Genomic DNA, 255,459 nt, shown 5'->3' on the forward strand with positions numbered 1-255,459 from the left:
ACCCTACTCCATTTCAAGTAAAAATTATTGTGTGAATTTAGCATGGCCAACTTGCCCGGTATTTAATATTCTAGTGAATGGTATGAATGAAATGTAATCTGAAACTATATGTATTGAAATTAAAATTTAAACATGTTTGAGACAAAATATTTATGTTATGCATACAACGAATATGGAAAAAGTAAGACTTTTATGTTTTGTCCAGCCCCCTTCCTGAGAGCAGCGAATGAAGAATTTTAAAACTCTAATTGAACAATGACTCTTATTCTCAATATTAACATCACAAGAAAAAATATTGTGGTAAGTTCTGCTATGTATCTAAATGCCATGATTATAAAAACGATTACTATTATTCCTCACAATTAAGGAACGTCAGTTGGACTACTCCATCCTCCGCAATTTCATTTCACGACGTTATTTTGGCAAATATAAACGAAAGTAACTTTCGGGATTAGTCATTTTAACAGTATTAACCTATGTAACATTCTCCATAATTCTAAATTACGATAAATCGGCAATCAAAGTCAATATATTTTCCCTAAAGAAGTATGCATTTCTACCGCAAATAGGTCGGCCGCCAGCGCCACGTGTCGAGCTGTGTAACTACTCCGATTACAGTGCGTGGACCCGATTGTCAAGGCCGGTAAGGAGCTAGCTAGAGCGACGCATCAAGTCGGCCGTGGACAGAGTTAGTAGTTTTCAGGTCTACTAGCTAGAAAGAGCTCCAATAGCTGTCCCTCGATATCTCGCTCAGTGTCGCGTATTGTCTCTACTGTATTTGATAGAAGTCAGTTCGTGTTTAGGAAAGGTTAATCCACTGAAGTTACAACTTGTATGTTTCCAGCAAAATATAGTAGATATCTTGGATTCAGGAGGTCAAATGGACTGTATCGCTATTGACCTGTCTAAAGCATTCGATAGGGTGGATCATGGGAGACTACTGCCAAAAATGAGTGCAATTGGACTAGAGAAGAGAGTGAATGGGTTGCTATTTTTCTAGAAAATAGATCTCAAAGAATTAGAGTAGGCGAAGCTTTATCTGACCCTGTAATAATTAAGAGGGGAATTCCTCAGGGCAGTATTTTTGGACTTTTATGTTTTCTGATGTATATAAGTGATATGAGTAAAGAAGTGGTGTTATTATGTATGGAGTAATAAATAAGTTACAAGATTGTGAGCAACTGCAAAATGACCTCGATATTTTTGTGAGATGGACAGCAGCGTGGACCCGATTGTCAAGGCCGGTAAGGAGCTAGCTAGAGCGACGCATCAAGTCGGCTGTGGACAGAGTCAGTAGTTCTCAGGTCTACTCGCTAGAGAGAGCTCCAATAGCTGTCCCTCGATATCTCGCTCAGTGCCGCGTATTGTCTCTACTGTATTTGATAGAAGGCAGTTCGGGTTTAGGAAAGGTTAATCCACTGAAGTTACAATTGTAGGATTCCAGCAAAAAATGATAAACGATTTAAAAGCGAGGTTGTGAGTTTCACAAATAGGAAAATTACTCTCAGTTCTAATTACTGCGTTGATGAGTTGAAAGTTCCTTATGGTGATCACTGTAAGTATCTAGTTAATAATATAAGGAAAGATCTTCATTGGGGTAATCACATAAAGGGATTGTAAATAAAGAGTACAGATCTCTGCACATCGTTATGAGGGTGTTTAGGGGTTGTAGTAAGGATGTAAAGGAGAAGGCATATAAGTCTCTGGTAAGACCCCAACTACAGTATGGTTCCATTGTATGGGACGCTCACCAGGATTACATGATTCAAGAACTGGAATAAATCCAAAGGAAAACATCTTAATTTGTTCTGGGTGATTTCCGACAAAAGAGTGGCGTTACAAATATGTTGGAAGGTCAGGATTATATCATTGTAATGTATCAGAGTTTGTAGATCCGCCATTGAATATATTATTAATTGTACTATTCTCCTGTATGAGCCTTTGGGTATGTTGTAATTAATTATTGAAGTAAATATCTACTGGTATCTATCTATCTAAGACTTGCGAGAAAGGAGACGAGCTGCTCGACTATGTGGTATGTTGCAACCTGTCAGTGGAGAGCTGGCGTGGGATGACTTTAGTAGACGAATAAGTTTGAGTGGTGCCTTTGAATGTAGAAAAGATCACAATATGAAAATAAAGTTGGAATTCAAGAGGACAATTTGGGGCAAATTTTCGTTTATAGGAAGGGGAGTTCGGGATTGGAGTAACTTAACAAGGAAGATGTTCAACAAATTACAGTTTCTTTGAAATCATTTAAGAAAAGGCTAGGAAAACAACAGGTAAGGAATCTGCCACCTGGGCGACTGCCCTAAATGCAGATCAGTATTTAATGATTGATTGATTGAGCGCCACTGTAGTAACAATGGTGTCGGAGCTTCAACTGAAGGCCATGCTGCATATTATTGCTCTGCCCATCCCGCTCCTAACATTATCTTAGGAGGCTAAAGGGGTGGCGAAAGTGAGCATTGTATTTGTTCACGAAGGAGGAGGAAATAAAACTGGAAGTGAGCGCTGCGCTCACACGTCGACCGATGCCGTGTTAAATTAAATGTGCATTATTTCTCGCCCCCTTTCATTTCTTTAAATACCTAATACATATTTACAGATGCAAAAGAATAGTGCAAAAAGTATTTCGCAGGATTTTAGCAGGGTATTTATAACTTTTTTGAGCCTCTTCGCGGACCGCAGAATACGGCGTGGAAAAAGAAAGAGGAGTAACCTGCGAAATGCTGGACATATGGTCACCCTAACGTGGGTACAAAACTGCTGTCCAATGTTGTCTGGCTCATGACGACACGAATCGCTTCAGTGAGGTGACACGTTCCAGGCCCCAGTGGGCTAGCCCTTATTATAATGTCTTGAATATATCATGCATATTTCAATCAAGGTACGTACAGACATTGTCCATTTTTTTTATTTATTTATTTTTTTACGTAGCACCGACACAGACAGGTCTCATGGCGACGATGGGATAGGGTAGTACTAGGAGTGGGAAGGAAGCGGCCGTGGCCGTAATTAAGGTACAGCCTCAGCATTTGCCCGGTATGAAAAGGGAAAATTTTCGAGCCTCTTCGCGGACCGCAAAATACGGTGTGGAAAAAAAAAAAAAAAAAAAAAAAAAATAGTATACTGCGAAACAGAACTGCGTACAGAACTGCTGCCCGTTGTTTTCTCGCTCATGACGACACGAATCGCTTCAGCGAGATGTCACATGCCAGGCTGCAGGGCTTCAGGGCTTCCGATTCTGGGTCTCGAACCCACTATCTTCCGGAAACAAGCTCGCAGCTGCGCGCCCCTAACCTCGCGGACAACTCGCCTGCTACGGACATTGTCAAGTTTCATTCTAGGTAGCGACATATTTCTATTTAATGCAAACAATAAACTATTTAATTCGAATGAAGTTGATAGACTATATGTAGTCTGAAAATAATACTGGTTTCTGTTATTCCCTTATTACCTGCACCATCGCCATTTTCAAACATTCCTTAAATGCACACTTTTTTAGGGTCTTTTAGGACTCTGCTGTTGGTAGAGGATGAATGACGTTTGGAAGTATGATGATAACTGAAGGTGATATCCATGTGGTTTACGTAGTGTTCAGTTGACGTTGCGGAAGAACGATTTCTGATTGCGGCGGATAAGTTGATAAGAACCGCCTATGATGTTTCTGAGATGTATACGGAGACCAGTGCATGGCAACGGTTAGGGACCTGCCTTAAAGAAGTACTTTTCGTATAATGAAGGGTCCTGTCAATTCTTTATTATTATGACTACATTATTCTTTTTAAGGACAACATTCTCCACAGTACTCATCTAATTCCAATAGAATTCAAAAGTTTGTCTTGTGTGCCTGTGTGTTTAAAACGTCAGTTGCCGCAGTTTTCTTTTAACTTACTACTTCTTGCGAATGATGATTCTACACCCCTGTATTTTTAAAGGAACTGTCTGCGATTTTCTGGCATAAGTCAATGGTAAGCGCGCTGTTTTTATTTGGTTTCCTGTGAAGTGGAATGCTGTTTGACCACAAGGTGTTAATTGTAACATTCTATTTGAATGACATATTAGAGCTAATATTTTATTTGCTTGTAGTGTGTTAGGCTTGGAAGGGTAAAATGTTCTAGCTGCATGCAAGATGAAGTTTAATATATTTCAGTTGACAAATGGAGTTTTTTAATCGTGCCTGCTTGGAGGATGTCATACTGAAAATTAGGTTCAGCAGTATTTCCAGTACAAGATTCTGTAACTTTTATTATAGGGTAAGGGATCAAAATGTGGATCAGTGGGAACATGAAATTACCTTCCTCTTTTCTTTGAGTCTATTATTAGCGAGTGGTGTTGAATAGGTAGCTAAATTTCTAGAAAATAGAACTCAGAGAATTAAAGTAAGTAATCCTGATCCTGTAATGGTTAGGGGTGCAAGGGGTCCCCGTAGGTCAGAATTATTGGACCCATCTTCTTCTTCTCTTCTTCTAACACTTTTCTCACATGTGGGATCGCAGGTGCGAACTGTGAGATTTGGCCCTGCTTTAAGGCTGGATGCCCTTCCTGATGCCTACCCTATATGGAGGGGTGTAATCACGATGGCGCATTTCTGTGGTGGTTGGTAGTGTAATGTGTCGTCTGAATATGAAGAGGAAAATGTTGGGGCAAACGCAAACACCCAGTCCTGGTGCCAGAAGCATTAATCAGACTGTGTTAAAATAGCCAACCCGGCCGGGAATCAAAACCGGGACCTTCTGGACCGAAGCCCTCGGTGCTGACCATTCAGCCAATGAGACGGACATTTATTGGACGTATGTTTTCTTGTATATATATTACGAGTAAAGGACTGAAATCATAGATGAGGCTATTTGCGGATGATGTAATGCCGTATAGAGTAGTAAGCTAGTTGTAGGATTGTGAGCGACTGCAGGGGGACCTAGGCATTATTGTGAAACGGACAATGGTACAATGGTAGCGGGTGATCTGAACTTACCAGATGTGAACTGGCAAGGGAGCGCAAATGACTGGAAGCCTGACCAACAAATGATGAATAAGTTACTTTGGGAAGAAGAGCTGAAATTAGGAAGTGATCAAACCAACTAGAGGCAAATATATTTTAAGATGTGGTGCTGATACATTCAGGTGATATCTATAGAAAAACTGAAGTCATAGTTGGTATAAGTGATCATGAAGCTGTCTTTGTCATAGTTAAAAATAAATGTGATAGAAAGGAATGTCATAAATGTAGGGCTATTAGGCAATACCATATGATTGATAAGAGAGCATGGATACATTTTTAAAAAGCAATTATGGTCAATGGAAAATGGTAAATGAAAATGTAAACAGCCTATGGGAGAGGTTTAAGGGAACTGTTGAGGAGTGTGAAAAGAGGTATGTACCTTTACATGGGGTAAGGACTCCCTGTATTATATCATCGTACTCCTCCTTTCCCCTTATTCAGCTCCTGCTTGGTCAGGGCATTGGCCTATATGACACTTCCCCACCCCTTCTTTTCTTCCATTCCTCTTCCATCATTTTGTCCCAGTCCACTCCTCAGTAGAATCGATCTAACTTGTTTTAGGTCTCCCTCTTACTCTCTTTTCATCGAACTTCATCTCCATTGTCTGTTTTGATATTCTTTTCTCCTCCATCATCTTTACATGTCCAAACCATCTTAGTTTACTCCTATCAGTTCCTTCGTTTAGGTTTTCCACTCTAACCTTCTTCCGCATATCTTTGTTCCTCAATCTGTTTTTTCTTGTCTACTTTGGTATTTCATTTTTGGCTTAAATTCTACTCTGCCCCCCTACTTGTCATTGTCCAGGTCTCAACCATGTAAGTCAATATGGGTGCATAATACATTTTATACATTATCTCTTTACACTTCCTAGGTACTTCCTTATTCCAGACAAGGTTTCTTACAATCTAATAGAAAGCATTGACATGTTGCACCCTCATGCTAATCTCTATGTCCAGCCTTGTGAAAATGAAACTCCACTGCCTGTTTCCAGTCATTCGACTGGGTCAGGAATGGAATGAATGAAGGCCCCATCTAGCCGTGAGGATAGAAATTATGCTAGCTGCCAAAGCCTGTCGCACCCCTCTGCGGCAATGATTAATGGCTGACAGATGAAATGAAATAATATTTGAAACTGTTGCTGGAATGAAAGATGACATTGAGAAACCGGAGTAAGCGGAGAAAAACCTGTCCCGTCTCCGCTTTGTCCAGCAGAAATCTAACATGGAGTGACCAGGATTTGAACACCGGAACCCAAATGGTGAAAGGCTGCTACGCTTTATCTGAGCCATGGAGGCTCAGGTCCAGCCTTGTATTCTGCATTAATTCACTCCTTGGGTACTTGAAACTATTCAAGATTCCAAGGCTTTGGCCACATGTTTTTCGCAGTACATTTCCCTGTCTCTCTCCTCTTGATATCACTATGGTTTTGCTTTTCTCTGCACTGATTTTCATACTATATTTTTCAGTTTTTTCGTTCAGTGTATCAAGTTGGTTTTGTATTTCTTTGCTGTTCGTTCCCCAGACCACAATATCGACTGCAGATTGTCGTAACTTCATCTCCCTATTCCCATATGCTTCCTTTGCCTCCTTTAAAATTTAGTCCATGACCATTAGAAACAAAAGAGTTGACAGCACACTCCCCTTAGTCCAGTTTTATCTCTAAATTATTCTATCTTTCCTACTAGAGAGTGTACAGTGCTGATGCAGTTGTGCATTGCTTGCACCATTTGCACCGTTTGTGTACCCAGTCCCTTTTTGACCATGGTTTCCTAAACCGTCTCCCTGGGAACACTACCGTATACCTTTGTTAGATCTATGAATGTCATGACCAGATCCTTTCCATGTTCCGAATTCTTTTCCATTAATTGCCTCACGCTGAAGCTTTGTTCCACTGTCAATTTTCCACTTCTGAAGCCATACTGTTCCTCTTGCAATTCTTCCTGTAACTTTTTCTCATTCTCCTCTCTAATACCCTTTTCAGTATTTTTGCCAATTGTGATAAGAGTGTAATTTCTTCTATAGTTATCACACACTTTTTAGTCCCCTTTCAGTCTGGTATTATTATTCCCTTTCCCTGATTGAAAATGGTAAATAAAAAAGCAACTGTAGCGAAGTGTGTAAACAGGTAGCCTATGCACCTTTAAAACTGGTGAGGAATGGTAAGGACCTACTATATTATAGCAGGGAAATAGAGATTAAGAAGGAAGTGCAGATTAGAAAGATTGAGATTTAGGAATGGTTGCACGAGTAAGGAGAGATTGAAGGAGCTTACTAGGAAATTGAATTTTGCGGAAAATTGGGCGAGGATAACATTGGCAAACGTAATTTGTAGCCATGTGAATTTTTTGGAGCAATGGAAGGATATGCATAGATATTTTAAGGCAGAAACAGGTTCCAGGGATCATTAATATACAAGGGGAGTATTATATATGGAAAGACTTACAGAAGGTAGAAGTATTCAGTTAACAGTATATGAAGGTAATTGGATATAAGGATATTTTCCAGGTGGAGGAGGCGACTAATACTGGCAAATTACTGATATTTACCTATGGTGATGATGATGATGATGATGATGATGATGATGATGATTATGATGATGGTGGTGGTGGTGATAATAATAATAATAATAATAATAATAATAATAAAGACATTTACAAATAGGTACAAACAGAGTGCGTGGCCACGTGTTGGTGGGTTTGAATCTGACTGTCGGCAGCCCCGAAGATTGTTTTCCATGATTTCCCATTTTCACATGAGACAAATAGTGGGGCTGGACCTTAAGGCTTCATAAATCTTGTCAACTTTCTCCTCGTCTGCACCCTCACTTGGTGAATACACTGAAACTATACTCGTCTTAATTCCTTTTAACTTCCAAATCTACTCATATCATTTGCTCAGTTATGTGCTTAACAGAAACTATGTTGTGTGCAGTAGTATTCCTGATGAAAAGTCCTATCCCACACTGTGTCCTTCCCTTTTTTAACACTTGTCAAGACTTCTTTATAATCTCCCATCTCTTCCTCGTTATATCCCATTACCCGAATATCATTAACTCCTAACACATCGGATGCATCATCTTTGCTGCTCAGACATTTTTACTTTCTTTCATAAGTCTCATTAATATTGATATCTTCCCATCAAATTCCATTTTGTTCGCTAAGATTTTTCCAAGGCGTCCCTTGCCTGTCAAATGGAAGTGGGACTCCATTACTCCCATAGCTCTGAGGATTTCTTAAAATGTTCTGAGTGTGCTCGGTGAAAAATTCTGTTCAGCAGTATCTCACCCTACTTACGCATAGTCCCCGTGAAGATCTCTCCCCTAACTGGTTAGGGAGCACGGTGGATTGTATAGTCGCCTGAGCACAAGTGGGGCCATGACTCAGAGTATGTCCAAGATGACTGTTTCCATTCTATAGCAGCTGGTGTCCCGAATCTCAGGACCACTTACTAGGCCACTCATCTTTTACCCATGGTTCACTAATTGGGATGTGACTACAGTAACCCTGACCATGAACCAATATCTTCTTCTTCTGCTTCTTGTGTGAACACTAGAATGGAAGAGAAATAATTTTTAAACAATAATCCCTTTTCTGTTCAGTTTTGTTGTTGCAGTGAATTTGCCTGCTTTCTGATTAGAGAGAATAGGAGTGGTATCCTTCAGTGATAATGTCAGATAATGGAACTCCTTGGAAAAATTTGTTCTGTAATATTACAGTATGTACATTATCTGGATAAATGTGATTGAGTGGTCTGTTAGACATTATCTTGTCAGATTATGTATCTGTCATTCTAAATCCAATTATGAAATATTTTCCAGGAAGATTATCACAGTAACTTACAGGTATGGAGCACATTTGGTAATGCTTCTCTTCTATTTCTTAACTTTCTGAAGAGTAGTGGTTGAAATATTAGTGTGTTGTGCATGACTGAAAATTTCTTGTCAGAGTACCTGAGTATTGAAACATGAATGTACTTGAGGAAGTAATTTGAAGTGAAATTATTTAAGATATTTTGATGTAATTGGTTGATATCTTCAGTGACTGAAATTGGGAAGCACAAGTGTGTTTTTAAAAAATGTTTAAAAAATGTTATTTACATTTTTCTCCTTAAACTGAAAGGAATGCTATTAAGACAAAAAGCAGCTACAACAGTAGATTGAAAACAAAAGCCGAATTAAGTGCCAAAATATAAGTGTTGTGAAAAACCGAAAAAAATTGTCTTTATCAGTTTTTTATTTTTTCTTCCAAAAAGGGCATAAAAATTCCAAACCACGTACATGTAAACACTTGTAAAAGCTTAATGTTACCTATGGAATATTATTCTTGAAATTACCTCTTTTGCCTGAACATTTTATGAACAAAGGTATGTGTCAACTCTTACGCCCTTAAAACTGGGCTAAGTGCCTTAAAATATCGCATAATGAAAGGCAAAATTTACAAGTACCGAGTTAGCAAACAACAGGTTACGGATACCATTTTGCTAAAGAAAGAAGAAAATACATTTTAAAATAAATTTTATTCGTAAAACATAAAAACATACTCTTAAATAGTAGACATCAAGAAAAAAAGTGTTTTCTTGAATACTTTAAATAATTTGAAAAAACGTAGGGTACAATACTTTTCTTTAGGTTATATAAAAATATTAAAAGTAAAAGTCTTCAAACTGTGGTTACCATGTTAATTCAGTGTAAACATTTTTGTTTTCTTCCTTTAGGTATTGAATAATTCTTTTCAGATCTTTCTTCTTTTCAGACTTCATTCTTGATGTCATTCCCATCTGTGGGAGTTGGTTTTTTATAGTTAAATTTGTTACACCATTTTTAAACACTTCTGTTTTCACCCATTGTTCAATGTCACTGGAAGTTTTTTTTTTGTGTATTCAGTTCCTGGCTCTTCCTTGGTGAGTTTGACCCAAACAACCTTAGAAATTTCTCAAGTTGTCATATTAAGGCGACATTTAGCTGCTTCGCTGAAGTCATAAAAATCTTCATCATCCATCAAAGTTGTTAGATTTTTTTTTTTTTTTTGTGCAAGCAGTACATAGAAGTCTAACAATATCCAAGGGAACCTCACATTTCTCAACTCCTTTTTTTTTTTTTTAAATCTGAGACCAAAGTCGTGGTCGTAACTTAAGTAGGAGTGGCCTGGGACACTGTACTTATGTTGAACCTCTTCAACATAGTTGTTAGAAACCAAATATATCCAAAGAAACAATAGCATCTTTTTCTTATTTTGGCCACCACAGTTGTCACATAGCCCGGATTTTGATACACAGCAAGTGGCACTTAGACCCAGGCACATTCTTATGGATAAAGTTTGAACTACTTACAGACTGAATATCACATAGCCATGTGTTTACTGCAGTGGCATAGGCACATGGCCCATATTTTAGCAATAAAATGGAATTCAATTGTTGTGGCACTTAGCACGGATTTTATTTTCAGTCTACAACTTCCAAAATTTCTACCAAATTAGACTGTTAAAGCAATCTTTTCGTGCTAAATATTGAGTGGCTAGTAATCTTAAAACCGAGCTTGATAGCTGCAGTCGCTTAAGTGCATCCAGTATTCGGGAGATAGTAGGTTCGAATCCCACTGTCGGCAGCCCTGAAAATGGTTTTCCGTGGTTTCCCATTTTCACACCAGGCAAATGCTGGGGCTGTACCTTAATTAAGGCCATGGCCGCTTCCTTCCCACTCCTAGCCCTCTCCTGTCCCATCGTCGCCATAAGACCTAGCTGTGTCGGTGCGACGTAAAGCAACTAGCAAAGAAAAAAAAAGTAAATCTGTAATAGTTAATCCTGTGTTATTTCTTGTACTATATGTAATTATTAAGACCTTGATATTAAGTATTATTTTAATATTTACACATGTCAGATTGACTACATAGCATAATTTGTTAGACACTTCCCTCCTATGCTCATTTCTTGGGCACAACAGGTTTAAATTTTACGGAGAGGGTGGACAAATTCCCAGGCATCAGACTTGAGCCCTATTGAGGATATTATCAGTGAATAGGTTTCCTTTATTTTGGATTATATTCAGTGCATGATTTGTTCATCAGTCCAGTTACATATTTGCTAATGCAAAAATATTGTAAAAGCAAACAGTGAACTCTTGTTCTTTCTTCTGAACACCAAAACCTTTGTATCTTTTGCTAGCAGGTTCAACTGTTGATGTTTGGAATGTGATAGTTCTACTTCTTAATTGACATTGACATTATTACTTGGAAAGTCTTAAATTCCTAACTTAATCTTTATGTTCTGCTTGATTTGTCAAGTGTGGTGCACTATCATTTTCAGAAATAGAGGTGGACTCTGCAGATGTTGGCGGATAACAGTACTAAGCCTGAAGGTGACTCTTGTGCATCTTGAATCATCCCTACTGGTTGGAGGAATAGGATATTGAGGTGAGTGTTATACTGGTTTCAAGACTGAAGAAAGGTTTTCTTCAGGATACACAGTTTGATCTCTTTCCTTGAAAATCTCTTTTTTGTTATGCAAAACAGTTTTTGAAATGATTGGTAGTTTCACAACTACTCATTGAAGTGGCAAAAGACATCCTTCCCCGCCTTCAAACTCTGTGTACATATAACATGTTAACTAGACATATGCAGTACTCGGTTTTATACTGATCAGTTAATTCTTAACTGAAATAACACTTTTTTTTTTTTTTTTTTTACATTGTTTGTAATTGATTGTCATGATTAGGGGGCGGATGTTGTTGAAATGTCATATTTTTTTCCTTTATGTTAGAATGTTGCTTAGTAGTATAGAAATTAATTCTGCGGTGTAACTAAGGATATTAACGCATTTTATTTTGCATTCTTTTGCATTTTTTTTTTGCCAGTTTGGTATGATCTGACATTATTCATCTTCCAAGAAGGTTTTAGGTTAATATATAGCATTTTGAAGAATGTTTGGATCATTTTAAAGTGTTTTTTTAGATTTAAGCATGTATTCTTTATTGTCAGACTGACAATAATCCACAAGTGACAATATAATAAATTATACATTTTTCTTACATATGGTTAAATTTGCCAAATATCTTTCATGGCCAACCAAACTGATCAGCAATTGTTGGTGACTAAAACAGGGTAAGGAAAGGATTTATTACTGTGAGATTTGTGTATCCGAGATTTATGCAGAAACACACAGAACTCTTTTAATTAGGAGAAAGTATTTCCTAACGTGTCTCGCACACCAACCTTCACACCCGCTCCTACAACCAGTCATTCACCTCCGCGTTCCTCAAGGCCAAGAACAAGTTGAAAAGAGGAGGGATTGGAAACAACAGTTAACTTTCTGCTTCAGTACAGAATTATCCACCGAGGTGTATACTATAGTTCTGTGCAAAAACATGCAAAAGTTAAACTACTGCAAAGTGTATTTATAAATTAGCTAGCAAATGAATTTTGAAAAGTCATGTTTACAACAGTTTTGTAAATTGTGCAATGTTAAAGGGAGTACAGAAAGGATGTATATTGTACAGCAGCACATTAAGCGAGAAAAACATCTGAAATCTGTAATGAGTGCGAAGAACAACAAGAGTTACCAGGTTTTTTGGGGGGCAGAGTGCTAGCACTACATCCAGCAAATCATTGTGTCCATATTATATACACTTCCAAGTAAATTAGGAGATAATTATTTCTGTGAAAACAAGAACTATGCGATGAATAGAACAGGGAAATATTACTTCTAAACCATTGTTACACTCACCAGAATTCAGTTTGGTCAGTTTTTAAAGTCTTTTTTACTTATTTTGTAGCATTTTCTCATAAATTTAAGGGCATTTTATTGATCATTTTCAGTGGATATTTGTTTTTTTAGGTCAACAACATCCACCCTCTAGTCATGATTTAAAGGACAACTTTCCACAAATCTAAAAAAACTGTTTGGATAGATTTTACGTAAATAATTTTATTGTAATCCATGTTACTGCAGTATCAACACAGCATACCTAGCTTCCAGAACCAATGGTAACTGTTAGAATGTTCATTTCTTGTCTCTTTTTGCTTTACGTCGCATCGACACAGATAGGTCTTATGGCGACGATGGGATAGGAAAGGCCTAGGAATTGGAAGGAAGCGGCCATGGCCTTAAGGTACAGCCCCAGCATTTGGCTGGTGTGAAAATGGGAAACCACGGAAAAAACCATCTTCAGGGTTGCCGACAGTGGGGCTCGAACCCACTATCGCCCGATTACTGGATACTGGCCTCACTTAAGCGACTGCAGCTACCTAGCTCGGTTTTCTCGTCTCAAGTTATGATTCTATTTTCTTTCCTACAGTCCATGGCCAATGGCTGTAACATCACCCTCTGCCCGTGTCCTCATTATAATTGTAGTAAACTGAGTGAATCGGCTGTGCAGTTGGGGATCTCGTAGCTCTGAGCTTAAATTCGGGAATTCGGGAGGCTGGTGGGTTCAAATCCTACCGTCTGCAGCCCTGAAGATGGTTTTTCATGGTTTCCCATTTTCACACGAGGTAAATGCTGGGGCTGTACCTTAATGAAGGCCACAGCCGCTATCTTCCCAATCCTGCCACAGCCGCTATCTTCCCAATCCTGGTCCTCTTCCCTCCTTGCATTAGCCGAAAACCTTTGATGTGTTAGTGCTACTTAAAAACACTAGTACCGGGCGAGTTGGCTGTGCGGTTAGGGGCGCGCAGCTGTGAGCTTGCATCCGGCAGATAGTGGGTTCAAGCCCTATTGTCGGCAGCCCTGAAGATGGTTTTCAGTGATTTCCCATTTGCACACTAGACAGATGCTGGTGCTGTATCTTAATTAAAGCCTCGGCCACTTCCCATTCCTAGGCCTTTCCTAAACCATCGTCACCATAAGACCTATCTGTGTTGGTGCGACGTAAAGCAAATTGAAAAAAACCACTAGCAATAAAAAAAATAGTAGTAAAACACTTACCAAGTTTGCGGGGCCATGTTGATCCAGTGTACAGAAGTGAAAGCAATGTTTAAAATGATGTTGGGTCATCAGTCCGTAGACTGGTTTGATGCTACTATCCATGCATCCCTCTCCTGTGCTAACCTTTTCACTTCCACATTACTACTATATCCTATATCTTCTCTAATCTGTTTGTCTATCTGACAATGTAAAAATGTAAAAGATGTTTCTTGCTGCAACTCCTTCGTTGTCATATTCGTATTCAGCACCTGCTAATTATATAAGAGAAGGTTAGTTTTATTCATGTTGACTAATGGAAGCAAAGAGCAGAAATGTTTGTGTACACAGTGTATCCATAAAAGAGGCTTTAGTGGAACAAAAAATTTGTTCCTGCAGTGTATACTGAATCCCATTTCCTATTACAAATATAGCAAGCTTATCAATGAGCCAAAAAGACAATCTTCTGGCTGTTGATATACTGATGTGGTGAACGACACACTCCAATCCATGCATTAACGTATCATTTTCTACAGCATTTTTCAAAACAAACACGCTTGTAGTTTTATGTGTCAGTTGATATCTTGTTCATAGCCACAGGTTCTCCAGTTTTACACATATTCAAGTCCACATGGGGTGTGACTGTTCATTAAAAAGTTGCCACATGCATTGGTCGGGACTCCAACTGCTGCTGCTTTGCTGTGAAGCCATTTACTACGCCACTCGGCTATCATGCCCCTTAATATATTACAACCCCCCTGTGGGTGGGTGACGCAGACGAAGGATGAACCCACGGTATCCCCCTTCCTGTCGTAAGGGGGCGACCAAGGGATGATGACATTAGAACCAAGTGATTATATCTTTGATTAGTACCATCACGCGGAGAATGCCATGAGTCTACTTTCCTTGAGATTAGTACCACTATGTGAGGAATACCCTGGGTCCGTGGGTGGATCACTGTGGGTTTACAATACCCGTCTATAGTATTCACAACTATGATGGAGGCTCCCCTCTGTCCAGGTTCGGTTGGAACACCCCAAGGAGAGAGAGAGAGAGAGAGAGAGAGAGAGAGAGAGAGAAAGAAACTGTCATCAGTGGCGTGTTTCAGCATCTGGTTGTGGACATCATGGGTCTGTGTTTTCAAGGTACACCACGGGTCTGGGCATTTTTTGTCATTAGTAGCACTACATGAGCGACACAATGGGTCTGTGTTGCCTGTGATTAGTACAAACTCTGTGAGGAACACCATGGGATAGTAAGAGTCCCTGTGATTAGTACTAATGTGTGAGGAACACCATGGGTCTGCATTGCCTATGAGTGGTGCCATTATGTGAGGAACACCATAGGTCTGCATTACCTGTGCATAGTACATTACCTGTCAGTAGGACCACAATGTGAGGAACATTGAGTCAACGTTACTTGTGATTATTAACTCTACGTGCAAAATACCTTGGTTCTACTTTACTAGCAGTAAGTACCAGTATGAGGAGCCATTGACCTGGATTTTGAACCTCTTTACCGGGCGAGTTGGCCGTGCGGTTAGAGGCGCGCGGCTGTGAGCTTGCATCTGGGAGATAGTGGGTTCGAATCCCACTGTCGGCAGCCCTGAAGAGAGTTTTCCATGGTTTCCCATTTTCACACCTTGCAAATGGTGGGGCCATACCTAAATAAAGGCCACGGCCACTACCTTCCAACTCCTAGGCCTTTTCTATCCCATCGTCGCCATAAGACCTGTCTGTGTCGGTGCGACATAAACTCACTAGGAAAAAAAAAAAAAACGGACCTCTTTAGACAACAAGCATCATCGATTCAGGATTGTGCTTTGGAAGCAGCCCCTTGGCCAGTATATACCATTGTTTTAAGTTTGTTTCTGGGAAGGTGTAGAAATACACTGATAAGGTGTTATGAGATTTGACTTAATGATCTTTGTTATATTATGTTTTATTTTATATATATCAATGATACTGCATTAGTTAAGAACTGGAATCAGTGATACTTCTTTTGCGGATGATGTTATACAGTGTCGAGTAATAAATAAGTTATAGGATTGTGAGCAGCCTGCAAAAAGACCTTGACATAGTTGTGAGATGGACAGCAGACCATGGTGTGATTGTAAATGGGGTGAAAAGTCAGGTTGTAAGTTTTATCAAAAAGGGAGAGTCCTCTCAGTTTTAATTACTTCGTTGGAGTGTGAGTATCTCATGCGGATCCCTGCAAGTGCCAAGGTGTCAGTATAAGGAAAGGTCTTCACTGGGGTATGCACATTAACGAGGTTGTAAATAAAGGTTGCAGATCTCTTCATATGGTTATGAGGGTATTTAGGGGTTGTAATAAGGAAGAAGACTGGAAACAGGAAATGATGATGATCATAATCATCAAGAAGAAGAAGAATATAAAGGAGAGGGTGTGTTAAGTCACTGGTAAGACCCGAATTAGAGTGTTATTCTAGTGGAAAGATTACTTAATTTGAGACCGCAAGAACATCCAAAGGATTAGCAATTGTGAACAGTTTGTTGTGGGTGATTTCCGAATAAAGAGTCATGTCAAGAGAATGTTGCAGACTGTGGGTTGGGAAAATACTTGGGAGTAGGGAGACAAGCTGTTCGATAAGCAGTATATGTTCAGAGCTGTCAGTGGAGAGATGGCGTGAAATGATGTTAGTAGATTAATAAGCTTGAAAGGAGTTTTTAAAAGTAGAAGTATGGCGTGAAATGATGTTAGTAGATGAATAAGCTTGAAAGGAGTTTTTAAAAGTAGAAGTTCATAATATGAAGATAATCTTGGAATTTGTGAGGACAAATTTGGGCAAATATTGTTTATCTGAAGAAGATTTTGGGACTGGAATAATTTTCTAAGGGAGATTTTCTGTATTCACCCAAATAACTCCTTCCCTGCTATTTTATACATTTTTGGAAAATGATCCATGTATATTATGTACAGTAAGCCTTGCCTAATCCCTGTAACTATTTAGAACCAAGAGTCTCATTCTACAGTCAGTTCTCTCATGGTCTTATTATCAACATATAAATGCCTCTGATTGCCTGTAATAACATACTCCTAATCCCATAACCCCGAATTGTGGACGACATCTTTTCCCTTGGTACTCTCATCGCCTGTAGATCTAAGAAACATAAGCATAATTGTCTGTTCTTGTCATAGAAATTTTCAGTAACTTGGTGCATACTGAAAATCTGGCCCTGAAGTAGTCTGAACCCATGCTACTTTTCATCCAGCTTATTCTTCACTACAGATCAAATCCTCTTTTCTAAAATGCCTGTGATCATCCTTGCGTAGTATAGTGGTCAAGGAAAATACTACAGTAGTTGTTGCCATCCTTCCTATCCCTTTTCTAAACTACATTTTGATGTGCTGTGCCTCAAAACGAAGTTGGGGGGGAGTTATGTATTGTACCGGGAAATGCCCGCACAGTGACTAGCTTGAAGACCGTGATGAGTCTTGATTGCAGGGTTGTTTGCGGGATGCTAATTGGAGCGGGTACAGAGAGATGTTTTTGAATAAACATGAGTTCTCTTGTAATTGCTGCTTTATTCTCAATAAGTTTGTTGAATATCACCTCTACAGTTAATCTTCTTGTCGACTTCTCTGGCAATAAGGATATGAACATCCCTGGGCAAGTTCACCACGTTCGACCATGGGCACCACGTAGTCCAGTCAGTGTCACCGACAACCGTAGGCATCATGTAGTCCAACCAGCTTCACCAACAAACATAGGCACCATGTAGTCCAACCAGCATTGCCAGCCAGTGTTAACAGTTACCATGGGCACCATGATACGTAGCATCCTCCATGGATACCATGAAATTCTGCAATGAGTCTGAATAAATTGTACTCCCCCACTGGGAGATCAAAGATAAACGCAGTTACACTTGTCTCTTTTGTCCACAAGCAATGATGAAATTCAATTTTGAGCACTTGTGTCTGCAATAGAGCCCACAAGTAATGTGTGAACAAAGGATTTTTAATTCACAAGTTATTTTAACACTTGGCATAGTTTAAATGTTAAGTTGTTGGATAACTAGCCATAGAAATAAACACAAGTCCAGTGACACACCAAAGGGAATGCAAAGTTCCAAATGTAACCTTGACCGATTAATAAGAAGCGGTCTGTGTAGAAAATAATATTAGTTTGAAGTTCACACTATGAAATAAATCTAAGTCACAGCGCAGAAATATTCGCAAGTCCCAAGTGTGCTCTTGGTGATTAACCTTTCTAGTGCCAGGCGAAAATGTAAAGGTGAGGTTTAAAATTGCCAGACCGGGCGTGTTGGCCGTGTGGTTAGGGGTGCACAGGCGTGAGCTTGCATCCGGGAGATAGAGGGTCCGAATCCCATTGTCGGCAGCCCTGAAGATGGTTTTCCATGGTTTCCCATTTTCACATGAGGCAAATGCTGGGGCTGTACCTTAATTAAAGCCACGGCTGCTTCCTTCCAACTCCTAAGCCTTTCCTATACCTTCATCGCCATAAGACCTGTCTCTTTCGGTGCGATGTAAAGCCACTAGCAAAAAAAAAAAAAAAAAAAAAGTGCCAGAAAACATAGGCTTTCAGAAAAATAAATGTATTTCCTCTCTGTTTAAAGATATGAAAGCAAAAATTTATCGGAGAGTGCAAAAGATAGTCCTCTAAATTCAGGGTAATTTTCAGATCATAATGAAATTTGTTCTTCACGTTATTAATTAATTAAAGAATAAGGCATTCAGGAAAATAAGAATTAGAAAACTTGAGTATTTCTATTACCACATGCTTACAAATTGAGCGAAAATGAACACTGGAGGGCACACATACATAATACAAGAACAAAGAAACACATTTTGTTTGTTTTAAAAATACAGATGAACCTCAGTTATAAGTTTTCAAAGGGAGACTTCTAAATAATGTGTACATGAGAACATTTTAATGGCCTTCCTCTCTTGAACCGTGAAGTTGCTCTTTGGTGCTGGTGCTTTTTCAGTATCCGTTAGGCTAAATGGCGGATTTCTTCTGCGTGGTCAGATGGTAAATTCCAAATAGCAACTTCGATATTTGCTATGATTTCCTCCACAGGAATCAAGGGAGGGGTAATAGCAAAGTTTCCTCCTTTAGCCCGTAGAGAGGTTTCGTCCTCTGACAGGAAACGGTTGGTCAGGTTGACGATTGTCCATGAGGTATCCAAGGCAAGTGTAGTCTTAGGCGTGGGATGATTCTCCTGACATCGCTTGAACTATTTCTTCTGCCGATAGGTGACTGTCGATGTCATGGAAGAGTGAGTGATAAAATCTGCTTTTTCCCAGTCCTGTAGTGAGAGTGTGGCACTCGGAAGATAATGCAGCTCTAAAAGCGCCCTGTCGACGGTAGCGAGCTCCTTGTGTGCGGAGCTTATACGTTCCCTCAGCAGTGAGTCCTCCTTTCTATCGTAGATATGATGTGGCTGGGCAGAGCTGAACGGTCTCTTCATTCTCAGAAATTTAGGCACTATCGCAGAATCTCTGCATTGGAGAAGAAAAGTGAGTGAAGACAAGAGCCTCAATTGCTATGTGAATCGCCTCTGTGGGGGAAGAAATTTCGAATACATTTTGTCGCTTCGAGGAACTACGTAAGAAAAACGCGCAGGTCTCGTCTGCCTGATTAGCATCCTGGCTTCATCTCTATATTTTTCTGGTATTGGATAAGGCTTCCTCTTATATGGTTCCTCTTTGACGTTCAGGTGGTATTGGAAATTGCAGATTTCTCCAGGCCTATTGTCAAAGATGTCCAGGCAAGTTTCAAATATCTTTGCAGTAGCTTCTGTCAATTCTCTTTTGGTCTCTGGGCTGCAATTGCACTGGTTATCGACTCATAATAATCCTGACTCTCATCAGTTATATCGTTGATAACCAACGTCCTGTCATCCTCTACGGGATCCCCTTTCAAGACTGTTCATTTTCATAGAGTAGTTCTGAATCGTCTATGTGCCAGTATCAGAGTAGCAAATATTTAAGAATAACCTAAATATATTTAAGTGGTCTGCTGTTCAAAACATATATAATTTATTAAATTTAGGACATGTGCTAGTACATAGGCAGACCGCTTAAATATAATATTTAAGTTATTCTTAAATATTTACTACTTGATTTTATAGTCAGTATAGCTTTTTTAGTAAAAAGGAAGCTGTTAAAACTTGTTACATATAATATGTGCTAGTAAAACATGCAAGTGGCACATACCGGTTCATTAATTGGATCACCCCTCTCCTTTTCGGGCAATCTCCTTGGAGTTTCTTTTTTTGGCACCCATTGAGTTTTGGTTTTGATTAGGCGTCTCATTCTTCTGTCTGGTGTGTTCTTGTTATTTAAGCGATGTAGCTCCTGACCGATAATCGTTTTGATACTTATTTGTGATGTATTCACGAGTGTGTCTCCATTTCCTATTTAATGCAGCCTGGTGCAAATTCCAATTTCTCTTCCAATTCAAATCTTTCCTTATATTAACACCTGAGTACTTACAGTGATCGCTCGTGAAGTATTCTCACTCCATTAACATAGTAATTAAAACTGAGACTGAGCAAGTTTGCCATGCAGTTAGGGTCACAGATCAGCGAGCTTGCATTCAGGAGATAGTGGGTTCGAATCCCACTGTCGGCAGCCCTGAAGATGGTTTTCCGTGTTTTCCCATTTTCACACCAGGCAAATGCTGGGGCTGTACCTTCATTAAGGCCATGGCCGCTTCCTTCCCATTCCTAGGCCTCTCCTATTTCATCGTCGCCATAAGACCTATCTGTGTCGGTGCGATGTGAAGCAAAATAGCAAAAAAGGTATAAATTAAAGCTCTTCTTCATAGGAAAATCCATTAAGCCGAGAGCTCTTACAAACACCAAATTAACTATTGGATGGAGAGAGAAATATTAAAGAAGCTTTTTTTTTTTAGAATATGTACCTAAAAATAAAGCATTTTTGAGAAAGAAGGGTCTGTTTATTAAAACAGTTTTATTGCTGGACAGTGCAGAGTCACATCTACATGGACAGGAAGTAATATGTAATATGTGATGGAATTCGTGCTTAAATTTTGCCCCCTAACTTAACAGGTTTAATACAACCTATGGATCAGGGCATTTTGGAATGTCTAAAAAAAAATGTATCAGCACCATCTACAACATTCTCTTCTGGAAGCAACAGAATGTGAGAAAAACATCACAAACTTCCTCAAACAGATAACCATGAGGAAAATAGTTTATTTGTTAACAGAATCATGGGACGAAGTGAAGTCAGAGACACTTACAAAATCATTGAAGGAGATTTTTAGGAAGGGCTGTTTCTGCAGACAGTAAATCCGACGATAACAGTGATAACATACCAAACTTGTCAAATTGAATGTCACAAATTCCAGGATGTACATAGTCCTAGTGAACTCAGTTACAGAATGGATGAAGATTGATGAACAATATGAACTTTAAGATGCATCGATCATTGAAATGTTGAATTAACCAACAGAAGATAGTGAGGAAGGTGATTTAGAGGAAACGGCACCAAAGATGCCTCATAGTGAGGGTTTCACTGCAGTGGAGGTGGCACTATGTTACATAGAACAATGAGGGACAAATCCCACCAACCCTCTGCTCTTAAAGCATTTATGTGACTGCTGCACAGAAACAATGTAGCATTTGGAAACAGATGTCAGTTAAGGACTTTAAACAAACCTTAATCGAAGCCATAACGCTAAGAAATCACAATAAAGAAGTTTAGCTTCAATTATTAATAATTCGTGATTTTCCCTATGTCACCCCGTGTTGTCGTAGTCTTCTACTTCTCTGACTCTACAGTTCATTGTGATCCTTATCCTCTTTGACAGCCACGAACCTGCTACGCAGGCGTAGCAGGGGGAGAGATGATACTCCCACGTGGCGCGTCCCAGGTGGCGGATAGGGGGGTCCTAACCGGCTTGCCGGCGGACTTGAGGGAAATAAAATACCTCTCGCGGACCAAACACACCACCCCCTGCGGGTGGGAGATGCACATGTAGAATACACCCGTGGTATCCCCTGCCTGTCTTGAGGGGCGACCAAGGGCTGATTGAATTAGAACCATGAAACTACTTTTGATTCGTACCATCACGCGGGGAAAACCATAGGTTGCCTGTACTTGCGAGTAGTACCACTATATTAGGTACGAAATAGGTTTGTGATTAGTAGCAGTATAGAGCCTGGCCTGGGGGTTTTCCAGTACCCGTGATTCGAACCCATGTGAGCCACACTGCGGGTCTGGGCGTTGCCTGTGAGTTGTACCACTATATGAGCGACGCTGTGGGTCTACGTTGCCTGCGATTAGTATCCACTATGTGAGGAACACCACGGTGCCCGTGGGACCGGCACCCGTGACTATTACACCTAGGTGAGGAAACTCATCGGTTTGCGTTGACTATGAGTGGCGCCATTGTGTGAGAAACACTATAGGTCTGCGTTACCTGTACGAAGTACAATACTTGTGAGTAGTACCATCTTGTGTGGAACACCGTGAGTCTTCACTACTTTTGATTAGTACCCCAACATGACAAATACCATGGTTCCACTTTACTCGCGACATGTACTATTCTGTGGGACCTTAGACATGGATTTTGTACCCCTTTAGGCATCAAGCATCATCGTGCTTTATGAGTGGTCCCTTGGTCAGTAATACCTTTATTTCTGATCTTTTTTTTTGAGTCTGATCCACTGTTTTGTTTGGTTTTTGTTGCGTTCATGTCAGTCCATTCATTCTTCATGACATTTTTTTATTTTATTTTGGTCAGTGGATTAATTTGAACTTTGTTATTTCATTTCGTACCATTAGGGGCCGATGACCTCGATGTTAGGCCCCTTTAAACAACAAGCATCATCATCATCATCATCATCATCATCATCATCATCATCACCATCACCACCTCTTTGACAGTCTTCAACCAGTTTTCTTTCCAGTTTCCACTTTCTATACCCCATTTCCCAAAGGTCTTCAGAGACTCCCTCCCTCCCTCCCTCCCTCCCTCCCTCCCTCCCTCCCTCCCATCTGTCCTCGTGGGTTTCCATGTAATATCTTTTTAGGTACTTCCGTATCGCTCATCCGTGGTACGTGCCCAGCCCACCTCAGTTAGGCTGATTTCACTATTCTGCTAATAGGTGGATCTTTATAAGTGGTGTACAACTCTTGATTGTACTTTCCCCATTTTCCTCTTTCACAGATTGGCCGATGATTCTTCGAAGTATCCTTCTTCCGAAGGCATCCAGCATTCCAGTATCATTTGCTGTTGATGACCAAATTTCTGAGGCATATGTAAGCACTGTTCTTGTAAGTGTTTTGTAGATGGTTAATTTGGTAATATAAGTCAAGAGCACCAGGCAAGTTGGCTGTTGAGTAGACGACTGTTTATCCCAGATATTAACTACTCAACTCTTTCAAAGGTGTAATTGCCCATTTATTGAGGCTCGCATGTTCTCCTTACATTCTTTCCCAGTAGCCATATATTTAATTTTTCTGCTGGTTAATGTTCAATCACATATTACTGCTGGCCTCTTTAAGGGCAATAAATGTCTCTTCCATTGATTTTCAAGTTCTGACCACTATATCTGTGTCATCAGCATGAGCAAGTATCTGTTCTGATCTGTAGAAAATAATTCCCCTGTTTAGGAGGTTTGCATTGCTCATCACCTTTTCCAAGGCAGCATTAATAAGGAGACTTACCAGCGTGTCTCCCTGCTGTACCCCATTTTCAATATCTTATATATCAGACATCATACCTCCCCTACATATACTGCTTGCTGTCTGTCATTGTCACTCTCACCAGCTTTACGAATCAGTCAGAGCATGATACAGTTTGCTCTGTCTATGCTGTCATACGCTGCTTTGTAATCAATGAAGAGGTGATGCATGCCAATCCCAAATTCAGTTGTCTTCTCTAAAATTGCATGGTGAAGATCTGGTCTAGTAGAATTTCCTGGGAGAAATCCACATTGATATGACAAACTTTCTGAACATTTGGGAGAAGAACATCAAATAGTACATTTGAGAATACCTTGTATCCCAAGTTAAGCAATGTAATTCCTATATAGTTATCACACTCCAGCTGATGTTATTTCTTATATATAGTACATACAAATTCTTTTTTCCATTGCTGGAGGATTTTTTTCTTATCCTGAACTAAAGTAACTATTTCTAGAAAAATCCATTTCAGTTCATTGCTACTTTGCTTTAGCAGATCTGGTGAAATATAATCTGTTTCTGTTGCCTTGTTGTTCTTCAGTTTCTTCATGGCAGTTCTCAATTCTTCTAGAGTTGGTGGGCCTGGATTTTCATCAGGGACCTTTTCACCTTGCACATCTCTTGAGTCTCTCTGTACCATTCTGAAATTGAGGAGTTTATCAAAATGTCAGGGCCATCTTTCACATATCTCTTTACCCTCATGATTTTCTTTGTTTCATCTTTTAACAGGTTAGTTTTGTCACGGAAGTGTTTCCATCTGCATTTATCATTCTGTAGTATTTCCTCGCCTTATTCTGATTCCTTAGTTCCATTTCTTTGATATTTGCCTTCATCCACTCTCTCTTTCTTCTTTGATGGATCTTATTTTCAATCCTCCATTTTTCTTTATAGACTTCATCATTCTTCTTGTACAGTTTGATTGTAGCATCCTCCTGTATGCCTTGTTTCTTTCTTCTGTTGGTGCCTCACACTCGGTATCAAACCATGAAGATCTTGTATGCCTTACTGTTTCCAGCATTTCATTTGCTGATGTCTCCACTGCATTTTTAATAATTTTGCACTGGTATTTGATATTGTTCTACTCTTTGGCACTTTTAAGGCTTTGTGTTATCCTCTCCTGGTACTGCTCTCTAATTTGAGGTGATTCAATTTTTTATAATTTTGCTTTATGTTGCACCGACACAAATAGGTCTTATGGTGACAATGAGATAGGAAAGGGCTAGGAGTGGGAAGGAAGTGACCGTGACCTTAATTAAGGTACAGCCTCAGTATTTGCCTGGTGTGAAAATGGGAAACCACGGGAAACTCTCTTCAGGGCTGCCAACATTTGGGTTCGAGCCCACTATCTCCCGAATGCAAGCTCACAGCTACACGACCCTAAAAGCACATCCAACTCGCTCGGTCAGATGATTCTAGAACTGTTATATTATATTTAGGTACTGTACATTGTGGTAGGTTCCTTCGGATGCATTGGAGGTCCTAGCCCTCACTTGCACACATACCAAGATGTGGTCTGAATCTATATTTGGTCCTCTGAGGCTCCTCATGCACAAGGGATCTGACTTTTGCCTTGCACCTGTCAGCTCATGATCAATTTGGTTTACTATGTTTCCACCTGGCAATGTCCATGTTACTTTCTGTATGTCTTTGTGTGGGAACAATGAGGAGCCCAAAACTATATTCATAGATGCTACAAATGAGTCTCATTCCATTGTCATTGCTTGGAATGTGTTTGTTGTGGGGTCGAATTGTTGGTTTAAGTATCTGTTCCCTTCCTGCCTGAGCATATAGATCACCAGCAACTATTTTAATGTCAAGACCTGGGCAGCCATCATATGCTCTTTCCATAAATTCATAGAACAGTTCTTCTTCCTCAGATTCCCCTGTTTGTGCACGGGCATTGATTATAGAGTATTTGAAGAATTTCTCCTTTATCCTGGCTGTTGATAGTCTTGGACTAATAGGTGTAAACCAAATTACAGGGTGTTTTAGGTGGTGGTGTACTACAAATCCTGTGCAGAACTGATGCTTCTCCTCACTACAGCTATAAAATATGCTAGCTTCTTGCTTTTCTAGAATTCCACTTCCTGTCCACCTTACTTCTTGTAGTGCTATGATATTCTTCTTCAGTTTCATTGTTTGGTTCAACAGTACCTTCAGGGCTCCTGGGTGACACAGAGATCTCACATTCCAGGTTCCAGTATATAAATCTGACTTTGATATACTTGTCCATTATTATTGCCCTTTTCCATGTCGTGTTTGTCTCCATTAATAAGTTCGGCTTTCTTTTGTTCAGGTTTTTCGACTTGAATTTTTACGGAGTGGAGTGTCAGCCCTATGTCCAACCTCTTCATGAGGATGGGTAATTTTTTGTTTGGGTTTTCTTCCCTTAGCCTTGGGGAGCCAACCCCACCTACTACAAGGCAGCAGCATCTTGACCAGAGTCCTGTTAGCTGCCACATTTTGGGGTGCCTGCTGGGCCTTCACAGTTACCAAAGCGTTGAATGGGCACATGCAGTCTTCACTGTAAGTCACCCCACCAGGCAATCCTTTACCTTATGACATTGCCCATCTCCCACGACGTGGACGAGTGATTGGACTTCCGGGAGATGTGCCGCTCTGTGTAGTCAGTTATTCCGAATCCGAGATAGCTCCCCCTCCCCGATTACCTCAGATTATCAAAACAGTACTGCACGGCTGTCCAAACTTCAATTGTACTCGGGCACATTTGCATGATAACTAGGGGTACGCTGGCGCGAGGTTACAATTCTACTATTTGATACTACTACCATGAATGATAATAATTAGGGCCCTGATGTTTATGCAGTAATACTGTAGGTTAGAATGCAAACTTACTGAAGAGGGTAAAGTATAGACTACCCTGCACAACAGTTATGCTACGAGGTTTGGATGAATATTAGGGGTAAAGACCATCAAAATTCCTGGAATTTATGTAACTCTCACTAGATTACAGAAGAGTGGGCCAGAGGACACTTCCTATTAACTAGTTTTCATTCCAACCTATTACTGCATAAGAATCTGGGGTCCGATCATCACCATGTAATATCATATTCAATAACCTCTCACACCACCATCTCTCATACGTGGTTGTAGTCACCCTAACATAAAGAATTACTTGTACCCTGTGGAGAAGTTTAAGTAGCGAGGTTCGTCATAAGTAGCTCTCTCGGATTTTTATGTAATATCAAAGTGCAAAATATGTCACCTACATAAAACCCTTGTAAATATTAATGAAATATGTAATATTCACAAAATATGCAATTAACGGACCCCAAATTTTTATGCAGTAACAGGTTGGAATGCAAGCTAATTTGGTTAATAGGAAGTGTCCTCTGGCCCACTCTTGCATAACCTAGTGAGAGTTTCATAAATTCCAGGAATGTTGATGGTCCGTACCTCTAAAATTTAGGCAAACCTCATAGCATGACTGTTGTGCAGGGTAGTCTGTACTCGTTAGCCTCTTCATTAAGTTTGCATTCTAACTATTACTGCATTAACATCAGGGCCTTAATAATACTAATAAATCTAGAATTAACAAATATAGGAAATTATGTCTTTCATGACAGGGAGTAAGAGTATAATTCATGTTAAATCGGGTTACTGATCAATTTTCAGCAGTTGGCAAAAGAAAATGATTATTAACTAATGAAAATGCAATTTTCTGAAATAGGTTGATGTAGTCCTATTCATTTCAAACCTTCTACAATTAATACTGTCCCTGTATTTAAAGCTTCAAACTTATGTCCTAGAATTCAGCTACTTTTGACTTAACTCTTTAGCTCTGACGTGAAAGATATATCCTCAGATAATTGTGAATTTTGCCACAGCATGCTCGCTGCAAGTTTAGGAAAATCTGGTGTGTAAATGGAACAGGTTGCTCTTAAGTCATCCAGGTGTGAATCTGTCGGGCATGATTAGTATTTATATTTTATTATTTTCATAGTTGAAAACACAACTTAAAAAAAACATGTTCAACCAAAACAAGAGTACATCTTCTGGTCAACATTACAAACAATGGGGTATATTTTACTGCCCACCAGAGACAGAAATTGCCATATGTTGCATAGGAGGATTTTAAAGAAAAGTCTGACTTTGAAGACTTAAAATTTCCAATTCTTCAGGATTATAATTTTTGAAGATTTCACAACTTACATCCATGCTTACGAATGTCACGAGAAGCAAAAGGATTGACAGATGTTATCATTGGTTCAAGCATTGAAAACTGGCTAAATCCCTTACAAAATTCAGACCCAAGTGTTTCAAGATGTTTGGCAAGGGATGAAAAATCACACTTGCTCCCATTTACTGTTTCTGCCGTAGATATCAAAATTGTAAAATGTGAAAGAGAATTTCTTGTTAAATGTACAATCCATAACGTAAGTTTCTTTTCAAATGCATTAACAATACTTATCATACCTGAAATATTATCTTTTCCTTGCAGTTTAATTTGGAAGTGATATCTGCCAAGAAAGCTATATCTATTAGCCATGATATATCATAAATTTCATGATAATTTTGTCCAAGGGATGATTTCCAAGTCTTTTACATCATCCAAGAGGCAACAGAACCATTAAAGTGTTTTCCCTCTGCTAAGCCAGCTTACGTCTGCATGAAGAATGTTACCATACTCAGAATGTGGTATACTTAAAATATTTCTGAACAGTCAACGATTATTAGAAGATAATCATTCATAATTAATGACATGAGTTACAATCGTCATGACATTACCATTTGCGTATAAAGCTTCTTGGTGGATATTGCAAAGATAAGAAAGAAATTTTGGAAAAGATTTATCCTTAGCACAAACAGAAAGAGATCAATTATTTCTACCATCTGTCGTTATAGCCACAAGCTTTGAAAGTGGTAAGTTTATTAACTTCGGCAAATTTAAAGAAGACCCCTAGTGCATTTATGAAGTGGCAGTAGTTGGACATATTATTGTTATTGTAAAATCATTAAAAACCATTCTAGCAAATACCCACAATTCAGCAGTGTCAGACATACCAGCATTGCCATTAAATTGGAGTGAAGAATATTCAGACGATTCATATCCTGATGTAATTGAGATTCCATGTTACTAGAAATCTGTTCAACCCGCCTAAAAACAGTTTGGTGAGACAACTGAAGTCCTTTGACTGAAGATCTAAATGCAGATTTATCTTTGTGAGGATCCAACTGAGATTCAGCGGCATTTAACATTGGAGTAGTCGTGCAAATTTAGTAATTATAAGCTATAAATTTCATTTTTTTCCCATATTGAAGTGCAATTATAAGAATAAATTGACAGGAGGGTCCACTTTTTCAATACAATATATCAAGTAAATGATATTACGTAAGTCTTGGGACTAGTTTCTGCCACAAAGTGGTCATCTTTAGCCAAATAAATTTAACAGATTATGTGATAACTAAAACATATGTATAACAGACAAAGACAGTGTTGCAGGAATAATTATAACATTAAATTGATGTATCCACAATGACGTACACAAAATGCTGTCAACTTGCGTACATTGATTTATTTACAATTATTTACAAATTAAACACACACAACCTTAATCACTGTACCACAAACGAAACACTTCACTCCAAGAACATCAACAAGCCACCATTTTAACAACTGCCTGTCACGAACACATGGAGGTTACAACCTTAAAACACAGTTGAAACAGTTGGCACAGCATGTCGGTTCAACACAATACGAGATCACAAATACATTCCTGTTAAACCATAACTCTACTAAACAACAACTCGTCTCTACCATAAAGATTGCCTCCTTATATAGGTGCCTGGCGGGGCTTCTAGAAAGATACGTTACAAAAAATGCCTTCTCGAAAATTCTCGAGTGCCTAACAAGAGGGTTATGATGTACAGAATATTCTACCATCATCTCGTCTGACCTAGTGCCATTCAGGATGTTACAGTGTGTTTCACAATTCTGTAGTGGATTACAAATTATGTATACAGGTAATAATAAATTACGTACAGGATCTTACATTAATTGAACTCGCATAAATGTCTATATACAGTACATGTTTCACGACATAACCTCACAAACACTGCGGTCATAAACTACATAAATATTGATAATAATAATAATAAATGGATGTAAACACTTCATAGCCATACATTACAAGTAATAATAATAATAATAATAATAATAATAATAATTCGAGTTCGATACCTGCATTATTTTCCCATGGGTAAGAAAATGTTGTTTTCAAGTTATATCAGTTTATCACACTTGCATCAAAATTGCATATTTATTTGACCTTTTAATTCCTATCTTTAGTAATCATGTCTCAGATAAAAAGATGATTTCTCTATCAAGCATTTTATTTGACCTTTTAATTCCTATCTTTAGTAATTATGTCTCAGATAAAAATAATTATTTCTTTTATAATCTCTTTAAATTCCCCTCTCCCACTGTTGGCAGCCCTGAAAATGGTTTTCCGTGGTTTCCCATTTTCACACCAGGCAAATGCTGGGGCTGTACCTTAATTAAGGCCACAGCCACTTCCTTCCCACTCCTAGCCCTTTCCTGTCCCATCGTCGCCATAAGACGTGTATGTGTCGGTGCGACGTTAAGCAACTAGCAAAAAAAAAAAAAAGAATATATATATATAAAAATCCCTTCTAAGCAGCAATCTTTCTTTCCACATCCTTCAGCCTACCTTAGACACCCCTTCTCCCCAACCTTAGACACCCCTTCTCCCCCTCCTCCATACCCCCTCCTCCTCCCCCTACCCACTCCTTTGCTTACATTGCCTGCTTCCTACAGTAGGTCAGTGCTTGTTCTTCGTCAGATATTACAGGTGAGTCTCATAAATAATTTTTCTCCTTTTTAATTTCTTTGCTGTATGTTTACTCATTCCTAATTCTGGCTATCATGACAAGAAAAACCTAACTATAAATTTTGTTATAATATGTAATTTAATGTTATAATTATTCCTGCAACATTGTCCTTGTCTCTTATGCATATCTTTTATTTCTCACATAATCTGTTAAATTTGGCTGAAGATTGCCACTAAGTGGCTGAAACTAGTCCCAAGACTTATGTAATATCATTTACTTGATATATTGTATTGAATAGGTGGACCCTCCTGTCAATTTATTCTTATAATCATAATTTAGTAACATAAGTGGTCATGTGGATTACTATTCTAATCCATTTTAATTTTTTTATAAACGTTTATATTTTATTTATTTATTTATTATTATTATTATTATTATTATTATTATTATTATTATTATAGGTTTAAGGGTTTATGAGATAATTTTGGGATAAACAAAAAAAGTTATTCAACATTCTAAATTTTATATACAACAAAAATACAAAGTTCAGCTTGTATTTACATATGTTGCTATATAGTTGAAAATTTGAAAAATAAAAAATAAAAAATTATACAATTTTAATTTTTTCCATATAGTAATGTTTAGGATAAGAGTATCAAGCACAATATGATTGAATATATACACGTTTCTCCTTGTTAGCAACCTCAAATCAACCATAGATCCTGGCTGATTTTAGCCAGTACATGCGTTGCATACAATATTTTGATGTTCAGGACAGACCCATTTGGTGCACTGGAAACAGCATTTTCTGGTGCTTTTATTCCTTGCTCTGCCACACAGATGACATCGTCCAATATTTCCCTGAACTGGCGGTGCTTCAGCAGGATTTTCTTCGATTTTCAGCATTATCTTTCCACGATGTCTGATTTCTTTTGATATCATCTGCATACTGTTGCACCTGTGTACTTCAGGTTTGATGAGGTCCAGCGCCAGGGTTTGTAGGAATTTTCCACGGTTTACCTTTCGATTATTGTTGTTGTTAGCTTTATACACAGTAAGGGCATTCGCCCCTGCAACATTCATGATGTGAAAGAACAGAGTTAGTGGCCATCGTCGAGAGTTCCTAGCAACATTGTACTGGCCACACATTTTGTCTACCATGTCAACCCCAAATTTTGTGCCATTGTAAGTTGTAATCATAACTGGTTTGCAAGCTGCACCTGTTGTTTCATCTATGGTTTTGGAGTTGTGCATTGTAGAGATCATCAGCACCACTTTTTTTTTTTTTTTTCCGGCACATAAGAAACTAAAGCCAGATTTTCTTGGCAGCCGAACAGTGTGCTGTTTATTTCTCTGCTTTTGTCGGGCAAAAAACAATGAGGAACTTCAGGTTTATTTTAGTGTTCCAATTAAGGTCAGAGACTTATCATCAAAGAGTTCCTTTGCAACAGAAATTGATGAAAACCAGTTATCTGCCGTTATATTTTGGCTTGTGCCTGATACTGGTTCCACGAGTTTCTAAGTTTGTAAAATCATCATCTTGTATTCCTAAATAAACTTCAAGATTAGTTGTGTAATAGTTGCTAGCTGATGTTAGAGCAAACAATTTAATGCCATATTTGGCTGGCTTCTAAGACATAAATTGCTTGACGGGGCACTTATCCCTAAAAGCTACCAGTTGTTAGTCCAGTGTAAGGTAGTCCGTTGGTTTATACATTTCTTTACAGTCTGCCAGCACGCAAGACTCCACATAAATACAGAATAGCAATTAATGCTGTCATCTCAATCTCATCTGTTACTTTAGCATCCCTTTCTCTTTGGAAATTTTGCTTTACCTTGTTGTTTGAGTCATCAGTCCATAGGCTGGTGTGATGCAGCTCTCCGTGCCACCCTATCCCTCTAATGTCCTGTGTTACATATGTGTAACATTGGGAATTTAGCACTTTCTTGTCGCTAAGAAACATCTCTGCCGCTAATGCCCACTGTGACAGATCAGTAACAGTACATACCATGAAGGTTTCAATTATGCATAGAATCTTGATACAACAATCATATGAATTAAGTTCTGAATGAAAATAATTGATTTCCTATGGAGACCTATTCTGGGCACTAGAGGACTATTCTGTGCTAACATTTTCATTTCTACATAACTGCTGCATCCTACATCTGCTCTAATCTCCTTGTCATATTCATACCTTGGTCTATCTCTATCGTTCTTACCCCATACACTTCCCTCAAAAACCAACTCCACAAGTCCTGAGTGTCTTAAGATGTGTCCTATCAGTCTATCTCTTCTTCTCATCAAATTTAGCCACAACGATATCCTCTCACCAATTAGATTCAGTAACTGTTCATTCGTGATGTGATCCATCAGTCTCGCGTTCAGCATTCTTCTGTAACACCACATTTCAAAAGCTTCTATGCTCTTTCTTTCTAAGCGAGTTATCGTCCATGTTTCACTCCCATGTAATGTCACGCTCAAGACAAAAGTCTTCAAAATCTTTCTAATACCTATCTCCTATCTCAATTTCTTTATGTAAGAAAGGCTTTCTTTGCTTGTGCTAGTTTGCATTTTATGTCCTCCTTACTTCTGCCATCACCGAGCTCGATAGCTGCTGTCGCTTAAGTGCGGCCAGTATCCAGTATTCGGGAGATAGTAGGTTCGAACCCCACTGTCGGCAGCCCTGAAAATGGTTTTCCGTGGTTTCCCATTTTCACACCAGGCAAATGCTGGGGCTGTACCTTAATTAAGGCCATGGCCGCTTCCTTCCCATTCCTAGCCCTTTCCTATCCCATCGTCGCCGTAAGACCTATCTGTGTTGGTGCGACGTAAAGCAACTAGCAAAAAAAAACTTCTGCCATCGCTAGTTATTTTACTACCCAAGTAACAATATTCATCCACTTCCTTTAAGACCTCCTTTCCTAGTCTGATATTTCCTGCATCACCTGCACTCCATTACTTTTGTTTTGGACTTATTTATTTTCATCTTGTACTCCTCACCCAAGACTCTGTCCGTTCCAATTTATTTTCATCTTGTACTCCTCACCCAAGACTCTGTCCGTTCCAATTTATTTTCATCTTGCACTCCTCACCCAAGACTCTGTCCGTACCATTCAGCAACTTCTCCAGATCTGCAGTCTCAGATAAAATAACAATATCATCGGCAAATCTGAGGGTTTTGATTTCCTCTCCTTGGATTGTGATTCCCTTTCCAAATTCTTCTTTGATTTCCTTTACTGCCTGTTGTGTATAAACATTGAAAAGGAGGGGGGGGGGGGGGCAAACTGAAGCCTTGCCTCACCCCTTTCTGGATTGCTGCTTCTTTTTTATAGCCCTCGATTCTTATCATTCGAGACTGATTTTTATATAGTGTAGATCATTCTTCTTTCTCGGTACCTGATCCCGATCACCTTCAGAATCTCGGTTTCAACTTGTCTTTCCATTCTTCCGTGAATAATACACGTTAAAATTTTGCAGGTTTGAGATACTAAACTAATGGTGCGGTAGATTTCACACTTGTCAACACCGGCTTTCTTGGGAATAGGTTTAACAACATTCTGCCGAAAATCGGATGGCACTTCTCCTGTCTCATACATTTTGCATACTAAATGGGATAACCTCGCCATGCTGGTTTCTCCTAAAGCAGTCAGTAATTCAGAAGGAATGTCATCAATTCCAGGTGCTTTGTTCCTGTTCAGGTTTCTCAAAGCTCTGTTGAATTCTGACCTCAAAATTGGGTCACCCATTTCATCATCATCAACAGCCTCTTCCTGTTCCAGAACCATATCATTTACGTCCTTACCTTGATACAACTGTTGGATATGTTCCTGCCATCTTTCTGCCTTGTCTTCTTTCTCTAGAAGTGGTTTTCCATCTGAGCTCTTAATATTCATACACCTGGTTTTCCTTTCTCCAAAGGTTTCCTTCATTTTCCTGTATGCAGCATCCACCTTTCCTAGAACTACTGTCAGCATCCTGGCACTTCTTCAGCCATTCTTCCTTAGCTGCCCTGCACTTCCTATCCACTTCATTCTTTAATCACCTGTATTCTTTCTGCCCTCTTCATTTTTTGCGTTCCTGTATTTTCGTCGTTCATCGATCAGGTCTAGTATCTCTTGAGTTATCTGTTGATATGTAGTTGATCTTTCCTTTCTTCCTAACATCTCTTCAGTAGACCTAGTGACTTCATTCTTGATGACTGCCTATTCTTCTTCTACTGTGTTTCCTTAGCCTTTCCATTTAGTCCTTGTGCAACATGTTCCTTGAAACAATCCTTCACACTCTTTTCGTTCAACTTGTCTAGATCCCAACTGAGAGGATTCCTTCCGTTCTTCAATTTCTTCAAATTCAGACAGCATTTCATGACCAAGTTGTGATCATAGTCCGCGTCTGCTCCTCAGAAAGTTTTGCAATTCAACACCTGGTTTCTGAATCTCTGCCTAATCATAATGAAGTCCATTTGATACCTTCCAGTGTCTCTAGGTCTCGTCCATGTGTACAGCTGTCGTTTGTGGTGTTTGAACCAAGTATTAGCAAGGACTAAATTGTGATGGGTGCAGAATTCAACCAGCCGACTTCCTCTTTCGTTCCTTTGTCCCAATCCAAATTCTCCAACTGCATTACCTTTTCTTCCTTGGCCTACCACTGCATTCCAGTCTCCCATCACAATTAGATTCTCATCACCTTTTACATATTGTATTAAATCTTCTATCTCTTCATGTATTCTTTCGATTTCGCCATCATCCGCTGAACTAGTAGGCATATTGTAGTGGGCATTGGTTTGGTGTCTATCTTAACATCAGTAATCTTTTCACTATGCTGGTCATAGTAGGATACCCACTGCCTTATTTTCTTATTCATTATTAAACCAAGTCCTGCATTTCCTCTCATTTTGTGTTGATGAATCTAGTCGTCTGACCAAAAATTCTGCTCTCCCTGCCAGCGTACTTCACTTATACCAACTGCATCTAAGTTTAGTTTATCCATCTCCCTTTTCAGATTCTCTAACCTACCACAATGATTCAAACTTCTATCATGCCACGCTCCGACACGCAAAATGTTAGTATCCATCTTGATGATCGCCCCCTCTCTTGTAGTCTCCACCAGAGATCCGAATGGGGGACTATTTTACGTCCAGAATATTTTACCCGGGAGGAAGCCTTCATCAGTACATCTATACTAATATATAAAGAGGTAAAGTTTGTTTATATGTAATGGCTAATCTCAGGAACTACTGGACCGATTCTAAAAATTATTTTACAAACGTAAACATTCATTATCCCTGAGGGACATGTGCTGTATTCAAAACAATTAGAGGTGGGAGGTTTGGGGGCAGATATAAAAATACTAGGCTAATATAGGCAAAATATTGAATTTGTTGTACAAGGACGAGACAAAGCTCAATTTAAGCCCCTTGACGCAAAGAACAAAACTTGGTAAGCCGTGTGGGCCCCAAAATGTTTTAAGGCCCTAACACTAACCATTATGGAGATATTGGCACCACATTACCCCTGCTCTAGGAATCGGATAAAGAAACGAAGTGCCGTAACCAGGGCAACGTCAGCTCCAGTATTCTTACAGCAGCAAGATTATGTACAATATATCACAAAAACCTAACATGCTACAGACATGTAAATTGGTATTTGGAATCTCCTTTAAAAATAAAAGAACACAAATTTTTGTTTTCAGAAAATCTACTTAAGGGGTGAGGGTGAGGGGGTGAAAAGAAGTGAGGAAGGAGTTGGATTCTTTATATGAGGATACATATATCTTGGAAACTGAAGATGTTACAGACATTAAAACTGGTACCTGGAATTTCCTTTAAAAATAAATGATCACACTTTTTTGGAAAATCCACTTAAGGGGGTGAAATTAAAAAAAAAAAAAAAAAGGGCGGGTGAATTTTCAAAATGAGTATCTTCTTCTACCACTTTTCCCACATCTGTGGGGTTGCAGGTGCGAACTGTGTCGCACATGTGGATTTGACCCTATTTTACAGCTGGATGCCCTTCCTGATGCCTACCCAGTCTGTAGGGATGTAATTACTATTGCGTGTTCCTGTTGTGGTTGGTAATGTGGTGTGTTGAGTGAATGTGAAGTGGAGAGTGCTGGGACAAACACAAACAACTTATCCCTGTGCCAGATGAATTAATCACATGCTATTAAAATCCCCAATCCAGCCCGGAATCAAACCCGGACCCCTGTGAACCGAAGGCCTCAACGCCGACCACTCGGTCAAGGAGTGGGGCAGTTTAAAAAATTAGTTTATCTACAGTATATTTCATACACTTAACATATTACTGATGTGAAAATTGGTATTTGTAATCCCCTTTAAAAAATAAAGAAACGCATACTTTTTGTTTTCGGAAAACTGACTTAAGCTGGGGATCAAAAATAAGTGAAGGAGGAGTTGAATTCTGTTTATGAGGGTACTTATATCTCAAAAGATAAGAAGTTACAGACGTGAAAATTGGTATTTGGAATCTCCTTTAGAAATAAAGAAACCTCCTTTTTTTTTTTTCAGACTTAAAAGAGGACTGTTTCCCACATGTAGAGTTCCATGTCGCATGTTCCACAGACGTGAAAATTGGTATTTGGAATCTCCTTTAGAAATAAAGAAACCTCCTTTTTTTCTTTTTTTTTTTTTTTTCCGACTTAAAAGAGGACTGTTTCCCCACATGTACAGTTCCATGTTGCATGTTCCACAGACGTGAAAATTGGTATTTGGAATCTCCTTTAGAAATAAAGAAACCTCCTTTTTTTTCCCCCGAATTAAAAGAGGACTGTTTCCCACATGTAGAGTTCCACGTTGCATGTTCCAGATTTAGCTCTACCAGTAGCCTGGTCGTCTTAACTCCAAAAGGCAATGCCGCACATGTGGTTTACAAAGAGGTTCTGGGGTAAATGAAATGCAATTTTTCCTTGAATTTTGTATACTATAGGGATTTTCAGATAATATCTTAGTGCAGTACCCAGGAACAATTAATTTTTATCAACTTAACAAATCCTCGCGAGTGAAGCCGTGGGTAACAGCTGGTCATTTATACAGAGAGAGCTGCGTGTCCTAAGGAGTTAGTTACGGTTGGTGTTTCCCGTTGCTTTCAGCCATGCAGTAGTATCAACACAGCTAAGCCATGTTGAGTATTATTACAATGCCATATCAGTCGATCATCTAGACTGCCGCCCTTGTAACTTCTGAAAGGCTGATACCCCATCTTATCAATATAAATATTAGTGCTGGTAACAACTTTCTGGATTATATCAGTGTCCAAAAACACTCAGTTGATTTTAAATGAGTATTTGCTTTTTTACCTTCTCTTCGAGGTCCTGCCTTGTGCAACAAGGGAATTATATTGTGTTGCTTTGTTCATGAAGTTTTAGGTTACAGCAGCTCTAGGTACCATCTTGAAGTTCTGTCTTTTCCAAGCTATAATTCTCAGTGAAGCCTATCCTGCCCCGTTTCTTGTCTTCTGCCTTCCTGCTCACTCTCTTCTGAACTACATTCACCACTTTCATTGTCAGGCCTTTCTTCAACGAAGTCATCTTCTTCATCTCCATGAGATATTCCAAGAACACTTTCATTATTAATCTGTTTCTGCAAGCTAGCAGCGTATTTGTTCACTATGTTACTCGGACATTACTCATTATCAGTTTATTGATTGCCGCTTCTTTTTTACAAAAAATATAAATAAAATGCACTTAACACACAAAATATTAAAACTACTAAACAAATTTAAAAAAAGGCACATAAATAGTCGCCCAGATTACAATGCGGATTACTATTGTAATCCAAACTAATTTAAAAATCCACCAACAATTGATGTGTCTGTTTTGAGCGCTGCCACTTGACTGGCAGCAGTGCGGGTATGTGGGGGGGGGAAGATAGATGACCGCTCAAGGTTGTAAGTTTTGCCAACCCTTACTTGCAACCTGAAATGTGTACCTGGATTACAGTAGTAATCCGCGCGACTACTGCAGTGTTAACATGACTTCCCTTACTATTCCCTATTAATGAAAGCTGCCTTCCTTTTAGCTAGGACATAACAAACTTTGTAAAAAGCTGTTGTCACATTACGAGTTTGCTGAACTGGCCTCTTAGGTGCAGATTGCTGCAGTGCTAATTTAGATTTCAAGTCTTTGTGTTGCCTTATTTCAGAATTCACATGAAATTCACTATTCAACTTTTTTATGATCAGTCAAAAAAATGTTGCTCTACATTACTTCATTTAGGAATGGACACTCTAGCATTACACAATAAACGCACAGGCTTTCCTTTATTTTCAGTAAAGAAATACTGGTCCTGCCATTCACTGTTATAGGTATAATTTTGTTGCTTTTACCTAATTAAGAAAAGTTATGTTTAAAATTTAACTGATTAATAACTGTATAATTTAAAGTTTAATCAAGCAAGTGGCTGGACTGTTTGGGTCACGTAGCTCTCAATTTGCATTCAGGAGATACTGAGTTCGAACCACACTGTTTTCCATAGTTTCCAGTTTCACACAGGCAAATGTCGCGGCTGTACCTTAATTAACGCCGTGGTCGCTTCCTTCCCACTCTTAGCCGTTCCCTATCCCATCATCGCCATAAGGCCTATCTGTGTCGGTGCGACGTAAAGCAAAATTAAAAAAATTAAACGTTTAAACAATAATTTTAAAAAAGCACATAAAATACATTGAATATACAACGTATCACAACACAAGGAACTTGGAACATTCCTATTGTAAGATGTTATAAATTGTTTCTTCATTGTTTGCGGCACAGATTTTTTGGGATTAAAGTTACTTTGTGGGCAAATTGAATGTCTCATTGTCGTTCTTATTGAAACTCTATCGTGGTGCGTAGTTTATGGCACTGCAGTAAAGTGAATCATAATTAAGCCGTCCTGTTTTGCAGAATAAAAATGCCACTGTACTGGGCTCTGCGAGTAGCGAGATCCTTATACCCGTTGCTATTCCCCACAGTGAGAGGTTTGTGAGGGATTTCCTCTTATTGCAACTGTGGACATGTCTAGTGGTTCTCTTCCTGAGCCTTTGTTCCGTCCTTTCACTAATTGCGGGAATTAATCTGGTACGCCTAGATCACATTTATGGCTTTATGGGCTCATAGCTCTTTATATTTGGAGGCAATGATATAACAAATTTTCTGAGCTTGAAGATGGCGCTTTTAAGATGAAAAGTAACAAAATTCATTCAAATGCAAACAGATTGTTTTCAAATATTAATTCGAATTTGATTTGGAAATTAATTGCACAGGACGCCATAAAAAGTCATTCAATAAGTTTATACAATTATTTTGTCTTTTACATATTTTGGGAGACACCACTCCCTTCATCAGAGACTTCTACATCTTAAAACAAAACTTCCCATATTCTAGGATCTAACAATCTTCACTTATATGGAAAACATATTTAAAATCGTAAACTTATTGTAACACACTCTCTCACATTCTCTCTTTCACTCTCTCAAATGCCTCTTGATACTGTTTGTTGTGTTTGTTCTTACTGTACCAGAACACTTTAAAAAATTAAAAAAGTAGTCTGGTTTTTCTTGGATAAACTCAGAAAAAATTAAAATCTTGTTCTTGTTGCTGTTCAAATTCTTTCTAAAATGTTTTTCTCCTCCGTTGAATTATTACTCTTCATAAGATCTGTTATGAATAATTGCTTTTGACTATAACTATCTATGACTATTCTGTGACTAGAAAGACATGAAATTAATACATTCTGCAATTAAAGGGAAATGTATGGACATTGTGGAGAAATTAGAAATCTATTTGCCACAAGAACAAAATATAGATAATAATTTAAATGAAAATCTGAATGAAGAAAATCCATTATTTAAGTTAGCTAATCAGTATGTAAAATGAAAAATGAAGAAAGACAGAAGATAGATAACATCAACTCTAGTCACTAGTCACCCTCCCCTCCTTCCCTGGCTGTCAAGGTTACGCGTCAATGCCCTCCCTTATCCACAAGTAGTCTCAGGCTTACGCAACATCTACAGGTAGTATGTGTTTGGCCGTAGAGCGAACAGGTTTCTCTCTCCGATATAACATGTAATTTTTATTTTCATTGTGTCATACAATGATTTCAGTATTAGACTCATTTTTTAATAAGATTTTCTTCTTATTGTAGAATAAGATGATCAACCACCAGGCACACAATCTAAGAACACGACGGAAGGTTCGATCCACTCTGTCTAACACCAGCATAACACAATCCTCTTCAACCAGTTCTAGTCAGAAGCAATTATTCATAATAGGTCGTATGAAAAGTAATAATTCATTGGAGGAAAAGATAATTTTAGAAAGATTTTTAACAGCAGCAAGACCAAGATTTTTAACTTTCCCAGAGTTGTCTAAGAAAGTGTTCTACTACAGTAAGAACAAACACAACAAACAGTATCAAGAAATGTTTTAGAGAGAGAGAGAGAGTGTTAAAAAGTTTGATTTTAAATATGTTTTCTGTATAAGTGTAGGTCATTAGATCCTAGAAAATGGAAAGTTCTGTTTTGTGATTTAGAAGTTGCTTATGAAGGGTGGGGGTCTGCTGAAACATGTATGAATCAAAATAATTGTATAAACTTATGAATATGAGAATATATTGACAGGGTGGACCAAACTATTACCCATGGTATTTATATGAGCTTGTTGAATACAGACCAACTAAGAACCAATAATGGTCACGTTTATTGATTCTATAAAAAGGTTATGAGAAAGTACCAAGGGAAAAGATATTGTCCATACTGAGGGGTTATGGGGTCAGGAGTAGATTACTACATGCCATTAGAGGGATTTATTTGGACAATCAGACCATGAGAGAACTGACAGGAGACTGAGACTATTGGTTCCAAATAGTTACAGGGGTTAGACAAAGCTTATTCTTCATAGTAGACATGGATTATTTTCTGGAAGGTAAAAAAAGGCAGGGAAGGATTTACTTTGGTGGCGTCCATGTTGTTAGCAGTTTGGCCTATTAATCAATCAGTCACCGCTGATCTGTGTTTAAGCTGGCCCTGTGGTGTAGGGGTCCTCCCCTGTGAGCCATGTGACCTTGCCACAGTGGGGAGGCTTGCGCGTCCCAGTGAAGCAGGTAGCCGAGCCGTAGGTACAACCATGTTAAGAGGTATCTGTCGAGAGACCAGACTGTCGAATGGTTCATCGAAAGGGGGGTAGCAGCCTTTCGGAAATTGCAAGGGCTGCAGTTTAGATGATTGACAGATATGTCTTGTAATAATACTTAACATGGTTTAGCTGTGTTGATACTGCTACATGGCTGCAAGCAGCGGGAAACTACAGCCGTAACTAACCCCCGGGGAGTACGGCCCCACAGTGTAGGGGGCAATGCGTCCACCTGTCACCCGGCGGCCCCGGGTTCAATTCCTGGCCGGGTCAGAATTTTAAAATTGTACATGATTAATATCCCTGACCTGGGGACTGGGTGTTTGTGTCGTCCTTAATGTTCCTTTCCTCACATTCAACGCTTTACACTTCTGCAATTTCCAAATACACGCAGGTTCATAATATATGGTGCAAAGTTGGGGCAAAAGATCTTAGGTGAACGCGAGCACCTAATACGTCGTTGCCTTCACCTTTCCCGAGATGAGACCAACCCTGGATTATACAATACCATCCCGGGTTCCTAAACAAGATATGCTATTTGTTAGCGGAAAGAAAAGTATAAAGGGACTCTAATCTAAACGTCCAGATGTAGCTTACTATTTACAATATCTTGACATAATTATGTCATTTCACCAGCTGACTTCCCTATTCACTGTCAACATCATCATCCAAATTAATCCATAATAAAAATTATTTATTTTATTTTTATCATTATTATTATCATTAGTGGAGATCATCATTATCGTAAAACTTAATGATCATCGATTTAATATTTTAGTTTCATATTTCACCATTATTATCATTCTCAGAAATAATATTGTAAGTTCTTCTTATGCTTCTTCAAATTATTATTATTATTATTATTATTATTATTATTATTATTATTATTATTATTATTATTATTATAAATCATTATCAATTGTTTCACAGCAGTTCCGGTCTGGTTTGGGCACTAAGCGATCAGTTAATTCAAGATTTACTTGGAATACTATTATTATTATTATTAAATTTATATTTTTAATTTCCAATCTTTTTAATTTAGTCACATGTGTTAAATCCCATATGAACAACCAAGATCTGATTTCACATCGGTCGGGACACAATAACGGTATTCGAACCGCAACCTTATTTCATTTCGTACTGTCATTAATTTATGGGGACACCATGTTATCCCAAGACAGATCTTAAATCCCATGGCACCTTGCGGCCAGTCCCTGCGAGTGCTAAATTATTCTTTCCTTCTCATTTGAAGTCCATTTATCCCAGTGGAACTCTTCGAAACATTTTATTTATTAATCCTCGGTGCGTGGACTCTTCTGCCACTCATAACACCAGCATTGGCATATAACATCAACGTAGACCTCGGGATTTATTTTATCATCAACATCAGTACGACTCAATTTTATCTCGTGTCAGATTTTTGTCCCGCTTGACTTCCATGGTTCATGTTTGTGGGTTACTGTAGTCACGTCCTAGTTTGTGAACCATGGGCAACGGCTGAGTGGCCTAGTACATGGTCCTGAGAGTCGGGATACCAGTTGCTATGGAATGGGAGTGGGCATCCATATTCTGAGTCATGGCCCTCCTTGTGCTCATGCGGCTAGGACTATACAATTCACCGGTGGTCCATAACCCGGTAGAGGAGAGATCCTCACTTGGACTATGTGCATCCTGCTTCATGAATTTACTGAGCTCAGAACATTTTAAGCAAGCCTCGGACCTATGGGAGTAACGGGAGTCCCACTCCCATTTTACAGGCGAGGGACTCCTTGAAAACAACTTGGCGAACGAAATGGAATTCGATGGGGAGCTATCAATATTAATGGGGCTTATGGAAGAAAGAAGGTAGAACTGGCTGAGTCAGCAAAGAGGATGCATCTGGATGGGCTAGGAGTAAGTGATATTCGGGTAAGGGAAGATAAAGAGGAAGAGATAGGAGATTATAAAGTGTACTTGACGGGTGTTAGAAAGGGAAAGGCAGAGTCTGGGGTAGGGCTCTTTATCAGGAATACCATTGCACGCAACATAGTTTCTGTTAGGCACGTAAATGAGCGAATGATGTGGGTAGATTTGTCAGTGGGAGGAATTAGGACAAGAATTGTGTCCGTGTATTCACCATGTGAGGGTGCAGATGAGGATGAAGTTGACAAGTTTTATGAAGCATTGAGTGACATCGTGGTCAGGGTCAACAGCAAGGATAGAATAGTGCTAATGGGCGATTTCAATGCGAGAGTTGGGAATAGAACTGAAGGATACGAAAGGGTGATTGGTAAATGTGGGGAAGATATGGAAGCTAATGGGAATAGGAAGCGTTTGCTGGACTTCTGTGCTAGTATGGGCTTAGCTGTTATGAATACATTCTTCAAGCATAAAGCTATTCACCGCTACACATGGGAGGCTAGGGGTACCAGATCCATAATAGACTATATCTTAACAGACTTTGAATTCAGGAGATCTGTTAGGAATGTACGAGTTTTTCGCGGATTTTTCGATGATACAGACCACTATCTGATCTGTAGTGAACTAAGTATCTCTAGGCCTAGGGTAGAGAAAGTGAAATCTGTCTGCAAACGAATAAGGGTAGAAAGTCTCCAGGACGAGGAAATTAGACAGAAGTACATGGATATGATTAGTGAGAAGTTTCGAACAGTAGACAGTAAGCAGGTTCAGGATATAGAAAGTGAATGGGTAGCATACAGGGATGCTGTAATAGAAACCGCAAGGGAATGCCTAGGAACAACTGTGTGTAAAGATGGGAAAAGGCGAACATCTTGGTGGAATGATGAAGTGAGAGCAGCCTATAAACGTAAAAAGGCTTATCAGAAATGGCTCCAAACAAGGGCCAAGGCAGACAGGGATTGGTACGTAGATGAAAGAAACAGAGCGAAACAAATAGTTGTTGAATCCAAAAAGAAGTCATGGGAAGATTTTGGTAATAACCTGGAAAGGCTAGGTCAAGCAGCAGGGAAACCTTTCTGGACAGTAATAAAGAATCTTAGGAAGGGAGGGAAAAGGGAAATGAACAGTGTTTTGAGTAATTCAGGTGAACTCATAATAGATCCCAGGGAATCACTGGAGAGGTGGAGGGAATATTTTGAACATCTTCTCAATGTAAAAGGAAATCATCCTGGTGGTGTTGCAAACAGCCAAGCTCATGGAGAGGAGGAAAAGGATGTTGGTGAAATTATGCTTGAGGAAGTGGAAAGGATAGTAAATAAACTCCATTGTCATAAGGCAGCAGGAATAGATGAAATTAGAGCTGAAATGGTGAAGTATAGTGGGAAGGCAGGGATGAAATGGCTTCATAGAGTAGTAAAATTAGCGTGGAGTGTTGGTAAGGTACCTTCAGATTGGACAAAAGCAGTAATTGCACCTATCTATAAGCAAGGGAACAGGAAGGATTGCAACAACTATCGAGTTATCTCATTGATTAGTATACCAGGCAAAGTATTCACTGGCATCCTGGAAGGGAGGGTGCGATCAGTCGTTGAGAGGAAGTTGGATGAAAACCAGTGTGGTTTCAGACCACAGAGAGGCTGTCAGGATCAGATTTTCAGTATGCGCCAGGTAATTGAAAAATGCTACGAGAGGAATAGGCAATTGTGTTTATGTTTCGTAGATCTAGAGAAAGGATATGACTGGGTACCGAGGGAAAAGATGTTCGCCATACTGGGGGACTATGGAATTAAAGGTAGATTATTAAAATCAATCAAAGGCATTTATGTTGACAATTGGGCTTCAGTGAGACTTGATGGTAAAATGAGTTCTTGGTTCAGGGTACTTACAGGAGTTAGACAAGGCTGTAATCTTTCATTTTTGCTGTTCGTAGTTTACATGGATCATCTGCTGAAAGGTATAAAATGGCAGGGAGGGATTCAGTTAGGTGGAAATGTAGTAAGCAGTCTGGCCTATGCTGACGACTTGATCTTAATGGCAGACTGTGCCGAAAGCCTGCAGTCTAATATCCTGGAACTTGAAAATAGGTGCAATGAGTATGGTATGAAAATTAGCCTCTCGAAGACTAAATTGATGTCAGTAGGTAAGAAATTCAACAGAATCGAATGTCATATTGGTGATACAAAGCTAGAACAGGTGGATAATTTCAAGTATTTAGGTTGTGTGTTCTCCCAGGATGGTAATATAGTAAGTGAGATTGAATCAAGGTGTAGTAAAGCTAATGCAGTGAGCTCACAGTTGCGATCAACAGTATTCTGTAAGAAGGAAGTCAGCTCCCAGACGAAACTATCTTTACATCGGTCTGTTTTCAGACCAACTTTGCTTTACGGGAGTGAAAGCTGGGTGGACTCGGGATATCTTATTCATAAGTTAGAAGTAACAGACATGAAAGTAGCGAGAATGAATGCTGGTACAAACAGGTGGGAACAATGGCAGGAGGGTACTCGGAATTAGGAGATAAAGGCTAATTTAGGAATGAACTCGATGGATGAAGCTGTATGCATAAACCGGCTTCGGTGGTGGGGTCATGTGAGGCGAATGGAGGAGGATAGGTTACCTAGGAGAATAATACTCTGTTATGGAGGGTAAGAGAAGTAGAGGGAGACCAAGACGACGATGGTTAGACTCGGTTTCTAACAATTTAAAGATAAGAGGTATAGAACTAAATGAGGCCACAAGACTAGTTGCAAATCGAGGATTGTGGCGACATTTAGTAAATTCTCAGAGGCTTGCAGACTGAACGCTGAAAGGCATAACAGTCTCTAATGATAATGTATGTATGTATGTATTATCCGCACACTTTATGTTGGTGCATTTACACCCTAGTGCTGAATCGGTCGACCTCGGCGATCTTCGAGATTCGTACTGGCCACCTTTGAAACACAAACTATGAATCGCTTAAGCATCGTTGTGCGACATCTGGCGTACACTTTACGTACTAGTACTGTTGTTGTTTACACAACAAATCCAAAGTATAGAATTCATGCTAGGAACAAGATTCGCATCGAGAAATGTTTTATAATGTTATATAATGTGTATGTGACATAGTTGTTGGCTTAAGATGATAATGGTTTAGAAACTTCGTATCGATCGATCATATTCTCGATTCAATTCAGATTTCATTTTCCTTCGGTTGGCAGCAGTATCGATACCGGGACACCTCCCTCCTTACTCCTCACCCCCGTACACAAATGCACCAACATAAAGTGTGCGGACTATATGTATGTATGTATGTCGACTTCCAAAATAAATAATGGTCTTAACCCACTCTGGGCCTTCAACATAGCGTGACCATCATATACAAGTGCCTCTGTCTCTTCTAAACAATGTTATTATGATTATAATGGAGTCCAAAAACGTTAAATCAACAATATAAAAATTATATTTACTACTCGAATTAAAGGGTTCCTCGTGCCACATGTTATCTCCACATTTAACTTGCAATCATTCTATAAAATCAGACACTCATTAAACACTCATTTAGACATAACCCGTCCATTTATCACTCTGAAACTTTTATTGATTATTATTATTGCTGTCCACTGGCAAAACTTCGTGTCAAATGTAATCATTGCTATTTACATTCAAAATAATCAGACATCAATCTTGTCCCAAAATATTGAAATTCTCTGGCAACCCTCTACCTCTGGATAATCATACAACAGGCTGTAATGTCTACAAATTTTACGAGAAACTGACCTAAGTCAGACAAATACATCAGGGGCAATTCTAATATGAATCTCAGTTTATCTGTTAGTGAAACATGCTCCTATACAATCAATCATGAACACTTCAAACACTAATTTACTCTACTAAAATAATCCGGAATATTATGAGTGCTTGATATAATTATTTACATATATATTGTCCCTTTGTCTATCTATTTGAATTATACGAGCCGTGAAGCGGTTTGCGTGACACTCAAGTTACCATATTAAGTTATATGATTTTCCCCCGCTAACACTAACAAATCTACATAAATAAATTGGGATTGCTATTCATCTCTGCCTGTTTGCTATGCCGGACGAAGAGCTTCATGGCCATTCCCGGCTTAGCCCTGCATCCTGACAGGTTTCATGTTAGCTTGAAGTAGTAATCCAGTGCTTTTTTGAAATTCACACATTTTTTCACTTATTGAACACACAACATTTTGACAATTTACACTCAGAGCTATTTTACATAACAGTTTACACTTCTGGCCTTCTATCTGACCCGCTGTCCGACTCGTTGGCTGAATGGTCAGCGTACTGGCCTTCGGTTCAGAGGGTCCCGGGTTCGATTCCCGGCCGGGTCGGGGATTTTAACCTTAATTGGTTAATTCCAATGGCCCGGGGGCTGGGTGTTTGTGTTGTCCCCAACATCCCTGCAACTCACACACCACACATAACACTATCCTCCACCACAATAACACGCAGTTACCAATACATGGCAGATGCCGCCCACCCTCGTCGGAGGGTCTGCCTTACAAGGGCTGCACTCGGCTAGAAATAGCCACACGAAATTATTATATCTGACCCGCTTAATTTACATATTCATTCTTCGTTCCTCCTGGCACTTCAGGAACTGGTGATATATAGCGATCACCTTATCGGCTCGTTGCGCAGTCATTTGTCCGAACCCGGCCCTAGTAATGTCAAGGTCTGCTAGATCGACCAGGTATCTCCTGTATCTGAAAGTCTACAGGTGAAGCTTCATGGTTCCAGAATCGTCTTTCCTTGCTCCTATCACAATAAATTTTACTTTCACAGAGTGTTTTACATGTATTTGAATGTAGTTACAGCTCGACGAACTTTTACGAAGTGTCTTTACACGTACTCGATCACTATCCTAAGAGACCGTAGTGACCGCTCCAACAAACTCTTACAAGTGTATTTGTTACACGCACTGACATCGTGGTCGCTCGACCAAATTTTGACAAGTGTTTTGGTTACACACATTCGAACATAGTAACTGCTCGACGAAAATTAGCCAAGTGTCTTTCAGTTGCCTGAACTGCATTTGTGTGAGTCTCAAGTTCACAAGAGGTCACCTTAGAGTGAGCAGTTCCAGTTTCCCCATTTGACTATATGCAGACCTGCTGGTGGCTTGAACTTGGAGTCAACTAATGTGATTATAATATTCTTGCCTCTACGTCAAATCTCAGCTCATTTCGATCGCTGGTAACTATTATAATTAAGATTTTTGCTCCTGTATATTTGGCAGGCAATTTGGCGCTATTTGTCGCGTTGCTTGCCTTCAACCAATCAGTGAATAGCATCATTAATTTCTAAGAATTATGACAGAAAATCTTCATTAATTAATAACTTTTAATATTTGGTCATGTTTCTAAAATTTTCCGAATTACAAATCTGTATTCAGTTTTCCTTTATAAATGTAATCAGAGAAGTTACATTTTATAGCTTTTCCTATAATACAATGTTGGCTTGACTGCTTCTCCCCGGCAAATTTTACTATTGGTCCACAGCTAAGTGGAAGTTTGAAATCTCATTTTTTTCCTTTAGCTGCCAACTACACGCTTCAAACCTGTCTCCAGCTTTGGATTTCCCATAACGTCTTTTCCAAGAATCTCGCATGATGTTCAGTAGATCGGCTAGCCCTGGGCAACGTATTTCCCGGCTGGGTTTGGAAATAGCCCTTCCATTCTCTTTCCAACTTGGCTATAATTCTTGGAATACTAATTTTGCTGGCCATTGCGTTTCCTTCTGAGACCGTAATCATCGTGGAGACAGAAGTCTGTATGGATGTCGCAACACCTTACCAACTGTCGGTAGACCCACAATGTACAAATGTAAGATATTCTTGCTTAGCAAATATGAAATATATTCCTTAATAAATAATTCTAATTGAATATCACAGCTGACACCCCACCAGGGTACAGTACATTGGCAGGAAGAGCAGAATTTTTGGTCAGGCGACTACAGAATTATCAACACAAAATAAAAGAGGGGAAATGCAGGAGTTGGTTTAATAATGAATAAGAAAATAGGGCAGCGGGTATCCTACTATGACCAGCATAGTGCAAGGATTATTGTTGTCAAGATAGACACAAAGTCAATGCCCACCACAATAGTTGCAGGTCTATATGCCTACTAGTTCAGCAGATGATGAAGAAATAGAAAGAATGTATGAAGAGATACAAGATTTAGTACAATATGTAAAAGGTGACGAGAATCTAATTTTGATGAGAGACTGGAATGCAGTGGTAGGCCAAGGAAGAGAAGGTAATACAGTAGGAGAATTCGGATTGGGACAAAGGAATGAAAGAGAAAGCCGGCTGGTTGAATTCCGCACCGAACATAGTGTAGTCCTTGCTAACACTTCGTTCAAACACCACAAATGATGGCTGTATACATGGACGAGACCTAGAGACACAGGAAGGTATCAAATAGACTTCATTATGATTAGACAGAGATGATGCCTGAAGTTGAAGAAATTGAAAAAATGAAGGAATGCAAGGAGATGGGATCTAGACAAGTTGAAAGAAAAGAGTGTGAGAGATTGTTTCAAGCAATGTGTATCACAAGGACTAACTCAAAAGGCTGAAGGAAACACAGTCCAGGAAGAATAGACAGTCATGAAGAATGAGATCAGTAAGGCTGCTGAAGAAAAGTTAGGAAGAAAGTAAAGATCAACTAAGAAACAGTGGATAATTCAAGAGATACTAGACCTGATTGATGAATGATGAAAGTACAAGAATGCAAAAAATGAGGGGGGGGGGGGGGCAGAAAAGAATACAGGCAAATAAAGAATGAAGTAGATAGAAAGTGCAGGACAGCTAAGGAAGAATGGGTGAAAGAGAAGTGCAAGGATGTTGAAGGTTGTATGGTCCTAGGAAAGGTAGATGCTGCATACAGGAAAATCAAGGAAGCCTTTGGAGAAACGAAAACTAGGTGTATGAATATTAAAAGCTCAGATGGAAAACCACTTCTAGGGAAAGAAGAAAAGTCAGAAAGATGGCAGGAAGATATCCAACAGCTGTATCAAGGTAAAGAAGTAGATGATAGGGTTCTGGAACAGGAAGAGGCTGTTGATGCTGTTGTGACATGGAAGACCCAATTTTGAGGTCAGAATTTGACAGAGCTTTGAGAGACCTAAGTGGGAACAAGGGATGATGACATACCTTCAGAATTACTGACTGCCTTAGGAGAAACCAGCATGGAGGGATTAGTGTGTAAGATATATGATACAGGAGAAGTGCCATCTGATTTTCGGTAGAATGTTGTTACACCTATTCCCAAGAGACCTGGTGCTGACAAGTGTGAAAACTACTGCACCATGAGCTTAGTATCTCACGCCTGCAAAATTTTAAACATGTATTTACCAAGCTCGATAGCTGCAGTCGCTTAAGTGCGGCCAGTATCCAGTATTCGGGAGATAGTGGGTTCAAGCCCCACTGTCGGCAGCCCTGAAGATGGTTTTCCGTGGTTTCCCATTTTCACACCAGGCAAATGCCGGGGCTGTACCTTAATTAAGGCCACGGGTGCTTCCTTCCACTTCCTAGGCCTTTCCTATCCCATCGTCGTCACAAGACATATCTTTGTCGGTGCGACGTAAAGCAACTTGCAAAAAATAGATAGGTGCTCTCCGCACCGTTCACTCCCACTTTTTCTACATCTTTTTCTTCTCGGCTTCCAACAAGCTCATTTCTACTTTCCAGCTTCATCGGGAGGGTGAGTTTCAACATTCATTAAGGGGACTGTCTTTACAGATCCATGGTCTTGATTTGCAAAATATAGGATGAGAAGAAAACGGGATAAGTACAGGAAAATGGAAAAAACATAAAGATAATGATGAATAAAGGTGGTGAAAGACTACGAGCAAGGAACAAACATAAATGAGAGGAGGGATCTAATGGGCCATTATAAGTAAGGGAAAGGAGCAAACAAACAAGTGACATTTGATGTGGGAAGTGTGGAATAAGAAGAAAGCTAGATAAACACAGGGAAAGAGAAGAGACAAAAATAAAAGTGAATAAAGATGATGTGGAAGATTATTAAATGAAAATCATACCATTAGGCTCAGTTACTTTTCTTGCAGGATGATCTCTATTATGATTTTTGATCAAGCTTTATGAGGCAGTGCATTAATTGGAAAATGTGAATCTAGCTGATGAAGATATTGCTCATCTGCAGGGTCAGCAGTGTTATGAAATAGTTGATTGTAAGTGTTAAAGTTCATGTGTTCTGAACCTTTGTTTAAAAATATGAATGGCATTCTCCATGTGGTGATTGATATCTGACACTGGGACATTACTCTGTTTCATGATAAGCATACTGTATTTCAGTTCTTTCTGAATTGAGTGTTTGGTTTATACATGGCTGTGTGAATATCTGTAGCTTTGTTTCTGGTTGGTACATTATTAAGCTACCTTGAAATAATAAGTGGGAAATTGTTATTATCATTGAGACTGTTTGTAGAATCAGGAACTTTGTCGGGTTTGGGGTGGAGGGGAGGGAAGATAATTTCAAGGTAGAAAAGCATTTATTGAAAATGTTTTATAAGAGCATTTTCTCCAAAGCTTCCCTGGATTATCCAAATATAAACAGTTGAAATCATGTGTGTTCATTAGTATGAAACTGTGCCCTTTTATTCTCAACTACCAGGGTTTAACTGGGACCTGCTGGGCTGAGTAGCTCAGGCAGTAGTGCACTGGCCTTCTGAGCCCAACTGGGCAGGTTTGAACCTGACTCAGTCCGGTGGTATTTGAAGGTGCTTAAATACGTCAGCCTTGTGTGTCAGTAGATTTATGGGCACTTAAGAGAACTCTTGTGAGACAAAATTCCAGTTCTGAAAACCATGAAAATATAGTTAGTAGGGTGTAAAACCAATATCATTTTATACACAATAGCTTTGAGGTTTGATGCGTATTCTTACTGTCTTGTTCTTGGTAAGGAAACCTCTACTATAAGATTGACCTAGGGTTTGACACTATAGGCTAGCGTTGATGTGCAGAGGGTTCCTAGGTCCTCTGAACAATGGTTCTTTCAACTTTCTGTATTTGGAAAATTCCAGGAATAGGGAGGAACTTTTATAGATTTAGAATGTTTTTCTTCATCTTGTTTGTTACTAATTACCTTTATTTTGGACAGTCTCTTGGAAATAAAATATTTTAATTTAATTTTGTTGTTCTATTGTAAGTTTTCTCAGAAACAGGAAAGAATTAATTGAAGAGTAAAGTGAAGGTATTGAAAAGATAATCAAATTTTTTCCCAACCTGAACTAGGCTGTGAACCAAGAGAACATCCCAATTGAGTGACCTCAACCTCAACTCAAATGCTATTGTTATTTCACCAGAGATGAATCTTTTGTATACCAGTATAGTATCAGACCTATTAGTCAACACATAATTAAATTTCGACCATAAGGCTAACTGGTCTGAACCAAGGCATGTAATGACATATCTAGTGTATCAATATCACAATCATAATTAACATTAGTTATTATCTAAAACTGCATTTTTATGAGTAGGATGCTCATTTGCAGAGTAGAAATCAAAAGAACACAGTAAGTTTAAAGAACTATTCACATTCTTTTTGTCATGTGTAATGTTCAGATTGTCACCACAGATGTAAATTTTTGATTTCTTTTCACATACCTGAAGCTTTATTAACTCTTGTCAATAAAATGTCCATTTTCTCTAGGAAAGTATCAGTATATCTCCATTAAGTGAACGATAAAATGAGACTACAGTCAAATTCAAATTGTTAACATATAATGTGACAACTTCAAAATTAGTTTCCTCACATAATTCTGAAACTTCAGTTACCTACTTTACATTCAAAATAATTTATAGGAAAAATTGCTACATCGTTTTTCTTATTTTTCGTACAATATATATTGGTAGCAGTGTATAACCTTGCAGTCTGATAAATTCATATTCATCTTCATGAAGCCAATGGTTCAGAAATACACAAAATGTTTATAGAATACAAGGACAAGAATATATCCAGTAGGTTACCACAAACCTACTGCGCTGGCATAGCAGGGGGAGAGGTGATACTCCCACGTGGTGCGTCCCAGGTGGCGGATAGTGAGGTCCTAACGGGTTTGCTGGCGGACTTGAGCGAAGTAAATGAGCTCTCGCGGACCGAACACACAACCCCTTGTGGGCGGGGGATGCAGACGAAGAATACACCTACGGTATCCCCTGGCTGTCGTAAGAAGCAACTAAAAGGGGCGACCAAGGGATGATCAAATTAAAACCATGAGACTACTTTCAATTAGTACAATCACACAGGGAACAGCATGGGTTGCCTTTACTTGCTAGTAGTACCACTATGTTAGGTATACGATAGGTTTGTGATCAGTAGAAACAGACTGTGAATCAGGATGGGTTTTACTGTACCTGTGATTAGTACCACTACATGCAGGACACCACGGTTTTACGTTGCCTGTAATTAGCACAATTATGTGAGAAACACCATGGGTCTGGGCGTTGCCTATGATTAGTACCACTATATGAGCGACATCGTGCATCTGCGTAGCCTGTGATTAGTAGCCACTATGTGAGGAAGACTACGGGAGAGTACGAGTCCCTGTGATTAGTACAGCTTTGTGAGGAACACCATAGGTTTGCGTTGCCTGTAAGTGGCGCCGCAATCTGAGAAATACCATAGGTCAGCGTTACCTGTGCGTATTACATTGCCTGTGAGTAGTACCATAATGTGTGGAATACCGCGAGTCTACGCTACTTTTGATTACTACCACAACATGACAGATACCATGGTTGGGGCCGATGACCTGGATTTTGGACCCCTTTAGACAACAAGCATCATCGATTCAGGATTGTTCTTTAGAAGCAGTCCCTTGGTCAGTATGATAGTTTTTGGGGATGTGGGGCATTGCAGGTCAGATCCACTGATTGTTTTAAATTCATATTCACCTATTCATTCTTCATCATCATGCTTTGAATTCTGGTCAGTGGATGATTTTAGACTTTTAAATTATCATTACATTTCGTCTCATTTTGTACCATTAGGGGCTGATGACCTAGATGTTAGGCCCCTTTCAACAACAAGCATCATCATCATCTATCCAGTAGGTTATATTTATATCTAAGGCATTGGCAATTCCACACCAGAATATTAAGTTGCTTATCAACACTCACCTAAATGCCTAGTAAATGGTTGTACTTTAATATTTCGTTTAAGATTGCTTCGTTCAGTCCATTGACTGATGATGTCCTTCACAAGTTTTCCTGGTTGGATAAGTCTCTTGTAATTCCAAATTAAACAGACTACACACACTACACACTATTTTTAGTTTAAAGTTTGTTTTCCTGATCTCTTTATTAATAACCCGATTTTTCAAGATGACAACAGCAAAGCTCATCGGGCTGGACGCATATGGGATTGGTTTCATGAACACTCCCCCACTCTGTTACATCTCGATTGGCCTGCAAAATTACCAGACTTGAACCCCGTTGAAAATCTATGGGATATGTTGGAACAGCAGGTAAAATGCCGACATCAGCATCCCCGCAATTTGGTGGAATTGCGCGATTAAATCCTTAGTGAGTGGCTTAACCTGGATGTAACATTCCTGCACAATCTTGTGGACTCACTTCCTAACCAAATTCAGGCAGTTTTCAAGTCCAGAGAGAGAGTTACACAGTTTTAAATGATGCTTGTAATGATTTTTCCAGGGATGTCTAATTTTTCGTCTGGTGAGCTTATCAGTATGCTGTTCTTTCCATATAGTGTATGTTGTCCAATATAACGTATAGTGTAATTTCCTAGGTACCCTATGTTACACTTGAACATCTCTTGTAATTCCAAATTAAGCAGACTCAGATATTCAAAGGAAAAATGTACGATGAATGGATGAAGTATTCTTTAAGATAAATGGTGGGTTTAGCAACCAGAACAGTGTTTAGTAAGGTGAGCACAACCCATACACATTTTTGTAGTGTTAACTTAGTAAATGGGGAGATATCTGGAGTTACAGATTAATTGAATAAGTGAGAGAGCTGCTACTTCAGAAGGATGTAGGAATTCTGCATGATGTTCTTCAGCCAGAACTACAGTATATTCTTTATGTTCAGTATTATAAGAATTATTTACCTGGTAACATGACGATGCTCCCCCTCACAGTAAAATTCATTCATTAAAATAAGATTTTATTCTATAGAAGATTTCAGCAACCCACAAATCGTTTTAAGCTGAAAATATTGTTCTGTATATACTGAAAAAATCTGTGTAGATATTGTGATTACCTTTTGACTTCAATTATCAACATTATGAATGTTAATATATTTTTATTTATTTTATCTCCATTTGATGTGAACATAAATAAGACATTCCATTAGAACTTTAAAACATGTTCAACCAATTCATTCCAAATGTGACCGCAGTGTTCCTGTACATCAATGTATATTATTGTAAACAATTAGTTTTTAAGAATAGTTTTAATTTAACATCCACTTCAGAGCTCTGACCTACATTATAGAATTTATGGCTGATGATGTCTGCAATGACAGGTGAAACATGTACCACTATATGCTTAAACCTTAATATAATAATTGTCGTAGTCATAAGGACTTCAAAGTATTGAATAGGTGGTTCTCAATAAATTAATTGTAAAAATTTTAATATATTGAATTTCAATAGGTCAAAATGCAAATAGTCACTTGTAATAAAAGTAAAATTGATGTCGGAAACTTCCTGAATGCTAGCTATCAGGTGTGTGTTGGTTGTCGTTGAATGACACCTAGCGTAGTTATCTATATTATTTAATTCTGCGCAATTTATTTTCATTGGAAACTGATAGGACAAAATTCTGAAGGAAACCTCAGAATATACATAGTTTGAAGTTTGTAAGTGAAGATGAAGTATTGAAATTGAAAATATCATGTGAAATCCCAAACAGTCTCTCACATACCTGACAAATTTAATCCACTAGTCATGACAACTTCACCAGATTGGTACAGTTTTCCTTTTCAAATTTGAGATGTTCCTTGTTGATATTTATCCTCAAAAATAGAAACACTAAATATAGTGTACAAGTAAATGTAATGTGGTCATCAATGAAGGATTAAAATAATAATTATTCCTCTTTCTAATATTCCTTTACTTTGTTGTTTTCCTAGGTGGCTTCTGATATGTAGAAGTTACTCAACTGAATTCTGCTGATTTTGGAAGAATTGCAGACTAAAATGTATTCCTCCTCAGTTGATTATGTGGATGTTACATATCATAGTAAGTAGCATTTTATATATATTAGTTTTGAATTATACTATTTTTAACCATTCTTCCACCCTTACAAAATGTATAGCTGATAGGGGTATGCTCATGTGATTGAAGATGTATTGTTTTAAAGGTAGGTGTGCTTTTCATGGGTTGCTATTGATTTAGTTGGCTTTTAGTTTGTGTTGCCATGAAGTAGATACCTACACATTTTTGACAAACGCTGGTTAGTAGACGAATGTGTCTAATTGTGACTTCTGTTGATGCATTTTTTGAGTGGCAAGTTATATCACTTGCTCTAAAACTGTACTCAAATGTTTGTATGAGAAAATGGTTGCCCCTCTAGTCACATTTAGATCATGTGCATTGGCTTAGTATATTGGTACCGGGCGAGTTGGCCGTGCGCGTAGAGGTGCGCGGCTGTGAGCTTGCATCCGGGAGATAGTAGGTTCGAATCCCACTATCGGCAGCCCTGAAAATGGTTTTCCGTGGTTTCCCATTTTCACACCAGGCAAATGCTGGGGCTGTACCTTAATTAAGGCCACGGCCGCTTCCTTCCAACTCCTAGGCCTTTCCTATCCCATCGTCGCCATAAGACCTATCTGTGTCGGCGCGACGTAAAGCCCCTAGCAAAAAAAAAATAAATAAATAAATAAAAAGGTATATTGGTGAAGAGGAATTTCCCTATGCTGCTGTATATCCCTGTAAGGTTCATAGAGCCACATTAAGCTGAGACAACCACTGCCCAATCATATTGTCTGAAAATAATGGATTATTGTGTAGTCAGCACAAGGACTTCCTCAGTTGTGTTGTATGGTTCACTTGATTGGATTCTCTGTCTGTTGTATCAGACAGCTCCTTATTTCACTTCATGAGCTTCCAGTTCTTATTCTAAGGTTAAAATCCTGAAACAAGCCAGGAATCGAACCAAAGGCCTCTGAGTAAGAGGCTGACATGCTACTCGACACATCAGGAATAGCAGTGCTGTTGTGTATTTTTCATTAATATATAAGAGATGCTTGCATAAGGACCTGCAGAGATGGATGATAATAGAAATACGAAGGTCAAAAACTAGATCTGTAATATTTGATCATGAATTAGAAACGAATTTGTCCCCATGCTTTGAACTGTGTCAAGCAGGGAATAGAAGAACTTGTGAATTCAGCACATGCTGAATTGTCTTGAATGTCTGGAGAAATGTTCAACGTAGAGTACAAAACAAGTCGTTACAGCTTTGTAAACAGTTCTTGAGATGAGATTTTTTTCCGGTCAGCTGTGTGGCACCTTTGTGTTGTAAGTTGTCAAATCATATCCCAGGTTGGCAAGTGAATGTGCTTTAATGTGAGAGACCCATGTCACTCGTTGGGTTTACTGACACATTAAAGATCAAATGGGAAAAAGTTTAGTTTCCTGGTATCCGTTACAGCCATTAGTCATTAAGTTATGTTTGACCTATATCGTGACTGTTTAGTTTATAGTATTGTGGCTGGTATAGGAAGCACAACATAATCATATTGAATCAAGGTCATCAGATGGTATTTAAACCTACATAGCAAAACTTTTAGAACTGTTGGTGAAAGAGTGGCATGTGCTTGCTGATACATTTCGTTTAAAATGGAATTAGAATCAAATTAATTTTAAAAAGCCACCTAATCAATACTTTATTTTTTGCCTTAGGCAAAATTAAAAATACATTACCACACACAGAACATGTTTCGACTACTTAGTGGTCATCTTCAGCTGTATATAAATATCTTAGATGAAAATATTTGGACAGTAAGCACATTAAACCTTAAAACTTTGTCCCATAGGATCCTAAAAACTATTGCGCTAGGTGCTTTAATGGAAGGAAGGGGGATGGGAGGGAGGAGGAGGTTGGGGGTCAGGCAATATGTGTGAATGATACTTAAATTACAATTTGCATCTACAATTGTGTTTAAAAAACTTATATACTAAAATATTTAAATTATTTAAAAGCATCTATAGTGAAACACTTCGTAATAACACTAGGTGGCATGAATAAAAAGTCAGTGTTTGTAACAATCTCCAGGCATTTGTGAGAAGTATACTTAATTAAAATTTGCATCTTCCTTCCATTCCATCTTCCTTCCATTAAAGCACCTAGAGCAATAGATTTTAGGATCCCATGCGACAAGTTTTAAGGTTTAATGTGCTTACTGTCCAAATGTTTTCATCTAAGATATTTATATACAGCTGAAGTATGACCACTAAGTGGTCGAAACATGTTCTGTGTGTGCTAATGTATTTTAAATTTTGCCTAACGCAAAAAATAAAGTATCGATTAGGTGGCTTTTTAAAATTAATTTGATTATACTCATCGATACGGCCATGAAATGAACAGCTTGCAACATGGAATTAGAATTAATAAAGAAAGTTGTAATATGGCTTGATAACCACCTGAGGACACTCTCTGTATGCAGAAGCTTGATCAAAACACTCATAATATTTAGTAATGTCATCATTTGCATATACAGTCCTATCTTAGTGATCATCAACAGCGTGTATCAGTGGGAAACGATACATCTTCGTGGCACCACTGAAATGGGCGTGGCTCAGGGAGGAGTATTGTCACCACTTCTGTTCTCATTGTACATGAACGACTTATCTGAGACGCTGACCAATTGTAAATATCACCTTATGCAGATGATATTCAATTATATATTCACACAAAGCCTAATGACTTAAACAATTCAATCACTAAGTTAAATGAAGACCTAGCAAATGTTAATGACTGGACTAGCAGGCATGGCCAGAAAGTGAACCCATCAAAATCACAGGCCATCATAATTGGCACGCATAAATCTCATGTTAAAATACAAAACACATCTATACCCAGTGTTATGCTCAGTGGAATACCAGTAACATTTAGCGATCATGTAAAGAACCTTGGAGTAGTATTCGATAAATATTTAAGTTGGTCGGAACATGTCACAAAAATTTGTCAAAGAGTATTCTACTTATTACATTCTGCAAAAAGGATGAGGGACTTCCTTCCAAGAAGCACAAGAAAATTATTAGTACAGAGTCTAATATTTCCAATATTTGACTACGGAGATGTAGTTTATAATAGTATGAGCAATACACTTTCATTTCGACTACAGCGAGCCTACAATGCTTGTGCTCGATTCGTATTAAATATCCCAATCCACACTCATATTAGCCCTTTCCTCTCTCAACTGTCATGGCTAAGATTGACGGAACGACGTAAATACGGCGCTGTTTCCCTTCTCCACAGTATTCTGCAAACAAGCAAACCAAACTATCTTAGAACAGACTTTAAATACTTCTCCCCTTCTGAAAGAGTTCCGTCAAGGTCATCCACACGTTCCCTCTTATCCATTCCCATTCACCACAGTAACTTGTACAACAACTCATTCATACCTGCTACCATACGTTCCTGGAACTCAATCCCAGCTGAAATTAGAGGCATAGGCAATCCGAGGCTATTTAAAAGGAAATGTTTAATGTGGTACTCAAATATGTAAAAAGTAGATTTCACTAAAGTAAAAATTTAATAATTAGCTCTTAATTATCAATAAGTATACAAAATTATAGAGGTTAAGTAAATTAATTTGAGTGATTTTCGAAATATATGTAAAAATGATTTTATGTACATTGTTCTGTAAATTGTATAAAGGTGTTGTATAATATGGTTTGGCATAATAGCAGGCTCCATAGCCTGAGCCTTGCCATACAAGAAAGGCAATAAACTAAACTAAACTAGTATACCACACATTCAATTTTTCAAAAATGTTATAAAAAATATTTAATACTAAATTTGAGATAACAACACAGATTGAACAGCTTATCAAACTGAAATAAGACAGAAATGTACCTAAAACAAAAGCAATTATAGATCAGTAATGATTCTGGTTTAGACATGTTTTACTGTAATTTCTCAGTCATTCAGATCCTCTGTTATTTTCTGAGTGAACCCCCAATTTCTCATCTCTTCCTTTGAAACCACATTCTAGCATATTCCTCTTGCTTCAGAGTACAGATATCTCTTCCTACTTTCTTCTACTTCTTTCCTTCACAATTTCTTCTTTCTGTTTCTCTCTGTCATTCCACTCAGTCACTTCCGTCTTGCCTTTCCTGATATTCTGTCACATAATTTTTCTGCCCTGTCAACAAATGCACTCTTCAAATTCTTCTATTTCTCTTCCATATTTGTAATATCCATCCTTAACATTAGTTGTTTCAGTTCCTTCACAAACTCTTCTTCTACCTTCATGCCTTTCAATTTCTGTACTCCTCTTCTGCTATCCTTCCTACTTTCATCTTTGCTACCACTGCTCTTTGGTCTATCCATGTTTCTTCAGGCTATAACATTCATCAGTTCTTTGTAGTTTGCTTTTTTCCATCAGTATGTGGTCAATTGATTTTTAGTTCTGGTATCTTTCTATCTGTAGTCCTCCTTGTCTTCCTCCTAGCCTTTTCCCAATTTCGTGGGGTCAGTACTTGAACCCACTTTACAGCCGAATGCCTTTCTTGATGCCAACCTGATGTGTAGGGATGTATTCTCTATTGAGTGTTTCTGTGGTGGTTTGTAGTTTGATGTGTCATACGTAAATGAAGATGTTTATTAAGACAAACATGAGCACTGAACCCCCAAGCTAGAGGAATTAACCAGACAAAATTAAAATCCTCAATCTGGCTGGAAATTGAACATGGGTCCTTCCTAGCCGAAGGCCAGTACACTGACCATTAAGCCCAGGAGCTGAACTGCATCCATATTCATTAATCTTCTATTTTTCTTTTGAATTATCCATTCCCTATACCTTAATCAGTTAGTTCTTCTGGCAACTATCCGTTACCGAGCGAGTTGGCCGTGTGGTTAGGGTCGTGTAGCCGTGAGCTTGCATTTGGAGGATAGTGGGTTCGAACCCCACTGTCAGAAGCCCTGGTTTTCCATTCTCACAACAGGCAAATGCTGGCACTGTACCTTAATTAAGGCCACGGTTGCTTCCTTCCCACTCCTAGCTCTTTCCTGTTCCATCGTCACCATACGACCTGTCCGTGTCGGTGCGATGTAGAGTAAAATTGCAAAAAGAAACCTATCAGTTAGCATATCTTGATTCTTACTGCCATATCCATAGGGTGTCAAGATTTACCTTCCTTTCTTATTTGTTCTTAATTATGATTTTGTATCCGTTATCATTTCTACATGCTGTGTAAGATTTTCTCCTGCCTCTTAAAAGTCCTCAAACTCCCATTTCTTCAAATCTTCTAGAAATTGCTTGGTTTGCAGTTCGTGGGGTAAATATTCCAGGAGTGATTGTGAAAATATATAGGAAAAAATTTAACTAAAATAGTTTGCCAAAATGGCCTCTCAGTTGATGTTGAAGCCTATCTGATGGAGCTGGGAAGCAGAAATGAGCTGAGAAGAAATGGTTGCAGGAGAACTGAAGATGGCAGTGCATGAAGATGCAGAGATTGTCCTTGTCTATTTGTTTTCTTTCTGATTCACCCTCTTCCCACACTGACCTGTCAGTGTGTTTTGCCTGTTGTGTGTTCCTTTCTATGGTTGTGTCTGTCTATAATGACTTCATTTGCATGTGTTTATCCCTATTTATTTATTTATTTATTTATTTATTTATTTATTTATTTATTTATTTATTTATTTATTTATTTATTTATTTATTTATTTATTTATTTATTTATTTATTTATTTATTTATTTATTTATTTATTTATTTATTTATTTATTTATTTATTTATTTATTTATTTATTTATTTATTTATTTATTTATTTATTTATTTATTTATTTATTTATTTATTTATTTATTTATTTATTTATTTATTTATTTATTTATTTATTTATTTATTTATTTATTTATTTATTTATTTATTTATTTATTTATTTATTTATTTATTTATTTATTTATTTATTTATTTATTTATTTATTTATTTATTTATTTATTTATTTATTTATTTATTTATTTATTTATTTATTTATTTATTTATTTATTTATTTATTTATTTATTTATTTATTTATTTATTTATTTATTTATTTATTTATTTATTTATTTATTTATTTATTTATTTATTTATTTATTTATTTATTTATTTATTTATTTATTTATTTATTTATTTATTTATTTATTTATTTATTTATTTATTTATTTATTTATTTATTTATTTATTTATTTATTTATTTATTTATTTATTTATTTATTTATTTATTTATTTATTTATTTATTTATTTATTTATTTATTTATTTATTTATTTATTTATTTATTTATTTATTTATTTATTTATTTATTTATTTATTTATTTATTTATTTATTTATTTATTTATTTATTTATTTATTTATTTATTTATTTATTTATTTATTTATTTATTTATTTATTTATTTATTTATTTATTTATTTATTTATTTATTTATTTATTTATTTATTTATTTATTTATTTATTTATTTATTTATTTATTTATTTATTTATTTATTTATTTATTTATTTATTTATTTATTTATTTATTTATTTATTTATTTATTTATTTATTTATTTATTTATTTATTTATTTATTTATTTATTTATTTATTTATTTATTTATTTATTTATTTATTTATTTATTTATTTATTTATTTATTTATTTATTTATTTATTTATTTATTTATTTATTTATTTATTTATTTATTTATTTATTTATTTATTTATTTATTTATTTATTTATTTATTTATTTATTTATTTATTTATTTATTTATTTATTTATTTATTTATTTATTTATTTATTTATTTATTTATTTATTTATTTATTTATTTATTTATTTATTTATTTATTTATTTATTTATTTATTTATTTATTTATTTATTTATTTATTTATTTATTTATTTATTTATTTATTTATTTATTTATTTATTTATTTATTTATTTATTTATTTATTTATTTATTTATTTATTTATTTATTTATTTATTTATTTATTTATTTATTTATTTTTGGATACATGCTGAGAAACATAAATACATTCAGCACTCTAAACAAACATCTACTGTAGTTCTTGGATGTATCTGATGGAACTTGGGGTTGCCATTAGAAATTCCTTATACTCTCCTCTGTAAAGTGTATTTCTGCAGTCTTCCCTAACATGTTGAATGGTCTGCCGTGGTGCTCCGCAGTCACATGCTGTTGAGGTTTACACTCCCCACTTGAAGAGTGAGTCTCCACATCTTCCATTTCCTGTTCTCAATCGATTGAGTGTTGTCCATACCTTGTGAGGTAAATCAAACCCAGGGACTGTCTCAGAGATGCAAGGTAACAGCTGACATGTTTCTGGAGCATTTTGAAGCCAGTCTCTTTTCCAGGAATCAATGATGTTAAATCTAACGAGACTATTTCCAAGTGTGAGAGGTGGATGTGTTGAACGAAGTCTGTTGATTCTGAGGTCAGGAATATCAGAATGCAGTGGTAGTCCAGGGTTTGCTAAGATCTTATTGTATTCCCTAATCAATGCTTTTTTTTTTTTTCTTAGAAGATTTGGGGGTGGTATGTGACTTACGATAGGCAGCCAGATGATGGTGGACCTAATTGTTCCTGAAGTAATACGCATAGTATTATTAAGTTGGATGTCAATTTTGTTTACATGGGCACTGTTCAACCATACTGGCGCACAGTATTCCACCACAGAGTATACCAGGCTCAATGCAGAGGTCCGCAGAGTTGTCACAATGATCCCCACGTGGTTCCACGAAGTTTTTAAATTATCTTATTTCTTGTTCTCAGTTTAGTGGCAGTTTATGTGAGGTGTGATTTATAAGACAGAGTTCTATCTAGAGTGACACACAAAAATGGCAGTTCTTTATTGTGGGTAAGGTGTGTACCATCCATGTACACTTCCAGTGTTCTATTGGATTCTCTATTATTAAGATGAAAATAAGATACCTTCAGTTTTAGCCAAATTAGGTCTGAGTCTCCATTTTCGCAAGTATTCTGCTAGTACAGACAGATCAGTTGTCAGTACATCTTCCATGGTTTCAAACAGAATGTGCCTTGTTGCTATGGCCCAGTGATCAGTATAGCCAAATTTCTTACAGGCTGTTTCTGGCATATCAGCAATGTAGAGGCTGAATAGCAGAGGGGCTAATACTGATCCTTGAGGTAAACCATTTTGGAGGAACTTCCGGTTTAAATATTGTTTCCTATGGTGACTTGGAATCCTCTGTTACCAATCATGTTTTCAGCAAGCTTTGTAATTTTTTTTTTGCCGGCCCCGTGGTGGAGGGGTAGCGTGCCTGCCTCTCACCTGGAGGCCCCGGGTTCGATTCCCGGCCAGGTCAGGGATTTTTACCTGGACCTGAGGGCTGGTTCGAGGTCCACTCAGCCTACGTGATTAGAATTGAGGAGCTATCTGACGGCGAGATACCGGCCCCGGTCTAGAAAGCCAAGGATAACGACCGAGAGGATTCGTTGTGCTGACCACACGACACCTTGTAATCTGCAGGCCATCGGGCTGAGCAGCAGTTGCTTGGTAGGCCAAGGCCCTTCAAGGGCTGTACTGCCATGGGGTTTGGTTTGGTTTGGTTTGGTTTGGTTTGTAATTTTTTGGCATGAAATTATCTTCATCAGCTTATAGAGAAGGCCTTGTCTCCATACAGTATCATAGGCTGCTGATAGATCTATGAAAGCCACAGATGTTTTCTTCTTCATCTGAAAGCCTGCTTCAGTGTGTGATGTGAGTGCCAGGACTTGGTGTACACCTTCGCATGGGATGAAAGCCAGCTTGTTCTACAGGGACTGCCGAAAGTATTGTTTGTCCAATCCTATTAAGTATTACTTGTTCCAGAAGTTTATAAATCACACTAAGCAATGCAATGGGACGATAACTTTGTGTGTAGATCTCCAGGTTTGCCTGGTTTTAGGAGAGGAATTATCTTGAGGTATGTGTCCTGTTTTTAATAGTGAGGTGAACTTTGCTAGCCATGTCTTCATATATATTTACCAGACTTGATGAGAAACTGGCAGGATACCATCAAAACCAGGAGCTTTGCCAGGTTTTATGTCCTTTATTGCTGCTGCAACTTCTTCAGGAGTGATGTCATACGAGTATTTAGTGTTATAATCAGCTGCTGCTTTCAGCGTTTTTAGTTCCCGTTGTATGTGGGTAGTTGTCCCTTGGTGATTTGTTTCTTTAGATATTTTAACAATGTGCACAACAATTTTGTTGGGTGTTATGTGGTTATTTTCTCTTATGATACAACTGGCTCCTAATTTACGAAGCAGAGATCACACCTTTCTACGGGAAACTTTGAAGTCCATACTTTGAGTGGTTTCCATCCACTTCTGTCGTCGTGCAATAATTGGGCTATGTATCAGATTATCTGCTATCTCTCTGTCACCATTGTTTTGAAAATCATTGTAGAGATCCTCACATTGTTTGTCCTAACCTGGAATATATTCTTTATGCTGTCATATTCGTAGATGTAAAGGGAGCTCATTCTCTGCAGTGAAGCTAGTTTTAACAGACAAACACCACAGATTTATACCAGAAAACTTTGCAGAAGACTGTTGTAGTATACTGCAAAGCAAATTATGGACAGGAAGAGTAGAGTGTAGGGTGTGCAGTGTAAAGTGAAAGAGGAATGTGTATATGAGCGTGTGTCTTCATATTTGTGTTGTTTTTTTCCCTGTGGTTTTCTTACAACCTTACTGATTGATTTATCATGTGTATTAAATAACACACTGCCAGGCTGAGTGGCTGAGACAGTTGAGGTGCTGGCCTTCTGACCCCAATTTGGTAGGTTCGATCCTGGCTCAATCTGCTGGTATTTGAAGGTGTTCAAATACGTCAGCCTCGTGTTGGTAGATTTACTGGTACATAAGAGTTCTCCTGCAGGACTAAATTCCGGCACCTCAGTGTCTCCAAAAACCATAAAAGTAGTTAGTAGGACATAAAGCAAATAACATTATTAATTATTATTATTAAATAACGCACTGTGTCTTATCTAGGAGACATGCACATTTTGTTTTTAACAGTGAGCCCTAATAGATTGATACGTCTCACAAGCTATGCACGGATTGTTGTTTGTACTAGTGGAACATCCGTAGCTGTAAGTAGTGCGATTTTTTATTTTCATGATAATGATTTTATGTATTGGTGTAGGTGAATAGTATGAGTCTAGTAAAGGGATATTATGTTTGAATTTCATACAAGTGTTTAATAGCATGAAAATTAGTGCATACTTAAATGCATACTTCACCACTTTTTGCTGCATAATTCCATGCGCTTATGTTGGTGATTTATACAGCATATAAATCTGATGTCTACTCGTTAGAAATGATTCTTTTCACTTTAAGCTTTAGGTCTCGGTACAGCTGACTGAATTCTTCTAACTTCTCTTCATTCCTTGCCACACATTTGACATTCTCTATCTCTTAACTTCCTCATTTCATTTCAGAATCTGCATGTATAAAATCCTTTATGATGCAGTGTGATGCTCTTTTTCCTTATTTCATTCTTAAAGCTGGTATGGCTGTTAAATATGGTTCATTCGTAAAAACATTAAAATTTCTGACAAGTATTGTCTCCTTCTGAAGTTTTGTAACATATGTTATCAGGTTTGATGAAACATATTCTACCTTGGATTTGTAATGTATGTTCCCAAACACGTGGGAAATAATCAGGGTGATGGATAATACACAACAAAACAATGAAGCAAGTGTAATAGTCTAGTATAACTTGGAAACAATATTCTCTAACCCATAGGTAAATAATGGAAATATCGAGCTCGACGAGTATAATTATTATTTATTCTTGTGTTCCGGCCTTCTAAGGACCACGTTACAATTTTAATTCTTCCTCCTTAGTTGTTCTTTCCTTTTCTTCCAGTATTCTTTCATTGTTTCACTGTGCTTCTTTTTCCTGTCTTCAGTCCACTTTGTGCCTGTTTTCTTTTCCTTCCTCTCTTGGAATCATTTCATTTGTAAGACTTTCTTCCTAAAAATCTTTCTTTCCAATAATTCTTCTCGTATGTTGTTCTTTTCCAGGTCTTTCTTGACTTCTTGAATCCAGGTGGTGGTTGATTTCTTTTCCCAAAGGTACTTGAATATTCGTTTAATTAGTGTATTGTCATCCATTCTATAAATGTGTCCAAGAAAACAATCTTCTTTTTCTTATTGTTTCTGATACGTTTTCTGTGTTCAGGTAAATTTCATTGTTACTTCTTAATTTCCAAAACTCTGCCATTCTTAGAGGACCTAATATTTTCCTTATAATTCTTCTTTCTAATATTTCTAATTTATCAAGCTTGTAGTTCAGTGCTAGACATTCGGTGGCATACAGGCATTCTGGTTTCACTACTGTGTTGTAGTGCTTTATTTTAAGTTTTGTTGAAAAGCACTTTTTGTTGTAAGTATTCTTAGTTATACCGTAAGCTCTTTCCATCTTTTTGTATCCTCTCCTCTATAGCAGATTTGACCAATATCTGTTACTAAAAAGTTCGGGGCACTTTTTATATTCGTCAAAAATTTTGTTTTCTCGGCAGAGATTCTCAAGCTTGTCTTGTTGGCTGTCTTTTCAAGGAGATCGATTTGCATTGCTGCATCTGTAAGGCTTCCTGAAAGTATGGCAAAGTCATCTGCATATGCTAGGCAATTTATTGCAACACCTTTGTTCTTTTTCCCCAGCACGAGTAGCAATATTTTGGATTCTTTCAGTTTTTCATTCTGAATTCTTACAATTTTTTCCATGACACAATTGAAAAGGAGTGGAGATAAACCATCGCCCTGCCTGACACCTGTATTTATTTTGAAAGGTCGAGATATTTCACCCGTAAATTTTACTTTTGGGATAGTGTCTGTAAGGATTTCATGAATTAGGTTTGCCAATTTAGTTTTAACTCCAAATTCACGGATTACTTTATGTAGGGTTTCCCTATCAACAGAGTCAAGAGCTTTTTTAAAGTCAATAAATGTTACAACTATGTCTTTGGAGTTTATTAATCTGTGTCGAATTATAGATTTCATGTTGAAAATCTGTTCAGAGAAAGATCTTCCCTCTCTAAATCTACCTTGATATACACCCAATTGACTGGCCAGTGTCGATTTTACTCTGTTTAGTAGTATTGTTGAGAATATCTTGTAAGCAACTGGCATATTATTGTTATTATTCTTCTTCTTATTATTATTATCATCATCATTACTTGTGAGGTGTGGCTATGAAGTTGTTAACACCTATTAGTATTATTATTTACGTAGTTATGTACGAACTTGGTTTGGTATAAATCATTATCGTATTATTTGTGAGGTTATGTCATGAAACATTTGTTGTATGTATATTAATATGAGTTTATTGAATGTAAGAACACATTATTAATAGTATATAATTAATTACTACCTGTATATATGATGTATAACCCAATGCAACGTTGTGCAACACACTGTAATAATTCTAGAACAATGCAATGTGCGACTGGAATTGTGTGGAAAATTCCTTACTTCATAAATAGGCTATTGGAGACTCTCAAAATTATGAGAAAACACGTTATATTCTTCTAGAAGCCTGGCCAGGCAACATATATAAAGAGGCAGTCTTGAGGGTAGAGTTGAGTTGTGAGTGCAAGTATTTAATAGAGTATGGGAATTCGTGTTGTGATTGGTAGTACGTTGACATGCTATTGTGGCAGTCTTCTTCTTCTACTTCTTCATAATAGTGTTTTGTTTCAAGATGGCAAATTTATTAGTGGGTGTGTGTGTGTGTGTAATTTGTAAATAAAATAGTGTACACAATTCACAGCATTTCATGTGTGCGTCTTTGTGGATACAACAACACAAAAATCCCTATGAACATATGCCTTATGGTTACTTGCTAGGTCTTTACGTATGCCATTACTCGTTGGAGAGCACAAAAATGAAGCTATTTTTAATACTTCAATTTGGGATAGTTATTTAGGAACATGACCGAGCGTATTGGCTGCAGGTGTTAGCATGTTACGGCTATGAAGGCAAGATGATATAAGATGTTGATTCCCATAGGGAATCTGAAATATTTGTCCCAAATAATCTATATAGATATATATTGGTATTATGAAGGCAAGCTCTGAATTCGAAAGACACATGGGTTCAAACTCTACAGTCAGCTGTCCTGAACTCAAGTTGAAATTTAAAATTTGAAATTTTTGTCACCAAACGCAAACGAAAAATCATTCGTGCAGTACAGGGTTAAATTTAAACAAATATTTAGGAACATGAGTACCTAAATTTAAACATATTTGAGATAGGAGGAGCATGCTTTGTATGAACTAAATAATGCAAATATACTGTACAATCCAGCATAATATGTAACAAACATTTTACACAGTCACCCATCACTTCTGTTGCTTTCAGCATCCTTCCTGGAACACTGATTGCAAATTTTATTTCCGGGTTCAAATATTTGTAGCGGAAGCATGGAGGCCCCACTTGGTAATTCCATTGATGTCTTGTAACATTCCAGTATCGAGCAGTGTAGCATGGAGGTGAACACAGCGCTCACCATGCGAGTAACCATGGGTTAAATGAACATTTTAAAGACAACAACAGTGACACAATCTTTTAATTATTGAAGAGTGCTATTTTAGTATTTACGACTATGTACGTATTCAGCTGTGGATGGCCCTAAATAGGGCCGAAACTAGTTATGTGTTTCAATATAAAAGGTAATTGAATTTTAAAATAATATTTTATTGATTAGGTGGAACAACCCGTCCTTGAATTTTAAATAGTACTAAGTAATGAAATCGCCATGCAGCGTCTGAACATGGGTATCGTTATTGTTTAGAGGCTGAGTGCCAAGAACTTGCCGACAGTTGACCAGTGGATGCTGTGAGAAACAGTTTATTGCATCTACAATTACTTAACCTTGAAATCCTTCGATGCAGAGCTTCACGGGCTGTACAAAAACAGTAAGTTGATATCGTTAACTATTCTTCAGTTAGTTGGGTATTTTATGAAAATTTGTATGAGTTGCTAGGTATTGCCATTCTCCAAGTTACGGGGTTTCTTATAGCAAGTTGTCTTTTTATAGGGTAATACTAATCATAGTGAGAACATATGTAAAGAAACTTGGGTCCAAAGGAAGGTGCAGATACGATATGATTTATTTGGAAAATGCAGTAAGAGCTGTAAATCAGTGGAAAATGTGCATCAGAAGAGTTTTCTGTGCCATACACAGCCCTAATGATAAGTTAAGGAATAGATATAAATACAAGGTGGGTGTGCTTACAGTTTTAAACAGGAAAACTTCTCTGGCTGATCGTTCAATCTCTGACAGATGTGTGCACATCTTCCAGGATTGACGACAGGTTCCAACTGTTGTTCAGCCAGGCTTCTCCCAACCTTCCCTTGAAATTGCAGTAGTGGCTTTTTTTTTTTTTCGTAGGTCATGGTGTGAAGTATCCAAACAATATTCAAGGCTGTTCCAATTGTAACTTCTAGGGCTTATTCCCTGTATCATTTTAATCCTTTCCTTATTCGCAAATATAAAGACAGGAACTTTCCACCTAATCAATACATTTATTCTATTATAAAGTACTTAAAACATGCTAATATGTCAGTACCGGTTTCGACCCTTTTAGTGGGTCATCTTCAACTGAAGAACCTATCTTCTTAATAATAATAATAACTTTTAACTCTAAAACACAGCTTGTCCTAATTATGAATGACTCATGCTAACTTAAGGTGATGTATTGTGGTAATAAAATATGATTGGAAAAATTATTTTTAAAAGTCTGCAAAGTTCACAAGTTTCTTTTGATGCTGATCTTAATGTTCACTCATTTAAATGGCTGTTGCGTTGTTGACACACTTACTTGAAATCGTTTCAATATTGAGCTGGTGAAATATTACTATGTTAATTGCAAATGACTAATGTTAAAATAATGATATGTTATGATAATAAAACGTGTTTGAAGGAGTAACTTTGACAGTCTAGAAAGTTCACCAGTCCATTAAAACACTGTTCTTGATGTTTGTACATATTCTCACTCATTCAGTCCATTGTTTCAATGTTACATACCTATTTTAAAATATAAAATCTCTTAGGGCTAAGCTATGTAGTGCTGTATTTATAAATTCCGCGTCGGTAGGAGATTTATTATTGTATGATGATGATATACAAGCTCATCAACTACGTCTTCATAAGCTCATCTCAGAGTCAATTTGTTGGGCTTCGAAGTTCTGTTACCGGTAACTAATGTGCAAAAGTTCCCTTCTTCATACTCGCGTTCGTTGTATTGTGTTAAAAGATCTGGTGGAAAACGAGAAAAGAATATTACTAATAGAGAATGTCTATGGAGCGTGTTTTAAAAATCAATGTGTGTGTTCCTTACTGTTGGCTTAGCCTGTCCTTGTGCGCTAGTCGGGAGCACGCCATGATTAAGTGGAAAGTTCCTGTCTTTATATTTGCGAATATTTTGACCATCAATACGGACAATGAAGTTAATAGATTATAATCCTTTCCTTAGACCTGAATTAATATGAAGACATTTGGTCGCTGAAATAGACCCCCCCCCCCTTTTTTTTTAGCTCCGTTGTAATGAAGGACAGAGAGAGGTTCCCTGACAGGTTCACACTCTCTGTTTTTCTTTCCAGAGTCTACTAAACAGTCACTATGGCTCAGCAGTGTTTGAAAGCATTAGAACAGGTCACTTGTCAACCCACTTGATGAGTACCGTGCTGACACATTTTAGCCACCGTCTCTCCGTTTTTAATTTTCTGTTTCACAATCAGTCAGACCATGTCTATTGCTATGAAGGTTCTGAGCTGTAAGTGAAGAACTGGTGTGGAATGACATTAGTAGACAAATAATTTTGAGTGGGGTCTTTAAAAGTAGAAAAGATCACAATATAAAGATTAAGTTGGAATTCAAGAGGAGAAATTGGGGCAAATATTTGTTTATAGGAAGGGGAGTTAGAGATTGGAATAACTTATCAAGGGAGATGTTCAATAAATTTCCAATTTCTTTGCAATCATTTAAAAAAAAGGCTAAGAAAATAAGATAGGGAATCTGCCACCTCGGTGACTACTCTAAATGCAGATCAGTAGTGACTGACACACACAAATGTTTAATTCCTCGGAAGTAGTTCTGCCAGAGGTACACTGGTGCAGAAATTATCAGCATAGAGGATCTGACCTTCATTTAGAAATCCACTTAGAAGCTCTATTACAACAGAATGAGCATGACCCACTTTCCTTCATTCACACTAGATTTTCCTGCATAGATATTCGTTTTAACGGTATAACCTTCTTTTGTACACAGTTTGTACACCTTAACTCCATATTTGGGATTTTTGTTAGGAATGTACATTCTAAAAACTAAATGTCTCTCCAAGGAACCATAGTTTCATCTATAACCATTTATTTCCCCATTGTTAAGGCATTCTTAAATTTTGGTTTGATTTATCAAGGAGGGGTTGGATTCAGGAGATACGATCACCTGGCTGATGGTTAGCTTCATTGTCTGTGAACTACCAGAATCTAAGAGAACAAGGAAAAAATCCCTTGGCTGTATTCACCTTATATGTTGTTCTTGGGTCAGTATGAATTGATAGCTGGGTGAGGAACAAGACCCATACACATGATGATTCCTAGAAAATTATTAATTTCTTCATATTGGTTTCCTTCTATTTGATATTTCTGGGCTTGCTTTTCTCATTATGACTGTTTTAATTGTATTATGTACCTGTTGGTCCTGAACCATCTTTTCTAGTAAATAATCATCCTCAAAGTGAGAGTATGTATATTAATGGGCTGTCCCTCTTCTAACTGTAACTGAACTTTTTGCTTCTCCAAGAAAAACAGTGAAGCCTATACCATTCCGGTTATATCACCGTAACTGCAGTCTGAGGTGTTTCAGCTTGTTCGTACAGATTGAGATATTACTATGATCTGTTGACTGGGAAACTCTTATTGCAGCAGTTTTAGATTACATTGTGTATATGAGTAAGCTATTCACAACAGTTTATTCTTGAGAACATGTTTGCCTAGACTGCTGTCTCCTGCAGTCAGACATTGTAAACTATTTTGATATTGTGTGTTCTGTTCAAGGTCTGCTTATCGTACTGTGTGAGTTATGCTGAGTTGATGTCAAGTGTTGATCTTGCCTGGTATCTTGAGCTACTGTTGATCCATCAAGAGGATAATTTTTATTTTCACTGTTAATGTGATTGCCATATAGCCTTAGCAGTACTTAAAAACATCCAAATGTGTTAGCATCTTAGTAGTTATTTGCAAGTTTGACTAAACTGAACTATGACTTGATTCCTCTGTTGACTGTATAGCATTCATTGGGAGAATGTCATGCATTCACAAGTACTGTTCGTATATGGCAATGGTTTTGGATGCTTGTAAGTATGGTAAGTGTGCTGTTATTATATATGTATAAATTACTGCTTGATTTGTTATATGTACCAATATTTAACTAGGTTCATTTATTTTAGAAACTATTACGTGTCAGCAGTCGTTATAATTATTAATAATAATAATATATTAGATGATAAAATATATAATATTATATTATTTTTTATGAATGCACGTGCCATATGTTTGGTTGTAAGGAATGTTCTTTTTTGTTTCACTTCTATCCTGTTATGGACCAATTGGCAACTATATAGAACAAAAGTGTGATCATGGCTGGCATCAAGCCAGCAAAAGAAGTAGTAGACAGGCTGACAGACGGCTGCTTGGTGTTGTCTTATTTTGGATTCTGTTCAGGGAGGAAAGCCAAATTGTTTGCAGGTCCCTGAAAATAACTTGTCTTATACTCCTTTTATCTGGGGATTTAAACCTGACACAGGTTAGTCACTTCATATGCCTGTTGGTATAAACATCTAGGTTAACATTCAAGGTAAAAGGACTTAATTGCATACAGTGGTTATCAGTACTTTAATATTATTACTTGAGTACATGAATAATTCTAGACATATCCCTTTTACTCAGATTGATCTCCAGGTAAAAGTTTTTGATTAAATAGTACAGCATTTGGTTCCACTACCAATCATAAATACTGAGAACTCTTTATCCTTTTTGCAATACAGCTTTCATGGTGTGGTGCCCCGCTTTTCAGCTGTGTGGTTTGTCAGACTTAAGTTTTAGCTTAATGATGAGATCTTTTTATTGATGCCAGATATGTCTCAGTAGCTGATCGAGTTTTACTGCATGTTTGCTCCAAGTTAGCATAGTATCATACATTTATAAATAACAACATGCAGTAAATTAAAAGTATTTTGTGAATTTGATTTGATCATTAACACCTGAACAAGGATTTAAGCCAGCTTAGTTATTCTTATGATCTTCATTTTCACTGGGCAGTGAAGACTTATGGAATCAGTAGTGGTTATAGTTTTTCTTACAATATAGAGCATAAATCATGTAGGCCTATTTCAGTGAGGAGTAGTAGTAACAGCTGTTGGTGGCATTGTACATGGTCTTGATATATTGTCTGTGCTATGCCCATTGAATAAACATGACAATTTTAAGCTGCCTTGTCAAATTTTATCATCATTTCCACTTACTGAGATGAAACCATATCAGGACAGATATGGTTCCTCTGTGTTATGCCACCTATCCACCATTCTCATTTATCACTGTGTTTCAGCTCATGCCCATTGCCTTAAGGTATGTTCTTAATCAGTTCCTTCTAATCATAATGTGGATTTTGCCGAATGGTTGGCACTCGCTGACAGTGGTGAGATATAGAGGATCCAAATGAAAAAGAGGGAATACGTAAGGGAGTGAATATCACCTGAGGTCGAATGTAGAGCTGTTCTCTAAATTTATAAAGCTCTCACTTGTTATGAGGAAGCACCGTCTTATGTTTCATGATCATGTGTCTCGAATGCCTAACACCAGAATATCTCACAGAATTCTGAATCTTCTCATGAACCTGGAAATGTACTACTCATTGGGCAACTGCAGTGAAGGAGGATCTGGCCAGTGTATCTGAGACGCTGGTTTAAGAAAGTAATAAGTCCAGAACCTGGGTACACAGCGTAAAGGATCTTACGGAGAAAATGAGAAGACAACCTAGCGCAGAGTGGTCTGAAGAGAAAAGAACTGCATTCTCCATCACGGTGAATGAGTACTAATCCAGGGGCAAGTGTTAACCATGGTCCAAAGAGGCTGAAACGATATCTTTAAAAAAATTTATATTTGCCTGCATTGAAGTCTGAATTAGAAATTGGATTTGAACACTGTTGGTGATAGTGATGAACAGTTCAGTAATAACTTGCTTCTGATCAACCTTGTTGACATGTTTCATCTCACTCCTGAGCCTCTGCATCAGTCAGCTTGTCAGCTCCCCTAGCCAGGAAACATTACTTGTATTTCTAAAACTTTAGACAGTATTCTCCTTTAAGGGTCCCAACATACATTTCCTTTAGCTTGCTCCATATTTCCTAATTTTCTTTCACTGGCCTTCCATCTTAATAAAATTTTGTAACGATTGTTGGACTTGCACCGCTAATGAATAGCAGTACCCATTTTCACCCTAATTCATCCAGCTGCACCACCCTTGACATGCGAGATCTCCAGGTTGTATGCTCAAAATATTCCTTTAAGGTGCAAAAATGTAATTATTTGGCTGAATACTAGATTTACTAAGAAAATATGTGTGGAATTTTTGTAGGAAATTTTATTCTAAATCCTGCATGTATGCTCCTTATTTGATAAAGCAGATAAGATGTGATTTCAAAAGACAGAAAAGCATTTTTCCTGGAAAACTGCTAGTTAGGAAGAGGGTGCATATAGACATTTTTTAATTGGAAATTCAGTTCTAAATCCTACTTGCATGTTTTGATATGGCTAACAGTTAACCCAATATTTTGGTTTTTATTGGATGAAGCATGCATAAAAACACACTCTTTTTTTCTTCGGGAAAATGCTAAAGTGAGGATGAAAATTCATATGAGCCTTTTTTCTTGCTGAAAATTGAATTTAATGTGGACTTGGCATGTTGTACTTTTACAGTTCAGGCAGCCCATTTACATTTAATGGTCTCAGAAGAACATTTTTTCACATGTTCTACTTTAATACAACTACCAAAATGTTTTAAACAGTGTGTTTAAAATTCTATAAAACAATACACACTGATTAAAATCCGTTTTTAATTAAATGTTTCATACAACCTTTTAAAATATGTTTTGGAAGATATGTTTTGGAGTTTTCATATTTTTAATTCATCATTTTGCAATACAGTTCTACTGAAGGATTTGTATAATAGTATAAAGTTTACAGAGTGATATTTTCTATGCTTTTGATGTCCCTTTTTACACTTTTTGGTAACAAACATCCATAGGAAACAATATGGATGTTTTAAAAATATTATAAATCCAAATGTCACTGCCACATTGTCTTTAATCAATGAGTTTCTTGTTAAGTTCATAGAAAACACATACTAGTTTGGTAACCTTTTCAGTCCCTAGTGTGTTCTGAATTTGCTATCTACAAACCCAAAAGTGGAGAAAAGACTTTCTATCTCAACTGACGAAGCAACTCCACTATGTAGCTGATGTGGCAAGCATGAAGTTGTGTGATGAATGTTATTCTCCAGTGCCACCCATCATGTGAAGCATTTAATTTCCTTTAGCATTGCAGGACTAAATAGTTATTCTTTGAAAGGTGAACATTTTGCTTTGTACTTAATTAGGTCAGAACTGAGCGAGTTGGCTATGCTGCTAGGGTCATGCAGCTGTGAGCTAACATTCGGGAGATAGTGGGTTCGAACCCCACTGTCGGCAGCCCTGAAAATGGTTTTCCATGGTTTACCATTTACACTCCAGGCAAAACTGGGGCTGTATCGTAATTAGGGCCATGGCCACTTCATTCCCGCTCCTTGACCTCTTCTATCCCTTCGTCGCCATAAGACCTTGTCGCGAGACCGGAATTCGCAACACGCCCTTCCGCATAAGACAGAAGTGAATGGATCGAATCCCATTCGATCTGAGACCTCCAGGGTAAAGATCCCAGAACTTTACAGGGTTTTCAACGTACTGTCCTAGTGCTCTAACCCTGTGAGCCTACTGGCAGTCGTCACGAACGACCAACTCTCCAAGATGCAAGACTGACTCTTACTCGCTTACTAGCTCTCTCTATTCTAGCCTCTACTAGCCTCTTACTTGCCTCCGCAGCATGACTGCTGACTAGTTTTATTCACCTCTTCAATGTTCCAGAACAATTCCCTTGTCTTACTGAAGGGTGACCCAATTCACTCACATGACTAATATGCTAAGCTCTCTTTGGTTCGGTCCAAGCAGATCTGGTGCAATTTCCAAGTCTCGGTACACATGTACCTAACTTCAAATGTGTTCTGGAAGTATGTTCTTTCTTGCTGATGTCACCCTGCTTGGTTCTAGAACTGTGGCTACATGACCACAGTAAGTGTATTTCCAAGAATTCTTCCCTGAGTGGAGCCCTTCTAAAATGTTCCAACCAATAACAAGTTGCCTTCTCTGTTTGGTTAGTAAACACACACATTGCACTAACTTGCCTCAGCATTGGGAGCTGTTTCCACTGCACTCAAATGAATTTATGAACCAGTCATCTATTATTATTATTATTATTATTATTATTATTATTATTATTATTATTATTATTATTATTATTATTATTATTATTATTATTTTCACTATCACTGAAATCACTGTATCACTTCACTGGAGTCTTGTGTTCAGTTACATTAGCTTCCCTTATAATACACGAGACCAAAAACTATGTAAAGTTCTGGGATCTTTACCCTGGAGGTCTCGGATCAAATCTCATTTGATCCGTTCACTCCTGTCTTATGCGGAAGGGCACATTGCGAGTTCCGGCCTTGCGACAGTACTTAATCTGCTGTAGTTAAACAAAACATAATCAATTACTGTTGTTTACATCTGCCGATAGGTAGGTAGGTAGGTAGGTAGCTAGCTAGCTAGCTAGATAGCAGCACCGTGGTTTTATAGAGAATGTGCTCGAGTCCGTGACTGAGGGCCTTTTTCCTTGCATAGTGCTCAGACTCCTCGTTTACTGACTACTGTGAAGCCAGACTGAAACCTCTTCAGCATGAATACATGCTTTTAGGAGTATACAACACACTGATATGAAAATGTTAATTTTTGTAAAGAAGAGTGGACTAAGGCCCTTTCTGCATGAAACGATTCAACTAGGATACCAAGTTTCAGGACCACTTACTAGGCCACTCGGCCCTTGCCCATAGTTCACTAACTTCAACGTCACTTGTGGGACCTACAACACAAATCACAAAATATCTTATAAACTAGGGATATTTTGAATGTATTGAGAATGATTCCTGGTACAGACAGTCGAGAATGATGACAGGTGGTTACCTGTGATGAAGAGAGAAATACCAAAATTAGAAATAAAACCATTATGTGAAACTCTGAATATTAATAGACTTACAGGGTGGATTGTACTTTCAGACTGCTTGACAGAATGGTCAGCATCATGACCTTCATTTCAGAGGATCCAGAGTATAATTCCAGGCCAGGTCTGGGATTTTAATCATGTATAGTTAATTCCTCTGATTTGGGGACTGAGTGTTTGTGTTTATCAATACCCACCTCTTCTTATACACACACACATTGGTATAGCACACTATCAACCACCACAGAAACACACAGTAGTGAATTAATCCCTCCACATAGGGTTGATGTCTGGAAGGGCATCCAGGGCCAAGTTCAGATTTGTGACCCTACCAAGATATAGGAATGGAAGCAGAAGAGTTTAATGTAGTGCTGATTATTAACATGTAACCAATTAGTAGTGTGATTAAGCTATTTAATGAGGAGGAATTACAACCATGATGTTTTGTTCCTTTTTTCCAGTAGTATTGTAGCGATTTGTCAGAGACCTTGAAACTAAAATTACTACTCGGAGAGTTTTTACTATTGACTAAATTTATTAAACTACTATTTACAGTGATTTTACCTGACCCTCTATCAGGAAAGTGAACATATTCTTTACAGCGTGTAACATGTTCACTCGCAATCAAGTTTTCCATTTCACACATTTTGTACTCACTAATGTGAATGAACACACCATCTCTGGCACATTGAACTCCTGCTTTCCAACACATCTCACAGTGCAGTGTCATTTCCAGCGTTGTTCGCTATGCAACACACTGAACTTCATGTAACCAAGACTGTCTTACTCCCCACTTGCTGACGCACTCCCAGTGACTTGTCACAGACTCAAGACCATCTCGTAACTGCGGTGTTGACTCACCACTGAGTCAAGACTCAGCGGAACATTCCCGCAGTTTCTTGTTCCAGATCATTCTGGTTGCATTCTACAGTGTTAGCAGCATCAAGTGTCTTCTAAGGAGCTTCCTTATCGTGAGCCTCAACAATTCGCAGGCAGTATTGTTTTCATTTTACAATGGCGAAAAATGAGAGTATCCTCCTGTTCAATACATCATATATTCCGTCATTAGACGGAGCAAACAAATTCAAACATGTTTCGGCTCGCTTGAGCCATCTTCAGTGAAAAAATTAGGGGGGTTGGAATAATTTACATAATATAAGTTGAAAAAATGCTAAAAAAAATAATGAAAGAGCAAATGAAAAAACAAAACAAAAGAGAGCCTAGGCGGAAACAAAATTAGCACAAATATACAATATTTACATCAATATACAGAGCAAAAACCAACTTATTGTGACAAAATTCAGTGAAACAGGTGTTAATTTAAAATAATAATTGAAACTAAAAACTGCGTTAACCTAAGAAACAAGGGAATGAGAAAACAAATGATGCAGATGGAAATGAATATAGTAGCACATGGTGAGGTTGTGGACCTCATAGTTTACAAATTATTGGTTTAGTAAAAATGACAAAACAGTTTGAAATTGCTGTCAAAATCATCCTAGTAGAAACCCATCACATCAAATTGGTCAGGAGGAGAGCGGGAACAAACATTTTTGAGAAACCAAGCCTGATATAACCTGCAGGCGAAAAGCCTGTGATAAGGAGAAAAAAACACCAATAAAATTTAAGGCTTTAGAAATAGCAGCATTCTCAATATCTTCTCAATCTAGCGGTCCCTTTCTTCATTATTGTTTCATAATGTTGGCTGGTGTCTTGCCTTATTATAAAGGGGTCGGAAGGGCCACGTATAAAAATTGAGAAGCTGTGTTAGGTAGAAGAAGATGCATAGTAAACTGTAAGTAATCTAGTGGAAATCGTCAATGAAGTTGTAATCTGTAATGGAAAAAATGATGTTGTATGAGAAACATGGGTTGATAAGTAAAAAGTGTGGAATGGTTGTGAAGAAAGCTTAAACTTACGGTGTGCAGTAGGTGGTTGTCCTCTCTAATGGCCTGGCCTTCTCAAAGTAACGGGTCTCGTTTGCGTGATCGAGTCTATTGTTGGTTCGGCTGTGTTTGCTAGGATGGAAGGAGCGGAGGGGGAAGGGGAGGTGCAGGGCTGGTTTAAGGAAGGGAGGGGTGGTGAGTTGGTCCCAGGTGACAGATCCCCTATCAGTTGTTTAGTTACACAGTTCTTAAATGTTTTCAAACCGGGCGAGTTGGCTGTGTGGTTAGGAGCGCACAGTTGTGAACTTGCATCCGGGAGATAGTGGGTTCAAACCCACTGTCGGCAGACCTGAAGATGGTTTTCCATGGTTTCCCATTTTCACATCAGGCAAATGCTGGGGGCTGTACCTTAATTAAGGCCACGGCCGCTTTCTTCCCATTCCTAGGCCTTTCCTATCCCATCATCGCCATAAAACCTGTTTGTGTTGGTGCGACCTAAAGCAAATAGCAAGAGAAAATGTTTTGAAAGAACTTTGAAATCTGTCGAACATTTCCCGGGATAAATTATTCCAATCCCTTGCTCCTCATCCTATAAATGAATATTTTCCCCAATTTGTTCTCTTGAATTCCGCCTTTATCTTCATATTATAATCTTTCCTATTTTTAAAAGCTCCACTCAAGCTTATCCTTCTACTAATATCATTCCACACCATCTCTCCACTGTCACCTCAGAACATACCATTTAGTCAAGCAATTTATCTCCTTACTGTCAAGTCTTCCCAGCCCAAAGTTTGCAACATTTCCATAACACTACTCTTTGGAACTATACTCCAATTATGGTCTTACCATGGACTTACAGGCCCTCTACATCATTTTACAACCCCTAAATACCCTCATAACCATGTGAAGAAATTTGTAACCTTTCTTTACAACCTCATTAATCTCTTGCCATACGTTGATGAAATGTTCTGTCCAGTGAGTGGGAGGTGCAAACATACTTTGACGGACACTTCCATCTGCACGCACGGACCACCTATAGATGCATATTTATGGTTACCAAGCCAGCGAGGTTTGTTCTGTTTTTTAAAATGTAACCAACGGATGCCAGGAACTACCTGAACTTAATGTTTATATCGTAAACGGTTAACTTGCTCCTGGAATAAGAGAAATAAAACACACCTCATTGCATGTTACTTGTATACAAAAATGGCAGTGGCCTGGAGTGGCACGGATGATGTTATTTATGACTGGCTTGAGAATATTGATGTTGAGATTCACAATGAAAGTGTGCGAAGTGAAAGTGTGCAAAGTGAAAATAATTCATCTTCAAATGGTATTGGTGAAGGTGAATCTGATTGTATTTCTGAAGAGCCAGTGCCAACAGATAATTCAAGATTTACATAAGGTACGACAACAGCAACAGGTAGAAATGTCAGTAATGACTGGAATTGGGAACTTGAAGCTAATAGACCTACTGATGTCACATATAAACCTGTTTATGAAATTCACTGTGGTAAAGAGAAGGTTAGGAGATAAGCCAACAGAACTGTGAGTGGTCAGTGAATTTCTAACCCCACAATTCTGGAATCATGTAACAAAAGAAACCAATGCTTATGTCTGTAAATATCTTGCATATTTGCCAAATTTTCCTTACACTGGTAATATAGGCCTACCCTTGACACTTCAGGGTCGATATACTCGCTGCTATCCATCAAAAATGGCTCCAATTCAGAAGAAATTATAGCCATCCAGGCAATTCAAAGTGGTGCAATATGGGGCTCTGCAAGGATACCTCATTAGAGTACACTAAATGAGAGGTTGTTTTGTATGTGGACACCTACGTTTCTAGTGTTGCTTACATAAAGGGACTTTTCCAAACCATACATGGAGGGTGGAATGCAAAAAGAGTTGTTTATGTGTGTGACATCCGTGTATATATTTGTCTGCATTTCCATAAAATAAGTGAAGAAAAATAGTTTGTAAGGGCACAATTTTTTCCAAAAAGTAAAAGGTAGATCAAAGGGTTAATGTGATTACTGAAATGAAGATCATTCCTTATATTAACATCTAGGTATTTGCAATGATTCCCATGAAGTACAATTGCCCATCAACACAATAATTAAAACTGTGAGGACTTTCTTCTTGGCGACTCTTACAATATGACGTTTCATCCTGTTTACCATCATATACCATTGTCTGCTGCCCATCTCACAACGTTGTGTAAGTCTATCTGTGTTTGCTCACAAATCTGGAACTTAAATACTACTCTATACAGTATAACACATCTGCAGTCGTCTGTGATTCCAGTCCTTTACTCATATATCGTCGCTCCTGTACCAAAACCATGAATGTGACAATGCTTTTCCTATCCATTATTTCCCTTAAGACTTGTCACACCTCCCAGCCACATATTGATATGCAGTCCTTCAGAACAAATTTTGTTCAGTTTCTTTTCCTATGCTAATGTGTAAATGAAAATGAACCTTACTGTACCACACGGTAGGAATGTATGTTTGCATGACATATTTACCTGCTCCTAGAGTATGATGTATTTAAGGTTCATTTTCCTTTACACGTGCACATAGGAAAATTAACTCAATGAAAATTAGTCTGATGGACATATGTGGCTGAGAGGTGTGACCAGTACTTTATTAACAAAGTTTATTGATGAGTGACAGTTTTCCCTGGAGAAATCTGAGATTGCTCAGGTAGACTGCATGGCTTTGGACTGGACTAAAGCTTTTGACCAAATCCTGCATGAATGTCCAACTACCTTTACGTACTGCGCCTGAATACTTCTGCCTTCTGGAAGTCCTCGCACATACACTTCCCTTGTTCCTTAATGATCCTTGGAATGTCCTTCTTGGAACCTGTTTCTGCTGTAAAGTATCTGTAAATATCCTTCCCTTCCTCCCGAAAATTCATATCTGCACCTCCTTCTTAATCTCTTTATTTCCCTGTTATAACATAATAGGAAAACTACAAATCTGCATGGAAAGACACAAAGAATAGGATCAGGAAAGCTTATGATGAGTACAATTACAAGGCTTGCTCTGATACCAAAAAGCTGTGGAAACCACAAAAAATGAACTGTGGCAGTGCTGCACCAAGCTTCTTTCAAGTTAATGGTAAATACATTTCCACACGTGCAGACATTGCTTCAGCCTTCAGTGAAAAATTTAAAGGGAATTTCTCCCAGCTACAGTAAGCTGGGTACATGTATATAACCAACACATGCATTCAAGAGGTAGTTGAGATGATGGGATGCCAAGGTTATGGAGAGATGAAAAGGATCGCAGAGAGAAGAGATCAATGGTTGCAGCGACAAGGCAAAGCCTTTAGATAATGTCGATGACGCATACTGTCCCACCCTCTCACCAGCCTCAACTTCTCGGAAGCTGAGATACTAGCAGGTTTGAAGAGGACTCAACCCCATGCATTGAGCGGCCCTGATGAAATAAATACCCAGCTGTATACTCCGTGACTGTGCCGAGTCAGTGGCACCACCCCCTGTGAACCGTTCAACCTGTCTCTTCACTGCAGATCACTGCCTCGAGGCTGGAAGTGCACTGATGTAGTTCCGATTTTCAAGGAAAGGGAAAAATCACTCATTGACAGCTATCACCCGGTGTCTCTCGCACCCCACATTTGAAGATGTATTAAACAGCTAGTAGCCTCCAATAGACGGGAATACTTCTGGGAAGGTAATCTGCTAAGTGAAAGCCAGCATGGTTTTCTTCAGAAAGATCCTGCAGTACTTTATTAACAAAGTTTATTGATGAGTGACAGTTTTCCCTGGAGAAATCTGAGATTGCTCAGGTAGACTGCATGGCTTTGGACTGGGCTAAAGCTTTTGACCAAATCCTGCATGAATGACTTTTGTTAAAATTAAGACAGATGAGTATCATGGGAAGTGTACTGGCATAGTTGAAGTCATTTCTCGAGGATCAAGCTCGGCGTGTTTTGTCTGATGGAGTCTGATCTTTAATTGTTAAGGTAACCTCGGGATTAGTCAAGGCACCATCTTGGGATCTTTATTATCTAATGCATTTGTCTCTGATTTACCTAAAAGTATGACCTCAGTTATGGCTCAGTTCGCTGATGACACAGTAATGTACAGGGATATACAATGTGCAGATAATTCTTTGAAGTTACAGTCTGACTTGGACACTAATGGCGGTGTGGTGTTACCTCAACAGTCTCAACATTAATGCTGGCACATGTAAATACATTAGGTTAAGTAGGTCTCGAAACCCAATAGATTGTATATATAAAATTAATAATGTACATATTAAGCAAGTTAAAAACCATACATTTGCTAGAAATAACAATTTTTGACCAACTAAGATGAACACAAAAACAAACGAAGTGAGATACAAAGCTGCCAGAGTGCTCGGTTTTATCCACAGAAGTCTCCATGGATGCAAGTTGAATTCCGTACAGACTGCTTACCTGACACCAGTGAGACTTATACTTACCTATGGTCTACCTGCCCGGCACCCTACTACTGCAACTAAATTTCATAAGTTAGAAGGAATCCAACGTTGTGCTCAACGTCTAATTAGCAAGAACAGCTGTTTGCCTTCCCTCCAATCAATAGTCTCCTTGTATAAACAAAGATGTCCCATTCTTACAAAAGTCTCTCTCGGGGGACGTTCACCTTTCACTATTCCCTAGACTCTCCTTACCCTACAGCTCCCTTGGCAGGGGCAAAGTGGTGTGTTATACCCCACTTTGCGCAAAATTAGTCCTACAAACTAGGCTTCTTCGCTCGTTCAGTGCGGCTTTGGAATGACCTCCCCACCAACATTAAATGTAAATATAGCTAAATATTATGTTAGGAAACACAAGCGATGAGAAAATGTGTGCAAATATGTGGAAGAATGAACCAGGGAGTGAAAGGATGTGTAAATGAGAAACGTGTGTACTGGTACATTATACTTTGTTACTTTACCTGTAAATAGTGTATATGATTGTTTTAGTTTAGGATTTATAGTAACCTATCTGTGTCGGTGCGACGTAAAGCAATTAGCAAGAAAGGATTTATAGTAGATGATTACTTCAACAGGTCAGGGGCTGTACATGTAGGGGGTCTGGCCTTTTATAAATACTGTGAAGGTTTATGTTAAATAAATAAATTAATAAATGAATGAATTATTTAATGAGAGCTCATCTGGTTTTCCCACCATTCTATGAGCACCATCTGCTCCCACCAATAACAGGTTTTCCTATTTCATATCGTATTCTGATACACTACGCATAGTGCCCAATATGAGTCTTCTTCACGGCTGTGTTCACTAGTCTTGAAGTCATGCCATTCTTCCCCAAATTGAACACCATTAAAGAAACTTATACCACAGTTGAGTGGAGTCAGTTGTATCTGAAGATATGTCCAGAAACAGATAGTACATAGAAGCAACACTCATTTCCTACTTGAGTTTAGTACAAACATATATTGATAAAAATTCTACCCTATGCACATTTGTAGCAGCATAGAGTGGTACACCTTTCACGACTTGAATCACTTTCGCATCACTTGGAAATAACGTTCTGACCATTTCAGTAAGGCACGCTTTCACAGTTTCAGAGTTGACAAATTAAATTTTTACCCTACCTAAGATCCAGCATACTGTTCAAGACATTTGTATTGCCTTCCTTTGTTCTGAGATAGTACATAAGAAACCTGTTCAGTCATATCTTCAAAATTTGATGCTTCCATTTGTGGAGTAAATATTGTTTTAGACCAGGGAATTTATAAGTCATAAATTACTCTCAAATATATTTTTACTGTTTTTAATTATCCTTCCCCTTCTTTCTTGCTCTCAGCATCATATAAACTGTGCTGGTATGGAGGAAAAGGGCATCAGGGTCTGGATCCGGACCGGAGTCCGCCATTTGAATACCCCTGGCTTACTTGGTTTTAAAACGTTTTATAAGGGAAAAGATTAGTCAGTTACATGAAAACATAGAATAGAATAATTGTTGTTGTCGTTAGCCAACTGGCAGTTGCAATGGACAGAGTCATAGGTGCATAGTTACAAAATATTACAAGTATCTCATTAAGCACAGAAAATAAATACAACTATACTAGCAGTTTCCCCGCTGGCTCCGCCCGCAATGTACAAAGTATGGTGTTGTTCGTTACTATCCTCACGGACGTATTTGCAGAGTTTCGAGTTAATGAAATAAAGCACATGATCTGCTGTGGTAATAGAATGTAAATTGAATTAAACGTTCCTTGGAACAACACTACGTGCCGAGCTGTTGAAAAGTCCTTCAAAGATCTTCGTCATGGATGGAGACAAATGTACTCATAACTTTTCTCAGAATCTACCAATTTAAGTAGTTATTACCTCAAAAGAAAGCGCTTGATCCAGTGAGTGTTTTTAGACCAAAACAAACTGCATACCTCAATTAGAATGAAAGATATTGCTTCAGTGAGAAAAAATGTTGAAGAAATGAGACATCAAATGGAATGTGAACTCATAACTTTCCTCAGAATCAACAAATTTGAATAGTTAAGAGCTGAAAGGAAAAGCTTGATCCACTGAGTGTTCTTAGGCTCAAACAAACTCCGTACCTCAATTAGAACCAAAGATATGATTGCTTCAAAGAGACAAAAAATGTTAAAAATCAAATAATTTGAGGAAGTTAGAAGTTAAGTGATTTATAGTACCTGTTGACAAATCTGTGCATGAATACCTATCAGTTTTAAAAAATGAAGGAAATCGACCAGTTAGAATGGCCGGACTGACTGACTTTAGTTTTCATAAAAAAATTTAAATACATAGGTACACAAAAGTTTAAAAAAATATAACACTATTCGTCCAAGAGAGTGATAAATAACTACTAATTTACCAACATGTTAGGATGGCGTTGGCCTTTATTATCCCCCTTGAAACTGTTATTTTTTCTTCAAATTCAGATACTGAGTAGAAGCTATTGGATGTCAACCAATTTTTAAGGGTTCTTTTGAAGTTACATAGGGGCATATCCTTTACTTGGGCAGGTAGTTTGTTGAATAATTTAATGCAATTATACCTATAGTTTTCGTGTGTTTTTCTCAGCCTAACATGTGGTAAATCTAAATCATTCCTATATCTTGTGCCATATGAGTGTACATTGCTGCAAGTTGTTAGGTCGATGAGATTTTCTTTAATGTTGAGTATACTATGATATAATGTATAATGAGGGAAGAGTCATAATTGCAAGGTCTCGGAACATAGGTCTACAAGACTCCCTTGTGGCCTTACTTTTAATACATCTTATTGCCTTCTGTTGCCACTTGAACACATCTTGAGCCCCTGTTGAGTTACCCCATAACCTGGTACCATATGATAAGTGTGAATGAAAGAAGGCATAGTATGCACTCATCATCTGACTACTATTAACTGATCCTTTAAGTCTGCAAAGCAAAAATATCACTCTAGCCAGTTTTGTACATAACTTTTGCGTGTGTGTGTGTTCCAGGTTAATTTACAATCCAGATACAATCCCAATAATTTGACAGAATTTTGATCATTATTACCCAAACCTGAATTAATTAAATGGAAGTAGATCACTTCTGTCTTGTTATTATTAGGGATAAGTTTATTGCATATTATAGTATTGAAAGGTGGACTGTTACAACAGTAATTTAATAATTATATTGAAATTACAGTTCAGTACGGATCAGAACCATGAAGTTTATATCCTATGATAAGTTTATTTGCCTGTAACCAAGAGGATGATTTGTGTAGCATTTCTATCCTTTCCTCCTCAACATATTTTAAGTCTCTATTGCTTGTTTTGTCATCTGCATAGAGCACTGACTACAGGGTAAATTACTAACAATATCATTTATATACACAAGGAAGAGGAAGGTTCCTAAAACGGAACCCTGAACCACCCCTGTTTTTACTTTGAGAGTCCAAGATTGTTTTCTACCAGTACAATTTGATACCTGTCATTGAGGTAGGATGTAATTAATAATAACTCTAAATCTTTCACGCCATAGTAGCTAAGCTTATTTATTAGTATATTGTGCAGTACTAAATCAAAAGCTTTGCAGAGGTCTAACAGTAATGTGGTGAGACTCAAAGCCTTGAATTACTTCAGTCACAACAGCTTCCAAGGCTTTAATGGTGGATTTATTTGTTCTGAACCCAAACTGTGCAGCATTTAGTAAATTATACTTTTCAAAATATACAGATAGCTGTTCCTTTATACAATGTTCTGTTATCTTAGATATGATTGGAACAATTGAAATGGGTCGATACCTGCCTGGACCCATAACATCTCCATTCTTAAACACAGGAATTGTAACTGTAATTTTTAGACAGTCTGGGAAAATCCACTCAGCCAGTATCCAATTGATGAGGCGAGGTAGAGGAATTATTATTATGTCAATAATTTGTTTTAGAATAAAATTACTTATGCCATAGTAGTCTTCACAGTTTGAAGAATTTAGTTCTGAAACTATTTTGCAGACTTTCTTAGGGTTTATAACTTGCCATTTAAAGGGGGGTCTGTTATTTTCAGGAGTTACACTGTTCTTTAGTAGATTGTTGTGTGCAGTTTCATTGTCTCCAGAGGTGTTACTGATATTTGTATGTTTGGCACTGTTTATAAAGTATTCATTAAGTACATTCGGTTCTATTGGCACAGAATTCTCCCTCTTTGCCCTCCCAATTTCATTGTTTATGATGGACCTTACATTTACTTTTAGAGTTATTAATAAAATAATCCAGTATTCGGGTGATAGTAGGTTCGAACCCCACTGTCGGCAGCCCTGAAAATGGTTTTCCGTGGTTTCCCATTTTCACACCAGGCAAATGCTGGGGCTGTACCTTATTTAAGGCCATGGCTGCTTCCTTCCCACTCCTAGCCCTTCCCTGTCCCATAGTCGCCATAAGACCTATCTGTGTCGGTGTGACGTAAAGCAACTAGAAAAAAATTTAAAAAATAAAAAAAATAAAAAATAATCATTAGATTGTTGTTTTGCCAGTTGAATTTCCTTATGGTAGATTTTTTAATGAGGGTATAATTTTCTTTATCTGTTTCTTTTCCTTGCTTTACTTTATTGTAATAGATCATCATTAAATTCCTGATAGTTGCGAGGCGATGAGTGTACCATTTCCCTTTATGCTTCCCTTTGAGATTACCTGATCTGTTAATTACCTTTGTAGTTCAAGGACAGCACTCTTCCACACGGTAAACTAGTAACTGTATAAAATTTTCAGTTGCTTCCGAGGCATTATTAGAGCTTAGTATAATGTTTTCAAAATTTATGTGAATTAATTATTTTCTTAGCTTTAAAATATTATTTTCTCCCAACCTCCTGAAATGTTTAAATTGCCTATTGTCATGTTGCTTTTCTAAATCAGTTTTTAATTTTAGCCAAAGACCACTGTGGTCAGACAATATATGCTCTGTAACACCACATGTGAAGTCACTGTTTTGAACATTAGTGTTTATGTTGTCCAGACAAGAATTTTTCCTGGTGGATTCATTATTGGCAAAATAGGAATCATGAGACGTGAGAATATCACAAAATTGTTTTTTGATGGATGATTCAACTAAAATATTATCACCTATGCAATAGATTGTGTAATTCCGATACCTCGCTAAGGACTCTGCAAAATGATCCCACATGTTCAGAAAGGCATGAATATCAGAATCTGGTGTTCGGTAAATATCGGTAAATATCACCCCTGCCATTTCAAATAACTTTTCTGTACAGTACTCCTCTAATTCTAAAACAGTGTATTTCATATTAGAGTTTATTTTTCCATATACTACAACTCCCCCATTTGAAGTCCTACTTCTACAAAAATATGTAACTATCTCATGTCCTACTGGGATATAAAAACCAACCTCATCCTTTACAAGACCATGTTCATTAATGCATAAAATATCAACTGGAAATGAGTTCAAGAATATTTCAAGTTCACCTAGCTTATTTCTAATAGATTGAAGATTGATATGAAAAACAATAAGGTCTGAATTTACATAATGTTCTCTTGAAACCTTGACTGCTGGTATAGGTTGGTCCACTGAAAGATGTTGTCTGGTATTAATATTCATACTTTTTCCTAGTGTTACATTTGACTCATGAGTTGAGAGCTTCCCTGGAACCCAGATCCTTGTACACAGATCTTTATTTATGGATCTAGGTTTTCTGGCAGGTGTGGGAGTAAAAATAACAATCTGATGTATGGAACCCAGATCCTTGTACACAGATCTTGATTTAAGGATCTGGGTTTTCTGGCAGGTGTGGGAGTAAAGAACAATCTGATGTATGCTTGACTGTCTCTTAAGAAGCATACATAAAGTAGTGAATCCTGAGTTTGCCTTAGAATTCAGAACATAAAATATATAAGCGTTTCATGAAGTCAGTGGAAGTCATTTTTAATTCTTAATTTTTCTGTTTCAGTGGAATTTGCTTTATATTTTTTGAAATGCCTGGGAAGTCAGCAGGTGCTCGTAATAAACATCAGCATTTGAACAGACGGCGAAAAGCACGCAAAATGACAACATCGAATCATGACCAGGGCGGTGATTCAGATGGAGGTGCATTTCCAGAAATTGAAGGGGAAACCCATCAACTGCTAGATATAATGCAAGTAAAGGTGTCTCCTCTTTCAAGTCGGCCTCCCCAAGATGTAGCAGAGAATGTTTGGTCAATTTCGGTGCAAGTATTTATCCCCTTCTTGGTAGCTGGGTTTGGCATGGTTGGTGCTGGACTTGTACTGGATGAGGTGCAGGTAGGTGCTTTTGTTATTAATGTGGCACCATGTGGGCATGCATGACATCTTTTTGTACATAAGCTTTGTTTGTACTTCTTAGATTAGAAATATCTGTAGATTTTTGTGTGGGTTATTTTCACACTTGTACTGAATTGGAAAACTGTTGAAATCTGTAGATAATTAATGTATGGAATGTAATATGTGCATCATTAATGAAAAATATAGTTAATTTTTAGTCTTTGTTTTTGTAGCTTTCGGCCTTTCTGAAACTACACTTGACCACAAAATCTCCAGATAATCAGCAGGAAGTAAAACGAAAGTACATTATAGCTGTATGATCTTGCTGTGATATTTTTAACATTTTGGTGCATGTGAGGTTTCTAAATGATTAGCATACATTCTTATTAACTGCATCCGGGAGATAGTAGGTTCGAATCCCACTATCGGCAGCCCTGAAGATGGTTTTCTGTGGTTTCCCATTTTCACACCAGGCAAATGCTGGGGCTGTACCTTAAGGCCACGGCCGCTTCCTTCCAGCCCCTAGGCCTTTCCTATCCCATCATCACCATAAGACCTATCTGTGTCGGTGCGACGTAAAGCCACTAGCGAAAAAAAAAAGGATGATTTATTAGAGTAATCTCACAGAGATTGCAAAGATGCTCCCTAGTTATATTGAAGAGGATAGAATGTGATATTAGAAGCAATAAGCAGAGTTGGGAAGTAATTGAGTAAAAGAAATTGGATTACTTCTATTATTTTAGTAATTTTTACTCTTAATCATTATTTTTCATAAATTGTAATTTTTCCTCATAATTTACTTCTGAAAATAAAATTGTAATTGTTACGTTCTAGTAATTGATATAAATCACGTTGAGAGCTTGGCAACTTTGGTACCCCAGCACTTGTAAGTTGTTGCACCAAGGGTATAATTCCAGAAAACGTAGCACACTCATCCATTTACTCTCAGATTGTTGTGGTTACTCGCTGAAATTTACATAATTGTGTAGTATGTGGTCGAGAAGGTGTTATTGGTGGTTATTGTTTTAAGAGGGAGTACAACTGGGCAACCATTCTCTATTATTACTAATCAGAAAGAACATGGAAGAGGTCCGACACTTTGAAAAATGAAGGTATTGGCAAAAGAAAGGGAAGGACCATGAGGGTGTGAAAATGAAAAATATCCCAGGCTTTGAAAACCTAATACTGTCGGGATCAGGGAAGAACAAGAGTTGACCAAGGGAGATTGTATAGCAGAGATGAAACAGAGGAGCTTGGCACAAGTAAGTGGAAGCAAAGGCAGACTGAGCAATCCACACTCCCAATTTGAGAGTCCCAGGTCCCCCCTTTAGTTGGTACTCTTGATTAGTACCGCAACATGACAGATACCATGGTTCTACTTTCCTAGCAATATGTACCATTATGAGGGGCTGCTGACTTGGATTTTGGACCCCTTTCGACTACAGGTATCATCGATTGAGTACTGTGCTATAGAAGCAGTCCCTTGGTCATTACTACTATTGTTCTACGCCAGCTTCTGTGCATGTGAGGCACTGTGGGTCGGTTTCACTGATCATTTTAAATTCATATCCATCCATTCATTTTTCATCCTCACGTTTTGAATTGTGGTCAGTGGATGTTTGTAGGCTTTTAATTTGTCACTTCACTTCATTTCATCTCATTTCGTACCATTAGGCGCCGATTACCTAGATGTTAGGCCCCTTTAAACAAGTATCATCATCATCATCATCATCATCATCATCATCATCATCATCATCAACAACAACAACCCTTTAGTCGGGTCGTACGACAAGTAGGGGATACCATGGATATTATTCTACCACCCCCACCCACAGGAGCTGGAATAAAAATGTGATTGCGAAGGGGTTAAGAAATTTCCATTCCTCTATTTGAATAAATATTTTGAATTGGCTATCCTGAAAGTAATGAAAACATGAATGTGGCATTCAAACTTTGCTTGAGAGCAAGCCTTTGAAAGTTTGTTTAATCTCGCATAGTGATAATAGTCACTTAATGTCTCTATGCTAACAAAACACAAAACAGAATAATGTAATTTTTTTTCTTTGCAAACTTCGTATTGTTCCCCTGTAAAAAAAAAAGTTATTCGCTAAAGACTCGGGTTCTGTGAAGTAATTGTAATTTTACTGATTACTTGTTGAAAAATTAATTAGTAATTCCAATTGTCATCATTTCATCAGAATGCATCATTTATTGAATGCATACTTGTAGTATATATTTTATTAGTTTTTGTGCATTTTGGTTGGACATGAAAAATGTTTTTTTTGAGTAGTTCTGAACAATTTGACGATGAGTTAATTTCAAAATTAAGAATATATATGATTGCTGTCAGGACAAAACCTCATATGTAAAACATTTTAGCTTAGAACTTTGGCCGGCAAGGTTCTACCATCTAAGGTGCAATATTGTCAAGGCATTCTCGCTCTTCATAATGTATGTGCTGCGGGTCTGTATATCTCCAAAAATAATATCACATAGGAGGTTTTGTCCCGGCAACGACGATATATAAAATATCATGAAATTCTGAAAAAACATAGTAATTTTTTTGATTGTTCCACAAGGAATGTGATAGTAGCTGGTGATCTCAATTTACGAAATAAATGTTAACTATGAAGGTAATGAGAATGACAGAAAATATGACCAACAGATGGTAAATACGTTAATTTATTCATGGAGAAAGATCACAAAGGTGGTCAGCTGAACCAGAAATTAATGGAACCAACTAGAGGGAAGAATATTCTAGATGTGGTGCTGACCAACCCAGCAGGGGCGGCCATACCTTACGTGCTGAAGTGCTGCAGCACATTGCCTATTTGAAAAATAAATTACTTTAGTAATATTATCTGCAATCAAATACAGTGCATTGAAAAAGACGTCAGCCAAAGAATAGGAAATTATTCAACTCCCGTCACAACCAGGTAACTAGTCGTGTGCTCCATGCCGGGTGGCTGTGCTGGGCTGTGCAATCACAGCTCAGCGAGAATTTCTAACCTTTTTGCCAGAAAGCAGGAACTCTGCCTTTTGCGCTTGCGTGCCCAACTTTTTGGATAGGCTGTGGAAACAACAGCCAAAATCACGAAGACATCACTTCACAGTGATTCTTCGTTCGACCACAGAGAGGCAGCACTAGTCACACTTGCTTCACGACCAAAATTAGAACGTGGCAGCAGTAGTATTTAAGAGGAGATCGCTCAAAGCAACTGGGAGAATAAAATACTGTAGAGCTGTTCCTGCCAGGTCTTTTAATACAAAAGAGGATAGAATACTCCCAACTTGCCTATTCCATAGCCACCTTTGTAAGTCAATGAACTATAAAAATTGTACTTTTATGTCGTCAAAATAAGGACATGATATTGTGATTTTCTTTAATAAAAATATCTAGTTTATAAATGTCACTATAAAAATATAACATGTAATTTTGCATTATGACATTGCTGGTTTTATTTCAATGATTTTGATAACGTTGGGAAGTTCTGTTTTTGCGCGCTCACACCAAGTGTTTGAGTTTGTGAATATTTTGCCATAGCAGATGTTATTGTGTGTTTAATTATATCGTTTTATAATTTTTTAAACGAGGAATGTGTATATGTGCTGGGATTGTTTGCGTGTTTGTTCAGTGTGGGAAACTCAGTGGAGAGCCTCTTGAAAACTGCATACCAGTATGTTTCTCAATATTTTTACTTTTTGGAGGGGGGATAGGTTACAGCACACAACTGATTTTCTGCACCAGCTGCCAATGCAACCCAGATGAGGTCTGTAAAGAAACTGAAGTGATAGGTGGTATAAGTGATCACAAAACTGTTTGTCATAATTAAAAATTAACATAATAGAAAGGAAGGTTAAGAAGTTAGGACTATTAAGCAATACCATGTAGTTGATAAGAGATGGGTGAGAGAGTTACAAGATAATAATTTTGATTGGTGGAAAATTGGTTTATAAAACAAACTGCCTATAGGATGGGTTTAAAGCCATGGTTGTGGAGTGTGAAAACAGGTATGTATTAACCCACCAATGCACGGGTTGGGTCTGTGAGACCCATGCGCTGGTATTTCCAAGATTTTCTGATAGACGGTGATAGCTGCATACTTCCGGCTTCTGCTACCTTCCTGTTTTCACCGGTGTAGTATTCCTGCAGACGAACATGGAAGTGATTGCTTTAGTACATGAGCAGTGGTGGGTTGTAGTGCTCTGTGGGCCTCTGAGACCCAACCCGTGCAGTCGTGTACATTTTTTAAATTATAAGCATTTTAGCCTTTCAGTTTTAACCATGTACATAAAGAAGATTATAGGGTGATTATATCTTAGTGTCTTGTCCAAATCCATGGTTTAGCTAGCCTGGTTGTCTTTCTGGGTTTTTAGTACAGAGGTGAGACTGAAAATGGGTTACCTGGGCTAATGAGTTCGTTTATTCGTAGGTCTAAAAAAAGGAGTGTTACGATGTGAGGAATCCACGTAATATGGAACGAGTTGCCGCATTATTGGAGGAACCATTATCAGATGATGAAAGTTACTCTGGTTGTAGAGAGAATGTGCATCCCGGTGTCCGGAAGTGGACGTGATTTGACAGTTGACAACTGGTTTACCTCGTACCCTACTGTCAAGAAAAATGAAAACATAAAATTACAATGGTCGGTACTGTTCGAAAAAATAAGAGATTTGCCCACAAGCTTTGTTGTAGCTGCAAAACAAAAACTTCACAGCAGTTCATTTGGCTTCCAAGAGGGCATGACGTTGGTTTCCTACGTTCCAAATAAAGGAAGAACTGTTGTTTTCCTGTCGTCGATGCACAGCGATGATAAAATTGAGGAAAGTATGGGAGGAAAGAGGAAGCCTCAAATAGTCACATTCTATAATTCAACTAAGGGTGGTGTAGAGTGTGTAGAAGAAAGGACGGCATTCTACGACGTGGCTCGAAACGCCAGTCGTTGGACAATGGTGGTCTTCTTTGTGTTGCTGAATAGTGCAGGCTTTAACGCATATTTAATATTCAGAGCCAACAACCCTAATTCTCCAGACACAAGGAACAGATTACATTTTTTGAAGAAACTCTTGTTTCTTCTAACTGAAGAACAACAAAGAGAAAGAGCTGTCTCAATATATCTTCCTAAGATCATTCGCGATACTGCAAGAAGGATACCTGGGATGACGGCAGAAGCAGGACGTGAAAATACAGAAAATAAAAGAGGACGTCATGCATACTGTAGAGACAGAAAGACCCGCTACTCGTGCTGTTTGTGCAGAAAGTTAATGTGTCTTGAACACTCTGTATTTGTGTGCATTGAATGTAAAGCTGAAAAGTGAATGTTCCAGTGAACTTTATGGATAGTGAAGATTAGGTTATGACAATTTCATAAATTTTGACTTGATAAGTTCTGAATTTTATGATCAAATAAAATATTGTGTGTAAATTTGTAGTGGTTGGAGAATTGCTTTGTAAAATGTTAAGTAAGTGTTAATCATCAACAATTTTGTGACAGCAATGTGTTTATAATGTTATCAGAATAGGAGAGAATGAATACTGAAAATAAAAATATATTAGCATACTATAAAAAAGAAATGTGATGATGTTTCTGTGAGACCCAACCCGTTTACTCATGTAACTTTTTGTGACCCCGTGCACTGGCGGGTTAAAGGTTGCGAGAAATGGTAAAGACCCATTATATTATAGCACAGAAATAGAGTTTAAGAAGGGGATGTAGGTTAGAAAGACACAGACACAGAGAGAGAAATGGTGTGGAAGTGAGAAAGATTAAAGGAACTAGTTAGGAAGTTGAATTTTTGAAAAATGTCAGCTAAGAGTAATATGATAGAAAGCATTATTGGCATTCATATGAATTTTAGTGAAAGATGGAAAAGCATATATAGGTAATTTAAGGCAGAAACAGATTCCAGAAATGACACATCAGAAATCGTTCATGAACAAAGGGAGTGTATATGTGGGGATTACAGAAGGCTGAAGTATTTAGTCAGCAGTATGTAAAGAATTAAAGTATGGAAGTTGAAGGAGGAAAGCATACAAGAAGAATTTCAAAGGGAAATAATACCCTTGGTACCCAGGACAGAGGTGCGGAATGTTGAAGAGGAATGGAAAAGATTTAAGGAAGCACTAGTTGGATGTGCAGAAAAGGTGTGTGGTAGAACATCAGGAAATGTGAAAGACAAAGTAACACACGGGTGGAATGATAGGGTAAAGATTAAAGTGAAGGAAAAGAAAATGGCATGGAAAGCATGGAAAACATCTAAGACTGAAGAAAGTAGAAGAAAATATGTGGAGGCAAAGAATTTGGCCAAGAAAGTAGTGGAGGAAGAAAAGAGGAAAAGCTGGGCCTTATTCACACAGAAATTGAGAGATGATACGCAGGGCAGCAAGAAATTACTGTATGGTATCTTAAGAAACAAAAAGAGAGATCAAGTAAACACCAGATTAGTGAAGGATGAAGGTGGCATAATTTTAACAAAGCCAGAAGAAATAAGAAATAGATGGAGTGAGTATTTTCAGAAGCTGCTGAACATAAGAACGGATGACAGTCATTCAATGGACGACCAGGAAAGGCAATTAGTTGATGAAGAAATGGATAAAGAAATTACATGAATGAAATTGAAATGGCAGTAAGAAAGATGAAGAATGGAAAAACTGCTGGAATAGATGAAATTTCAGTGGAGATGATAAAGGCAACTGGAGCTGTAGGCCTGCAGTGGACATATCGGGTTCTCAGGAATGTCTGGGAGAATAAGGACGTCCCTGAGGATTGGCAAAAAGGAATAATCATCCCAATTTTCAAGAAAGGTGATAAGAAAGTTTTGAAGAACTGTAGTTCGAAAGTTTGGGACAGTCTGGTGCAAAAAGGAATCGGAAAGGGATTAATAAAAATGATCATGGCATTGTATAAGGAATGTTGTAGTTGCGTGCAAACACAAGTTGGCAGGACAAGTTGGTTCAAAATAACCAGTGGGCTGAGACAGGGAAGTGTTCCATCACCAATGCTGTTTACAATAGTAATGGATGACATCATGAGAACAGCAAAAGCAGCATATGGAGGAAGAGAAATTAACATGATGTTATTTGCAGATGATATTGTGATTTGGGGAGAAGACGACAGGAAGGTTCAAGAACACTTGAATGTGGTGAATGGAAAGATCGAAGAATGTGGATTTAAAATAAGTGTAGAAAAGAGTAAAACTCTTGTTATGACTAGAGGGGAGAAAGAAGGGAAAGGTCAGATTAGATTTGCAGACAAGCCCCTGGAAGTAGTGGAAACGTTTAAATACCTGGAGAGTGAATTAATGGAGAATGCTCGACTGGATGCTGAGATTAGTAAAAGGATTCAAGCTGGAAGTTGTTTCTATCATAGTGTAAGAAACATGTTATGGGACAAAGATGTGCCAACGGAAGCAAAGGATACTATGTACAAGATGTATTACATACCCATAACAACTTACGGAGCAGAAACTCGGACAGTGACAAAGAAGGATGAGAGTCGAATACAGGCAGCCGAAATGAAGTTCTTGAGGAGTATGATACAGAAGAGTAGAAGAGAGAAAATAAGGAATGAGAAAATTCGGGAAGAAATTGGAGTGGAAAAATTGAATGACAGAATAGAGAAGAGGCGACTAAGATGGTTTGGGCACATAAAGCGAATGAGCGACGAAAGAATGCCATAAAAGGTGATGGAAATGCAAATCCAAGGAAGGAGAGGCCGTGGACGACCACGATTGAGATGGAAGGATACCATCCAACGCAGCATTATAGAAAGAAACCTGGACTGGGACACAGTGTTGGAGGAGGAGTGGTGGAAAGACCGAAGAAAGTGGAGAGGAACCATATTTGCCCCTACCCGGCTACAGCTGGATAAAGGGAAATGATGATATGTAAAGATAGTTGGAGATACAGATAATGTCCAGGTAAGGAGTGATTGAAGGTGGTGATTAATACTAGCAAAGTACTGAAATTTACCTATGATGATAAAAATATTCACAAAAGGATACAAAAGTCGAAAACTAAAAAAGTGGCTTGGATTGATAAGACTTCTGGGGATAGACTAAAGACAGTGGGTTAGAATATCATACCATATTTGAAGTACTTACTTAATTGTTTGCAGGGAGGAGCTATACTACGAGGGCGAATAAAAAAGTAAGTTACACTAGCTCGCCGCGAGAGCACGCTGTGTGTCGTGACTGTGGCCAATGCAGAGCAAGCTACAGTAATTTCTGACACATCCGATAGGAAGGTTGGTGTGGTATCCCGTCGTGTTGTGTGTGTAGAGCAGGCTAGGCTCAATGGCGCATCAACTGGATGTTCACTCCAAATTGGAGGTGTGTGTAACGATCAGATTTTTATGGGCTAAATGGCTCAATTGCACGGACATTCATCATGGAATGACTGCTGTATATGGTGAGTGTGCAATTTCTCGCCCAGGTATTGCAAAGTGGTGTAAGCAATTTGATGCCGAATGCACGTATCTCACAGACGAATATCGCAAAGACAGGCCCGCAACTTCCCGTACCAATGCAAATGTTGACCATATGGATGGGATCATTAGAGAGAATCGGCGCATAACGCTGCAGGAAATTGCCAGCATGCTGAACATTTTGTGTGGCAGCGTGTTCTCCATTGTTCACCAGCACCTTGGATTTCGTAAACTGTGTCAAAGATGAGTCCCATGTTTGCTCACTGATGTTCACAAGGGACAATGTTTCCAATTGTCACTGGCATTTTTGCAACGGTATTCTGTGGGGGGCAATGAGTTTCTGCGGCGAATCATCACAGGGGATGAATCGTGGATCCACCACTTCACCCCCGAAACAAAGAGAACATCGATGGAATGGGTGCACACCACATCAACACCATGAAAGAAGGCCACGATCCAACCTTCAGCATGAAAAGTAATGGCGACAGTGTTCTTTGGCATGGAGCAGGTGGTGCACTTAGAATTTATGCTGAAAGGCACGACAATCAACTCGGCTTTGTATTATCAAACTTTGAACCAGTTGCATAACACAATTAAAGAAAAGCGGCGGTGAAAATTGAGCGCCGGTGTGATTTTGTTGCATGATAACACAACACGTCACACGGCCCGCGAAACATCCGAACTGCTGCAGCGATTCAAGTGGGAGGTATGGCAACATCCTCCATACAGTCCAAACTTAGCACCCTGTGATTATCATGTGTTCGGTAAGCTGAAAAAGGGTCTCGGTGGACGACGATTCCGAAACTATGAGGAGGTGAAAGCAGCTGTCTCCAGGTGGTTATATAGCAGTGGAGGTGATTTCTACACATCCGGAATCGGAAAGTTTGTTAACTGTTCCAAGAAATGTTTACAGTCTCATGGAGACTGTGTGTAAAAGTGAACTTAAATTGTGTGTTGTCGTAGCCGTGTTGCCTATGTGTAGGTGGTTTCATAAATAGCCATAACTTGGATGTGTAACTTACTCTTTATTCATCCTCATAAATGGATGGAGAATTGCTACAGTAGCTGCAGTGTACAAGGGAAAGGGTAATTAACATAAAGTAGATAATTGCAGGCCAGTCATCTTGACATGTGTTGCTTACAAACTTTGGGAAAGCATTCTTTCTGACTATATTAGACATGTTTGTGAAATTTCTGAACGGTCTGCTGCAAGGCGGTTTCTATATAAGAAAGTTTATTCCAGTGAGGCTCAAAATGCAGGATTCCAGCAAGATGTAGCAGATATTTTATACTCAAGAGTTTGAATGGACTCTATCGATATTGACCTATACAAGGCATTTGACAGGGTAGATCATGGGAGACTACTCATGAAAATGAGGACTATGGGACTAGACAGAAGTGATTGTACGGGGGTGGCTGCATTTCCTGAAAATAGTACTCGGAGAGTTAGAGTAGGTGAAGAGTAGGTTATCCTGTATCGATAAAGTTGGGGGGGTTCTGCAAGGCAGTGTTACTTGTGGGTGTCTGATGTTGTTCGTGAATATCCCCATGGATGTACCTGTAAAGTTCTGAGGTAATGACATAGTTGCATGAAATAAATGTCATTGTTGAAAGCCCATATTGATGATGAATATTTATATTGTGTAATTTTTGAGAGCAGTCCACCTTTTTTCTTTTTAAATCTAAGTAATGTATTCACTTATTAAAATACAATTATGTCAGCCGGGCTGAGTGGCTCAGACAGTTGAGGCGCTGGCCTTCTGACACAGAGTTGGCAGGTTCGATCCTGGCTCAGTCTGGTGGTATTTGAAGGTGCTCAAATACGTCAGCCTTGTGTCGGCATGTAGAAAGAACTCTTGCAGGACTAAATTCCGGCACCTTGGCATCTCCGAAAACCGTAGTAGTAGTTAAGGGACGTAAAGTCAATAACATTATTATTAAAACACTTTTGAGTGCTACTGTATGTAGAGGAAACAGATGGAAAGCAGCACGTTACCTTGTCAGCATATGTGGATAGAGTATATTTAAAAGTAACACATGGGTCCAAAATTTTTGACTGCAACATTCTTCAGTGGAGGATGGAATAAGAATAATGGTGACCATTGTTGAAAAGTACACTGCTGGAAGGTGAAGGAAGGGAGCAGATAGGCAAAACAAAGAAATGGAAAAAGGAATGGTTACCTCTTGTTAAGGCTGGATGCTTCCCTTGACCTGAGTACCAGCTGATGTATAGCTTCCAAATCTCTAATGGTAAGAGGGTGAGAAGATGGGGGTAAGTGTTGAAGGATGTAAGCAATGAAATGATCGTCGGATGTGAAAGAGAAAAGTTTATATTGGGTGATATATACCTACTGTAATTTTAGGTGAATGGTAGAAATGTTATCTACACTCAAATACCACCAGACTGAGTTGAGATTGAACATGCCAACTTGGACTCAGAAGGCCAGTCACCCAGCCTGACCAATGGGAGAAAAGGAGGCTACATGATGACCAACTGAAAACCCCAACTTAATATATTACCTAAGTAACACTGAAAGTGAGCAAACCATTCAATCACTGTGCTTCCATTCTTGTATTATTACATTAAGCTTACCCTGTGCAAGCACTCTCTTTTGATCTTCGCAAGACTGAAGAAGATTTTTAAAAAAAGAGGCCAGCGATTGTTTATTCTTGAAATGGAATATTCAGATTTTAGCAATCCACAACATCCACATAACGTCCACACCTCATCATGTGAGTTTATAGAATGTTAATCCCTCGGGCTTACTTGCCTCAACTGGGTCAGGATCAGTTGCATTATCATCTTCGTATTATTGCCCAAAAGTTTTTAATAAACTATAAACATTTTTGTTCATGCTTCAGACTTCCTGGCTTATAAACATGCACACTATTAAAGTGTCTCATTTTGTTGCTATAGTTGACCTATCTTACCTTTGTAAATAGTGCATGTAAGACTGGTAGTTGATTGTTATGTGGCATGAAGCATTATTGGTTTTTGCTTACGCTATTTGCTGAAATGCTGGGTTTATAAGTTGTATTTCATGCAAGAGTACATTTTTCTCAATCCCATTTTGATTTAAGTAGAACCTTTAAAACAATTTATTAAACATTCAATTGTTGGTATTCTTATTTCAGCACTGGCCTGTCTATAAGTATGTATCAGAAGTGTTTATTTTGGTCCCAGCTCTGTTGGGACTTAAAGGAAACCTGGAAATGACCTTGGCTTCGAGGCTTTCAACACAGGCTAATTTAGGCAACATGGACAATACTAGAGAGCAATGGAGTCTCATAATTGGCAACCTAGCTCTTATTCAGGTATGTTTTATTTTCTGTTTCAGTTAACATTCAGAGTATTCCTTGTACTGTATGTCTTGCTCTTGACCCTCAAAAAATGACAGTGTCTAATCCTTGTATTATAACAATGCTCTCCGTTCAAGAGTTTGTAACATAGTAACAGTAGAATGCTGGGGAGAAAGGTTTGCTTCTGCCTCAATAGGAGTTGTATGAATAATACTTTAGACTTGACACATGCCATTATTATTATTATTATTATTATTATTATTATTATTATTATTATTATTATTATTATTATTATTATTATTATTATTATTAAGTGTAGTAGTAGTAGTAGTAGTAGTAGTAGTAGTAGTAGTAATAATTCCATGTTGTTGTTGTTGTTGTTGCTAGCCTGGTGCAACTCTTGTAAGACAAACCCTCCAGCAAGGGTGGGCATTATTCCATGTGAATCTTAAAAACAGTCTCTAACATATTAAAAAATTAAAGGTTGAACCTTTAAAAATAGGGAGGGGGGGGGGTGTTAAGAACTACTGTATGTCTATTTTGGTTAAAACTTATGGATAATAAACATTTCTAAAAGCATGTTATAATTGATGACTAGAAATGTCTTTGTTCTTGTTCTTTTTTTGTACCCATAACATGGAACGTAGAAATGTAAACTGTCTTCTTATAGCACTGTGTTTGAACTGGAAATTCCTAGTTGCGTCTTGTATGTCGAGGCTAATGATATTTGTGGTGGAATTTAATTTCTTACCCGAGTAGGACACTGGTCACCCCTTTCGCAGTTAAAGGCGATTTAGCAACACTGTAAAATATCCTATCAGTTTTCACTACTTTAAGGCCAAGTTCATTAGATAAATCAGTACCTATAACTGCAACATCAGCACCAGTATCCAGCATAAACATTACTTCCTGTTCAGCAATTTTTATGGGTAGCTTCCAAGACTCAGAGTTCAATTCTAGTTTTGTCATTTCGCCGAGATAATCATTCTCTTCTCGTTGATACTGATTGACTTGTTGTTTTGCTTACAATACTTTATAGAACTGTCTTCCTTTGAGAAATTAAGCTCTTAGATACACAAGAAACATTTAGTACTTCGCCTTGACCTTGTCATATTTGCCACTATCGGCCTCATTGAAACCAAAGGACTTCAACAGATCTTCACTCCCGTCTCCCAAACAATATAATAGCACACTCACTTATTACTCCTCTGCCTTTCACTTCAATCCGGACAAAACTCTAAAACCTTCAAACCTTCTAATCAATAAAGGCCAATCTGATGGTTCATTAAAGTTAAATACCTCTGTAGGGAAGACTTGATAACAACTGGTAGCTTCCATTTGATGAGTAGTGGTATTTTTCATTTGATTGAATAGGCCAGACAATATCAGTATCACAAAAGCACTCGCAAAACATCTGTCACCATGTAATTTTGGATGTAAGGTGTTAATAAGCTATCATCTCTCAACATAATTGGTTCATTGCGTACTACACATAACCCAACAACCACAAAACATACTGCACACAACCATACTACTCCGATATTTGCTCGATATCTTGATAAAAGAGGTTACATAACGAACAAGAGTTTGCTATTAAACTGTGATTGCTAATACAATACTACTCATTTGCTCTTACAAAGTCATGTACTTACTTGAATCAGGGGTTGCTGGAACTGCCTCTCTTTGATTTCCACATATTTTTGACATATAGTATTGAAATAATTGTTTATTACCTATCTAATTTTGTTGTTGAGAAATTTAATTAATCCCATTATGAATGTTATTCTTCTATTCATCTTAGGTGCACAAATTTTCCCTGTACATTTATAATTTAATGTTCCACAGAGATAATAAACACAGAATGTGAGGTTGGAGGATCAAACAGGCCATGTGTGGTTACTGGTATTCTAATTGTCAAACATACCTTAAATTACTTGGAGAGAAATGTTACCGTATGTGCCATAACCGAGTCTGGGCGGGAAAAAAATGCAACGTTGTTTTCTTACAGTTGATCCAGCAGGAAAAGGTTCCATAATCATTTGCATATGCTTATCCTTCACTATTTGTTTTCTTAAAAGAATGAAGAAAATTATTGGGCCTGTTATTCTCATGCCGCAACTGTACACTGTACTTTTTATTTTTTTGGTCATGAAGAAGTTTCTCATGGAATAGATTAGGATTTTTGTAGTTCCATTATTGGCAGTTGTACAAATAAACATATCTATATAAGCAGAATGAAGATTTGTCAGAAAAGAGGATGTGATTTGGATGAAATTTATTACTTGTTATGAATTTCTCCATCATGCGTGAGTGAAAACCTATTCATATAATCTACTTCTGGCTACAGGATCACCAGTGCTCACACAAAATTACTATTCCCTTTTATAACAAAAGATAACCATCATCATAGTCATACATGTAACCTCACATTCACCCAGTATACGGTAACTTCTCAAGTATAAGGTAGTTTCGCTGGGTTCACCTTTCGCATGTGAAAATTTTTGCAATCACTAAAATCGTTCAGAGACCGCACTAAAGTCTAGGGGTTCAAGTCTGATCCATGACAGAATTTGGAAATTACACTGTTTGGAGAGGTCTGAGTCCTAGCATTGACAAGGGCTATCCTGATTTTGTATTGTCCCGAATTTCTTTTCTCACATTCACTCCAGAAAGAATGCTACAATAATATGTGTACAGTTTCATGTTGCATCTAACACAATCCTAGGCTTATTACACACACTTCCTGAGAAACTTGTAAGAAATTGAAGACTGAAGTTGCTTGAAGCCCTGTAACAGAATTAGCACTGAGAATTGATCATAAAATTAGTTTGCAACTAATTTGTTACTTTGTAGAGTTGCAGTGACAGATTAATGAGGCTGCTTACAGAAAGTCATGAGAACAAGTATGGATGTCTTGGACCTTTCACTAATGTGAAGTATTGAAACTGTGAAGTAAATGTTGATGATGATTGTTTTTCAGTCCTCCAACTATTTTTTCAGTTTTCAGAGACTTCTTTAGTAAAAGACTGTGCCTTCTTCACTGTGTTTGTTTGTTAAGCTGTGATGATGTGATAATGAATGTACAAGCATACACAAGTTGATTCAATGTCAGTTGTGCAGAGTGGCCCACCACGCAACACTCCCAGCCCTCTCGCTTCAACAGCCCAGTCCGCCCACTGCCTTTCCTTTCCTAGTGCGGCTGCTTCCCAGCCTGTAGCATTGGACTTTTCAGCCCTCCGAACTCAGTAGGCTGACATAAGCTTGATTGACTCTTCCAGCTTTACATCACATTCTCTGCCAAAGCACTTTTATGCGGATCATTCTCTGTGCGCATTGCCTTATACTCACTGGTGCTTTTTCCTAGTGAAACATTTTAAAATATGGTGATCTGGGGTTGAAATTAACCCTCGTTCCTGCACTCTAATCATAATACAGTGGAACCTTGGATTGCGAGCATAATTTGTTCCGACAACATGCTTGTAATCCAAAGCGCTCGAATATCAAAGCAAGTTTTCCCATAAGAAACAATTGAAACACAGATGATTCATCCACAGCACAAAAATATTTATTCCCATACCATTTCTGGTACAAAATATAACTTAAAACAAATTAAACTGCACTTTACCTTACAATAGTATCATTGTTGGTGTGAGGGAGACAAGAGATGACATGAGAAGAGTTACTATGTAGCACGAATTTCACTTACAGAATCACTGCTATCTGTTGGCTCCCTGGAATTGTTTCCTTTTCATGCAACTTTAACGAGGAACCTGTCGAATGACTGTTGCATTTGCCTCCTTTTGAGGATTTCATGAAAATGTGACATTGCATTATCATTTAACTGATTCATCGCTCGCACTGCTACAACCTTATTCAGGTGGTGTTTTTCTACAAAATTTTGCACTGTTTCCCATATTTTGCACATTTCCCGAATCTCAGTTGAAGTGAGAGATTACATTGACTTTTCCTCTTCCTCTTCCCCGCGCGAGATCTCCTCCATAACCTCCTGTTGTTCGCGATACAGGTCCATCAGTTCGTTGGAGGACAGTTCCTTGGTATGTTCTTCCACCAGCTCTCGAATGTCCACGACATTCACCTCCAACCCCATAGTCTTCCCTAAGGACACGATTTAATCGACAATCGGCGGCTCATTTTCACCAACAATCTCCTCAAAGTCACGTCCAAGAACACAGTCAGGCCACAGGTTTCCACAAGCGGAAGTGAGAGTTCTCTTGGCGACTCCATCTCAGGCTTTATCGATGATCTTCAAGCAGTTCACGATGGGGAAATGATTTCTCCCAAACTCTCGGATGGTAAGGTTTGTTCCTTCGGTCTCTTCGAAGCATCGCTGAAATAGTGCTTTGGTGTATAGCTTCTTGAAGTTCGAAATGACTTGCTGATCCACAGGCTGGAGTAGTGTTGGGAGGAATTCCAATTCCTCCAGTGTCGGCCTCAAGGCCTGGAGGATGAGCAGGAGCATTGTCTATAACCAGCAAGACTTTAGTGGCAGATTATTTTCTGAAAGGTATTTCTTCAATACAGGACCAAAGACCTCGTTCATCCATTCAACAAAGGCACAGTGGAGGGGAAAACCTAGGCACATCTGACGCTCGTCTTGCGGAACCTCACTCGCTTATCAAGTTACAATTTATTTAAAATATTTGCTCGTCTTGCAAAACATTCGTAGACAAAGTTACTCGCTTTCCGAGGTTTCACTGTATTAAAAAAAATAGGACTTTTATTAGGTACTATCATCAATCTAAATTTTACATAAAAGGAAGCATTTTCAGCAAGCTTTACTCATTGTGAACAAAACAAAACAAATGGAGAAAATGTATCAAAATGTGGAAATGGAAGGGTTTCATTAAAAATGCAGGGTGAAGCCGAACTCCACTGACAAACTTTCGGAGGTTGTTCAGGGATACCTTCTGAGTGTATTGGTATAAGGGACCCATCGCCTCCAGTGGCTTGTTACAGAGTAATAATGCAATTAAAATTTATTTGGTTTTGTTACCCCAATCATCCTTGTTTCTGTGAAAATACCTTCTTATAAGTGAAAGGTAAGGTAAGTGTGGATTCTGCCCGAAGGCAGGTCCGAACCTCCGCAGAGGTGTGCCAGAGCCGGAGGTTACGTGCCAGTTCTTTCCTCTCCTGCATTCTCTTACCCCTCACCAACAGTGCGTGGCAACCCATCCAGATCTCGACCACACCCAATGTTACTTAACTTCGGAGATCTCACAGGATCCGGTGTTTCAACATGGCTACGGCCGTTGGCTTGTAAGTGAAAAAGCCTGTAATATGCAGTAATCAAAACATACAATATGAAACACCCAGTAATGCAGAGCAAAGGTAGTTTAACCATACACAAGTACAACCTCCTAATTTTAAGTTAGGAAATGTTTGTAAGTGACTATCTCCCAATTTTAGGTTAGGAAATTTTCATAAAATAATTTGTAATATAAAAGTAGTGAAAATCATGTGATTTTTTAAAAGATGTATGAACTCAATATTTTAAGAAAAATTTGTAGTTAGGAAATATTGAATATGTATATCATTATATTTTCTATAAAGTTCAGTTCGGGTTAGAATCTGTACGTATGGCATAGTGGTGTAGATTGCTCAAGATTGTGCAACATGGGACACAGTACCTCTACCGGTAAAGAAGGTTGAAGTAATTTGAAAGTGTTCCAACAAGTGGCTTGGAAACCCAGGGCACAGTCGGAAAGTATGGGCTGAAGATTATAATTCACCAATGTGGATGAATGCGAGAGTTAGCTAACTTTTGTATCGGCCGCTCCATATCCAATCTGAAAGCTCCGGGTTTGAACGAGATTGAATTGACTGAGAGGCGCTTGGAGATGTGTTAGGTAAAGCGTTGCTACCAGTTGACTTATGGAGATGCTACTGCCACGTGGAACAAGACTATATATACCTGTGTGAGCGTGCCGGAGTATTCATTACAAGGCCTTTACGGAGTCATTGCCGGGCTGAGTAGCTCAGACGGTTGAGGCGCTGGCCTTCTGACCTCAACTTGGCAGGTTCAATCCTGGCTCAGTCCGGTGGTATTTGAAGGTGCTCAAGTACGTCATCCTCATGTCGGTATATTTACTGGCACGTAAAAGAACTCCTGTGGGACTACATTCCGGCACCTCGGCGTCTCCGAAAACCGTAAAAGTAGTTAGTGGGACTTAAAGCAAATAACATTATTACGGAGTCATTACTGTATGAGTTCATTATGGATGCATTACGAGGTTATTAAAAGTTCATTTTCTCTGGGAGATGCTACATTGTTTTTATTTGCTCGTTCATTCTCTGGGAGAATGCACAGTGAGTGGTGATTTATATGTGTAATTTGGAGCTAATGTGTTATTGGGCACAGAGCTGAGTATTGCTAGAGGAATTAATAGGCTAAGTGTTCATTGCTTGGTCATTCTTTCATTGATTCGACATGGCATTGGTCGTTCATCGACTCTACATTATGAAATTGTGAATAGATTCACATAGTATAGTGAGGTGACTGATATATTTCTTTTACCATGTGTAGTTATAATACGGGGTAACTTCATTCCATGGTGATGGTGTTACTTTGTTCATGTAAAGGAGCTTAAGAAATAGCGTTGGCTACTGAATGCATGATTCGAAGCAGTGTATCGATTTATTCAAGTGTCCGAGTGAATCGATTCACAAGGAACGGCGAGCTCATGGCACACGATTCAGCTTACTCCCGGCAGACAGTGCTGAGTGGCGCACTCACCGGACGTTGACGAGGAGCCGAGCTTCCGCTGCAGCGAGACATTGAATCATAGCACATCGAAAGAATCGTGAACGAGCGCGTCTCAGTGAGACACAAGATACACACACCTCCTTATCAGCTCACTGGACACTGGCGGAGAGCCGAGCTTCCGCTGCAGCGAGACATACAGTGAGCCATGGCACACCGAAAGAATCGTGAACGAGCACCGCTCAGTGAGACAGATACACACGGCTCCTTATCGACTCACTGGACACTACAATATAGGGAAAATTGAGAAGTCTCCACCTTATCAATACATTAATTTATTTACTCTAAAGTGTTAAAATCATTTAATACCGGTTTCGATCCCTGTGGGTTCATCCTCAGTTGACACACAATGAAATACTTATAAAAACATCACATGTAAAAGATTGCATCTGGTGAGACTAGTTCAATTAAATTAAATATAAAAGTTGTTAGGTTCTTAGTGAGAAAGTATTTGTATGTGTGTGGCACGTGACCACACTATGTCTAAGCTAATATACATTGTAGAGATCTTACATTTGTTCTCAATCAGTGTTTAGGATGTTACATTCAGTATAGTTGTTTCATATTGATTAAAACATTAAAAATTGCTTATAAAAGAATGTGTCTATCTTTGGTTTGAATAGCACTAATTGGTTTGAGCCTTAACGTTACATGACACCTATATTACAGAACATAGAATAAATTTCTTTTGTGTACACACTATTAATTGTGAGTCTATTATGAAGTCCTAAAATATTTTATTGTTTGAGGTATCTCACTTCATTGTATCTGTTTTTGTAAAATATCAGTAGGGTTGTTTACACTTTTTTGACATTTGTGGTATTTCACTTTTATATAATAAGTCCAATTGGAAACAAACATGAAGCTTGTTAAAATGATACCTTTTTGACTAGAAACACTTATTATATGGTACCTTATGTGTCCATTTTTGTGCGTTAGGTTTACATTTGTTGACACCAGTACTGTAAAATTACTATTATCTATGATATATGTATAAAATATGATGTGACATGACAGGCTGTTAAAAGTATATAAAATATTGATCTAATGGGATGGGACCAAATTCTTATTGGTATTGTTGTATTTTACCACTTGCGCTAGTAAAGTACATGATATATAATGTTGAGGTTAGAGCTTATGTTGTTTTTCATTCGTTATAATTTATAAATGCTACTCGTAATGAAGTTGTCTTGATTATAGACAGAAGCTGCGTGTGTTGTTACTGGGTTAAATGGTGACAGTTATAAGTTTGATTTCCATTTGAATGCCGTGCAACTAGATGGAGATTTGAGTTGCACTTTGTTGTGATGATAGCGTGGAGGCTTCTATATATTGTAGGATGTATGTATCTGCAAGCAGAAATAATGTGTGTAAGAGATAGTGTATTGTGGAGATGCGAAAAGTGAGTTGTGTGTTGTATTACTTACGTTAAATGTTGACGCTGTTTGCTCTGCGTGCCTGCCTGTCGAGATCTGTTGCGTGTTATCCTAGGACTGTAGTTCGCAGCGGGATTCGAACCCACAATCTCCTGGATGCAAGCTCAGTCAGCTCTAGCCCAGGAGGTGGGTCACTGTGCAAGACTCTTATCTCTTTATGCCTCAGCAAATGTTGTAGAAAATGTAAATTATGAATTTCCAATTCCTACAGTATTTGCAAATAGTGGTTGGAGTACATAATTGTTTAAACTTGCCTGAATTAAGGAACACCATTTTTATTTTTCTGTGAATCATCATTTTTTAAAATCAGTGTGGATTGAATGTTAACTTTGAAACTCCTTATGCATGATAATAAGTATTGCTAAATTTCATCTGTATGATTGTTAATAGTGTCAGGCCACTGTGGTAGGATTCTTGGCTTCACTGGCTGCTGTTGTGATGGGCTGGGTTCCTGATGGAGAGTTCAGCATAGCTCATGCTTTACTATTGTGTGCCAGCAGTCTTGTTACAGCTTCTATGGCAAGCTTGATACTGGGTAAGATTGATGCCACACTTACAATTTCATCATTCTCATTATTGCTGTTCCATGACTAGTAGGGAAAGAAGTAAGAATGTGACTTCAGTCTATCTCCATATTTTAAATGTAGTACATTATTGTCAACATCATTATTTTTTAGAACATAAATTTGAGGCTGAATATTTAGAAAAAGATTGGCTCAAAATTTCAGGAATCAATCTATAATATCCTGCATGTTTTCCTGCATGTTTATGTGATACAAAGTTAAGTCTTCTGATGTGTATGAACTTCATGTTCTGTGGGGAAGAATGGAGAGAACGAAAAGAGAAACAGAAAGGTGGGGGAGATTATGTGGAGAATACCCTGAACGTTGGACTGATTGTTTCGAAGTAGTATATTGTCTGACTAATGCCGAATTTTCTACAAAGTACCAGAATCCTAAAATTGATCGTATGAAGCATTTTTATTTTTGATGAAATTCTTATTTTACTTGGGTTCAGTTATTTGGAAATGTAATCAAATGAGCTTATTCTAAATCCCCAAGTTCACCGGGCGAGTTTGCCGTGTGGTTAGGGGCGCGCAGCTGTGAGCTTGCATCCGGGAGATAGTAGGTTTGAATCCCACTGTCGGCAGCCCGGAAGATGGTTTTCCGTGGTTTTCACACCAGGCATATGCTGGGGCTGTACCTTAATTAAGGCCATGGTCGCTTCCTTCCTACTCCTAGCCCTTTCCTATCCCATCGTCGCCATAAGACCTATCTGTGTTGGTGCGACGTAAAGCCACTAGCTAAATCCCCAAGTTCAAGATGACCCCTCCCCAGTTTATATCCTGTCGTTTGCAAAATTCACTATTTACCATTAGCTATTATTAAACACTTTCAGTACAGTACTGTTGTGGAAATTTTAGAATTTCTGGGATGTTTGCAGCATGTTTAATGTTAAAAATGAACATATTTAGTATGTTTTTTTTACATCGAAAAAGACCCCCTCTTTTATACTATTGTTATTTTTATCAGTTTACATCAAATACTAACTTTGAAATTCCATATATATTTTGACAAGTATTGCTAAATTTGATCTGTATGATTGTCGATAGTGTCAGGCCACGGTGGTAGGATTCTTGGCTTTACTGGTTGGCATTGTAATGGGCTGAGTTCCTGATGGAGAGTTCAGTATAGCTGTTGCATGACTGCTGTGTACCAGGAGTCTTTTTGCAGCAAAGGTATTTTAGCAGTCTTATGAAATAAAATAAAAAATGAACTAATTGGCTAGAGAATTTTACTATCATTAGCACTAAAATTAGTAATAGTATGACATCAGCTACTGTGCCCAGCTATTTTGACATTATTTAAGCTGCCTGAATATCAGTTTCACTGTTGCATTTTACTTCACCAGATAACAGAGCTGGGATTCTATTGGGCAACTTACTGCTAATTTTGAAGTAAGATTTTCAAGTAAACACCAAATATATCACTGGAAATCTTTACTACATTGACAATATACAATGTGGAGAGCCAAATGGACATTTTTCCACCCTTCAAAAATCTGATCCCTCTGCCAGGTTTGAACATGCAATCTTGTGATCCACAGGCTGACTGTTTTCCACTGATCCACAGAGGGAGCTACAGCTAACATTGACATCATGTGGACATTCCCTAAGTTCCTCCCAGATTAAGTATTCATCTGTAACCTTAAGGGCATTTCACACGTATGTTAAACCCTGCTATAACAGGTATTCTTCAGATGTGATATCTTGCTTGTTTGGTCCTCTGCCCATGAATGTTATCGAAGATTTCTATAGTTCATCCATGGGAGTCAACACATCACTTCCTTGAGCAATCAATTACTACAGAGCTGCATAAGATGGTCTTGTAAAGGCTTGTTAACAACTGCATCCGGCACCTCTAGTTGGGATGTCATACCTTTAGGAATAATCATGAGATGGGTATTTGCATTTAATATCTCGCACTTCACTTTAGTGTTGAGGTGATCAGTTTTGAATGCATTAAATATCAACATACTGTGTCTAATTTGGGTACCAGGCTTTCTGTTCTGCAGGTTGTTTACTCAGTCAATGATAAAGTAATTGGATATTCAGTCATTTTCTTAGCATCATGGCCCTGTTGAGAGCTTCTATTTGGGCCTTGTTTTTCTCATAAATCAATCAATCAATCAATCAATCAATCAGTCAGTCAATCAATCAGTCATCAATGATCTGCATTTAGGGCTATCTCCTGGGCGGCAGCTTCCCTATCAGTTGTTTACCTAGCTTTTTCTTAAACGTTTTCAAAGAAATTGGAAATGTATTGAGCATTTCCCTTGACAATTCATTCTAATCCTTTATTCCTCATCCTGTAATGAATATTTGCCCCAATTTGTCCTCTTGAATCCCAAATTTTTCGTATTATGATCTTTCTTACTTTTAAAAGCTCCACTGAAGCTTATTCGTCTACTGTCATTCCACACCTTCTCTCCACTGACAGCTCAAAAGTACTACATAGTCATGCATCTCATCTCCTTACTCCCAAGTCTTCTCCGCCCAAAATTTGCAACATTTTTGTAACATTACTCCTTTGTCCCCTGCTATCGGGACATTATCTTTCTATCCAACTACCTTTAAATACTGCTGACTATATACTTCTCCATTCCTTAAATCCTCGCATATATACTCCCCTTGTTTATTGATGATCCCTGAATTGACCTTCCTGGAACCCCTCTCTGCCTTAAAGTATCTACTTTATACATCTTTCCATTGCTCCCAAAAATTCATACAGTTGCCAATTATGTTTGCCATCATGTTATCCTTAGCTGATTTTTGCATTAAATTTGATTTCCTGGTAAGCTCCTTCAGTGTCTCATTACTCCTGCTACCATTCCTATCTCTCTTTCTTTTTAATCTGCACCTCTTTCTTAATCAAATCAAATATCAATCAAATATCGCTACTGATCTGCATTTAGGGCAGTCGCCCAGGTGGCAGATTCCCTATCTGTTGTTTTCCTAGCCTTTTCTTAAATGATTCCTATAAACGAATATTTGCCCCAATTTGTCCTCTTTGAATTCCAACTTTATCTTCATATTGTGATCTTTCCTACTTTTAAAGACACCATCCAAACTTATTCGTCTACTGATGTCCTCCCACGCCATCTCTCCACTGACAGCTCGGAACATACCACTTAGTCAAGCTGCTAGTCTTTTCTCTCCCAAGTCTTCCCAGCCCAAACTTTGCAACATTTTTGTAACGCTACTCTTTTGTCGGAAATCGCCCAGAACAAATCGAGCTGCTTTTCTTTAGATTTTTTCCAGTTCCTGAATCAAGTAATCTTGGTAAGGGTCCCATACACTGGAACCATACTCATGTTGAGGTCTCACCAGAGACAAATATGCTCTCTCCTTTACATCCTTACTACAACCCCTAAATACTCTCATAACCATGTGCAGAGATCTGTACCCTTTATTTACAATCATATTTATGTGATTACCCCAATGAAGATCTTTCCTTATATTTATACCTAGGTATTTACAATGATCCCCAAAGGGAACTTTCACCCCATCAATGCAGTAATTAAAACTGAGAGGACTTTTCCTATTTGTGAAACTCACAACCTGACTTTTATCCCCATTTATCATCATACTATTGCCTACTGTCCATCTCACAACATTATCGAGGTCATTTTGCAGTTGCTCACAATCTTGTAACTCTGTACAGAATAACATCATCTGCAAAAAGCCTTATTTCTGATCCCACTTCTTTACACATCATTGATATATATAAGAAAACATAAAGGTCCAATAATACTGCCTTGAGTAATTCTCCTCTTAATTTTTACAGGGACAGATAAAGCTTCACCTACTCTAATTCTCTGAGTTCTATTTTCTAGAAACAGAGCCACCCATTCAGTCACTCTTTTGTCAAGTCCAATTGCACTCATTTTTGTCAGTAGTCTCCCATGATCTACCCTATCAAATGCCTTAGATAAGTCAATCGCAATACAGTCCAATTGACCTCCTCAATCCAGGATATCTGCTATATCTTGCTAGAATCCTACAAGTTGGGCTGCAGTAGAACAACCTTTCCTAAACCCAAACTGCCTTCTGTCAAACCATTTATTAATTTTGCAAACATGTCTTATATAATCGGAAAGAATGCTTTCCCAAAGCTTACATACAATGCATGTCAAACTGACTGGCCTGTAATTTTCAGCTTTATGCCTATCACCCTTTATATACAGGGGTCACTATAGCAACTCTCCATTCATTTGGTAAAGTTCCTTCATGCAAACAAAAATCAAACAAGTACTTCAGATATGGTACTATATCCCAACCCATTGTCTTTAATATATCGCCCAAAACCTTATCAATTCCAGCTGCTTTTCTAGTTTTCAACTTTTGTATCTTACTGTAAATGTCATTGCTGTCATAGGTAAATTTTAATACTTCTTTAGTACTAGTCACCTCCTCTATCTGGACATTGTCCTTGTAACCAACAATCTTTACATACTGCTGACTGAATACTTCTGCCTTTTGAAGATCCTCGCATACACACTCACCTTGTTCATTAATTATTCCTGGAATGTCCTTCTTGGAACCTGTTTCTGCCTACATACTCTTCCATTTTTCACTAAAATTAGTGTGGCCACCAATTATGCTTGCCATCATGTTATCCTTAGCTGACTTCTTTGCTAGATTCAATTTCCTAGTAAGTTCCTTCAATTTCTCCTTACTTCCACAGCCATTTCTAACTCTATTTCTTTCCAACCTGCACCTCCTTCTTAGTCTCTTTATTTCCGTGTTATAATGTAGTGGATTTTTACCATTCCTTACCACCTTTAAAGGTACAAACCTATTTTCACATTCCTCAACAATTGCTTTAAACCCGTCCCAGAGTCTGTTTACATTTTTATTTACCGTTTTCCACCTATTATAGTTGCTTATTAAAAACTCCCTCATGCCTGTTTTATTAGCCATGTGGTACTGCCTAACAGTCCTAATTTTAATCTCTTCCTTTCTTTCACATTTATTTTTAATTACCACAAAATCAGCTTCGTGATCACTAATACCATCTATTACTTCGGTTTCTCTCTAGAGCTCATCTGGTTTTACCAGCACCACATCCAGAATATTCTTCCCTCTAGTTGGTTCCATCACTTTCTGAATCAGGTGCCCTTCCTATATTAACTTATTTGCCATTTGTTGGTCATGCTTCCTGTCGTTCGCATTACCTTCCCAATTGACATTTGGTAAATTGAGATCACCTGCTACGATCTCGTTCCTTTGCTTATCGTTTCCCACATAGCTGATTATCTTATCAAATAATTCTGAATCAGCATCTGCGCTACCCTTTCCTGGTCTGTACACTGCAAAGACATCTAGTTGCCTATTATCTTTAGAAATGAGCCTTACCCCTAGAATTTCGTGCTTGTCATCTTTAACTGTTTCGTAGCTTACAAATTCTTCTTTCATGAGAATGAATACTCCCCCTCCTACCTTTCCTATCGTATCTCTACGATACACCCTCCAGTTCCGTGAGAAAATTTCTGCATCCATTAAATCATTTCTCAGCCATGATTCAACTCCTATTACAATATCTGGTAAGTATATATCTATTAAATTACTTAATTATATTCCTTTCTTTACAATACTTCTACAGTTGAGAACTAACAGTTTTATGTCATCCCTACTTGATTTTCAGTTCCCTGTTCCCTTAACACTGCTGCCTAGCACACCCTGTTTCCCTGAATGTACCTCCCTATTACCCTTCTAAACAAATTTCCTAACTTATATGTACCACTCCGGTTTAAGTGAAGGCCATCTGAGTGCAGATCCCTATCTCCTACCCATCCATTAGGATCTAGAAATTTAACTCCCAGTTTCCCACATACCCACTCCATAGTCTCATTTAAATCCCCAATCACCTTCCAGTCAGTATCCCTCCTACACAGTATTCCACTGATAACAATCTCCGCTTCCTTCATCCGTGCTGCATTTACCAGATCCCACACATCCCCAACTATGTTGGTAGGCCTACTTATACCTGCTTGTCTTACGTTGTTAGTACCAACGTGAAACACTACCACCTTCTCCTTTCCCTCCTCCTTCTCTTCTACTTTCTTCAACATCTGCATTAACCTAATTCCTGGATAACACTCTACCCTGGTACCCTTTCCTCCACACACTTTCCCAACATGTCCCAACATCTCTTTATTTCCCTGTTTTCATGGGTCCTATGATTCCTTACCACTTTTAAAGGTACATACATGTTTTCACACTCATTACAATTGCTTTAAAACCATCTGATAGGCTGCTTATATTTTAATTAACCATTTTCCATTGATTTGCTTTTAATGTAAGATGAACCCCCGTTTTCAAAACCAATATCTGAGAAAAGACAATGTCTTTTATTTCAAGATAACAATGGTTATTTTATATGTATACATTTTAGATAACTGTTCATTGTTTTTATCTGTGATAACAGTATACTGTAAGTTTTTAATCACGGAAATGCCTTGGGAGATACAGAAGCCTCTGAGAGAGACAGTAAATGAAAAAGAAGAGAGTGTGACAAAAACAGTGTTTATATTGAGTGTCAGCTTGTAACAACATATACATTGATGAGAGGTTTACCAACTTTTGTTTTGTAGATGCAGATGTACATTAGGTTAGGTATTTTCCTCCAAGAATGTAATACGGTTTAAAAACTGCTCTTACCAGAAGATTTTGTATTGGGGGATCCAGGTGGCAATATACACTCATGTTCATAAAAAACAGAACAACTTGAGAGACTAGAGATAGGAAGTTCATTAGTATATTAGGACATGTTCATTAGTATGTTCTGCAGAAATGATTAGCATTTCATTCACCTAGGTTCGGCATGTGTCCTTTTGCGTAGTAGGCACTGGCTCCTCCATGGGCACTAGGTGGTGATCGGCCGGGCCAGGGCAACAGTCTGACATCCTGTGACAACAAGAAGGCACGTGTTCATGCAGCAACATGTGGTTGCACATTGTCCTGCTGAAATATGGCATCTGGGGTGTCTTGCAGAAAGCGTACAGCTACTGGTTGCAGTGCCCTGGACACACACCGGCTTTGATTTGTGGTTGTATCCAATAGCACCCCACACCATAAGGCCTTGAGTTGGCGCTGTATGTTTTGTGCAAATGCAGTCTATGTGATGCCTCTCCCCCTGTCTGCGGCGAATTAAAATGTGGCTATCATTTTCAAGCAAAGAGAACCTGGATTCGTCTAAAAACACTATCTGCTGCCATTCCTGTCCCAAGTGATGTCGTTCCATACACCATTGCAGTCTAGTATGTTTATGCACATTAGTCAAAGGTAGGCGAAGAAGTGGACGACGCGCCGGTACCTCAGTTACAAGATATTACCCCAGACCGTAATAAGCGGCGACGGACTGTCACTCCTGATAGTGTAAGATGTGTTACACTGTTCCACTCTTGCGCCAGAGCCGAAGAAGATACAGATCTGTCCTGCAAAGCCATTCGGGGGGGGGTGTCAATCTTCTCGTGGGGTGGTCTGGGTTGTGTGACCAGACCCATCTCGTCATGTTCTACGGCCTTCTGTAGACCATTCTGTACACACCCGTTGCACTGCTGACACAATTCGTCCCACTCTTGCCCGGTTTCTGGAATGGTGAGATATCTATCCGATAGCTATTGCTTTGTTACAGCTGTCGACTCGATAAATCTTCGCTCCGTTGCACAATGTAATAGCTGCTAACTTATCGAACTGTCAACTATTGGCCTATTGATCAAGTTTCATTAATACACACTAGATGCCACCCCTCGTACTGCTTTGCTTTTATGCATTAGATTTGTTCCCTAGATTGCCAGGCGCATGCGCACAAGTAATGCATCGCATTTGAGCTTTCTGTGCAGCTCCCATTATCACCTCTGTGCCATGCAGCGAGAAATTTGTATTCGACTAGTTCTTCCAGGCATGGGTGACAGTTTTGTAGTGTTTAAGGACTGTCAGAAGAATTTGACATTGTTTGAGGATTTCTAATGAAATACACACACCAGTAGCACGTGCCACGGGCGATCCTGTTTGCACTGAGCCTTATAAGTATACCGTACCGGTGTCTCTTTCCTGTTATTCCAAAATATGAACATTGTTTGACCACAATATAACTATATATATCGGGTAATTAACACAATTATATAACCTGTTAGTTCCTTGTAATGTAATATCGTTAATTAAAAACAATCCCACGATAAAAGTATATGCACACTGTGAATGCAAGTATGCCTGCTTCGATAAATGTGTAATTATCTCTAATACTCAGTTACTGGTACCTGTTCTTTTATGAACATGAATGCAGTCACAGATACAAATATGATAAAGGGTATCATAATTAATATTTGATCAACAGGGTACAAATGAAAATTATTTGTCACAGGACGCAAGTTGTCGCCTGTAACCTCTACCAGACCTATGCCAGTATATTTGTTTAGCCTCACTCTGTCTTTGAATTTAATTTTCACTATACTTCATTAGAACATTAGGCCGACGATGATATAATTGTGGTCGTTCTACAATGTTGACCCTTTCTACAATTCCTTCGTCGGAAGAAGATGAGAAAGCCATAGAAAATTTTAACAAACACAATGTTAGTTGCTGATACTGAAGTACTGCGCACACGTTATCAAGTTAACAAATAGATATCTCCTGTTCAGGGCCGTCTAAGTTAGCAGGAGATTTATCGAATCGGTAGATGTATCTTACGTTCATGCAACGCCAAAACACGAGTTAACCATTCGATACCGCTATAGGTTCGATATCTCACGTTCCAGAAACCGGGCATCAAACAGCAATTTTCCGCATGGATGCATCACTTTCTCTCATGTCAATGAAAAAAAAATGAAATGGCATATGGCTTTTAGTGCCGGGAGTGTCCGAGGACATGTTCGGCTCGCCAGGTGCAGGTCTTTTAATTTGACGCCTATAGGCGACCTGCACATCATCATGAGGATGAAATGACAATGAAGACGACGCATACACCCAGCCCCTGTGCCAGCAAAATTTACCAATGATGGTTAAAATTTCCACCCCTGCCAGGAATCGAACCTGGGACCTCAGTGACCAAAGGCCAGCACGCTAACATTTAGTCCTGGAGCACTCGTGCCTATAATGTGCCCTCTTTCAAACTCTCTCATTTGACAGTATGGTTTCCGCATAAGTCTGCGAGACATCCTGCACGTCTGCTCAAGTGACACTGTTCCATTATGTTTGGTTTATAGCGACAACGAGAGCCGCAGGCACATTTTATCAGTCGGTGGTGGTGCATTGAGATATTGATGTGGACCTTGAACCTGAAGGCCGACATGGTTCAAATGCTAATCGTTTCTGCAGAACATACTGATGCACATGTCCTGTGAATATGAACTTCCTATCTCTAGTATTTCAAGGCGTTCTGGTTTTTAAGGACCTGAATGTATTACTAACCGTGTGGTTAGGGGCGCGCAGCTGTGAGCTTTCATTTGGAAGCTAGTGGGTTTGAACTCCACTGTTGATAGAACTGGAGATGTTTTTCCATGGTTTTCCATTTTCACTCCAAACAACTGCTTGGGCTGTATGGCCTTAATTAAGGCCACGGCCGCTTCCTTCCCACTCCTAGCCCTTTCTATCCAGTTATCGTTATTATTAGCCCTATCTGTGTCAGTGCGATGTAAAGCAAGTTGTAAAAAAATATATATATACACACATACATATTGCTACACTGTAATTTTTCTCACCCATAAATGCTGGTAGTGAAGTGAACATTTTTTTTCTTTGTGGTAGACCTTCATTTAACGCAGCTGTAGCAGTGCCATTGGGTGGTTGTGCGAATTGAATTAGTGTTTGAACATAAGGAAGATGGAAATTTGATCGTTCTGTCCACCTCTTATTCCTTCCATATTAGTTAATACAGATTTCAGTATCTTTTTTATATATTTATCTATATTAAAAAAAAAAATTATGATATAGCAGGTGCGTGAGAAGAGGTTTATTCAGATGAAAGACAGTTGTCTTTTGAAGATAAAATTTTTAGATTGGGCCATTTCTTCAAGAAAGTTCTTGATGAGAGAAATGTGAAATCAGAGGATAGTGTAGGAACAAAAGAAGCAAGCAATTACAATGATACGGAAGATTAGGATAGGAAGTTAACTGATAGTTTTCAGACTGTAAGCATTAGTTGAGTGTTTTGGATACATGATAGACATGTTAATAGAAAGGGCTCCATCACTGTGATGAGTACTAATTACTGTATGTTGAGCAGTGGCGAAACTACTTGGAGTCATTTGAGGCAATGTCTCTGTCTCTGTAGATAAATTTTTGTTTATAGAGACCATATCGTTGCTCTACTGCAACATAAAAGCACAGCTGATGTAATTCTGTGCAATACTGAAATTAGAAAAACCACTGTATCCTAAAGGTCCTGCGATCAGAATATACAGTATCATCTTGCGTTGTAAAATGTCGCAAAATAAATAACGAGATAAATGTAGAGGACAGGACATTCCAAAAGCTCAAAATGTTAACATATGCAGTTCTTGACACCTTAATTATGCAAATGGAAATACGGTTTGGTGATTTTGAAAGCATCCAGTTTGAGTTGTTGGATCCAACTCAGTTCATAGTTTACAAAGAGAGCTTCCCTGCTAAACATTTACCGCTGTTTTAATAGGAAAAGACTAGAAAGTGAATTGAGTAAGATTTATTTCGATATAGAAAAACATTTGTCCCCTAAAACTTTTACATTCCAATGACCTCGAACCAGTGTATGTGTAAATGTCTTCTTCCTCTTCTTCTTCTTATTATTATTATTTATTGCTCTTTGTTTTACGTCGCACCGACACAGATAGGTCTTATGGCGACGATGGGACAGGAAAGGCCAAGGAATGGGAAGGAAGCAGCCGTGGCCTTAATTAAGGTAAATTTGCCTGGTGTGAAAGTGGGAAACCATGGAAAACCATCTTCAGGGCTGCCGACAGTGGGGTTCGAACCCACTATCTCCCGGATGCGAGCTCACAGCTGCGCGCTTCTAACCGCACGGCCAACTCGCCCGGTTGTGGAAATGTCAAAATTGATTCCTTTAATATTAACATTTCCTGTGACCACTGAAGGGAGTATGAGCACTCTGAACAGGATAAAAACATACTTGCATAATTCAATGAACAATGAAAGACTCGGCAGTCTTCGTACCATTTCTATCGAGAAAATGCTTGTGAAGAAATTGGTGAGTGATCAAGTATTGAAGGACTGAGTGATTGACCATTTTGCAACCAAGACAACTCGACGTTTGGAACTACTGTACAAGAAACTTTAAGGTAATATGTACTGCCTACCCATTAATTAACTAATAGCTTCACCACTGATGTTGAGTAGTTTGTCATCGGTAGTGGTGGTACATTTTCAGTGACCATCAAGCTTAACAGTGTTGTCAGCACAAGGGGTGTGATGGGCATGTGCGTAACAAGTAGTATGCAGATTTCTAGGTCCTAAAAATGTGCAAAATAGACAGGTACTGAAGACTTTTAAAAGGGGGTGCCCAGCCAAGTCACTGAAGACTTGCTCTGTTCACCCAGAAGGACATGGGTTCATCTCCCAGTCAGGAAGTTGTAAAGTTCAGAAACAAGACTTCCACTGTTGGCTACCTTGAGGTTCAGTCAGCATACACCCAGAAATGAGTAAAAGATTTTCCTGGAGACAAAGGCAGCCTGGTATAGAGTTAACTGCTCTTTCCCGTCTGGTGCCAAGGTAATGGAAAGTGGAAACCTTTACCCTGCACTCCTCAAAGAGGTTTTGTGGCCTGTAGGGAGAGGGCTTTACTTCATTTTTTTACAGATGACCTTAAAAATGCATACATATTATCTAAAAATATTAATATGATCTTATATTTTTAGTCATATATTTAGTAATTTATTATACTAATTAGTAATCATATTTCAAGTTAAAATTTTTATCAATGGAATCTTTCAATGAATTAATAATTTTAACCACTATATTTGAAATATTAAATGCATTCTCTTAATGAATTTAGAATTTCACTAGTCACCAAAAGGGTGTAGTTTCTGATTCTGTAACAGAAACAGACAGGGTGGAAAGATGTTCTTCTTACTGAACATTATGAGCAATGATGAAAACATTTATACCGTACCTTTACTGACAAATATATTGCACTGAATAATGATTAAATTCTTGTCGGCACATGTTGAGGGTGCTTGGAAACTGCACTCAGAGTGGAACTTTGAGGAACATTTTCTTTGTCCTCCATTTCATCTCCTGGGAAGATGCATTGCACTTCTACACCGTGTGCAAAACATTTTCATATGAGAGTTGAAGCCCTTTGGCTGCCTTTGACATATATCTAGCAATGTTGGTGATGAATGGGACAATATTTATTCCACTTATGCAATCTAGTCACGATAACTTCATGGCCGTATCAATGATCACAGACACAATACTGCCAGACTGAGTGGCTCAGGCAGTTCAGGTGGCTTTCTATACCCAAGCTGACAGGTTTGATCTTGGCTCTGTTCGGCGGTATTTGAAGGTGCTCAAACACGTCAGTCCCATGTCAGCACATACAGGCACTCGTGGGACAAAATTCCAGCACCTCGGCATATCTGGAAGCCAAAAAATATAGTTAGGGTTACGTAAAACTATTCTTATTATTATTATTATTAATATTTATTGGTCACATAGCATTCGGGATATACTGGGTTTGAACCCCACTGTCGGCAGTCCTGAAGATGGATTTCTGTGGTTTCCTATTTTCAAACCAGACAAATGCTGGGTATGTACCTTAATTAAGTCCAAGGTCACTGCCTTCCCACTCCCAGACCTTTCCGATCCCATTGTCTACCATAAGACCTATCTGTGTCTGTGCAACATAAAGCAAATTGTAAAATATATATATATATATATATATATATATAAAATAATAAGAAGACGCACACTTCCAACGTTTCACTCTTCAACAATGTTGTTATACAGTATATACAAATGTTCATTGCCTGAAACCCTCTGTCAGTTTTCAGAACAGTATTTCCCCATCAGCTCTAAACAGGTGCTCCCAACACCCTTCGACAAAAGACCCTGCTTTCATTCTTGCAGTTGAAGGCAGACTGAAGTCTGTGTACATGGTTGCTATTAGAACAGATGCCATAAGTGTTCCAGGGCTTGGACCCTTTCTCCTCTCTTGCGCATTCATTAACTAATTGAAACTAGAATTCTTTGAAATCCATAGAACCTATTGTGTGCTTAGCTTGACAGTTTTTCACATACAAGCTGTTGAAACTTCTCTCTAAACACGACCGACTGGATCCTTCACTGTGCTCCTTATACTAGCCTTGACAATAGCTTGTGAAGTCTGGCATAAAGCTGTAATTGGAAAGTTTCACCATAATGCCGCCAGAGCGCTGGCCTCCTAAGTCACTGACAGGAAGCTGTATACTGCAAATTACCGCATTCCCAATCTTATTTATATTATTTTGCTGTCGTGAATGTTGGCAATGTGTTCACAATGAGGTGTTTGTTGGCTTGATATTGAGAGGTGATAGTTATGCGCTAATCAGTGGTGATTTGATTTTTTAAATTGTGTTTACAAATCTTGAAATATGTGATACTATTGTGCGCCTTTTTTACTTTGAACAGAAATCTTCTGCAAACGAGAACAGGTATAATGAGTGACTCAAATTGATTTTAATTTATGTGCTAATTCGTTTAGTGATTTGCTTTCCTTTAACTGTGTTTGGAAATATTCGAATATATATTGCTGTTTGCCTTTTTGTACTTCAAACAGGAAAAAAGAGCAAAGGGACACTATCATTTCATGAATCCTCTGTAGACCAGGACAAAACTACAGAGTGGCTCAAAGCAGTTAGCACTTTCATCTTAGTTTTCCATTTCTATTTCGGTATTTATCTTCTTTCTTTCTTTCTTTCTTTCTTTCTTTCTTTCTTTCTTTCTTAATCTATTTACCTCTCCAGGGTTGGTTTTCACCTCGGACTCAATGAGGGATCTCACCTCTACCACCTCAAGGGCTGTGTCCTGGAGGGTGAGACTTCGGGTCGTGGGATGCAACTGGGAAGGATAACCAGTACCTCGCTCATGCGGCCGCAACTGCTATGCTGAACAGGGGCCTTGTGTTGGGGATGGGAAGATTGGAAGGAGTAGACAAGGAAGAGGGAAGGAAGCGGCTGTGGCCTTAAGTTAGGTACCATCCCTGCATTTGCCTGGAGGAGAAGTGGGAAACTATGGAAAACCACTTCGAGGATGGCTGAGGTGGGAATCGATACCCCCTCTACTCAGTTGACCTCCCGAGGCTGAGTGGACCCCGTTCCAGCCCTCATACCACATTTCAAATTTCGTGGCAGAGCCGGGAATCGAAACCGGGCCTCCGGAGGTGGCAGCTAATCACGCTAATCGAGTATTTTTACCCCTAAATTTTCTTTCACTGAATAATCCTTTAGGTAGTCATATTTGCCACATGACAGCAACATAACACATTTTTATACAAGATAATCTGAACTTTAACGTTTAAACACTGACAAGTAGGAACCATTTTATCGGCACTGTTATGACGGCAATGCCAATATATGAAGTGTGACCTGTGCAATGTGTAGTTTACAATGTATTTGCTCAAAATACTTTTCTCTCACTGAATTTTTATTTACATTTTTTTTTTTTTTTTTGCTAGTTGTTTTACGTCATACCTACACAGATAGGTCTTACGGCGATGGTGGGATAGGAAAGGGTTAGGAGTGGGAAGGAATCGGCCATGACCTTAATTAAGGTGTGAAAATTGGAAACCATGGAAAACCATCTTCAGGGGGCTGCCGACAGTGGTGTTTAAACCTACTATCTTCCGGATGCAAGCTCACAGCTGCGCGCTCATAATCGCATGGCCAACTCGCCCGGTATTTAAAATTCTAGTACAAGGTATGATTGAAATGTAATCTGAAACTATATATATTGAAATTAAAATTTAAACAAGTTTGAGTCAAAATATTTGTTATCCATACACAGAATATAGGAAAAAAAGCAAGATTTATGTTTTGTCCATCCCCCTTCCTGACAGCAGCACTTGAAGAATTTTAAAAGTATAATTGAACAATGATTCTTAATTTCAAGATTAACATCAGAAGAAAAAGTGTTGTGATAAGTGCTGCTGTGTATATAAATGCTATGATAATAAAAGTGATTACTGTTATTCCTCACAGTTAAGGAACGTCAGTTGGACTACTCCATCTCTCCGCAGTTTAATTTCACGACATTATTTTGGCAAATATCAATTAAAGTAACCTTTAGCATTAATCATTTGAACAGTATTAGTCAATGTAATACACTCCTTCTTTCCCTAAATTAAGATAAATCGGCAAAGAGTCAATATCAGTACATCAGCTGGACTACTCCGTCTCTCCAAAGTTTCATTTTACGACATTATTTTGGCAAATATCAATGAAAGTAACCTTTAAGATTAATCATCTTAACAGTGTTAAGCTATGTAACACTCTCCATACCCCTAAATTACGATAAATCGGCAATCAAAGTCAATATGTTTTCCATAGAGGAGTATGTATTTCTACCGCAAAAGCTTAGGTCGCCAGCGCCACGTGTCCAGCTATGAAACTACTCCGATTACAGTGCGTGGACCCAGTTGCCAAAGCCGGTTAGGAGCTAGTTAGAGCGACGCATCAAGTCGGCCGTGCTCTAAAATTATAGACAAAACTCATCTGTACTGTGCTTTTCAACACAGTTAAGTAGCAGCATGTATAAAACATTGGTAACCATTAGAGAATCATTCTCGGTGCTATTTTATTATGGTGTAAATAAATATCACATGAGGTACATTCACTTACTTGTGTAACACCACTTTATTGCCACTATGTCTATTCTTTAACAACACACAGTTATACACAATTATACACAACACTACACTATTAAGGGAAACACACTGATGCAGTTTATTGTTGATTCTGTCAAGTACAGATATCAACGAGTCCTCACACTGCTCGTTCACTTCACCATCACACAGTCTATTCTGAAAAGTACAGATATCAACCAACTCCTCAGTTCACTGTAAAAGTCGCTTTAACCCATACTCTACACTGTCGCTCTCTGACTGACCGACCGACTAACCGACGACCGACCAACTGATTGACTACGGAGTCCAACACTCAATGACTGACTTGCACTGTTCGACACACAGTCTAGAAATATCGACTTCTGGAAATGTTCTTGCAACACTCTAAGTGGAACACATTCAAACATAAAAGGAACAATAAATCGACCAGCCTCTCTATTAGAGTAGATCAAATTCGAATATTCTATTTCATATACACAAACCACATGGACAAGTCTTTAATATTCCTAATGTTTCTACATGTATCTGGGTAATAAATCATTACTTTAAGTTTCTAGAAACCTCCATATATATCAGAATAATAGCGGATTATACCCAATATGTGAACATTACAGAGTTTTGTGCAGTTTTCAACTCCACAGATTTCAGGGTTAGATGTATTTACAATACATATTTGAGGTTTAAAAACTGTACAATATATATTTACAGGATATAGTCGTACTTAGCATTTAATAAAAGATTATTTAAATATATTAACAATAATAATTGAAGGTTTTACAAGAGTTAGTTTATGTGTATGATGCCGTGCATATGACAAGAGCACAACGTTGATGAAATTTCACTGCAAATATGTCTGAAATATAACTTTGTAAGCATATATATGACCTAAAACTGAGAGTCATCAAAATATTACTGTGTATGACCAATGAGAAACAATATAATTTCTGTCAGAAAGCCTTCAAAACATATTAAACTTTCTTAAATAAAAAAAAAATTTAAAAAAGCCATTTGAGGAGGAAAAATTACTTATCCTAGAAATCTGCATGCAAGTAATAAGACATTTTGAGTCAGAAGGAGACCTAAAAATAGGTATGAGGAATCTTAACATCTAGGGGGTAAATAATTTTTCTATAATTCAGTTTATATGGATGGCATGGACTACCTTATATTTGATTGAGTTGTCTGTGAAGAGTTTTCACAAGGCTAGCATACTACAGCAGTGTTTGTAAGAGGTTTTCTTTTTAATAAGGTCTGATTGGCTGCTGCTATGTAAATTATGCGCGCCTGTAGAAATGCGTATGCGCGCCGATTCCCAACATGCCTTTTGCACAAGCAGTCATGACATCATGTTGTGCTATTTATACTGTGAGTTAAAAGTATTTAAGACAACTGAATGGCCTGCAGGCTGTGGTTTGTGGTTCGGTTTTGGACTGCAAGGAATGTGTCAGTGGCTGACATTTACCGCCAGATATTTGAGGTGTATGGCTCCAATGCAATGAATGACAGCAAAAGTGCATAAATTAGTAAGGTGGTTCAATAACTGCCAGGACAGTGTTCATGCTGAACTGTGATCGGGCCGACTTTCTGTAATCACAGACGATTCAATAGGCGCAGTTGACTCGAAAATTCTCGAAAACCAGCAGTTCACGATTTCCACTTTGTCACTGGAATTTCCACAAATGTCAAGGTCTTTCTGTGCTGTGTAATATCATTTCTGAAAACATGAAGGTCAGAAAATTGCATTCGCAATGGATTCCTCGGCTGCTTTGTGACCAAAAAAAAAAAGAAAGAGAAATGGCCATTGCTTAGAAATATTTGACCCAATACAATGAGGAAAGAGATGGACTTTTGGACCACATTGCTGTAGGGGATTAGACGTGGGTGTCTCACATGACTCCAGAAACAAAGTGGCAGCCAGTGGAATTGTGGCACACAAATTTTCCAACCAAAGTGAAAGCTAGACAGACAGTTTCAAAACGCAAAATTATGGCAACTGTGTTTTGGGATAGTTGCGGTGTTCTGTTAGTCAATCTATGCCACAAGGGACAACAATAAATGCAACTGCATACTGCGCGACCTTGAGGAAACTTCGGCACACCCTACAGAATAAGAAACATGGTCTGCTATCATCTGGAGTTTTTTTTTTTTTTGCTGCATGACAGTTCATGACCTCATTCTGCTACTCAAACTCTGAGTTAATCAGATCCTTCAGATGGGAGCAAATCGATCACCCACCATACAGCCTAGAACTTGCACTGAGCAATTACCACGAAGTGAAAGAAGTTTGAAGATTGGTTGTCTTATCAGGCGATTGAGTTTCTTGATGTGGGCATAAAGAAATTAGTGGGCACTATCATAATACTGTCACTTGATTTTCAATTACAAATACCCTTCACAATGAATTTAAAACCTTAATCGGGCCAATTGACAGTATCTATACTAGTTTTGTTTTTATTGAAAAAATGGACCTCACTTAAAAAATAACCTGTGTAGAATTGATTCGAGACAAATTAGGAGAATGAAATGATCCAATGGCTGATAGAAAACTGTGTACTGGGTCATTAGCCCAGAGGCTGGTTGAATCTGTAATGAAACCACAAAAACTGATGGCAGTGCACAAGTGAGCCATACTAGACATAATGAGGAGTGTATTTATTGAATAGCTATGGCTTGTGAAGCTATGTATAACCTAATGGGAGGATATTGTTTGTGACACATATGTGCTATAAGAACAGGTATTGGCCTAAGTATTCATTTTGTAGAGAAAACTAACACAGTTGAGGTTAAAGAAAAATTGATAGACATAGGTACTTGCATTCCTTGCATTTCGAGATAAGTTAATAATTGAGAAGCATTGGTTTATTGTCTTGGTCCAATATATTCGCTTTGATGAATTTTCAGCATTTTGTGTGAAGTAAACTTTCAGTGGTGGCAATGACATCATTGTTGTTTATGGTATCATCTTTGATAAAGATTGTATTGTGATACATGTGTTCTATACCCTGCAGGTATTGTGATGGTTGCTGTGATCATATTTTCTCGACAATGCCATATCAATCCTGACAATGTAGCAACTCCAATAGCAGCCAGTTTGGGAGACCTTATCACTCTTGCTTTGCTTTCATGGATAGCTACTGTGCTCTATAATAAGATTGGTGAGTATTCTTTCTGATAAATCTTCTTTCTTTTATGTTTTACTGCTTGTTGCCTTCAAGAATCAAAACACCCAAACTAATTTTCAGAATTTATCCTTTGTTTCATATAGCGTGAGGATAACTACATAAATCATATTTTAGAATAGTGGTAGCATTTTTTGTAAACAGAAAAACTAACCTAAAATTAATGCTGAAAGGCATAACAGTCTATAATGCAGATGTAATGTTCAGACAACAATAGATTAGTAAGTAAGGAAGTGGTATTAGTATAGAGGGGAGGCCAAAGTAATGATTGTATATGCACTTTGATAGTTGTTACTTCGAGGCTTCTTTCAAAGTCATCATACTGATGATGTCAGGAGTACCAGCCACCATTGTAGTTAAAAGTATGTTCATATCTTTCTGTTCAGTAAAACCTCTGTGCTTTCGAGGGAGAGGGGGAAATTACTGTTGTTGTGGGGAAAAATGATGAATTCAGGTGGCATAAAAATGAGGGAAAAATAAAATAATACAATACAATACTGTATGTGGACTTCATTAAAACCTCATACCAGTACTATATATCCTCACTTCATCATTTGTTTTCGTTAGAGGTGAAGCTGCGCGCGGCTGTGAGCTTGCATCCGGGAGATAGTAGGTTCGAATCCCACTATCGGCAGCCCTGAAAATGGTTTTCCGTGGTTTCCCATTTTCACACCAGGCAAATGTTGGGGCTGTACCTCAATTAAGGCCACGGCCACTTCCTTCCAACTCCTAGGCCTTTCCTATCCCATCGTCGCCATAAGACCTATCTGTGTCGGCGCGACGTAAAGCCCCTAGCAAAAAAAAAAAACGAGGTGAAGCTTCCACGGTGTGTAGAATTATTTAGTTTATTTTCCAGGTTGAACCGTGTTGTTGTTTTCTGTACATTACATACAGTTTACTGACGTTTCTAATACATTGCAGTATTCTTTGTCAAGGCGACTGAAATACCCCTACTCGATCCGAGGTAATCAGTCTCCCAGACAGCAATCACACTACAAAGAGTGGTTTCTGACCTGGGTCTATATATTCTAGCCTTTCTGGCTCACGTAAGCCCCCTGGCTGTCTCCTGAGAATACTGGAAAGTATGTGTCACAGCCAGGTAGTGGAGCTTGCCCACGCCGTTTTGTAATAGGAGGTTCGACCTGCGTGTTTATGTTGTGGTCTGTATGTCTTAATCTATGTATGATAGGCATCCAAGAATTACTGATTTTAAATCCTTCTTCTAAATTCATATTGTTTGGATGTTTCTTGATTTCGATAGCCTCGCGGATTTTCCTTTCCAGATTCCAAGGGATAGCTGCTAGGATCTTGGTCTTGTCAAATGATATTCCGTGTCTTGTTTCATAAGAATGCTTGGCTACCGCTGAAATATCTATGTTTTGATTCCATGTGCACGGAAAATACCATATATCTCGCATACCACAATTCACATACACATGAAAATTGATAGGCTAATTAGTAGTACAATTAGCTACGAATTTTGCAATTTTCAGACTTCTATTTCAAAATTTTGAGTTTATATTGAAATTCCAAATTTTAATTTTGAATACCAATTTATGTACCTTTTTTTCAAGAAACCTTTGAAAAAAAAATTCTGAAAATTTAAATTTAATCTCAGCAATAGTGTTTAAACAAATAGGTGCAAAGATATCTTTCTTGGTATAATATCAACATTTTTTTAAACATTTTAAAATTTTGCATTAAAAAAGTAGTGAAAAGTATTCAACAAATGCTGTTTTAAAATGTTATTTTTTTCAAATATACCATTTCTGTTGTGATAAAATGTGTGTTCTTATTAGTTTATTAACTAAAAGATTTTTCATCTATCAGTCATAGTGTCGGAAGAAAAGGAACTTGTTCAAAAAATGGAAATACTGAAAATCATCAATGAAAGTTTGTCTCTCACAAAACACTTATTTTATTGAGCTAAAACTGCTCCACGACTGTAGTCTTTGTCTTCCTCATCTTCTGCTTTTCTCTTTTCACCCCTTTTCTGTTGCCTTCTTTGTTTCATTCTAGCCAGAACTTCAGTTTCGGCTGAAGCAACACGTTTCTGGTCGATAGTTCTGACAATGCTGCATGTGCAGATTCCAGTCTTGAAGCCCATATTTAGAATAGTATTTTTTAATTCTTACTTTATTTCCATCATTGTAGACAAGATCATCATCATTTGTGATAATTTTGACAGTGGTGAAGGAGCAAAAGGTGATTTTAGGGCACCATATCCATGTCATTGAGTTCAGGGATTCATTGGGATATTGTGTTTCTCCATGGAGACTTCGGCGGAGAAATTCAGGATTTCAGAAGGCCTCGGTAGACCGACTTTATTGCTAATAAAGTTGGTTCAGGTACACTATGTAACTGGATATCAATTAACCTAAATCCATTATCTCCCTTCAGTTCATCACTGTAGTCACTTTCCAAGCATTTCTTCAGCTTAGATTTAGACGCACCTGGAGGTGTGAAGATACTAGCCACAACGTTATTTGTCACTTTTGCCAGGTTCACATTTCGTCCTTTGAACATTTCTTGTGTTTCCTAAAAATTCTACTACTTCTAGGCATATTAGCTGTTACCATGAACACCGCTCAGATAAACAATCGGCAATACATAGCAAGTCACATGGCTAAAACAGAGATGTCAACTAAAGCAATACTCGCACCAATTTCACAGCCTTCTAAATCATAAACATAGTCGATGTGAACTTTGCTGGCCACGTTGTAGTTATATTATGCCTTCCAGTACAGAATTCTGCTAATATGCAAGGATAAATATCAATAAATACAAGAAGACTTGAACTGGTACGACTGCATGTCGTGAAAGGTGGGCGTGGCCTATGTGCATCATCAGGAGCTTTAAGTTATTCAACAGGCTTAGAGATTTAATTCACATTTCAAACTTTGTGAATATAATCTCTAAAGGATAAGCAATTAAATATGAGAATAAAAAAAATATTGATATTTTGGTGTATTTCATTGACATCCCCCCTTAATTGTTCTTAATCATCGTTAAAGGCAGCACCACCAGGGTTTATTTCTGCCCCACATAACTGATAGCTGAGACCACCTTTATGGAAACTGTTATCTAGAGTGGGTTGGGACATGGGCGAGTTGGCCATGCAGTTTCGGGCGCGCTGCTGTGAGCTTGCATCCGAGAGATAGTGAGTTTGAATCCCACTGTCAGCAGCCCTGAATATGTTTTGCTGTGGTTTCCCATTTTTCACACCAGGCAAATGCTGGGGCTGTACCTTAATTAAGGCCATGGCCGCTTCCTTCCAACTCCTAGCTCTTTCCTATCCCACGTCGCTATAAGACCTATCTTTGTCGGTGCGACGTAAAGCCACTAGCAGAAGAAAAAAAAACAACACTGTGAAATACCGGGCGAGTTGGCCATGCGGTTAGGGGCGCGCAGCTATGAGCTTACATCTGGGAGATAGTTGGTTCGAACCCCACTGTCAGCAGCCCTGAAGATGGTTTTCCATTTTCACACCAGGTACCTTAATTAAGGCCACGGCCGCTTCCTTCCCAATCCTAGACTTTTCCTATCCCATTATCACCATAAGACCTATCTGTGTCGGTGCGACGTAAAGCAACTATTACATGTTATAAATCTCCATTTAACTGTGAGTCTATTTATGTAACCACTATAAGTGAAAATAAAAGTATAGAATAGGTGGATTAAATTAAAACACCTTCATTGTTGTTGAACTGGAAAGCAACTAGCCAAAAATTTTTAAAGTATTAAAAAATCACTGTGAAATGGATCGCTTCTTTCCCGGCATCCGCGCATAGTGATCTACATTAGGTGCTTCCAATACAGTTGCTTGAAACATGTTTTTATCCCAAGATCAAGAAGCTTCATCACGCTGGTATAATTTGGTGGGAAATTCACACTTTCACATTATGAAGAAATGAGGTGTCCTGTGGATGAACGGCACAATTATCCGGGAATAGTGTCATTCTCTTCCTTGTGTACCCATAGAGACATTAAAAATTAAAACAAAAACTTGATGACCTTTCTGTTTCCAGCATATTTCATAGTAATTTTTGTGTTCTTAACACAACTTGGTTTTAATGACTTTCCCATTATGACTGGCACTCTCTTATCACTGCCATTACTATTGATGCCCATCAGAGTGGTAAGTCGATCTTTCAACCTTTTTTCCCCTTGACAAGATTCATACCTAGTAAAAGAAATAGATGGTGTGCAGAGGAAGGCAGCAAGATTTGTAACGGGGGATTTCAGGAGAAAAAGTAGTGTATCGTAAATGTTAGAGAAACTTGGGTGGGAAGCTTTAAGTAAGAGAAGGGAGAAACCTAGACTTACAGGATTATGTAGAGCCTATACAGGAGAGGGAGCATGGGAGAAATCTGTGAGAGGCTTCAGTTGGAAAATAATTATATTGGCAGAGCTGACCACAAGTATAAAATTAGACGGGATTTTAGCAGAAACGATTGGTGTAAATTTTCATTCATTGGGAAGGGTGTGAAGGAGTGGAACAGTTTACCCAGGGAAGTGTTTGATCCTTTTCCAAATCTGTACAGATATTCAAGAAAAGAATAAACAGCATCAGTGAAAAAAAAAAAAATTGAGGGCATTCGACCTGTGCAGGTTGTTGTAAATAAAGAATTTTTGTGAATAAATTAATTCCATCCCCTTGTCCATGGAGATTGTACAGCTGAAGTGGGGGACTACCTGTAGGGTTGAAGTACAGTGGGGACTTTGATGGCTCTGCGACCACTATGGTAGCTCTGAAGGCCCTTCAGGGACTCTGAAAAGCGGTGGCAAAAGGGGCTCTGGTTAAGATGCAGCAGGTCATGGTGCACGTTAGGTACCAAAATGGGGCAAGGAAAAAAAAAAAAAGCAATGTAAATTTAAATTTTATAGCAGTTGTATAGTATTATTTGAAGTGATTCCACATACTGTATACGAGTTGATTATGTAAGTACAGAAGATGATATGACTAGAATTTTGTAAATAATATAAATTTATTAAGGATGAGCTGTGTCTTTAATAGAAAAGTTATTAATGTAAATTGTATAATACTGTATTTTAGGAAAATATCTTTTGTTTTTAATTTAAAATTTAGTGCTTGAGAACAATGTATTTTTGCATATCATTTGCCACCGAGGTAGACACCTTTTTGCAGATAAAGTGATTTTGATTTGATTTGATTTGATTTGATTTGATCTTTCAGTGCCATTGTTCTATCCTGAATGGCTTTGTAAAAGAAAGTCTGATCTCTTCCACATTATATATGTCTTCTAGCTCGTACCCCTCCAGCAGTGATGGCAGTCTTGAATCACAACTCTGTACCTTCTGTGTCCACACCAGCACTTTCTCCTGCAACTTACTTGAAAACTAGTCCATGTCGTTCTTTAACCCATTCGCATCATTTTACAAGCTGTTGTTGCGTGCAGTGTTTTGGTGCATGAATCAGATGATGAGCTCAGCTTACAATGATGCTGTTAGATTCCCTTTGCAATATAAATTCTCACAATACACACTCTTCAGGAACTAGAGGCATGTACTGTGGATAAACAATGCTATCTGTATTTCTTTGTGACACTGGAATTGTTGAACAACAGTTTATTTTCATCGATATTCAGTATGCATTACACTGTAGAACCTGCATTCTGGTCATGACAATGAGAGTTTGAAAGCTCTTGTAGACAGTGTTTTATATGTAGATTTTTGACAATAGTGACATTTTGGAAAATGAATCTGGGATTGAGGGTAGTGCTGGCAACAGTGAAAGTACGAAGATCATTGTTGAAGAAAGTGAGATTGAAAGTGTCGCGCCAAGTCCTTCCAAACGCGCGTGGCCACTGACACAAAAGAACCATAGTGATAGGAAATTGGAGAATAACGACAATCCTGATACATATCCATTTCATGGATACAGCAGTGTTTCAGAAATACTTACGAAAAATTTAGATTCCACTCATCATCTAATCTTGCAATGTTTTTGGGGTATACAGATCTGCTCTTTTGAAATTATTTCAAACAAAACATATGTATCACACCAGCAGTCATTCAAGGAATGAAGTATGGTTGTGTCATAACTTTCAATGGCATGAACACGGAATTTGAGTGAATTATTTTCATTAGTTGGTATTTTATGCATGTTTTTGTGTGACAGGTACGCTCAAACTACTGGTTTTCCAAATTAAATCTGATCCCACAGTCAATGTCGCTATTTATTGTGCAGTCAATCCATTCAATGCAGCAAAATTATCTATGCTCAGTATTGCGGCTATCTTATTGGCTTTATCTCCTAATATGGTCCCATTTAAAGGCTAATTGGAAGCCTACACTTTGCTGGAACCAATTGAAAAGGATATTTTTCAGCTTGGTGAATGCAGATTATTTTCCCGTTTTGCTTCTTCTAGTTTGACTACCAAATTTCTCAGTTTGCTGTCTTTTATCTCATTCTTCTTAGCAAATATGGAGTTCAGGGTTGAAAAACCTAACCCAAGATACTGTATTTAGGTATATATAATTTTAGGAGGATACACTTAATTTTTCCTTTGTGACGTATACCTATTCTTTTTTTTCAAATGGATCCTTTTCAACTTCTTCAATGATTTTCAATCATATTTGGCAAGTTCTTATGTTTATCATTGGATGTGACATCTTATAACTGTACCTCTGTGGTAACATTAATACAAAGCAAACAAGGAAATTAAAAGAAAATTCAGATGTGCAGGTAGGAACAGTTGATGTGGAAAGTGTGAACAACCCTGCCAGGAATGTAACTGGTGACATTGAGATGTTCAGAAGGCTATTCAATTTTATAGAAATATGATTTATTAAATATTGAAAAATTTACAAATGAGTATCATTACTATAATATACTCAATTTGGAATTAAATATAAAGAAATTAGATAACAAGAATTATTATTTTTAACATACTCAAAGAAATAACTTAAACACAAAGGATCTGTACCTTTGAAACCTACTCAATTTGGGAATTGTGTAAGGAAATTAAATAACAAGAGCACTTGCTCTTAAAATACTCAAGTGGAAATTAAAAGAAAATGAAGGTTGCTTTAAAAAAATTAAAGTGTGAAGAAAATAAAAAATTTACCTAACCATACATTTCAGGAAGTACACTTCTCTACCAGAGTGCTTGCAGGCACTCAAAGTCATGGTCCTGCCTTTAGAACCCACATGTTATTCCTTCTGAAAGAAAATAGCTGTCAGGTTTAAAAACACTATATCAAAAGGGAATTTAAAATGCTGGAAACTAAAGGTTAATAACTTAGAAAAGATTAACAAACTAAAGCAAACATCATGGGGATTTTAAAAGCATCACCACAAAATGTTTTCACATACATGGATACATACCGTGAGGCAGCAGCATATCCAAATACAAACCTAAAGCGGAATATGTGATTCCGCTATACAGTGGGCTAGTACCATTCTACAGGAATAAACAAGCAATTGATATTAACACGAATTCAAATTACAAATACATGGTGGGTTACAAACCCTAAGGTGGAATATAAGATTCCTTGCACAGTGGACTAGTCCCATTCTACAAAAGTAAACAAACAGTGGACATAAAGAATTCAACTTATGCTCACACAGTGGACTTCAAAACCTAAGGTGGAATCTAAGATTGCCTGTTGCAGTGGGTTACTTCTGTACTACCAGAAACAGGCAAACAACGAACTTAGAGAATTAATTTTACGGTTACATAAGGTTATGGAGCAAAGTTTCCCTGATCCAAATGTTATGTATTACAGCACTGTAATACTTCAATAAAATTTGACATAAACGAGGATGTGGGACTGTCCTGTGAAATTCCTACATAAGTTAAAATTGAGTTAAAATGTTGAAATGAAGGACAACAGTCGATGCTCCCTATTGAGCAAGAGCTACACGGAAACACGTCCGTCCCACATGAAACCCAAGTAGAGAATGATTTATGCGAACAGAGCATCCAACCAGGAACACCGGCTTGCACGCAGCAAACTTCCAGAACAACAGATTTTTCTACCAATCAGCATGCAGGTTTTCAAAATGGGCCGCCAATGAATTCACTCCCTACTGACACTTTAAAAATTTTGAAATTAAGGTTCTTCCTGCCGTCAGATAGATGGGTGGAAGCGAAGCGCACGGTTTCGCACGGGATGTTCTAAAATTCCCCTTCACGAAATGATTGCGCGCTTACGAAAATAATGTCAAAACTTTTTCACTTCGCACATTGAAGTATGTTTCCACTTGCTGAATAAATCCAGATTCTTTACTCTACATTTGGCACATCCTCCTTCCCCAAAACTAAACCATGCCTTGATAAAACATTTCTTGCACAAGCAAGATTAAAAGTAATTTAGAAGGTTGGGGGATGACCCACTACAGGCTTGACTATTCTTGATATGCAATGTCTTCCTGAAATAGGCAAAAACCTTGCACATTGTTACTTTGAGGCCTTGTTGATGAGGAATCTGGCATCGCTGAGTTGCATGGAAAAATAATAGCTTGGCCACTGCTACCATGCTTCAACATCACATTTTAGTCCTTCTGATACTCCAGCACCAGGGTTGCTCAGCCACCAGGGTGTTTTTTTTTTTTTTTTGTTTTTTTTTTCTCTTTACAACAGGATAGTAGTGTTCTCAGAGGCTGAAACACAGTGAGACCAGTAACAGCAACATCCTTCCATACCTGGTACACAGAAGAGGTGGAATCCTTATTTATAAAATGGCTTTAGAAAATAGTGTCCCTGTAGAGAAGGCTTAACTTTCTTGGTGCCAGGCGGTAGTGCAAGCACCCGCCCTTTAAATTGCCAGAGCCAATCTGGTCGGCCTTTAGCAATCCAGTCGGAAGTTGCCAGAGCCGATTACATCGGCCGGCTTAAAATTCTGTGATATAGATAATTTTTAGGCAACCTATAGTGACGTGCATACTTTTGTTACAACCTGTAGTAAAAGGGCTACACGTTATTGTGTGCCTGACCTTGCTTTGGAAGTTCTAAGAGGGTGTTATAGCTTTCACAAGAGTCGTTTCCAGTGTTTACAAATACCGCTAACCGGTCAGTAAGAGATAGCTCCTTGCAGTGAGTGGATTTGTGACAGCAAAATGGCAAGTTGTTCACGTGATAGTTTTTCAGCAGATATTGATGACGATAAATTAATGCAGTATTTGGAACAATGCGAAGTTAACGCGGATGATTTATCGGATAGCAATAGGGAATTTCGTTCAGAGAGTAGCGACGAAATTATACCGGACACGCCCGCGAAATCAGCGCTGGTAAAGAAGAGACGTTTAATTGTTTCTGACGGCACTAAAGCTACTCTGAATATGGTGGTAGATGAAACTAGTGATAATGAAGATGATGATATCTCTGGAGAACATTTTGTGGAAATTTGTCCCAATGAGCCCGACAACATTCCTCAACCTCCTGTCTCCTTCAAGGAACTTCTTGGACCTAAACATGCCCCACCGTCTGATTCTCCGCCCATATCATACTTCGATTTACTTTTCACTTACTCTCTGCTAAACCTCATAGTCACATATAGTCCTCTATCATTATGTAAATGCCGGTCTCCAGGGCCAAGTGTAGCGTGCCTGCCTCTCACCCGGAGGTCATGAGTTCGATTCCTGCCCAGGTCAAGAATTTTCACCTGGTCCTGAGGGTTGGTTCGAGGTTCACTCAATCTAAGTGACCCCAAGTGATTGCAATTTAGAGATATCTGAGAGTGAGAGGGTGACCCCGGTCTCGAAAACCAAGAATAATTACTGAGAGGATCCGACCCACTGACCACGATTCACCTCGTAAACTGCAGGTATCCGAACTGAGCAGCGGTCGCGTAGTAGGCCAAAGCAAATCAGGGCTTTAGCACCATAGATTTCTTAATTTCGTAAATTCTGTTGTATTGTAAAATTATTTTTCTAATAAATACTTCAACCGAAAACGAGAAAATAATTTTTCTGAAAACAAAAACTATAATATCAACTATTGTTTTTTACTTATTTAATAATTCAGAATTATTTCAATACTGTGTTTTCCACACGTAGAAAATTTCTTGTCAGTATTTGCCAAACATCGATACATATATTCGAATTTTATCGGTGAGTAAAATTGTCTTGTTTTTACTAGTGACATATGTTAGAATTTTTATTTTTTAAGTTTTTATTTTTCTCGTTAAAATTAGTTATTCTATAGAATTGTATTTAGAAATACATTATACATAATTACGTATATTCTTTTGTATTGTAAATGATTTTTTTCAAAGTAGATATTGAGAGAGAAAGTGCGAAAATGTTTTCCTCTTTCTAAAATTAACGTTATCAACAACTATAAATCAACAATAAAACGTTCTTGACTCTTTATATCACTCTAAACCAGTTTTTTGTTCTACGTAGTCGATATGTAGAAAATTTCATGCCGGTATTTACTATACACCGGTAGATATACGCGAATTTTAAAATACATGTATTTCCACTGAAAATGGCCTGGCACTTTATAGTAGTAGAGTGGAGGCGGAGCTCTGGCCTCTTCCAGCTGATGGGGAGCGGCCGACCAGATCGGCTCTTGGATCCAAGAGGGTTAAGTAGTGATAAAAGGGCTTCAACAAAACATTACTTCCGGTTGCAGAGTTTAGTTAATTTAGTCCCACTAGAAGACTTATGTCAAATAGAAGGACCCTTTCCTTCTGATGATCACATATGATGTCATGTAATCGGACTGGAACTATCTACTGCTCCAACAAAGCTTAGCCTTGCTCCAACAGAGGAGCCCAGCTCTTCCAAAGAATAAAGCAAAAAATGTTAAAGATTTAAGAATTTAAGCTGAAAAACAGGAAAATGTAGGAATTTTCAGATTACAACAAGAGAAAATACACCAAAATTAACCTAACCTGATGAACACTATTCGATAAGAGCTAGACATAACTAACATATGACTCCTATTTATCTCCAGATTAACTATGAAATATCCTAACATAGGAAGTAATTTCCATAGGCACTTCATACAGAATAATAACCCATACATAGGACAGTTTTACAAATAATCAACTCCTAATTTATAATGAATTAACCCTGGTGTATACACAAATAGCAATACAGAAGATAATTTTAAATATTTACACTCAATATCTAACAGTTGAGTATTCTGTGAATATTTGGTTTGATACCTGGCTGGCCACCCGACAATTAGCAAAAAGTATAAAATCCTTCATCCTGCATAATATGAACTATGTTTAATACAGTCAAAAATTTCTCAGAACTCCAATTCAAAATTGTATCCCAAGTAAAGCATTACAAATACCTTTCATTGGGTGAGTTGGCCATGCGGTTATGGGTGCACAGCTGTGAATTTGCATCCGGGAGATAGTGAATTCGAACCTCACTGTCGGCAGCCCTGAAGATGGTTTCCCATTTTCAACCAGGCAAGTACTGGGGCTGTACTTTAATTAAGGCCACGGCCGCTTCCTTCTCACTCCTAGCCTTTTCCTTTCCCATCGTTGCCATAAGACCCATCTGTGTTGGTGCGACGTAAAGCAAATGCTAAAAATAAAAAATAAAATATACCTTTCACTATGGTATCTTTACTTGTGACAAATGCACACAGCATATTCTTTTCCTTTGCAGGTCACTGACTAGCACTGAAACAGGCATTAAAAATTTTTAAAAGGTACAAGGCCCTCTGAATCTAGGAGACAGTTTACTAATGACATGATCAGCTCCACTACTTGTTGGAAAAATCTTCACATATAAATGATATAATAAAACAAGATTATGTGGTCATTGTCCATGATAATATCTCTGTTGCTCTTTTGCATAAAAAGCCTTTAGATTCCTACGAACACGTTGCCATATCTCACGGATCATATCCAAGTTAACTAGCTTGGGGAGGAGATTGTTAATTGACCGAAGGTTAGATGATGGAGAATTTGGAGTAAAAGCTAACATCAAGGATGCCAGATTTTCTGACTCATGAACTACATTATTGAATGTGCATGCCAACCAGTGAAGATATGAATCCCATTTTGTATGATCAAAAGAATGTTATGCAATTAGGGCAGATCTGAGGTTACGGTTTACTCTTTCTGCATAGTTAGGCCTAGGATAGTAGGTGCTTGTGATCACATGAGAAACTGATCAATCAAAGCAGAAATTATGAGATTGATTTAAGGTGAAATCTTTGGCATTATAAGTGACCAAAAATTGGTATGGACTGAAAGATGTGAAAACCTGTTTCAAGCAATCATTAGTTGTGCTAACATTAGCCATACAGGTTGACAACAGCCACATAAGACATGAGAAGGTGTCCACATGCGCATGCACACACGCACGTACAAAACAATGACTGTTCATAGACCATGGAAATGGATCAGCATAACCAATGAATAATCTCTCCATAGGACGAGAGGCTTGTTCAGGTGATAACAGACCTAAATGAGTATTGAGAGTAGGTTTGCTGATTTTGCAAATTTGGCATGTCTTGACCATAGTACAAATTTCACTATCCATGCCTTTTCCAAATAAAATGTTTACAGATTGTCTCCTTAGTCTTGAATATACCAAAATCTCCACCACTAGGCGACTCATGAAAATACTTGAACAAAGTAGGAACAAGGTTCGAAGGTACAACAATTTTGGGGTCTCTTCTTCCACGAGAAGGACAGCACAGAACACCATTCTTTAGGATATATGGCTTAACCTGCTCACCAGATTTAATACAGTCAGTAACAGCCTTGGGATTAGGGTCATCTTCCTAATGTTTAGAAATATCCTTGAAGATGAATGAAGAGTTAGTACAACATTAACAAGAGCTTCAGTTGAGTTGAAGGAAGGAAGGTCAGTAGAACCAGCTTGAACATTAGAGACTTGTTGTATGAGTGAATACAAAGCTCAAGAGGGGATAAAGAATGTGAGTGTGAAAACTGTTGATCATCCATCATTGGGAGATAGCTTTCAGAACATGTTCTAAGTGAGCACCAGTGATGTATGGTTAGAGTATTTGAAAAACCTGATCATGATTAAGATTCTACGCAATATTCTGATCCTTGAACCCGACCAGGAATCGAAGAAAAGAAATGATATCATCAACAAAGGTTACCAAAATCTTAGATATTGACTGTAGCATACAAGATGGCGGGTGCGGTATGTGGCTGAACACTTATGAAAACACTGGAGGAACATAACCTTGTGCAAGGAGATTACCAGCTCACGAAATCGTGGAAGTAGAAAACATTTCAGCAGAAGCACCAGCTTGAGACAAAGCTGGTTTTGAAAACTTGAGCAGAAGGAACACAAACTGTTGGGTAGGAGGAACCCAATCTTGTGAAAAGACAGGAGCAGAGGATGCTTGAGAAGGATTAGTACCATTTTGCAAAAGAACATGAGCAGTATTTTCTTGAACCAATTTTAAATGTGCCTGCTGTAATCTTTCACAGGTCAACAACAAATTAAACAATATATAAAATTGCAAAAGATGTAGAATGAAACTACTAATGGCAAGGATGAGGAAAGTGCAAGGGTCCCTACGAGGCATGGAAGAAAGAACTTTTGTGGATGACAACATCAAGAATAGATCATTTTTCCTAAGGTACAAATTTATTTTAAATTAAACTTAATTCCAAAAGAAAAGAAAACCGCTGGGCTGAGTGGCTTAAACGGTTGAGGCGCTGGCCTTCTCAATCCAAATTGTCAGGTTCGATCCTGGCTCAGACTGGTGGTATTGGAAGTTGCTCAAATACGGCAGCCTCATGTCGTTACATTTACTGGCACACAAAGGAACTCCTGTGGGACTAAATTCCAGCACCTCGGCATCTCCGAAAAACTGTAAAAGAGATGTTAGTTGGACATAAAGCCAATAATATTATTATTAAAAAGAAAACCAAGTAAACTGATATAAACAACATAATTTAAAATGATCATAATAGAAGAAAAAGGTGAATTGTTTAACAAATTCCTATTTCAAAAGAATGTGCTCTTTGCAGTTGAAGTAAGCGAAAATGAAATAATGAAATTACCGGTATAATAGGTGGACCATTAGATGCTCATTATGAATCCTTGCATAGTGTACAAAAGAATTATAGTATGAGAAAATAATAATAATGATGATGATGATGATGATTGTTGTTTGAAGGGGCCTAACATGTAGGTCATCAGCCCCTCGTGTAATTCTATTTTATTTAAGTTGTTTCTATTTCAAGTATAATACTGTTACCATATTTTTTTCCTTTTCAGATGGTTTATAAATTTATTAATCAGTATTAGTTTCAGCAGACTGAAGAACCTAACAGTTATAAATTAACTGAGTTGAAACTGAAAAGAGATGGCATCAGATACTACAAGGAAAAAAAGAAAATGAGCATGGCAAGTTTATTCCATTTAGTGTGTAAGATGTATGATACAGGAGAAGTGCCATCCGATTTTAGACAGAATGTTGTTATACCTGTTCCCAAGAAATCAGATGCTGACGAGTTTGAAAACTACTGCACCATTAATTTAGGATCTCACGTATTTTAACACGTATTATTTACAGGAGAATGGAAAGGCAGTTTGAAGCTGTGTTGGGAGATCAGTTTGGCTTCAGAAGAAATGTAGGAACACGTGAAGCAATCCTGACTTTACGTCTGATCTTAGAGGATCGAATTAAGAAAGACAAGCCCTTGAACATAGCATTCATAGATCTAGAAAAGGCATTCAGTAATGTTGATTGGACCAATCTATTTTAGATTGAAGGTGATCGGGATCAGATACCGAGAAAGAATTATCTACAATTTGTACAAAAATCAGTCTGTAGTGATAAAAATCAAGAGCTTTGTAAAAGAAGGCAGCAATCTACAAAGGAGTGAGGCAAGGCTGCAGTTCCCCCCCTCCTTTTCAATATATATAGAACAAGCAGTAAAGAAATCTGAGGAATTGGGAAAAGGAATCATGGTCCAAGGAGAGGAAATCAAAACCCTGAAATTTGCTGTTGATATTGTTATTTTATCTGAGTCTGCAGATTATCTGGAGAAATTGCTGCATGGTATGGACAGAGTCTTGGGGAAGGAGTACAAGAGGAAAATAAATTAATCCAAAACAAAAGTAATGGAGTGCAGTCGATCAAAGTCAGCTGATGCAGAAATATTAGATTAAGAAATGAAGTCTTAAAGGAAGTAGATGAATATTGTTATTTGGGTAGTAAAGTAATTAACAATGTCAGAAGTAAAGAGGACATAAAATGTAGACTAGCACAAGCAAAGAAGGCCTTTCTGAAGAAAAGAAATTTGCCCACTTCCAATACTGATAATGTTTTTGAAGACTTTCATCTAGTGCATAGCATTGTATGGAAGTGAAACTTGTATGATAATTAGCACAGAAAGAAATAGAAGGTTTTGAAATGTGATGTTACAGAAGCATCACGAACAAAGAGATACTGAATCGAATTGGTGAGAGGAGATCGCTTAGGCTAAATTTGATTAGAAGAACAGATAGAATGATAAGACACATCTTAAGACATTGAGGACTTGTTCAGTTGGTTTCTGAGGGAAGTGTACCCGGTAAGAACAGTATGGGTATGACAAGCAGATTAGAGCAGATGTAGGATGTAGTAATTAGGAACAATTGAAAAGGATAGCACTGGATAGAATGGCTTGGAGAGTTGCATCAATCCAGTCTATGGACTGATGACTCAAACAAGCACAATGGATCAGCTGGTTTACTTAACCGTAGACCTGTGTCAATAGCAGAATGTTCAAATTGGCAGAGCAGCAACAGATACCAACAATCGAAGATTTTTGGATTATCTTGTCGGTGAAATACTTTATATTCTCTTGAAGCAATTTTACTTTCTTCAACTAAATTTACCACAAACCTACTACGCTGGCGTAGCAGGGGGAGAGGTGATACTCCCACGTGGTGCATCCCAGGTGGCGGATAGGGGGATCCTAACCGGCTTGCCGGCAGACTTGAGGGAAATAAAATATCTCTCGCGGACCAAACACAACCCCCCCCCCCTGTGGGTGGGGGACGCAGAGGAAGAATACACCCACGGTATCCCCTGCCTGTCGTAAGAGGCAACTAAAAGGGGTGACCAAGGGATGATCCAATTAGAACCATGAGACTACTGGTAATTAGTACCATCATGCAGGGAACACCATGGGTCGCATTTACTTGCGCGTAGTACCACTATGTTAGGTACGCAATAGGTTTGTGATTAGTAGCGACAGTGTGTGAATCAGAAGGTGGATCCTACAGTACCTGTGATTCGTACCCCTATATGAGCGACACCATGGGATTAGCGACACCATGGTTCTGCCTTACCTATGCTCAGTTCCCACTGTGTGGGGAATTCCACGAGATAGTACGAATCCCTGTGGTTAGTCCACTTATGTGAAGAACGTCATAGTTTTGCGTTACCTTTATAGGTTTGCGATGCCTGTAAATAACGCCGCAATGTGAGAAACACCATAGGTTTGTGTTACATGTGCGCATTAAACTACCTGTGAATAGTACCATAATGTGTGGAATACTGCGTGTCTATGCCACTTTTGATTAGTACCGCAACATTATCCATAGCATGGTTCTACTTTCCTAGCGATAAATAACATTATGAGGGGCCGATGACCTGGATTTTGGACCAGTTTCGACTATAAGAATAATCGATTCAGCATCGTGTTATAGAAGCAGTCCCTTGGTCAGTAATACTATTGTTTTGTGCCAGCTTCTGTGCATGTGTGAGGCACTGTGGGTCGGATCCACTGATCGTTTTAAATTCATATCCATCCATCCATTCATTCTTTGTCCTCACGCTTTGAATTCTGGTCAGAGGAGGATTTTGGACTTTTTAAGTTATCATTTCATTTTGTCTCATTTCATACCATTAGGGGCCGATGACCTCGATGTTAGGCCCCTTTAAACAACAATCATCAATCAAACAACAACTAAATTTACAATGCTACTGTTATTGTATTGATTATTTAAAGAACTTGTTTTTTCATGATAGGTGCAACAGACTGGTTTAGGAAATATAATGTGAAATACGGTACCTATACGAGTTTAAAATGGGAAAGTACAGAAGGAGGTATACCTTCATATAATAAATTGTCTTTATAAGTATCCTGCCAACAAAACTACAGATATTATAACCAAAAAATCAAATATTTTTTGCCATTTCCCTCAACCCAGCTATGAAACAAATTAAACCTAACCTTCGTAACCAAAAACACTTAATCAACCACTGATGGAACTACTCAATGTATGAGGAAGGATATAATATAAATAGGATTTTATCTTTTATTTAAATTCATTTATTGAAAAACACAAGGCAATTTCAATTTATTCTTCTACATAGTTTCCTGCTTTGACAATGCATTTGTCCAAGCTTATGGGCAGCTTTTTGATTCCCTCATCGTAAAAAGAACAGGATCGTGTCACCAGCCAGTTGCGTACGAAGCCTTTCACACTCTCGTCATCTTCAAATCATTGCTCTCCTAGAGCTTCTTTAAGCTGTCCAAACAAATGGAAATCCAGGGCAATAAGTCTGGGTTGTAAGGGGGATGATCAAGAGTAGTCCAATGCATTTCCTGTAGCTTGGAGACAGAGCTACAGTAGGGGACCGTGCATTGTCGTGGAGGAGGATGCCCTGTCGCATTGGTTGGTCTCATCTTGTGCAGCAATATGCAACCCTCGCCTTTTTCAACAGCTCACAGTAGTAAGCATCCTTGATTGTGCATCGCTCATGCAAAAAAATCAATCAGCAAAATGCCTCGCCGATCAAGAAACCGGTTGCAAGAACCTTGCCAGCTGAGAGTCAAGTCTTGGCTTTCAATGGTGCTCCCTCCCCTTTCCTCCACTACTCCTTACTGGCTTGTTTGGATTCGGGAGTATAGTGGTGAACCCATGTTTCGTCGCAGGTGATGATCAGACTCAAAAATGCATCACCTTCATCCGCAAACCTTGCTGTAAGACTCTGACAGACCTCCAAACGTTTCAACTTCAGATTTTCGGTTAAAAGGCAAGGGATCCATCTGGAACACACTTTACGGAACTGTAGGTCGTTTGTGATGGTTGCTTGACAGCTCCCATAACTGATTCAGACTTATTCTGCAATTTCTGATACTGTCTCCCGTCAATCTTTGTCAATAATGTCTTTAACCGCACAAATGTTTTCGTCTGTAATGCTGATCTGAGGACTGCGACTGTGTTGCTGATTTTCCACACGTTCTCTTCTTTCATTGAACTTTTTATGCCAGGCAAACGCATGCGTCCTTGACAATGTTTGATCACCGAACTGTGTAGTCAATCTCTGGCAAATTTCCGCCTCTGTAACTCCTTCACGAGCAAGATTCTTTATAATTATGCGTTGCGCAGTGGAGGGGTGCACCCGTTGCTCCGACATAGTGAGCATTACTGATTAAACGGTGAGAAATATCTGACAATACACTCTCCCCACTCCTAACGGTCCCGCCTAAGCATAGCAGAAGCGCGGGGCCAGTCCTACCAACTGTTGATGTTCAGGAACAAAAGTCCTGTTTATATTTGATCGGCCTTCATAAATAAATTTTAATAAACACCAGTAATCTTCATTACTAAGTTACCAACAAACACTAATATATATAGCAGTAAATGAATTGATATATAATTCTTTCTCACTGCGATAACACAGAGCTCTTTTTATAGTTGACCAGTCACAAGTGCATCTAACTATCAACGATGTTCAGTAGGTGGAAAAAGTTTCCTGGTCTTCTTCCATGTTCAGTGGGAACTAATGTAACTATTGTCCATACCATCACTCTTGCCAGTATAGCCTACATGGGTATTGTAGCTCTCAATAATGTGAGATTTTGTTTGCATTGTCACTGTCATCCAATGTTTGCATTATTTTTAGGGAGAAAGGAAGATTTCAAATTCTTCTGTGCAATGCTTTGACACATTCATCAGTAACGGAATGAGTAGATCCTTTTCATAAGCCATAATTCACTGTAAACCACGTGATTTATATATCAACCGCTTGTCCTTTTCAAAAGGAGTGATGCTGTGGTTGATAAATCGACCGTAACTCCTGGCTCACTCCCTACACTATTAGGTGATGTATTGACCGCTAGTCTGATAAAGGTTAATAGATGTGGTGCTGCTTTTCACTGAATAGTCTCTGAGATTGAAAGTATTGTGTTCGTGTTTCATGTAGTGTTACATATTGTTTCAATGTTGTATGCAATATCGGAAATTTCTAATTTCTCTTTTATTCTTGCCAGGTGATGAACAGTGGATGGCACCAATCTTAATTCTGATCTTTGTGGGCCTTACCCCATTATGGGCTTGGCTTGCTGCAAGCAATAAATACACCAAGGAAGTGCTGACTACAGGATGGACTCCTGTTATAATGGCAATGCTCATTAGCAGGTAAATATTTAGCTTATTTCAAAGAGTCCAGCACATGTAACTTGGTAACATAATCAAAACAGATTACTCTCAGAAAACTTAGGCTCACCTCTCTCCTGCCCCTATTGATCAGGGTATTAAAAGAAAACAAGATTTTCATTCTCTTCCCCCCCTCTCTCTTCGGAGTTGGGTTACATAATATTTGCACATATCAACAAAGTAATAATGTAATAATCAAAATAACAAACCTGAAGGAACCTACGCCAGCCGATGATACACCATGAAAACAATTCAAATTTCAACAACGTACACATACACATAAACCAAAACGTTGAAAAGCAGGGTCTAAGGTAAACTCCGAAACAAATGAATTTACATATTAATTTAATATTCGAGAAAAGAAAACATGCTTACCCTGAGGTGACCGGAGCCGCTGAGCAGACCACCAAGACCGTGAGGACGTACGAAAACCAAAGACGTGGACCAGAGCCCTGCTACAACAGAGTAGCCAAAGGCCAGAAATAGAGAAACACTCAAACAGCCAATCAGAGAAGCTACCTACGAATCAACCCGAAATTTTCACCAATCAAAATAGCTGTTATTCCAGCCAATGAAAATACCTTACCTAATATAGTAATGTGGGAAACACATTCTAGAGGTTTCGATTGCGAAACTCAGCGATTTCGTGATCGAAACCTCCACGTGGCAAATACAGGTTGATACAAAAGATGGGTTACAACAAGCATTCTATTGGAGATCTCCAGTATCCAAAATACAATTTCTTCGAACACTCATAATGATTAAATAAATATCAACTGTCTCTCCTGTGAGTCCTGAAAATTCTTTAAATTAACAAAAAATTCACAACAAGTAAAACGCATATTTCATCAACTTCGTCTCAGATGTCTTAATTCTTGCAATGGCGATTTTACCAAAAATTTACATAAATACAGAACCAAACAAAAAACAAATATTTAATTGAATTCTTCGAAAATGTCTGAGAATTCCTTAGTTTTTTCAGTGGCTATTTCACAACAATTTTTTAGCATAATGACAAGAATTAAATGATTCCACCCACGTTATGAACTTCTCACCACCGGCAACACATTCTTAAAATTAAAATCAATGATATTTTTAAAATTTAAATCATCTTTATATAAAATAATTCTTTAATTTCCAATTTTCACTATATTATTTTTAGATTGATGTATGCTTCATTGTTTATTAAGTACCTAAGATGAATAATAATCAATTCAAATACTGCATTTAACAATATTTTGAATTGGGTATGATATATTACAGCATATTTTAAAACCAGTTTTTCTGTCTCATGACTTATTCTTTTAAACAAAAAACATCAAGCCAATTTCTAGACTAGTTCTTCATCTTCAGTATCATTTATAGCTTCCTTATTTAAGTGCTTTTACAGAAACATTTTGTAAACTTTTTCTACACCAACTCTATTTCTTAATATTGAACAAACACCAAACTTAGAAAACACATGTACTGCATCAGTGGATGATGCTCTAGCAATCAAGAGTTGCATAATTTAGTCTATTACCACCTTGCCAATGACATTTTATTGAATTTCCATCACTAAAGCAGACACACCTTGTACCACTTCATCGGTGAACATCGTTGGAATGAAGTATTTAGATTTTGCTTGGTATTTCAAAAGTGTTGATAGAAATGAAGTTCCCTTTATTTTTCATGGGCAATCTGAAATGCACATTCATGCTCGGATGGATGTAAAACAATACTAGCTGAACAACAAAAGCCAGAAAATGTGATGCATCCAATGCTTGATTATAACGTTTTTTCAAACATGTTGTTTTTGTGCCATTAGTACGTGAATTTTTGTAACAGTTGTAATTTTTTCAAGTAATTTAGTGGAATCTTGAAGCTTGTCTCTATTTTCTTCACAAATGTTCATAAGTAGTGGCCAGTTTTTAATGTAAAATTGAAGGCATTCAGACAGTGTATTACATCAGACTTCTTGAGGCAAGGTTAGTGTTTGCCCTCCTTCACTCCTATATTTTGCATTGGCAAAATTATTATTTCAGAAGTATTTCACAATTTGTACTACATGTTCCTTTATGTTTGAGATGTCCTTGTTAAGATCCTGGGATAGAAGATTCAAAATATGAGCAGAGTTACAGACTGGCAGAGCAGCCATTACCTGTAATTACATCAATATATTCCATTTCTTTGAGAGCATTCCCGATTTTCACCATATTGCTTGAATTGTCTTTAACAAAGCTTCTCACATTACACTTTAATTCACTCTCACAAATTGTCACTGAATTTATAGCAAGTTCAGTTAGGTAGCTGTGCATGTGGGGATGCACAGATGTATTGACTGTGTCGAGCAGATGTATGTCTCTGTTTTCACTGGACACTGTAATGCAAACAATGGACTCATTATGCACATTTGGCCATCATCTAAGCACATACGAGCTGTATTGTCAAATAAATCCTTGAAATACTTACCTCTCCCACTTCGTTAAATTTCTTCAAAAAGGGGTCCAGCTACTGCAGCAGATGATGGAGGAGTATAGCCAGGTCGCAACAGACTTGCGAGTCTTTTGTACTCTGAATGATTAATGCAGCAGAAGGAACTGTTGTAGCATAATAGAATTTATAGCAAGTTCAATTTGGTAGCTGTGCATGTGAGGACACGCTGATGTATCAGCTGTGTTGTCCGGCTCTATGGCTAAATGGTTAGCATGCTGGCCTTTGGTCACAGGGGTCCCGGGTTCGATTTTTGGCGGGGTCAGGAATTTTAACCATAATTGGTTAATTCCACTGGCATGGTGGCTGGGTGTAGTGTCGGCTTCATCATAATTTCATCCTCATCATGACGCACAGGTCGCCTGTGGGCGTTAAATCAAAAGACCTGTATCTGGCGAGCAGAACTTGTCCTTGTACCGGACACTCCCGGCACTAAAAGCCATACGCCATTTCATTTCAAATGTGTTGATCAGATGTATGTCTCAGATTTCACTGGTCACTGTAACGCACACAATGGGCCTTGGTACCCTTCCCATGAAAGGTATGTTAGAGATCCAACATGGCATGGCTCGGATGACCACAAAATGCCCTCAACAGGCTTGTTAATGTTGAAACTTTATAGACAGCCACAGAGGCCACTGTTTCCATGACAGAGATTGGTCTGGACACTCCTACAAAGTGACAAACATGAAAAAGAGATTAGAGATCCACTTACATCAAAGATAGACCGATTGCAACCAGCACATGCAGTTTGCAATTTTCTTATTTTCTCTGTGAGCTGTATCGGAGACAACATGAATAGTGCCTTTATCACAGCTGGCCAGTTGCAACAAGGAAACTGGTCTAATTTGGCAGTTGTATGCTGTCTCACTTTTAACCCTTTGAGAGTCAGGTTTTCGAAGCACTGACATACCCCGCAATTGAGGTTTTTGCACAATCATAAATAAATTGAATTATAAATTATTGTACAGACATATACATGAAAAAAATGAAAAATCGCACAATGTTCATGGTGGTTAATATTTTTTGGGTGGAATTGCTCAAAAAACGAGGTTGGTTTTCCAGTCTTTGCACTGGTAAATGGTCCTCTTGGTTATCTTTTTGGGATGAATTTGGTGATTCTGACATCATAAGGTTGGGAACTGTTATTGAAAGGAAAGAAACATATAATTGCTTTGTATTGACTACAGAACACGGGCTGAGAAAATACGGGAGTGTGAATGAGTGGACCAGTATTGTTATTCTTCTATGGTATGTTTGTTTGCATAACCCATTCAATAATTCTTAATGCATTTCATTCACAGTTACGTCAGTCCATTTTTGTAGTCAGGCTCAGGGAGGAATTCCTGGTTATTTATTTTCCACAAACTGTAGACAATATTTTTTTTTTTCCTCTTTGCAGATGATGGTTGTAATTCAATCAATCAATCAATCAATCACTACTGATCTGCAATTAGGGCAGTCGCCCAGGTGTCAGATTCCCTTCCTGTTTTTTTCCTAGCCTTTTCTTGAATGATCACAAAGAAACTGGAAAATTATTGAACATCTCCCTTCGTAAGTTATTCCAATCCCTAACTCCCCTTCTTATAAACGAATATTTGCCCCAATTTGTCCTCTTGAATTCCAAATGTATCTTCATATTGTGATCTTTCCTACTTTTAAAGACACCACTCAAACTTATTCGCCTACTGATGTCCTCCCACGCCATCTCTCCACTGACAGCTCGGAACATACCACTTAATCGAGCAGCTCGTCTCCTTTCTCCCAAAGTCTCCCCAGCCCAAACTTTGCAACATTTTTGTAATGCTACTCTTTTGTCGGAAATCACCCAGAACAAATCGAGCTGCTTTTCTTTGGATTTCTTTCAGTTCTTGAATCGAGTAATCCTGGTCAGGGTCCCATACACTGGAACCATACTCTAGTTGGGGTCTTTCCAGAGACTTACATGCCCTCTCCTTTACATCCTTACTACAACCCCTAAATACCCTCATAACCATGTGCAGAAATCTGTACCCTTTATTAACAATCATATTTATGTGATTACCCCAATGAAGGTCTTTTCTTATATTAACACCTAGATACTTACAATGATCCCCAAAAGGAACTTTCACCCCATCAACGCAGTAATTAAAACTGAGAGGACTTTTCCTATTCGTGAAACTCACAACCTGACTTTTAACCCCGTTTATCATCCTTCTTTGCCACTATCATTTATTCCTTCACCCTCGATGATATTTTCAGGAGGGAAATCATCTACTTCTTCTTCCATAAGGGCAATATCAGAACTCTCATTTCCATCATTCATCAAAATTTTGAACATTTTCTCACTATTCAGCACGACTGTGAGTGGCCGTGTTTGTCAGCTAGCACTTGATTCCCAAATACGTTAGACGTTCACATAAAAAAACCAAGTTTTCAACACTTCCCGTGAGGATATGAACAACTGCATTTCAGTAATGTAGTCAATAGATGGCAGATACTGTATGTTTTCGAATCATTGCTCAAAGACCTAGATAAGCAAATATATGACACTCAGAAGTTCAGCACGCTATATACTGAGTCGTAACCACAGAGCTGCTTGCAGCAAGATGCAGTATAATGTACCGTGACTCTCATTGGGTTAACCTTTCCCGGGGGAAAACCCATACATGGGTTACCTGTCCATATCATTGCGGGAGGAAACGCATATATGGGCTTGCACATTACTTCAAAATTTTACCAGGTCTCTGAGTTCAAATAGCAACACGAATAGTCAACAGATGACATAAGCTGCACTTACAAACATTTTAATGACAAATTGTGGCATTACAATTATATTACGCACATTTCTTTGTGAGTTATTAGCTGAGTTTGTTGATCGTGCGTGATTGCAGAATACTGTGGTTCATATTTTCCGGTGTTCCCCCCGCGTTTTTTGCAAAACGGTTAAAAGGGATCTAATCACAAGTGATGAGATAGTTAATGAAAGTGACAGCAGAGTGTCAGATTTGTCATTTAGGAACAGTGAAGGTCAATCTTCCGAGATTTCTTGCGGCAGTGGTAGTGAATACAAGAGCGGCACAAGTGGTCGTACAGATGATAGTGCACATGCACTTGTCGCTGCCTGGACTGAAGAGAGTAATTTTGATCTGGCCCATCAACTAGGATTCCAGTATATAATATTCAGTGGGGGACTACATTACCATCATATTTTGATCAAGATACTGATCCACTAGAGTATTTATGTTTTCTTTGATGATGAGATTTTGTGATAATTACGAATGAAACTTGTATTTATGGAAAAACAAATAAGAAGAAAGTAACATACCAGACTAAAAGGGCAAGAATTGCATCGTGGATTTCCTCAAGTGTTTCAGACCTGGAAGCATTTATTGGTGTGGTGATTAGGATTTTTTCATCTTCTTCTACTTCTTCTTACTGTGCTGTCTCTCTCATATGGTATTTATTCAGTGAAAAATTATTATAACAGTGATAAGCATTCAGAACTGTACATCATTTATTGTTGTTGTATTTTGTCAGTGAATTGTGATTACAGTATTAGAATTAGAATAACAATTTTACAAATTACATTATACTGGTAAAATTATATAGCGACACTTGTGCCGTTTTAGCAAATTTGTTTCTGGAGCACACCAGTGCTGAAATTCAGCAAAGCCTAAAATATGTTGTTCTTATACATGAATGGATAATTTACGATACTTTTAGCAGTATTTACATCAAATTACTTTTTTCCTAAATGACCCTTCGCTCACAGCCGCAAAACATCGCCGCCCGCGAAGGATTAATTCTTCTATATAAATAAGGAAGCACCTTGGGGCAGGCTGGTGGGTCCCTCGTAAGCATAAAGTAAGGTTCCCTCTTTTCTGCTACTTCAGGTATCTTTAGACATAATTTATCTAAGATTCCATACCTGTGGGATGGGTACCAAAGTGCCACCCAATGGACTATATGCAATAAGATGACAATAAGAAAGCAAATTGATTTTAAAGTCTTGATTTTTATATGAATTTAAACAACATTAGGGTACGTCCAAGATGCACGCTGGTTTTCTGAGTCAGGCAGTCGGCGCTGAATGTCTGACTCCGAGTGGCAGGTGGGATGTGGCCATTATGAAAGCTGGTTGTCAGCACAGACAGAGCTGCCACAAAAGAAAAGATATGAAATACAACTGATCAGTGTAGCATGGAACTAACAAGAGAACAGGCTGCAGCTCTATTGCTGCTAAGTGACAATGTTACAACCAAGTTAAAACGAATGAGAAGTGATATACATCCAATAAATGAATTAAGATATATTTACGGGGAGTACAAACACCTTTTTCCACAGTTACTTGCCGATGAAAACAGATTTTTGAATATTTCAGAATGAGTTCGGATACGTTTTGTTTTATTTTGTTAAAATTTGAACACAGGCTTACGAAGAACTGGGCGAATTACCACACTCAACACGAAAATCAACAGCCTGCGCGGCAGGTTGTCTGAAACCAGAATGAACGAATCATTCCGGTAAATATCTGAGTCAGACTACCAGTGTGCAGGCTTCCTGCGCGCAGGTGCATTATGGCCAGTTCCGCTTAAAAACACAGGACATGCTTATGTCGACTCGGCGCCGACTGTCTGACTCAGAAAACCAGCGTGCATCTTGGACGTACCCTTATACTAGAGGTAATACGATATGAATAAGAAAGCCAACTGATTTTAATCATAATTTTTATTATAAAAATCAACTAATTTAAATAAGCACGCCATGCCTTGCGGAATTGACCCTTGTTAATGAACAGGAGAACTTCCCATTATAGGAAATGCTGGAAACCGTGATTTCCATGCACCAGTCAGTGCTGTCTCACGTCTGCGCATGCACATCTTCGGCGTGCTCGGTCCAGAGTATGTTGCTGTGCCATTACGCATATGTGAGAGGAGCAGACGTGTTTAGTGACCAGTTGAATGCAACACAAAATGTTGCCCACAATAAAACGGTGTGTGTTCATTGTCAGGTGTTCATGGAAAACTTGTGTGGAAGTGTTTGTGCGAGAGTTTAAGACTGGAACTGTTTTGGCAAAACGTCTGCATACAAAACTTTGTGGCAAAATGGCGTGAAACGGGCTCTGTAGGGAATAAAAACTGTAACTGTCCAAAAAGTGTTTGAACACCAGAAAACATTGCTTGAGTGAAGGAAAGCCTGGAATGAAGTCCTATGAAATCTCAACGCCGTTTATCTGTGCAAGTGGGGATTAAGAGAGTGTCATGTCGAAACATTATCATATAGGACCTGCATCTCCATCCTTACAAATTTACTGTTGTGTATGCGTTAAAGTGTCCGGCCAAACCTTTGCACGTTGAGTTCTGCTGATGGTTTCTCATTGAAGTGGATTCAGGACTCAGTTCTTCATTTCTTCAGATGAGGCCATTTCCAGCATCTTCTGTGATGTTCCTTAACAAACATCAATCCTGCATCAGTCCTATTGTAAATATTTTCTGGGCCAGTTTTATTTTGCCCACCCGGTAGTATAGTAATGTATTGAATGTAAAACATTCTAAATGGGAAATTGATGATTGAGAATAATGTGTGTTCTGAAGTGGATGTATAAGTACAGGTACTTCTTGACCTTTGGGTTTCTAACTCCTGACAGTGACACATTTCAAAATGTGCACACTTCTGTACTTTTGACTGTGGAAATAATTGCATCATGGGATATCTATGATCATCTCTTAATATGACAGAAATGGATACGGTTTCATTTAAAAGAAACAACTTGGATTTGCTGCCTTAGTGCTTATTAAAATACGGGACAGTTTTCATGTTCTTTTTTGGGCCCCTTATTGTTAGTCATCTAGGTGAAAACTGCTTGTCACTATCTTCAACCATTCAGAATATATTTGAGGTGAACATTTTTGGTGGGTTCCTCTATGTACATCATTTTCAGGGACTGTCAAATAACTTCCTCACCAATACTGTTTTAAATAGGGCATTAAAAATATATACAATTTGAAAAGTTCCTGTTAAAGCTATATCATCTTGCAGAAGATGGTGACACTAGTAGCTGCTGTAGTAGCTGTTCCACACATCCTTTTAATTGAAGCTAAAAGTTGTGAGCAGTAGATCATTTGAACCTCCCTCTTTAGATTCTACAATCCAGTTGCAATAATTCTCCTGCAAACTTTGATCTCTTTCCTTCAGAGCATACATTCATAGTTACTCATGGGGTTTTGAAGTGTCATTTCTCACAGATGATGTCCTTGAGCACATTTCTTCACTGTTGCAAACACTCAAGATTAGCATTAATTTAGTCTATATTGAAACTGATATTTTTCAGTATTTCTTGCCAAACCTGGACATTAGCAACCTAGGATAGAGGCCACTCATCAGGCATCTTAAGCTGGAGTTCATTTGCAGTAGAGTGACCAGTTTGTTTCTGTTGCTGCTCTAGCCAACAGTTTCCTACTGATGACCACACCTAATGTTGATTAACTTTGAGGATCTCTTAGGATCTGTTGTTTCAACATGACTCTTGGCTCTTGACCAGTAGTGTTATTCATTCTCTTGCAGATCTGTGGATTTTGTGAAAGATGATTGAAAGTTAAGAAAGTGTTTGATAATGCTATAAATATAAACTGTTTGTGAATGCTTGTATTTACAGACTTGCTCTCTTATGTACACTACCCCACTGTCGGCAGATCTGAAGACCGTCTTCCATGATTTGCCAATTTCATACCTGGCTGTGCCTTAATTAAAGCCACAGTTACTTCCTTCCCAGTCCTTGTCCTGTACTATCTCATCACCACCATAAGGCCTATCGGAATCAGTGTGACTTAAGATAGACAAAATGTAAATTTTCTTTGCTACATGGAAAAGATGAAAGTCATGGATATGTTTTTCTGCTTAGAAGATGAGAGTGAATTCATATCGACAATTCTGTGCTTTCCTGTGTAGTACAGGTGTCTGTACTACATTACAGGAGCATAGAGGTTCAATTTCATATCTTTCACAAAAGAATGAGCTTGCGTTCTTATATCAATGTATATAATATTATGCTACTGATCTAATATACCGGTACATAGATTATGGAGACTGATTGCCTTCAGTGATGTTACCTTGTGTAAGGGGCTTTGCTGTGACCTAGACAAAATGTCAGTCAGAGACAGTGGAAACTCGTTTAAAAATTCTGTTGCCTTCAGTACATTACAATGTATAAGAGGCTTTGCTGTGACCTAGACGAAACACCAGTCAAAGACTGAGGAAACTTGTTCAAACATTTGTACCTATTGTATACAGAAAGCATAGTTCTGGCATATGGCAAAAACGTGAGGAAAAAGTTGACGAAAACTTAATATAGATGAGGACAATTACTGATTGCTATGGTTACCACAATGTCTGTTTTCTGTCCACATTAATTCCAGATAGACCCAAAGTCCAAGACCTATGCATGTTAAAAAATCTTATGTACACAAAGTATTCACAAATCCTGCTCAAACATGCTTTAAAGACAACTAATCAAGAGGCTAGTGATACCAATGGCTCAAGAGTTGTATCTTTAAGGCAAAGTTTGTGTAAGTTATCTTGAGGGATGATGCATGAATTGAGCCTCGTATGATGTATAGTCATGACCCAGTAATTTTAGTTTTTGCATGAATAGAACGAGAAAGATTGGTACTAATAGTGAGCTATACTTTCAATGTAACTCACCACCTAGTTTTAATCAAGCGGACTATAAGACTCCGAACGTACAACAGTTGAGGCTCTGTGCATATGAAGGAATGTAACCTATTCTTCAGAACAGTACTACAATGAGATTGCCAGCTCTCTTGCCAAAGTTGCAACCATAATCTAGGACTTACCTTGCCTCATATACAAGCTAGAAAGACATTATAACTGCAAGACAATATAGCTTTAACAGGAACTTTTCAAATTGTATGTATTTTTAATGCCTTATTTAAAACTGTATTGGTAAGGAAGTTATTTGACAGTCCTTAAAACTGATGTATACAGAGGAACCCACCAAAATTTTTCACCTCAAATATCTTCTGACTGGTTGAGGATAGTGATAAGCAGTTTTCACCTAGATGACTAACAATAAGGGGCCCGTAAAAGAACATGAAAAATGTCCCATATTTTAATAAGCACTAAGGCAGCAATACCAAGTTTTTTCTTTTAAATGAAATCGTATCTATTTCTGTTATATTAAGAGCTGATCATAGATATCCCATGTACCATTGAAGTATACAAAAGAACATTGATGGATTCGCGTTAATTTTCAGAACACAAATGGAAACATCCTAATAGGGGTGAAAACAAAGTGATAGCAGACATCCAGGGTGGATTTTCATCACAGCTGGAGAGCTTCAGTATGGTGTATGTCCTCCACGAGCATTTATCACAGCTGGGCACCTATGTGGCATGCACCGTATAAGTCGACGGAGGTCACGTTGCGGTATCGGATCCCATTCTTCAATTAGAGCCTGTTCGAGGTCTTGGTGAGTCGGTGGTGGAACAGGACGCCCACGAACACTTCTGTCAAGCCTATCCCACACATGCTCGATGGTATTAAGGTCGGAACTCACTGCTGGCCATTCCATCTCTTGAATGTCCAGTTCTCGCAAGACAGCTCTAGTGATGCGTGCTACATGAGCCGTGGCATTGTTATGCATGAGTACAGATTCAGGGCCGACACCATATACAGCACAAATATGAAGTATTTGAAGCTTCCACCTAATCAATACATATATATATATATTATTGTTCTACAGGACCGGTTTCGACCTTGTGAAGGTCATCTTCAGCTGACAGTCATAACATACAATTAAAACATCACAATAAGAATGTGACATGATATGGGTAAAAACATTGTCACTACAAATGTTCTAGTTCAAATAATCGTCTACATTAACTGATATAATAATTAAAACTTAACATTACTATATGTACATGAATGATTTATGTTAAAGTACATTTTTCTTAAATTATAAAGGTGTCACATAGTATAGATAAAAATGTTATCAATTTGGAAATGTTTTTAGTCTTATCTTTGTCTACGTTAATCGGTATGAGAGTTAAAACTTTGCAATAATATTATGTGCGCAGGTGATATATGTTGAATGTACAATATTCTTGAATTGTGAAGTGTCCTCTGTTTCACATTAAAACTTATGACTAGCTTTCAACAAACATAGAACATATTCCAATATCTACTGACACTTCCTGACATGGTCTCAGTCAATTTTATTGCCTACTGGTACTAAAGGCCTCTTCTGCAATAATTCAACTGATGCTTCAGTTTCACATTATGCTCTTGATTTCATCAGCAGCCTTGAAGATGTTCTTTTTATGACATTCATTTTAGTGCTTTTTTTTTTCACGCCCTCATGTCGTTGGCATTATATCATTGTCACACTGTTTTTCCACTAAAAAATTTTTTAATGAACTGTTTTAATTAGAAATTTTGTAACAGAATAAGTTTGTCTCTGACAAAATATTTTTATGGTTTAATCATTGACAGTGTTTCAACATGTTTGTATAATGTATCATTTCTCACATTTTTATACACTGAATTTTAGTAACTGGCTAAACTTTTAGCTTCGATATTAATATAAGGTGTACTCTTGAAGATTGTTTTTAGGCTGAAGATGCCCTGAATTGAGGGCAAAACATGTCCCATTTAACTGATAGTATGTTTATGTAACCACTATAAGTGGAAATGAATGTATTGAATAGGTGGATTAAAGATCGCCTTTATTGTTTTTAGACCTAGCTGTGTCGGTGCGACGTAAAGCAGATAGCAAAAAAGAAAACAGATGTCTCGTGGGATGTGCTGGTTTATGTACAACGTGCTCAAATTACTGCAGTAGTCTGTGTACCTCACGACGACACACAGACGCACCGCTATTCACTTTGTTTTGAGGGGTCACCTGACAGTTTAATGCATGGCTATGCCTACAGATGGAGTATAACTTCGATTTGACATACCCTGAGTAGCTAAGGTCTCGTGGTATGCTGTACGATGATTGGAACCCCATCTACCAAATTAACGTTCACATACCAGACATTACTAAATGTGTTCCCCTAACTTTTTGAACTGTGTAATAACTACTGTATATAGTTTGATAGTAGTGGTTATTATTGTAGTTTTGAAACATTGAGGTAGTCTGTCCCTATCTGTGATAAATCTTCATGATCATCAGTCATGAGCCATCAGTCATGATTGAGGATAATATAAAAATAATTATCATAAGATATGATTCTTAATAGTAATGTGTGATTGGAGAATGAATAGAATATAATATACAGGTTGTATCTTAATATCAGGGATGTTCTTCACGTTACGTAAAGAACGATGGTGCAATCGGATTGGCGGGAAAAAAAATTATTTTCGGTAAAATGAGGTTACTTTGCGACTTCCAGGCGCTCTATTCAAATGGTTGAACTTGCCGTATTTGCTCTGCCAGAGCACAAATGCTGCCCGCTGCAGTGCTTCAGAGGAGGGAAAAGAAGGGAAGGGAAGGAAGGAGAAGGTGGGTGTATGGTAGACTAAGACAGAGATAATGCTCGGTGCGTATGCACAAGTTTCTTCTTTGTTCAGCGCAGTCACATCCCAGCCCCAGTAGGTAGTATACAGTTTTTTGTCCATATTAGTAACTAAGTTTGCGGTATAAATTGGTGAGAATGGCTCTGTTTTGGTACACCAACAAGGAAATGGGTGATATGAACATTGCAAATGGCAAGTGGAGAGAAGCCGCCTGATTTATGGCGTCCAGCACCCTGATTACTGCCATCCTCATCATTCAACTTTCATTTCCATTGGCAGCTGACTGCATGAAGGAGGCCGGAAGAAAACCCCTCATGTAACAGCACATTTCAGCATCGATTTAGTGTCAGTATTTGGGCCAGTATTGTTGGTGACTATTTATTTGGGCCGTATGTCCTTCGTCCTCGCCTGAACGGTGAGGAATGCTACCATTTCTCAGTAGAATTGTCGCCTAGATTATTGGAAGATGTTCCGCTGAGTATTCACCAGCGAATGTGGCTGTGCCATAATGGCGATCCACCGCATTTGACTCTCCGTGTCGCATAGCACTTAAATGATCATTATCTAGACTGTGGTGGGCCAGTTAAATGGCCTCCTTGCTCGGCTGATTTAACTCCCGTGGACTTTTCTTGTTATGTGAAGATTGAAGTAGAAGAGGGAATAATTAAGATTTACCGTAATCAAACCATTGGGCATATTGTTTCCTTCGTTCAGTATTTCATTCATTGTACAATGTTGTGAGTAAAGGAATACACAATCATGCAGTGGCAGCGATGCATCTTCGAGCATGTTAAATAATAAAGAACGTTACTGAGAACAACAGACGGGAGGTGACTTGACTGACAAGTTTGTCTTAATTAGTGTATGCAGTTATGGCTGCTTAATAAACAAATTAGGGATATTGCCTGTAAGAGACAAGGACATTACTCTGCCCAATTTGAACGAATAAACTTGTGCATTCGCATGGATCATTATCTCTGCCTCTATCATACACCCCACTTCCCATCCCTTCACTGAAGCACAACAATGGGCAGCGATTTGTGCTCTGGCACAGCAACTACTGCGAGTTCGTCAATTTGAATCGCGCACCCAGAAGTAACAAAGTAACTTCATTTTTTCAAAAAGAAAAATCCTCCCCCCCCCCCCAATCCATTTGTGCAATCGTTCTTTATATTGTAACATGTTGGCGGGGTAAATAAATAAGTACAGAACCTGGTAGCGTCCTATTTCTAAGATTTATTAACTAAGCATTACACACACACACACACACACACACACAAACACACAATTGCCGAGCTTATAACTTACACAAGTACACGTACACACACTTACATGGTTCGCGCTCTCTGTTTGTCATGTTCCATCTACAATGACACACACAGAGAGTCTTCGATTATTTACACTACACTCACCCAGCCACTCAGTCACACTCTTTATCACTGTCACGGTCCACAGTCTACACGTCAGTCTCGCGGCTCGGGGTAGTATCCGCTGTTCACTCAATCCATCGAACTCCGTTCGCAGTCTGCACACGTCGGCATCCAGTGTTTCCTTTGCGCTGCTCCAGAACACCCAAGGTTCTTCTACAGCAGCTGGCCCCAAGAGACTCACACACACGACGTCAGGGAAACGGTAACGAGTCCTTGACTCCAACAGACAGATACTCCATTAGGCTGACACCTCATCCCAGGCTATCACTGACTACACTCTTTGCTAACTCACACCAGCAAACTCAGTCTCACTCTCACTCACTCCAGGCTAGTCACTCCTCTCTTATATACCTGCACCAGCCCTTCTAGAACAGTCCGGATGCTAGATGTATCCAGGAACCTCGCGAGATGGAAGACTCCAGATTAATCGTCTGGTAATTTCCATCCTCCCATGCAGTGCGACCACGGACAGAAGAGAGAGGGGTCTGGTCTAGCACTCAAGTCTTGCTCGTGATTGGCGCGGTCGAAGTGTAAGCGGGTGGGCCGATATGGTGACGAGCCCGGCCCATAGAAAGTTGGCATGGCGGACGCTATAACCATTACATTGCCCCCTCCTCTAGGCAGCTCATCCCGAGTTGCTCCACGATACGGTACCAGACTGTTTATTTGGTTGGCCACAACCTTCCCATGGGGGATCCGCTGGGTCCGGTCGACGCTGTTCTCGTTCCCGGTTATATCGATCCGCAAGTCCTCGCGTGGCAGTTGGAACTTCGGTGGTTTTCCTTTCATCCACACCCGCGTCTACTTTCAGGGCTTGAGTGCCTTCGTAGTCCTCTGGTGTGATGCCCGGGACTGGTTTGCTCATCCCAGATTTAGCCCTGCTGAATTTCCCCTTCTTCCGGGGTGCGGAATTCGATGTTCGTACCAGCACGCAGTTTCGTGCCGGAACAAGTGTCCTGGTCAGGTGGCATCCTTGTTCGTTAGTCATCGGTTCGTCTTCCATTGGTGCTCCGTCTCCTAGTAGGGGTCCCTCCAGCCATGCCATTGCAATTGCTGCCTCTGTCTCATGGGCCATCGTCAGAGCCTCTTCGTAGTTCTGTTTCCTGCCGATAGTCCACCCTGGACGGATCTCAGCACCACGTAGTTTATCACAGAGACGTCAGCCGCCTCGAGCTTGGTGTCACCTCCGGATAACTCGTCCACAATCACGTCGCCTAGTCATTCAATCTCGGCGTAGAATACCCGCAGTGTTATATCAGTGCGCTCAGTCCTCTCCTGCAGCTGGACTCGGTAGGTGGCTCTCGATTGGTGGACACCGCAGCGCATGTCGAGCACTCCTACAACCTCCTCGTAGGTCGAATTTGGCTGGGGGCTGCATTGTACTGTCATCTTCTGTACACGTAGTCCGGCGATCGGATATTCGGCACTCTTCTTGGACGTCGATCCGGTCTCGAACTGGGTCCAGCATGTTCCCTTGGAAGTAATCCCGTCGTCCCGTGGGGTTTCCAACTTCACGATGATAGAGCCGCCATCGCTGCTAGCAGGATTAATTCACGTCTCCACAGCCATCGTTTTCGCACGCAGGGCACTCACTTCCACCACTGGGCCTTGAACTCCGGACTCCACAACCGCGAGCATCTCTTCGGACCCCTTCACGTCCAGTTCGTTGTCGTCCCGCACATCGTCATTGTCGACCTTGGTTTCGAGAGAGCGCACTTCGTCTTCACCCTTTAACTGCTCACTCTTCCGTTCACTTAAGTCTGTTTTCAGTTGGTCTGGGTTAGATGTCCGTTCAGATCTCAGTTCACTAATGAGTTTGTGATAGCCAGATAAGATTTTATTTTCAAGTTCACTAAACTTACTCAGAAAAATCTGGAGCTGTTCGGAATTTATTTCACTCAAAGAAATTTCTGCCGACTGCAAAATACACTACCAGGTACTCGATTCTGACACCAGTTTTAACGTAAGAGGTTATCCACTAGTTTATCACACTTGTCCATCCCACTTCTGACGCCAGTTGTAACGTGTTGGTGGGGTAAAGAAATAAGTACAGAACCTGGTAGCATCCTATTTCTAAGATTTATTAACTAAGCACTACAATATAATACAAATAGCATCTCTAATTTTGTTTTGTTGGTATAATTTAGATACACCCTATATTTAAAATTATATTCTTTGATGTTTTATACCTTACTACCTTTTACCTGCAGCTTTGCAACTCATGAATTTCTTATAGTTCCCATTCGAAGAATTGATGGACGTAGGAAATTAAATCAAAATATGTTTAGTAGTATTTGAGAAATGGTGGAACATGTTTTGGTCAGCAGAGTTTCTTGCTCTTCTTCAGCTTTCTAGAGGAGACTTTTCCTTATTTTCTTCCTCTCCCTAGAAGTATTTGGAGATAGTGGAGTTTTTTGTCAGCATGGTATCTACCCCATTAACAGCGAAGCTTATTGAAGAAAGCTTACGAATGACAGCCCAGTCACCTTAGTAATAATGTAATTGTCATGAGTTTTGTCACAACATAGACAATACTTGATGTCTGGCTGGATATTCCGCTACGGTAATGGAGTAAGTCCCGTACAGCCAGTGACTCGACACCGAGTGTCGGGCGGCAGTAAATAACTCTACTCCCTAAGGGGGCCAACGACTTTGGGCGGATTAACCCCTTCAGGTAGGTTGATGGTCCCCTCAGTGTGGGAAATGACACTGAAACCCATCACAAGTATTTGGCCCAATGGCGAAATGAGCGGAGGAGGAATCCGTTACTCTCATGGTTCCCAATGGTCGTGGAGGCAGAAGAGATCATGCCAGATGAACTGGCTGTGAAGGATCACCTCAGTAGTACTTTGAGTCTGCGGCAGTTCGTTGCAGTCTCGGTGTTTGATCCTGCATGTCTCATTCCATATGTGCTGCAGGACACGGCTCCGAGATCACAGTGTGTGGGTCACCTGCTGGCAAGCTGAGATCCACCCTAAACAAACCCACGCCAGTGGCACTTCTTCCAAATGTCACTTACTACTTCCAAAGTCCAGCGGATGTTGGGGGCAGGTTACAGGTGAAACTGGAAGCCCCTAGCTCGGACCTGTACATTGGCAGCAGATGTGTGATAGTCGTCTCCCTGAAACCTTTTGAGTACTCAGGAATTCGGTCCTGCATCTGTGTTTGGACAGGACTGTTTAAGATTACTGCTGCCCACCCACAAGGGGAAGGCCCTACAAAAGGTGGCCTAAACATCGGAAGTCACATCTTATGTCCGCCTGAGTGGCTGCACCCAGCGGGTCACCCCTCATGCTGTCCGAACTCAGCAACAGGAAAGAGTCACACTCTGAAAATTGGAACATGGAATGCGAGAACTTTACTTGATGTGACAGATAATGACAGGCCTGAGAGAAGAACAGCTCTTGTTACCCACGAGCTCTCTAGACTCAACATTGATGATGCTGCTTCGAATGAAATCAGACTGTCTACGGAAGGCAAAATTACTGAGTTTGATTCAGGATATACCATCTTCTGGAAGGGAAAGGAGGAGCAAGAACATCACAAACACAGAGAAGCCTGTCTATCTGCAGAAAAACTCTTACTCCTTGGTGATTTCAATGCCAGAGTTGGTAGAAATAATCAGCTATGGAAAAATGTGTTGGATAATCAAGGAGTTGGCAGTTGTAATTCAAATGGACTGTTGCTTCTCGGTCTATGTGCAGAACATGAACTATTCATCACCAACACTCAGCTTCGACTGCTTAACCATTTCAAGACCACGTGGATGCATCCTCGATCCAAGTATTGGCACATTCTTGATTATGTCATCACACAGCATTGTGATAAGGATGACATACTTATTACCAGAGCAGCAAGAAATATTGATGATTGTTTTACTGATCACAAACTCCTTATTTGTCAACTCGTGATCTCCATTCGCCCTAAACCACCTAGGCAGCTCCAAATCTTGACCAGAAGAAAGTTTAATATGCTTAAACTCCAGGATGTATCTTTTGCCACAGATTTCAAGATACGATCAGAGTACAGTTAACAGCTAATCCAGTTAGCACAAATGACGTTCAGCAAGAATAGGCCACTTTGCAGAAGATAATCACAAAGTCAGCCGAGGAAACCATTGGTTTTATAAAGCAGAAGAGACAAGACTGGTTTGATGACAACAATGGGGAAATTTTGTGTCGTATAAACGCACAAAAGGAAGCCTATCTATCCCATCTTCAAGATCCATCCTCCAACACAAAGAAAGTACATTTTTTAGAAATCAAAAGAACTTGTGAGACAAATATAGGAGAAATTAAGAATACCTGGTGGCAACAGAAACTCAGGAACCTCAAACTATCTGATGCTCGGAACCTGATGAACTTTTACGCAGGAATAGAAGAGCTGTATGGTCCATCTCGCTCTTCAACAGGTACACTGAAAACTGCCGACAACTCTACCACTCTTACTGACAGCCATGAAATCCTGGAGTGTTGGAAGGAGCATTTCTCCACCCTTCTAAATTGTCCTTCCACTGCTGATGAAGTCTTTCTTCATGATGTGCCTCAACAGCCTAAACAGCCATGGATGGCAGTTCCGCCAACTTACCAAGAATTCAGTGCAGCTCTCAATCGTCTGAAACCCAGAAAGGCACCTGGCCCAGTTAAGATCGCTCTGGAGTTAATTGAAGCTGGCAGTCAGTCATTCAAAACGAGAATTTTCACTCTCGTCCTCAAAATTTGGGATTCAGAGAAGAACCTGGTGAACTAAAAAATGCCGCTATCATCACAGTCTTCAAGAAAGATGATCGCAGTGTTTGTGGCAACTATTGTGGTATATCACTTACTATCTGTTGTAGGTAAAATTCTTGCAAGAATTCTGCTTAACTGCCTCCAGGTTATCTCTGAGAGAGTCCTCCCAAAGACCCAGTGTGGGTTTCAGACTTTCAGAGGAATAACTGATCTGTTCTTCTGTGCAAGACTACTTCAAGAAAAATGCAGAGAGCAACAGAATCCTCTCTTCTTAGTCTTTTTTGTAAGTCAATATCGTGCACTATCAAGTTGTTTGTGTGAGCTTCCATAAATTTCATGAACGCCAACTCATACAGCTACTTATATTTATCTGTGACTGTTAAACTAGAACATGACTTGCCAGTAGAATCCACTCTTTCAATATCTTCCTTAAAGCGGTACAACTGCGTCTCTTGTCCGACTCGTTGGCTGAATGGTCAGCGTACTGGCCTTCGGTTCAGAGGGTCCCGGGTTCAATTCCCAGCCGTGTCGGGGATTTTAACCTTGATTGGTTAATTCCAATGGCCCGGGGGCTGGGCGTTTGTGCTGTCCCCAACATCCCTGCAACTCTCACACCACACATAACACTATCCTCCACCACAATAACACGCAGTTACCTACATATGGCAGATGCTGCCCACCCTTATCGGAGGGTGTGCCTTACAAGGGCTGCATTCGGCTAAAAATAGCCACACGAAATTAAATTATACTGCGTCTCTTGCTTCAATCAATGATATCTGTTTTTCATAGTGTTCCATAATAAGCGAGGAAATGTATGCTTTGGCTTCCGCTTCTTTGCGCTCAACCATGTGTTTATAACCTTTCTTTTTTCTTCCAATGACCATTCTGCTCTTATGTTTTTCCAGGCTCTGTGGACCTTTTGATGTTGATTCCTGTTTTGATGAAGGTGAAACAGATTCTTCTAATGGAGATTCATATTCGTTGCGCACTAACACTGTTTCAGATACTTGTTCACAGAACCGAGGAAACCAAAGCACTAGACGTGATTTTGAAATAAAATGAGCCAAATATGCTCTTTTTGCAGTTGGAAAACCTGCTGGCCTTTAACTGATCTCTGCATATTATTATCTAGGTGCAATTATTGAACTGAATTTTGTGTTAGTAAAGGATATCTCTTGATAGAGGAATCCTTTGGTTTCTTAAAGGCTTGTTTTATTTCTTGATCCAATCTTTAATTTATAGCTGTTATGGCATCCTTATGCTGTGTTATATATATATATATATATATATATATATATATATATAATTTTTAATTTGCTAGTGGCTTTACATCGCACCGACACAGACAGGTTTTATGGCAACGATGGGATAGTAAAGGGCTAGGAGTGGGATGGAAGCAGCCGTGGCCTTAATTAAGGTACGGCCCCAGCATTTGCCTGTTGTGAAAATGGGAAACCATGGAAAACCATCTTCAGGGCTGCTGACAGTGGGATTCGAACCCACTATCTCCCGGATGCAAGCTCACAGCTGCACGCCCCTAACTGCACGACCAACTCGCCCGGTGTGTTAATATTAGGAATATGTGTAGCGATTTCTGCTTGGAAGAATTTCTGATACTATGTAACAGTGTACATCACAGAATTATGTTAATTGATTGGTAATAGAATCCCTTAGCATTTTGATACTAGGAATGCTCTTAACATAGTATGAATGTGGTGAAAAACAATGTAATTTATATTATTTACATTGTCAAATAAAACTTTGGATGATGTTGTACCAAAGATTTTAATATTATTTATCTAGACTCGCAGAGTAGGCTGATACTATGCGGAATATTGAACACCTCCGTGCATTGTCATATTAAGAGCCCTTCAGCTTTGAATGCGTGGTTAGTACATTGTAATTTCTACAGTTCCTTGAATGTTCTTGTACTGAATCGCATTGAATAGAGGATTTTTTGTAGTATTACATGTGATGGAGTGATGATATATTGACAAATACTTTCAGTGAATTAGTGAGAGCTTATACAATAATTAAATTGATTGGCAATATTAGAGCAATATTAGGCCTTACGCATGGGGTGGAAAAGTATTCAGAATGATTAATTAATGTGCAGCAATCAGCAATATTAAAGGAGTGTAAATAATTATGTCGGGGACCGTTCTCTTAATTAAAAATGTGTTCATTTATTCTTTTTTTTTTTTTTTTTTTTTTTTTTTTTAGTAGTATACTGTGCACTTTTCATATTCAGTTTGTAGAATGCTTTTTTTTTTTTTTTTAAAGATGTTTTACCTATAGGCTGTACAAAGAATTTGTGGAGATTGTTTGATTACAATGTGTTCAGTCTATATGCAAGAGTGTCCTTTTAATATCACTGCAATTTTCATTCGTATATATTTATTGTGTGTGTGTGCACGGTAGTTGGTGTAAGCTGTGTCTTTTATTATTTATTAATAAGGGCCTGGGAATGGCTAAGTTTCCCTGAGGTTTGGAATTAGACATTATTGAACACTTAAGCAGAATTAATATGAAAGAACACAGGCCTTCACACTTCATAGTCCACTTTTACTAATTCAGGCCACAGAATTATTGCCTCAGCATGGCATATGATTTAAAATTATTAACCCAGTAGTTCTGGTTTGCGAACTGACAATTTTTATACCGATATCCTGTTTCTTATTGTGGCACTTCAAAAAAATAATTTTTTTAACGTATCTAACACCTGTTCTTACCATGTATCCAGTGTCATAGGATTTTAAAAAATGACCTGTCGAGTGATGTTTCCGTGTGTGTATAATGTTAATCAATGCATGAATTCCATATGAAGATCTCAGTGAACTGAGAAGTCCCCTCAACATGGCGGTTTGTGCATTGTCATCTCTTCCCCACTCACAGACTACTGCATAGCCAACAGTATGGGGCCTTGTGTTATACAACATACATGAGGAAAAATATTTACTTTTATATGTCTTGATCGCTATAGTATCACAGATGTCCCTGAACTCTGTATTATTATGTTCTATTTCATTTTGCTTTCAGTATTGGAGGTCTTATTCTCGATTTCACAGTTGCCAACTTCAAAGGAATTGCAGTATTTCAACCCGTAATCAATGGTGTTGGTGGAAATCTTGTTGCTGTTCAAGCAAGTCGTATCTCAACATCCTTGCACCGTGATGGAAAATTAGGAAAATTACCTAGTTATGCCAAAACTATCTGCCTTAATCCAATAAATGCATTTTGTAACAAAGGTAAGTTCTTTGTTTATTTAAAACACATCGTCATCCTAGGAGAATACAAAGAACTTGACCAGATGTGTATGCTTTCTTACCGGCATGGCTTAGATTGTAAAGTGTGGTTGAAGAGAAATGTTAGTTGGTTTTGTTTCAGGCAGTGTTATTAGTATGATGAGAATAGATAGATTCTAATGCAAGTACTTTTCATTTTATGACTGCTGCATGAAGATGTTGAGATTGTCCTTGTCCTTTTGTGTTTTCTTTCTATTTCTCCCTCTTCCCACACTGACCTGTCATTGTGTCTTTCCTTTTGTGTGTTACTTTCATTTGTACTGCCTGTGTATATATTATGCCATCTACATTGCGTCTCCTTGTTGGCCCCTCAATGAGTAATGAAGCCTGCCCTCCAGATGAAGCTGGGAAGCAGAAATGAGCTCATCAGGGGCTGAGAAGAAATAGATGTAGAAGAACTGAGACTGATGAGGAGAGAGTCAGTCTATCTGTAGATGACAGTCCTTGTCCTTTTGTTTTTTCTTTCTATTTGTCCCTCTTCCCACACTGACATTTCATTGTTCCTGTCTTTTTATATATGACTTGAATTGCATTTGTTTATTCATTACCATTACCTATTTAAGATGATGATGACTTGCAGAAAAGTTTTGTAGAAATATTGCCTTTTCAACAATTTTAAAAGTTAATTTTAAACATTTGTAAAATAAGGTAAATTGGAGACCAAAAATAATATAAAGGAAGTTCTATGCTATTGAAAGAAATAACCATTTCTTAAAATCCCAGTAAATTCATGAAACTTTTTTTTTTTTTTTTTTTACAAATTAAGTTAGATTCTAAGCAGAAGAATGGAATGACAAAATCTAAACTTAAAAATCTCCGTTGGCTCACAAAATAAGTTTTAAAAAAAGGGAGCAGTGTGATGTCACTGTTGCCTCATGACAAGATATAGTGTACTACTTCTGTCTGTCTATGAATGTCTCTTACCGGGCGAGTTGGCCGTGTGCATAGAGGCGCGCGGTTGTAAGCTTGCATCCGGGAGATAGTAGGTTCGAATCCCACTATCGGCAGCCCTGAAAATGGTTTTCCGTGGTTTCCTATTTTCACACCAGGCTGTACCTTAATTAAGGCCACAGCCGCTTCCTTCCAACTCCTAGGCCTTTCCTATCCCATTGTCGCCATAAGACCTATCTGTGTCGGTGCGACGTAAAGCCCCTAGCAAAAAAAATAAAATAAATGAATGTCTCTTAGTGTCAGCAAATTGTTTGGAATGAACAGTCATGTCCAGAGAAGTGAAGCCTTATCAATTTGAACCAAGGAGCACATCATCTCGACTAGAAAACAAACCGATGACATCTGTTATTTCAGAAAGGCACGTAAATACCGGCTGGTGCAAGTGCGAACATTGTGAAGTGATGCCCGCTGCTACTGAAAGTTTCTCAAGTAAAGACAGTGAAACAATAAATAAAATGTGCAGAAGTGTGATGTGTATTGTTCGGCATAGGGGTTTCTCTAATGTGTTAAATAGTGCACGTTGTCTTCCTATGGATAAAACAATTATCCCCTATGTGAGGGATAGATTGAGTATGAAATCTAATGCTTCCTGGCAGTCTGTCTCTTTTCACTTGTTTGTGTACTAGGTCAGCTTGTGGACTCCTTTAGGAAGAGGGAAGAGAAAGTCATACCATCTTGCATACTGAAGGCAGTTCTAGAACATTATCCCTAAGAATGAGGGACGTACGTGGGATTCCAGGCTTCTGAGGGGGCAAGAACCAGAATATTTTTTTAATAATGAATTTTGAAATACCTTCAGAACATTTTTCTGGCACACGCTGTTCAAGATGTGATGAAACAAACTTCCTGTAGCCCTTGAATACATATGAAATTAAATAAATACATTGAATTATACATTTTACATACAGTTATTTTTAACAAATGAAAGTAATGCAAGAAACAAATTTAATTCTTAAACCCATATTGTCAATTGAACAAGTGTACCGGGTGTGTTGGCCATGCGATTAGGGGCGCGCAGCTGTGAGCTTGCATCTGGGAGATAGTAGGTTCGAACCCCACTGTCGGCAGCCCTTAAGATGGTTTTCCGTGGTTTCCCATTTTCACACCAGGCAAATGCTGGGGCTGTACCTTAATGAAGGCCACAGCTGCTTCCTTCCCATTCCTGTCCCATCGTCACCGTAAGACCTATCTGTGGTGGTGCGACGTAAAGCAAATAGTAAACAAAAATAAAAAATGAACAAGCGTTGTGATACATTTTAATAAAACTTCCACATTTACAATACAATAAATGTTTTATTCTTATTCACTATAACACTTACTTATAGAATGTGGGACATGTTTCATCCATTTTTGGACACACCAGCCATAGTTAAAAAAAGAAAAATTCAAACAAGGATACATTAAAATGCTTTGAAGTGACAGTGGGTGATTCTGCTAACGAATCTGTCGAGATGCCAATTAAAGGACATTAGCTGTTTTCAATATGCTAAATTTGCAAATTAAGTTAACGTACGTCACATCGGATGCAGAAATTGTTTCCGAAACATGCATTTGGAAAACTTGGAGACTAAAAGCACACTGATGATGTTTTGAATTATGCAAGTGTTGCGGTTGTGTGAATTCTTGAGGTGTTGATCTTGGGGAAAAAACAAAATATCTGAGAATACAAATGTATTAATTGAAGAGGTCATTAAGAATTTCTTCATGACCTCGCAACAGGTTAGAACAGCCATGTACTTCCGCTCTCCGCCTGCCCTCCCAAGTTCCCTCTCTCCTTCCTGTACATGCTCGCTGCCTCAGGCATGTAATCAACTTGCACACAGTTCAGTTGGAGACAGCACACAGGCTGATCCTAACAATACGAGACCGGCACGCACGTAAGTAATCAGATGCTCCTCTTTTCACCTTTTCATCATGACGTACAGTTCACAGGAGTTTTCTTTTTCTCAACCAGCTTATATATAATATTTAAGTTAATCTTATTTGATTTATAGTCAATACGGGATTATTATCTAAAATGAAGCTTGTTACATGTAATGTAGATGCTAGCCTAGCATATAAAAATGCTCACATACATCAGAATTTAAAGATCAAGCTTTGCAAGATTAGCAAAGACATAACCTTTTTAAAACAATGTCTAACTCACATTCTCACACCCAATTGTTTGAGATATAGGAAGATTAAATTCAAAAAACCAGAAAGAATTCTCAAACCTCAAAAGAAAACCAGTGACAATTGGATTAAAAGGGAAATCACATTTCTGTATAAGAAGAAAGCTCATTTAAAACCAAAACTTTATGAGACACACCTCAAAACCCCATTGTCGTTGGGCCTGATTGAATGGGACTGTTACCAAAAACACTTAAACATTAAACTTAACCATATTTTAAATTTAAAACAAAGTAATTTGGACAAGAAATTAAGAGCCCTATTTAAACAACGTGACGTCTCTCCTAATATTTCTTCCAAGCCAACGGAGAACACAATAATAGAAACCCAATTCCATTCACCCATTAAGAATTTATCTGACATTCCTTTCAGTATAACAGAAGAAACTATCCTTAGTAATGGACCTAAACATAATTGGCCCCATTCTAATAAATTAAAAGACAAGATAGATAGATTTCCAGAAATAGAACAATCAGTACAAAAACTACCCCTAGACCAACAAGAAGAAATACGGTTTGAAATTAGAAAGAAACTAAAGGATGTCTTAGTCAACTCTGATAGCAAAGATGAACCTAAACATACTAATAATAGACAATTAAAAGAACTTAAACAAAAGATTCAAGATAATAATCTAATAGTTACAAAGGCCGATAAAGGTAATGTTACAGTCATTATGGAAAAAATTCAATATGTTGAAAAAACAGAACTATTCTTCTCAGAAAGCAATATTTCAATAGTTAAGAAAGATCCCACTAATGGACTCCGAAAAAAGTTAAAACAAATTTTGAAAAACAACATATTTCTAATGAATGAACAGGAAACTAAACAGCTGGTCAATATGAACCCAAGACTTTCTACTGCTAGGGCGATGCCAAAAATACATAAACCAGGGGTACCCATCAGACCCATTATAAATTACAAGACTAATCCAACTTCTAAAGTGTCACGATATGTTCACAAATTTCTTTGAACACATTTCAAATTTTACAACGATAAATCTATAAAGAACTCTATCGAATTCTGTAATGCTACTAAAAATTTAGAGTTAAATTCCAGTCACACAATACACTCATTTGATATTAAAAATATGTATCCTAGTACTCCGATAAAAGAAACCATTAACATTATTAAAGAGAATTTGATCCAATTTAGCCACTTGAGTCTTCAAGAAATAAATGAATTTTTAATCGTCCTAGACTTTGTCTTAAACAATAACTTTTTTATGTTTAACAACAAAGTCTACCGACAAAGAGGTCTTCCGATGGGTGCCCCACCATCAGGCATCTTACCTGAAATTTACATCTACCACATGGAAAAAACTAAAATGATCGATAAACTTGAAGGATTTTACCATTGGTCTAGATAAGTAGATGACACCTTTGTAATATTAAATGAAGGAATAACTGTCACGCCTTTTTAAACCAACTTAACTCTCTTGATCCATATGCTAAGTTCACACTCGATTCTGAAGTAGATAATACTTTAAATTATTTAGACTTGAAAGTTACTAGAAATAATAAAAACCTATCATTTAATATTTTTAGGAAACCAACGCAGACCATTAACATGATCAAAAGTGGTTCTATACACCCAGGAGCTCGTAAAAGAGCTGGTTTCTTTAGTATGATTTACAGAGCATTTAATATTCCTCTTTCAGCTCTGGATCTAAAGAAAGAAATTAATGCTATATACTATATAGCATATAAGAATGGCTATAATAAAGAATTTGTAAACAGGATTATAAGTAAAATAAAAAATCAACCTGTGACTACTTCAGTAAAAGAACAAAAAGAAGAAGAAATAGGAAATTTGCTGTATTCACATATAATAACAGTATAGTATATAGGATTACAAATTTATTCAAGAGACGTAAATTAAGAATCACTTTTAGGACTAACAACACGAACTCGAAATTATTTTGTAACACCCGTATCGTTAATAATAATAAATTTCAAAATTTGGGTGTATACAAACTGAAATGTGAGAGTTGTTTAAGTATGTATATTGGACAAACCGGAAGGAACTTCGTTACAAGATATCAGGAACATGCCAGGGCCAAGAAATACAACAGATACTCGGCCTTGAGTGATCGCATGACAGACTCCAATCACATGCTTACAAACATAGACAATGACCTTAAAATCTTGAAAACTGTAAGCAAAGGCGATTTATTGAACATATACAAGGAAATTTACATTTATCTGGACCAAAGGAACAATCCAACTGGTAATATTAATGATCTTTCTGAGAAGTATAACATCTTGTATTAAGAATTAATTAAAGCGAAAGTTAGAAAGAAACGTCAAACTTTGTGTCACATGCTCGGTGACGCTCAGCGAGGACACGCCCTCCCACTTTCCCTCCACATTCCCCGCTCAACGTAGCAACTACCATTACTTGTTTTGAATCAGATACACACTTACCCCAGCAGAAGCGAATTCTTTTCTGCACATCGGGGCCAATAACAAGGGAGTAACATAATTTAAAATTACATTATATTATTTCATCTTCCATCTCTCTTTACTTACACTTAGTTTTTTCTTTTAATTTCAGACAGAATAGTATTCATTTCTACAAATAACTTTACTACTTCGGCCCCGTGTTGACTTTAATTCCGGAAGCATTCAATCTTATACACAAATTAAGGAATGTCTATGAAAAGATCTTATAGATCTTTCATCAAGAGTTAAATCAAGAGTTCTTATTCACAAGTACAATTATTTTAAGATTTTATTAATACAACCGTTAGTTCCCACAAACTTTATCATCAAGAGTTTAATGAACAATTCAACCAGTTTTTTTTTATTATATGACTTGCAACTTTAACAAAGTTTGCCAATATTTTATTTTAAATGTCCTATCATACAACAAAGTTTTTAATGGGTCTTTCCAATTTAATAATGTAATTTTTGTATTCTGATATATTATTGTAGTTTATTATAGCTGATGTTGTCCCTTAGGGGATGAAACATGTACTAAATGTAATAAATTATATATGTATTGAATAAGCTTATATATAATATTTAAGTTAATCTTAAATATTTGCTATTTGATTTATAGTCAATACGGGATTATTATCTAAAATTAAGTTGTTAAAGCTTATTACGTGTAAGACAAATTGGGGCAAATATTCGTGTATAGGAAGGGGCGTTAGGGAGTGGAGTAATATAACAAGGGAGATGTTCAATAAATTTCCAAATTCTTTGCAATTATTTAAGGAAAACTTGGTAAACAACAGATGGAAAATCTGCCACCTGGGCGAATGCCCTAAATGCAGATCAGTGGTGATTGATTGATTGATTGATTGATTGATTGATTGATTGATTGATTGATTGATTGATTGTATTTTTTACCCTTTATGGGCAGAAAACTCTCACTGGGTTTAAATAAAAGTCGCCCAGCTCCTCTCTGCCCGTTAAGTATATCAACACGCTGTGCAAGGTCATTCTGGTCCCACAACAAACTGGGAATCCAACTGTGGCTCTATTAAAAATTATGACCTTCACATGAACACCTCAAGAACCACCTGACCAAAGACTTCTATAATACCATTATTGTCATAAAATAGAATTTTATTCACACATAGATGATTTATTGTAACTTTTCTCTCATAACAAGACATATGCCTTAATACATTTATAGGCTTAGATTCCTCAAGCTAATGTACAAAATATGTGTGCATAAGACCACACAAGATAAAAAACTTTAACACAACGGTCTAATGCACCTCACTCATAATTCAAGTTTTTGTGCCAAACTTTTATCATACTTATGTCCGACTCGTTGGCTGAATGGTCATTGTACTGGCCTTCGGTTCAGAGGGTCCCGGGTTCGATTCCCGGCCGGGTCAGGGATTTTAACCTTAATTGGTTAATTCCAATGGCACGGTGGCTGGGTGTATGTGTTGTCTTCATCTTCATTTCATTCTCATCACAATGCGCAGGTCGCCTACGGGAGTCGGATAGAAAGACCTGCACCTGGCGAGCCAAACCCGTCCTGGGATATCCCGGCACTAAAAGCCATACGACATTTCATTTTCATCATACTTATTTTAAGTTTACATTAGCTGTTGTACATTTCCTGTTATGTGTTTTTATATTGATTTTAGGAATTTGAAACTTGTACCTTTTGTATCACTGGCTGAAGATGACACAGACTTGTTGTCGAAACTAGTACCATCTATTTGTGAACGACTTGTGATGTAATTCACATCAGAACTATTTGTATTGAAAAAGGTGGAACCAAAATATACCTGTTTTTACTGTAATCCCAGTTCAATACAGACCATTATGAAATTTTTAATCTGACATTCAATAGGGAATATGTTTTGGGAACAGGTCACTCCATTCAGGTGATACTGATAAAAGAAGGTGTTAACGATAACTGGATGACGGTCATATAATTTATTGTCCATTAAGATGAAGTCTTTCCCTAAACGCTTGCAATCTGATTCACATTATTGGTTGGAGAATATAGTCTCTGTACTTTGGAGTACTTAGCGTGCCTTAAACAACCACAAGAAGTGTACAATGGCCCTGTGTAATGTCACCCCAGAAAATAGTTGTGACACCACATTCCTTCATAGTGTCTTGATACATTCAGTAAAACCTGTTTCCCTCCAAACACATCTGGATTTGGACATACATGTTGTGCATAACTAAATAGCTGCTTATGCAAATTGTAGGAAGTCTATTCAGCACGATTTCTTGCCCATCTGTAACAAGCTTCATATATATGAGAGTTGGGCCTTGCCGTGGCTGTTGGGGTAATGCAGATTGGAATTATGCAACCCATTTGGACACACGGTATTCTTCCACCATCACACATGCTGAATTCATTGCTGTTGCATTCAGCTCGGGGTCCCTCCATGCCAAATAACTGGTGATAGCAGGTCATCGGCTGCAGTTTTTAATTTTGTGTGGCTATTTCTAGCCGAGTGCAGCCCTTGTAAGGCAGACCCTCCGATGAGGGTGAGCGGCATCTGCCGTGTGTAGGTAATTGAGTGTTATTGTGGTGGAGGATAGTGTTATGTGAGGTGTGTGAGTTGCAGGGATGTTGGGGACAGCACAAACACCCAGCCCCCGAGCCATTGGAATTAACCAATGAAGGTTAAAATCCCCGACCCGGCCGGGGATCGAACCCGGGACCCTCTGAACCGAAGGCCAGTACGCTGACCATTCAGCCAACGAGTCGGACATCGGCTGCAGTTGTAGAACATGGACAGTGCATGCGTGATGAGTCTCCAATACTACTTTTTGTTCTGAAACAATTCGCTACCTGTACCACATCACTTTGATCCACTTGCAGTCATCAAGCTATGTCTCTTTTTGACAGTCCTTCCTAACATTAAGTGATTATGCAGACATGATGAAATATCATCATTGTCCTTCTTCCCATCATGGACTGTCACTACACTGTACAGAATATGAACCTACAGACAACTAAACTGTCAGCTTTCTGATCTGCTCATGAACATTCAAGATTGTGTTTATTTTTTTCATTTGATGATTGTAGGCCAAAATATAGACTATTATGATTGCTGTTTGAGTATAAACATTTCTTATGTTTTTGAAGTTGAAGCAGAAGTGAATCCATCATCTAGAATCAGCAGTGGATTTTTCAGATGGTTTGATGGTGTGGGGAAATAGGTAGGAGGGTCAGGAGCAGTTGGATGCATGTGATGAAATAATACAAAGATATGTCATGAAATTTAGTATATAGAAGAGTGATATGGTGCTTACAACCATGAAGAAGGATAGACTAACAACTGGAGTAATGATTGATGGGGAGCAAGCTTCAAGTACCCTACCCAGGAGAGTTTTTGAAGTGATATTTGTCACCTGTCCTACAGTGCTAGGTACAGAAACCGTATTACCATTTTTTTTTTTTTTTTACCTCAGAACCTGTTAGTGATACGGAAAGGAGCTGACAGTCTTCCAGTGAAGTGATTGCTTTCAGATATAAATACAGCTTATGATCTGACTGTATTTATTGAGATTTATTGAAATATTTAGCATCACGTGAATCCTATGAATTACCTACCTCCTGACCAAATAAGTTAGCATGGCCAGTTTCTAACTTTGTACTCGGGAGACAGAGGGGGTTCAAATACTCCTCAGTAATCCTTGAATTTTTAAAATTACATTTCCTATTTCAACTTCAGGCAAATGCTGGGATGGTAGCCTTTCTCAAGATCCCAGCCACTTCCTTCCCATTCCTAGCCCATACAATTACACCTACACCCATACACAGTGGAGCATGCAGCTCATCCCCAGGGGGTGTACCGCGAAAAGTAGCAACAGAACTGATGAGCCAAACATATCCTTAAACACTCCTGGCACTAAAAGCCATACGCTAAAAACTAAAATTATAGAAACTACCCCTTAAGTGCCATTTGTCCCTTATTTTCATTCTGCCAAGGAAATTAGCAAAAGCTTCTGAAATGGCAGGGTACAAATGTTACGAGATGTAGGAAAGCACGTGGCTCAAGTACTTCCCATCTTGGTCCCAACACTACCCTATCTTTCTCACACTCAGAACTGGCCCCCCCTCCCTCCAAACATGCCTGGAACCAGTGGAAGAGAAGTAGGGTTCATCACTGTTTTTTTAACACTTTAGAGGGTGGTGGGGAGAATTGGCCAATAGATTTCTGGGAAACTAACTTTTCCATTAAAACAAAATCTTTAAATCAAGGCTTGGGAAAGGCCACTGCCACTTCTCAACATTTTTCAGGAGTGATCTTTTATAGGTAAATTGTTCTATAGAGTATTCAAGTCAGCAGCAGCATCACAACTTCCTCATTTTTGACATAGTTGAATGTTTATTTTATCCTTATGGACAGATTTTATGGTTATCTTATCTCAGAATGGGTTCATATCCACGGGGAAGAAAGTTACGTAAATGCTATATATTTTTTAAAATTAAAAATTGTAAAATTAAATATGTGAACCCATGTTATCAAACTTCACAAGCTGCTTATGCTGGATGGGGTGATACTTTGAACCATTATAAGGTAAGGGACTGCGGAAAGAGGGATGGGAATTAGATTAGTGAAGAAATTGTGAATTCCTTTCTCAGCAGTAAGTTCACATTGCACTGCGTTTTTTTCTTCTTTTCATTCAACCGATTGAGTTGGCTGTGCACATTGTCATATTTGAAGCCATTTCTTTTCAGTTTCGACTCAGTCAATTTATAACTGTTTGGTTCTTCAGTCTGTTAAAACTAATTTATGGAGAAATAAAATTTAGAAATTACCTGAAAGGGAAAACATATGATAACCAAATTATACCTAAAAAAGAAACAACTTTAAGAAATTGATTAATTAACATTTTTCCAGTAGTTTCTAAATTTTATTTACTCATAAATTAGTTTTGCAGTCTGAAGAATGTAACAGTTATAAATTTGCTGTACAGTTCAGGCAACATAGCTGTTAGTATGAATGGATTAACATCTTCCATCTCCATAAGAAATGCTGAAGTCTCTGGTGAATTTCAGCAGCAGGAATTCCTTCTTTAACAAGGAATTCAATCACAGTACATTGTCAGAATGAAACATCGATGTCGGCTACTTTGTAACTCTTTGCTGTGGTCACATGAAAAAAGCTAATGATGTCAGAGTACCTGAACATGTTCTGGGAAGCTTGAAGATTGAGATGATGTGCATGGTTATTTCATATTAAAGGATTGCAATTAAAGAAAAAATGTTGCACGTGACTTTCAGTATCGCCTTTGTAAAAACAATAACAATAACATTGTCTTTGGTATTGATAAAGTGGACTTCTCTCAAATAAAATTAATATTTAATCAATTCCTTTCAATACAGGCTTTAAACATGTAATTTATTTCATGCAATTAAAATATAGTCCGGTTCCTTGGTTGAATGGGCATTGTAGTGGTCTTTGGTTCACAGTGGCCCAGATTCTAATCCCAGCCCTGTATGGGATTGTAACTGCCTATAGTTATTTCCTCTAATTCAGAGGCTAGGTGTTTGTGTTAAGGCCACCACGCACAGAAAGCTAAGCAAAGCAAAGCTACACTATACTATGCTACGCTAAGCAATGCCAAGCTGTGGTGTGCTATGACACGAATAAAAAGCTATGCTGGCAGCGCTTTTATTGTCTCCCTGTTGTAAATAATCAATTACTCTCTCTGCATTACTGCTCGGTGGCATGATTTTTTTTCGAAGGGTTTCGACTGGCTGAGATTGTGTAGGTGTGGGGGCGGACGGAACAGATGATAAATCAGATATATGTGATAGGGAGTGTAGCTCATCACATTCCGGACTCTCACAGTCATCTGGGTGGCTACTTCAATTATCTCTTGACATTGATATATTTCCTGTCTGTCAATGTTTGAATGTGGTGCTGTAAGGAAAATTAAGCTATTAATACACATCCAAACGTATATTAAGAAATGACAGATGGAAATCTGTTTATCCTAGTCCTTGTGTTTCAAACACAATTATTCATGTTGTTCATTTTATTAGTGAAATGTTTGTCTTAGCTGCAAATCATAACAAATCGAGATGTTCTTATTTTCTTATAACCTCGAATGAATTACATGCGTTTTAAATTATAATATACTCCACATATAAATTCACTTATAATTTAATCAATTTTTAATATTTTAAAACTATTTTAAATATTAGTCATACTGCGTGCGTTAAAATGACCGCTCACCTACTTGTAGATATATAAGGCAGAAGGAATTCCATTTGTTTGTGGAATCTCCACTCCTTCATTCTTTCCGTTTCCGTCCACTTTTACTCTCTTTTTGTCTCGTTAGTGAGTCCCTAAAACAGTCTCTCAGTCTTTTTCATGAGTTTTAAAGCTCTTTACCTAAAACAATATATGCTATTATTTTACCTTTCACTTTCTTAGTAACTGTTGATATATTTAAGAATATGGCATACAGTTGCAGAACAGGCGCTTCAACTGTATCTGCTAAATTGTAAATAATGTGCGTAAAGCCATGTATTCTTCTCAAATAATTAGAACTGTCAAAGTTGCGATTATATAGCTAATTTATAAATTGTAGCCTACTTACAATCAATTTAAAGTACTGGACGTATTTCCTGCCAACAGTTTTCCTATCAAATCTCTGTAGTAATTTGATGACATAACATAAAGGCAGGGATATCTTTCACCTCCTCAATTAGTCGTTCTTCTTTTGGCCTGTTATCCATTGTATGCGCCAGGCCAGCTACAGCCAAGAAAATCGCCTGCCTAGTGATCTGTCTAGCTTAGCTTGGCATAGTATAGTTTAGCATAGTGGCCTGTGTGTGTCATCGTACTTAAATGCATTGGGAGCGATATTTTTCACAACACCGCGTAGCTTAGCTTAGCTTAGCCTAGCTTTCTGTGTGTGGTGGCCTTTAGTCTTAATGCAGATCTTCATTCACAATTATTATTATTACAACTTCCCCCATGCGGAGGCTGCCACAAGAACAAAGTATGTACACACTGCCACCAGAAACACGATATAATGAATACATCCCTCCACATAAAGATGACATCAGGGAAGGCGTCTGGCCATAAAAGTGGGCTAAATCCATGCAAAATGCCGACCCCAGATGGTCGGGAGAAGGCCATGATGAAGAACAGGAAAAGAACTGTACTTGAAAAATGATTCATTTACAAGATATTTTGATCAGAGATTTTCATTTAGTAAATCTATCGATTTTATTTAAATTAGAAGTTGTATGACATCAGATAGAAATGTTTTATGCTCTGTCACTTTAAAAGCATATTGTTTCTTTTTATTTTTTTCAGGTGGACATGCACGAACTGCTAGAGTTCTTCTTATGATGGTGATTCCTGGCCATCTTATATTTTCGTATACTATTAGTTACCTGCAGGCAGGGCATACTTCGCTCACTCCTGTGTTTGTTTTGGTTTATTTAATTGCTGCATTACTACAGGTTAGTAACATTCATTTTATCCAAGTAATGCCCACAGTGTTACTAAATATTGGTTTTTGTTAATACTACTTCCTATAACAAAATCTTAATGAATTATGTTCAGTTTATACTCTGCCTATTGTTTCAAACCATTAATTTTCATTTGAAATGTGATAGATTTATAACAAGGGGTGGTAAGAGAGACAAGAATAAATTAGGAGTTCCAAAGTGCCTAAAGAATAACCTCTTTTAATTACTATTTGCTGAGATATATATCATGGTTGCAAGCGGCATCTTTTAGGAAATTTTTTTTCACTTCACTCTTATGTATTTCCTGCCATTTTCTTAATGTCGTCAACATTTTGTATGAAAATGTGAGTCATTTCAGTGCTAGAATTAAAACTGAAATTATTTCAGGATGTCATTCTCAGAGGCCTGCAGAGATAATGGCCAAGGTTTAATACAGGCAAATGAACTCTAAGGCTGAATTGCTTAAATACATCATACAGTATATCATTTTCAATAATTTGTCATACACACTTTGATATGTTTAAGTCCTTCTTATATAAATAAACATCTTCAGGCTAATGTGGTGAATGTACACTCAACTGCACGAAATTTGGCTGCTAGCTAAAGTCGAAGAATCTTTCACCTTAGAGACCCACCAGTTAGGGTAAACCTGTACATTACTGGCCATGAAATGGAAGCATCATAGAATCTAGCATGTAGACATCATCGGGATCTGATTTCTAGATCGACGCATAACACAAAAACAACAAATAACGCAGGAAATTGTTTCTATCTCTCCAGTAAATCCATTAATAACATACACATACTGCATCACTAAGTTGAGGTTATGCAACCTGTTCCATCAGTGGGATGTAGTGGCTTAGTTGGTAGAGGTGCTATGTATGGGTGATATGGTACAGCAGTACGTATGATAATATTTGGTCCATTAATAGCTTAAGTAAGAAGGTAAGCTTAGAAAGTACATTATTTCTTATGATTTTTGTTATTACCTACTGTGCACTTAAACATATTATTTTATTGTTTAATGCACGCAACATGTTATTTCCTTGTTACATTAAACATTACATAAATGGCCTTGGCAATTGACAGATAACTAGGATTGCTGTATTTTAGTAGAAGTGTGTTGTTTTAACAATGGGCTGACCAGTGGAATAATAGCTCAGCCTGTAAAACGGATGGATAGTGTCAGATACTGCTGTTATAAGTTAAGGTTCGAAACCATCTACTTCATTAATTTGTTAATTTGTCAAACGTTGTTGTTATTATATTTGACATTGCTAGCCATCCCACGATGTCGTGAAGGAGTTGGCTAACTGACCCTTAATGGAACAAGACTATCTCACCTTAGTGAGTTAATGACTGCTGACAATATTTTTACAGCAGCCAGAACATACACATATTTTCATATCAAATCTGAACCACCTTCTGAGTTCATCTTGTAACTTAACAGCCTGTTCCCAGACATCAAGGGCTAGATCCCAAAGATCATATTGGGGCATGGTCAGACGAGTTCTCCCTCATGATGTGCTTTGTCTCTGCCCACATGTTTTCAATTGGGCTGAGATCTGCAAGGAAGCCAGTCTATAAGAACTTAATCCTGTTTGGCGAACCATCTCTGGTCCATATTTCTCTTCCACATGCAATTAAATGAAGCTGGAAAATATATAACAATAGTTGCACTAAATAAAATTCAGGAAACTTGATTGTATGTTGCACTGCTTCACTCAAATGCACAAAATTTGGCCATCAAAGAAGATGGTTGTTCAAGATGAGTACAGCAGTACCTAAAAACAGTGCACTACAAAATGGACAAGCTATAATTTAAATTTATTTTTAAAAGCGCAGCTTGAGATTTGAACATGGTTGTGTGGAACAGCATGCGAGAAACTTGTCTACAAAACCATGCATGACCCTGATTATCTAATTAATTAATTGAAGGAACTAGAATCCACCTGATCGATTCTTTCACTTTTATTTAGCCTTAGGCTATTTCAATAGACATTAAATTAAAAGTTCAGAACATGTTTCGAATGCATTGCATTCATCATCAGCTGCTTGCATTTGGCAGAAGTAAAATTAGCTAAGAACAGTCTCACAATTTTCTTAAAACCTTAAAAACAAGTGTTAGTAGTGCATGTGGGAATGGAGGTGTGGGGGGGGGGGGTAGAGGGGGGGATGCATTGAAGGCAATTGTTAGTTAAACTATGACTTATTATTAAAAATCTTCATGTTAAAAACACTGATGGACTAAAATATAGTTCACTATAAGTCTTGTGAATTTTCCATAAGTTCGTTGATTACTGAAGAACTTGTATGCACTATGTGAAGTATTTCTGTTGAACTGTTGGTAAAAAGTTTCCTTAAGAAGGCATCCGGTGTTTTCACGTCTCTTATCTCCTGTTGGGTGGAGAGGTGTGGCTTGTTTCGAATATGACGTTTGCTATTTGTAGTTTGAATTGAAAAAGTCGGATCGTCTGTATCATAACCTGTAACCGGGAGGAAAAAATGCGGCTATTAGTTGGAATTTGAAAAACGTGACGGATAATAAGTCTTTGAGTGTTGGAAAGTATGGAAGTCTGAACTTACCCTTGCCTTGCGTGTTTGTTTAACTTCCCGTGCTACGGGAGTGGGTTTAATCCTGCTGCCTTCAACCTTGTATTGTAACTGTGTGCTGTAGTTCGTGAGTTAGCCTGGTTAGGAGGGAGGGGAAATGCGGACGTGTCGTCATTTGCTATATCGGGTGGGGAGGTGGTTTCTGCTTGTGACGTGTCGGCCTTGTGATTGCTTGAAGTGTGCGCTGGGCGTGTTTGCTTCCTTCGTAATAACTCAATGTATCTCAATATGCATTCGAATAAGGGGTTTCTCTATTCGTTTACTTCATTCAAATTCTTGTCCTTATTAAATGACTTGTCTAGAAGTATATGAATATTTTCTAGACTATTCATTAACCTTCCCTTGTTTAGCCTATTGAGAATTGCTAGGTCTTGTTTAATGTCTGTGAATCTATGGCCTGTTTCACTCATGTGTACTCCCATTGCAGAGAATCTTTTATCTTTCTCCGCATTGACGTGTTCTAAGTACCTTATTGTGAAGTTACGTCCTGATTGCCCTATGTATGTGTCCTTGCACTGATTGCATGTCAGTTTATAAACACCTGAATCCTGGAACCGCTCCTCTCTATTTCGATTGACCATATTGTGGTTGAAAAACTTATGTCTTGTATTGTTATTCGTTGAGAACGCTATTTTGATGTCGTGCTTCTTGAATAAATTGGTAATTGCATAAATGTTGGGATTGTTAAAGGTGAACCTTACGTACTTTTTTGTTTGCTCTGATTGTTTTGTTAAGTTTGTTTGTAGTTTATGCTTGTGTTTGGCAATTAATTCGTTAATGGTTTTTAAATTAAAACCATTAATAAGGGCCTGCTGTCGAATAAAGGCTAGTTCTTTGTTTCTATCTTTGTTATTTAACAGGATTTCAAAAGCTCTATTGATAAAACTGTGGTACGCTGATTTTTTGTGTGAATCAGGGTGTAGGGAGTTACTATGAATGGTTGTTGGGGTGAATGTAGGTTTTCTATAAATTCCAAAGTGAAATTGGTTGTCTTTTTTAGTTGTGGTCACGTCTAAAAAATTAATCGAAACCATTATTTTCTTCTTCAGCATGTTCTGAACTTTTAATTTAATGTCTATTGAAATAGCCTAAGGCTAAATAAAAGTGAAAGTATCGATCAGGTGGATTCTTGTTCCTTCAATTAATTAATTGGATCATATAGTCGACATGGAGTGGATAGTATGTGACCCTAATTAGTTGCATGTCACTGGGCTGTAGTGTATCTCGCTACTCAGATAGACTAACTTAATATTCACAAGCATTTATGAAAGGGTATTGATCTAATATCCAGCCTCCCACAGATATCATTCTAACACTATGCCTCACCATTAACAGACCGTCCACAAGCGAGTTGTAACACTTGTAGTGGAGGTCAAATGACTGTGTCCGGGCCAGATGAGTGCTATGGGGTTCCTGTCAGGACACCTTGAAGATGGATACAGCAGAATCGTGAAACAAGACATACCCGTAGATGCATCAGCAGTAAATTGTGGCGTGCTTCAACACCAGTCCACGATAATGAACTGGTGAACGCATCACGTTAGAGTCTTTCTGAATGTGATGCAATTAAAGCTCAGTGCTGAGTTTTCTGTGTCCGTGGATATTGATTGATGACTAATCCATTCTACTGCTGGCTTGCGGAGTAGAAGAGCGCCCATTAAGCCAAAGCTCTCCACCGAACATCAGCTCTACCACCTAGTAACATTTGCTGAGGAAAATTGATGCAAGTGTAATAGACTAATATAACTTGGAATCAATATGCTTTAACCTGTGGATAAATAATGCAATTATTATTATTATTATTATTATTATTATTATTATTATTATTATTATTTACGCTGTTATGTCCGGACTTTATTTGGTATAAATCACGATCATATTATTTGTAAGGTTATGTCATATTATTCTAGAAGCCTGGCCAGGCAAACTTATATAAAGATGCAGTCTAGTGATTCTGCCGACGTGCTACTGTAGCAGTCAAATGTTTCAAGATGGCAGTCTTATTCTTCTTACTCTTCGTAGTAGTGTTTTGTTTATCAAGATGGCAGTTCATTAGTGTGTGCGTGTGGAAGATGTAAATACAATTTGTAAATAAATAGTGTACACAACTGATAGCATTTGTGTGCATCTTTGTGAATACATTAATATATGAATCACAACTGGGAAAATGTTGTTTTCTCAGGCAGGTGTTGGTTTTCTCAGCAATCGATGGTCCGGTATGAGCATTTAGAACATCGGGTGCTCAATACAAGCCCCAGTACGTTAAGGAATCTTCTTGTAGCGGTCACTTGTCTTTACTGGTATGGGGAAAGATGTCCTCCCTTGGACTTGAAATGCTTCACAGGATACAAGGTCGGCTAGATGCAGCCCAATACGTTCATATTATGAGTAATATTCTGGTCCTGTCAGCACAACAACTGTATCTTGAAGTAATTCACTTTCAACAGGACCCTTCTCCCATACACAGATCAGCGATGGTCCAGACATGGTTCGCCAAACATTATGAAATTAAACTTATAGACTGACCTCCTTGCGCCTGGTGCCACCCCAGGATCCCAAGATGACCTTCAAGATCTAGCCCTTGACACATGGGAGGAGGTTGCCAAGAGGAAGAAGTATACTGCTTGTCTTGTGGTTTCTGTTCCTCGCAGACTTCAAGCGATAATTGAAGCCGTGTTATTAGTTGAGCTTGCGGGGTGGTTTGGATTCCATGTAGAAATATATGTTCCAGCTGCTGTAAAAATATCGCCAATATTCAGTAACTTACTATGGTTACATTCGTATTCCACTAGGGGTCAGTTAACCACCTCCTCCTTCGTATCATGCAATGGCCAGTAATGCCAAAGATAATAATAATATTGAACACACAAAAAGGTAGACTTGGATTTAAACCCCAACTGTCAACTACGGTATCTGACACTATCCAGACGTTTTACAGGCTGAGCTATTAATTCACTGGCGAGCCCACAGGTAAATCGAGATAATTCTATTAAAGTACAGCAATCCTCGTTATCTGTGTATTGCCTTCCACTATAGAAATCAAAGACTAAGCAGTTTATGTTATGCTTAATGTAACGATGAGCAAACATATTTTGTGCATTAAACAGTAAAATAATGTATTTAATTAAATGCAAGAAAGTAATTGCAAAAGTAATAAGAAATAATATGCATTCTCTCTACACTTGCCAACTTACCTAAGCTGTTAATGGACAAAATTCTATTGTATGTACTGCTATACAGAAAAATGGAACTAAATAAGGGAATTACAAAAACTGTTTTAGGTGTTATGCCTCGATCTAGAAATCTGATCTCATTGATGTCTAAAGCCTACCTACGTATGCTTCTGTTTCATGGCCAGTATTATACAGGTTTACCTTAATTGGTGGGTCTCTAATGTGGTGGATTCTTCTATTTTAGCTAGCGGCCAAACTTAGTGTGGTTGAGTGCTCACGTTTCTGATTGGAAAGTCATGAATTTCTATTCTAATGCATTCAGTGACAGATGTCATGTGGAGCTTTATGAGATTAGTGTAATTGAAGTGATTTCTAAGGTGTATTAGCAGTAATTAACCTTCTTGACTGTGCAAACTAAGACACTCATAGTAAGAGAATTTTAGAACCAAAATAAAGCTATTTTATGAGAACTAGATCAATGTATTAGATGGATTCCAGCAAAAAAGTAGCTCTTACCATAGATTTGTTGGACTGATTACCTCAATAGCCAAAAAACATATTCCACAGGGGTTTAGGAAATAATATGTCCCAGGATGGATGGAGCAGAGTGAATTTCTTTTTAATAAGTATATTGAATCAGTTGATGATGTTGCTGAAGAACTTCTGCATAGTTTTGACACTCAAGCAGGAAAGCTTGGAAGCTTCTGAGAAAACATGGGGGAAGCTCATGTGGATAATGAGATGAGCTTAACATCGCACCTGATAAGATTCCTAGTCGCATTATTTCAACCTCACAAGCCACTGGAAACAAACTCCACACTAAGGTAGTAAAGAAGAATCTCAAAACACCTTAAAACATCATCCCTACACTTGCCATTCTTTGCAGCAGCTTTCAGCCGCAAAGAAATAAACGTAGCAATAAAAGAGTTGAAAAGTGGAAAGGCTCCATGCTTTGATGGCATCCACCCTGAGTTCCTAATGAACCTCAGCTACAGTACTAGGAACTGGCTGGCTTTTTTTTTAAAAGTGATATCATGAAAACAGGGACCATACCTAAATAATTTAAATAAAGCAAGATTATTTGCTATTTAATTTATTTTCCGGGTTGAACCGTGTTGTACTTGTACGCATATCACGTACAGTTTGCCGACGTTTCGAATACATTGCAGTATTCTTTGTCAAGGCGACTAAAATACCCCTACTCGATCCGAGGTAATCAGTCTCCCAGGCAGAAATTACACTACTAGAGTGGCCTTGATCTTGGCCTTTTATATCCTAGCCTGTCTGGCTGACGTAAGCCCTGGCTGTCTCGCAAGGCTTCTGGAAAGTTTGTCACAGCCAGGTAGTGGGGGCTTGCCCGCGCTGTTATGTAATGGGGTTGCGGCCCGTGTGTTTATGTTGTGGTCTGTATGTCTTAAACTATGAATGATGGGCATCCAAGAATTACTGATTTTGTAGCCTCCTTCTAAATTTGTTATTTGGATTGCTATTTTGAAACCTGGAAAACCAAAAGATCAACCCCAAAATTATTGACCAATTTCTTTGCTGAGCTGGTGTTACAGTCTCCTAGAATGACTGCTTTACAACAAAATCTGCCCTATCATCATTCAACACATTCCTATTGAACAAGCAGGCCTCAGGCCAAAACACTGATGCTGTGACCGAATTCTTGTCCTTACGTCATACATAACGGCTGATTTTTAATGACAACTAGAAACTTCTGTTGTATTTTTAGACCTCTCAGCTGCTTAAGATACAGTTTATAAAGAAGGGTTAATATACAAACTCCACAGAGTGATTTCTTGTAAAAGCAGTGTGAAGCTAGTCACAAACATGCTCAGAGACAGACTCTTCCAAGTGATCATGGGAACTCAAATAAGCAAAAAAAGGAAACCGAACAATGGCCTTTGACAAGGATAAGTGCTGGCTCCTGTCCTCTTTAACCTAGGTATACATATCAAATCTACTGGATCACACCATTTCTTTTAGCAAACACCTTGAGAATACAGCAGCTAAAATAAAGTTGTAACAACTTCCTCGGCAAGAAATATTCCTTACATGAAGCTAATTAATACCCAGCTCAACAGTACCATGTGGAAGATAAGTGGAGTCGTCAGACCTGCTCCCACTTATTGGCTTCCTATCTTCAGCCACATTATGCCACCACCTACGGTTTATGCCCAGGAACGAACTGAGATCCACTTTTAATCCATTCATTAAATGGAAAGGAGAATGGACTAGCAATAGAGAATATCTGCTTTGGCCTCTGCTTTGCAAAACAGCCTTGTTCCAGGATTTCATCTCCCAAGGCAGACATTGTCCACTCTAAATAGGTTCCGCACAAATAGCGGAATCTGCGCAGAGTCCTTGTTCGGATGGGGCAAATTTCCTGCCCACCCAGTGTGACTGGTGCTCCTTCCCAGTCTATTCAACACATCACGTCACATTACGTTCAACTGCAGACATCCGGCCTACAAAGGTGATCCATTGGACTTTGTTCAGGCCATACCTTCTGTGATACAGTGGCTGGATTTTGAAATTAACAATATAGATATACTGTTGTTGTTTCTTGTCATGTGTACTTTTGTATATATTACTTACATATGTATATTTGTCATCTTTCAATCTGATATATGTACTGTAGATCTGCATGGAAAAGTCATACAGTAAATAAATAAATAAAACTATTCTATCGTAGGTTATGGTAGTTGATGGTGGCTGGTATTCTTCATAGTACGTGTTTATTATTATATCAGGCCTGACTACCATGGGTGAACTAAAAGCTTTAGTGATGATACGTTAGAGGAATCAGACATTCCTCCCACCTGCATTGAAGACCTCAGGGTCTCCTTTCATTACCTTTTCTCTTCTTTTTGAACTTGCTGCATAGTATTGTTTATTTGCTCACCCTCTATCATCAAGATTGTGGGATTGAATACAAACTCTGTTGTTTGGCATGCAAGTCTCTCATGTTAGTAGGTCCAACAGCATGTTGAATCCCTTCAGAAGACAAAATTATTGCACTGCAGTGTCTTAAAAATCTTTATAATTGAAAGTTCATTAAACACTTAGCATCATCATCTGTTGTGTTCCCCAGATGACTATGATTTCAGATGGTGTTAGATTCTTGTCTGGCTGAATGGAAAGAAGTACAGTAATCTAACACTAAGTGGTTTTATCTTCATGCACATATTGTGTTCAGGGGCCCCTGACTCTCAGAAATTGTGTACACAACATAGTCCAAGGTACATTTGCATCCAGTGGGAGACTGTAACTTCATTTTTATTCTTACAAATACTGGACAGTATATAACAATTTTAGAATAATCTTTAGTGTAAAATTTGAGCTTCTAACAATTTTTTAAATATAGATTTAGATCTCTGGCATCAGATAAATTCGTTTTATGAAAAATCTCATTACTTTGAATTGTCAGTTTTAAATGAACTCCTTTGCAGATATTTTAATGCTGCTCTGGAGTTAACCTCGTACTTTCATAGCTGAATGGTTAAGTCCATTCCAAGACAGGTTTAGTTAACTGGGTATTCATCATTCGAATCCTGATGCTGACAGCCGTTAGCCAGGGTTTGATCAGAGCAAGTTTTGGAGCGCACATCATTGGACAACCTCTGTGTACATCCGTGCAGGACTGATGCCTGAAGAAGTCCCAAGCCTCCAATATCAACTGACAGTAACAAGTAAATCTGTAGCCATATTCTCATAAAGAAGCTCTGTTCTGTAAGTGAATTGGTAGTGTATAATATTCATTTTATGTTCTGTTACACATACAAACAGAGAAGAATAAATTTAGTGGATTGTTTATTGACTCAATTATTTTATACAATTAAATGTATCAATTTTTCGATGACTAAGGTCTATGTTATTTCTGAATTAGGAAATTGTACCATTTGGGTTTCTAAGGTTAGAATCATAATGTCGTCAACGACCATTCTGAGTTTAATTTTTGTTTTTGTTCCACTTATTATGGTGGTTATAAAACTAGAGAAATAATTGAGGGGAATTTGAAACTGGTTAGTAAAACCAGAAAATAGTGTTATGTCCTCTAAAATGGTGATATTTCACAGTAACCTGAGATAGATGATTATTCTCAGAGAAATATTACTCTTTCACACTACTGATACCGGTCATGAAATTGTTACGAAACAACTAAAAGCTGCTAAATTTTATTCATTTGGTCATATTCAGAGCATGTATTACAAGAGAAAATGGGTCTTCTTGGCCAAAAACATTCTTGGTTCATACAGATGATGTGGGTTCAATTTCCTGTTAGGAAATTAGAAACTTAGAAATGAGACTTCCACTTCTGTGGAGGTATACAGGATAGAGGTTCATTTAACCTGCAGTAAAAATTAGTACCTACTTAATTCCTGGGGACGTGGACTATTGCCCATAAAGCTGATCGTTCTATCCCACTAAAAACCAAAGGAGTTAATGACCTGTACGGTGATGTCTTTTCAGTTTTTCCGAGACGGGCAAACTAATGCAGATGGCTAACTTGATCGAATTTTTAAACATTTACTAATCCCTGAACTGGGTATGATGTCTTTAGAAGTTTTTACATTGGGCTTCTGTGATTGGTATGACTGTATAAATCAATCATAAAATTTATCATGGATTTCTCTCTGGAGTGATGACATATGACATTGCCCCATGGAGTCTATTGTATTGGTTAATATATTTTCCATGAGATCATGCTGCTTATTATTTTGTACAGCTGTCACAGCCTCCTAAAATTCATTTGTTTTGGCACCTTGCATGCAGCTCCCACGCAGCTGTTCATGTCGAAGAACATGCCTTCCAAATGTAAAGTTGATAGGTATGATTGTACAAGGTATTGTGACAGTTCCTGAAGTGGAGAGTGATGATGAGGTATTTTCATTATCAGATAATGAGTGGATACATACTGAGGAAGAGGACAGTGAAAGTGATCCTGAAAATGAATTGGTTCCAGAGGAAGCAAGTAACAAGTAGGACATTCAGAATGTAACTCAGCTGCCTCAGTTTGTTGCGAATGGTGCACCAAGACCAAGATTTGCTTTTACAGGGGTAAATACAATAAATATAGACTTGAGTGATAAACATAGTGTCAAACAGTACTTCAGAGTGTTCATAGATGCTGATATATTCCAGTCATTAGCCACACACATTAATTTGTACACAAGCCAATTTTTAACTGTTAACCCTAACATTAACCATGATCCCAAGCCAGAAGATGGAAAGAACAAATTCTTTTGAAGTGAAAACTCTGCTTGGACTTCTCCTTCAGGATGTTGGTGACAAACCAGAAAACTGTCTGTACTGCACAAAACATGAAAGTATAGCCACTCCATATTTCACCAAAATTACGTCTGAAAAGCGATTCCATCTTATTTTGAAATTTCTTCACTTTGTAGATAATTCCAAATTTGATCCTCAGATCCACAATAGGAAACTGTACAAGATACTCCCAGTCCCCGTCCATCTTGATAAAACCTGATGAGCTCGACAGAGAAATTGAAGTGATGGATGGTATAAGTGAACACAAAGCTGTTTCTATTGGAGTCAAAAATAAATGCAATAGAAAGGAAGGGACCACATATAAAATTCACAGTAGAAAAAGAAAATGATTGCACCTTGAATTATTTAGATATATCTGTCACTAGACACCACGATCACTTGACATATCAGGTATATAGAAAACCTACTCAAACCTCCAATACAATAAGGAAAGATTCCATCCACCCTAACGCTCACAAAAAGGCAGCTTATCACAGTATGATACACAGAGCATTCAATATACCTCTATCTCAAGAAGAAGTGAAAAAAGAATTAAACACGATTTACGATATAGCCCATCAAAATGGATTTAATAGAGAAATGGTCAATAGAATCATTCAAAAGATAAAATATCAACCCAAATCAAGACTAACCAGAACTAACGACTCCAAGAAGGAATACGTACTTTTTACATTTAATAATACCCATGTTCATTCCATAACCAATATTTTCAAAAAACGCAATCTAAAAATAGCATACAAAACCACACACAACAGTGCTAAAATCTTACATAACTCCAAATCTGTCAATGATGATAATAGGTACAGTTGTTCAGGAGTGTATCGAATGAAATGCGACAGTTGTGAGGCTAGCTCTGTTGGACGTACTGGCAGAAACTTCTTTATTCGTTACAAAGAACACATCAACGCCTTAAAGCATAATCACTTTTCGGCTATAGCTCAACATAACGAGGATTATAAGCATAATTTTACAAATATTGAGAACGACATGCAGATTTTAAGTATGATCCCCAAGGGCCCTCTGCTCAATATAGCGGAAGAATTTTGCATTACTATAGATCAATACGCAAACCCAAATTATAACTTGAACGAAATTACAGATAAAGTTAATATCCTCTTTAATACAGTCATCCCGATTTTAAAAAACACCTACATAAAAATAGTTAAAAAACAGAATTCAATATATATCAAGGAACCTCCCGAAGACACGCCCAGCCATGCTCCACCTCTCCCAATCGCTACCCCTATTGAACCTCCACTTCCCCTCTCTACCAACTCTACCTCACCTTCCCCAATCAATACCCCTCATGCCCCTCCACTTCCCCTCTCCGTTACTGCAAGTACTAGCCCTAGACGTACACGGAGCAGTACACGACGTGCTCCCTAACAGTACACATTCGACCAGTCAACAGGATTATGTAAGTAAACACTTATTCCACACGTTCATTAGACATTCCACTGAGAAAATTCTTATACTTCATTCTTCTCTGTTCTCGCAGATTACTGAATGTCCAACAACAAAACTACAAAGAGGGAGCATCTGCACCTACTCAATATCTTTTAACGAGATTAGTACCAAGAAAACTAATGATACACCATAATATTTTCATGTTCATTATTCAACATTCTTAATCATATGAACTTAAAAGAAAAACAACATACATAGTTGAATATTCTAGAATGCTTGGTACAAACATATCTGTGAATGTACAAAGTTAATATTATTCCAAAACGTACCACAAGAATCATTTGAACATTTTTTCGTATTTTAATGTATTATTTGATAAATTTTATTACATCCATATCATAGAATGTTCCAGAATGTTTAGTATAAACATACCAATGAATGTATAGAACGATTCACCAATATGAACTGAACTTCAAAGTGTACTTCAAGAACGCCATAAATTTTTTACTTGTTGAAATTGTATTTCACCAAATTATCTACTACTCACAAACAGTACACTAGAAATTTATGTAACACATACATGTCATAGAATTTTGACGCTTGTTTTTAAATCAGAAGATACATCATATCATTGTATATTTTAATCTTATCACTCACATCATGTGACATTTTTCATTAGATTTAGTAATGTTTTTAAAATTATTTTAAGTTAACTTTAGATCTTATGACCAGCTGAAGATGACCTCTGTGAAGGTCGAAACCGGTACTGCTTAGTAACAAGATATAATAAAGTATTGATTAGGTGGACAGTACCCATTCTTTGTGATTATAGATACATATATATATATATACAATTAATTCGGGTGGGCAATCAAATTATGTAAATGTCGTGGTGACCACGATTATTACAGTGGTGATAAAGCAAGGATTTGCCTCTATAAATGCATTTAGTATACTTTTGCAGGGCAGAAAATCATCTTCAGCTCCCATAATTTTGTAGATATGCATTCAAACACGCTTTGAACGTATGAAATAGAATCACCTGCTGCTACCTCCTTTGTAATATGATGTAAGAATGGTCCAAAGCCCTTGGTATGAATTGATAGTTACAAGTCTCTGTTGCTGATTACATTTACAATTGCATTTGAAAAAAATGGAATGTTCATGAGCTTTTCTCTTCTCTGTAGACTAACTTACAGTTTTGCTTCGTACTGATTGGTGGTGTAATGTTTCATTTCCTTGGTGATTCAGTCAGTCTAGTACACTGTAGCCTGGAGGGCAGTGTAAATGGGGCCCCTCTAAAAATCAGCCATTTACTGCAGGGAGCATGGGAAACAGAGTTGATGTCATTTCACATGCCTGGACATGTTCATCTGTAGAGTTCCTCTTTTTTCCCATACAAAAGGCAAATGCTAGTTGAGGTTTCTCAGCTGCCATCAGCATTATAGCAGAAACCTCTAAAACTTCACAGACTGTGAATCATAAATCAGTTTCTCTGTCTAATTTACCTTTCTGTAAGCATTAATATGAAATAGAATTGAAACCTTTTTCTTGTGTGTTCCAGGTGGTAATGCTGCTTTATATCTGTCATATAATGGTGCACTGGATGTGGACCAAGAGAGTTGATCCTGACAACTCTGCCATTCCATACCTTACTGCATTAGGTGATTTTTTAGGTACAGGACTTTTAGCCATTGCATTCCAATTTTTATATCTCATTGGAGATGGTGACAGTGATGTTGGAGACTAAAAACTGAAACAACTAAACTTTTCTCCAGATATGTTGTTTTTTACCAGAAGTGAAATGAACTTTATCGAGAGTGGAATTTTATTCCGTATTTGAAAAGTTTTATAGCCGTCCTGTTGTTTTGAAGGTATTCATTGAAAAGAATACAATTTATTCCACGAATCAACTTGCATTTTAAATGCCTAAATCACTTGAGACAGTTTGTGTAAAAAGTTGTTGAAGAAAAATGTTTTATATCGTGTGACAGTAAAAAAATCATTGTATAAGAAATCATGTTTCTCAAATTATACATTTTGTTATTTAAAGAAATATTATGGTTGTATGGGTTTATTTCCCCTTTCCTTATCTGCTTTAAAACTAATTTTTGTGTCTTATATCCTAGTCCATGTTTCTATTATGTTAATTTACTAGAATAAAATTAAGTGTAGCTGGAAATATCAGATTAGGAAGTATGTTTTAAGGATAGTAGGTGAATATTGTTACTTGGAATGCAGAATAAACAATGATGGTCGAAATAGAGGGAACATACAATGGAGGATAGCTCAAGCAAGAAATTTGCCCATCTCAAACATATTAGAAAAATGTTTCTGAAGACATTTGTTTGGAGCGTGTCACTGTCTGAAAGTGAGAGATGGACAATAACTGGTGCAGGAAGGTAAACAGAAGGTTTTGAAATATAGTGTTATTGAGGAATGTTGTTGGCAAAAAGGGTAAATTGGATCACCAACAAAGAGATACTGAATAAGGTTGGAAAGAGGAGACCGATTTGGTGGTGGTGGTGGTGGTGGTGGTGGTGGTGGTGGTTGTTGTTTTAAGAGGAAGTACACCTAGGCAGCCATCCTCTATTGACCATAGGAGGAGATAGATTGATGGGAGTCGTCTTCAGAGGCTCAAGACTTGTTCAGTTATTGTTAGAGTGAAGTGTAGAGGCTAAGAATGGTAGGAGATAGGGTAAGACATAAATGTGATGAGCAGAATAGGTATAGATGCACGTAGTTAGATGGAGAACGAGAGACTAGCTCAGGATAGGGTGGCATGGAAAGCTCCGTCAGCTGACCAATGACCCAAGCAATAATGGAATATTCAAGCTCTTCAGGCTTTATCAGTCATGAAATTAGTAGCATTTTGCTCCATCTTTTCAAGATGCTGGCGGCTAGTGCACCATTGAGACACCACTGCCAGCCTCCTTTATAGGATAATGCAGTGATGGAGCACTACAGGAGATATGTACCTCCACTTATATAATTTTGACTGAATTATGATTTCTTCTGGAAACTTAATTTTTGAAGAAATGGAATTACTTACATTTAAGCACTGTGCAGCTCCCTAGGATTTAACTGGATCATCGGTCACTATTTGGTGCTAGCTGTGGGGGTGATTATGTTGTCTTTGCGCAGCACTACCCAGAATGAGTATCTATCCAAGAATCACATGATCTATCATTATGTATATACAATGTTCATTGTAGATCATGACTGGAGATGTGTCATCCTTGGTAACAAGTCAACGATCTAGCTGGATCCTTGTCAGCCCACGCCAGTGGGTGAGTTGCGACATGATATCGTAAGAAGCTGGCACCAGACCTGAAGCTCATTAAGAAGGTGTGGGGCAAGGTGAAGAGACTGATGAGGCAGTATTTTTTCCATGGGATTCAATTTAGGATAGTGCAATCCGTGCTTGACAGTGGTTGGTAGAGTGATATATGCTTCAACTTATCAATTCATTACCACACGGGAACAAACGTGGATTTTGGCGTGCTTAGTAGCTCCATGTATTAACTGAAGGAAAAATTAAAACACTTGAAATATTGTAGCTTTAATATAATGTAAATATGATTTCACATGCATATGTAGAGAAAACAAAAAAGATGTATTTATACAGTATGTACTGAACACCTACCTTGCCAAGTCATGGGAACGGCAAAAGGCATTGACCTTACTGTTTTGTTCTACAGTGATTTACTGCACATGAATTATAGCAAATGTTTTGTGCCCAAGGTTTATCCTCATCAGTTTTACTGTCAATGTAATGGTACTATGCTGTCTTTATCAGTGGAGTCAATCCACATTTTTGAGATGCAAAGGTCACTTCACCGCACACATTACAAAAGTTACTCACACTGTTTACTTATTTATGTGGTGTCTTTAAGTCAAATTAATCTGAAATGTAAACCAAATAATAAATTAGGTTAAGAAAAAGTAGGTTAGAATATGTCTTTTGCACCCGTGAAGATAAATAAAGGTGTGTGCTTGTTATTTACATGAAACAAAAGCAAATAGCTTTCTCAAAGCACTACAAAGGACATCCATGTAAACAAAATGGCTTCTCGAGAAACAAAATATAGTTTACTCAGTTTACCTATATTTGTAACAAGAAAAAAATTACCATTATCACAAAATTTCCCTGTATCATAAAATTAATTCCCATTTTTCAAGAGAATGAGAGCTTAGTAAACATTTTAAATATCATATTCATTTATTTCACATCAAAATGAATAGGAATTGACTATTTCTGACTTAGGTAGATTTTGAGTGTAGACCAGTGTTATCAGTCTGGTTATGTTCTAATTGGATAGTCTTCTGACTGGTTTGTAGATTATTCTTCACATCACCATTTTGGATTTATCACCGTAAGTTTGTTGAATGTGAACTTCATTTCTTGTGAATCAGAAGATTTCTCATGTGTTTAAAGTGAATTAGGGAATTAATATGTTAAAAATTTACAACATTTCATAACGATGATTTCTACAATATGTGCGAACTTCTATTTCTGTTGCATCATTTTTAAATGTAAAAATTCCTCCTATTCAATGCATTGTAATATATTACATCTATAAATGTGATATATCTACATTTACCATGCATGTTTCAACCCATATTAGAGTCATCTTCAGTAGAAATTATGTCTTAAAACATAAGTTACACTAAAACACTATTTCTGAATAAACTATTTAACTTGTGGCATATTCGAATCTTGCAGTATTGTCCTGGTGACATATTATTGACACACATTTAAAATCACTGTCTTGAGATGTAATCTCTTGACTTCTATATATAAAAACCTGGTGTGTAGATCTTCTATTTCTGTGCGAGTGTTAAAAAAATACACGGTCGGAAAAAAATATCCAAACACCAAGAAGGGGTTGTGCTAGATTAACGAACATTGGTAAGCGCGTTTATACATCTGAAAGATGACAATGACTCAGATTTCCCACAAATCTCATTAGCGTGGCGCTAGTAGCGGCCCCATGACGTTGCACATCAGGTTTGCTTTAAAGACGGGCTGCGCTGGGTGGGTGAGTGGGTCAAGAATGCCTTTACAACGACGAGGAGGGCAGTATTAATAGCTCACTGCGGTTGTATGAGGCCGTGTAGTTGGGCTACATGAAGGTGGATTTTTCCTTCTGTGCTATTGCAGAACGACTTGGCTGGAATGTCTCCACTGTACATGCGTGCTGGCAGCAATGGTCACGAGAAAGTACGCATGGGAGAAAACTGGGCTCCGGACGTCCCCATGGCACCACCGAGGAGGAGGACCGCTGTATTCGATGTATGGCTGTGGCACAGCGGAGTGCGTCTGCAGCAGCAATTCAAGCTACAGTTGGCACCGCTGTGACACAACAAACTGTTTGAAATCGATTAGTTGAAGGACAGCTTCAAGCCAGACCCCCTGCAGTGTGCATTCTACTTACCCCAAACCACCGCCGTTTTTGAATACAGTGGTGTCAAGCGAGACCTCATTGGAGGATGAAGTGAAGATCCGTTGTGTTTTCTGATGAAAGACGGTTCTGCCTTGGTGCCAGTGATGGCCATATATTGATTAGAAGGAGGCCAGGTAAGTGCCTTCATTCTACCGGTTTGCAGCGTCGACACACTGGACACACTGTACATCCGTCTGGTGATTCGACCTGTTGTGCTGCCATTCATGAACAGCATTCCTGGGGGTGTTTTCCAACAGGATAATGCACACCCCCATGCTACTTTTGTAACCCAACATGCTCTAAAGATTGTCGACATGTTGCCTTGACCTGATCGATCCCCCGATCTCTCCCCAGTCGAGCACCTATGGGACATCATTGGACGGCAAGTCCAGTGTCATCCACAACTGGCATTAACCGTCCCTGTATTGGCTGACCAAGTGCAACAGGCATGGAACTCCATCCCACAAGCTGCCACCCGGCACCTGTACGACACAATGCATGCACGTTTGCATGCCTGCATTCAACAGTCAGGTGATTACACCAGTTATTAATGGACCAGCATGGCACATTTGTGATGGCTTTTCTCGCGCGGTTATTAACCTGTAGTCTTGTACCTTTAATCAATTAAATATGTTACTTCGACAAATATATTGCCAAAATTTCCATATTCTACATTCCTTATTTCGTGGTGTTTGGATATTTTTTTCTGCCAGTGTATATAAAGTTCCATTCTTCCTCCCTTCTGTAAATGCTTTGTAATTTATTCTAAACATGCTCTTGCAAACTTGAGGGAAGATCTGAACCTTAAAAGATGTTTTAATTTGTATATTATTAATTTTTTGATTCGTCAAGGTGTATCTTTTTAATATTTTATTTTATCCTATCCAGTGGCCATGTTAATTTATTATCATCATTATTATTATTATTTTTCAATGTGTGTGTGTTTGCCCTTATTTTAATTTTCTATGAGCTGTGTGCTCTTCTTGGAAATGAAGTTGCATTATTATTATTATTATTATTATTATTATTATTATTATTATTATTATTATTATTATTATTAATATTATATTTTATTTTCATAACATTTAATAGCCGTAAGTAATATGATAATTAGTGCAGGTTAGAATTCCAATTCTACTAAGTTGTGAAGCTTGAATTGTTGTTGCTTTCTTTGTTATTGTTACGTAATTTTTCATGGGCTCAATTTGTTATCTTGTTTTCCGTAGGTTTATCTTATCCCCTTTGTGGACTGTTGTGAGTTGCATCAGTAACTGTCACAGGATAGGCATGTTCCTGAAGCATCTGCTATTGTCAAGTATATTATGATGAGCCTGTAATGCTGTACAATGTTATGCATACTTGGTTATTGATGTTTTGTTGTTTCCTCTTGGATTTATTGTGTTTAATCTTCATTTATGGTATAATCTTTCTTTAAATATTTGTTTGCTGTGTATTTAACGACCGAGAGGATTCGTCTTGCTGACCACACAACACCTCGTAATCTGCAGGCCTTCGGGCTGAGCAGCGGTTGCTTGGTAGGCCAAGGCCCTTCAAGGGCTGTAGTGCCATGGGGTTTGGTTTGGTTTGGTTTGGTTTTTGGTATTTCTTGTGTTTCGGGACAAAATTTAACAAATTAAGCTTCATAGCATATAGTGTTCAGACCATGAATATTTAACTAATTCCAGTGGAATTATATTTCTTGACTTTATTTGTAACAGAATTACATAATTATGATTCTGTTTTTTTATTCAAGGAGGCCTCCATTTAATTTAATTATTAAAGAAATAAGGGAATTAATGAGTTCAAATTTTCTGTTTGATTTCATAAATTTTGTTTAAATTTTTGTATTTTTAACTTATATTTGATTTTGCCTTTGGCATTAAATTTTTCTTTAAATGTTGCATGGTTTGTCTAATTGAAGTAGATTGGAATGAAAGCATGATAATGGCTTTGGAAGAAATTAAATTGATAATTAAGGAGTACCTTGTATGACTTTATTTTTAGTGATAACGTAATAATCTATGTATGTCTCGAATGACAAGCCGCTGCCTAAATTCATACAATTTAGTACAGATAAGAATAACCTGACCCACATTCAAGACGTACTTTGCATCAGAGGAACTTCGTGCAGAATTCATCAAGAGCTAATAAAAATAGTGTAAAATGTTTTATTAAAATTTGAATCAATTTAACAGCACCAGGAGGGGGAAATTTTTCAGATGTGTGTGATCTTTCAGGTTGGTTTAGATGGCTTTTTTTTTTTTTTTTTTGCTGTGTGTATTTCAGTTGCTTCCTTTAGGTTTAATGATTTGCTTTTATTTTCGACGTGTAAAATTTTAAAATATGTTTTGATGTCTGTGAAGTGCTGTAAGCTGTGCTCTCCAAATGCTGAATGCCAATTGTATCAATAATATGTTTTGCATTCTTTGTGTCTGGTTGTGGAAATGGCATTTTGTTTGGCCTATATATGGCCTGTTAAAATGGCGCTATTTCCATCATAAGAAAGTTGCGGGAAAAAACGCATAAAACTTAGAATAAAGGGCACACGGAATGTACCATGATCAGGTATGGCACAAATTTTAAGGGGTTTTTTTTTTTTTTTTTATTGCTTATGACATTTGATAGTATTCAGCTACTGCAATGCATTAGAAGAAATACTCCCTTTTTATTTTGAAGTTGAAATAGCACTCCTCATATATGGCATTGCATTTTGGTTCTTGACATTTTATTCACAAACTGCTGATTTGGAGAAAAGGTCATTTTTTGTCACTGGAGAAGTTTGTTTAAGATAAGTACAATACCTTTATCAAAGTTACTAAAATGGCAACAAAGGACTTCTACCTATACTTTCATAATTCATCTCAATCGTTCATAATATCACCAATTCACGATCATTGACAAGTTAATGCAACATAACAATGTTGTACATAATACATACACATAGTTAAAGTGATTTCTTAGAATATAAGGAAGTTCTTGTAGACCGAAACAAGTCATTCTAGTTATACTTGTTCATTTTTACAGTGTTTCATTTCATGTTTCAGCAGACTGAAAATATATAAATTATATTAACCGTGTTGATATTGTAAAGGAATGGCTTCCTTCGTAACAAATTATCATCACTCATTCCTATCATCAACGCTCTTCTTAAAAAATGGATTATATCGTCCAGGCTATATTATTGATATTGGTAGTTCATAGGAAGTCTCTTGACGTTTTTAAAACACCTGTTGCTCTTAAACTTCTCAACAACAGCAGTTTTCTTTTCTCTGAACCTGTCATGCTGGTACATATCTACAGTGTTGTTGGGTCTTTCGACATTTTTCCATCCACACTTTTCCCTCCATTAAACTTTAGTGTTATTCATCATCGTCTGGGTATCCTTCCAGTAGGCCGGGTAGGACTTTTGTGGATAATATTCCTCCATCGGTTCCTGTCATTCCTCTCCTTTCAAATCCTGCAGTATTGTTCCTTTCTCAATGAGGTCAGCATTTATTTGGTCCAGCCACCTTCTTCTGGGACGTCCAGCAGGTGTCCTTCCAGGTACTGCAATTTCTGGGGTTTCTAGTCTCTTCCATCCTTCGCACATGCCCAAACCATTTCAACCGTGCAATACGTAGTCTTTCTTCCATCGTACAGGTCACTTGCATGTCATTTCTAATTCTGTCTCTTCTTGTCTTTTGCATAGTAGGTCGTAAAAATTTCATTTCACATGCTTGCAGTTTGCTGATGTCTCTTTTCAATAACACACAGGTCTCCAACCCATATGTCGTGATTGGCAGGAGGTAAGATTTGAACATTGTTTATTTGGTTTTTACGGGAACTGCTTTTTCCCACACTAGATTTCGTACCTGATGGAAGAACGTGGAACCTTTTGTCACTCTGTTCTTGATTTCCAATTTAGCACTCCCCTGGTTTAATACAATACTTCCAAGATAGCTAAAGCTTTCTACACATTCAGTTCTCTCTCCCTGAAGTTCGAGGTCACATTCGTTGGGTGTTCTACTCAATTTCATTGCTACTGTTTTCTTCTTGCTCACACTTAAGTTATATTCCTTAAATTTGTTGACCCGGCAATCTAATTTCCTTTGGACTTTTTGCTCTGTTTCTCCCCAAATGGCAACATCATCTGCAAACACTAATGCATTCAAATCTCTAGGTTTTGCAGCTTTAATTTCTTTAATGATTACATCCATGAGTGCAAGGAAAAGTAGTGGAGATAGTGCACTGCCTTGTTGTACACCTCTCTCTGTTTGGAACCATTCAGATCTACCATTCCCTATTTGTACACTACTTTCACTGTTTTCATATAGCAATTGGATCTTACGAATTGGAGAACTTGGTGCCCCTGGTTTATTCAGGCATTCCCATATTTTGCTCCTTGGAACACTATCATAGGCTTTTTCTATATCTAGGAACACTACTCTTAGATCTTTCCCTTTTTTCCCAGTACTTTTCCATTAGTTGTCTAACAGCAAAAAAATAGGTCTGTTGTTCCTCTTTTGCCTCTGAAACCATGTTGTTCCTCTTCAAACTGATGTTCTATCCTTGTTCTTGAGGCAGTGTGGTAGCAGGGTAATTCCTCTGTAGTTTGTACACTTTCTTCTGCTTCTGTTCTTGAATACTGGTATGATCTATCCTTTTTTTCCATTCATCTGGTATCTTATTTTCTCTCCAGGTTACTCCTAGTGTTTGATGTAGCCACTGAAGACCTTGTATGCCTGCCGCTTTGATTATATCTGCAGATAATCCATCCACTCCTGGTAATATTCCTCCTTTCATAAGCTTCAGGGCATTTTCTGTTTCTGACCATGTAATTGGTCTTCCTTCTTCTCCGTGTGTGATAGGTTCATTGTTTGCATGCTTCTCTTCTTCATTGCCATTTAACAACTTGTCAAAATAGTTTCCCATTTCTTCTCTGATGTTTTCTATATTCCGGATTAGGATTCCATCCTCTGTTTCAATTGCTTTAATATCCTCTTTGTCTGATCTTCCACTCTTCAATATTCCATAAAACATATTTTGATTCCCTTTTGAGTCGTCCTCTAGTTTTTGTGTGAACATCTTCCAACGCGTATCTTTCTCTTCCTTCACAATTCTCTTCACTAATAATTTCTTCCCATTTTCACACCAGACAAATGCTGGGGCTGTACCTTAATTAAGGCCACAGCCGCTTCCTTCCCATTCCTAGGCCTTCCCTGTTCCATTGTCGCCGAAAGACCTATCTGTGTCGGTGCAATGTAAAACAACTAGCAAAAAAAAACCCTCTTATTTCTATATATTCATTCGAGGTTGGCTATTTTTTGGTTATCTTGTGGTAAGACACCTTGCATTTGTTTTTGCTTCTCAACAACTTTGTTTCTTTGCCATATTTCAGTCTTACTTCTCTTACTTTTCCACTCCACCAACTGGTCTCTTTCTTTCTCCTCTTGTTTTGCCACATAATTCTGCTGCACAACTCACTAATGTTGTTTTAAACAGGTTCCATTCCTCCTGTGCACTTTGTGTTTCATTCCTCAGTACCTTTTCCATAACTAACTCTTGAAAAGTTTTTTTATTTGCCTCATCTTTCAATTTCCAATCTTTTATTCTTGGTATTTTCTGTGTACGTGGTGTTCGCACAACCTTATACTTCAAGTCAGCTATTAGTAGCCTGTGATCGCCGTCTAAACATTCACTGGGAATAACTTTTACATTTCTCTCGCCTTCTCAACTTTTTGTATTTGTTATTACATAATCAATGACTGTTTCAGTTCTTCCATCCCAGCTGTATCTGGTTATTTTATGACTGTCTTGTTTCTTGAAGGAGGTGTTTTTTATTATCATGTTATTTCTGGCACAGAAATCTAGGACATTTTTGCCTTCAGCATTCCTTCCCCCATATCCAAAGGGCCTCATTACCTCTTCATAGCCTGTTCTATCTACTCCAACTTGGGCATTTAGATCCCCTATTATCAAAATATTATCCTCTTGTACAGGGTCCTCCAAATTCTCAAGGAACTCGTGCTTTTTGTCATCATTACATCCTGACCCCGGAGCATATACTTGGATTATTGTGAGACTGTTACTGCCAAGTTTTATTCTGGCTTTGATCATTCTTTCAATTATGTATGTGATATCTGTTATGGCTTCAATATCTTTATGTAGCACAAATCCAACTCTATTCTTTGTTTCCTTCTTGTTACCATGCCAGTATATAATCTTCCCTTGGTTTCTTTGGTTTCATCCCCTTCCATTTTGTCTCACTCAATCCTAATATATGAATTTTTCTCCTTTCCATCAAGTTGACTATCTCTAGACACTTGTTGGTTAGTGTAATTATATTCAGGGTTCCTACTCTCAGTTTGGTTTCTTGGTAAGGTCTATTCCGGTTGTTATGTCTTTGATCGGTATATCTTCTTGCATTTTCAGGATAAGCATCAGCCTTCCTAGGGTCATCATTAGTTCCTGAAGTGCCAGAAGTGGAGTCTTTTTCTGGTATGTTCGATCCGAGGCTTGTACGAACATTGAAAGCAATCAAACAATTACTTCTTTACTGGCTCGCTGGACGTAATATTAAGAAGGATTATCTTTCAGGGTTTACTTCCTTAGCCTTTGAGGATCCCTCCTCATCCCACAAGGCAGTGGGTTCCATCTGTACTAACCCAGAGGATGGGTTGCCTCTTCCGCCAGCTCTGCCGTACCGAACCATCATTTTCGCCTTCGCTGCCGTTGAGGTCTTCACCCGTAACCCTGGGCACGGGTTTCGTGATATACCCCACGGGACTGGTCCCTGTCTGAACTCAGCCATCCTATCACTCCAGCCTACTGGTGTGTAGGATGCCCACCCCCGCAACGTGGACGCGCCAGGCAAGAATTACTCAAGTGGAGGACAGGGAAGGTGGCCCTGTCTCCCTTGAGCCGGGTTAATGGTTTTCCTCTATTTCGATCACGCTTCGTAAATCCCCTATTCTCAGTAAATTCTCCCTCCTCTGTAACCTGTTCCCAACTCTAACAGAACAAAATGACTTACGAGTGTTGTTTGACAGCAAATTGTTATTTGTCCCCCAAATACAAAAGATAACCTCACAAGTAATGTCACTTCTCGGTTTGTTGTATAGATTTTCTGACATCACCGATATCCACGCCATCCAAGCCTACTATGTATTTTGCATCCTACCGATTATTGAATTCGCATCTCCCATTTGGTCTAACTCTTCACCCACTAATCTGAATCACATTGACCGCGTGCAGTCATTCTTCTGTGCCATTGTTAGAGCCAGAGTATCTGATTGTCGAAACTTGAGCAGTAATCAGATACTGGATAAGTTAAACCTTTGCCCGTTATCTAGTGGCAGGAAAGTAACCGACCTTAGATTCCTATATAATGCCGTTAACGGTTTATTTCGTTCTCCTGAACCTGCATCCTTCTTTTCTTTACATGTTCCAACTCGCAAAACTAGGATTAATCCGCCTCATCATATTCTGTATTCCTGCCTCTCTCTCGTTCAAAGAAGTTTATTTATCTGCATACCAACCCTCCTTAACTCTTTAACTTCTGACAGGAACTTGGACGTTTTTGCTTCGTACGCCTCCTTTAATCAATTCTTCCTTAACTTAACCCTTTGAGAGTCAGGTTTCTTAGCCCACTGCACACCCCAGAATTTAGGTTTTTGCACATGTTTGTAAAACAACCCACAAGAGGCATTTGATTTTAATGGAGCAAATGAATTTAACACAGTATGTTAACAAGACATCAAACAACTAGTTTAAGCACAAAAATTGTGAAACATCAGTTTTAGTAATGTTTTTTGGTATGATAATCCTCAAAACAAGGTACAGGGCAAAGAGTTTTGTTGCACTCCTTACAATGGTAGATAGTCCTTGTGTTCCTTTTCTCCCTTCTTGATGTGTGAGCACACACATGGCACACTCTTGAAGGTGGTCTTCTTCCTGGTTCGTTTGGGGGGATAAGGGAATGAAAATGTTGGTAAGTTAGCCTTGTCGGATTATCCCCGCTACAAGTAATAAATCTCATTGTAGACCTTATTGGACATCAGATTATGAACTTTAAAATAAGAATAATAGTTAACACCACCTTTCCGATACTTAACTTTCCTTATAGTTAGGAAATAAACATTACAACAGGCGTTGTAAGATGAGACATGTTTCGCTTAACTGTCATAAGTATCATCAGCCGAAAATAAATCTTAGCCTAAAGTTAAAGATTTCACAAAAATCTTCAATTATAAACCTTTAAATACCCCTCCGGTCGTCATAACAGATTCCACCTTACCCTCTCCCCATAATACAACTCCGCCGCCAGCTTCCAGCACTCTCATTGTTGCGCCTACCCCTCCCGTCCCAAATTACTCTCTGCCTAAGCAAGCTCACAGATACAACACACGCAGCAACAAGCATACGTTTAACAGACCCCCTCGAACGGCTAACGTCTCCGGTCAACGCTCATCCAACATAAGAGGTAAGCAATCTTAGACTCCCATTTTGAACACCCTATTTTCAAGGCCCGAGTATATCTGTTTCCTCTTTCCATTTTTCAGATTTCAGTTCACGCACTCTGCATCTTATTTTTTCCGTTACGATCTTGAACTCCCAGTAAAAATGAAGCGGCTTCAGACGTGATCAATTCCTGTTTGAAGTGTTCCTACTCCATTTCTGCTACAATATGTGATTTCTCTTGCCCGTCTCCTGTATCTATACAAGATTGTGATTTAATTTTTTCTTCATTCAAAAGAATATAATCATTTTTTGTCATTCTGAACATTCTTATTAACTGACTGGCAGGTATGAGTTTGATTATTACACTGTCAGCTCTGTGTTGTACCTTATGTTATTAACCTCTGGCAACACGATTACGTGTTTTTTCTCACTTAGCCATGATGAACACTTATATATTTTCACTCCTGTTTTATATTTGAACATTCTGATTGACTGACTGGTAGCAATAATACCCTAATGATTTTAATTATTTCACTACCAGCTCTGTATTATACTTTCTGTTTTTATCCTCTGTTTCAACATGATTGTGTGTTTTTCTCTTAGCCATGTTGTAATATTTTATGTTTTCTTCACACTAGCTTAAGCCAGTTTGATTTTCTAAATGTAAATGTTGTTTCTTAGGATACCATATATTTTAAGGACACTAGGTTCGGGGCCCTGACCTAACTTTAGGCTAAGATTTATTTTCGGCTGATGATGCTTACGACAGTTAAGCGAAAAATGTCCCATCTAACAACGCCTGTTGTAATGTTTATTTCCTAAATATAAGGAAAGTTAAGTATTAGAAAGGTGGTGTTAACTATTATTCTTATTTTAAAGTTCATTATCCCCGCTAGACAGACGACCACCAGAAAAATGGATGAAGTTCTTATAGGCCCTGCTTCAGTTAGCGAACGAACAACTTCCAGTCAAAACGATTTCGGTGACCTGTTGTCTCCTTTCAGAATATTCTCAGTAAAGAAGCAATTCAGTATTATCACTTCCAAGAAATGGAAAAACAATTTCTTGTACCATTTGATCGACCTGCAAGTGGACTGGACAGTTGTAATCATCTGGTCGTATCTATCAACAGGCCCCATTTTCTTGTTGTAAGCACCAACACACACTGGTATCTTTCGTTCTCCCGTGCTGTGATCTGTTTTCCCCGTATGAACCATTCCACTTGAATGTGTAGTTGTGAACATGCCAACTTCTCTCCTATCCATCCATCTGACAGAAAGAATGTTGGACGTATGCTTTTCCTCCATTTCCCCTCGTTTCATTTTTCTAGAAGCAGTTGGCAGGCCTTTTTGATTTTTCCTTACTGTTCCACAAGCATGTGTTTTTTTGGGAGTGTAGGGTCTCAAATAGCTCTGGGCTTGTGTAATAATTGTCAATATATAGAATATGACCCATATTCAAATAGGGATTCAACATTGTCATAACTACTGTCGAAGAAAACCCAAGGTTGCAATCAGTAAGTTCTGTAGTAGCTCCAGTGCACAAGATAATATCTAAAATATACCCGGTAGCACAGTCACATAACACAAATAATTTCAGCCCAAATCTGTTCTGTTTTGAAGGTATGTATTGTATGAAAGACAACCTGCCCTTGAACAAAACAAGACTTTTGTCAATACAAACATCTTGAAATGGATGGAAAAGAGATGGGAAAGTCTGTTTTATATGTTCCATAACAGGCCTAAGTTTGTACAGTCGATCATCTTGAATTTGTAACGAATTATCACTGAAGTGAAGAAACTGTAGGATTGCTTTGTAGTGGTTATAAGGCATCAACTGGGAAAAGATGGATGTGTGAATAAGAGGATCTGTAGACCAGTACTCGTCTATTTTATGCTTGTTTACATGGCCCATAAGCAAACTAATTCCTAGAAACAGATACATTTCATCAACGGTGACATCATTCCATTTCTGTTGGGCGTGGGGTGAAATGCTGGTCTTCCTATTCATAAATTGTGACTGATATAAATTCGTTTCTGCAGCTATTTTCTGTACTAATGTCACTGGGAACACCTTTTTGAAAATGTCAATTTCTGAAGAATGTTTCGTCAGTGAAACATCCTGAATTCCTGAATTACTGTCATCAGAGTTAAAAGCGGTTGGCGTGAATTGGTTAGTTATAGTCTCATCTTCCCAAACTCTATGATTACTAGGCGCTTTATTTACCTTCGTTCGCTTCGGACGTGGCGGCTGTAAGACCTCATCCTCACTTTCATTTAAGTCTTCATCACTTGAATTATTTCCAGATATACCTCTTACATCGTCTTTGCCACTGTCTTGGAATACTGAACAATCACTTTCATCATTCATAAGAATTTCACGAACTGTATCGTCGCTTGTAAGCAAGGCAGCTCGACTTGGCGCAGCCATTTTCAACCGTTTGCAACTGACTCGCTAAAGCTGAAGACATCTGCTTAAAATCATTTCATTTCCAGCGCTCCCCGTGGTGATAACAGTAACCTAAAGACTTCAGAAAATAGCCAACAGATGTAGGGAGCTATCTGTTTTTCAATCGTTGTCCGAAGACATACAGTTACAAAGATATATCACTTCAAATTCCGACACGCAATATATTGCGCCGTGACCTTCAAGAGGTTTTAACCTAGTTCACGATAATAGTGTCATTTTGTTTTGCTACGCGATTGATTCGAGCCAGGGTTTCTCAGAAGTCTGTGAGCCGTATTTTCACCTCGTCCGGGGGCAGGTAACAGCAGACTATATATAGCACTCGGCCAGGGGATGGGGTGCCTTTCACAACCCCTAGACGGGGTTTCATAAGTTCCATTGCTAAGTTCTTCAGATAGGCACGACGATCCAATAGAGTTCTTGTATTCACTTTGAAAGTGATGTAGCTGTTTATGGATCCTACATTCATTAGTGTGAAAAATACAGTTAGTGGCCATCTGTTACTGATTCGTGACACTGAATGTGTAGCCTTCATCTCATCTAGTACATCAATACCCCCTTTTGTCACGTTATAAAATGTTACAACTTCAGGATTTTTGGCATTGCCTGATTCTTCGTCGATAGTGTGGTATTCTGCTTAGTAGAAAGGAATAGGACAAGTCTCCTTGGTTTTGGCACATAAGATGTCAGAAGGCACTTTTTGCCATAGGCAAACATACTGCTGGAGGGGGGTCTCTCTTTCACACGTAACAACTCAGGAAGTATCTGAGGCTTACTTTTTTTCTTAGAGTTCCTACAATAGTTAGTCTCTGGTTCTTCAGAATATCTTCTGCCAGCTCAACAGATGTAAAATAATTATCCATTGTCACATTGCGATCAGTGTTGACAGTTGGTGTTACGAGCTGTTTCACCATGCTGCTTGGTTTGTTGTTAATTTGGAAAGGTCCTTCTGGTCGTTTACCTGCGTAGATCTCCATGTTACTAGTATAAAACACTCTAGAATCCACTAATGCATAGATTTCTATGCCATACAGTACTTACCAGGTTTCTTGGCCATATACTGCCTAAATTTGCAACGACCTCGAAAAGGTTCCAGCATTTCGTTGATCGTTGTGTATTTGTAACTGTACAAGTGTATGATCCCCAGTTTTAGGTTAGGAAATGTTTGTATACGACTATCTCCAAATTTTAGGTCAGGAAATTTTCGTAAAATATTTTGTAATATAAGATAGTAAATATAATGAGAGTTTTTAAATTAAGATGTAAGAACATAATATTGTAAGAAGAATGTGTCGTCAGGGAAAATTGCATATGTGCATCATTATATTTTGTATACATTTCTGTATGGGTAAGAGTCTGTAAACATGGCCTAGTAGTAAAGATTGTGCAACCTGGAAAACCGCGGCTATATCGGGAAAGATGGTTGAAGTCGGTTGAAAGTGTTGCAACATGTGGTTTAGAAACCTGGGGTAAGGCCGGGAAGGGTATGCTGAAGATGGTAATTCATCAATGTGGATAAACGAGCAAGATCGCTATTCGCGGGTCGGTAGCACGGTAACCAATCTGAAAGCTCTGATTTCGAATGTGGTTGCATTGACCAAGAGATGCTTAAAGATGTGGCATGTAGTGAAACTTGCAGAAATCTTTTATTGGTGGAGTAAGGAAAAACTTGGCTTGCTACCCAAATTCAATTTCAGGGGTAAACAGTAACAGGTAAGTTTATAAAGCAAGTTTGGAGCCTCATCCGGTGGATTTTGGCAGACTTTACGCTACATGGAGCGAGCCTAGATATACATGTATGCGCGTGCAACGAGAAGCTTACTTATTATGGAATGCTGGAGGAAGCATATTGTGTGTGCATGCTATGAGTTTATTGTTATTATTATTATTATTATTATTATTATTATTATTATTATTATTATGACCACAACTATGGTGGTTGCTGTTTATGAAGATTACCATTATGAAGCTTTTGCTGTATGAGTTCTTTACGGTTGCGTTACTGTACCATTATGGAGTCATGGCGAGTGCATAACTCGGCATCAAGTTCCTGATGAGTAGTAGGTGGAAGATACTGCATAGTGTTCTTCAGCAGACTCTGGATTATTCCTCTCCGAGGAAATGCACACTGTGAGATAATTTATATGTGTAATCTGGAGGTAATATGTTGTGCGCAGAACTGATTGACTTGATGAAACTGTAGGCCAATTGTTTATTACTTGCTTATTCTTTGAATAATACGACATGGTTGTCGTTATTTATTAATCCCACAGCAGACATTTTATATTGTGGATGTGTATGGTTTATTAACAGAGTATAGTGAGGTGACTGGGATTGGTTGCCTTTTGGTACTATTAAAACACGTGGTAAATAGATTCCATGGTGATGATGCTATTGTGTTAATGTATATAAGGTTAGCAAGGGACAGTCTTCCTATCCATAGGATATAACCAATTTGAAGCATAGCCTTCAGAACTGTGGATAGTTGTGGTATATAGCTTGTAGATATTGTTTGTGTATGTTTATATTGGTCTCATCACGTGACGATTATTGTTGGTGTTTGTCATGTTTTATTTTGTTTTGGAAGTAAATTCATGTAGTGAAACTTGCAGAAATATTTTATTGGTGGAGTAAGGAAAAACTTGGCTTGCTACCCAAATTCAATTTCAGGGGTAAACAGTAACAGGTAAGTTTATAAAGCAAGTTTGGAGCCTCATCAGCCTGATGACCGTTGCCTTGGGAGAGGGAGTTCTTTCATGCCCTACAGAGTCAATTATTCCTGTAAATCTTTTGCAGGTGGCACCCAATTTCGTTATTTATATTTTATTCTAGTTACAATTTATCCATTTCGTATATTCAATTTTGCCAAAATATTACATCTTCCTCTAACTGGTAATGGCTTTTGCATTTAGTCATGAACTCTTCAAAAAACGCATCTTGTTGGTGCCAAATTGTCATTCAGTTTTTTGTGTTCATGGGTATCTAAATCATCAAATCTAAAAGCTATAAGGAGTAAATAGAACAGTCTCATTGTCATTGCTGCCCGGAAAAAATCTGAGACTGTTCCATCATCGCACCATAACTCTTGTACATTTAAATGCTGAGCCTTTTTCAATCCTGACATATAGAGCAATCCTAGAAAAAACATAATTCTTCTACAGTTGTATCCGTACAATCACGTGGACATGAGTAACTGGCCCTCATTTTCTTCATATATTTATTTGTGCATGTAACAAGATCTTTAATGATTGTATATGGAAAAAACAATTGCCAGCTTTCTAAAATAGAGTGTGAATATTTTGCTGTGCCCTTTACACAAGGAGGATGAGTCACCATATTTGCAGCACAAGTACGTGAGTGTTGATTTCTTCTTGGTGGGTGTCTGCCCCACTTTGTTACCTTATCTTTCCCTATATAAACATTTGTCACTAAACAAGAAATTCTCATTTACAAATTTACCTCCAACATAGGTTGTTCGCCAGCTACAGATTGCTCTCCAAGTATGCTTCCATCTTCATGTTCTTCTGTCTCGGACTGTTCAGTATCCGTATTGTGTTCACTGTTCACTTTCTCAGTCCGAGTCACTGGTTTCGCCTTCAAGTTGATCACTAGGAATTTCATCAAACCAAGCAATATGTCACGAAGCCACCATCATGCACTAATTACACAACACATTAATACAATAAGTTGCAAAGAACTGTTCCGACTATGAAACAATACACAACAATAGCAAAACTATAACACACACAGAAATTAGTGCCAATGTGACTGGTCGCGCATGAAGCAAAATGCTCACTGTTGACGATCGCTGATAATTCCTTCCTCCCTGTCCCTTCTCAAGATCACAGATGTTCGCTTCAGTGCATCCATCCTTCCCTCAAAACTGTTGTGCGAAGGTACATCAGGGCTCAAGTTCGAAACTACATGCTATATAAAAGAGCAGATGATTTTCAATGACCGTGAGCATTTTGCTCATATAGCAACCATGTCAGTGGTGTTTTTTCTTTTCTTTTTTTCAGTAATTTATGGGCTATCCTAGTTTGAAAATTGTAAATACAGACAGTTGTCTGCTCCATTGACTGCTTAGTTACGAGTCTATGATGTTCTTATGTTTGTTTCCTTCTACAGTACACTGATTGCATTGCGCCGTCCTTGTCAGTTACTTTGTGATAGTTTAAAAAGTAGGATGTGGTGGAAGATGGTACTTACCAATGCTGAAAAAAGTGAACATGTTAATGGTGCATGGAGAATGTAGGAAGACTGCTGTTCATTCCTGTGATATGTACCCAGAACTATATTCCAATAGATGTTACCTATCTCGACAACTACTTGTGAACCTGTTCAACGAGAAACTAGAAGGGAGACTTCATTAGTTAGTCGGAACATAGAAAAATGATGAACTCTTCTCAGAAGAACTCTTAAGGTTTCACTTTACTTTTTCCTGCCTGCTGGCTCTTCAGAAATGTGTGCGCGTGCGTTTGGTATTCAGGAATCATTCAAGGTGAATATTTTCGCACTGCAAGATGTGTGGTTAAGGTTATTTTTAATATTTATAACTTTTGCTTTCTCAACGATTCATTTGTTTCTATATTCGTCCCTGTTTTTATCTCCTCGTAAGATGTGTATTGTTTAATGTAACGCCTTGTGTAATATAAATGTCTACATGCTAGCCTATTTCCCACATTTTGGCTGAAGATGACGCCAAACAGCGTCGAAACTAGTTTCAAGTGTAAATATATGTTGTAAATAAACTATAACATTTTCGTATTGAAAAGGTGGACTCTTTTAAGTTTCCTATCTTCCAAACTAGAAGTGTAACGTAACATCTGAAAAACTTATCAGAAACAAATGAGTGATCGGAGAAGAGGGTAAAATGTTCTAGCTACTGTTGCTTTAGATCCACAATTTAATTTCTGTGCAATTGCACATGGAAATGTCATGAATCAGGCATGTGTACTATGCGTTCTCTGCCATCATAAGTTCCATCCATATCATGTCTCTCTCCATCAAGATCTGCATTGAAACAATTTTGAGAATAGTGTTAACTTTTGTACATGGGCATTAGCCCATTTACACTGACTGACAGAGCAAATGCAACACCAAGAAGGAGTGGTCAGAACTTTATGCCAATTGCAGGGTAGACTGACGTCACTGAGGTATGCTCATGATGTGAAATGCGCCGCTGTGCTGCGCACGTAGCGAACGATAAATGGGACACGGCGTTGGCGAATGGCCCACTTCGTACAGTGATTTCTCAGCCGACATTCATTGTAGAACGTGTTGTCGTGTGCCACAGGACACGTGTATAGCTAAGAATGCCAGGCCGCCGTCAACGGAGGCATTTCCAGCAGACAGATGACTTTACGAGGGGTATGGTGATCGGGCTGAGAAGGGCAGGTTGGTCGCTTCGTCAAATCACAGCCGATACCCATAGGGATGTGTCCACGGTGCAGCGCCTGTGGCGAAGATGGTTGGCGCAGGGACATGTGGCACGTGCGAGGGGTCCAGGCGCAGCCCGAGTGACGTCAGCACGCGAGGATCGGTGCATCCGCCGCCAAGCGGTGGCAGCCCCACACGCCACGTCAACCGCCATTCTTCAGCATGTGGAAGACACCCTGGCTGTTCCAATATCGACCAGAACAATTTCCCGTCGATTGGTTGAAGGAGGCCTGCACTCCCGGGGTCCGCTCAGAAGACTACCATTGACTCCACAGCATAGACGTGCACGCCTGGCATGGTGCCGGGCTAGAGCGACTTGGATGAGGGAATGGCGGAATGTCGTGTTCTCCGATGAGTCACGCTTCTGTTCTGTCAGTGATAGTCACCGCAGACGAGTGTGGCGTCGGCGTGGAGAAAGGTCAAATCCGGCAGTAACTGTGGAGCGCCCTACCGCTAGACAACGCGGCATCATGGTTTGGGGCGCTATTGCGTGTGATTCCACGTCACCTCTAGTGCGTATTCAAGGCACGTTAAATGCCCACCGCTACGTGCAGCATGTGCTGCGGCCGGTGGCACTCCCGTACCTTCAGGGGCTGCCCAATGCTCTGTTTCAGCAGGATAATGCCCGCCCACACACTGCTCACATCTCCCAACAGGCTCTACGAGGTGTACAGATGCTTCCGTGGCCAGCGTACTCTCCGGATCTCTCACCAATCGAACACGTGTGGGATCTCATTGGACGCCGTTTGCAAACTCTGCCACAGCCTCGTACGGACGACCAACTGTGGCAAATGGTTGACAGAGAATGGAGAACCATCCCTCAGGACACCATCCGCACTCTTATTGACTCTGTACCTCGACGTGTTTCTGCGTGCATCGCCGCTCGCGGTGGTCCTACATCCTACTGAGTCGATGCCGTGCGCATTGTGTAACCTGCATATCGGTTTGAAATAAACATCAATTATTCGTCCGTGCCGTCTCTGTTTTTTCCCCAACTTTCATCCCTTTCGAACCACTCCTTCTTGGTGTTGCATTTGCTCTGTCAGTCAGTGTATATCCAGTGGACACTTTTGTGCCCTTTTGGAAATTATTAGAGGAATCTATGATGTTTTAAATATGCCTGGGAATTGTCAGCGGGAAATGGACACAACATTGACAATTTATGTGTGTGCTCCTATCAACAATTGAGTTTGATCACTTGTTGACAGTTTCAAGGAAAGAAGGATGTTTGGAATGCTATCCACAAGCTTTGATGTGGGGGTAAGCTTCATACACATTGTCACCTATTTTAATTGTTAGCTGAGAAAGATCATACTAAGTTGTGCAAGGATGTCATTATCATTAGACTGTTTTCATGTCAACTTAATGTGATTACCCCCCGCCCCCCATGGCACTACAGCCTTTGAAGGGCCTTGGCCTACCAAGCGACCGCTGCTCAGCTCGAAGGCCTGCAGATTACGAGGTGTCGTGTGGTCAGCACGACGAATCCTCTCGGCCGTTATTCTTGGCTTTCTAGACCGGGGCCGCTAGCTCACCGTCAGATAGCTCCTCAATTCTAATCATGTAGGCTTAGTGGACCTCGAACCAGCCCTCAGGTCCAGGTAAAAATCCCTGACCTGGCCGGGAATCAAACCCGGGGCCTCCGGGTAAGAGGCAGGCACGCTACCCCTACACCACGGGGCCAGCTAATGTGATTCTATGATATAAAAAACTTAAGGTGGGCATGAAAGTGCCCATTGGACATGAGTCCTACAAACATATTTGAACTCCATTAGGAATTCTTTACCAAAATAATTGCAACATTTCTGACACAGAATGCTTGAAAATATAGTTTTGCCAATTATTTAGACTCTGATATAAAATTATTCAAGAAAAGTTCCAAATATCAAAAACAGACTTAAAGAATATTTTTTGATGTCATTGTAATGTTTGTTACTTCTGTTGCACTTTGAAATACAAGTAGACTGTTTATGAAGCACCCTAGGTCTTGTATCTGTTAGGTTGGTGCACAGAATATCGTCGTTATATCTCAACATTTGTCTTTCAGCACAAGGCATTTGACTGTAGCACAGATAATCTAAAAGATTATGACTCTAGATTTGCCAGATATTCTTGGTGCTGATGTTTTATTGGACCTCCTGAAGGTGGTAGCTCAGATGAGGATTCGGACAATAAAATTTGTAATAATCCAGACAGACTATCAAGCAATCAACTTAGGAACCCTTCTGAAATACAGATTATACATGCTGGAGAGTTTTGCGAGGAAGAAAATCCAGGCAATTGTTCTTTGAACCCCACTTTTGATGAAAGTCCAACTGCTACCAGAAGCAACAGAAGAACCATTGTGGGTACTTCCTTCCACTGGGAAAAGGGCGACCTTCAGTTCTCACTTTCAACACTACGACAAGAGCATCCTCCAGAGATCAAACATCTTAGCATATCCCACTTGAACAAAGCTTCTCACCTGATAGCTTTCTTAGAAACATTTTTTACACCCGAAATAATCCTGTCAATCATTGAAAGACACTGTGTTATATGTGACACAATAAAATAATTCAGCTATCACTGGAAGATATATACACCTTCATAGACGTTCTCTACGTTAGTGGATATGTCCCTCTCCCATGCAGGCGAATGTTCTGGGAGAACACAGAAGATGTTCAAAATATTCTTGTCCATGAGGAGATCTGAGTTTGAAGATATAATAGGGTATTTACATGCCTGCAAAAATGAAAATATTATTGCAAATAAGTTTTCTAAAATTTGTCCTTTGTTCGACAAACTCAGTGAACAGTTCATGTTTAATGCAACAAACAAAAAACATTTCCATGGATGAGTCCACGATTCCCTATTTTGGGTGACATGGTGGCAAGCAGTTTTCATGCTTGAAAACGGTTTGGTTTGGTTTCAAAGCTTGGGTGATGGCTCAGAAGAATTGATATTACTTGAAAGTTGATCTGTATACAAGGTAAAGAACTGAGCGTAGGTCAGAGATTTCAAGTTGGGACTTGAGGAATCCGTTGTTCTTACCTTTTGTGATTCTTTGATAGCTTCTTATCTGAATGTTGTTTTCTTTTTACTTCGATGATCTTTTCACCAGTGCCGAACTAACCTCTGAACTTGCGCAGGTGTAATGAAAGGAATGGTACTGTACTGTCTAATTGAGTTGCTAAGTGCCCTCTTCCTAGCAAAAACATTGTGAAGAAATGGAAGAGAGGAGATTGTGTGTCCTATATTGTCTGTGAAAAAAAACATTGCCGCTGTAACTGGGTGGATAACAATGCAGTTTTCATTCTGTCCAATGACTTGGGCATATGTCCTCTTCAACAAGTCACAAGATACTCAGTGGCAGAGAAATGTAGAATAACTGCATCTCAACCGATGGGTGGGAAATAGCTTACTATAGGGTTTCCATCTGTGGGAAGAAGTGGTACATACCGATGATATTTTGGTTATTTAATGTGTGCATGAATAATGCATGGTTGCTTGCAAGATCTCTCAGCATATACCTAAATAATATGTCCTTTTAGGATAGTATGAGATCAGACACTTCTCCAGAAGTATGACACCCCTCCGAAGACACCAGTACTAATGCAATTTTCTAAAAGCAAATCTGCTTGAGAGTCTCATGGACATCTCATGGCAAGCTCAGAGATGTGCCCTTTGTCGCAAGGTGAAGACAGTAGTGGCGTCTGAGGGGTGCCAAGCTCCACTTCACAGGCATTGCTTAACTGAATATCACAAAAAGCAAACTTCTGTGTGATATACTCTATATGAATATGGTGAAAATATTCAGATTTATTTGCTTTGAGACTATATTCAAATATTAGTTGAAATAACTGAATCAGTCCATGATATGCATATTGGGCTTTTGCCCAGGTGGCAAATTCCCTATCAATTGTTTACCTAGCTTTTTTCAAACATTTTCAATCCTTTACTCATCCCATAAATGAATATTGGCCTCAATTTGTCTTCTTGAATTCCAACTTTATCCTCATATTGTGATCTTTCCTACTTTTAAAAGCTGTACTCAAGCTCATTCGTCTATTAATGTCATTTTGGGCCAACTCTCCACCGACGGCTTGAAACATATCACATACATGAAAACTGTATGACAGATACCTTGAGGTTCCACATATTCAATACAACTTAAGGTGTCTGTCATACAATTTTCAAATAATACTCTGTCAATATGGACCCAAAATGAAGTTTATAATTTACAACATACCACCTAGTTGAACACCTCGTCTCCTTACTCTCAAGTCTTCCCAGCCCAAAGTTTGCAACATTTCATAACACTACTCCTCTATCAGAAATCACTCGGAACAAACTGTGCTGCTCTCCTTTGAAATTTTTCCAGTTCTCATATCAAGTAGTCCTGGTGAGGGTCCCATGCACAGGAGCCATGTGCTAACTGCGGACTTACCAGAGATTTATACACCCTCTCTTGTACATTGATGCAATTGTGTAATGGACTAGTATAACTTGGAAACAATTCTCTAAACCTATGGGTAAATAGTGAAAATATCGAGATTGATTAGTAGGTGTTGTTATTGTTGTTATTATTATTATTATTATTATTATTATTATTATTATTATTATTATTATTATTATTATTATTATTATTATTATTATTATTATTACTTGTGAGGTGTGACTATATACGCTGGTATTTCGATTTATGAAGTTGTTGATGTCTATTATTATTATTATTATTATTATTATTATTATTATTATTATTATTATTGTCATCATCTACATAATTATGTACAACAGGTTGTCATTACGGACTTTATTTGGTATAAATCATGGTCATATCATTTATTATTTGTGTGTTGTATGATCTGTCTTGTGTAACAGAACATGTGAAGTTATGTCATGATACTTCTGCTGTATGTTTATTAATACAACAGCTTTATTTAATGTAAGAACACATAATTAAGATATATAATTTATTATTACCTGTAAATATGATGTATAAATCCGATATAATGTTGTGCAACACAGGGTAAGAGTCTAGAACAACGCACCTTTGTCACCGTTGGAGACTCGAGAAGATACGAGAAAGCATGTTGTGTTATACTTTTCTGGAAGCCTGGCCAGGCAAGGTATATAAAGGACGGTCTTAGGTTGTTTAATGGACTTGTTAGAGAGAGTCGTTAGTCAAATTAAGTATGTGAACTCATGTTGTGGTTTTGCCGTTGAAGTGGTTATGTTGTGTGTTCTGTAGTTGGTTGACATGCTAATGTGGCAGTCGATTGAGTTCAAGATAGTAGTTCATTTGATGTGCAACTATTAATGTGTGTATAATTTGTAAATAAAACAGTGTACACAATTGACAGCATCTCGTGTGTGCGTCTTTGTGAATACGATGAGTGGCGACCGTGACAGGACATGAGAATAATTTCCGGTAGTGAATAAGAGTGTAAGTGGAAATCAGAATAAAATGAAAGTAATATTGGAAAATGTGTCTGTAAAACAACTTCAAGACGAACTCACAAAACAAAATCTTCCGACGAACAGCAGTAAGAGAGTATTGAAGACACGACTATGATGAAGATCACGAAAGATTTTTCATCGAGGTGGACGAACAACCAGACTCTTCATCAGAAGATGAGGTAAATATGACCACAATGTGTTCCAACATAATGAGCATGATACAGACACCCAATAGCAAGATTGCTGAAATTTTGTCATTTACTTTCTAAATGTTGTCGGAAATCTGTTCCTTCAGACGAAATTTCTCAAGCTAATACAGTTTTAACCGGACAAATTTCTAAAGTGTATATGCAGGTTTACAAAGTAGAACAGTGCCTGGAATAAAAAATTTCAACCGTAGATGATAAAATTTTGCATAACAATTCCCAAGTTAGCGACGTCACCAAGCAATTAACGCAGCAGATATCGGACATCAGTCAAAACTGGGGCAGACTGAACAGATCGATAGTAGGGTAAGCTAGCTGGAAGGGAGCATTTCAAACCTCAAGGAGTAGGTGGAAATCCAGGTTTCCGACATCAAACAACAGGAAATTTTGGGAATCGTATTTCTGCCATTGAAGGAACGTTAGAAAACCGGATTTTAACCATCAAGGGAGATGTTCAAAATATGAGAAAGACCATCCTTCACGCAGTAGAAAATATAATAATTTGACCAGGACCTACCACCACACCTTCAACCCCCTCAAACCTAACCGGCAACACAGGACACCTAGACCCAAAGGTGATTAAAGAGAGCCTTCTGGAATTCTACGGGAGACTGGAAGAGAACTCAACAAGCTTCATCGAGGGATCGGTCAGTCTACTAGGAAAGATTAATCTACCGGAGGACATCTTCGTTCAACTCATCACACCGCAGTTAAGGGGGCAATCCACTGCTTGGTGGAATAACTTGAAGGGCTTGAACTTAAACTGGACTGACTTCAAGAGGGAATTCCTTGCTAGGTTTAATTCTGAAAGGGTGAAGAGCTCTGTTAAAAGGAAGCTACTGACTGTGTGACTTCCCCTTTCGGAGAACAATCATTGAACGAGAAATGCAACCATGCAAGCTAAGGGCGCCAATCTTTAAGTTGATGACTTAAAGATAAAAATTTATAATCAAGCTTGGACGGACTCTTATCACAGGGGTGGGGTGATAGTGCACTAATCATTAAGCAGAAGAATTAGAAATCAAAAGGCTAATTAAGGCAGATTGATTAAAGTGAACTAGGAAAATACCATTTATTATATTGAATATAAATGACGACGGTTTAACGAGAACTGAATTTAAAATGAAAATAGGAATTTAACAAAAGGTTGAATGACTCTACTTCGCGAAAACTTGCAATATTTTTAACTCGCTTGCTCACCATCTAGTCTTGTTCTGCTGGTCCTTGGAAAGCTTCCATCCTTGTAGCTGGAACATCACCGGTCGTCTTTGAGATATCTTCATCTGCAGCTAAGTACCATTCCTGCCTTGCTAAGTGCACCGACCACTAATTGGAAGATGGCTTCGACACTAACACTCCCTATTATGCTCTATCCCATATATTGGAGATGAGCCCTAAGTCATAGTTAGAAAAACCTCCTTGGGTTATGTGGAGAGGATACTCAATTAATAATCCTTCCAACTTTACTGAAAATGTGCCCTGAAGTTTCATTTCTATCTAGTTTAATACTACCTATTGTCTTAGACTGGTACAAACCGGTCTAGTAGCCGAGCTGTACGTACTTCCTGATGAGAGTGGCTATACACCCCTCATTCAGAAATTCCTAAGTACCACGTCGTGGTAACGAAGTAATTAATGTAGAAGTGATAAACTATCACACTAGTCCACTATGGTACAACAACCATAAGACAAGTTCTCAGACCTACAGCGAAATACAAGATCGAAGAATCAAGAAGATTAATAATAACGAATGCAGAAGACGAACGATGCCAAGAGCTCCAACACGCCCTTTTATAACCTTCTCTGGCTCTAATTACAGGTCGCTACACGTGGTCCAATCAATTGACACGTCTCTCCCCACTCCAGATATTAGAGTTGATGGGTCTTAACCATGATATCAACTGTTCTTCTATTAGCCCTTTCACTCAGTATCCATGGCAACATGACGCTCCTTTGAAAATATAGGCGGTGATCAGTTTGAATTATTCTGGTCGAAATACGGTAGCTGTCGTTACAACGCTTGAACACGTGCTCGCTTTTCCCAGAATTTGATGTCTAAATTTGTTCTTCCTTCTTCCTCGGTGATGTGGCAAGATAGAGGAAATCTACTACAAGTTAAATTTAAACGAATGTCGCAAGAATCTAAGTGAATATTAGGATATTCAGCCCTCGTTTACAAGTCGTAGTTACAAAGTAATGAAATGATAGTGAGCAAATGATCAAACTTGAATTATAATAAAATTACATACCAAGATAAATATCATGACGTTAAATTCCTGAATTAATTACACATAATAAAATTAACATAATTACACTGTGACGTCTGGAACGTTACAACTGATGCACAATCCACCAGCATGAGAGCTAGCGCCTTCCTCCTCCAGAAGTACCAGCTCTTCAAGCGGCTGCACCCTGAAGGAAACGAGAACGGGATCTTACCAGACATCGTAGAGCTACTCCATGATGAGATTAGACTCCTAGTGAAGGTATCGCAACAGAGATCCTTTGATGATCTGCATAGAATCATCGCCCAGTTGGAAGAAGAACACAAGACTATAGCCATGAAAGAGACCAGCTCGGTTAGGAAATGCTACCACTGTGGAAGAACAGGAAACCTGAAGAACAAATGCCCAACTTTGGCATCTGGATTGAGGGGGATGGGACCGGGACCAGGAATGCGCTTCAAGACCCGGCAGATAAGCAGCCCTGGACAAGTAGGAAAGGAATTGGTCAGATTATGAGCAGAACAGACCTACCTCGCCCAGCTATCATCTTGAGGATAGGTAACAAGAATTTTTCAGCCATACTAGACAGCCAAGCAGGCCACTCATTTGTAAGTTGGACTGTTGCCAGATTAGTACTGCATACGAAATCTCACCATTTCGGAAGGTTAGTAGGACCAGCGGATGGGGTAACATATTCCATCAAAGGACAGACTAACCTAACCACTAAATGAATGGACCTGCCTATTGTAGTTAACGTTGCAGTGATTCAGAACCTAATACGTGACATTATATTAGGTCATGACTTTTTGGTAGAATACAAGGTGATCCTAGACTATGCAGCTCATGAAGTCTTTTAGGGAAAAGACAGACATCTGAGGGTCGCCTGTCACGATGGAAATCTCCGGACACGCAATGATGTGGAAGTCGACGTAGACTGGGAGATATGCAGTTAACACATCTTCAACCCAGTGAAGAAGAGGAGATGCGACACACCTTAAAGGACTTTCCAGAAGTCATCACCAATAAAATATTATGGACTACCACTGTAACGCATACCAATGAATGCAGTACTTCCTCATCCATCAAGCAATGCCCATATCCAATCAACCTGTATATGCGAAACTTTGTCATTCAGAAGATTCAAGAGATGGAAGGCCAAGGTCTCATCGAACCCTCTATATCTTATCGTCCTACTGAAGAAGAAGAAGAAGAAGAAGAAGAATGCAGAGTATCGACTGTGTGTGGACTTCCGCAAGTTGAACGAGAAGACTGTTAGTGACGCCTACCCCGTGCCTGACAAGAAAGACTTATTGAAACGAGGAAATGGATCTAGGATTTTCAGCACACTGGATCTCGACACCAGATACTGGCAAGTGGAGGTCGAGGAAAGTTCTAGGCCTCTGACCGCCTTCATGACACCGAAAGGATTGTACCAGTTTACAGTAATGCCTTTTGACTGAAGAATGTTCCTGCAACCTTCATGTGACTGATGGATAATGTATTGTCATGATATATTGGAGATTTCTGCCAAGTGTATCTCGACGATATTGTAGTCTAGAGCAAGAATTTTCAAAAAACCTTGTACATCTGAAGAAAGTGATGGAACGACTGAAAATTCATGGTCTGACTTGCCAACTGGAGAAGTGACACTTTGCCCAGTCCCGCGTAGAATATCTTGGCCATGTCCTAACATCTGAAGGTTTAGAAAGGCAAACGGAGAAGAACCGAGCTATCGAGGAAGTTGAACGTCCGCAGACCAAGCGAGAAGTACATCCTTTCCTTGGCTTGTATGGATGGTATAGCAATTTCGTGCCACACTTTGAAGAGAAGGCAATACCACTCACCTACTCCATAACAACTGCGCATTCCAATGGACCAGCAAGGAAGAGGCAGCATTCCAAGGCATTAAGGCTGCAATATGCAGCGCTCCCGGTCTAGCCCATCCTGACCCTCAATGGGAGATGTGCCTGCAGACGGACGCCAGCAACTCCGGCTTAAGAGCAGTGTTATTCCAGGAGAGGAGTGACGGCAGAAAGGACATAGAGTATTCCGGCAGAAGCTATCTCCCACCGAACAATGCTACTGCACTGCCGAGAAGGAAGTCTTAGCCGTGGTGTGGGCGATGGGCAAATTCAGAGGCTACTTGGAGGGAAGGAAGTTCCAGCTGTACACCGATAACGCAGCTCTCAAATGGTTGAACTCGGTCTCTGTCTCAAAATCTAAACTGATGCGATGGGCTCTGTTAATCGCAGAATTTGATTTTGATGTGTGTCACATTCCAGGATTGACAAACATAGGAGCGGACAGTTCATCTAGGCACCGGGCGATGGAACCTGAAGCTAGGAGCACTATTGTCGAGAGGGAGTTTTCACAAAAACACCAGAGCAAACCCTATGAACCTGTTCTTATGATCATCAAGAAGGAACTTGATCTGGGAGTAATCAAGCAATGGCAAGAACAAAACAAGCCCTGTTGGACCATGATGCAGTGGATTAGGAGGCAGAACACCGATAGTCGACTCGTCCTGAGGGAATTCAAGATGTGCCACAAGAACCTTTGGGTTGTCGGAGGACTCTTAATGCACGGATCTCACCTCACCGACATGTCTGCAGTAGTGGTGATCCCTAGACAGCACATGACGGACATCCTCGAGAAGTTCCACGACAGCACTGAAGCCGGACATCCAGGAGGTGAAGAGACATATCAGTCTATCTGATGAAGATTCTTCTGAGTTAACATGCGGAAAGACATCTTTGATTATGTGAAAGTGTGCTTCATCTGCATCTGCACCAAGGCAAGCAACAGTAAGGCAGATTCCAGTCAGCAAGGAAGACGGCCGCTTGATGGGTCCTTACCATAGAACACCAAGGGGTAAAACAGGACTCCTAGTAATCACCGACCTCTTCACAAGATGGACTGAAGCCTTTCCGATACCAGAAGCCACGACAGGACGCATCACCGGTCTTCTACAGGATTAGGTATTCAGCAGCTACGGTTATCCACAGTGCATTCTATCAGACGGTGGGAGTCAGTTCACATCAAGGAAGTGGCAGCAAATGAATGAATGGGATGTGGAACACTGGACCACCCCTAAATAAAACCAAGGGCCAGGAGGGGTCCACCTAATAGACAAGGAACATCGACTGTGGGACCGTCAGATACCTCAGTCGGTCTTTGCCCTGCAATGGCGCATCAATCGGGTCACTGGCTATTGCCCAGTGGAGCTGTTCCTTGGTCGACAGCTATACAGCACCGGGGAGTGGGAGATTCATCCACCACCTACTTCTGGTCAAGATGATGCAGCACATTCCCTAGCAGAGTGGTAGCATAAACAGCAGCAGGACATCAAGGAAAAGCAAGCATTGGCCAAGAAGAGATCCCTTGCCCAGGCCAAGACACAAGATGTCAAATAGACCCAGATCTTCCTACCAGGCCAACCAGTACTGCAACATAACCACCTAGTCAGTAATAAGATTGGAGGGTTTCACACAAATCTCGCACCTAAGTGGGTTGGTCCCATCGAGGTCGATGAGCAGCTGGGCCATGGTGTCTACTTACTAAAGACCAACCTTCCTGTCAATATCCACACATCAGAATTGCGGCGAGTCACCCAACAGCTGCGCATACAGAGTAATCGTGGTACTGCCACGGGTCTACTTGGAGGAGAAGCTACTGATGACCTGGCACAATATGGTCCTGAGGAGGAGAACGCTTCGTCTACCACCGAGGAAGAGGCTGGCGGCAAGGCGACACCGACCCCCAACACAGCTCAGTACAGTCAAGAGGAGAAGAGCACATCCAGTGAAGTCGAGGAAGAGAAAAAATATGATCTATGACCAAGGCAAAATTGATGAGAGTGAGAGACTGTTGAAATTGTTTCAAGTTATAGGGGGATATTGATGTGAGTGTGTAATGGACTAGTATAACTTCGAAACAATTCTCTAAACCCATGAGTAAATAGTGAAAATATCAAGATCGATTAGTAGGTGGTGGTGTTATTATTATTATTATTATTATTATTATTATTATTATTATTATTATTATTATTATTATTATTATTATTATTATTATTATTTAAGATCGTTTCAACCTCCTATGGGTTATGATTACACAACTTCCTTGACTGTTGATGTTCTTCCTTTTTACGCCAATACTCCTTCATTCTCTGGCTCGCTTTTGCTCGTTCCTCACCTGAGAACACCCTTCTTGTTCTCTTGGGTTTCTCTATGAACAGATCCATCACCTCCACAATTTTCCTTCTGAACACTGTTCTCTTTGTAATATCTCCCTCCTCAATGCCACATTGTATATTATGTTTTATTGAATCATCTTTAAATGGGAAAATAACCTGTTGATGATAAATAAATCTATTCTATTCTATTCTATTCTATTCTATTCTATTCTATTCTATTCTATTCTATTCTATTCTATTCTATTCTATTCTTTAAGATCCTGATGAACTTCTTTCAGCCATGGTACTTGGGTCTTTCTTCTTTCCTGGAAGATGAGGATCTTATTTGCTAGGTGTTCTGGTCTCATTCTTCTCAGGTGTCCATAGAAAGTCAGTCACCTTTTTCTTATTGAAGTTGAAATGTTTTCACATTTTTCATACAGCTCTTGATTTGATCTCAAACAGAAGGTAAACTCATCTCCTGTTGCTTTCTTGGGTCCCAGAATTTTCCTCAAAAATTTATGCTCTTTCTTTTCTATTTCAGTAATCCCCTTTCTGGCAATTGTCTCTGCTGCATAGAGGCATTCAGGTTTTACCATGGTATTACAGTGGCTTGATAGGAGAGGGATTTGGACTTACAAGTTTCCTGGCATAGTCTGAATGCAATCTCCATCTTCCTTGCTCTTTCTTCGATAGCTGGCTTCTCGTTGTTGTTAGGAGTCAAAATCTCATCTAGATATTTGAATTTGTGGACTCTCTTTACGTCACCATACTTGGTCTTCATTGTCCATGTTGGTTCTTTGGGATCTATGTTCATGTACTTAGTTTTCTCAAATGATATTTGAAGTCCTGCCTTTTCTGCTGTTTCTTGCAAAACCTCTATCTGTGTAGTGGCAGTGTGTACATTTTCAGCAAAGAATACTAAGTCATCTGCAAATGCAAGACATTCAATTTTAACTCCCGCCTTTCTGTCCAATCTGATTCCATTTGGGATATATTTCTGACTCATTTCTTTTTGCCATTCCCTTATCACCTTCTACAAGACACAGTTGAAAAGAACTGGGGCGAGGCCATCTCCTTGCCTCACACCTGTCTTGATTTCAAATGGTTCTGATAGCTCTCCAAGGAATTTTACTTGTGACCGGGCATTTGTTAATGTCTGTTGTATCATATTAGCTGTTTTGTCATCAATTCCAAATTAATGTGTCCCTGTCGACAGAGTCATATGCCTTTTTGAAATCTACAAATGTTATAATTACCTTCTTGTCTGCTGCTAAAGTTTTAGTTTTGATTAAAGTCTTGATGGTAAATATCTGTTCCGCAAAGGACTGTCCTTTCCCGAATCCTGCTTGGTATTCCCCCAACTCTTGATCTATGTGATTCCCTATTCTATTCTGGAGCACTTTAGGCAATATCTTGTATGCGACTAACAGGAGTGATATGCCTCTATAATTGTTAACATTAGTTTTGTCTCCTTTTTTTATGCAATGGACGAATGATAGCATCCTTCCATTCATCTGGTATCTTTTCCGTTTACCAAATTGTTTGGAAGAGTCTCACTAACTGTTCTAACACTTTGTCCCCTGAGTATTTTAGAAGTTCCGCCACGGTTGAATCTTTACCGGATGTTTTCTTGTTTTTGAGGTTCTTAATAATTTCTTTTATTTCCTCTTTTTCTGGTGGGGCTGAGTCGAAAAGTTTGGTTTGGGGTTCTTGGAAGGACATCTCTTTCTTTGGAGGTTCACAGTTCAGTAATACTTAGTATTTGGCCAAATGTTCACAATTTTGTTTGTTGTTCAGAATCAATTTACCAGAATCATTTTTGAAGCAGATAGTGGGTGGAGAATATTATCTAAGTTTTGATTTGAAGGTCTTATAGAAGTTTCTTGTGTTGTTCTTCTTAAAGTTTTCTTCAATATCCCTTAATTGGTCTCTTTCAAATTTTTGTTTGGTGTTTCTGAAACCTTTGGCCGTCAATTTCCTTTGAGTTCTGAACCTGTCAGAATTCTCTTTGGTGGAGTTCCATATAGTCCATGCCTCAGAACGTTTCTTTAGAGTAGCTTCACACTCATCATTCCACCATGGATGCTTTTTTCTTTTAGCGACAAATATTGCATGTTTTGCAGCTTCTTGGATTTTTCGAGCCATTTCATCCCATTTATATGTGTTTAATAAATCCAGTTCTTTCTGGTAGTTTTCTATTATATCTTGGTTTATTTTCAGTTCTTCAATTATGAATTTTTGTATCCTGAAAGTTTTCTTCTTCTTGTTGTCAGGAATGAATTTCATTTTGATCCTAGTCAGATAGTGGTCTGAATCAAAGTTTGCTCCTCATTGTACTCTAACATTCATTATTTCTATGGGGTTATTGGTTGCAACATGGTCAATTTGGAACTCTCCTAACAGAGGGTTGGGTGACCACCATGTCTTCATCTGCTTTGGGGTCCTCTTGAACTGTGAGGACATTACTTTCAAGTTGAAAGATTCACAGATATCTATTAACCTTTCACCGTTCTTATTAGTCCTGTGGTGAGCTGGGTATTTACCTATCACGTTTCTGTATTTCTGCACCTCTCTGTGACTATATATGCTGGTATTTTGATTTATGAAGTTGTTTATGTCTATTATTATTATTATTATTATTATTATCTACATAGTTATGCACTACATGTTGTCAGTACAGACTTTATTTGGTATAAATCGTGGTCATGTCATTTGTTGTTGGTGTGTTGTATTATCTGTCTTGTGTAACAGAACATGTGAGGTTACGTCACGATACTTCTGCTGTATGTTTATTAATACGACTTTATTTAATGTAAGGACACATAATGAATAGCATATATTATTACCTGTAAATATGATGTATGAATCCGATGTAATGTTGTGCAACACAGGGTAAGTGTCTAGAACAATGCACCTTTGTCACCTTTGGAGACTCGAAAAGATACGAGAAAGCATGTTGTGTTATACTTTTCTGGAAGCCTGGGCAGGCAAGGTATATAAAAGACAGCCTTGGGTTGTTTACTGGAGCTGTTAGAGAGAGTCGTTAGTCGAGTTAAGTACGTGAACTCATGCTGTGGTTTTGCCGTTGAAGTGGTTATGTTGTGTGTTCTGTAGTTGGTTGACATGCTAATGTGGCAGTCGATTGAGTTCAAGATGGTGGTTCATTTGATGTGCAACTATTAATGTGTATATAATTTGTAAATAAAACAATGTACACAATTGACGGCATCTCGTGTGTGCTTCTTTGTGAATATGATAACATCAACCCCTTTATTACAACCCGTAAATACTCCCATAACCATGTGAAGAGATTTGTAACCTTTCTTAACAACCTTGTTAATATGATTACCCCAAATGAAAATAATTCCTTATACTAACCCCAGGTACTTACAGTGTTCCCCGTTAGGTACAGTTCACCCCATCAACACAATAATTAAATTTGAGAGTACTTTTCCTCTTGGTGAAACTTACAATTTAACTTTTCATCACATTTACATTCATACCATTGTCTGCTGTCCATCTCACTACGTTGTTTAAGTCCCCCTGCAGTCACTCACAATCCTGCAACTCACTCACTACTCTATGCAGTATAACATCATCCGCAAATAGCCTTTTCAGTGATTCCAGTTCGTTACTCGTATCATTTATATATACAAGGTCTTTATTTATGCTTGGCAAGGACTTTCTCGCTTGACCTTGGCCGCCAGTGACGGTTCAGTTACGGCTACCGCGCGTGCGTATGTACGGCAGAATACAGTGCTCAAAACCATTATCATGCATTTTATTCACCATGTTTACAGTTTATGCTCAAAATCATTATCATGCATTTAGCATGCATTTTACTTACCATTTTTACAGTTTTTGCTGAAAATGTTCCCCATGCGCTGCCAAACATAATCGGCATCTCCTAATGAAGTTTTCGGTTACTCTACCAAGTTCTTCAGCACTGATGGATGCAATTGCAGCTCTTATATTATCTTTAAGTTCATCTAGTGTGTGAGGGTTGTTCCCATAAACTACATTTTTTAACATTCCCCACAAATAAAATTCACATGCCGTTAAATCTGGGCTATGAGGGGGCCACAGATTTTTACTTATGATCCTCGCACCAAACACACTTTAGTAAGGAGATAACAACCTTTACGTCTATTTTTATTGTTTACTGAACCTGTATGTTTGAATCTCTTGGCCAGTTGGTTTATTGTCCGATTGATAGGAATGGGTCTCCCTGGAAATTTCACTCAAAACTTTTGTCTTGTCCTAGCACACGATTTTCTGCACTTACTGTAAGTATTGTGCAGATATACACGTTCACGTAACAAATATTTCACATACATTACAGCACTATCCACAATCACAATAAAACACTATACAATACCACATACAGTATGCAGTAGCTTCATTGAACTACCTACTATCTCGGAGCTCAGATCTCGGCAACTGCAAGAAATGCTGGAAACCGCGCACGCCAGCGGCCGGTAGCGGCCTGTCATCGGCGGCCAAGGTTGAGCGAGAAAGTCCTTGCCAAGCATAAATTAAAGACCCTGTATAAGAAAACATAAAGGTTCAATAATACTGCACTCTGGGGGTCCCCCCCCCACACACACACACACTCTTAATCACTACTGGATCAGATAATGATTCATCTACTCCAATTCTCTGACTTCTGTTTTCTAGAAATATTGCCACTCGTTCAACCACTCTTTTGTCTAGTCCATTAGCCCTCAATTTCATTAGGAATATCCCATGATCTACCCTATCAAAAACCTTAGATAGATCAATAGTGATACAGTACATTTGACTTCCTGTATCTAAATTATCTGCTGTATCTTGCTGGAATCCTACAAGTTGAGCTTCACTACCTTCTATCAAACCAGTTAGTAATTTTGCATCGGGCGTGTCCAATATAATCAGAAAGAATGCTTTCCGAGAGCTTACAAACAACACATGTCAAGCTGACTGGCCTGTAATTATCTGCTTTGTGTTTGTCACCCTTTCTCTTGTACACTGGGGCTACTATTGCAACTCTCCATTCATTTGGTATCGCTCCTTCATGCAAACAGTACTCAAAAAGTATTTCAGATACAGCACTATATCCTACCCATAGCCTATAATATATCCTGAGAAATCTTATCAATCCCAGCTGCCTTTCTAGCTTTCAACTTTTGTATCTTTTTATAAATGTCTTTATTATCATAGGTAAATTTCAGTATTTTACCAGTATTAGTCACCTCCTCTATCAGGACATCTTTATATCCACATACCTTTACATATTTCTGACAATAATTCTGCCTTTCGGAAGTCCTTGCATATACAGTTCCATTGTTCATTAATGATCCCAGGAATGTCCTTCCTGGACCCTGTTTCTGCCTAAAATTCGTATGGCTGCCAATTATGTTTGCCATGACGTTATCCTTAGCTGATTTTTTTCGCTGAATTCAATTTTCTAGTGAGCTCCTATCTCTACTTACTCCTGCAACAATTCCTAACTCTCTTTCTTTCTAATCTGCACTTCCTCCTTAATCTCTTTATTTCCCTGTTATGATATAATGGGTCCTTACTATTCCTTATCACTTTTAACCCTTTGACCTACAAAGTTTTTGGAAAAAAATTGTACCCTTACATACTAGTTATTTTTCAGTTATTTTAAAGAAATGCAGACAAATATATACACGGATGATACAAACATACAAACAACTCTTTTGCATTCCAGCATGTATTTATGATTTGGGGAAGTCCTCTCATGTATGCAAAAAAATAAACCACAGGTGTCCACATGTGCAAAGCAACCTGTCCTTTGAGGTACTCTAATGAGGTGCCCTTGCAGAGTCCCCATGCTGCACCACTCTGCATTGCCTGGACAGCTCCAATTTCTTCTAATTTTGAGCCATTCTTCATTTGTAGTAGCCAGTATATTGACCCTGAGGCGGCAAAGGAATATTACCAGCGTGAGGGGAATTTGGCAAAGATGCAAGATATTTACAGACATAACTATTGGTTTCTTTTGTTACTTGATCCCAGAACTGTGGAGTTAGAAATTCATTGATCACTTACAATTCTGTTGGATTATCTTCTAACCTTTTCTTTAACACAGAGTGAATTTCACAAACTGCCTTACATGTGACATCAGTAAGTTTATTAGCTTCAAGTTCTCAAATCCAGTTGTCGTTGTACCTAGCGAAAATCTTCAATTATCCATTGGCGCTGGCTCTTTGGAAATAGAATCAGATTCACCTTGACTATTATCATTTGAAGATGAATTATTTTAACTTTGCACACTTTCATAGTGAATATCAACATCAATACTCCCCAAGCCAATCATGAATAATGATGCCATCCACTCCACTCCAAGCCGCTGCCATATTTGTTTACAAATAACACACAGTGAGGTGCGTTTTATTTTTCTTATTCCAGGAACAAGTTACTGTTTATGATATACATATGAACTTCAGGTAGTTCCTGACATCTGTTGGTTACATTTTCAAACTTATAGAACAAACCTCGCTGACTCAGTAACTGTAAATATGCGTCTGTAAGTAGTCCATGTGCATGGAGAAGTGTCCATCAAAGTATGTCTACACTTTTCACTCGCTGGACGGAACATTCCATTGAAGTATGACATGAGGTTATAGGTACGTATTGCACCCGACAGGGGCATGATCCGAGGACCTTTGGTTAATACTGATCCTTGAAATTATGGACGCAATGCTATTTAAAGAAAGGGAGACCGAAGTTAATTAATATCCGCATCATTAAGACAGATAAATTGAGTCTTTTAAAGTTATTTTACAGGATTTCTTTGTTTGCGATCTATTGCGCAATACATTTCTTCATGCAGCGGGGGTCCGCAGCAGAAGGCAAGCTCATCTAGACCCACGAGGAGCTATGATTGGGGATTCACCGTGACGTAACTCGAGAGAAGACATCCCTTCCTCAAGACTCAGAGAATGAGGGGAAACTAACTTTTTCGAAACGAAATAAGGGAGTCATCTTTAATTCGGACTAGCCAACTTAATTATCTACGATGTAAAAATTAATCAAATTTGAATTCTGGAGTCGTTTCCATTTCTGCGTGGAAAATTATTGACGGCCATCTGGAGAAACAGGACAAACATTAATTAATCAAAGGAGATCCGACGAAGGATAATTGAATGGATATGTCTCGACCACATCAGGTGAATACTGGTCACCTAATAGTCGTACTATTACACCTCTAGTGTGCCGTGGATAGGCAATATACAGTTTGGGGAAGGGGGAATCGCCTCCTTGTAAAAACCACTGCAGTTCGGGATTCTCAGCTTGCCAAGGGCGGAGCTATGTGTAGCTAAGCTCCCATTATTTCTTTGTTTAAGTGACTTTAAGCTCAAATTTTAAGTGAAATAGTGAATTTCATGCAAATACTATAATTTCCTTCATAGACATGATGCCAGTGATTAACTTAAAACTGTGACTTGTAGCGAACATTCGGTGCGAATTGTAGTATTATTAATATTATTATTACTACAGCATGACTGTGTTTGGTAGTCACGAAAGTATTGCGGCTGAGAGGCGCACAGAGTTCGATACAGAACCGCGGACTACGAAGTAGTATCCGAAACCATGGCTGGACGTTCACGCTGAACGCAATTGATCGGATTGTGAAATAAATAAGTGTCATATTGTGTGCACAGGAATACTGCTAGAGGCTTCATCAACCAGGAACAATGGATTTCCAGCCTGAAGGTGGAATGGGACAACCAATGATCATCTGGGTGCCAATGGATCAGCAGTAAAACCAGGATGAACTTCCCGAGCTGACAAAGACGTCATCACATGATAGAGATGAGTAGTTAATCATATTTAATATGACATAATTAGATGGGGCGGGAACCATTGATCATAACCTGACGCTATAATGTTAGAGATTGTAACTTCATTTAATGTAGATGTGCTATCATGATGCACATAGCTTCTATTTCTTATTTAATTTAATTAATAACAGGTCTGAGTGATTAATTGTAAATAAAGGTATAATCAGATAAGTCTGCATGCGGTAGTAGATTGACTTATTCATTTTACTTGGGGAAACTTGTGATCAATTGATGCATCAGGAGACCAATTTTAGTAATCTAGGGTAATTCAAGTTAGGTTGTAGTTAGTCCAGCGTTGATAATGCATGGCTGGTAAGTAGTGTGATTTTACTCCGTGAGGACCCAGAACTACGAGATATGACTATGGAACTGACACCCCAGGCCTCCATTGAAATATTTAGATAGGGAGTGTTACAATTTAAGTTGGCAGGTTTATCACAATTTAAGTGCAACTTGAGGATGGGGTAGGCCTAATTATCATGTGGATAATTAATTGTGAATATTTAATGGAGTAATTATCATGTGAATAATTAATTGAGTCTATTACTGTGTGAATATTTAACCCCTTAACTGGGGAATAGTTTCATAACATCAACCAGCCAGTGGGTAATTATTCAGCACAACCCGCACTTTTGGAATGGGTACAGTAGCATGCGGCAGATGTAAATTCAAAAAACAAACCCCATGGCACTACAGTCCTTGAAGGGCCTTGGTTTACCAAGTGACCGCTGCTCAGCCAGAAGGCCTGCAGATTATGAGGTGTCGTGTGGTCAGCACGACGAATCCTCTCGGCCGTTATTCTTGGCTTTTGAGACCAGGGCTGCTATCTCACCATCAGATAGCCCCTCAATTCTAATCACATAGGCTGAGTGAACCTCAAACCAGCCCTCATGTCCAGGTAAAAATCCCTGATCTGGCCGGGAATCGAACCCGGGGCCTCCAGGTAAGAGGCAGGCACGCTTCTCCTACACCACGGACCGGCATAGATGTAAATACCCGACAGAAAAATATATTTTACTTTATTTATTTAAATTATGAGTGATATAGTAGAAATTCAATAGCATTATGTTATTACTGTTTTTCTTGTAAACATGTAAATATATACGTATATACACAAGGTGTTCATACAAAACTGAATTTAAAAAATGTTCCTTTCATTATTATTATTATGACATTTTTCATATTGAGTTGATGAATCCTCTGAATTACTGGGATATCCACAAAGAAGAGCTTTGGGTCCAGCAGCCAAAGTTGTTGCCCTCTTAGCACCATCCAGGGGTCACGTGTAGGGTAATATGAGGTTAAACCTACGGACATGTAGCAACAAAAACCCCGCTCTAAAGATGGCTGACTAAGTAAGGGCAGAAGGTGTAAATAAACAATTAAACTCTGTGGCCTAGGCAACGCATAAAATGTAGGGTAGAGTTCCCATCTGCATCGTGGTTTCCATGGCAGTGTAAAATGGCCGACATTTAGGGCAGTAAGAGTGGCAGCTTCAAACCCTGACAGATTAGGTCTAATTTCGGATCCAGTTATGCAACCTCCTGGTTTCAACTTACCCAGAAAAATCTGGTCATCACTTAATCGGATCAGAACTCAACATGGCAGATGCAACTTCTGGAAACACAAGTGGAAGATTACCAGCGATCCTTATTGCGACTGCTCTGACGTGCCTCAGACCATTCAACATATCGTCACAGAGTGCCCACTCCGCAGATTCAGAGGGACAATAAAGGATATCCATGAGGCCAGTGATGAAGCTGTGAGTTGGCTAACAAAACTGGACATTCAGCTTTAGCAGCAATGCAGATATTGATGAGCTCAAATGTATAAATATAGTTTGTTTATTACGTACTTTTTCTGTGTGTATAGATGAAATTGTTTTTCATGTAATTGTACATATTTGTTAATAACCAAATTGTAACAATGTATCCTCATGCCATACGAAATATATATATCGTAATCTATAATCTTCATTTCCGAATTGATGAATTGCACAATTAAAAATAGGAGAGGATTTCCACCAATCAATACTTATTTATTGCATATATTAAACTACAGGACCGGTTTCAACCTCATATACAAGGTCATCTTCAGCTGAACCATACATACATATTTATATAATGAAGCTTTGATTAAGATTGTGTTGTTAAAGGAATGCTATATGATGATGATGTACATCATATATATATGACATTTTTCAAGTTTTCAGATATGCATCAATAGGTTCTACATACTTTCTGGTTCATAGGTCATTCAGAAATTGCGCACAGTGTGGTAAATACGGAAGCAAGGGCAAGTACATTCCTCACAGTAGTAGACAGTTTCCCGTCGCCTCTGGTTTGACAGGCACACAACACAACGTTTTCTTGAGTGATTCCTACATCCGGTCGGCGGATTCTCAGATAATTCAACGTCTTTCCTAACCAAGCCATTATCAAGTCACACGGAACAGTTTACCATCATACACAGACCAATTTACAAAAAGTTATCAGAATATGGACAATGGAGTTTGCAGAACAAATATATCATAGTAACAACAACAATGACGACAACAACTTGCAAATTTACTTATTTCAATGTACATATACACAAATTCTTTACGAAGAATTTGGCGCGGACCGTACGAGGCAACATGAGACAGCTGTTGGACTGCCGCCTAGGCGCGAACTACCCGACTGGTGTGAGACTGGATAAAAATGAATAGGACAGCAATAATCACATCTAATATGAATGGAATTTGCTTATTTAAACTACGATAGTAGATGGCAGAAGTGATAAAGAATAGTCAGACGCCTGTAGGAAGCTAACCGTATGTAAGAACACATTTAGAAGTACAAGAACGCCTAAAGGCGTCAAACCCAATACTCGTGCGACAGCTGTTGACGCCTTTAGGCGTCAAACCCAGTTAAGGGGTTAATTCATTATCATGTTATCGTGTGATGAATCAATTGAAAATTAATTATGTGTTAATCAGAAATTAATTAGGGTTTGATTATAAAATTAATTGCCGTTTGGATATTTAATTACCTTATGATTATGAGGAAGGTCCGTGTGATGATTCAGTAAGATCTAATTACCAGGTAAATCACATAGGAAGACAGGGTAAAGATGGAAGAAATAATAATAATAATAATAATAATAATAATAATAATAATAATAATAATAATGGCAATCATGCAGATATTAGTATCAGGAAACCGGTGTTGTGTTATAAGATAGTTGTGATGTTTGAAGTCATGGGTTGGCCATGAGAAATATTTGTGGAATTGAGGTAAGTGATTGGAAGCCGGCGCGATGTTATTAATGAGGAATAGGCCTCAGTTTACGTACCTCGGAACGGGGTCCATTTAAAGAAACGATTTGTTATGCTTGTCAAGGGCAAGGCCGTTGACCGCCCGTGGTAAGAGGGTGGATACGTTTGACCTGGTTTTTTGTGTGTGACTTGCCTCTAGTGAGGGAGCACTTTGTTGAGAAAGTAAGGTCCTAAATGAGTCGGCTAATGAGTAGAAATATTCCACACACCAGAATGATGTACTCGATGATAAATGACACGGTGCCTGATACTGGTATTTGCAGATTATGACTGTACTTATTTGAGTATAATGTAGCTAGGGATTTCAGTACCCTCTTCCAATCTCGGGGGTCGGCAGTTCGATTCTACACGCAGGCATTGGTATCTCACAATGCTAACATGAAGAATGGGGTGCCTCACGTATTCAGTGTATATAATGTGTGGTTCTTTGTGTTGTTTTATGTGACATGTTGTGTATAATTAGTGTAGGCGATGGTTCTGTTCCATCGGCACGGCAACTAGTATCGTAGTGAGGGTCAGTTCGAACCCGGGTGTTCGTTCCGCATTTATATAATTTCTTTCATGATATTTCGTTGGGCAGTTATTGTGTACTTTAGAATAGGGATCGCTCAGACTTGTGGAATGAACGATAATTTTATTTGTTAATAATGTGATATAGCCTCAGTGTCTATGATAAATATTTCCGCTTGCGTCACGTCATGATACATCGCTTCGCGATAAATCTACTCATCCCTATTATCAAGGACTATAAGTCAAGGAATAATCCACAATGATGATTGTCAATAATTAATGTAATTCATTTATGAATATATATGCGTCATTCCCATCATCATCAAGGTTGAATAAACCGGTTGTATTAGTTCAAACTTTAATCCGAATGTGTTCTCATTGTAATTAGATATGACCCGTTTCTCTTACCCTGTATGCCTTTAAGAAAACTCTAGTTAAGCGCCTACTTTTAATTCTTTCACCCGTGAACGACCCTGTTGATCTCAAGCCAGAGCCTTTACGGGTAGGGGGCGGGTGCAGTATATCTGTTTTCACACTCCTCAACAATTACTTTAAAACCATTCCATAAGCTGTTTACATTTTTATTTACTATTTTCCATGGATCATAATTGCTTTTTAAAAATTTTGCCATTCCCCTCCCATCAGCCGTATGGTATTGCCTAATACTGGTAGTCCTAATTTATGACATTCCTTTCTAACACATTTAAACTCTGACAAAGACAGTTTCATGATCACTTACACCATCTATAACTTCAGTTTCTTTATAGAGCTCATCTGGTTTTATCAGCACCACGTCTAGAATATTATTTATTCCCCGCTAGTTGGTTCCAGTACTTTCTGATTCAGCTGTCCTTCCCATAATAACTTATTCACCATTATTGGGTCATGCTTTCTGTCATTCGCATTCCCTTCCCTATTAACATTTGGCAAGTTCAGATCACTGGCTCCAATAACCTTTGTTTCTGTGTTATTCCCCACATAGCTGATTATCTTATCAAATAATTCTTCATCAGAGTCAGCACCAGCCTTGCCAGGTCTGTATACCCAAGAAACATCAATTTGCCTATTTTCTTTAGAAATGAATCTTAAACCTACAATTTCTTATTCCTCATCCTTAACTTTTCATAGCCTACAAATTCTTCTTTCACCAGTATAAATACTACCCCTCCTATTGTTTATAACCTGTCTCTGCAATAAACACACCAGTTCCGTGAGAAAATTTCCACACCCATATTACTTCTCAGCCATCGTTCAATTCCTATTACAATATCTGGTAAATATCTATCATATTACTCAATTTTATTCCTTTCTTTTACAATACTTCTACAGTTAAACACTAGCAGTTTTATGTCATCCTTACTTGACTTCAAGCAGACTTGGAAGTGTGCTTGTATGTAGGTACTCACATTTTGAAACACCTAATTCATGTGATGTACTGTATTTCATTTTGATTCCATATTGATAATTTTGCTGTATAATAAACAACTATAATTGGTCCACCTAGTCAATACATTGAGATTTATTTACAAATAGCATTTGTACTCGTTCTTCACATGGGAATTTGCAGCTGATTACGTGTTTTCAGGAATTTATGTGAAGTAACATGGCATTGTTCACATGTTTAATGCAACATATTAAAATTATATTTTCCTACGAAAGCGCATGGCAGTAACGTGAAATTATGAAGCTGAACAAAGTCGAGAGATGATTAGGACGATTTCCAAATTTATTTTACAGAACAGTTCCTGGTCCGAAGTTGTGCGAAATTCTCCGTGGTTTTCAGGTTGTGTATTGTATCTCTAACCAATGGCATGGCGCTCTGTCGTTGATGATACCTCTGTTAATATCTGCCCTATCAAAAAGATAAAATGTCTCTTTAGATTTTCCCATTATCCACCTTATTGACATGCACAAGTCTCATGGGACTTGGAGTAAAAATCCAATATTTCGTAATCATCTGCATTGTCCATTGTAAGATAAATTCGTACATGACGTAAAGAAATGGAAATAACATATTCTGAATCATTTGTTATATACAGTCTCTTGATAGACCTAATGTTAACGAAAATATTTGATAATAATCTTCCTAAAAATACCAACTCCATGTGATTACCATGATATCATATGCATTCGGTAACACAATCCTGAGTGAGTAGATACCAGATACATAGTTTGGTTGAAATAATTCCAGCAGTTTTTCACTTTTAGGAATATACAAACAGATAGATAACCAGACAGAATGACAGCAAAGGGAAAAGTTCTACCTCATGTTTCTTTGGTGTTCAGGTACATTAGGTGGGGTTAATTTTCAAGCTGAGCAAAATATTATGCATCCTCTGATTTTCTCCTGGTATGGATCCTTCAAGTAACTGTAGGTGTGCGAGGGTGTACGTCACTGGCTGCAGAGCATGTAGACAGTAGAAAATAGTCATTTTCTCTGTCATTTGAAGATTAAACAAAATTATGTACATAACAAAAATGATTTAAAATAAAGGAGTATTTTGCATATACTGTAGTTGCAAAAAATGAGATTCATCTTTTGGTTCCATATTGACTGTAGTCTCTAATATAAAAATATTACAATTTCCACCTTTTCAATACACTGTGTTTTAATCATATAGATTAATTAATAAACATTACATAACAGTGTATACATGTTTCAGCTCTATTGAGCCATCATCAGTACATTTGAGACATACAATAGTTATCAACTTATTGGATATACAGTCTACAGATTTTACATATAATCAATAATGTAAGAGAAAATTGAAAAAAATCTTTTGGTCTTTCTACAAACCCCTAGTAAATTCAGTGATTTCTAAATGATATGCATAATGAAACCTGCTATTGGATGAGTACACTCTAAATATGAAGTTGGCTGTGAGCTTGCATCCGGGAGGTAGTGGGTTCAAACCCCACTCTTGGCAGCTCTGAAGGGTTTTCCATGGTTTCCCATTTTCACACCAGGGAAATGCTGGGGCTGTACCTTAATTTAAGGCCATGGCCGCTTCCTTCCATTTCCTAGCCCTTTCCTATCCCATCATCACCATAAGACCTATCTGCGTCAGTGTGAAGTAAAGCAAATAGAGAAAATATGAAGTTTGGTCAAGATATAATCAATAATGTAACAGAAAATTGAAAAAACTTCTGGTTTTCCTATAAACCCCAGTCTAGGTGATTTTTAAATCATATGCATATTGAAACCTGCTCCTGGATGAGTAGACTCTAGATATGAAGCTTGGTCAAGATCTATTCAAACAAACACAAAAGCTAAAAACTACTGATACGATCTTGAGTTGATCTAAAATGGATAAATATATCAAAATATGGTGGAATAAATGATATTACAGACAGCAGACCCACTACAACTTTATAAGATTTACCATTGCAAAAGCATCTGAAATGGAACAAAGTACATGTTTCGGTCTCTTTAGGCCATTTTCTGCTGCTTTAAAATGTCAAAAATAAAAACGTAAAATTATGAAACTGTACTTGCTATGAATAAAATTTACATTCTTGTAGAAACTTGGGAATAAAATTGTGTGAATTAAAACATTACAGATGAAACTCATTTCCGTGTTTGCGTTTTTTCGGTGACGTCCCCTTCTCAACGCCATCTTCGTCTTCTGAATCAACGAAAACGGCTTCTTCCTCCTGAATAAATTTGCATTTTCCCTCCAAAATTGCATCAAACGTTGTCTTTATTTGTATATACATGATTTGTTCTTCATCAGAAAGCTCTGTAGCTTCCTGAATATTAACACCGTAGGCATTAATAAGAGCTGCAATGTTGCAAGCGGCCATAACAAAGTAAATAATCCAATGCGATCTCCTGTATGTGGAATGGCCATCAGTCGTGGAGAACTTGACCTAATAGAATAGGACTCGCCGTCCCATATACACAACTGTTGGCAGCCGTATGTGGTGGGGGACAGAGGAGAACTGAAGGAGTGAAGAGGGATGGCAAAGCAGGGCAGCCGCTGGCAGTGAGTGCTGACGTGTGCCAGCATGTACTGTACAATTCAGGGCGCACACCGCCAACTCCAAATGCCCTCTTAAAAAGAACCAGCGAAAAATTAGACTTCCACTACCTGTTTCAGCTTAAAAAGACCTTCACGAATATGTAAACATCAAATCGAAATTCGCCGTCCGACTTCGTACCGTTCCTCGTAAGTGTACGTGGATATCTTCCCAAATATTGAGTAATTTGCTTTTTTGTAAAACGTTTAGTGTCCATGTTATATTCAATAGAAGTATAGGAATGATTGAAGTCCTCCATGTACTCACTCATAGCGAAAAACCTATTATATCTTTTAGCACTGACATGTTCTTGGTAGCAGGTATTGAAATTCCTACCTGTTTGACTATATAACTTTCTTGACTATAATTGCATTTCATTTACTATTATTATTAATAGTAATAATAACTTGTGTATTACAAAGTAACCTAGCATTAGTGTTATTGTTCTTGAAGGTAACTTGGAGATTCATCGGCCGCTCTTTGTTTCCCAGAATACGTTTTTCTCCTGCAGTTCCTCTTAAAGACTGTTGGCTCTGTGGAGATGTCGCTGATCAAGCCAATCTTTGCATGAAACATGCAACCACACAAGTCACATCTAAAGGTGAGTGAGGGACGTTGTTGGATCTGATGTAGTTTCCGCTTTTTATATGTTTCAATTTATCATCTGCGACATACCTGCTCAAACAGTGAGACACCTTTTGCAGTGGCTTTGCACCATAGAACACGGTTTTGTGCAGTTGTTACCCAGGTGTTAGCATTTATGTTGGTGCTATTCATAGTCTTCTTAAGCCGGTCTTTATAGTGTTTCAAAGGAGCACCTTGAGGCCTTTTGCCATGACCAATCGTACCGTAGAGAAGTTGTTCAGTCATTCTCTACAGTGGTGACAAGTTTTTTCTTCACCTTGGTGATGATTTTGTTCACAAAGTTTTTGCTATAAACATTTTTTATAGCTGTTTCATAGATTGTATTAATTTTTTCATATAATCTATTTTAGAAAGCGGGTATTTAAAGCTCTATGAATTAAACTATAAAAAGGAGGACTTCTTATGTGAATAAGGGTGAAAAGAGTCCTGTTTTATTTTATCAACTGTCTGCATGGGCTTTCTGTAGATATTGTTATGATTTCTAGTATTTTTCAGATCTAAGCAATTCAAGGACTTATTCATTTCAGACTATTAAATAAATTTAAGAAAAGGATCTAAAGAGTTGAGGAAATCTAAGGTGGTTGTTTTGTCCATTTTCTGCTGATCAGCTATTGCAAACACATCGTCAACATATCTATACCAGTAACAAATGTTTGTTGTTGATCTTCGTTTTTTTCTAATTTGTCTATATAAATATCTGCAAGAATACCTGACGCTGGTGAGCCCGTGGGAAGTCTATTTTTGTTGATAAATGCAGTCATTATAAATAAAGAAATTGTTATCTAGGGAAAACTTAAAATTGTTATAGGTTCTTCTAATTCCATTATAAGCTCACCAGACAAAAAATGAGTCACCTATGGAGAAACCATTACAAGCATCATTTAATGCCGTGTAACTCTGCCTCTGGACTTGACAAATGCCTGGATTCGGTTAGGAAGCGATTCCACAAGGCTGTGCAGGTATATCACTACAAGGTTAAGCCACTCGCTCAGGATTTTATCATGCAATTCCACCAAATTTTGGGGATGCTGATGTTGGCATTTTACCCGTTGTTCCAGCCTGTCTCGCAGATTTTCAGTGGGGTTCAAGTCAGGTGATTTTTAAGGCCAGTCGAGATGTATTAGGATGGGGGAGTGTTCATAAAACCAGTCACATATGCATCCAGCCCGATGAACTTTGCTTTTGTCATCTTGAAAAATCGGGGTATCAATAGCATACTCATCATGCAGTTGTTGACTAGAAGGCAACACCTGATCATCCAGAATGTTCAAATAAACATGCTGGTTCATGTTAGTGATCACCCCAGTCAGCGGACCCAAGGCATGATATGAAAAACACCCCCAAAACATCACAGACCCCCCTCCGGCTGGAACCTGACCTTGCACACATCCAGGATGAAATGCTACATTTGGCCTTCGGTGCACTTGACAACATGCGTCATTGGAATACAAGCAAAAACGTGATTCATCAGACCACATTACTTTCCGCCAGTCAGCTACTGTCCACGTTCGATGATTTCTAGCCCACTGAAGACACGCAGCTTTATGTGCGTGTGAACAATGACCTCTTGCGAGGTTTAACATAAAAAATCCCAGGTGGAAAACCCTACCCTTATCTTTGACTCTTGCAGGGTGACCGACTCCAAAGGTTCATTGCATGCATTTCCCATTGCGATGTTATCTCGCTAACAGGTTGGGATGGACCTTCATTCACTCACTGCAGTGATTTCTGATGGGTTTGGAAGCGATTCTGATTCACAAGCCATGAAACGCATTTCCAGTCCCTCTCAGTCAGGATCTTCTTCCAACCACAATTGTGACATCGTGTTTTATGGCAACATGTAGTACACTGCAAAACACTGACAAATCCAGCAACTTCACGCACTGTATGGCCATGGGCATGGCCAAACACGATTGCCCCTTTTTGCCACTCTGTCACATCATTTCATCTTCCCATGTTGACGTACACTGTCCACTTGAAACATCAATGTCTTGCTTAATGCTACTGCCTTATGCTCACGTAGATGCAGTGCGCATGCAGTTGAGCATGGGACTCGTTCGCTGTGTAATCCATATGCAGGCGTAATGATCCATCTGTGCATGCTCATTAAAGTGACTATTTTACTGTCTGGTAACTTCACTAAGATTCCTGAATTGACTAAATATAAAATGAGTGAGTGGTTAAAAAACAACAAACCATAAATAAGTAACTAGACAACCTTATAAACCTGAAATCAAGCCATGCCCCAAATTCTGACTCAGCTTCTCAAACACTGAGCACTCATGCCTTTCATTCACCCGTTATCAACCTTTCTAATGTTCATTTCAATGGAAGAGAACAAGACATTCTAAGTAAAGGTCATAAATTTAACTGGTTTAATCTTTCAATCCACATAAATACTGTTACAATCATAGCAGAAGCAGAACTAACCCTCAGTGACATACCTTTTGACAAACAGGATTAGATTAGGTTTGAAATAAAGAGAAAAATTAACTAAGGTTCACAGTGAACAAAAGATCAAGAAATTTTTTGGGCCCATAGAACAGATAAACGATTTAAAACATAATATTAAACATAACAATTGAACAGTTACTAAGGCTGACAAAGGTAACACTATGGTCATCTTAAAACAAAAAACAATTATGTCAATAAAACTGAACATTTTTTCATGAGATAATAATTGTATTAAATTTAAAAGGATCCACTAACAAAATACAAAATAACCTCAAAAATATCCTGCAAAAATACCCAATTCCTTCTTAGTGAAGATGAAATTGCTAAGCTAACTGCCATGAACCTGAGACTTCAATCACCTAGAGCAGTGCCTAAAATTCACATAACTGAGATTCCTACTGTTATTAGACCAATAACACTGATCTGCAAAATCAAACTTTCTGATCATTGCATGAAGTTTACATAGTGATTTTATATTTCGGGCATGCTGATTCTGGAACTGAAGTCAGTTTTTCCCTATTACATCAGGTTTTTGTGCAAATTCGAAGTGAAAGTTTGATGAATATGCAGCATGCGCACATGCAAGATTACTATTATCATATGTAAAGAACGCTTCTTTCTTATTATTTTCACCCATCTGAACACTCCTATCTTACACTGGTATACTTATGAACATAATATAAAGATACATAGTGTATTGTGTTAACAGATCTGCAGTAAAACACAGCCAAATGGACCAAAATTTACCATGCATTAAGCCTCATAACATACTGAGAATGGTAAGTCTACGGTTTCAATTTTATAATGTCCTACCTTAGTATAAGAAATGTCTTTGCCTTGCTTTTCATGTGTGACGAGTAGTTCGACCTTCTCTCTTTAGTAACCAGCAGTAATCTGCCAGCATATTTTTGTTCCATTTCCCTTGATATCTGCGTTCCACTTCCTGTAGATATTGATGGAATCTTTCTCCTTGCTCTTTGCTCAGGAAAATAGTCCAGAACATATTTTTTAATTAAAATAAAATAAATAATAATAGTAACAGCAAATATTTAAGTTCAGGAGTATACAGGTTGACATGTTTGCTGTGTGGTTATTCATACGTTGGCCAGACTGGGCGAAGCTTTATTACAAGGTATATGGAACATTTCAATGCAGACAAACATAACAAATACAAATACACATGAAGGAAACGGGCCACCATTTTACCTCAATAGAAAAAGATCTGACAATAATAAGGAATACTAACAAGGGAAAATTACTAAATGAATTGGAAAATATTTATATTTATCTGGACAAAACGTTTAATAAAGATCATAACCTTAATGATGACACGGAGATTAAGAGTTCTTTACACACATTAATACCTAGTTTATTGAAAACAGTTATCCCAAATCAAAAGAAAATTCTGCATATATTAAAAGTTGCCAGTTCAACAACTCCATCTACCCCCTCGAATACTAAACCTACAATTCCCCCTCCGAACAATCCCCCTCCCGTACCGATACCAGTATGTATTACTCCGCCCAATTCTTTCCTCCCTCAACCCATTCCCCTCCCTCCGCCACACCCATACAACACACGCAGCAGGAACGCCAGTCAGACTAACACTAATAACAGAACAAGATCGCCACTCTACGGCATTCGAGTAAGTATACATTTTTACGTAACCCATAACACTATACAACCACATCCATTATATACATACACATTAAATGCGTTTTTATATTTCTTTGCAGTTTATCAACATTCTAACCACAGAGATTTACACAACAAATGGAAGACTACTGTCAAAGTGATAGATATTTCAACCAGTACATCAGATAAAATTTTCAATGTATATTCTATTTTAACGTACTCTTACCTGAATGGATTTTAACCAATTTAACTCAAGAAGAAACACCAAATGATCATTCCTGACCTAATTTTCTACCATAGGACATACATTTTTTATATATTCTATTCTGCAAATTCTACTTGCTGGTGAACACGATTATAATATTGACTTTCACCAAAAGTTAAAAGAAAAGAATCCATTTCAATTCCAGACGAATGCCGATTGACAAACTTCTCACCAATATTAACAAATATTTTTTAGACAATATTGTAAAATTGTACTACAATTGTTTTAACTTGTTTTTGTAATATTGACATCAAACATTTTTATCATGATATCGAAAATAACTTTTAATATCACAACATCTCATTCCAATTTTATATGACTAATAGTTGTAAACAGTCTTAATTGTAATAATTTGTTTTAAGGTTATCCATTGTGCTGATGATGCCCATTAGGAAAGGCGAAACATATTCACGATCTGTCTATTTTTTATAATTATTTAACCACAAAATGTGGTATTGTAAGTATTGACTAGGTTGACATTAAACGAATATTCTGGAAATTGTATGCATTTACTGTCGTCAATACGGACCAAAAAATGAGGTTAATGACTTGTAATACTGGATACTGGCCGCACTTAAGCAACTGCAGCAATCGAGCTCGGTCACGCGGTATCAACCTCCCTAATGTTCATTTTAATGAAAAAGAACATGACATTCTAAGTAAAGGTCATAAATTTAACTCTGTTAATCTTTCAATCCATGTTAATTTTGTTACAATCATAGCAGGAGCAGAACTAGCCCTCAGCGACTAACAGGTAGAAATTTCACGAACACGTAAACGCTAAAAGATATAATAGGTTTGCAGACTAAGAGAAACATGTGCTATCAGCATGGTGTCTCGTCTATAGTACACAACATACTACAGCTTGTGTTCACTGATTATTTCCAAATCGTTGGATTGGACAAAGAGGACCAGTACCTTGGTTCACTAGATTTCAACCCTTTAGAATTTTTGTCTCGGGAAAGCTAATAGACATACGTAACAGACATACGTACTACACCAGATGATATGAAACAATATATTGCTGCTGCCTGTGCTGAAGTTTCTGATGAAATGTTAGAACGTGTGCATAACTCTTTACATGGCAGACTGGAAGCTTGTGATGAAGCTGGTGGTCGTCATTTTTAACACAAGTTTTGAAAGCCAACATTGTCTATATCTTTTTTTGTAGTTGCTCACAGTCTTGCAACTTATTCATTACTCTTTAATATACACGGCCCTTACATAGATTTTAATAATTACTAGAATGTGAATTGATTCTAGAAAGCTACATTTTTCAAACAGAACAATACCTACTGACATTAACAAAATAAAACTAGACTAAATTAGAATGTTAATGGTGCTTTTTCAGGATTCTAGTACAAGTAGTTTATGAACTATTTAATCTGAAAATTGCAAATACCGCCAGTTATCTACTCCGTGTGTAAGAGCTAACTTAAGAAAAAAAGTAAGTGAACAAATTCTATGGAATGGCATTACAGATTATTCTACAGTTGTAAGTGGGGAGCAGATTTCTAGAAGCTACTGTGATTTTTCTGTTGCCTTTATTTGCATTTCTAAATAAAAGTATGTAAAAATATAAACTTTTCCCATTGAGGTTTGTAGGGTATTAATTTTGCTTTAAAAGTCATATATTTAATTATTTTTGAAAATATATTGGTCATATCTCTGATTAATGCACACAAAGTATTATTCTATGGATTTTTATGTTATGGAACATTTTTGTGACAAGCTAAAATGATGGTAGTATTTTCACAAGAATTCAAGTTGATATTCTTACAGCTACTTCTTAGCATATTTTCTGTGGAATATATGTTTCTTCTTATTATCGGGTAGCAATAATTGAAAGCTCAAAGGAGACCTCTGAATTTTCCTGACAAACACAATCTTAACATTGAGTGACAATTCTCTGAACAAAGTTTAGTTTATTTGGGGGGCATTGAATATAGAATATAAACTGGATTTTATTTTGTATTTAAATTAATTTACTGAAAAACACAAGGCAGTTACAATTTATTTTTCCACATAGTTTCCTGCTGTGGAAATGCATTTGTCCCAGCATATGGGCGGCTATTTGACACCCTCATCGTAAAAAGAACAGAGTCGTGTCACCAGCCAGTTGCGCACAAAGTCTTCCACACTCTCGTCATCTTCAAATCGCTGCCCTCCTAGAGATTCTTGTCTGAACAAATGGAAATCGCAGGGCGATAAGTCCGGGCTGTAAGGAGGATGATCAAGTGTAGTCCAGTGCATTTCTTGTAGCTTGGAGACAGTTAGAGATACAGTCTGGGGCCACGCATTTTCGTGGAGGAGGATGACCTGTCGAATCGGTTGGTCCCGTCTTTTGCGGCGATATGCAACCCTCGCCTTGTTCAACAGCTTGTAGTAGTAAGCAGCACTGATTGT

At 38.3% G+C, this 255,459-nt stretch overlaps 1 protein-coding gene across 16 annotated transcripts; it reads left to right on the forward strand.

Annotated features, from left to right (window-relative positions):
• The first annotated feature begins 3,580 nt into the window (after window positions 1-3,580).
• Window positions 3,581-200,579, forward strand: LOC136864266 (solute carrier family 41 member 1). 16 transcript variants are annotated; one of them, XM_067141026.2, is made up of 14 exons: window positions 3,581-3,974; window positions 11,305-11,411; window positions 23,081-23,187; window positions 56,577-56,685; window positions 70,456-70,579; window positions 73,722-74,029; window positions 91,335-91,665; window positions 103,227-103,406; window positions 111,999-112,143; window positions 130,996-131,142; window positions 150,367-150,514; window positions 172,723-172,931; window positions 185,878-186,026; window positions 200,088-200,579. In XM_067141026.2, the coding sequence occupies exons 7-14, from the start codon at window positions 91,360-91,362 to the stop codon at window positions 200,271-200,273; spliced, it is 1,470 nt and encodes a 489-aa protein (XP_066997127.1). In that variant the 5' UTR covers window positions 3,581-3,974; window positions 11,305-11,411; window positions 23,081-23,187; window positions 56,577-56,685; window positions 70,456-70,579; window positions 73,722-74,029; window positions 91,335-91,359; the 3' UTR covers window positions 200,274-200,579. The 16 variants fall into 16 exon arrangements, with proteins under 16 accessions (XP_066997127.1, XP_066997125.1, XP_066997122.1 ...); XM_067141024.2 differs by lacking the exon at window positions 70,456-70,579 and adding an exon at window positions 74,288-74,469; XM_067141021.2 differs by lacking the exon at window positions 70,456-70,579.
• Window positions 200,580-255,459: the final 54,880 nt, after the last annotated feature.

Source organism: Anabrus simplex, chromosome 2 (assembly GCF_040414725.1).
Source record: "Anabrus simplex isolate iqAnaSimp1 chromosome 2, ASM4041472v1, whole genome shotgun sequence".
Taxonomy (NCBI): domain Eukaryota; kingdom Metazoa; phylum Arthropoda; class Insecta; order Orthoptera; family Tettigoniidae; genus Anabrus; species Anabrus simplex.

Coding starts and splice junctions, on each gene's coding strand:
- LOC136864266 (XM_067141026.2), top strand. CDS start 91,360: ATGCCTGGGAAGTCAGCAGGTGCTCGTAATAAACATCAGCATTTGAAC. Junction 112,144..130,995: donor TATGGCAAGCTTGATACTGG/GTAAGATTGATG, acceptor TATACCCTGCAG/GTATTGTGATGGTTGCTGTG. Junction 186,027..200,087: donor TAATTGCTGCATTACTACAG/GTTAGTAACATT, acceptor TGTGTGTTCCAG/GTGGTAATGCTGCTTTATAT.